At 43.6% G+C, this 265,392-nt stretch overlaps 1 protein-coding gene across 2 annotated transcripts; it reads right to left on the minus strand.

The window, feature by feature from the left end:
- Positions 1 to 4,002: 4,002 nt before the first annotated feature.
- fgd5a (FYVE, RhoGEF and PH domain containing 5a) lies at positions 4,003 to 185,628 on the minus strand. 2 transcript variants are annotated; one of them, XM_039773630.1, is made up of 22 exons: positions 185,241 to 185,628; positions 151,230 to 153,969; positions 108,490 to 108,619; positions 106,245 to 106,303; positions 105,712 to 105,742; positions 91,259 to 91,410; positions 89,977 to 90,133; positions 74,394 to 74,481; positions 73,769 to 73,819; positions 68,929 to 68,987; positions 60,995 to 61,066; positions 57,242 to 57,310; positions 42,309 to 42,392; positions 36,354 to 36,433; positions 27,702 to 27,792; positions 25,105 to 25,182; positions 21,005 to 21,142; positions 16,984 to 17,086; positions 15,653 to 15,792; positions 10,840 to 10,968; positions 7,289 to 7,443; positions 4,003 to 5,019 (listed from the first exon to the last, which is right to left on the minus strand). In XM_039773630.1, the coding sequence occupies exons 1-22, from the start codon at positions 185,248 to 185,250 to the stop codon at positions 4,983 to 4,985; spliced, it is 4,653 nt and encodes a 1,550-aa protein (XP_039629564.1). In that variant the 5' UTR covers positions 185,251 to 185,628; the 3' UTR covers positions 4,003 to 4,982. The 2 variants fall into 2 exon arrangements, with proteins under 2 accessions (XP_039629564.1, XP_039629565.1); XM_039773631.1 differs by lacking the exon at positions 25,105 to 25,182 and having other exon boundaries at positions 185,241 to 185,627.
- Positions 185,629 to 265,392: the final 79,764 nt, after the last annotated feature.

The following is a 265,392-nucleotide window of genomic DNA, read 5'->3' on the forward strand; positions in this document are numbered from 1 at the left end:
GCAGTAAAGGAGTCAGTTTGGAATCTGGATTGCAACTGCAGGCATAAGCATAGAAAAGCCTACCTGAATTCATGAAAGCTGCATTCAGCCATGGAAAAATGTGCAAACTTCATGCAGATAATGACCAATCTGTAAATTTAAACCATCAGAGCTGACCACTGTGCCACCATGCCTCCTAAATGATAAACTGCTAATCTACCCATCAATCTTTTATCTGAATTATGGAGAAGATATTTACATTTGTTTCTTAGCAGGCATGCCTTGACCCTGCATCTGTGTTATAATACAACACATGTGTGGATAGACCGGCTTCCATTTCAGACTAACAGAATTTGAGGTGATCTGCCAGGAAGAATGGGGTAAAGCTGCCCAAATCCAGGTGTGCAAAGCTTGTAAAGACTCGAAGCTGGAATTGTTTCAAAAGGAGGAGAAGATTGGGAAGCCTGCGCTGATACCACACGTTGCTGCACCCGCCGCACGATGAATCATCTCAGTATCCCAAATTAGTACCTGAGTGCAGCCATGCATCGGGTAGCACCTCAGCCCCCCGCTAGTTCAAATGGAATGGCACAGGGTGAGGTTTTTGTACAGTGGCCTGAGTGCCAATCCTGCCAGCGGCCCCTGAGCTTTCCCTGCAAGTTGGCTCAACGTCAGGTTAACGTCATACCCAGGACAGAGCGATTGCGTGTTAAAGGCCTCGCTCAAGGGTCCAACAGAGTGGAATCACTTCTGGCATTAACGGGATGTGAAGTGGCAACCTTCCGATTGCTGGCGCAGATTCCTAGCCCCAGAGCTAAAGGGGCTTTTGCAAAATGCTGAAAATGTCTAGGAATGAGTGACATCACTTTTTGATCTATACTAATAAAAGGCAAAGCCCTCGCTGACTCACTCACTGACTGACTGACTCACTCGTCACTAATTCTCCAACTTCCCGTGTAGGTAGAAGGCTGAAATTTGGCAGGCTCATTCCTTACAGCTCACTTACAAAACTTAAGCAGGTTTCATTTCGAAATTCTACGTGTAACGGTCATAACGGTCGACAACGTCCACCATGTTAAACATTCTTATTTATGGCCCCATCTTCACGAAATTTGGTAGGCGGCTTCCTGCACTAACCGAAACCGATGTACGTACTTATTTCGGTGGTATGACGCCACTGTCGGCCACCATATTGAACTTTCCAACGGTCTTTGTTACCAATGGGCCCATCTTCAAGAAATTTAGTACACGGGTTCCCAACGCTAACTGAATCCTACTTACGTACATATATATACGTCCATAGCCTGCAGCTCGGTCACCGTGTGAGGTGGCGTTGGGTCCCCCATCCCAATGCCTCCCACGTTGTTGGCTGCCTTCCTATATAAGGCCGGTCGTCGCTCCAGTCTCTACATTCCCTTCCTTGCTTCGCCACGGTATTCACGTCTCCCTGCAGCCTTTTTATTTAATCCACGGCTTCTCCTCTGTTTTATTGTTCATTTATTACGATTATAGTTATTGTGTAGGTATTTTAGATTTACTTTACATTGTTCAGGTACCCATTTCCTTTATCATTCCAACCGTACCCCCATTACCAAGTCTATCGAGGTGATCACTATCGATCAAAGAACTTACCGAGTGGTTTCCATGCCCGGAGATGGCACCTGCTTTTCCATTCTCTGTGTTACATATTGCACGGCCATATCAGGCTCACTCTTGATATCCATTGAGTCTTATGTATTGAATGACTGGACAGGTTCAAGGTGTGGACTGATGACGGTACAGGAGATAATTAGACTACACAGGAGCACTAGAAGAGTGAAATGCTTAAGCCCTTCACCTATGGATCTGCATGTGAGTTGATGGCTGCCACTGAATTGTTAGGTTGTCACTTTCAAGTGTACCGAAATGGGCAAATATTTTACACCTTTGGACAACCGCCAATGCCTCTTAAACATCTTAGATTGACAGGTGACGATTTCAGTAGTGGACACTTTGATCTTTCTGAATGTTTAAACTCTCAAAAGCTGGTTGTGAAGTTATCGATGAAACCGGTTGTGTGCTTACAACGCTTGACAGATGCCGAATGTCACTTCAACACAACAAGTCCTACAAATACTGTCGTAATTGAAACAAACCATGAAACTCAAACCGATTATGACAGCAGCAATCCAAGCTGTGAGATTTGAAACAAGATTACTGTTCACATGGCCGACTGTAAATTACATGCTCAAGAGTAAGCTCAGCGCACAGCTTGGTCATATTACAACTGGAGGGCCGAACTCACAATGGAGCGACTGCTGCTTCACCACCTGAGGCCACAGGTCCGTCACGCCCTCGACCCTCTGCAGTTCGCATACCAGGAGAAGGTGGGAGCGGAGGATGCCATCATCTATATGCTTCATCGATCCCTCTCCCACCTGGACAGAGGCAGTGGTGCTGTAAGAATTATGTTTTTGGACTTCTCTAGCGCCTTCAACACCATCCAACCTCTGCTCCTTAGGAATAAGCTGACTGAGATGGGAATAGATTCACACCTGGTGGCATGGATTGTGGACTATCTTACAGACAGACCTCAATATGTGCGTCTTGGGAACTGCAGGTCTGACATTTTGTTCAGCAGCACAGGAGCACCGCAGCGGACTGTACTTTCTCCGGTCCTGTTCAATCTATATACATCAGACTTCCAATATGACTCGGAGTCCTGCCACGTGCAAAAGTTCGCTGATGACACTGCTGTCGTGGGCTGCATCAGGAGTGGGCAGGAGGAGGAGTACAGGAAACTAATCAAGGACTTTGTTAAGTGGTGCGACTCAAACCACTTACACCTTAACACCAGCAAGACCAAGGAGCTGGTGGTGGATTTTAGGAGGCCCAGGCCCCTCATGGACCCTGTGATCATCAGAGGTGACTGTGCAGAGGGTGCAGACCTATAAATATCTGGGAGTGCAGCTGGATGACAAATTGGACTGGACTGCCAATACTGATGCTCTATGTAAGAAAGCTCAGAGCAGACTTTACTTTCTGAGAAGGTTGGCATCCTTCAACATCTGCAGTAAGATGCTGCAGATGTTCTACCAGACGGTTGTGGCGAGTGCCCTCTTCTACGCGTGGTGTGCTGGGGTGGCAGCATAAAGATGAAAGACGCCTCACGCCTGGACAAACTTGTTAAGAAGGCAGGCTCTATTGTAGGAGTAAAGTTGGACAGTTTAACATCTGTGGCAGAGCGACGGGCACTAAGCAAACTCCTGTCAATCATGAAGAATCCATTGCATCCACTGAACAGGATCATCTCCAGGCAGAGGAGTAGCTTCAGTGACAGACTTTTGTCACCGTCCTGCTCCACTGACAGACTTAGGAGATCGTTCCTCCCCCACACTATGCGACTCTTCAATTCCACCCGGGGGAGTAAATGCGAACATTAATTTTATTTTAATTCTTTTCATTTTTATTACTATTTAATTTAATATTGTTTCTTTGTATCAGTATGCTGCTGCTGGATTATGTGAATTTCCCCTTGGGATTAATAAAGTATGTATCTATCTATCTATCTATCTATCTATCTATCTATCTATCTATCTATCTATCTATCTATCTGGCATACAAAGAGATCCTTAACAAATAATTATTGGTATATGTTCCCTCAGTTTAAAAAGGTTTACTTTTCTTCTTAATAAAAATTTTAAGGCGGTACTTCGCCGCTGCGAAGCGCAGGTATTTTGCTAGTTTTTAATTAAAAGACTTCCTGACAACATGTTTTCACTTGGTCATTAGGGGTTATCGAGTATAGATTGATGGGTAAAAATGGCCACTTTATCCAAGGGACAACACAATATTGTGTAGGAAAGTGAAGTCTGAATGATTCCTCATTCTGTTGTATATGAACTTTTCAATACCCTGTTGACTTTCCAAGTGGAAGGATTTCATCCACTCAATCAATCACCTGGTATAGCGCCTTTCACGCCACACAAAGCCCCCTGCCCCATGCTCACTGTAAGTGTAAGAAGCACAGCAAAGGCACACAAAGCTGATCCACCTTTTATTGTTGCTTTTTTTGTCTGTTTGTTAAAATTTACCAAGCATCCTGAAAGAATGGCAGCATTTTTCTACTGTAGACGTTTCTTTTGAATAAAACTAAAAATAGACTTGTACTCCAAAAAGTCGAGCCTTAAAGGATTATTCATTTTCAAAAACAGGAGGACAGTTCTGCCACATTATGAGAGCAAAAAAGGAAACAAATAAACTGAAAAAGTTGGGCATCAGATGACCGGGCGCTGCTGTGTTTGTGGTCGCCATGGCATCCTATTCATAACGCTCTTCTTCCATAATGTCTCCCGAACTTCACAAAAGTCCGGATTCTGTGACATTCACACGTAGGTCATGTCCTGAGGAGAACCTGGTGGACATGCTCCTGACCAAGTGAGGAACCAAAGAGCCGAGCGGGTGACATCGAGTCATCCTCTCATAATTTAATCAGAATTGTAAAATGTGGGCAAAGTACGACTTGAGTGTATGAGTTGTAAAAGTCTTGCTGTGCCAGCCCACCACAAGCATGCCAAGTGGACCATGTCTCATCATTTTCCATGATGTGTGGCACAGGTGCCCAGCCCTAGAATTGCTCGAATGTACAAAACTTGTCCAAGTTGCTGTAGATGGGAGGATGGGGGGGAGATTGGGGGTATATTAGCCAAGCAGGGGTCTTGAAGTTCTGATGAAAATTTGAGTTGGTTCTGGGAATAAAGTGCAGACACACCTCCATCCTGAGTCCATCTGTCTGAAGTCTGACTGTGGATGGAGGTGGGAAAAAAGGGGCGAGTTCTTCACACTGTAAAGCTGTCTCTTCTTAACAGCTTTTGGCGTGCGTCAGCAGTGGTTGAAATTCAAAATGACTTTTGTGTCTTTTCATTCCACGTTGAGCACATGCATTGTTGCAGACTGCTGAGTGGGACTTGTCAACTCCACCAGGAGGGTCCGTGAGAAGAATGACTGGCAGAGAGAAGCCACTGCTATAATACTGTTGCTTCCTCCATGGCGTCTATCCATCTGTGGAATGAGAAATGACAGAAATTACTAACACAAGAGACACATGGAACCAGCAACTCCTTATCCATGGACCGAAAGGCAAGTCGTACTGCAATGAAGCTAATCAGCTAAAGTGAGAATTCTCACTGGGCTCCATCCACTGTGCTATGGTTTTTAAAGTGAGTTTGCGTACAGTATAATGAGAAAAGCGCCTACTGTTGTCGTCAAATCTGTCTGTCAGTCTGTCTCTGTGTCCACATGAAACATTTTCAATGTCCGTGGGCCAACTTCGTTATAATCTCGCACACTTAGTCGGTGGTGAGTAGCATGTCCTATACAGTATGTTGTTACCACAAGGGTGCAGAGACAGAATGATGTATGGATAGATGGAAATTAGATGGATAGATGGACAGTCAGACAGACAGGCAGGCAAGCAGAGAGACAGATGGACAGGCGGGTGGGCTGACAGATGGATGGAAGGAAATTAACCAGGCAGAAAGACAGATAGAGAGACAGAGACAGACAGGCAGGCAAGCAGGGAGAGAGAGATAGATGGATGGGCAGGCGGGCAGATGGACTGACAAACAGAGAGATAAACAGACTGATGGAAGGGTAGATGGACTGACAAACAGGCAGGCAGACAGACGGCCAAACAGAAATTAGGTAGGCAGATAAATGGACAGAGACAGACTGACAAGCAACCAGAGAGAAAGACAGATAGAACGATGAACAGGCAGATGGATGCACGGGTGGGCTGGCAGAGAGACAGACATATGGAAATTAGGCAGGCAGATGGATAGATGAACAGACAGACAGACAGACAGACCGACAGGCATGCAGGGAGAGATGAATGGACAGATGGACAGACAGATAACCAGGCAGGCAGATAGATGGACAGAGACAGGCTTGCAGGCAAGCAGAAAGACAGATGGAAGCATGGATAGACAAAAGGATGGATGGAAATTAGGAAGGTGGATAAATAGATAACAGACATAGAGACAGACAGACAGATGTATGGAAATTAGGCAGGCAGATAGATGGATGGATGGAATGATGGATAAGTCTGTCTGTCTGTCTGTCAGATAGAGAGATAGATAGATAGATAAGTACAGTAGAGTTTGGGTTAAGGTTAAGCTTAGGGTTATAGATAGATAGATAGATAGATAGATAGATAGATAGATAGATAGATAGATAGATAGAACTTTAATTATCTCAAGAAGGAAATTTGTCTTTTTACAGAAGCTCATTAAATAAGTAGAGAAATGAAAACATAAATATTATGATAAGCAAATCCACACAAGAAGGACTAAAAAGAAAGAAAACTTGTGACATTTAAAGATAACAAGAGCAGCCCCAGCACCACGGAGGCATTATGGAGGCGTATTGTCATTGGTATAAAGCTGCGTTTCTCCACACACTTCTGCTGAATAATCTGTTGGCTGAAAGTCCTCAGTAATGTTACAGAAGTTCCAGAGTTTCTAAAGAGAACCCGGTTCTTGATAAAGGTTCCTACGGTGCTCGTGTGTCCCAGAGGGTTATTAAGTGTTGTTTGATGAGGGATATCAATAAATGTAAATGATTTTCACACAAGGCCACATCATAACAAAATGTTTCAAAAGTGAAGGGGTCTGAATACTTTCTCAAGGCGCTATATTTCCTACCTGAGTGCCCCCCTGCCTATACTGTTACTTGTGTTCCATGCGTCTTGTTACCCTGTACTTTCATAAGTAGTGGTTAATGTCTACCACCCTTTAACAGCAGACTCTTAATGTAAAGTGCTGATGAAACAGTATAGTTTAGATCAAATATGACTGACAAGGAATGCATTCCTTGAAAAACAACACATTTCAAATGTGATTATTCTTTACCAAGCATGATAATATGGCTGTTACAGAGCACTTTAATCTCCTGCCATGCAGGGTGGTGCAGTTTATTAATTGTTTGTTTGAGCTGAAATCACACAGATGCACAATCCTGTCACACTTGGTGACCCCACAGGGCTCACTTCCCTCACCCCCAGCCTCCAAGTACAGTACTGTAGATGTCATTCTGTATGTTATTAGGCTGATGTTCACCATGACTGGCGCTGTACCACATACAGGGGGCTAAAGGCACTGAACTGTAACCTACTGATTCAGTGAAAACCACAGAGTGAAGTTGTGATGTCAGGCTGTTGTGCTCACTAATCAAGCCACCATGTCACATTCTGATCACCTTCTCTGTTCTCTGTACACGTGACAGTAATGACACCGTAAACTGACAAAGGGCCGGTCTGTTGAACCCACATTACCTCCGTGCTGTGAAGGTGTCCTCAGCTCTGAAGGTGTAGTACAGCGTTTTCTTGTGGTAAAGCTGGAAGACCAAGGCCGGCTCTAGACTTTCTTCTTTTTGAGACAGCTTCACCGTGAAGCCCAGCAGAGGCAGACTTTCAGTAGCAACCTTGTCCTGTGGAGCAGAAAGAACACACCATGACGGCCCGGCATGGAGCAAACCTGGCAAGTGCATTTCCCACCACGTACCTTTCGCTCATGCAGAGATGTGCACCTCATTGTTTTTGTTTCTCTGTGTGGCTCCTTAATCCTTTACCTTTCCGCAGGTGCTACCATTCATTTGCCCTTCAACTCGATTCACAGGGGGTCATGAAATCTCAGCCATACACGCCTGTGCCTCACTCTTTGTTTTGTTCGTCCCTTCAGGGGTTAATGCTACTACTTCTTGACCAGAGAGACCCAGGTTCAAAAGCTGGCCTGGTCACTATCTGAGTGGCACACACATGCTCATCCCTCATGTCTGTGTGTGTCTTTCTCCTGGGCCTCTGCGTTCCTCCCACATCTCAAAGATTTGTATTGTTTGGCTAACTTTCAACTGGCCCAGTGTGGCTACCTCAGCAAGTGTGTCCTAACAAGGGCTGGCATCCGAGCCAAGGCTGGTCTCTTCAATGGAGTCGAGGCAGGCTTTGTCATTTAGGCAAAACAGGTGGTCCTTGATGAAAATCTGCAGCGGAGTGGGGCAACAGTTTACCTTTCAGCTCAACAATGAGCCGACGCATACAGATAAGACAACGCTGGAGTGGCTTTGGGACAAACATGAGTGTCCTGGAGTGGCCCGGCCAAAGCCCAGACTTCAACCCCATTGAACTTGTCTGGAGAGACCTGAAGATGGCAGTTTACTGATGCTTCCCATCCAATCTAATGAAGCTGCAGAGGATCTGCCTGGAAGACTGGGATCAACTGCTCAAATCCAGGGGTGCGACGCTTGTAGAGACTCACCCAAGAATACTCAAAGCTGGAACTGCTGCCAAAGGGACTTCTACAAAGTTCTGAATACTTTCTTTTTTTCACTTTTTAACAAGAGTTTCATTCTGATTTTCTTTCTGCTTTTCCAGGCGTTCTGGTTATTTAATCCATCGAGTTGTGCTACCTGGCTGAGACGGGTTGAAATCAGAGTAATCAATGTAGACCTCAGCATTAACATTTTGTACTGCACTGCGCAATGCATATATCTAATATGTTAAATGCCATTTGGTAAGGGATTTGTAAAAGTAGTGCTAATGTCAGTGATGTACCATCTGTTGGAATGAAAAATGCAATGCATATGCTTCTGTTAAATCCTGTTTGGTATGGGATTTGTAAAAGCAGCGTTAATGTCTCTTATGCACCATCTGTTGGAATTAAAAATGCGATGCATATGATCATTTGGTGTACGATTTGTAAAAGCAGTTTTAATATCAGTGATGTGCCATCCATCCATCTATTATCCAACTACAGGGTCACGGGGGTCTGCTGGAGCCAATCCCAGCCAACACAGGGCGCAAGGCAGGAAACAAACCTGGGCAGGGCACCAGCCCACCGCAGTCAGTGATGTGCCATCTGTTGGAATGAAAAATGCAATGCATATGCTACTGTTAAATCCTATTTGGTATAAGATTTGTAAAAGCAGTTTTAATATCAGTGATGTGCCATCTGTTGGAATGAAAAATGCAATGATATGCTACTGTTAAATCCTATTTGGTATGGGATTTGTTAAAGCAGTGTTAATGTCTGTTATGCACCATCTGTTGGAATTAAAAATGCGATGCATATGTCTCTGTTAAAGACCATTTGGTGTACGATTTGTAAAAGCAGTTTTAATATCAGTGATGTGCCATCCATCCATCTATTATCCAACTACAGGGTCACGGGGGTCTGCTGGAGCCAATCCCAGCCAACACAGGGTGCAAGGCAGGAAACAAACCTGGGCAGCGCACCAGCCCACCGCAGTCAGTGACGTGCCATCTGTTGGAATGAAAAATGCAATGATATGCTACTGTTAAATCCTATTTGGTATGGGATTTGTTAAAGCAGTGTTAATGTCTGTTATGCACCATCTGTTGGAATTAAAAATGCAATGCATATGGCTCCGTTAAAGACCATTTGGTATAAGATTTATAAAAGCAGTTTTAATATCAGTGATGTGCCATCCATCCATCTATCCATTATTCAACTACAGGGTCATGGGGGTCTGCTGGAGCCAATCCCAGCCAACACAGGGCGCAAGGCAGGAAACAAACCCGGGATTTGTAAAATCAGTTTTAATGTCAGTGATATGCCATCTGTTGGAATGAAAAATGCAATGATATGCTTCTGTTAAATCCTATTTGGTATGGGATTCGTAGTAGCAGTGTTAATATCTGTAATGCGCCACCTGTCAGAATGATGAATGCAATGCACATTTCTCTGTCATAAGGAGTCTGGTATTTCTGTAGTTTGGAGCCTCTACCCTGGAGCTCTAAGTAGGTGGAGCTAACATACGTGACAGTACTTGGCATTATTCGAGTCAGATAACCCTCCCACAAACCTAATCTTAACCATAGTGTAAACAGGCGGCGCTCTGGAGGACTGAAGCTGGATTCAATTGGTGCCCAATGGAGTTTAATCCACCTACCTGGACCACCACAAGTGTCCCCAGGTAGCCCACCCAGGAATGGTTCCAGGCTATTATCTAATGGGGGAATGGGATGACCTCCAGGTAATGGCAGCCCAAAAATTGGAATAAATGGGTTTAAAATACAGGGGTGTGAAGAACCAACACTGGGTAAGCAGTGGGCGAGAGTAGGGGGTTCCACACCAGTTGAAGGGATGCGGGTGCCTCATGAGGTTTAGTGGCAGCCGATGCACAGGGTGGGGCATCTTAATGGGGTTCCACACGAGTGGAAAAGAGGTGGGATCCCCCATGAGGTTTAGCTGCAGGTGAAGAGCAGGGAGCGGGTATGGATTTCAATGGGTTTCTGAACCAGTTGAAGGGATGGGTCCACGTTCATGGGGTTTAGTTGCAAGTGAAGAGCAGAGGGGGCTTCCTAATTGGTTTCCACACCAGTTGAAAAGAAGGGGGTCCCTTGTGAGGTGTAGCAGCAGGATCTAGATTCCTAGGAATCTTTCCCCCATGCTCTTGTCAAGCTTGTCAATAAGTGGGTGGATAGCTATCTGTGCCAGGGCTTAGTGTACCCTCATAGTCAACACCTTATATAAAATGAGCTCATAGGTGCTCTCCATTCCTTGGGAGACTGAGACCCATCTCCCACACTTTATGTCCGTCCATCTGTGGGTTATCAAAAATGGAAAAAGTGGAGCATATTCTCTCCAATCCAGACAAGGACAGGTTCTTCATGGAAAATGTTGGCAGCACATTGAATAAAAGGGATCAGAGTTGTGAAAGGGCCAGCGATTGGCATGCCACTGGTCTAAGCCAAGTCTCCCTGTAATTCTGGATTTAATACTCTGACACCTTTTTCATTTCTCTTAGCCACCGATAACTTAAAAGTCACTCCCATGCCAGTAAGGGACCCCCATGAGATACCCTTACCTCACTGGCCATGTAGGTGTAGAGCACCTTGTCTTTGAGGACAAACCACAGCTTCTTCCAGTGGCGCTTACTCTTCTTACATCGCTGAAGAGGGCCACTCATGGAGGAGCCCTCTGCCAAGGCTGAGACCTGAAAGGAGACAGAAACGAGCGTCAAGTCGGTCATGTCGGTGGGCACTTGTATTCACTCACATTATATGACACTTCCACGCTCTGCATGTGGTGGGGGTTGAGGTGTGGCATCCCATAAGAGACAGGCAAGAAGAAAGACACGAGTGCCCATTCAAGGTTTGACAGTGTAATGTGATTGACTCATGTTATTGTGCGTAGTAAACACTTGTGCATAAAGTGCCAAACAGAAACAACCAAACGTCTTCTCTCTTGTAAATTATTTTAGACTAGACATTAAGCCCGTTACAATAACGGGTGCTAGAACAGTAGTGCATAAACATTAGTAGGAACAGTCCATATTAAATGGCAAGGGACCTTCTATGTGGCTGTAATATGCGTCACTGTATTGTGTGCCTTTAATTTTCTCTCTCAGTAATACTGGTTTGTATTTCCGTAAAATGCCTGTAATTTTGTCAGACAGTAATACAGTGGAACCGAAGTAATTTCCCCCATAGGATTGTATGTAAATACAATTAATCCGTTCCAGATCATATGAACTGTATGTAAATATATATATTTTTTAAGATTTTAAGCACAAATATAGTTAATTATACCATTGAATGCACATAGTAATAGTAAACTAAATGTAAAAATATTGAATAACACTAAGAAAACCTTGAACAACAGAGAAAACTAACACTGCAAGAGTTCGCGCTATAGCCTTACGACCCGCTCGCTAAAACACCTTTTTTTAATGAGTTTTAAGCACAGGGAAAAAAATGAACATTTGAAAAATCCGTAATTTAATAAACAACCAAGAAAAGTAACATTGCAACAATGCACGCGTGTGCCTATGTATGTGCGTGCGTGCGTGCGTGGTCGGGCCTGCGTGTGTGTGTGTGCGCGAGCTTGTCTGTCTCTGTCGCGGGTCTGCCTGCGTGCGTGTGTGCGCGTGCATGGCTGTCCCCCATGCGGGCCTGTCTCTCTGTGTGTGTGTGTTAGTCTCTCGTGCGGGCCGGCCTGCCTGCGTGCGAGCGTGCGTGCGTGTGCGTGTGTGTGTGTGTGTCTGTCTCTCGGGCGGGCCTGCGTGTCTGTCTGTCTGTCGTGCGCATGCACCTGTGTGTGTCTCTCTCTCTCTCTATGCACACACAGGGAATGTACAGGAAGAGACTGAACACGCACCGTGTGGCCCCGCGCATGCGCACTTAACCAAAAGACACACGGACACTTGGACGCACACAGGGCTTTTATTAAAGAGGATGATTAGCTGCGCTACCCGTCTAAGACGGGATGAAATTTAAATAATCAACATAGACCTGGGTATTAACACTTGGAGTGCACTATCTATCGAAATGTATTTTGTAATACATGCAGCAATAAAATGCATTATATCTGTCGTTCCAACAGATAACGCGTTACACACATTTGTGGTAATAATATGAATCATTACACATGTTTGTAATGCACCATTTGTTGGAATACCGAAAGCAATGCCTATATCTCTGTTATATGCCACTTGGTATGGGATTTGTAAAAGAAGTGCTAAAGTTTGTGATGTGCCATCTGTTCAAATGACAAATGCAATGAATTTTATTACTAAAAATGTTTGTGAAGAGCCATCTGTTGGAATGACAGAGACATAGCAACCACGACAGACACACAGATAGGTATCCTTTTATAAGGTGGACTAGATGTGATACCCATCTGATGGATTGAAGTCTAAGTAATCAATGTAGACCTCAGCGTTAACATCTGCAGTGGACCACCTATTGAAATGTATTTTAAATGTCATGCAGTAATAAAAGGCATTGCACTTGTCATTTCAACAGAAGACAGATAACACAGATTTGTAGAAATAAAATGCATTACTAAATAGAAAGATTATAATATGCAAACTTTCAAGGCAACTCAGGCCCCTTCTTCAGGCATTACATCTAGGTGTCATTTTTGCTTAACTTCTCACTAAATCCATAATGGCTAACACTGTACAGCATCCTAGTGCATTACTACAAATGTTTGGGATCCACCATATGCTGGAATGACAAATGCATCCATCCATCCATTTTTCAACCTGCTATATCCTAACTACAGGGTCACGGGGGTCTGCTGGAGCCAATCCCAGCCAACACAAGGCGCAAGGCAGGAAACAAACCCCGGGCAGGGCGCCAGCCCACCGCAGGGCACGTACACACACATGCCCACACACCAAGGACACACTAAGGACAATTTAGGATTGCCAATGCACCTAACCTGCATGTCTTTGGACTGTGGGATGAAACCCACTCAGACACGGGGAGGACATGCAAACTCCATGCAGGGAGGAGAGGCAGCAGCGCTACCCACTGCGCCACCGTGCCGCCCATGACAAATGCAATACATTTTATTACTAAAATATTTGTGATGCTCCATCTCTTGGAATGACAGAGACTTAGGAACCAGGATGGACACACAGACACTTATCCTTTTTAAGTTGGCCAAGCTGTACTATCTGTCTAAGATGGGTTGAAATGTAAGTAGTCAATGTACACCTCAAAGTTCATGTTTGTGGTGGACCATCTATTGGAATGTATTTTGGAATGCATGTAGTAAGAAAATGCATTGGATTTGTCATTCCAACAGATGGCGCATCACAAACATTTTTAGTAATAAAATACATTGCATTTGTCTTTCCAACAAATGGAGAATCACACACATTTGTAGTAACACTATACATTACTAAGAATGATTGTGATGCGCCATCTGTTGGAATGAAAAATGCAATGTATGTCCCAGGTAAAAGTCACTTGGGATGGGATTCTAAAAAGCAGTGTTGAAGTTTGGCTTGTACCATCTTTTAGAATGACAAATGTCATGCATTTTATTACTGTTATGTACAAATGTTTGTAGTGCACCATCTGTTGGAATGACAAATCTAATATATTTCATTACTACATTGCTTTCCAAATTACATTCCAATAGATGGTCCACTGCAAACATTAACTCTGAGGTCTACATAGATTATTTACATTTCAACCCATCTTAGACGGGTAATTTAACGCGTTTAAAATGTCATGACTAACCCACCTACATCAAGAAGTAAAGCATACCTGCACGTGAGCCATGTTTGGAATTGTGTCAGTATACACTTTCCAATCCCAAGATTCATTTAATCCTACGTGCTTGCAAAAAAGCGTATCGCTGGCGCTCAGAAAAAGCGTGGTGGTCGCACACCGACCGTTGACAGTAATTTAATTCCGTATTTGCTTTCCAGTCAAATCTTTACTGCATTTAGTTCACCTCTTTAAGCAACGCTGGAGTTTGTGTTTAAATGCAAACTCTCCCACTATAGCGCACTTCACTTCATTGCACTTGACGAGGGCTTTGAATTTAAACGCAACTTTTCCGAAAAGGGCACATTGATCAGCTAGTGCAAAACTAGAACCCTCACCCGCAAAAAAAGGACAGACGCTGCCTCTAAACGCACGTTTACTGCATTCAGTGCTTGTTTAAAAATAGTGCAGGAATCCTCCAAATATAACGAGGACTCTGAGGAAATCATTCAGTTAGACAATTTTTCAATTTTCGAAGTATTTCAGTAAGAGTAATTCGCATGTGATTTATAAATTGCCTCAGATAACACGCCCCTTAAATCAACAAACACGGAACACTCAAACGTTTTAGTGGAAAACAATTGTATCTTATGTCCAGCAGAGGGCGGCAAAATCAAATATTTGAGACGTCAAACGGTGGGGCGGTGGGGGGGGTTTGGGTTGGGGGAACTGAGCTCGAAAACCGAAAGAGAGCGAATGAAGAAGACGAGCTTTTAAATATTTGAGACGACATATAAAATATGAGTGTCATACACAGGTATGACTGTCATTCATTTTTAATATTTGGATAGATCGCTCTCATAAAAGATTATCTTTTATATCTGGCATCCTTGTTTTGTCTGAAAGCCAGAAAAAGCACTTGATGTGCCGGGCGTGTTAACGCTGGTAAATTTAATTTGTAGAGAACAATGAAAAATGACCTGAGCGCTTGTCACATAAGATTTATGTTTCTAATAAAAGTCAATGTGATGATCCTGAAAGCTACTGAGAGAAGAGAGAATAAGTATAAGGACCTCACCCTGAAGCAAAGGCTCTTCCGTGTGATGCATAGTTGACTGAGTTGAAATTCAGTTAAGAAAATTCAGCCCAGAATGGCAACTTGGACAGAAATAATGTGACATCCCAGAGCGGACTTCAATTTGCTGTAGAACTTGAATGCAGTCCGATGGTTTTTATTTCATCCATGTGGATTACAGGAGAAAGCTTAGTATTAATCATTGATTAATAGATTGATCATCTATTTATCATAATATGCCTTTCTTATCTATCTATCTATCTATCTATCTATCTATCTATCTATCTATCTATCTATCTATCTATCTATCTATCTATCTATCTATCTATCTATCTATCTATCTATCTAATCCCTTCATATGATATGGAAATTGTGGACTTTAAACCCTCCCTTACTCAGAAACCGGCTTTCTGAAGTCTTGTTGTTTTAAGGAGTCGACATGACCTCTCTCTGCTCCTTCCTGGCCATCAGGGCCATTACTGTTTGATAATTCCTTTACATTTTCAAACTAGAATGTTATCTGACACTTAGACTGAATGAATGGAAGGCAGGAACACCAAAAAGGATGATCACCCAAGCAGCAGCCATTCCTTTCTTACCTGTGCTAGAGGTGAGGAGCTTTTTCGTGGCTTCCACAGCATCTGTGGATGGATGCTGAGAAAAACAGCTGAGAGGGGGCGACCTGCAGATCTGGATGACCGGGGCCTCAGATTGTCAACAGGCTTTGTGGTGTCGGCACCTGAGAATCAAAAAGCTTTCTCTGTGATGATGACAATTATAAATGTAGATTCACTGAAATAACATCTGTGATCTATCTATCTATCTATCTAAACATATAGTGCTTTTCATATCTATCTCTATCTATCTATCTTTTATATAATGCCTTTCATACCTGTCTATCTACAAATATAGTGTCATTTATATCTATCTATCTATCTATCTATCTATCTATCTATCTATCTATCTATCTATCTATCTATCTATCTATCTATCATAAAGTGCCTTTCATATCTATCTATAGTATTGTTGATGATGGCTGGGGGGACGACACGGCCGGGACGCCCAGGATGACCAAAGGAAGGGCTTACGCCTTCACCAGACCATGTGGGGGCAACCGCCCTGGTACCTTTGGGGGCCACGGGTACAGAGCTTTGAAGCTCAACCTTGTAGGGGCCCGTGGTCACCGCCAGGGGGTGCCCCTATGCCTTTGGAGCCCTGGACCTCAGCACTTCCGCCACACCCAGAAATGCTGGGGGGAAGAGGAGCAGGGACACCCGGAGTGCTTCCGGGGATGCAGCCGGCTCTTCCACCACACTGGGGAGTGCCGGTGGAAGATTGCCCGGACACACCTGGAGCACATCTGGGGGATTATAAAAGGGGCTGCCTCCCTTCATATGATGGCTGGAGTCGGGAGGTCGAGAGACAAGGTCTTGGAGGAGGCAAGGAAGCGGCCTGAAGAAGGAAAGGCATTGTGTTGTGGCCAGAACTTTGGGGGTTGTGTGGCACTTTGTAAATAATAGGACAGTTAATAAACATGTGGTGGGTGTAACAACGATGTCAGCCTGTCTGTGTCCGGGTCATCTTCCACACTATCTATCTTTTTGTCCATCCATCCATCTGTCCATCTATCTGCCTCCCTAGCCATCTGTCTGTCCATCATTCTCTGCATATCTATCTATCTATCTATCTATCTATCTATCTATCTATCTATCTATCTATCTATCTATCTAAAAGTAACATCTTGTCTGAATTGCAGCTGGTTTTTGAAATTCTTTGAACAAAATTAAAATCTGCATCTCCCCTCCAAAATATCATTGCAGTCAAGACAGAAGAGGAAAGGGGAATCACAGAGAGGCAGACAGAAGGACCCCGGACCCCCACGTGATGGCGTTCTCTGTATGTCCAACTTCAGACACCTTGACCACTTTACCTCTCTTCTTCAGCTCCGTGAAGCACTGATCACAGACCTTCGCAGGTCGATCCTTGAGGTACTTGAGTGGATATTTGTTTCTTGAACAGCTGCGGCACACAATCTGTTTCGGAAAAAAGAAAAACAAAAGAACTCGTTCTATTTAGCTGAAATATAAAATGTACAAATTATTATGCATATTGTGAAGGGTGCTCAGGTTATAAAAAAAAGGGTCTGCTGCAAGAACAGGGTGGTACAGGGCAGAGGTTAGGACAGAAAGGGCGGTGTGCACAGCGTCATGCCAGTAGAGAAGGAAGGGCACTGCCAAGGGGCACATTAAGCCATGGATATCTTGGAATGGCGATAAGCTGGGGGCTTTTGGGAGAAAAGGAGACGAGGCTGTGCCTCTAAACTGTGTAAAATGGCTCAGGAAAACAGAGCAACCTGGGGTCGGTCACCAGAGAGTTTTCGGGGAGCATTCTGCCCCAGGACATGTTTCAGATATTGCCCGCCAGTAAACCGTAAGGTCATTTAAAAGAAACCCCCTGTCCTGCCTTCATACATATGGTGAAGCGTCTTTAATTATAGTGCCTTGCAGTTACTGCTCTCTCATCATTTGCCAAGTCTGAAGTTCTCTGTGTGTATTTGAGGGGGTTTGATTTGTTGTTGGTTCATCAGAATATTTCTTGAGCCTCTGTAGCGCTGGGGTGTTGTACCGTGTTAGCCATTATGGACGTAGTGAGAAGTTAAGCAAAATGATGTAAGGTAATGATGTTATTCATGTAATGTTGCCTTGAAAGCTTGCATATTGTAATCTTTTAGCCAATAAAAGGTGTCATTATGCTTAACTTGAGCTTCTGTAAAAGGTAAATTTCCCCATTGGGACAAATAATGTTCAATCTACGTATGCATGCACATTTATTTACTTAGCAGATTCTTTTATGCAAAGCATCATGGAGAGTCGAGATGGTCTGTGTTGTTATTTATTTTTTTTTGGACAGCAGCAGCTTCCTCCTTAGTGCCCGTTCCATGTTTTGTGTATGGTGGCCGCATGAACAGAGATGTTTGCTGGTTTCATTGATTCCTTCAGGTCTTTAGCTGTTACTCGTGAGTTTCATTTTTAACTCATTGAGCCTTCCACGTTATGCTTTTCTAGTCATCTTGGCCGTGTCTGCTTGTACGGAGAGCAGCCACAATATTAAATCATCTCCATTCCAGGGATGGGCGGTCAGGGGAGGCAGGTGCCTCACCTGGCATCATGAAAAGTAAAAAAACTAATAACATGTGATAACATGAAATAAATGTGTCCACTGCTCTGTGCTATACATTTATTTTCTGTGTGATTCCAATAATTTTCATCGTTTTTATAATCAAAATCACTGAATTGGCGCATTTCCTGTTCAAATACAGGAGAGAAACGCGACGAGCCTCCCCTCGGACTGCGCTCTCCCTCACACACTGGGCTGATGCCTGCAATTGGTGCGTGCCTGTCACTGTCTCTCTGTCGCTAATATAAGGTTTGCAGACACGTTTATTATACACCCTGACTTTCCACATCTTTAATGAATATGTGTGACATATTTAGTCTTGCTGTTCGGACATAAAACCGCAGTGAGAAGGCACAAAGTGAGTGAGGCAAAGAGGACCGTGCCGCCCTGAAGGGAGCGCATGTGAGCCCAACAGGGGCTCGTTGCCGCTGTTGTTCTACGCAGAGGCGCCAATAAGTTAGCGATATCAGAAAGTCAAGTGCACCTGTGGAGGTCCGTTTATTTTTATTTTTTGTTCCAACTGACTGCCAAAATGGAAGATCATATATCTAATGTGATGGACGGCTGGCAGCTCAACCCAGATAGAAGGATGGGGGAAGGCGGTGACTTGCTGACACTGCTTCCCCCAAGATGCTAGATGGCAGTTTCGCTGGAGTGCAGTGGTTCCCCGGATTCCCGCAGGGCACTATGGGACATGGAGTTCGGATACATAGCCCTGCTGCGTGCTGTGGGAGCCACCAAGAAAAGCTGCCAAAGGACCTGGGGACATGTTATTTCAGTATAGCCTGGAAATACGAGGTAATTATGAGGAAGGAAGCCCTGAAGTACTCCCGGGCTAAAGAAAATCCATGTTCTGTATTAGACCTGGAAGTGCCAGCCAGTCATGTGGTCGGAAGGACAGAAGCACTTCTGGGTCACAGACTACACCATATAAAGGACTAGTGGAGACCCAGCAAGAGAGCCGGAGTTGGGAGGGAGTGTGACAGAGCTGCTGGGAGGAGAGGAGGAGAATTATTATATCCATCCATCCATTATCCAACCCACTATATTCTAACTACAGGGACACGGGGGTCTACTGGAGCCAATGAATCATTATATTATTATTATTATTATTATTGTTTTGTATGGTGGCGGAGGTGCTTCAAGGCACCCACTATTAGAAGAGAAGGAATAAAAGATCTTTTTGGTGCTTTTACCTGGTGTCTTGGGCGTTTGTCTATTGGGTTTGAGGAGCGACAGCGCCCTCTAGTGTCACACTAAACTTAAAAAAATCTCGATACTGGACTTTCAGTCAAAACAGGAAGCGATAAATAACGGAAGACCAACGCCGGAGCTAAAAGGTTTGCTTCAAACTGAGGGATAAAAGACAATTTGCTCTTTCCAAATGGAGTGGAACACCCGAAAAGACTGACTGTGTGGCTTAATGTTAACATACACCGGATTTTCTCATTAAAGTATTCAGCAAAATGTTTACAAGATAACATGCGGACTTTATCAAAATATAACGATATAATCTATTAAAAAAGTGTTCCACGATCTCTTCCACTCATGGCATCGACAGCGATACGGCTAAATCAGTAATAAAAAATTGCTGCATGTTCCACTACCAGACACTTCCCGCACTGTTTCGACGAGGCCTACTGTAGCAAACTGAACCAAAGACTCGACTAAGAAACGATGATGGTAGGCTCTCTGGACACGAAGGAGTCCTAAGCGACGAGCTATCAGTTGTTCCCAAGTCAAAACAGAAGCCAACCCAGCGACTAATGGGCTATAGCTATTTTAGGAAGGGATTATACTGGCGACCCTTTTCGGGCGATGAAGGTGGACTACGGAATGTTCTCAAAGACGTACCTGTACAGAATTGGACCTTGAAGAGGGAATTTGAAAGGGTTCCTCTTAGAAGAATCTCAGATATATATATAAATATATATACTGGAGAATATAACTTGACAAATCCGCTCAAACTGGACACATGCACCTCAAAAGCGGGGGCCCCCTTAGGCGCAGGGCCGGGGCAGTCGCCCCACTTGCCACCTCCAAATGTTGCTCTTGAACACGGGATATTGTGACATGAAAAATTTACCAAGGAGCCTGCAGTCAGTGAATAAGCTACTCTTTTGGGTTCATATATTTGTAAATCAGACAAGAAGGAGTGGAGAGGCGCCTCACCAGCCATGAACCTCACCACACGTCACTGCTCCGTTCATATACACAGTTTGTCTATGACCTTTTCTAGTGTTATGCAAATCAACAATTGATGATGGAAGATCTTCTGGGATTTTTATTTTCAAGGCATACTTCACGCCAGCAGATATTTGCTTGAGTCTTTTTTTTTTTTAATTGGTCAAAATATCTCTAAACCACACCCCCAGTCTCATGTCATTGGTTGGTCTCCAGCTTTGCTAACTCCAGACTCCAGTTACCTTTTGTTGGAGTCATCAACTGCGGGCTTCACAGACTTTTTCCAACTTACACTGTAAATGTTTGAGAGATGTATTCAATACGTACAAGAACAATACAGTAATTTGTATGTTATTAGTTAAAACAGACTGTGTTTATAACTTAGATGACGATCAGACCATATTTCAATACAAATTTACAGATAATTGTCGATATTTCTAATGGGTTCCAACGATCTTTCTTGCCACTGTACTCTTCAAGGTGTGGGCTACTTAGTAACAGCTCGATGTATTCACAGCCACCACTTTACAGCTTTGATCAAATGAGCCATGAGACCGACCGGACACTTTCCCAAAGTTCTGACAACATACCTTTCCGCAGGCATGACAGTGGTGACGCCGGATTGTGAGAGTGAAATCGGAGGTGCAGTTCATGCACATCATCACGTGGGACACGGGGACCAGTGCTGGAGGCTTCTCGCCCAGTCCCATCCACAGCTTATCTCTGCCCTGGACAATGACAAGATACAACAAGGTGTGAGCCATTTTACCAGAGAATTGTGTCCTTTAACATTCCAGAATCTTCCAGAGTCTTACTATTGGCAAATATCTAGAGGCTGGAAAAATGGTAGAAATGGAATTGGTTCAAGGACAGTGAGAGTTGTGAAAAGACGACTACTGTACTGTTGTGGTGTGAAATTTTGTACATACAGTAAGTTTTGTATGTCTTTATTTGTAAGTCAGACAAAGCAAATGTAATATTAGTGTTTTATTTCATTGAAATGCTTTCCCGTTTAATTCAAGAGTCTTCAGGACTGAGTCAAGAAGTGAATTTTATGGCAGGGTTAGGGGAAATGCCTAAAACCAGTTTGGCAAACTACATAACTGGCAAGCCTCACTCAACAAATGCTTAACTGGGGGATGTGTTGCACCAGAATTCTATTGGCTTAAAGTCGGTCAGGTGTTTGGTTTGGAATCAGAAGCCATTCTGTTCCATGACGCCCTATTGGCCGAATGTATAAATGCTCTCGCTTTAACGCACCGTCATGATGGAGGAGCATCTCACACAGCATGGACTGAAACAAAGACCACACTGAGAAGCACAACTCGGCAGCCATATTGAGACAGGCATGCGGCCCATCCTAAAGAAAGCTGACTAAAAATGACGATTTAACTTGAGACATTTTAAGTAACTTACAAGTCCGTGCAGTACCTGAAACGCCACATCAGCATTTATCAGGTTGTATGGTTGCCAATATTCAAATGTACTTTGCTAATTGTTATTATTTTATGAATATTATCAATAATACATTATTTAAAGTTGTAACTTAACTGCTGCTTGTCTTTCACTCTATGTCAGGGGTTGGCAACCTATGGCATGCATGCCAAGCGTGGCACGTGGAACGATTTTCAATGGCACTCCAAATGAATTGAAATAAAGTAAAAAAAATAATATTTTTAATTACAGTGCATGCGTTTGCGCGCCGCATCCCCACATACGTTTTGCACCTGTGACTCACGTGTAAAGGGAAACTATGTGTTCAGTGCAGGCCGTGGGACGTTTAAACAAACCACTTGTTATTATTAAGTAATCAGCCATCCCCGTGGCTCCGCCCATGTATTAGTGAAACAGGAAAGTGGGGAGGGGCCTGCCCAACTCCCCTCTCCTGACGTCACGCTTCCTCCTCTCCCCTCGACCTGCAGGCTCTGTCTCAGATTAGCGCAAATAAATCGGTACCGCAAGTGAACTCTGATTCTTAGCAAAATGAAGGAAGTCTCAAAATCAACTGGAATGTTCAAGCAAAGTATACAAAAAAACTCGATCTGAATCCGTTAAGTAGTTCTCTCGTTTGATAGCTAAGCCGAGGTAAGGTACATGCCCTGAGGCTGGCGCGTGGGTGAGGAGGGTCCCGCTCCCCTCATCTTGGCCCACTGCGTGTCTCTTGGAGCAAATAAATCGGTACCTGCTTTTCAGACATTGTAATTCTAATTCAATGCAAGTGAACTATGATTCTTAGCGTAATAAGAGAAGTCGCAAAATCAATGGAATGTTCAAGCAAAGTATACAAAAAAACCTGAACTAAATCCGTTAATTAATTCTCTCGTTTGCTAGCTAAGCGGAGGTAAGGTACATGCCCTGAGGCTGGCGCGTGGGTGAGGAGGGTCCCGCTCCCCTCATCTTGGCCCACTGTGTCTCTTGGATTAGCGCAAATAAATCGGTACCGCAAGTGAACCATGATACTTAGCGCAATGGGAGAAGTCGCAAAATCAAAGGAATGTTCAAGCACATCATAGAAAAAAAACCCGATCTAAATCCGTTAAGCAGTTCTCTCGTTTGATAGCTAAGCCGAGGTAAGGTACATGCCCCAAGGCTGGCGCGTGGGTGAGGAGGGTCCCGCTCCCCTCATCTTGGCCCACTGCGTGTCTCTTGGAGCAAATAAATCGGTACCTGCTTTTCAGACATTGTTATTCTGATTCAATGCAAGTGAACTATGATACTTAATGCAATGAGAGAAGTCGCAAAATCAATGGAATGTTCAAGCAAAGTATACAAAAAAACCTGAACTAAATCCGTTAATTCATTCTCTCGTTTGCTAGTTAAGCGGAGGTAAGGTACATGCCCTGAGGCTGGCGTGTGGGTGAGGAGGGTCCTGCTCCCCTCCCCTTGGCCCACTGCATGTCTCTCAGATTCGTGCAAATAAATCGGTACCTGCTTTTCAGACATTGTTATTCTGATTCAATGCAAGTGAACTATGATTCTTAGCGCAATAAGAGAAGTCGCAAAATCAACGGAATGTTCAAGCAAATTATACAAAAAACCCGATCTAAATCCGTTAAGTAGTTTTCTCATTTGCTAGCTAAACGGAGGTAAGGTACACAGCCTGAGGCTGGCGCATATGTGAGGAGGGTCCCACTCCCCTCCCCTTGGCCCACTGCGTGTCTCTCGGAGTCGTGCAAATAAATCGGTACCGCAAGTGAACCATGATACTTAGTGCAATGGGAGAAGTCGCAAAATCAACGGAATGTTCAAGCACATCATAGAAAAAAAAACCCGATCTAAATCCGTTAAGTAGTTCTGTCATGAAAAGCGGACAGACATACAGACAGTCATTGGATTTTATATATATATAGGGATATACTGCCCTAAAATGACTCATAAAGGACAAAACTTGATGTTCGCTCTTTTCAAGACTCTTGGGCGAAAGAATATACATTTGAACAAACAAAAGGATCGTGCTGTGTATGCGTTATGCTGTGAAAGTGTCTTGTGTGTCGTACGTCAAGTGTACAAAGACATTACCAAACTAAACATCAGTCCAAGTTTAAAAACTCTGATGAGACAAGTGAAGCTATAAAAAGGGCTGTTTCCGGCTTTACGAAACAAACTGCTTATTTTAGTCAAATAATCGGAACCAAAAATAAAGCCACCGAATGCAGTTATAAAAAACTTTGGCAAAACATTCTTTTCACATATGAGCCTACAGTATGTATTTTAAAATATCGAATGAGTAATAATATAAGATCCGGTAATAACCAGACCAATTTTGGTACTATATATAACAAAATTGGTAGAATTATGTCGGCACGTGGAATAACATTGTAACAGAGGTTCGGCCGACCCCTGCTCTATGTAATCGCCTGAGGTTATAGATGTAGAAGGGAAGGTTGGGAGAAGTTATAAAATACAATACCTAAGAAACAGTGGCGAGTCTATGGGATTTGAGGCTTTCTGACAAAGGCTACACATTAAAGAATACAAAAAGAGAAAGCCTTGTCATAGAGAACTCTACAAAGACGAACCATTTGAAACACATGACAAAAAGTCAGGCAATGAATGGCGGACGCTACATTTCATACCACAGGATTACCGGTGTAAATCCTACCTCGGACTCTGTGAGTTCAAGTCACTTAACCTTGATATGTTAAAAAATGTATGTAAACACTTGCAGCACCTGCTAGTCTTATAAGCTACCATCAGCCTAACAAGGACTTCCAAACTCCTGCTTCTGTTTCATGAGATGTACAGGCCAGCATTACGTCACAAATTATTCAGACCCCTTCACCTTTTCACATGTTGCTATGTTGCAGCCTTACTCTGAAATCATTGAAATTCATGTTTCTCTTATCAAACAACACTCAAAACCCCAGAATGACAAAACAAACCAAAAGTGTAGGCCTCCACTACCCAAATCAGCTAGGCCCCAAACTCAAGAAGCAGCGTTCTGGCCTGCATAGGCCTAAATAAAAAGGGTTCAAAGACTTTAAAGTCATAAAGGGAGAGAGGAAAAGTGTAAGAGGAAAACAAAAAGTCTCTGGCCCACCATAAAACAAAAACAAAACGAAAACAAGTTTTAGATTTATTAACAAAAAATGAGAAACTCCAAATGTAAAAACAAAACTGATAAGCTAGATGTCAAGAGGCAAACCAAAAGGCTTACAAAAACTAAGTCTAGAATCTAAAAAATCAGTACCTTAAACGACAGCCAGAATGTCCATAAACCAAAGAATCCACTAGTAATGGAAATATCCAGAGAAAAGAGCTGTCTTGCCTAGAAAGAACCAGGAAGCAGGAGGGTAGGTGTGAGACCAGAAGGTGAAACGTACTCCAAGCCAAAATTTTAAATCAGAGATCTGTCCTATCGTTCACCTAAGCCCAAACAGGAACCGAAATGTGTTCTCAACAGTCAAAGCCCAAGATCAAACAGAGAAATGCACTCGCTAACCCTCAGGTTTTATCAGTAACCTCAGATGGTGAGAAAGTGCATTGTGCTGACCTTAATACCATTGCACTAGTGAGTCACAGGTCATGACCTCTGAGACCACACCCCTTAACAATGGGCCACCACATCATGACAATGAAGCCACAAAATGGTGGCACCCATAAAAAAACAAAAAACAAAATGGTGTCAGAAAAGACAGAAAAATAATTTAACAACCCTAAAACTCACTATATCAGAATTGAAGTCCTTAGGTATAAAAACCCTAGAAGTGAGGAAAAACCTCTATGTTTAACCTCAAAGAGATGCACAAAAAATTTAACTATCATAACAAGAGTCAATGCAAAGAAAAGTTAGCTTTCTTTCATAGATTGCTAGCTTTTAAACGGTTCCCCAGTTGCAGTATCAGGGGGTGCCACCCCCCTAGGCTCAACATAAAAAAACAGAAGAAAAGACTAGTAAATACAAGGGTAAGCTAATGATTATATGTATTTTGGTTGATCATTCCGTATTGGTCAGCTCTACAGCTTTCCCCTTGTACGTGTGGACACATGGTGTGCCTGTGTCACAGACGTAGAGCCACCATTTTGATCAGTGAGCTTCTCTTGTTGTTTTCTAGGAGTAGACATGGCCAATCTGCTCTCCGTCTGCACCAAAGAAGAGCAGCAAGCAGTGATAAGCTTTTTTATGGGATGAAGGAAATCCTCACTGGTTACTTAGAATCATGATATGGAATTACTCAACGTTATCACTGATAGTGGAATGTGGACGGGTGTCCCACACCTTCTTTGTTCGTAACACTTGTGCCACCATTTTTGAACTTCTCATTCCATCAGTTAACACTATGTTGTGGTATAACAGTAAATAATGAAGTTTTGACCTCGATCAGTGAGTGTTTCTGGTTGTTTTCTAGAAGTAGACATGGCCAATCTGCTCTCCGTCTGCACCAAAGAAGGGCAGCAAGCAGTGATAAGCTTTTTATGGAATGAAGGACATCCTCACTGGTTGCTTAGAATCATGGTATGGAATTGCTCGACATTATCACTGATAGTGGATGTGGACGGGCGTCCCACACCACCTTTGTGCTTACACTTTTCCCACAAATTTTGAACTTCTCAATCAATCTGTAAACATTCTGTTGTAGTATAACAGTTAATAATGATATGTATATTTGTTTTGATCGTTTTGTCTGGGTTGGCTGTACAGCTTTCCTCATGTAAATGTGAAGACATGGGGTGTCTGTGCTCACCGTGGTAACGTTTTTGACCTCGATCTGGTTGTTTTCTAGAAGTAGACATGGCCGATCCATTCACCTTCTACACCAAAGAAGAGCAGCGAGCATTGATAAGCTTTTTTATGGAATGAAGGACATCCTCACTGGTTGCTTAGAATCATGGCATGGAATTGCTAGATGTTATCACTGATAGTGGATGTGGACGGGTGTCCCACACCTTCTTTGTTCTTAACATTTGTCCCACCATTTTTGAACTTCTCATTCCATCAGTTAACACTATGTTGTGGTATAACATTTAATAATGAAGTTTTTATCTCGATCAGTGAGTTTCTCTGGTTGTTTTCTAAGACTAGACATGGCCGATCCATTCACCACCTGCACCAAAGAAGAGCAGCAAGCAGTGATAAGCTTATTTTATGGGATGAAAGTGCACCAGGGGCCGAAGTCCTTGCTGGTTCATTAGAATCTTGCTACGGATTTGCCCGATGTTGTCATTGAGAGTGGACACGGACGGGTGTCCCACACCTTCTTTGTTCTTAACACTTGTCCCACCATTTTTGAACTTCTCATTCCATCTGTTGTGGTATAGTACTGTCTCCACGGTGTCCAGAAAGCCTTCTTCTGGGACACCTTCAGCCCCTAAAATGTGGATCACTGCTTGCTACTCTTCCTTGGTGTAAATGGAGAGAGGAGTGGCCATGTTTACTCCTACAAAACAACAAGAGAAGCTGACTGACCAAAGTCGGATCTTTACCACCGTGGCCACAGGCACATTAGGTTTCAATATGTGTGTGCGGGGAAAAAGCTGTACAGTCAACCCGAACAAAATGGTTACATACAATTATGGACTTACCCTTGTACGTAATTAAAATTAAACAACACGGTGATACTAATTGAAAAAAAATAAAATTCACAAACAAAGAACAAAACACATCAAAGAAAATAAACTAAAAAACAAAAAAGATACAAAACACTTGAGCCAAAGATAAAACCCGGGATACACAGCAACATGTGCACGTAAGCACATCACTGCAACTACGACTGATTCTACCACTAAAATACCTGGAAAGGACTACAAAGGAAGACATTTGATTAAACCACATAGGACGAAGTGTACCTCTGAGCTGGAGACGATGTGCTGTCCTCCAGTGTAGTCGGCGACGGCCCGGCACAGGGTGTGGTACCAGTCCTCCCTCTCGCTGCCCGATCTGGTGAATGAGAACCACAAAGAGGGTGTGAAACTATCAGCAGGAGACCAGGACGTGTCTTCAGTAAATCTGATCTGATCTTCCTACCGTCGTGATCTATGCCTGTCTCAGAATCAATCCTGGGGAAATGCACAAAAAGTCTGACCTGGATAAGAATTTGTCCAACCCCAGAGTAGGACATGAGAAAAAGTTATGAAGATTTTAGTGAAATTCACACAAAATTAGGCTAAAAAGTGGACAATACACACAAAAAAAAGGGATAAAGAGAAACGCTTTGTCTACGGCACGGGTGTCGATCTCCGGTCCTGGTGGGCTGCAGTGGCTGCAGGTTTTCATTCTAACCATCTTCTTCATTAGTGACCAGTTTTTACTGCTAATTCACTTCTTTTGCCTTAATTTTAATTCACTTGACTCAGGCCCCTTAGTTGTCTCTTTTTCCTTAATTAGCAGCCGGACAATAATGAGACACAAAACGAGCCGCCACATGAGCAGATCACCTGTGCCCATCACACAATATCTGAACATAAAGAAAGGTGAAGGTCTCAATAAGGTTGATCTCTCAGGTCACCAAACCATTTTGAGATGGTGGTCTTAGAAAAAAACAAAAAAATCAACAGTTTTATGGCAGAATGAGAGGAGCAACAAGCCATGGAATTAAATAATGAATTTAATTACCAGCAAGAATAATTGACTTCTCATTAAGAGATTGGTTTTAGTGAAATTGGTTGGAGTTTGAAATCCCAGTTTAGCTGGTCCTCTATTGGCTCGTTTCACATCTCATTTCTTTTTAGCTGTCATTTAATGAAGAAACAAATACATTCAGAGGACTGAATCCTTAAAAACAGGGCCATCAAAATGAATGGAAAAGGAGTTAATTAGCAGTGAAAACTGGTCACTGATTAGGAAAAGGGTTAGAATGAAAACCTGCAGCCACAGCGGCCCACCAGGCCCGGAGTTCAACACCCCTGGTCTATAGTATTCCGCTTGAAGATTAAGTATCTTGGTTACATTTAAAGGTTAAGGTTCAACATGTCTTAAGGTTTTTATATGTCATTTAATTTCCGCACATACAGTGCATTCAGAAAGTATTCACAGCGCATCACTTTTTCCACATTTTGTTATGTTACAGCCTTATTCCAAAATGGATTAAATTCATTTTTTTTCTCAGAATTCTACACAAAACACCCCATAATGACAACGTGAAAAAAGTTTACTTGAGGTTTTTGCAAACCTGGAGGCCACTGGAAATGCCTCGTAAAATAACTTTTGCTGAAACATTTGCAGCTACTCCAATGCCTGTTCTGAAGTTGTGCTCGTTGTTCCAGTTTTCCCGATCGTCCTCCAGGGTTATGTGTCACGTCTGTCTTCGTGATTCCCCCTTGTTAATGTGGACTGCTGTTAATGTGCCAGCCGAGAAACACGAGGCCAAAACCAAACTAGCTGTGGATTAATTCAACTTGGGACTGATGTTGCCTCACTGAGACAGCACTTGGACCCGAAGATCATCTCCTTTTAGTACCGTACTACGTACTGTAGTGTGGTCTTGATCCGCTGCTAGTACGATTCTATCTCGGCTACACTGCAACTGACCCAGTTTGCTTTTATTATGGGCGCCGCTATCGTCTCCATTGCTGTTAACCCATTTCTTGCTCCCTGAAAAAGGTCTTTTTGTATTGTGATGGATATCCGGCAAGAGTTTCCGCCCCTCACCCCCAGGCTGCCAGGAGGAGCTCTCCCGACAGTATGGACGTGCCCAGAGTTCCAGTTGAGGGCGGCCTCATTTCAACGCAGCGCTCTCCGTAGGGGTTGGTGTTTGCACCTCCGTGCGTTGAAGCGTGACCTTCCTAGGGTTGTCTGCCCACACAATATTTGTTTGAAATGCTGATCCCCTGCCAACAGACGGCCAGAGAATCCCGCCGACTACGCCAGTGTAGCAGTAGAGGTTCTGATCCACCTCTTGAACCCTCACAGGTACCACTTCAAACACCAAGTAAAAGTCCAAGACTCTTTTATTTTCTATAATACAGTGCACCAAGCACCTTCCCCTTTACACTATTCAAACAGTAATTAAGCACAATCAAACGATCCTCCTCTCCCAGACACTTAGCTACCCTTCCTCCCAGCTCAGCTCAGTGTCTGGGTTTTCCCAGAGTCTTTTATACCCCTTGACCCGGAGGTGTTCCAGCCCCACAGTCCACAAGTCCTTTCGGGTTAGGGTAAATAGTTTATATCTTCACCCTGGAAGCACGTTGTTTCTTCCTGTCACAGGATTATGACGCACTTCCAGGTTATAGGGCATATATGAGTCCACGAGCCTCCCTACAGCGACTCCTTGTGGTCCCCAAGGTATCCAGCAGGGCTGTGTATAAAAAATACAAAGTCCATGAGGCCCTGCTGGAACTCTGTGCACGTCCATGCTGTTGGGAGAGCTCCTTCTGGCGGCCTGGGGGTAATGGCCGGAAACTCTTGCCGGACATCCATCACAGTATTCATGACATTATGTTTTCATTCTCTGGTTACCTAAACCTTTTATTAAACCTCTGGCAATTTACCACTTAACCATTTATATCGTTTTTGAGTACCGTATATACTCGCGTTTAAGTTCTTCCGTGGATAACTCAGGACTTGATTTCACCGTATAATTTCTGGTATTTTATAATGTCGGCCATATGAGTTGAATGCAAAAAACTCACGCTATTGGACCAAGAGATTACGATATGCTAACACCCACCTGAGAGAGTAACCACGGAGCACGTGGCCTTGTATTTTTCTATGTATTATGCCTTCGTGACCACACAGTAATACCCAAACTATTCCAAAGCGACGTTTGCCCTGATTTGTGTTTTTTGCATCTCACACCCTTATACACCTTTATCATAAGAGCATCTATTATCTATGATGGAGCATGAATTAAATATGGATCTGGTTTTAAATTAAAAGTCGTTGAGGTGTCGAAAGAAATTGGTAACTGCGCTGCTGCAACAAAATTCGATGTGTCTGAGAAACTGGTGCGAGATTGGAGGAGGCAAGAAGATGTAAAAAATAAATTTAAGTGTCGTATTTTTGAACTGGCATATAAGTCAGGGTTTGATTTTATGATCGATTTTTCGGATTTCAAGCCTTGAATTAAACGCGAGTAGATACGGTAGACACTAGGCTTAAACTGATTCAATTTCTGTGGTGGTCTGGGTTGGTTGCAGCTGCCATACTCCTTCAATAGTCATGTACTGAGATGAGCCAGGGCAATGAGGACACGTATCACAGCAAGAGTATGGTGTAAAGTGCAATCGAGCTTTCATTCTGCAAAATAACATGTAAATAGTGCGGTGCAGTTCATCCCATAAATAAATCAAGAATTAATCCAATAAAAATGGCGTCCATCGTGAGGGATAAAGGCAATTAATGAATCAGCATTTTGTTTAAAAATCCATTCTGTATAAATTAAAAAAAACAAAACAAAACACAGAACACCTGAGACCCTTTATCTTTCTGTGAGCCTCCAAGGCTCTGTCTGATCTTTGGCGTATGGAAGCCCACCTCAGTTTGGCGATCCAATGCCCCCACACTAGCGATCAAAAGCAATACCTCCACTTCTCAGAGTCCTTTGTGTTTTTCTGGCCCTTGTTTCACGTTCGTTGTGTATCCCACATGGCTATTCCAACACTGTTCTTCCCTTCTTTGGACGCACGTTTTAGAATTTTTACTTTCTCCCTTTGTCCCTGTAAGTCCAAAGATGTTCTTATTAGACTATACGGTGGGTTTAGATCAGCTGTGTATGGCCAGCAGTGGTCTGGTGACCGGAGAGGACCTCATCTGAATCTCTCTTATTTAAACCATGGACATTAAGTTTGGTTTGCTCTTTGTTGCTAAAGGATGTGATAACACCATGCCGAGGTCCAAAGAGCTCTCTGAGGCCTTCACAAAGAAAGGTCTGAGATGCTGATGAGTCTGGGAAGGAATCAACTGGAAATCAACCATTCCACTCTCAGCAAGTTCATCTACAAGCGCAGAAGATTTCAAATAACCGCCAACATGTCCAGGCCAGGCCACTCCTGCAAGTTCAGCCCAAGAGCAAAATGCAAGAAGCTGAAAGAAGTTCCCAAGAAGCCCCAAATTTAATCTCAGGACCTCCAGGTAGCTGTCGTCACTGTTGAGTCTACCATTAGAAAGAGGCTGGACAAATGTGACCTGCACAGGAGGTGTGCCAGGCTGAAACAGAAAGAGCAGCAGGGCAAGATTAAGCTCATTAGTGTTCTAGCCACCTTCCCTCATGGCCGTGGGCTTGCTTGCTTCCATCGGTGCTCTAGTGATCATTGCCCAATACGCTTCTGGCCCACCCAGGACCCCTGTGGCCCACTCCACACGCTCAGGCTCTCCTTTGTACCATCAAGGACACGGGTCCCGATTACAACCCACAGAGAGTCATTGAGAGCATTTAAAGCCAACCGCGCCCTCATGTGTAACTGCAATCAGCTCCAACATCTCGGGGAGGAGACACAAACACACACACACCCATGGGTGCTAAGTGGCGACCATTTTTATTTGAGGCTTGCATCACAACAGACCAGTCTCGTGCACAATTCCAACAATTTCAATCACAAAACTGAGGGGTGTTTTAAAACTTTTACCCGCCAGTGTACATTTATGCCTATTAACCAGAACTTTCTGTCATCTGCGTGTCCCACTCGTCATGTCCTTACCTTGTTAACTCATCCCCTCACCCCTTTCACCCCGTCGGTCTTTTCGAGTGTGCCACCATGTGAGTGTGGGGCTTTCTAGAATACTGATGGCAAACTTTATAGTGAATACATTTACAGAACAAACTGACAAAAGGAATTTCATTCCTCACCAGCTCTCCACCCTCAGCCTCATTAATCCAAGAGGGCGGCTCATGCCGGCTGATTTTACAGCACACGTCTCAGGTCGTCGAGGTGACTTTTTCCAAAGCGATTTATTTATCGTCTGCGTTTTACAGCTGAGAGGCTCATTGTGTTTTATCACAGGAGTGGGTGCTTCCTCGCATATTCATAAGCGGGGCTGAAGTCGCCTCACAGAAAGTCTCTGCTGGCGCTCGGCTTGGGGGCGCAGTTTCTCAGAGTCCTGGGAGCCTATATGGTGATAGCAGGAGATGTGCCATTCTCAACTCAGATTGCTGCCAGTCTGATGTCTTCACGACGCCCCCGCCTTCTGTCTGCCTAATGTATGTCCAGTGTAATTTACGGTGCCCTCTCAGTATCATGAAATCTGGTGTTTTGCACTTAGATGCCTGTGACGGTACGGGTCCTGCTCCTGTGCTCCTCTCAAACCCACCTCCGTCGGTAATGTAACCGGATGAGCTGTGCAAATGGGGACAAATCACCCTGAGCAAGGGGATGGTGAAAAAAGCGTAGAGTGTTATTATTAAAAACAAAAGCAGTGTCCAAATAGACAGGGCAGTGCTCAAAGTGAAATAAATGAACAATCCATAAAACGAGGTGACAAAAGTGGAGGTTAACAGAGCCTTTAAAACGAACGTTAAAACCATGGCAGGACGTTGTCCTTTTCAAACACCGGGTGCCTTCCTCATTCTAACTGGCAGCTCCCCTGCTTCTCCCATATGGGCCTTACAGCAGGGGAGTCGCCCTGTCAGCAGGTGCAGCTGCCCTCCGTCCCCTGGCTACATACAACTCACTCCTTGGGCCGAGACTCGGCTTCCCCCAATGGCCTGGGTGCTTGCGCTGGGGCTCCACAACTCCCGCTGCTTTCTCTGCCTTACGTGACGAGCCGTCCGTGATCCTCTGAAAAGCTCAGCAGGAATGACCCAATCCTTCCGCCGCCCCGAGTGTCAGGTCTTACACCCTGCAGGGCTGTCCTTCCAGCTGCCTGCTCTCTCTCTCTCTCTCTCTGTCTCTCTCTCTCACTTGCTCGCTCACACACTGGCTTTTTCTTTCCTCCTCTTCCTTCTTCTTCTCATTCTTCTTCTTCTTCTTCTTCAACCTCCATTCCTTTTCTTCCTCTTTAGCTTCTTTTCCTTTGATCTCTTGAGCTGGGCTCTGTGGGCGCAGCATCTCAATCACGCACCGCACGAAACCGATGAAGCAATTGAGAACGATCGCACCTTCACATGCAAGTGTATCTCGCCCCTATTAATTCATCAACTAAAGAAAGAAAGAAAGAAAGAAAGAAAGAAAGAAAGAAAGAAAACTGATATAGTCCAATGCGTTGAGAAATTCTAAATGCTAGAAAGAAAGAAAGAAAGAAAGAAAGAGAGAAAACTAATATAGTCCAATCCGTTGAGAAATTCTAAATGCTAGAAAGAAAGAAAGAAAGAAAGAAAGAAAGAAAGAAAGAAAGAAAGAAAGAAAGAAAGAAAACTAATATAGTCCAATCCATTGAGAAATTCTAAATGCTAGAAAGAAAGAAAGAAAGAAAGAAAGGGTTTTGGAAACGGGTTTTGGAAACGTCCAAGCCAAAGCCTGGATCTAAACCCCTCGAGATGCGGTGGGGGGACATGAAATGGGCTGTGAATGCCAGACCACCCTTCCAATATCACTTATGGAGGAGTGGAGTTGAAGTCAGAGGCTGTTAGAAAGTTAAAAGAAATGCCAACTTGAAGGGGCAACACCAGCTAGTAGAGCCAAGGCGGGGACTTACTTTTTCTACCAATGGACACGGCACATCTGTTGATTTTTTTGCTAAGTAAATTATTGCCAAGTCAATTTTTTATTTTTTTTTTCAGTTCCCTTCATCTCTACATACTCTTGACATGAAGATCTCAAGAATCTTGATGTGTCCACATATGTTGAAAAAAAAGCAAAAAACAAATACATTTTATGGGGTGTATTTACTTTTTCATATGATTGCGGGCAAGCATTTACACTTCACCCACAAGTCCCCTGGGGTCATTTAGTAAAGAAAGGCCCTACGTAACATATGCCCTCTGCCAGACTGGCACCCTGTCCAGTGCGGCCATGTTAGGCACCTGCTCTCCATAACCCTGAAGTGGATACCTGGTGTGGAAGATGAATGAATGGACTGATGGATGCCTGGCACTCCATAAAATGCTCTTTGCTTTGCTGTTGTTCTGGACATCATCTCAGTCCAGGGCTGCCAGATTTCCAAAATCACAGATCAGGACAGCCACCATTTTGAGAGACCAAAATAAAAATATGTTAAGGAATTAAATTATAGTTATAGATACAGTATATAAACATGTGTAATCTATATGTAAGTAGAAGAGAATGGGTGTGTCTGATACACTTGTAATATGTTTTTCTGACATGACATTTGTAAATAGGATGTAGATATGAAGATACGCCCCACGTTGTTAATCAAAACTTGGCTCGGTGGCACCTGGGCAAAAGTCAACTTGGCAAAAAGACAAGTCGGTGAAGAAACAACTTGGCGAAATACAAGTCAGAGGCATCCTTTACCAGTTAGGTAATAGTTAGGTTCAAAGAGATTTTTTAATGATATTTAAATGACAACATGATTTAAAATGTTGAAAATAAATGTATATAACTGACGGATGAACTTTATTCTGCAGATGGAACAAACTCGATCTTACATTATCTTCTGCAACCCATCCATCCATTATCCAACCCGCTATATCCTAACTACAGGGTCTCAGGGGTCTGATGTAGCCAATCCCAGCCAACACAGGGCGCAAGGCAGGAAACAAACCCCGGGCAAGGTGCCAGCCCACCGCAGGGCACACACCCACCAAGGACAATTTAGGATCGCCAATGCACCTGACCTGCATGTCTTTGGACTGTGGGAGGAAACCCACGCAGACACGGGGAGAACATGCAAACTCCACGCAGGGAGGACCTGGGAAGCAAACCCGAGTGTCTTAACTGCGAGGCAGCAGCGCTACCCACTGCGCCACCATGCTGCCCTCTTCTGCAACCAAAATTACTAATCCTTTATATAAACTGCATTGATTATAATCGTATGATAACGATATTTAGAATACAAAAGGTGACCTGCGATTACGGCTTAAGGAATATCTTTACTCTCAGCGTATTGGGACTCTGATAAAGCAGGTGATTCTGTGGATTTTCCGGCCCCCTACGTTGTCATTTAAATATCATTAAAAAATCTCTTTGAACCTAACTATTACCTAACTGATAAAGGATGTTGCCGAGTTGTCTTTTTGCCGAGTTGTCTGTCGCCCTGTTGCCCCTGAACGTCGACTTTACTTTCAAAATGAGTTACACACGATGAGCTCGAGCGGCCATGATGAGCACGAGAAACGTACGATGACACGAGCACACGACGTACACGAACACACAGGATTCAAACACTCAGATTCAGCTGACAGTTTATGGATTTTATTCCTAAAAGGTGGCACGCCAGGTTGTCTCTAAAATTTTAGCAGGCCTCTTTAAGTAGATAATTCGTGTAAAAATTGAATTAAGATTTTCTTTTCTACGTACAATTTTTATTCAGTTGGGATTTTCAGAGGCAATGCAGGACTCGGGATTTGCCTGTCGAACTCGGGACAGTCCTGCCCAGACCCCATCTCGGCCTCATTTATAACCAACAAGTCCCCCTTTATGGAAGTAATGGAAGGGGCTTACCCCGCAGAGAGAGTAAGGCAGCAGCCCACGGTGTCGATCCTCAGTGCATTCTGGTATCTCTCCAGAAAGGGCTTGCTGATCTGAAAACAGAGAAAAATGTCAGGATAATATTAAAAAAAAAAAAAAATCTAATTAAATGTTGATAGGCCAACGGCAGACCACAAGGGCGGCGGGGGATACTTTAGGGTGGCGTTTCCACGGTGACCCTTCCTTTATTCCTGCTGTAGCAGACCTTTCTTTTTGTGCGGATGACCCCTGAGCCAGTTACATCACTAATGTGGCAGTGAACAAAATAAATAAATAAATAAATAAAAGTAATAAAGAAAGAAAGCGAGCCGATTGAAATCTTATCGGAGAAAAAGCACGTAAAAGGCGAGTGCACAATGGAGTCCCCCGTGAAAAGCCTCAAAGAGGACCTTTACTTTATCTGCCCATTGTGCAGATGTTTGCATTCTGATTAGGACTTTGAACGACGCACAGCTCAGCCTGGAGCTTCTCCCACCTGGATGTTGGCACATTAAATGCCACTGTAGCTGGTAGTGGGCAGTGCCCTTTAAATGCAGAGTTGTCCCTCCTTCTCTCCGTCTCAGTGCCACCAGGCACTAATCACAAAGGTGGGCAGGGGAGAAGAAGTGGCGTGTGAGATAGCTGGGCTTTTGACAGGAGGAGGAAGAGGAGGAGGAGGAGGAAGAGGAACGAGAGCCTGGCTAAGCCCGTCCACCAAAATACAAAACCAATTCAATTGACTTATGACGCTCTGGGCATTTGTATGACGAGCAGACCACCAGTCATGAACTTAAATTTCAGTTCAATGTCAGCCTGATTCTTTGTCATCAATCCAAAGTCATCCATCTTATCCAAAATACACACAAAAGTGACACAACAGTTCACAACAGATAGCCAACCAAAGAGTAAGGGGGTCACGGCAATCGGCCTTTAGCTTAGGGGGCACCAGTGCAGGGAAGGAGCGGCGAGAGCACAGCCTGTCGTTACTCTTTAGTCATCATGAAGCCATTTGAAAAGTGAATCTTCATAATGAGAAGACTCAGGCCTCAGCAAACATTCATCTCATGAGTCTGGGACACAGGAGAGCAGAGCACACCTCGGACAGCCGCCAGGCAGCAACCAGCCTCAGAGGGGATGCCATTGAGACACAAAAACACTTTTGACGTCACAGGCCGGCTGGTCTTTGGGGATGTGAAAAGAAAGCAGAGTGTTGGAAGGAAGGGAGGAGCTCAGGGAGTCCCAGCGCTGAGTACACGGGACAGCAGCAGAATTAAGGAGGTGAACCGTAACTCATGAAACAAGACGAGAGTCGTAACCAGGAAGTTAAAATGCAAATAATCAATACGTGGAGTCAAGAAAGGGTGCGAAAATCGGAAAACCAACAAAAACACACGTTACCAGAGCCGAAACGTTCATCTTAAATCAGAGACAAAAGGTGGAGCAAGGAATCGTTAACTAAGAAATATTTCAAAGGAACAATCAAGGAGAGCCAGGAAAATCACAATGCGACCGTTCTGTCCTTGACCTGGATATGTTACACGCCTCCCACTTCCTGTTGACCTTGCCTAGCAACAGCTTAGCAACCATAAACATAACCCCTCCCAAAAGGAAATCAAAATGGCACTGAGTGAAAAAAGTTACTTATTTTAAATATTGTGGATAGAGCACCAGGCACACAAACTAATGTGACCACAAGATGTCTCCTTGACACCTAAAACCCTAGAACAAGGTCTACATCGTGATTACAGATGAGGAAACTTTATTTAATAATCAGTAAAATGGAGCTTAATAATGGCAGTCTTTGTCTTGGCATTTTGGTGTTTCGAACCAGCCTTGAAGTTTCTACTTAATGTTACACGCATTCAAAAGATGATATTTAAAGCTGAAAAGATAGATACTTGTACAAAGATAAATGTGAAAGGCACTATATGATAGATAGATAGATAGATAGATAGATAGATAGATAGATAGATAGATAGATAGATAGATAGATAGATACTGTATGAAAGCCATTATAGAATATACAGTATATATATATATATATATATATATATATATATATATATATATATATATATTAGCAAAATACCTGTGCTTTGCAGAGGAGAAGTATTGTGTTAAAGAAGTTATGAAAAAGAAAAGGAAACATTTTAAAAATAACGTATCCTGATTGTCAATGTAATTGTTTTGTGACTGTTATGAGTGTTGCTGTCATCAAGGATTTGATTTTCATTATTTCTGTCAATCAGGTTCGTATTTGGAGGACGTGTTGTGTTCAAGTTATATTCCATGTTTGTCATCCTTTGTAAAGATAACAGGTTTCATTCATCGAAGTGTTCACTACCCAAATGGACATATATACTGTATGTACATAAGCAGGTTCCAGTTATGACCGTTACGCGTAGAATTTCGAAATGAAACCTGCCTAACTTTTGTAAGTAAGCTGTAAGGAATGAGTCTTCTACCTACACGGGAAGTTGGAGAATTAGTGATGAGTCAGTCAGTGAGTCAGTCAGTCAGTGAGTGAGGGCTTTGCCTTTTATTAGGATATATATATATATATATATATATATATATATATATGGGTGGCACGGTGGCGCAGTGGGTAGCGCTGCAGCCTTGCAGTTAGGAGACCTGTGGGTTCGCTTCCCGGGTCCTCCCTGTATGGAGTTTGCATGTTCTCCCCGTGTCTGCGTGGGTTTCCTCCCACAGTCTAAAGACATGCAGGTGAGGTGTATTGGCGATCCTGAATTGTCCCTAGTGGGTGCTTGATGTGTGGGTGTGTGCCCTGCGGTGGGCTGGCGCCATGCCCAGGGTTTGTTTCCTGCCTTGTGCCCTGTGTTGTCTGGGATTGGCTCCAGCAGACCCCCATGACCCTGTAGTTAGGATATAGTGGGTTGGATAATGGATGGATGGATATATACATACTTTGTATATAATATATATATAATATATATAACGGATGGGGGGGGAGTATTTTCAATATCATTTCTCTCCCAGACTGGCAGAGGACAGCCCCCTTGGCTTCCAAAGGGGCCACAGGTCATGAGAATAGAAGATCAACCCTACTGGGGTCTGTGGACTCCGCCCGGGGGCACCTGGACGCTTGCAGGGCCCTATTTGGCAGCACTTCCACCACACCTGCAAGTGCTGGAGGAAGAAGCTTGTTGGGCACCTGGACTCCTTCCAGGTGCCCTATAAAAAGGAGCCAGTCACCACCAGTCAATGGCCTGAGTCAAGAGGAAGTGGATGAAGCTCTGGAGGAGGAGTAGAAGCGGAAGGCCTGGCAGCAAAAATGACTGTGATATGGGCTGGTGCTGTGTGGCAAATTCGTGTGCTGCCTGTCTGTGTCGGAGATAGAATGCTGTACGTGCCCTGGGCGTCACTATATATGTATATATACATATTTACTGTGTATATATATATATATATATATATATGGGAATGATGACAGTATATAATAAATATTTACATAGTTGTAAAAAAATTAAATAGAGAGAGAGAGAGAGAGAGAGAGAGAGAGAGAGTGTGTTCTGGTAGTGTGGCGCAGTGATTAAAGCTTTGGATTTCATTCACTGCAGGTTATGGGTTCAAATCCCACTACTGACACCATTTTGTGACCCTGATGGAGTCACATGACCTGCCTGTGCTTTAATTGGGAAAAAAAAAAGGCAATGTAAGCAACTGTATCTCACGTGTTGTCTTGGACGATGGTGTCAGCAAAAAATTAAATAATAATTAAAAGATAGGCAGAGAGCCTTGGAAAAGTATCCAGTAACTTTAATATGTTGTAAGTAAGGAGACGCTGCAGTATGGAAGAGCCTCACCGCTCTGCTGTCCGTCAAGACTAATACTAATTTTCATTTCAATATCAGTCTGATTTTTTTTTAAATGAAATGTTATCTACAGGAAGCTAAAAGCCTGCAAGAGCTGTTCAGGCAAAGCTTAATATCCGCTCTGGATAATTCATCAACTGTCTAAATTTGATATACAGTAAACCATTTAGCAGGGCTCTAACTTGGGTGGGGTGTTCAGCTCAAGAAGCTGCAAAGCGAACATCTTAAAAACGTTTCATATTATTTTATGTCCAGCTAGCGGTGCTATGATCATGCCAAGTTCTTCTAAAAAACCTTGAAATACGATGACATGGTGAATGTTTTTATACCCAACTGCATGATGACCTGACTGCATGATGTATACATACAGTATATTTAATTTAACATTCATTTTGCAAAACAACAACGAGTGATGTATTCCTAAAGAAAGCGGTTTTGTTTTGGCCATTTTTAAACTCACAATTGAGATTTGGGAATATTTAGTACCTTTTTTCAGCTTAAAGAAAGACAATTGACTTGATTTATTGAACAGAATAAGAGGCGTCAGTGGTGCTAATGTAATTACAAAGGTTTCTTTAATAAACAATTGCCACTTAAACAGGGTTAATTAAGGATAAGCTAAGGGAGTTCACCATCAGGTAAATGCTAAAATGGGACTTTACAGTCCAATGTGAACAATGCATTAAACATCAGTCGTGGGAAGCAGGAACAGCCATTAGCAACATTAGTAATGTTTTGGCTACATTTTAATTATTTAATAGATAGATAGATAGATAGATAGATAGATAGATAGATAGATAGATAGATAGATAGATAGATAGATAGATAGATAGATAGATAGATAGATAGATAGATAGATAGATAGATAGATAGATAGATAGATAGATATGAAAGGCACTAGATAGATAGATAGATAGATAGATAGATAGATAGATAGATAGATAGATAGATAGATAGATAGTTATGAAAGGCACTATATGATAGATAGATAGATAGATAGATAGATAGATAGATAGATAGATAGATAGATAGATAGATAGACATGAAAGGCACTATATAATAGATAGATAGATAGATAGATAGATAGATAGATAGATAGATAGATAGATAGATAGATAGATATGAAAGGCACTATATAATAGATAGATAGATAGATAGATAGATAGATAGATAGATAGATAGATAGATAGATAGAAAGGCACTATATGATAGATAGATAGATAGATAGATAGATAGATAGATAGATAGATAGATAGATATGAAAGGCACTATATGATAGATAGATAGATAGATAGATAGATAGATAGATAGATACGAAAGCCATTCTACTACATACAGTTACAAATAACTTGATTCGAGCATGTTATGATACGTTAAACACATGAACAGGCCACATAGTCAATAAAAAGCTTGCCAAAGCACCACTGGTCTCCCCTTGAAATAGGCCTCACCCCAGGCATCACTGACCACAAACTCAAAAAGGGAGGAAAGGCAGGCCTGCACAGGCCAAAAATGAGGCTCAGGCCTTTAAAGTTTAAAACTATTCCAAATACACAACAATATCCTTGAAGGGAGAGGATAACTGTAAACCCCTGGATGAAGGCTAAATGGCAAAACAATGTTCTTTAACATTTTAAAGAATTTATCAAATCATCAAAGAAGGCACAAAAATGGTAAGGCAAGGAATCAGGAAAAAATGGATATGCCTAAAACAGAAAAAAAAAAAAGGTCCGGTTCGTAAAGCAGAATTCAGTACCTCAAAGACAGTAGCAAAAAATCCAAACAGTACTTACACGATGATCCAAATTCTCCACCACGCAATGACCCACTGAGGGACCTAACTGAATATAGCTTGAATATAATGAGGGCGTTCCCTCAGCAGTGACATCACATTGACTCCGCCTCATGGGTTTCCACCCATTAAAAACAATTACAAAACCCATAAAACAAATAAAGTAAATTCAATACATAAATAACAATAATTAAACAAAATAAGATTACCAAAAATGTAAAAATAACACAGAACACAAAAGAAATAAAAAATAATAATTAAAAAAGGAAAATGAGCCAGCCCTGGCTGTAAGAGCGCAGAGTGAAAGTGGATGAGCGTTACCTTCATCCCTGACAGAGACAGCGTGTTTTTCAGCCGGTATTTCCCATCCTGTTGAGGGTACGTGTACAGCAGCACGTCATTCATCTGTTTGAAGAGAGAAAGAGAGAATGGAATGGTCAGAGGGTCTCGGTGTGCAGAACGGACGGACAGCTGAGGTCCGTTATGAAGCTGCCAGTGATGAAAATCATTAGGGAAGCTTCTGGAAAGTTCCACATTGCTTAATATCCGGTGGAGGTTTCCAAACCCCAACACGAACACACAAACACAGTCCCCGGTGCAAATAAAGGAAGGTTTTTATTATAAATACCTCCAAAATTCATACACAAGCACAAAAATACTGGTTTCTCTCTACAATAATTCTCTCACCACTGCACTGCCCTCCTCCAGTCAAGTGTTGCCTCTCTACCACCCAGCTCCAATTCGCCTGGATAAGGGAGTGCAGTCCCTTTTATTACAGACCTGGGAGTACTTCCGGTGCCAGGGCCGGGTCACACGGAAGTCCAAAACGAGCCGCTCAACTGTGCCCATCACTCAATATCTGAACATAAAGAAAGGTGAAGGTCTCAGTAAGGCTGATCTCTCAGGTCACCAAAACATTTTGACGGTGGTCTTAGAAAAAAAAAAACAGAAAATCAACAGTTTTGTGCCAGAATGAGAGGAGCAACAAGCCGTGGAATTAAATAACGGGTTTAATTACAAGCAAGAATAATCGGCTTCTCATTAAGAGATTGGTTGGAGTTTGAAATCGCGGTTTTAGCTGGTCATCCGTTGGCTCGTTTCACATCTCATTTCTGTTTGGCTGCCATTCAATGAAGAAACGAATCAACTCAGAGGGGTGAATCCTTAAAAACTGGGATATCAAAATGAAGGCAAAAGGAGTTAATTAGTAGCGCAAACTGCTCACCGATTAGGACAAAGGGTTAGAATGAAAGCCTGCAGCCACTGCGGCTCACCAGGCCTGGAGTTTGACACCCCTGATCTAGTGAGTAGCTGCGAATAAATTACTAACAGTTATGGTAGGCAGGAGGGGCCCACCTGCCATAGTAGGATTTCGCTGCTATTTACTACACGCGCTTATCCTCAGATGCTGTCACACACGTGTGTTTAGGAGACAACTAAAGGGCTTGAATACATGCAATTCCACGCCGGACCAGGGGGTGGTGAAGTGTACTAATTCTCTTTCTCGATCCCTTACAGACCATTCTAAGGAAATGCCGCCCGGCTCTGGGGCAGCCAAAGACATCACTTCTGGTTCTGGTCCTGATGACATCACTTCCCTTTCTGGCCTTTAAAGCCGCCATCTTGTCTTTACTTGATCAGTTCTATTTTGGACTCTGTTGTGTGAACATGTCTGTGCTATTGCATCAGTTTTTGCAGCTGGGAAAAATTATACGGATGGCTGCGTCAAACCTTCGCAATGTCTGTTGGTCATTCTTGTTACAACGCACATTTGAAAATCACGTTCTGCCCCCTCGAGACAAGTGACCTACAAAACCTACAAAGAGACGTTTCTTGAAATGCTACCAGTGAATGTCATTCTTGGGAGGCTGCGCTTGTCAAGCGATCAATATGGGCAGTAGATCAGGTTTGTGAGGCCACGTGTGCCGCCAGTGTTTGCCCATTAGGCGCCACCCCATCCCCGTCTCCCTTGACCGTCTCTCGTTTTTAAATGGAAACGGCGCCCCCTGCGGGCCTTGATTTTGGAAAAACAGGGCATCTCCTTCTCCGTGGAGTCGGCGCTTATTAAATCTCTGGCGGCCGTTAACCATTTCAGGGTGCCAACCCCTCACGCCCTCTCCACGCACAGGTGAAACTTTTAAGATGATAAATGAACTGCTTAAAACAACACACAGAGAAAAGAGGATTTTAAATGCAGCCCAGTGACGGATGACTTGTCAAGCATCTTTACTTAGTTTACTTATTGCTTCATAAATTACGCTTTGTGCAGCGCATTAATCTGCAGAGAGCTGCTGCTGTGTCTCAGCGGCCTGATGGCTTTCGAATTCATGGATCCATCAACCCCCTTCATATCTATCCAGAGAGAAACATTCATCACAGCTCATTTACTGCCAGGGAAAAAAAAAAAGAAGTCCAGCCATTTAAAAAGAATTGTACCGCTCTGAACGGATTCCAAGCAGGGGATAAAGACCAGCTCAAGGTGACATTGTTAATGTGGTTTGTTTAGGAATAAATAAATAAATAAATAAAAAAAAATCAGCCGATAAATAAATTAATAAATAAATAAATAAGGTGGCTGGTGTGTTTGCTTCACAGATCTAACATCCAGGGTTTGAATCCCACGCATGGATGGAGTCCGTCATTCACCATAAATTTTCTCTTTCAAGCAACTTAAGATTAGTCATTTAGTGTGGTAGCTTGAAATATTTGGTTTCAGATCTCAACCAAAGTAAAAAAAAATGGTTTAAGTAAGTTGGTGGAGGGAATAAACATAAAAACCCTATTTCAGTTAACCTAATATTTATATAGTTAACCTAATATATTTTTTGAACCTGAAGAAAAGGGTTTTTAAAGGCGGTGATCAGCATGAGCTCAAGCGCGTGCAGAAGGAACTCCGAGTCCAGCTCAGGGCGGCAAAGGAGCAGTACTGGAGAAAGCTGGAGGAGAAGTTGCAGAACAACAGCATGAAGGAAGTGTGGGATGGGATGAAGATCATCACTGGCTGCAGCTCGAAGCGGGGTGCCACCATTGAGAGAGACGTGGAGAGAGCAAACCAGATGAACAACTTCTTTAACAGGTTTGACCACCCTAACCCACTCTCACCTCGGAGTACTGCATCCTCCACCCATCCTTCTGTTGATACCAGCGTAGGTGAGACATCCCCACCCACAATTACAGCAGCACAGGTGAGCAGAGAGCTGAGGAGACTTCATGCCAGCAAAGCAGCGGGTCCAGATGGTGTATCAGTCACGACTGCTAAAGGCCTGTGCGCTGGAGCTGGGGAGTCCTCTACAGCGCATCTTCAACCTGAGCCTGGAACAGGGGAGAATCCCGAGGCTTTGGAAAACATCTTGTATCACCCCAATCCCAAAGGTGTCACGTCCTAGTGAGCTGAACGACTTCCGGCCTGTCGCTCTGACGTCACATGTGGTGAAGACCATGGAGCGGCTGCTGCTTCACCACCTGAGGCCACAGGTCCGCCATGCCCTCGACCCTCTGCAGTTCGCATACCAGGAGAAGGTGGGAGCGGAGGATGCCATCAACTATATGCTACACCAATCCCTCTCCCACTTGGACAGAGGCAGTGGTGCTGTAAGAATTATGTTTCTGGATTTCTCTAGTGTCTTCAACACCATCCAACTTCTGCTCCTTAGGGACAATCTGACAGAGATGGGAGTAGACTCATACCAGGTGGCATGGATCATGGACTATCTTACAGACAGACCTCAATATGTGCGTCTTGGGAACTGCTGGTCTGACATTATGGTGGATTTTAGGAGGACCAGGCCCCTCATGGACCCCGTGATCATCAGAGGTGACTGTGCAGAGGGTGCAGACCAATAAATACCTGGGAGTACAGCTGGATGATAAACTGGACTGGACTGCCAATACTGATGCTCTGTGTAAGAGAGGACAGAGCCGACTATACTTCATTAGAAGGCTGGCGTCCTTCACATCTGCAATAAGATGCTGCAGATGTTCTATCAGACGGTTGTGGCGAGCGCCCTCTTCTATGCGGTGGTGTGCTGGGGAGGCAGCATAAAGAAGAGGGACGCCTCACGCCTGGACAAACTGGTGAGGAAGGCAGGCTCTATTGTAGGCACAGAGCTGGACAGTTTGACATCCGTGGCAGAGCGACGGGCGCTGAGCAGGCAACTGTCAATCATGGAGAATCCACTGCATCCACTGAACAGGATCATCTCCAGACAGAGGAGCAGCTTCAGTGACAGACTGCTGTCACCATCCTGCTCCACTGACAGACTGAGGAGACCCCACACTATGCGACTCGGGGGGTAAACGTTAACATTATACAAAGTTATTGTCTGTTATACCTGCATTGTTATCACTCTTTAATTTAATATTGTTTATTATCAGTATGCTGCTGCCGGAGTATGGGAACATCACCTTGGAATTAATAAAGTATCTATCGATCTATTTTAGGTTGTTCGTGTGCCGTGTTTGAGGGGCTCTTTGTATTTTCTTCCGAACTTTCCAGCATGCTGGCTTTCCAACTGTCAAAAAAGAAGAACACTTTCCTGAGTGGAGTGGACGTCTGGTCATTTTCAGCAGCAGACTTTTATAATGGAGGATTTCTGGTAAGTGACCCTGTTTCTCAACTTTTCATTTTTAGTATAAGAACTCACAATAAAACATACTTTCAAGAAAGCTGTAGAAATGTTTAATAATTTTTTGTTGTATATTTAAGATTTACACTGCAAGTTGCTTGTGTACTTGCACTAGATTTTTAAATAAATGTAAAAAGTTCAGCATTGGAATGTGTTATGTTCTTAATATTTCTTAGAGCATAAAAACAGGTTACAACCAATAAACCATTTTAAATTGTAACAGCTTAAAAACTAGATTTACTTCAAGTATAAAACAAGTGAATTGCACCCAATCACTCTAAATGATTTGCCTCAACTTAAAAATTGTGGGATCAATAAGCTAAAAAGAATTGTATTGGTTCAGATTGAAAATATGAAGTGTGAATCATTACCTTAATTATTTTAAGTTGAATGGAGGTTATACTTTTTTCAGTGCACATTTCGGTGCAGTTCACCCCCTAGGACATTCTCACACTTTATTTTTTTTACCACATTGAATCACAGTGGAGTTAATTTGCCCTTTTTGGCACTCATTAACAGAAAAAAAGACTCATTAAAGTGACAACAGATCATAGCAATGCTGTATGGGCACACAGAGCACACAGTTCCGCCCTGGGATGACAGGGGGCGCTGACACTAACAGTAACTTCATTTTTCCACACTGAAAAGATGCTCAAGTAGGATGCCTAACCCCGCCCACAATACACAGAGTAGGCCCCTCCCCTTCCAGCATAGACACTCTAAAAGAAGAGCCACTGGCGTCACATATTGAGAGGGCATTTGAGGAAAGTCGCACTCCGCTGCTTTTGTTAACTTTATATGTATATGAAGACTGACTAAAGCTGCTTTATTTTCTTGCTTGCTGGTCCAAAAGCCTATTATGTTTGATCTAATTAACTCTGGCTGGATCCCCAACCTTTTGTCTGTCTATACTGGTCAGCTGTCCCAGCCACATTACAGTGGTCTAAATGAATTACAAATATGAAACACTAAATAATTGATGGCATAAATATTGGTCTGTATTTAGTAGATGGCAGCCATGACGGCCTTGAGTCTGCATGCTCAGGTCTCTCCCCTTCTCTATCAGCTTTGCACACCTCCACTCTGCCATTTACGCTCTATTAGGTGTCATGCTGATCCCGAGTGAAGAGCCTCTTTCAATTCTGGCCACAAATTCTCAATTGGATTGAGATCCTGACTCTGACTCGGCCACTGCGGGACATCCACTTGGTTGTTTTGAAGCCATTCCTGTGTATTTTTGGCTTTATTCTTGGGGTCGTTGTCTTGATAGAAAACAAATCTTATCCCAGGGCACAGGATTCCCATAGGCTTCATCGGGTTTATATATATATTTTGCTGCATTCATTTTCCCATCACAAGCCTTCCTGGGCCTGCTGCAGAGAAGCATCCCCACAGCCTGATGTTGCAACTTCCATGCTTCATGGTGGGGATGGTGGGTTTGCGATTATATGCAATGTAACGCGGTATTTACTCTGATGGACAAAAAGATCTATAATAGTCACAACCACTGCAGATCCTTCTTCCTGTTGACTTCATAATCTCTCATGTGCCTTCTGGCAAACTCTAGCTGTGATTCCCTTTTATCTCATTGCCACTCTCCCATAAGGCCATGACATACTGAAAAAAATATCACCTCCATTTAACTTAAAATTATTAAGGTAATAATTTACACTTAATACTTTCAATCTGAACCAATATAATTCTTTTTATCTTATTGAACCCAAAATTTTTAAGTTGAGGCAAATCATTTAGTCATTGGGTTAATTAACTTTTTATACTGAAGTAACTTTATTTTTTAAGTTAAAGCAACTCATTTAGAATCATTGGGTGTAATTCACTTGTTTCACACTGAAATAAATCTATTTTTTAAGTTGTTACAATTTAAAATGGTTTATTGGTCGTAACCTGTTTTTATGCTATTAGAAATATTAAGAACATAACACATTCCAATGCTGTACTTTTTACATTTATTTAAAAATCTAGTGCAAATACACCAGCAACTTGCAGTGTAAATCTTAAATATACAACAAAAAATTATTAAACGTTTCTACAGCTTTCTTGAAAGTACGTTTTATTACGAGTTCTTATACTTAAAATTTACGGTCGAGAAGCAGGGTTACTTATCAGAAATCCTCCGTTTATAAAAGTCTGCTGCCGAAAATGACCAGACCTGTGTAGCCACGTCCACTCCACTCAGGAAAGTGTTGTTGTTTTTCTGGCAGTTGGAAAGCCAGCACACTGGAAATACAAAGGACCCCACAAACACGGCACACGAACAACTTAAAACATTAGGTCAACTGAAATGGGGTTTTTACGTTTATTCCCTCCACCATAACTTACTTTGGTACATTTTTTTTTTACTTTGATTGAGATCTGAAACCAAATATTTCAAGCTACAACACTAAATGACTAATCTTAGGTTATCTTAAGTTAATCTTAAGAAAGAGAAAATTTACATTGAATGAACAACATCAATGTTATACTTTTTTCAGTGCAGGTGAAGCACTTGGACAAGAGTCATCATCTACAGTCTCTCTTATCTTCACCACTGTAGCTTGTAAGCTTGCTTCAGGCTTAGTCCACACTGCCACATTTACATTTAATTAAAAACACAAACATTAGTCTCTGTATTCACCTTTTTTCCACACTAACCCGGAGTTTTACACTCCAAAAGTAGAGACTTCTGAAAACTTTTTCCAGAGCCACAATATTTCTGAAAACGCCAGCCCAGCATTTCCTTGTGGATAGATGAAAACACAGACTTTAAATGTGCTCTGATTAGTTACGGATGTTTTCTTTTTTAAGATTTTAATTTTTTTGGTTATAGTTGTACACACCGCCTGTTGGAATGAAAAATGCAATACATTTTTTTTAGTACGCATGATGAATGCCTTGTAGAGAGTGACGTCATAAGTACTGTGGACTGCAGTCTGTCGAATCAATTTCAGTTTGAGGACACTTCTGCACTTAGAGCACTAGACAAGTTGTCCATGATTTATGGTCTACCATGTAATATACTGTATATATCATCGTATACAGTCGGCTCTTGAAACCCGAAAAATTCACTGACAGATTTAGGAGATCGTTCCTCCCCCACACTATGCGACTCTTCAATTCCACCTGGGGGAGTAAATGCTAACATTAATTTTACTTTAATTTCTTTCATTTTTATTAGTATTTAATTTAATGTTGTTTCTTTGTATCAGTATACTGCTGCTGGATTATGTGAATTTCCCCTTGGGATTAATAAAGTATCTATCTATCTGTTATATAGTGCCTTTACTATCTATCTATCATTCTGTTATATAGTGCCTTTACTAACTATCTATCTATCTATCTATCTATCTGTTATATAGTGCCTTTACTAACTATCTACTATCTATCTATCTATCTGTTATATAGTGCCTTTACTAACTAACTATCTATCTATCTATCTATCTGTTATATAGTGCCTTTACTAACTAACTATCTATCTATCTATCTATCTATCTATCTATCTATCTATCTATCTATCTATCTATCTATCTGTTATATAGTGCCTTTACTAACTATCTATCTATCTATCTGTTATATAGTGCCTTTACTAACTATCTATCTAAATCAATCATAAAATCATAGCCCGACTTATATGCCTGTTCAAAAATATACTTTATTTTTTTTTTAGCTTCCTCCAATCTCACATCAGTTTCTCAGAGACATTGAATTTTGTTGCAGCAGCGCAGTTACTAATTTCTTTCACCACTTCAATGACTTTTAATTTAAAACCAGCTTCATATTTTCTTCTGATCGAAATGCTCCATCGTAGGTCAGAGATACTCTTATGATAAAAGGTGTATGAGGGTGTAAGATACAAAACACATATCAGTGCAAACGTCACTTTGGAATAGTTCGGGTATTACCGTGTGGTCACGTATGCACAAGACATAGAAAAAAAAGGCCGTGTGCGCCGTGGTTATTCTCTCAGGTGGGCATTAGCATATCGTAATCTCTTGGACCAATAGTGTGAGTTTTCCACATTCAGCTTATACAACCGACATTATAAAATACCATAAATTAAACGCAAGTATATACGGTATATATAGTCACACATATCTGTCAGTGTATCACTTTCCAAGCTCATCTGAGGTATGTACTACCACCTTGGGTCGAGAGGGGGCGCTGATGCTAACCATGTCCTCTTCTATTCCCTCCACAGTCCTGAGAAGATGGCCCAGTGAGGACATTTGACTCCGCCTCTTTTGGTACCCCAGCTATATATCCCATGGGCACTGCAAGGAGGTGTCACTCTGTAAAATGAGCGCACCGCAGGGCGGAGCTCCTAGCTAAGTGACGGATCAGGCATCCCAACCCTAAGAGATGGGATGACAAGGTTGGAGCCACGACATTTCTTCTTGTGGACCTGCAGTACTTCATTTGACCACAATATACGTATACAGTATATAAGTAGCAGGATTCACAGGCTCACTCACACTCACACAGCGCTACACTAAGAATATCACATAATCTAACGTGCACGTCTTTGGGGAGGTTTTATGATTTACATTTTTTCTGGGTTTTCTGCTGCGTTTACATCAGATTTTTTTTGGCTCATATTGCTTTTTTTTAATAATGTAGCATCTGTTATAAAATATTATTTATTCATTTTTTGCTCATTCATTGGTAATTTTCTATGTTTTCTTCCATTTGGGGTTTTTGCACATGAGGAATTCAGTTCTTGATTTTTTCCATGCTGTAGTGTGTGGTTTGGATTGTTATCATTTTTTTTGTATTCTATTGTATTATACCTTGTATTGTATTCTATTGTATTGTACCTTGTATTGTATTCTATTGTATTTCAGATGCCATTTTGGTTTTGAAGGGCATCACTATTTTGAGCTTCCATTCTCTGATGCTAAAAGGGTATCTTCATGCACAGTTCACTATCCAAGTTTGTTAACCCTTTCTTACTACTTTGATCTATGGGGATTTGACTTGGCTTTCTCCATTTTTGACTCTCATGATTCGTTTTCATTATTGTGTTCCCTCGGCCTCACAGTTTTAACCCTTTCTTTCATTTTCCACTTGCACCAGTCTTCTGATCTGTCTCATCATTCCCTGGCTATATTGTATAGCACAACAGAAATCTTAACTCTTTTCATTAAAATGTCCTTAGTACAATTGGATTCCTTTTGTTTAATTTTTGTTCAGTGCCATTTTGTTTATCTTGGGCGCCACCATTAAGTATGTGGCTGCTACTGCATTAACACATCGACTGCCACAGTGAACACAGGTGTTACGAATGCACGTCAATACAATACAATTTATTTTTGTAGAGCCCAAAATCACACAAGGAGTGCCACAATGGGCTTTAACAGACCCTGCCTCTTGACAGCCCCCCAGCCTTGACTCTCTAAGAAGACAAAGAAAAACTCCCAGTAGTTCAAAGAGAGACCCCTTTCCAGGTAGGTTGGGTGTACAGTGGGTGTCAATAAAATACAATACACAGAACAGAACAAATCCTCAATACAGTATAAAAATAAAAATTTTAGAAGTAGGGAGCGAAATTTAACAGTAGATGATATCACATAATATGATTTGGATTTTCAGTGGCTCACCTTTCTCGGCTCATCAAAGGTAAGCACCACCACTCCGGCACACTAGGGGGTGCAATCACCAGTAACCTCCTCATCTCCTTTTCCACCCACAGCCCAGAGAAGTTTATCACATTTAATACACAATCACTGAAACGTAGGGAGGATCAGAGCAAACTCAAGGCACTTCATTCCAAATCGATCACATAGCCGGAGACCACCTAATAATGTATTATGGACGACAGGCTGGTAACCACTGATTTAGTGTGCGGTGTGACGGCTGGCCAGGGCAAATACCCGGCCAGGATGCCATCTGGGTGGAAGGACCAAGGGAGAGACCATATGTGGGACGTTATCTTCCCCCAAGACGCTAGAGGGCATGCCCCCCCTGGGTTGGTACAGCACCACGGATCCCTGCAAGGCATGCCAGGAGTTATAGCATGAAGCAGCCCTGTTGGCATCAGTGTGCACTGCCAGGGGGTGCTGCAGGTACAGTTGAGTCCTTTGTGGCACCACTTCTGCCAACACCCGCAAATGCAGGTGGAAGATGGTCAAGAAACACCTGGAGCTCTTCTGGGTACGCTATAAAAGGAGCCCCCTCACCACTAGTCGGGAGGAGGTGGGCACAGCTTGTGAGAGGAGGAGGAGTGGAGAATTCAGAGAGAAAGAGAGAGGAAGAAAAGGCCTGTGACGTGTATATTTGGTGCTTTGTACGGTGTTGTGAAGTGGGGTGGGCAACTGAAAGCGCTTCCCAACTGAATAATAAATGTGTGCTGTGTTGAACTTGGACTCTGCGTCTGTCAGTGTCAGGGTTGGGGGAGCCGTACGCACCCTGGTGGTCCACAATGGATTTTTGGCTTGAGGACCACTCCTCAAAATCAAGGTTCTTCAGAACAATGCCATAGGGGAACCACCCATGTGAAGGGTCCAGAAGGAACTCCAGCTGCTCGGCCATGGAAACCCATTTCATGAAGCTCCAGATGCACATTTCCTGTGCTGATGTTGCTTCGAGACACAGTGTTGTGGGGGATGTCACAGAAGAGAGGCCATTTTTACACACTTCAGAGCCTGACGGACCCTCTCTGTGAGTTTCTGTGCTCTACCACTTTGTTGCTCCCTCACATTTCCACTTCACAATAACACTTATGGGTAGATCTAGCGCAACAGAAATTTCACATCCTTACTTGTGACAAAGGTGGCACCCTATGACAGGGCCACGTCTAAAGTCACCGAGTCCTTCAGTAGGACCCAAAGTTTGTCATGGAGATTGCAGGGCGGTGTGTTGGGTTTGATGCGCCTAATAACACAGTAATCATCTAGAGGGGTCCCCACATACGTTTGGCCATATAGGGTTACAGTTCTGGACCTGACCTGTCACCTCCTACAACGAGATTACTTCTAATAAATATTAGAAACGAAGCCACTCAGAAATGGTGCTCTCTCTTTCTTCTTCTTCTTTTTTTTTAAACTCTTTACACTTTCCCAGCCATACATTGCATCTCACAGAGCAAAAGACCCTCACATCCTTGTAAATAATGCCTGGGAGCAGGAAACAGGCATTCAGTAACCCACACCAAACATCCTGGCAGGAAACCCTGTGCTCAGTCCCACCATTGGCCAGCAGAGCCCTGTTTTGGGTGGAGACTGCTGATGTCCTTGCTTCCCTTCAAAGATAACAGCCTACCGTTATCCCGTTTCTTTTGTTATTTCACTTTGGAATTTTGTTACCTTGTCTCAGGGAAGTGATCTGGGAAAGGAAAAAACACGTCCCCACCTCTGATGCAAACTATCTGCTAATGTTTGGATCCTGGGGCTCGTGAAAAAAGCAAATCAAAAAATAACTGGACTACAAGGGGATTTCAAACCGGCAGGGGTCGCAAACACATGGCAATCAAAAGCAAATCACGTAAATAAATATAGCGACCTCGCTCTTCCCATGGGTGGGGGTGGAATGCCATTTACTTTTAGTTCACAAGGGGGCAGTGAAGATCCGTTATTGACATGTCAATCATTTTAACTGCTCTTGGTGGCATTGGTGACCAGGCTGGGACATGAGGGACTTGCTTGATGAAAATGCAGACAAATTCAGGACGTGCTGTGTGATCCGGTGCCTTCAGACCACCAGCTGGCGCAGAGGGTGAACACTCTTTTATTAAACTTTGGAGAGGCTTGGGGTGGGTAGGCTGGTTGTTTAACCCTTAAACTGCCACATACTTTTAATGCACCCCTGGGCTCCAAATATTTTTTTGATGAATTCTTTTTAAGGAAACGTCACAATTCACCAAGAAAAAGTGAAATTTTGATGGAACACATATGAGGTGGGGGTGGCACAGTGGCACAGCGGGTAGTGCTGCTGCCTCGCAGTAAGGAGATCTGGATTCGCTTACCGGATCCTCCATGCGTGGATTTTGCATGTTCTCCCTGTGTCTGCGTGAGTTTTCTCCCACAGTCCACAGACATGCTGGTTAGGTGCATTGGCAATCCTAAATATAGTGTGTGCTTGGTGTGCATGTGCGTGTGCCCTTTAGTGGGCTGCCCGGGGTTTGTTTCTGACTTGTGCCCTATGCTGGCTGGGATTGGCTCCAGCAGACCCCCGTGACCCTGTAGTTAGGATATAGCGGGTTGGAAAATTACTGACTGACTGATGACATATGAGGTGAGGCACAAAAATAACCGGACTGGGCTTGAAGCTTTCCTGGAGAAAACCGTCTGGAGGTGGGCTGAACGTGAACCATAGAACTACAAACCGCCGACCGGCTAGGCACAGCGGTGCCTTGGTTTACGAGCATAATTCGTTCCGGAAACGTGCTTGTAATTCAAAGCACTCGGATACCAAAGCGAATTTCCCCGTAAGAAATAATGGAAACTCAGATGATTCGTTCTACAGCCCAAAAATATTCATATAAAATGATAAATACAAAATATAAAGTAAAAATACATAAAACAAATTATCCTGCACTTTACCTTTGAAAAGAATCGTGGCTGGTGTGAGGGAGACAAGGGAAAGGAGAAGAGGAGGAGGAGGAAGAGGGGGGTTATCGTGTAGGCCGACTTTCACTCTAACTAACGGAATCACTGCTATCTGTCGGCTCACTGGAATCTTCTTCTTTTTTTGGTGACTTTAACAAGGCGCCTCTCCAGTGACAGTTGCATTTGCCTGAAGAGTCACTACACTTGGACGCAAAATAAAAAAAATACTTTACACACTGTAAGGTTTATAAACGCTTTTGGGACGCCCCCCAATGGGATGATACGCAGAAGAACATCCCAAAGCAACCGTAAGGCTCCCAGCACTGTAGCAGTCTGCCGCAAAAGTGAATATAAAAAGATTGCAGTCAAGCCATAAGCGCCTGCCATCGATTGGTGTTGCAGGGAACATTTTAAAGGCACAGGGCACAAGATTACTAGATAGATAGATAGATAGATAGATAGATAGATAGATAGATAGATAGATAGATAGATAGATAGATAGATAGATAGATAGATAGCAACCTAGGATGAATTGTGGTGTCCCTCTATAACAAAGCACTTGGCGTAGTCAGCAGGATTTGTGCTATAGACAGGTGGTGTTGCCATTAGATAGATAGATAGATAGATAGATAGATAGATAGATAGATAGATAGATAGATAGATAGATAGATAGATAGATAGTAGTGTAGTAGGCAGGATATGATAGATAGATAGATAGATAGATAGATAGATAGATAGATAGATAGATAGATAGATAGATAGATAGATAGATAGATAGATAGATAGATAGATAGATAGATACCCCCCCGGGTGGAATTGAAGAGTCACATGGCGTGGGGTCTCCTCAGTCTGTCAGTGTAGCAGGACGGTGACAGCAGTCTGTCGCTGAAGCTGCTCCTCTGTCTGGAGATGATCCTGTTCAGTGGTTGCAGTGGATTCTCCATGATTGACAGGAGTCAAGGTTACATGTATTGCATTTACATGCTCGGTTCAGTATTCACAGCAAAGTTTTAATAAATTATAAGAATGCCTCAGATAATGTGAAACCTCGATAAATGGCAGAGTGCTTTATTATTTATGTTAATATTGTTCTGTTCACTTGTCATTTAGTCAAGATGTTTAGTGTACTATCATTTTCCATCTATCCATCCATTATCTGTCCCGCTATATCCTAACTACAAAGTCACGGGGCTCTGCTGGAGAAAATCCCAGCCAACACAGGGAGCAAGGCAGGAAAACCCCGGGCAGGGCGCCAGCCCACCGCAGGGCGTCTATCATTTTTGTTATGTTTAAAAAATATTTATGTACCATTTCTTTAAATGCCTTTGTGTTCCATATGTTCTGCAGGTGGTGAACCAAGAGGGGTGGAGTCACCTGTCAATCACCATTGAGGGACCGCCCCCAGCCCTATAAAGGCTCATAGGATTTGCAGTCCCTCTAAGGTGTGTTGTGTATGTACTGGTGGTTCAGTGAGTTTCTTCTGTTCTGTTATTTTATTGTTTGTGTTTGTTCCTGGCTTTTGAGAATTCTTGCACTTTTAAAGGATTTTGAGTTGTGATTTATGGATTGGGCCCTTTTTTTAGGCGACTCCTTTTTTGTTTCTTTCTGCTCTTTTGGCCTTTTATTTACATTTGTTATTAATAAATCTTTAATTGTGTAAAGGGTCCTTGTTGACTTTTCTCTACCCCCAGCTGCAGTGTTTAGGGTTTCTCTCCCTGGTGAGATATTTTAGTTTTTTTAAACTTTGAAGGATTATTTCCTTTTTGTGTCCTAGTTGGGACTTCAGCCTCCCATTTTCCTTGGTCAGGCTCGCCTTAGGTGAAGTCTGTTTTATGGGCTTTTTAGATCCTTCATCCTTCGGCTTTTTTTGTGGAGCCAGAATCGTAACACAGGAAAATGGAGAGAGTAGTCTTGAGAGACAGAAAAGCTGAGAATGAGAGAGAAAGAGCCCACTGCTGCGCAATGCAATCCCCTCAGACGCTGACTTGGACGAGGGGGGTTCCTTTAAGTTCAACTGGGTAAGCACATGACAATGTGAAATGGGGAGGCAGCGGGACCACCAATGACGGTCTTCAAGGAGTCAGCTTACCAGAAACAAATGGCGGGGGTGTCTGTTTGTCCCTGAAACCTTCATCAATGTTCCCTCTTTCACAAACACCTGGAAAGAACAAAGCAAAAAAAAAAAAAATCAGAACAAGTACCTGTCATTACTGCATATTTTAGAACATAAAAAATTAGAAAAAAACCGATGGGAACAGCCATGGAGCCGAACAAAGCTCGGCAGTCCTATCACTTTATTCCTCCAAAATAACATCATGCCGAATTCCGAGGGTCCCTAAAGTCCCACCACACTGCATGGTTGCTTATTCCAAGTGTCTGCGGTTCTCCATGCGAAGAAACACTCCCTAACGTCTGTGTGAACTTTCCCCTTAACAAGTTTCCAACTGTATCCCCATGATCTTGATGAACTCATTTTAAAGTCACCATCTCGATCCTCTGGACTATTTTTTGACCATTCAGCTCTGCAAAGCTCGCCAGTCCTGTCCACTTCATTCTTCCAAAATAACATCAAGCCAAGTTTTGAAGGTCCCTAAAGTTCTGCTGTCTATCTCACTAGTTTGGTTGCTTATTCCACGTGTCTGTGGTTCTCTGTGTGAAGAAAAACTTCCTACTTTCTAACAGAGTCCCCGTGTTCTTGATGAACTCATTTTAAAGTCACCATCTCGGTCGACTGCACTAATTCCCTTCATAATTTTAAACACTTCACTCAGGTCTCCTCTTCATCTCCTTTTGCTTAAACTGTAACGACTCAACTCTTTTAGTCTTTCCTTGTAACTCATTCCAGTGGTCTGGAGGAAGATTTACTTTTTTTTCATTGAAAACTTTAAGTGCATCACAACTTTTGGAGTCCTGTGTGCAGTTCTGGTCACCCCGCTGCAAGAAAGACATGGCAGCACTTGAGGCTGTGCAGAGGAGAACAAGCAAGTGCATCTCAGAGCTTGAGGACGTGGCCTACTGTGACAGACTCAGAGAGTTAAACCTGTTTAGTCTGAGCAGAGGAGACTCAACCTTTAAGAAAAATCTGGATGAGATGTTAGGACAGCTTAGTTATGAGCTAAACAAACGGGCATGGTCCATTAGGGGCACACACTCCATACAGTCTGCATTTTGAATTTTGACAGCTTTGTCTTATGTTTTGTGTAATGTATCGACATTAACGGCATCTTGTTTTTAATGTAGTAGTCAGACCTCATCTGGTGTCCTGTGTGCAGTTCAGGTGCTAAAGACAACGCAGCAATTGAAGCTTTGCAGAGGAGAACACACAAGTGCATCTCAGAGCTTGAGGACGTGGCCTACTGTGACAGACTCAGAGAGTTAAACCTGTTTAGTGTGAGCGGAAGCGACTGTGTTGGGTCCTCATCCAGGTCTTCAAGATCCTCAAAGGAATCGATGAAGTTGATCCAGCAGAATTCTTTCAGTTTAGGGGTGAATGTCGTCCTTCGAGGACATCAATGAAGGGTTAGTGCATTAAGGCCTGAAGACAGGAAGCACTTCTTTACTCAAGGAGTTGTGGGAATTCTGCATCAGACACTTAGTAAGTTTCTTTGCAAACAGCGTGAACTAAACGGGTCCACCTGTTCATGTTCCTGAAGCAGTTGATTTTAGGGTTGCAGAGAGTCAACTGCAGCAAACACAAGAAGGTAACCAGGCCTTGATGGGGTGCTGGTCCATCACACACACTTGGCCACACTCATCTGGAGTCCTATGTGCAGTTCTGGTCGCCACACTACAAGAAAGACAGAGCAGCACTTGAGGCCGTGGAGAGGAGAACAAGCAAGTGCGTGTCAGAGCTTAAGGACTTAAGACTCAGAGAGTTAAACCTGTTTAGTCTGAGCAGAGAAGACTGCATGGGGACCTCATCCAGGTCTTTAAAATCTTCAAAAGGAGATCCAACAGAATTCTTTCAACTTAACTGTGAATCACAATCTCAACGACACCAGTTGAAATTAAGGGGGGTGGGGGGGGTGCAGTTAGGACTAAAACCGGGATGCACAAAGAGTTACAAAGATCTGGAGACATGGAGGTGAAGCAGGAACCTTGACAACCTTTAAGAAGGATCTGGATGAGATAAGGAGACAGCTTAGCTATGAGCTAAACAAACAGGCTTGAAGGACTGAATGGTCATCTCTCATCTGTCAAATGCTTTCTTATGCTGTTAGGAATTCTCACGTTTAGTCATAAAGAATTTCCACATTTTGATTTTTCTGGTGTTATCTCTCCTTCTGGTCGCAGTGTTTTTCCGAGCAGTAAAACTTCATCTTCGAGTCCGAGTTTTGGAATTTGTGACGACTGACCCCTTACACATCAGACTTCTTGCACATGTTGTTTTAATGGCGACAGTTCATCTCGTCGTTGTGTTTTTTCGACATTTTGTCTTAAGGCATTTCCTCGTATGGATTCAACGCTTATAAAATGTTTAGCATTCGATATTTTGGTTGTGACTCTCACTCTTTTGTCCCAATTTGGTTTTTGTTTTAGTGTTTTGGCTCAGTTGATTGCATCGAATTTTGTTACAATTCAGTTCTGACTACGAACTTGGTGAAGCCTGCTTGTTTTTTGCATTTCTGAAAGTTTCTTTTTGTTTTGGAGTTTATTTCTGAGTTTTCCAAGATAATGTAAGCTTTGGATTTTGTTTTTGAGGTCAACACATATCTCCCGGTCAATACCGTGCCAGAGGGAATCTTGTGGCAGTTTGGTAAAGAAAACGGGCGGCTGGGACAGGAAGGGAATCAAATGGCCCGCTTGGTAAAGAAGATGGGTGATGGATTTCTGAAGGAGTGAGATTTTGGACCGTTTTATGCTTTTTGTGACCTGCACGACAGTAACCTTAGGGACACAAAAAAGTCATAGGCAGAAAAGAAATACAGAACGGAAGATTAAAAATAAATATCAAAATAATTAACAGGCATTAATGCAAAAGTCAGATTACTGATGGAAACTGAGCTTAATATGCAAACAGAAATAGCCGGTAAAGCACCTAAGAAATTCAAAACCTTTTACTCAAAAACGTCACTAATACTGTAAAAAGTCTTTTGCTGATTATTTAGAATTTTGCAGAACCAGGAAGTGCATGACACTAAATGTTTGACTGACACAATGGTGACCTCATGACTTCTGTTTGTCAGTTTGTTCTGATTTGAAAGCAATCCCATTAACAAAACAGTCTGGGGTCTCAAAAAAGACCCATAAAACAGACCGGGACTTTCCATAGGCAACAAAGAATAGGCCTCACTCCAGGCAGCCTGACTTCCCAATCTTACAGATAGGCTTCGGCCTCCACGGGCCATTAAAGGTTAAAAACAAAGAGGATTTTAAAGTTCAGAAATCTCCTAAATGCCCAAAGTACTTCGAAAATGCCCTCCAAGCGAGAGAAACTGTATAAAAAACAAGCTCTGGATGAAAAGACAAGGCCAAAACGAGAATCTTTATAAATAAGGGTATTTCAGTAAGAAAGAGGCACAAAATAGGCAATACGTGAAAGGGTCTGAATATGTTCCGAGTCATCGTGGATTAAAAAGTGGGGAAAAAAAATAAAAATTCAACCAAGTCTCTAAACGCCATCATTCGTGCTAAACGAATGCTGTCCACTCCAGACTGATAACCTTACTGCCTATAAAAATATGAGAGAAGGAGAGTGAGGGTGGAGACAGGGTGGGGGTGTTGTAGTCTTTTTTTATTTTTTTCTTACCTTTTTTAAAAATACGCAAGAAACTAAGACCCCGGCATGCCGGCCATGAGACTTGTTCAAAACAATGTTCTTATCAGGGAGCGCCGTACTCACCCTTCCTGGCCGCAGGAGCTCCTTCTGGCCCCGAACGCTGTACTCAATGTGAACCAGTCGGCGCAGGTTTTCCTGAGAGAGAGAGAGAGAGAGAGTCAGCGGTGAGTGCTGGCGTGTGATTAGCTGCACTACGTCTGGCTTACACACACATGCATTTCCAAGCACTTCTTTCTTTCTTTCTTTCTTTTTCCTTCCTTCCTCAGCCTCTGTGCCAACATGAAACATACCTGCCGTAGCCCGTGTGTACAATTGATAAGACCCATCTGTGCCAGTCTGACTACAGACCACAAACGATTATTAGACCCTACAACAGCTGAAATGCATTCTGCATTCCGCACAATTACTTCTAAGTTGTGATCCCATTTAGTGTGCAAAGTGTGTATATCGCATGTGTGCTTGCGTCAGAACAAGAGCGGCATTTGGGGATGGCAAGTGGGGCGACCACCCCAGGCTCTGCGCCTAAGGGGGGCCCTACTTTTGAGGTCTAGCGGATTTGTCAAGTTATATTCTCTAGTATATATATATATATATACGAGGTGTGGCAGAAAAGCAATGAGACTGGCAACACTGCAAGCGATCTGGCAACGCTGCGCTGTTGTCCTTGATAGAGCCCGTGTATCAGTACCCTCCCATAGCTCAGTGCGAGTTTCAACTCCTTCCGTTAACTACGTGATTTTTGTGACTGCTATTAGCGAAGTTGTGTTTTTGGTTGTGTGTCACGCAAAATGGAACAGCGGAATTTGGAGCAACGTTGTGCCATTAAATTTTGTGTTAAGCTTGGAGAATCGGCAAGTGTGACGTTTGAAAAGTTAAAACAGGCCTATGGGGAACATAGTTTATCAAGTTTATCAGGGAGGCCTTCAACTTTGAAAACCAATGAAAACATCGAACGTGTGAACACTCTTGTGAGATCAGACCGTCGTTTAACATTAAGAATGTTGAGTGAACAATTAAATTTGAACAGATTTACCGTTCATCAAATTTTGACAGAACATTTGCACATGCGAAAGGTCTGTGCCAAAATGGTGCCGAAAAACTGCCCTCTCCATAACAGAATTTTTGACCTCAAAAGGCATTTCTGTGGTTCCCCAGCCCCGTTATTCACCTGACCTCAGTCCGCGTGACTTTTTCCTTTTTCCTAAACTGAAAAATGTCCTCAAAGGACGTCATGTCGGGACTTTAGAAAACATCCAAAAGAGTGTAACGGACATGCTGAAGACCATACCGGTTGAAGACTTCCAGCGCTGCTACCAACAGTGGGAACAACGTCTCCATCGGTGTGTAGCTGCCCAAGGAACTACTTTGAAGGGGATAACATTGATGTTTGAAAAAAATAAAAACTTTGGTAAATAAAAAATCAGTCTCATTACTTTTCTGCCACACCTATATATATATATATATATATATATATATATATATATATATATATATATATATATATATATACTAGCAAAAGTACCACGCTTCGCAGCGGAGAAGTAGTGTGTTAAAGAAGCAATGAAAAAGAAAAGGAAACATTTTGAAAATAACGTAATATGATTGTCAATGTAATTGTTTTGTCACTGTTGTGAGTGATGAGTGTTGTTGTCATATATATATATATATAATATAAATATAAATATATATATATATATTTACACACACACACAAACATATATATATACATATCTATACATATACATACACACATACATACATACACACACATATATACACACAAATACATATATATATACATACATACACACACACATATATAAACATATATATACATATACATACATATCTACATATATACACACACAGCTATTTCAGATCAGTGCAATACGCTGCTTGTTAAAACGGATAACTCCGCTCTTACGTGCAAGTCTGCGTGGATATTATGAACTATCGTATTTGTTCAAGTTCTATTTAAATTTTAAATAGAAGGAATTTTTATTTAGTCGACAGAAATATCTTTGGTAGGAATGGTAAAACAGACAGGAATATTATTCTGAATAAATCAACTCAAACCTTAAACAACTTATAATATTTTGCTCTCCATAAAAATATATCCTGTCTAAATTATACAAGTTAGAAATAAAGTAAACATTAAAAGAACAAACATTCAAATTTCTTTACTCTTATGTAATTTTATATATAAAAATAAACTTAGATTTTAAATATCCCAAAAGATTTTGCTCTCCATAAAAATATATCCTGTCAAAATTATACAAATTCAAATATGAACATGCTGCATAACAAAACCTGGAAATATAAATAAAATGTGTTCCTTTCAGCAATAACAAATCAAATCATTCAGTTGTCTTTGCTCATATGTCATTTTAGAGCTGGACGCCTGGCATCTTTTTGGCACAGGTTCGTTTCTGTTTGGTGTGAGGTTCTGTGTTGTGGAGATTCTCAGGATGGATTGCAGGTGCTCATCAGTGAGGTGACTCCTGTGTGCTGTTTTGTTAGTCTTTATCACTGAGAAGAGCTTCTCACACAGATATGTGCTACCAAACATGCACAAGGTTCGAGCCGCATGTAGACGGACTTTTTTTGTTCTTCAAAGTCACCAAAGCGCCGTGCAAACTCAGTGCGCTCAGTTTATCAGCAAAGTGCGTATTTGGGAACACCGTAGTGACGACTTGGTTTAACATTACTTGGCAACAGGGAAAGTGGGGCAAGTGGTTGTGTCTCCCATAAAAGCAGCTTCACTTGAAATCACTTTGTGATTGTGCACGGGTAAAAACGTCCGCTGAAGTGTCAGATTCTTATTTAATTCTTCTGCTTTCTGTATCTTCTGCATTGCATTCAGGTCTTTCAGGTTACCCTGATGTTTTGTCTCATAGTGCCGTCTTAGATTAAATTCTGTAATTACAGCCACATTAGCTCCACAAATGAGACACACGGGTTCAGTAAACATATACTCAGCCTCCCATCGGTTTTAAAGGCTCTATTTTCAGAATCAACTTTTCTCTTCAGCATCGTGTGAGCTAGCTTCGCAATAACTTGCAGCATCATAAGCTAGACTTGATTAACGCGTAAGTGTTGGCAAGGCAGCTGAAGCGCTGCATTATGGGATCTGTAGTTTATTGTGTTACCAGCGCTTCATATACCGGGCCATTAATAACAATAATACAGTATATAAAATGATCTCGCGGGCGGATATAATTACGCCGGGCGGATGTGGCCCGCGGCCCTTGAGTTTGACACATATGGACTAAATAGAACTTGAAAAGATATATTTTTCAAATGTGATCGCGCAATTCAGATAGAGTTGACGCACTACAGCCTGCATGCCTCAATAAGTCATCCTCCCCTCGCTCTTACTTTTTTACCGTTCATCTAATGAATACACTGAGTATGGCTTTACCAAAACAATCATTGATGGCGAATAAAGTATCCATTATTCGAGTATGTAGATCGGGTTATATATATATACATATATATATACCCGCGTATCAGCGAGAAGTAGTGTGTTAAAAAGCTAGAAAAGAAAAGGGAACATTTTAAAAATAACGTAACATGACTGTCAATATACAGTATTTGTTTTGTGAGTGTTACTGAGTGTTGCTGTCATCAAGGATTTGATTATCATTATTTCTTTCAATCAGGTTCGTATTTGTAGGATGTGTTGTGTTCAAGTTACATTCCGTGTTTGTCAATCGTTGTAAAGATGACAGGTTTCATTCATCGATTCGTTTCTTACTGCATCAATAAACAGCTCGTCTTCTTCTTTATCTGAGACCTGACACACTGCATGCACGGGTTTTTTTTACACTGTCTTCCTTTAGCGGGACATTGACTTTTTCCAACGTGTGCTTTGTTTCCGCAGTAGTTGGATTTATGAATATGCTTGTATGTATGAGACGCTTCATATTTTTGCTGCCTTTTCAATTGTGTAATTCGGTTTTGTTCAGCTCTTTGGAACTGTTGCTTTTATCTGTGCACTGCGTCAGTTCACGTGAGCCACTCGGTGTACATGCATCGAAGGTTCCCAGCTGTGCTGGTGCCATCTCGTGCTATGTCCATGGCTGTATTTAATGTTACCTTAGTCCTGGCACTTAAAACTTTCTCTCGCAGTTTCGCTGAGTTTGTGTCAAACACCACCCTGACCATCTCATCTTCCTCTCCATAAGCACAGTCCTTCACCCGTGAATATTTACCCGTGGCAGTTTGCTATTGGATTGCCGCTGACGGACGGCCTTATATGGGCAGGCACTAAATTACAAACGCCAGCGCAGCCTGTCTATGAACTTAATTTAAAGTGTAGGTTTACATCGGCTTTGTTTCAAGTAGCAGAACTCATGAATATGGTTGTATATGTCACTTTCGCCGCTTCTTATTGTTTCGCTGCCTTCTCAATTATATAATGCATGTTTTCTTCAGCGCTTTTTGAGGTCTTCCTGGTTTTCTATGTACTGCGTGATTACGCGGGAGGCGTGATGATGTCACACGAAACTCCGCCCCCCGGGTTGAAGCTCATCTCCATTACAGTAAATGGAGAAAAACTGCTTCCAGTTATGACCATTACGCGTAGAATTTCGATATAAAACCTGCCCAACTTTTGTAAGGAAGCTGTAAGGAATGAACCTGCCAAATTTCAGCCTTCCACCCACGGGAAGTTGGAGAATTAGTGATGAGTCAGTGAGTGAGTGAGTGAGTGAGTGAATGAGTGAGTGAGTGAGGGCTTTGCCTTTTATTAGTATAGATATATAGATATATATATATACTGCTGTGGACTGGCGCCCTGCCCTGGGTTTGTTTCCTGCCTTGCGCCTTTTGTTGGCTGGGATTGGCTCCAGCAGACCCCCGTGACCCTGTAGTTAGGATATGACAGGTTGGATAATGGATGGATATATATATATATATATGCACACTTGAGATGCTTCTAAGAGGAACCCTTTTTAAATCCTTCTTCACGGTCAAATTCTGTACAGGAACATCTTTGAAAACATTCCATGGTCCAGCGTTTCTCAACCTTTAAGTATTTGCGACCCGAGTTTTCATAACAGTTTTAATTGCGCCCCCCTAATGTTTTTTTGAAAGGAGCCCATTAATACCAATTTGTTCTTTTTTAATTAATGATATATCATAGATGCATATTTTATTATACTTAATTAACTTTTATCGACATTTATCTAACTCTATATTTATTTTTCTAGTCTCAGAATGTAGTTTAAGTTAATTTGTTTTTGTTTCAGTAGATGGATTTGTCATATTTTTGATTCTTGTTTTCTTTTTTTTCACATCTTCACCCCCCCTTTTTGTTACTTCACGCCCCACAGATTGAGAACCACTGCCACGGTCCACCTTCTTCGCTCAAAAAGGGTTGCCAGTATAATCCCTTGTTAAAACAGGTACATCCCATTAGTCGCTGGGTTGGCTTCAGTTTTGACTTGATAACAACTGATGGATTGTCACTTAGGACTCATTTGTGTCCGGAGAGCCTACCATCATTTCTTAGTCGAGACGTGAGGGAAGTGTCTGCTAGTGGAGCGCACAGTAACATTTCATTACTGGTTTAGCCATATTGCTGTCGACGCCATGAGTGGAAGAGATTGTGGCGCACTTTTTTAAATAGATTATATCGTTATATTTTGATAAAGTCCGCATGTTATCTTGCAAAAATGTAGCTGAATACTGAAATGAGAAAATCTGGTGTATTTTAACATTATTTTTATTAAATTCACATGCAGGTTTATACAGTCCACACATACCGGTAACAGCGTTTGACGTAACCGGCCCCGCGTGGGGTTGGTCAGCCCTCGGCCCTGCACTCCCCTAAGGCCACCTCTGTGTCAGAAGACCCAGTGGGGACCGCTGTTTCATTCTGATGTGCACATTTTGTTATGTGTTGGAGCATCTCAAACACGTAAATCCCAAATAGTTCCAAAAATGCCCACTAGACGAGGAAGCACCATCTAAAACCCTGGCTTTTAACACAGAGGACCACATTCAGTCTTTTTCAATAAAAGATTTATCCATTCAGAAATGCTCTGTAATAACAGGAAGCTCCGTGGAGCACAAAAGGCAAAAAAGAAATTGCCTGAAAAGGCAAAGGCAATCCAAGGTGAATAAAATCCCAATTTAAAATCCAAGACAGAAGTAAAAAAACAGAGCACAGGTTCAAAAATTCAAAGGGAATACTTTAAATAAATGTTAATATTAAAATTACATATAATTTTTTTTTTGAACTTCTAAAAATGTATCATTAACACAGATCATGGAAGATTCACTATCACCCTCTATAACATAAAGGTAAAGAAATGTTCTTGAGGTTAGCTCTGTGTGAAAACTGTGTAGCTCTCAGATTGAAGGAGGATTTTGTTGATTGGAGGATTTAACATCAGAATCTCTGAAGCCTACGAATGGAATGGTGAGGATGAGGGGAGTAGAGTTGGCGAAGGTGGAGGAGTTTAAATACTAAGGGATTAACAGTACAGAGTAATGGGGAGTGTGGAAGAGAAGTGAAGAAGAGAGTGCAGGCAGGGTGGAGAAGAATGTCAGGAGTGATTTGTGACTGACGGGTATCAGCAAGAGTGACAGGGAAGGTCTACAGGACGGTAGTGAGACCAGCTGTGTTATATAGGCTGGAGACGGTGGCACAGGAGACAGAGCTGGAGGTGGCAGAGTTAAAGATGCTAAGATTTACATTGGGTGTGACGAGGATGGACAGGATTAGAAATGAGGACATTAGAGGGTCAGCTCAGGTGGGACGGTTTAGAGACAAAGTCAGAGAGGCGAGATGGCGGTGGTTTGGACATGTGCAGAGGAGAGATGAGGGGTATAATGGGAGAAGGGTGCTAAGGATAGAGCTGCCAGGCTAGAGGAGAAGAGGAAGGCCTAAGAGAAGGTGGTGAGAGAGGACATGCAGGTGATGGGTATAATAGAACAAGATGACACGGACAGAAAGAGATGGAAAAAGATGATCCGCTGTGGCAACCCCTAATGGGAACAGCCGAAAGACGATAAAGAAGAAGAAGATAACCAAAGAAAAAAAATCATTAAACTTGATGAGTGAGCAGGCTGCCAGTGCTGATTGACACATTTGCAAAACAAAAGACACTGATGAGCAGGTGCCAAGGAATTTAAGGTGGCCCGGAATTACACATTTTTTCGTAGGCTTCAGGGATTCTAGTGTTAATCCTCCTCCTCCTTGCCCAGTGCGCCATACTCTGTCGGTTATTTTTCTCCTCTCCCAAATCCTCTGGTCTTGAAAGTGAAACGGAGAGTTTGTTTCACTCAAACAACGCAGGAGCCGCTCCCACCCTGCCTCAGACCCCAGCTTGCGAAAACCTTCTTTTTTTTAAATGCAGGCTACAATCCCGGGTACGGGGACCTAACCGTAAAACTCTCTCTCTCTCGGGTTTCTACGTCGGAGAGAAATGTATGAACACTAAGTAGCTTGTTTAGTTACCAGAAGCTCGACATAAAGGTACACAGCTGTAGAGCTATCTGTACACGGAAACTTAAACTTCTTTTTCTCGGACATTCTTGCCACTAAACCAAAAATCACAACTGCATTATGGGTGACGAAGCGGGCCGAGATTTCACCAGTAGTACATCGGCACTACCCCTGTGCATTATAGCCTATCGTAACAGCCACATTATTCTGGTGGGCACGGTTTTTCGTTTCCTTTAACCCCATCAAGAGTTGTTTTTGTGCAGACCGCTAAATAAACGGGGACGGCCGGGGTTGGGTTCCCAAAATGAATTTTTGTTTCAGCCTGTCATTCCCTTGGATGACCACAATATATGCAGGCCAGGTTTTTATATAACGCAAAATAGGCTAAAATTTACAAGACAAGATACAAGGTACTAAGCAAAGCAACACCAAGGAGCTCCACACCATCACTGTTCACATGCAGTAGGTTGCCTTACTAACACACTTTAAAAGCCAATTCTACCAGAACACATAAAACACACACGTGTAACAGGAGACTCACCCCGTGCTTCATGCAGTCATTGGCCCGGTCCGCCACTTCAGAGACAATGGCCAAGGCAGCTGAAGGAGGAAGAAGAGAAAGATGACATCATGACAATGTGAAAACGTTTTAAGAAAGTTCTGCAAATCCATCCATTAGCCAACCTACTATATCCTAACTACAGGGGTCTGCTGGAGCCAATCCCAGGGCAGGAAACAAACCTCGGGCAGGGCGCCAGCCCACCACAGGGCACACACACCAAGCACAATTTAGTATTGCCAGTGCTTCTAACTTGCATGTCTTTGGGAGGAAACCCACACAGACACGGGGAGAACATGCAAACTCCACGCAGGGAGGACCTGGGAAGCGAACCCAGGTCTCCTAACTGCGAGGCAGCAGCGCTACCAACTGTGCCACCGTGCCGCCCGTTCTGCAAATCGACTAAAAATAAAGCAACTGCAATCTTTAATTCCTAGAACTGTTCAGACCCTTCATTTGGTACTTTGTAGAAGCCCCTTTAGAAGATATTCCAGGTTCAGGTCTTCTTGGTAAGCCTCTACAGGCTTTGCACATCTGGATTTGGGGCAGTTTATTCCATTCTTCCTGGCAGATCCTCTCAGGCTCCATTAGGCCAGAAGGGAAGCATCTCTAAGCTGCCATCTTCAGGTCTCTCCACACATGTTCTGTGGAGTTTAAGACTGGACCACCGAAGGACACTCAGAGACTTGTCATGAAGCCTCTCCGGCGTTGTCTGGGCTGGATGCGTCAGGTCAATGTCAAGCTGAAATGTAAACCCTTGTCCCAGTCTGATGTGATGCACACTTCGCAGGTTGTCTCTGTTTTTGGCTTCATTCATCCTTCTCTCAACTCTGACCAGACTCCCAGTTCCTGCACCCCCATAACTTGATGCTGCCACCACCATGCTTCTCCTTAGGGATGGTATTAGACAAGTGATGAGCAGAGCCCAGTCTTCACCAGACACAGTGCTTGGGGTTTTGCCCAATTGTTGTTTAATCAGACCAGAGAATCTTTCTCCTGATGCTCTCAGAGTCCTTTCACTAAAGAGTGGCTTCTGTCCAGTCACTCTACCATACACTCCCAATTGACGGAGTGCTGCTCAGGTTGGTTGTCTTTCTGACAGGTTCTCCCATTTCAGCAGAAAACTTTGAAAGCTCTGTTAGAGTCATCATTTGGTTCTTTGTCACCTCCCTGACCAAGGGCCTTCATAATCTGACCAGTTGGCCAACTCTAGGAAGTGGTGGAGTCCTGGTGGTTCCAAACTTCTTCCCTTTAACAATTACTGAGGTCACTGCACTCCTGGAAACACTCAAAGCTTTCCAAAAGCTTTGATCCCCTTGACCTGGTCTGTGTCTCACCATAATTTTGGTCACTGAGGTCTACAGAGAGTTCCTTCAACTTCATGATCTGGTTTTTCTCCTGACTTGCGGTGTGAATTGTATGCCCTTCTATACACAGGGACACGTCTGCTTTCCTAAATGACGTCCAGTCAGTTCGGTTCGCCACAGATGAACTCCGATCACGTTCAAGAAACATCTCAAAGTGTCTTCACTTTGTCATTATGGATTATTGAGTGCAGATTGATGGACAACGACGACCAATGGATCCATTTAAAACGAAAGAGAAGGGGTCTGAAGACCTGTGTCTGGTCAATCGCTGTATCACTGGCCTAACATCAGTAAAGTAACAGTTTGTACACCTTCGACCATCGCCACATTTAATGCTAGATTAGGAATTGAAGATTCTACCAACTTCCATGTGTTTGTGCAAATTTTAAAAATGCAGATGCATACAAAAACGTATGAAGTCATCCTTTATGTCCACCTTGACAAATATCCTCACATCACACTGAAAAGGGCGCATCGCACAGAGGGTGGCTTTGTTTGGCCTCGTCCACAGAGCCCTTTGGTTTAAGGGCTTGCTGGGCTTCACCGAGTGCCAGCTCAGCTATGAAACGGGCAGCCTTGTTCTAAAGCACAAAGCAGTGCATGCAGCAACTCCTGAGATAAAATACGCCATTGCCTGAGCCTCGTACTGAATTTAAAAATAGGACATTGTAAAGTCTCAAAAATATAATCACATCATTCTCCATCTGCATGTCTTAGATAGAGTTTGACATTTTTTTTAAAGTTCAATCCATTTGCCGTAAGTCATAAATGTTGCTAAATATACACAGCATACGTACAGAAACGCGACTCGGGCTTCTTATTAGCAAACATCAATAAGCCTCCTTTCTAACGCCGCGCTGTGACTGCCAGCTTATCTTTAGCCAAGTCAGACGTTCTTGTCTCTTTTCTCATTCTGGTGTGTATCTGAGGAGGGTTGTTGTTGTTGTGTTTGCTTCTTATAATATTTCTTGAGCTTCAGTTCAAAAACGAGATGTCCCCAATGGGACAAATAAAGTACAATCTACTGCTTAAAGAAACACAGTGGGCTATGTGTGAACCTGTAAACTCTCCATTTCTCATGTCTTAGGGAACAATCTTAAAATGTCTGATTTTAATATTTAAGGGAAAAAAATCACCCAAAAAATGAAGGTATATAAAATAATACTAGATATTTCTTAATTATTTAATTAATCCATCCATACATTCTTTATTGTGCTAAATCCACGTCCAATATGTATCTTAGGACTGGAGCTTGTTGTGTGCAAAATGGGAACCAACCCTGGATGGAACACCAGCCTGTCAAATGGCTTTTTAAATACAATGCCTTGATAGGATATGAAAGGTGCTATATGATAGATAGATAGATAGATAGATAGATAGATAGATAGATAGATAGATAGATAGATAGATACCTAGGATGAATTGTGGTGTGACTGTATAACAAAGCATTTGGCGTAGTTGGCAGGATTTGTGCTATAGACAGGTGGTGTTGCCATTAGATAGATAGATAGATAGATAGATAGATAGATAGATAGATAGATAGATAGATAGATAGATATTTTAGCGTAGTTGGCAGATTAGATAGGATATGTAAGGTGCTATATAATAGATATACAGATCAATTTGTTGTTGTTACCTAACAGTCCACACTCATAATGACCAGGTGAAATGTCCGTAAATTGATTACAAATCAAAAACTGAAATCTCTACATTCCTAAAAGTATTCCGAACCTTAGCTGTGGCAGTCAAAATTGTGGGCAGGTGCCTCCGGCCTGCTTCAGTTCTCCTTGAGATGTTTCTAGAACTTGACTGGAGTCTAGCTGTGTCAAAATGAACGGACTGAAAATCATTTAGCGTGGCACACGTGTACCTGTATATAGAAGGTTCAATGATTCACTCTGCATGTCAAGACCAAAGGTAAGCCATGAAGTCCAAGGAGCTCTCTGTAGATGTTCCATGACCAAATCACGGTGACGCACACATGTGGGAAAAGAGACAAAACAATTTCTAAAGTTTTGAGTGTTCCCAGGTGCACCGTGGCCTCAATAATTGTGAAATGGAAGATGATTTTGAACCACTAGGAGTCTTCCAAGAGTTAGCCATCCAGACCAACTGAGTAACCAGGTAAGAAAGGTGTCAGTCAGGGAGGTGACCAACAATCTAATGATATCTCCAGAAGAGTTCCAGACATCCCCTACTGAGGACCTGTCAGAAGGACGACCATCTCAGCAGCAGTCCATCAATCAGGTATTTATGGTAGAGTTGCTAATTCCTGCTTGGTGTATGTGGAAAAAGATTCTCTGATCTGATAAGACAAAAATTGAACTGTTTGGGCAGAACTCCAAGCAGTATGTCTGGTGAAGACCAGGCACTGTTCAGCACCCTTCCTAATCAATCAATCAATCAATCAATCAACATTTATTTATATAGCACATATTCATACAAAAAAATGTAGCTCAAAGTGCTTTACAAAATGAATAGAGAAATAGAAGACACAATAAAAGATAAACATAAGTCAACATTAATTAACATAGAATAAGAGTAAGGTCCGATGGCCAGGGTGGACAGAAAAACAAAAAACTCCAAAGGCTGGAGAAAAAAATAAAATCTGTAGGGGTTCCAGACCAAGAGACCGCCCAGTCCCCTCTGGGCAATCTACTTAACATAAATCAAACAGTCCTCTTTGTATTTAGCGTTTTCATCGAAGGACCTGATGATGATGGTCACGTAGGCTTCTGGCTTTCAGTCCATCAATGTTGGTGCATCAGGATGCTTTGAGTAGGTGGTGGTGGCGCAGGCCATCCAATATGGTGAAGCATGGTGCTGGAGGCAGCATCATGCAATGGGGCGCTTCTCAGCAGAAGGCCAGGGAGACTGGTCAGAAATACAGCTAAATACAGAGAGGTCCTTCAAGAGAACCAGCTCAAGATTGCATGTGACCTGAGACTGGAGCGTCACCTTTCAACACGAAAATTATCCAAAGCATACAGCCAGGACAATGCTGGAGCGACTTTGTGACGAGTCTCAGAGTGTCCCTGAATGGCCCAGCTACAGCCAAGACTAAGAGAACATGTGTAGTAAGACCTGAAGATGGCCATTTACAGACGTTTCTCATTCAGTCTAACGGAGCCTGAGATGATCTGCCAGGAAGAAATGTCCAAATCCAGGTGTGCAAAGCTTGGAGAACATTAGCCCAGAAGACTCAAAGCTGTAATTGCTGCCAAAGGGGCTCTACAAAGTGCTGAATTAAGGGCCAGAATACTTCTATGAAGGAGAGATTTTAATTTATTGATTTTAAATAAATTAGCAAACCTTTCTAAAGTCATTATGGGTCACTGAGTGAATAATGATGTGCAAAATGACAAAATATCCATTTAAAATTAAATCTATGACAATACAATGAGCAGAAAGTGATGGGGCCTGAATACCAAACATGCCCAGTATTTATATGATACCTTGTGTGTCTTCATATTCTTTGGAATCTGGAGAAAGGTTGTTAAGATAATCTGAAACAGAAGAACGAATTCTTGATTTTTCATTATATACAGTAAATATCTTTATAATGGCATTGTGGTTATTAAGCTAACAATTCCAGTAAACTATAAAGGCAAGCACCCCTACCAAACCCCCCACACACACAAACCACCACATGTATAAACAGCTTGTCACTTCACTCAACACTAATAAGACCTCCAACCTATCATGATCTGAAGACAAGCTTCATAATTATAAAAGCTTGCATCCCGGGGGGGGGCTTTTGGCTTTAGAATGGGGGGTCTCTCTTTTTCTATATTGCTGTCATACTCACTTGGGAATGTGTGGGGCTCACATCTATTATGGAGGACTCAAACCAGATGAGAGCCTGGCCTGTTATTCCCCACTGGAGATGTTCACCAGTCACTTGAAGTATGGTGTGGGGGGGGGTGGGGGGGGTGGCACATGTGGTTTGTTGTCATTCACTTCCACTCCTTTGCTTTTATTTCCATTCATAACCCCATTCAATGTTCACTTTTTACTGTGAAATGATCCAAACTCAAGAAATATTATATGTCCTATAATGGCACCCAAAACTTGTCTCACCTGTAAGAAGCATGGAGTACTGCAGGATCCGGATTACAACTTTAAGCAGGTGGTGTTTCAGGTTAATGGTGGCTCCACTCGGCCTTTGCTACTCCAAAAGATGAAAAACAAAGAGAGTAGAATTATTTCAGGGTTTGTTATTTTAAGACAAAGTGCTCAATATAGTAGGCAGTATTGTTATGTATAGCATCCATCCATCCATCCATTACTGAACCCACTTAATCCTGGATGGGGCCATGCACGTCATGTGCAAGCCAAGAACCTGATTTGGATGGGGCAACAGTCCATTGCAGGGGTACGTTCATGGAAAAGCAACCCCCCAGACATAGTAAGCAATTTAAAGCTGCCAATCAACCTCACAAGAAAATCTGGAATATCTGAAGGAAAAGAAAGCAGGAAGGAGCCAGTTGAACCTGCACACCCCTTAGAGATAGTGGCCAAGGCATGGGGGCGAACCCCAGATTGTGGAGCTGCTGTGCCAACCACTGAGTCACATAAATATGAGAAATTATACCATAGAAAAGTGGACATGCTGGGCACGATATAATAGATATTACATTTTATAATAGATAAACGGATATGGAAGACAATAAATAACAGACAGTTAGGAGATATTACATGATAGATAGATGAAAGGTACAATATGAAATATAGTTAGATAGACACATATGAAAGATGTAAAATGATAGATAGATAGATAGATAGATAGATAGATAGATAGATAGATAGATAGATAGATAGATAGATAGGATGAATTGGATCGTGGTGTGATTCAACTACAAATCACTTGGCGTAGTCGGCAGGATTTGCTGTATAGACAGGTGGTGTTTCCATTAGATCGATAGATAGATAGTGTCAGGGATGCCAGGGGCCATGACCCGGCCGGGACGCCAGGAGGGACCGGAAAAGGGTCAGAGCCCTGCCTGGATCACGTGGGGTTTGCCTTCCGGGTTGCTTTGGGGGCCACGGGTCAAGGGCATGGAAGCCTTTCCCTGTAGGGGCCCGTGGTCACCGCCAGGAGGCACCCCAGTGCCTTGGGGACTTGTTGCCCCAGCACTTCCGCCACACCAGGAAGTGCTGGGGGGAAGATTTATGACGGCGCCCGGAGAGCAGCCGGGAGGACAGCCGGCACTTCCGCCACGCTGGGGCGTGGCCAAGAGAGGAATGCCGGGAACACCTGGTGCTCATCCGGGACTTGTATAAAAGGGGCCGTCTCCCTTCATTCGAGGCTGGAGTCGGGTGGAAGCAGGACAAAGCTCAGGAGGAGAGTGGAGGCGGCCCGAAGACAAGGCATTGTGACCAGGACTGTTTGGGGGTTTTGTGCACGTAATTAGGGTCTGTGTGACCAAATAGACTGGGGTCTTTGTGACCATAATTTGTAAATATTGTATTAAATAAACGTGTGGTGGTTTGAGAAACAACATGTCCGCCTGTCTGTGCCCGGGTGCCGTTCACATCTGGCGTAGTCGGCAGGATGCTCCGCCTGTTTCAAGGCGGAGACCTGTATATCACAAATTTGTTGTGGACGGCCCGGCGCAGCAGGGGACCCCACCCACGCATCGGGGCTGCGTGCACACAGCACCGCTGGGTAAAGGAACCCACGGACCGCCAGGGATCCGCAGGAGGGCCGTTATTCCCTGATGCGGGAGGGCGGCGTGCCTACAATGAGTGCAGCGGTCTCCAACGAGCGCGCCGTTGCTGGAGGCGCCCGGGACGGCATGGCGTCAAGAAAGGCCACGCCGAGGAGGTGTCCTCGGTTTGACGAGTCCGGGGAGGTGAGTTCCCTGCCTAGCGGCAGCCGGCCCATGGGGGCCGGGCGTGTTTTCTTTGTTGCAGACAGGGGCTTCCCGGATCCACGTCAGTGGCAGGCGCATGCCGGTCTGCGGGCTCCGGCAGCACAGCGGCAGCCGCGAGGGCTGCGGAGGAGGAGATGCTGCAGCTCAAAGGTGCCGGCAACAACAAGGCTGCCGGCAAGCACGTCCGCCGCCGCAGAAGGAGAGCCAAGATGGCCGCGGACCAGAAGTCCCTCCCCCTGACAGGCACGCGATTGGACGGTGTGTCTTGTGTGCCCGCCGATGACTGCAGAGAGGCGGGACCAAGGAATGTCCATCACGGGCAGGGGGGAGACCCGATTGGGCGGAGGAGAAGGCCCACAGGAAGTGGCCGGCGTTGGAGGCTGACAGACAGGTAGGCTCCGCGTCGGTTAACTTCCTGTCTTTGCCGGCTGCTCTGGCGGAGCTGGAGGCGTCCCTTCAGCCCGTGGAGCAGCGTGTATTACAGATGCTACGTGCCCTCCGGGCTGAGGTGCTGGATCTGGAGAGGAAGGCGCTCGCGGCGCTGAAAACGTTTCGATCAACAACGGGACGGCGCGACGCTGGAATCTCCAGCCGGAGAGGTACGGCGGAGACGGTGAGTACAGCCGACTCCGTACAGCATGCAGGAGGGTCTGTTGAAAAAGGCTGTGATGTTAACGATCAGTTCGAGTAAGCAGCCCTCCGACAGGAGTGCGGCGCCGCGGGCTGTATCTTGGGCGAGGGGAGTCCGTGAGGGCGCTGAATGGACACGGGCTGCTAAGTGCCCCGGGTCCTAGCGCCCTCCGCCCCGAGTCGGCTGCGGTCTTGCGCCGCACTATAGGGACGCAGACGGGACAGAGCGCTTTTATTCCATAAGGAGTCTCAAACCGTCATGGCGTCCCAGAGTGAACGGAGGAATAAAGGGCTGGGTGCCGATTCCTCCGATATGAAGGGGACGCAGACGGGACAGGGGCTTGCGTTGGTTAATACGGAGTCGCACACCGTCAAGGCGTCCCAGAGTGAAGGGAGGATTAAGCGGCTGGGTGCTGCCTCCTCCAACACGGTGAGACGCGTTGCTGGGTGCACGCCAGTACGGCTGGCCACCCTCTGGAGCGGCAGAGGGAATCCCTGAGGCCGGGCGGAGAGCGCGAGGCGGTGCCGGCGGCTCCATCATCGAGAGGGACATGGAGGCCGCGGAGAGGATGCCGATCAGGCAAGTGCCGGGGTGTTTGGAGGGGGGAACGCTGCCCGTGCATGGCACGAGCTGGGTGCTTTGGCAGGGGTTCTGCCCTGTATTCTCTTTGTAGGGGCGGACCCGGCGAGCTGAAGGAACCTCTTCGTGGTGGAACAGCCCTCTGATGTCGGGCCGTCTGCGAATGCTCTCTGCTGGTGCGCAGGTGCGCTCACAGCTGGAGGAGCCTACGGGGGAACGAGTGGCTCGGAACAAAGGGGCGTGGAGGTCTCGGAGGGGGTGCCGTCGAGGAGGCCCGGGGTGCCGGAAAAGGGGAGCACAACCTGTGCGAGGCACAGGATGCACCATGGGTTGGTGCTCAGATTGTGTCTCCGCCCTGTCCCTGCTAGGAGTGCGGGCGGACCCGGCTATCCTCGATGGGACCCGTTTGGGCTCTGCTGCCCTCGCGGGACGGGTCGCTCTTACCCACGAGAGGTCTTCGCTGGCTGTGGGGCACTGTCAGGGATGCCAGGGGCCATGACCCGGCCGGGACGCCAGGAGGGACGGAAAGGGTCAGAGCCCTGCCTGGATCACGTGGGGTTTGCCTTCCGGGTTGCTTTGGGGCCACGGGTCAAGGGCATGGAAGCCTTTCCTGTAGGGGCCCGTGGTCACCGCCAGGAGGCACCCCAGTGCCTTGGGGACTTGTTGCCCCAGCACTTCCGCCACACCAGGAAGTGCTGGGGGGAAGATTTATGACGGCGCCGGAGAGCAGCCGGGAGGACAGCCGGCACTTCCGCCACGCTGGGGCGTGGCCAAGAGAGGAATGCCGGGAACACCTGGTGCTCATCCGGGACTTGTATAAAAGGGGCCGTCTCCCTTCATTCGAGGCTGGAGTCGGGTGGAAGCAGGACAAAGCTCAGGAGGAGAGTGGAGGCGGCCCGAAGACAAGGCATTGTGGCCAGGACTGTTTGGGGGTTTTGTGCACGTAATTAGGGTCTGTGTGACCAAATAGACTGGGGTCTTTGTGACCATAATTTGTAAATATTGTATTAAATAAACGTGTGGTGGTTTGAGAAACAACATGTCCGCCTGTCTGTGCCCGGGTGCCGTTCACAATAGATAGATAGATACTGTCTATCTATCTATCATTTGCACATCTCCTTTATAATTGCACATTTACAGTATTATAATGTATATTTTTTATCTAATATTATTTGTTATTTAATAATAATAATAATAATAATAATAATAATACATTTTATTTAAGGTACCTTTCATGAAATTCAAGGTCACCTCACAGAGCAATACAGACCATTAGGAAGATCAATGGTAATAAAACAACAATAAAAATTAGTAAACAAACAATCAATATGCATTATCAAATAGTGAAATCAGTATGAACTGAGCAAGAATGGCCAACAGTAAGTTGTGGAAATCATAAACAAGAGTTGGCCCATGGTGCAAAGACCCATTGGAATAAATGGGCTTTTAAAGCAGTTTTAAAGGGTAAAATGTTTCAGAGTTTGGGTGTAGTAACAGAAAAGGCCCTGGCATCTGGAGTCCTGAGGTGAATAGTTGGGACACAGTAAACTAGCAGATGAGGATTGTAGGGAACAAACAGGAGAATGAAGTTGGAGGAGGTCATTGATGTAAATTGGGGCCATGTTATGTAAAGCTTTAGTGTGAGGAGAAGAATTTTGATAAGAATTGTGCTACATGATAGATATACATGACTCTATAACAAAGCACTTGACGTAGTCGGCAGGATTTGTGCTATAGACAGGTGCTGTTGCCATTAGATAGATAGATAGATAGATAGATAGATAGATAGATAGATAGATAGATAGATAGATAGATAGATAGATAGATAGATACCTAGGATGGACTGGAGCGTGGTGTGATTCTTAAGTTAAGCACTTGGCATAGTCGATATACAGGATATAACAGCTGCTGTATAACAAAAAGGCAGACAGATCACTTTGTCCTTGTTGCTCAGCAATCTACACTCAATGACTCATAACGTCGAAGTGAAAACCTGTTTTAAAAGCAGTCTGCAAATTGATAAAAAAATCAAAAACTGAACTCTCCCATTCCTATAAGTACTATAAGTTGATCCATTAAGCCACAGGGAGCCAGTGGAGTCGAGTAAGGTGAGGCGTAACATGGTCTGCATATCTCAGTGTGCACGATGATCCTGGCGGCAGAGTTTTGAATGAGCTGTAATCTGTGAAGGAGTTTATTTGGGATGCCAGAAAGACTGTTGCTGTTCCAGTAGTCAATGCGAGAAGTAAGGCACTGAGGTTGTGTCAAGGAAGGGTAAATTCTGGTAAGATTCCGAATGTGGTAGAAGGCAGTCCAGGGGACATTACGTATAAATGGGTCAAATGAGAGAGTGCTGTCCAGGATTGCGCCGAGTAGAGAGCGGCATGGCACAGTCATCAGGAGAGGGTGAAACTGTTGTACTTAGCAAGCACTGAGTTAGATCCTACGATCAATAATTCCATTTTGCTGCTGTTAAGCTTTAAAAACCTGGTTGTCATTGTGGTCCTTGTGCCCTGATATTCAAATGTGAGGTTGTCTTCTGTTATAAGTGGCTCCATAGCTAGCAGGTTACATTTCTGTATATGAATTAAAGTGATTTTGATTTTGATTGCTGGAATAGACCCCAGCTGTTCTGTGAACCTGCCCAGGACAAATGGGTTAGGAAGATGGACGGATGGTATATGAAAAACAGTTTAGAACATGTTAGTAAATTACAGCAAGACTGGAGACGTGAGGACCTGCACAAGACATAAAAACAGAGCTGAGTCAGTGGTCAGGTTACAGTAAAGTCACTGAGGAGAGACTGACAGTAAGTAGGGGGTATGGCCGAGGGCGTGGCTGCTCTAGTGCTCCACTTACACCAACCAATGAGTGTGGAGCAAATGTCTGAGCCTTCTAACAACTGTGAGCACACAGCAGCAGCTTCTTGATAGTCCTGTCCCCACTGAGAGACATAAACCTTAATCTGACAGTTCCACCGAGATACTCAAAAGGTGGCTTTGTCTGCTTTGGCAAAAGATTTTCACCTTTACTTCTCATTCCATGTATTTATTCTAAACTGATCCGCCTTCTCCTCCTCCAGTAGTCGGGTATGTGCATACAGATAAAGGAAAGATAAGACAAGAGCTGGCAGACTGCTGGTGACCCTTAGCCACCCCTCCTTCAATTGTTCAGGACCCTACAGCTTATTAGTTTATTTCCCATAGCGACGCTGCAATAGTTCAGTCAGCTGCTTTCAAGAAAAATCCCACCCCTGTTAACCCTTGAGTGGCCACTGGAAAGCGGATTTAAAGGAATCATCATTTTAAAAGCTTGTGACTACATTCTGCCAAAGTAGAAGTGTAAGCTATGGTACCATCTAACTTATACGAGGTGCACCAATCTGTCACAACATTAAAAGCATTGCCAGGTGACGTGAATAACACCAATGATTTCGTTCCAAGGTGATGTGTTGGAAGCAGGAAAAATGGGCAAGTGCAAGGATCTGAGTGGCATTGTCAACAGCCACATTGGGATAGATAGATGATGGGGTCAGAGGATCTCCAAAACAGCAGATCTTGTGGGGGTGTACTGGTCCTGCAGTGGTTACTGCCTGCCTAAAGTGGTCTGAGGAAGGTCAACTGGTGAACTGGCAACAGGGTCATGGGCACCCAAGGCTCACTGATACACATAGGAAGCGAAGGCTAGCCCACCTGGTCCAGTCTCACAGTAGAGCTACTGTGGCACAATTTGCTGATAAACGTAGTGCTGGCAACATCACCTATCCACAATGCAAATCCTGCCAACTATGCCAAGTGCTTTATTGTAGAATCACACCATGATCCAATCCACCCTAAGTTTCTATCTATCTATCTATCTATCTATCTATCTATCTATCTATCTAAGTCAGGAGAAGAGAACCAAGAGTATTTGGGGAGCTATCTATCTATCTATCTATCTATCTTACTTCTATTCAGGCGTGGCTGATATCTATCTATCTATCTATCTATCTATCTATCTATCTATCTATCTATCTATCTATCTATCTATCTATCTATCTATCTATCTATCTATCTATCTATGCATTTCATAGCTATGTCTCTAGTGAGCTCCATCCCATCCCATCCACTAGCAGCATTCAAAAAGTCCAGCAAAGTGACCAGGCTAATAGGCAGTGTGGGCAAAGCTTTCCACACTGAGATGTGCGGCACATGAATTACTTTTGCTGTAGCTAAACATCACAGACTTTGAAAGGAGGACTAAACTGATCTATAAACATTCATGTTGTTTGATTTAAAAAGGAGGAGAGATGCAGCCCACCCTACACCACGGAGCGCTAAGCCCATCATTGTTTTTAAGACCTGGTCGCCCCTCCCCCACCCCAGATTTGAAGGCATTAAGAATGTTGGGCTGGTCCCACTTCCATATCCTCATTCCCCCCTTGAGCTCTCTCAGGCAGTCTGGAGCTCAGGGCGTGACGCCCTTAACGCTCTCCAGGGACTTCAGTCCAAGGCCTGCCCTTTAATGTCTTTTCTGATCCACCACTCAAATACTGTTGTTTTCAGCGTTTTCCAGGTCACTTTCATTCTTTACAAACTCTTGCCTTTATAGAAGGTGAAAGTGAGACCTCTTAGAAAGCCGGCATTTACTTTTTTAACTCCTAATGCTCTTTTCACATGTCTGACTCCGCGGCAGTGTGGCCCCCTAGTGGCTGAAGCTAGGATTGCGGGATTAGTCCTCACTGCTGACTCACATCGGTGGCTCTGTGCAATTCAGTTTACCAGCCAGGACAACAGTTGTAAAATATGAGACACAAAGCACCTATAGCATTCACTATTGAAATGTACTATATAATTAATTTTAAAAAGTGATGGAGTATTAAATGGTGAAGTGATTTTTCTCACTGACTCTTTGTCAAAATATCTAAGGAGAAGCTAGGCTGAACAAAATTGTTGTCCATGCCATCCACCCATTTTTACAAGCCACATTTTCCATTTCAAGGTCATCGGGAAAACAACCCTATCCTGGCAGGATCAAGCTGAAGACAGGGGTGTAGCCCCTGAAGGGTTGCCAATTTATCAAAAGGAGCACCCAGGCACACACCTACACTCACACCTTAGGCGGAAGCAGGGGTACCAGAATAAAAACCAGACAGACATGGAGAGAACATGCAAGATCCACACAGACAGTGACTGGGCTAGAAAATGAATATACGTCCCTGTAGAAGTACGTCAAAAAAATACGAAGCATTGCATCGGTCCGCCATCAATCAGTTATACAGGGATTTTCATATCTAACTATTATAAAGCACCTTTTCTATTATATAGCATATTTCTCATGAATCCATCATTCTGTCTATCCATCTTTCTTGTGTTGCATTTTTCATATCTGTCTATCTACGGAGGTGGCACAATGGTAGCGCTGCTGCCTTGCAGTAAGAAGACCCGGGTTCACTTCCCGGGTCCTCCCTGCGTGGAGTTTGCATGTTCTCCCCGTGTCTGCGTGGGTTTCCTCCCACAGTCCAAAGACGTGCAGGTTAGATGGATTGGCGATCCTAAATTGTCCCTAGTGTGTGTGCCCTGTGCCCTGTGCTGGCGCCTTGCCCGGGGTTTGTTTCCTACCTTGCGCCCTGTGTTGGCTGGGATTAGCTCCTGTGACCCTGTAGTTATGATATAGCGGGAAGGATACTGGATGGATGTCTATCTACGGTGATGAAAAAGAGCCATAATGAGGAACTCTGGAAACCCTGCTGAATTTGATTTACCTCAAGATCATCGAAAACACAAAAATGTTTGAGAATTTTAATAAACTTGGCAAAGGGGAAAAAGAAACTGGACTTTTTAAAAATGATTATAATGGTCTTGTGCATGTCCCAGAGGGCCAGATCAAGGTTCTAGCCCCAGTAATTCATAAGTACTGTAATTGCGTGACAGATGGACACACTAGCTGTGCTACCCATCTAAGGTGGGTGGAAATCTAACTATTCAATGTAGACCTCAGCATTAATGTTGGCAGTGCACCAACTGTCTATTCACTTGCCTATTATTTATTTATTATATTGCATTATGGTGTAGTTCTTTACCTGTCTTGCACTTGTCCTGTGTTTATATATAAGTTGCACCATCGCCCTATTGACCGACATTTCATGCCACTGTATGCTGCAATACGGTATAAGGCAATAAAGCCACTTGACTTGACGTTCTAGCATAAGGTGGTCTCATTCAGGCCTCTGTGTTTGCACCATAAACATTTGGTCTGCTTAACAAACGGGTCCCTGACACCTTGTGAAAGTTTCGAGCTTCAGAAAGGACGACACCCGACGCCTAGGACTTAACACGCTGCTTTGCGGAAATAAATACTGCCGCCTGTCTCTCCGTTTAAGTGCCGCTTTGGAAATAGCAGAAATCACAGCTCCGTGTGCCCACAATTTAAATTTATGTTTCAAATTAAATGCCAATTATTCTGCTGTGGGAAAGCACATCGGGGGAAACAGACAAATGAAGGATGTCTAGCTGAGGCGGTACACCGTGTGTTTGTGGGAGGTGAGAGACAGGGGAGCATATTGCCTGTTAAACGAGAGATTCTACATCTGAGGAAGGCAAGTCTTCATTGGGCACATGAGGGTGCGAGAAGACCACATATGTCAAATGAACGAAGCTAACTTTCCTTCTCGCAAAGAGAGTTGGACTAAAACGAAGCGGCGAGATTTTGTCACAGATTACCTACCCCTGAATTTCGACAAAACTCAACAACTGCCCTGAAAGAGTTAATAAATTTGTCAAACAATTTTCTAAATTTCTGTTCTCCCTTCCTTTCTCATTCCTGGGTGGTGACTGTTGCTAATGAGAGAAGGAAATAAACTAAAGTGATTTTAGCAGAAGGCTGGGACAAAATGTAGAAAACGTGACTTGTGATCGGTACAACTTAATGTCAATCTTATTTTCTAACACGTGTTACGTAGACACGCGCGCAGCAGATTCGCCATCATTTGTCTGCTGTCCATATACTTATTAAGAGTTGCGTTTTCACCATATGAGCTCATTTAGCCCCGGTGGTTTTCTTTCTGCCCTGCCCGGGGTTTGTTTCCTGCCTTGCGCCCTGTGTTGCCTGGGATTGGCTCTGGCAAACCCCCGTGCCCCAGTAGTTAGGATATAGCGGGCTGGATAATGGATGGATGGATGAACATTGAACAAAGAATACAAAACATAAGCTAGGCTTGGCCATAACATAAATGATAAGGAAAATAAACTAAAGCTTTTATGGTTCAGCCAGAGATTTTATCCCTGATTCAAATGTGCTTTCTGTTTATTTAACTTTTTGCTAACTTTTAAATATTATTATTTTGTAAATACTGTAAAAATTGTTTTCGTTTTTATGTTGTATAGTTTGATGAACATTTTAATAATCAATAATTTTATAATTTATGGAAGTGTTTGTTGCTTGGTACTTTGCCCTTTAAATTACATTTCTTGTGTGTCATATTATGTTGAGGCCAGAATGGGTGGGGCCACCTAATGCTTCAGATGAGGCCCCGCCCCCACCGCTATTTAAAGAAGGATGGATGAATGGTTTATTTTCTTCATGTCATCTTATCCCAAGCTTGTTAATACCATCCTTTGTACCATCCCAGATGGTACATTACCCGGATGGGAGGCGAGTGCAAGGATGCAAACGGATTGGCTGGCAGAACAAATAAATAACTTTGTACCCGGGCTGTGTAAGTTAATGGAGGGACCAGCAGAAGCCGAGAGTCGGGAGTGATTCCACTCCGCATATGCCAGGTGGCAGTGGGCCCACATATGGGAACCCAATTGGGACACCCGCAGGGGTGCATGGGAGATGGAGTCTGGAAGTGCAGCCCCCTCGAGGTCCCTGGGGATCAAGAGAAGGTGCTGTCAGGGGAGGACCTCCCACCTTTCCTTATGGCCCGGAAGTGCTACCTGGAAGCCATGGGTGTGGCACCCTAGGCCCGGGGTAATAAGGAGCCTGATGCCTTATGTAATGGAGTCAGAGTCGGGAGGCAGCGGGCAACACTCAGCAGAGGTGGAGTAGGAGGAAGGATCTATCAATTTCTTGTGATGCTGTGACTTTTCTTTAAAGGTATCTGAGTGAATAAATACTCTTTATTTTATTCATTTAACGTGTGGTGTACTGCTGTGTCTGTGGTTTGGGTCTCTCTGGCGCCCCCTTGTGGTTATAGTCTCTAGCATACAGGACGTTTTAAATATCTTGTGTGATATTTGCTCACCTGGCACTTTCTCCAGTGTGTTAGTATGTATATGAGAAAGTGCTTCTCTCCAGTAGGAGAAGTGAAGGAATCAAATATTATAAGAATGTGTGAAACGCCCTGCTCTCCTGCAGTGAACTTCTTACAATTTTACAAGATCTCGAGAAACAGCTTCACTAATTAGCTTCACTGGAGCCGGGTTACTGCTGTGAGCCCGAGATAAAACTGCAGGAGCGAAACATTTTTATACCCCCCCTGCTTAATCGCGCTTGATAAAACAGATGGTGCACTTCCATTCTCACTCCAGCTCACTTAACTCAAAGGGCCTTTTTATTCTGCTCACCACCCAAGCAGACCTCTAATTGCTGGCGCATTCTTACTTTTTTGTAGGTCAAACCTGAAAGCAAAGAAGACACATTAAAGGAGAGGACTGCTATGTGCGCCGCGGAGGTCACATGCTCCGCAGATGGAGCTGGTGGGGCGGCTCAAGGTGCACCGAGCACGAGGTCTTGACCGCACTTAGACTCTTCTTCCCAGAAAGGGACACATTTTTATCTGAATTTTTGTGATCTGTTTTCAGCTTTTCTAAAGATAATCCTATGCACCTTCATCTCACCCTGTTATGAACTTGAGAGTTCCAAAGCTCACAAGTCCTAAAAATTGCTCAAATTTTTTCCCCTACTTCTTCTTCTTTTGGCTGCTCCCGTTAGGGGTCACCACAGCGGATCATCTTCTTCCATATCCTCCTGCCCTCTCCATCTTGTTCTGTTACACCCATCACCTGCATGTCCTCTCTCACCACAACCATAAACCTTCTCTTAGGCCTTCCTCTTCTCCCCTTCCCTGGCAGCTCTATCCTTAGTCCCCTTCTCCCAGTATACCCTTCATCTTTCCTCAGCACATGTCCAAACCAACGCCATCTCGCCTCTCTGACTTTGTCTCCCAACCGTCCAACCTGAGCTGACCCTCTAATGTCCTCATTTCTAATCCTGTCCATCCTCGTCACACCCAATACAAATCATAACTTCTTTAACTCTCTGTCTCCTGCTTTCTGGTCAGTGCCACCATCTCCAGCCCATATAACATAGCTGTAATTTTTGTCCCTACTAATCACACAACAAGAACAATGACAAATCTTGGAAGGAAAAAAAAAATGATTTTCACAACAGAGTGCGGCAAAAATAAGCTCTGAAGAATGCAAACCGCATACAAGGCAACGCCTGCAAAAGGCAATCCCACAATCCAAAATCCAAGAGGTGTAGTCAAAAGCATAAAACACGGGTTCAAAAAATCTAAAAAAACACAAAAGCACCATAACAATAAACACTAGAGGAGCTCACCACCACAGGCGCATTCACAATGAACCGCAAGGGACTGAGGGTCGTCCCAGCCTTTATAGGCCTGAGGGAAGTCTCTTGTTTCTCCAACGATGAAGTGACCATTGCTTATAAATATGGTGCCCATTTCATCTCAGAGATATACCTCAGTGGTTAAAACCAAACCTGCCTTGTATGCTTTGTGGCTTACCGTATATACTCGCATTTAAGAGTCAGGTCTTGAAACCCGAAAAATTGATCATTAAATCAGATCCCGACTTATACGCCCGTTCAAAATTACACTTAATTTTATTTAATTTTTTCTTTTTTTTTTTACATCTTCTTGCCTCCTCCAATCTCGCACCAGTTTCTCAGACACATCGAATTTGGTCGCAGCAGTGCAGTTACCGATTTCTTTCGCCACTTCAGCGACTTTTAATTTAAAACCAGCTTCATATCTTCTTCTGATTGAACACTCCATCGTAGATAAGGGATGTCCTTACGATAAAGGTGTATGAAGGTATGAGATACAAAAAACATAACACAATGCAAACATCTCTTCGGAATAGTTCAGGTATTACCTTGTGGTTACGTAGGCACAATACATAAAAAAATAAAAGGCCGTGTGCTCCGTGGTTACTCTCTCAGGTGGGCAGGCGTTAGCATATCGTAATCTCTTGGACCAACAGGGGGAGATTTCCGCATTCGACTTATACGACTGACTTTATAAAATACCGGAAATTATACGGTAAACTCAAGCCTCAACAGAACTTAAACATGAGTATATACAGTTGTTTTGAAATAAGACAAGTAGAGAAGTTTCGGTTTATAACTTTGACTTTTGGTTCAAGACAACACTTTTGAAATTTGAAATTGGCCCTCGGTTCATTTTTGTCTTCTCATTTGTGACCCCTTATTGTTCGGAAGGTTGCCGGTTCGAATCCCGTAAATGCCAAAAGGGACTCTGCTCTGTTGGGTCCTTGAGTAAGACTCTTAACCTGCAATTGCTGAGCGCTTTGAGTAGTGAGAAAAGCGCTATATAAATGCAAAGAATTATAATTATTAAGTCATGCGTACTACAGTACACCTAACTCTAATACAGGGTGCCCACAGAAACACTCCTTGATTTTAAATGGTTACAAAATCAAAACTTATTGGAATATGTTTATAAATAAGATGACAGTAAATACATTAACTGAAAACATTTCTTCTTTTCCCTGCAGATTCTTCTGTGCACTCCTTATTCCGCTAGCGGACCGTGAAATTCAAGATGGCGCTCACCCTACAGCAACACAGCTGGTGTGTGTTGGAATTTCATACAACAAAAAGTGTTGTGACTGTGCAGCGTGCTTTCAGATGCAAATTTCATGGAAATACGCCTACTAACAAGTCCATTTTGTTCCTCTGGGGGGCACATGAAAGACAGAGTGTGCGTAACCTTCACTACCCGCAACTATGGATGATCTGCAGGAACGCATCACTGAAGCTATAAACACGATCACACCGGATATGCTTCGGAGAGTCTGGTCCGAGCTCGATTATCACATCGATGTTTGCCGAGTAACAGATGGGGCGCACATCGAGTGTATGTAATCAACAGATACCATATGAAACTTTATGAGTTGATGAAACTGTAGCCTCAAAGGTGAAAGAATATTCCAATAAATTTAGATTTTGTAATCATTTAAAATCAAGGAGTGTTTTCGTGGGTACCCTGTATAATGATGAGACCTTTATTAGCATGTGGGGTGGCTGGTCCACTTTCCATCAAAAAAATGACAAATATTCCTTCCTCCCTCCACGCAAGCCCTAGCCACTCGCTTCACTCCAGACTCCTCACAGCAGGCTTTCTAAGCCTCCTTCCAGTCCTGACCCTCTTCCAGGATAAGGAATACCCTGAAGACATCCTGAGGCCGCCCCCTAGTGCCCGGAGGTGTTCCTGCAGACCAAAACAACCTTTCTATGTTACCAGGGCCAGTCAGAGTCTGTCTCAGCAGCAAGAAAGATCAACAGAGATGAAATGAGGGGGAACAAAAATCACGTGGAGGGGTCGATACCAAAACGACAAGCCGGAACCGTAGCATGAGAATCAGGAACTGTTAAAAGTCAAAGTACTTTCATTCAAACACGAGAAAACAAGAATGAGGCGGAACTGAAAAACCACTGAGACGCATAAATCTGGAGCTCCTGATGACTGGACAGACGCTGCTGCCATCTGGTCCTACGTTGGCCTCCAAGGCTTGGGGGTACATTTGAAGTATTTAAAGTGTAGTTTTTGTTTTACTCACAATATCGGAAATGGTGTGCCTATCTTTAAAGTGGCATCTGCACACACATGGGCTGTGTTCCCGAAATAGAAATAAATAACCACCATCACAGAGGAACTCCGCAGAGTTGCAGGTAGACCAATTGAATTTAAAGAACTGTGCAGACAGAGGGTCATCTCCTGGAGGTGGAACTGGACCACATGTCTACCTGGGGGGTTGCCAACCAAGATCCCGAGCTGTTTTGTCGTGTGCTGGGGGCGGCAACGCGCTGTACCAGTGCATAACCCTCAACCTGACCTGACCTGACTGGAATTTTGAGCAATTATAATAGGAATAGACTCACTGGTCTATAGAACCCCCTATTGGTCAAATAAGGAATTGCACTTAAAAGCATCGTGCACTTCCATGATTGAACTCTGGGAGTTTTTGGCGACGGCTGATGCTCCTCCCACAAAATAGAGGCACCCGATAGCAATCCAAACCTGGGTCATGGAAAGATGATAAATTTTACAGGATTAGGTTTAATGGGAGATTAGATAGGGAAAGCAAATATCAAAATCAGATGCCCTGGGACTAAAAAGCCACACAGATCTCCAAAAACACCAAGGGAAAGGCACAAAAAAATGAATAAAATGTATGAGACATACCAAGCAAAATGGCTTCCATGAAACACCAACAGCCAAATCAAAGCACGGTGGCCTGGCTATTGAAGCTCAGGACAGGACACCCTTTTTATGAAAGGCGCTATATCAGGTCTTTACAGCAAGTCTTTGCCTGGTAAGCTTTACCTCAAACTGCTGGATCATCTTTGAGAGCGTTGAAGATTTCTGACAGCACTCATCCAACAGGGCCATGTTCCTATCAAACTCGGCGATGTACCGAGTAAAGATGGAGAACTGAGCTCTCCTGGAAAGGAGGATACCCGCAATCCCCTGCTGTTCTTCCCTAAAAAAACAAAAAGAAGAAGAAATCTGTCAAGGATGTGGCATGAAGAATACGGACGTCTAAGTCCAAAGTTGTCCCTTGGTGACATCTGACATGCCAGCCTAGCTGCGTTGTATCATAGTTGTTCTGTTTAATCAAAGGTTCCCCCCTTGGTTTATCTTTAAATTTCCTTTGTGTCTTTTTTATTCTTTTTTAATTCTATTATTTATTGGTATTTATCTATTGTGAGGGACGACCGGATGTTCAACCAGGCCGGGACACCTAAAGGATGGAAGGATGGGGGAAGGCAGCCACTTTTAGACACTGCCTCCCCCAAAATGCTAGATGGAGTGTAGGGGTACCCAGGATTTCTGCAGGACATCCTGGGACTTGGAATTATATTTTTCAGCCCTGTTGGGTACCGTGGGTGCTGCCAGGAGGAGCTGTAAAAGGACCGGGTGAGCCATCTCTCATTCATAGCCCAGAAGTACTCACAAGTCACAGGAACAGAAGCTCCAAAGTACTTCTGGGCTGAAGAAAAAAGCCAGTTCTTCATTAGACCCGGAAGTGCTAACAAGTCACGTGGTCAGAAGGATGGAAGCACTTCCGGGTCAAGGACTATTTAAAGGACTGCTGGGAACCCAGCAAAGGAGCCAGAGTCGGGTGGAGGTGGACAAAGATTGCTGGGAGGTGTGGAGGAGAGATGGAGAGAGAGAATTGTGTTGATCATTGTGTTTATTTGTATGATTATTGTGGCTGGGTTGCTTAAGGCACTGTTATTAAGAAGGAAAGGAATGAAAATACTTCTTGGGACTTTAACTCGTTGTCCAGAGTGCCTGTCTGTTGGGGTTCACGGGGCAACAGCGACCCAGGAGCGTTGAAACTATCTAATTAGGTTTTTGTCTGTTAATTTAGTTTCTATGTGTGTATTTTGTGGGTGGATTTCCCAGGAGGCGGAGCCACCCTTACCTCACCTTTAAAGGACTAACCCCCCGAGGCCAATAAAGGCAGGCTGGGAAGTGAAGTCCCTTCACAGTTCATTTGAATGCACTCGGGTGGATTTTGGTGGGTCTCGTAAGTATTTGTGATTCAATTATGAGTTGAATTGTAATTTACAGAGAAACATCAAGTGGACTCGCTACTCACCATTTACTAATCCGCTCCTCCAGCTCTCCAAGGACTTCCCGGTGAAGACTGTAGACCATTGGCAGGTCGCGCAGGACGGTGGTCAGGAGCTCGTCCTCAATCAGCTGCTCACTTTGTTGTCTGTTAGCATGAAGCATCGCCTCTCGAAAGTCCTGAGGGAGCACAAGTGAAGAGAAGGATAACTCGGATCAGATACCTGCATGCAGAACTCTTCTTAGTCCTTTTTGATATGCCCATTTTAGGGCTTCCACCCACCAGTAACATCAAATTACAAAATGGCAAGTGCACGATGACCAAGACATGTCTAGAACAAAAATAGAAAACAGGCCCACTCAGAATAAGGGAAAGGATGTTTGGAATGGAGTGGGTGGCATACCTGGACTCAAGCAATCCAGGGTTCAGGTGCTAGAAGGGGATGTGGACAAAGCTACATTTTGAAATGCTTTTTCCCTCTTCCACCACCATCTTCATCCAATGTCCAGTCCCTCCACAGCATTCCTACTGCACCAACAACTACTACCACCTAAACCAGTAAAGCTAGTGGTGGGTCCACCCCAACCACCATTATGGGCTGCCCATAGATAATGATAAAGTGAGAAGACAAGTGAGGAGGCTACACACAGGAAACACTTAGGACCAAATGGAGTCAGTCTATGAGTTCTTAAGGCCTGAGCTGACCAACTTTATGGTGTCATCTTCCGGCTGTTCATTCTGTCTCTGAAACTGCAAAAAGTGTGGAAAAGCACCCTGCATAGTAAACACAGGCACCTCATGCATGTGGGTCCTCACGTCCCACATCATGAAGACCTTTGAGAGGCTGGTACTGCACTGTAGGGGTCCTCTTGAGAAGGACCACCTAGACTTACTGCAGTTTGCCTACCAGAGAAAGTGCTCTTGTGGATGAGCCTATCATGTCCTGGGCAATGAACCATCTGGTCTCTTAGTCCACAGTTTGTGAGGCTGAAGGCCTGTGTGAGCAACACTGGAGGACCACAAGGAACAGGCCTGTCATCTTTTGTTTTCACCCTGTACACCTCAGACTATGAATAATAGCATGTCAGGTCACTTGTAGAAATTCTCAGATGATTCTGCATTAATGGGGTGTATTGATAAGGGGGATGAGACAGAGGAGGGGAGTCAGGTGGAGAACGTTGAGAATGGGCTGCAACTCAACACCAGCAAAACCAAGAAATTGGTTATTGACCGCACCAAAGAACCTCAACGGCCAATTGCTATTAAGGAAGTGGAAGTGGAAGTGGCGGTGGTGCACTGTTAGAGGTACTTGGGAGTCGACATCAATGACTGGCTGGACTCGTCTCGTAACACAGAGGAATCATAGAAGAACCGGCAGAGATGGCTCTTTTAAATCATGATGTTCATAAGAAATGTGGTGATTTACTTCATGAGGTAGAAATTCATGATAAGCAAAAATAGTTGCATCAGATCCGTGAAATTTTAAAATGTGTGCTTCAGTTTAAATCTTTAAAGTCTAAAGAGAAATGTGTCATTCGTCACCCCCTGGTAAATGTCCATAGAGGGCTAGATCCCTAGTGAAGGATCAAACATTAAAAAAAACCTCATATTCATAATACTTGACCTCGAAATAGTCTTAAACGATACCCCACATGCTTATGTTTGAAATTTGTCATTTTCGACCTACGATTGGCTCTTAGAGGACTAGGACCACCGGTAAAGAATCAGATATCAAAAATACGATCATATTCATGATCAGCAATCTCGAAACTGCATCAAAAGACGCTCCATATCCCTATATTACCAACCCCCACTTTTTGCAAAGTATTCCCCCCACCCCATATGTACAACTTCAAGATCTTCTGGTCATTTTGGCAGAAGACATCTATGGGTTTACTCTTTAGAAAGGTGGATAAAATATGATCCAAAAATGACCTAAAAAGTTTTCCATTCTAAAGGGGAATCCCGAAAAGGTTTGATGTCTTGCATCACCAGACATCCAGACGAGTGAACTGTCTGTCATTTGTACTGGTTTTCTCGTTCTGGGAGTCGGGAGGCGCCCGCCAAAAAAAAACGAAGTGATGTCCAAGTGGTCAGTAAGTCATATGAACGCAATAATCGATGTACGGGATAATAAAACGCTAAGGTCTCTGTGTGTACCCAGTCTCTCGCAGCAATCTGATTGGTCCATTTTGGCTATGGTGATGTAACAGAAAGAGAAAGTGTGAGAGTGAGGAGAAGTAAAGGCGTAGAAGGCCCACTGGGAGTCGCTTTTAAAGAAGGGAAGTATAAAAACAGACAAGAGGGCGAACAAGGATAAAGTCTGAGAAGCAGATTTATGGGAATGTGTTCAACTAAGAGGGAATACCGGTCAAGAGAGGATGAGACATGTGAGGACACCAAAACCTGGTGCATAGCCCAAGAGACGCCAAATATTTTAAAATGTATTCTACTGCCTGTTTTTGGCAGATAATTTGGCTAGTATATTAATAAATGTGGGCACTGCCAAGCAGGTGAATACTAATGTATTTATAGGCACTGCGTTAGTTTAATGAAACCTCCGCATGGACTTATGCTTCAAAATGACAAACAAGGTTGTGAGGGGAGCTGTTATTCTACAAAAGATGGATGTATTTGCCTTGAACTTGGCCTTTCAAATTTAAAATACCGAGTAGCATTTGTGGATGCTGTGACCTGTAGGGGTCGCTGAAGCACCGTGAACCCCAGAAACAAGACATCTGTTGAGTGCAGATCCCTGCCAAGGAGACAGCCAGGAATCCTGCTGACTACGCCACTTGTGACCTGTAGGGGACGCCACTGAGCCCCCAAATCTCAGCCGCAACCACACATTCACAAGTCCTGGGTTGAAATACAAGGTTAATTTCAATCAAAACACCTTTAATGGATTTCTTCACTCAGTGACCACTAAACACAACTACAATACAGTTCTCTCTTTTCCTCCTCTCTCCTCCCGGACAAGCTTAGTCCGTTCTCCACTCTCGACTCCAACTCCCCTGGGTGAGGCGGATTAACTCCTTTTATCTGAGACTCAAGAGTACTCCTGGTGCTAGGACATAATAATAATAATAATAATAATAATAATAATTCTTTAAATTTAACTAGCGTTTTTCTCACTACTCAAAGCGTTCCGGTGAGCGGGGAGCCACTTCGCTAATGTGTAGCATCGTCCTGCATGATGCGACAGCAGCCATTTTTGCACCGGTACGCTCACCACACATTAGTTATTAGGTGGTGAAGTGATGAGAGAGATGGCCAATTAGAGACAGGGGATGACCACATTCTGACCACAGGGTAAGCACCCCCTGCTGGTCTCACCAACACCTCTTCCAGCAGCAACCCCAGCTTTTCCTAGATGGTCTCCCATCCAAGTACTGGTTGGGCCCAAATTATGCTTAATTTCAGGTGGATGACCTCTTCTGATGTGCAGGTGATGCGGCTGCTGCTGCACTTCCGGTCCAGGTGGAGGTCCCATAAAATAGAAATGGTACGTCCCCGCAGAATCCCCTGGTAGCACCCATGGAACCCAACAAGGCTGCACTCTGAGACTCCAGTTCCCTGTAGGTATCCAAACCCAGTGAATGCTGCCAACTAACATGATGGGGAGAAAGTCCTCAGAAGCTGTTGTCTCCACTGGTCTTTCCATTGCATTGGCCTCCTGGCTGGGTAAGGGTCCTCATACCATCCTGATGCATCCCATCTCTTAAAACATATTGACTGTCATCCACAAAGTTTGTGATGTATTGTTATATTTTAAAGACCAGCAGGGGGTGAGATCTTCTCTGTGGGGGCTTCCTTAAGCCACCCATGTCAGCCATTCAATGAGCCTTATGTTCAACCACTCAGTAAGTTTTAACTTACATTTATGAACATTTATTGTCAGCTACAAAAAAGGACTGGGGCCTGGTGAGAATCGGAACCTTCTTTCTCTGTTTTGTTTTCTTCAAAGTAAGGACGGACCCCCTATCGGCTTGGTTTGGGATGAGTCCTCCATTAAATCCAAAAATCCCCCCACCCCAACAAAAAAAAAAAAGCAATGCAGTCGTAACAAAAGAAACGAGTGAATTCACTGCAAAGTCTGAAAGCATTCCTTCCCGAGGTGCAGGATCCCATTGCTGCTGAGGCCAGGAAACAGACATTCACATGGAGTGATGTCAGAGAAGCTGAGTGGGTGGAAGGCGGTCGGGGACCTGCTAAGTAGCCTCGCCCGTCGGACCGAGCCCTCTTCCTCTGCTCTTATCCATCTCCAAAATCTGGCTCTTGTTAGATTCAGGGGGGCTGGACGTGGACTGGGCGTGGGTTCATGTCAATAACTACTCCAAGGTGAAGAATGTTTTTGTTTCATCCATCGCTGACTCACAGATGACTCCTACGTTTCCATTTCTGCTATTCTGACCTTAGTAAAAAAAAAAAGCAAAACTCACAGCCCAGCAAGAACACCTGAATGGAGATGGAGAGCTGCCTGACCGTCCACTTCAGTGCAAGTGATCACAGAGGTCCGTCTCTGATAAAAACCTGCCCTTCTCTTTCCTCTTCTTATCACTTCCACCCCTTCAATATACGTGGATCAAGGGGTCCCCAGCTCCGGTCCTGGGTGGGCCACAGTGGCTGCAGGTTTTCATTCTAACCATCTTCTTAATTAGTGACCTGTTTTTGCTGTTAATTAACTTCTTTTGAATGAATTTTAATTGACTTGCTTTTGAAGACTTCTTCTTCTTCTTCTTGTTTTTGCTGCTCCCATTAGGGGTCGCCACAGTGGATCATCTTTTTCCATATCTTTCTGTCCTTGTCATCTGTTACACCCATCATCACCTGCATGTCCTCTCTCACCACATTCATAAACCTTCTCATAGGCCTTCCTCTTCTCCTTTTCCCTGGGAGCTCTATCCTTAGCACACTTCTATCATTATACTCAGCATCTCTCCTCTGCACAAGTCCAAACCAACGTAATCTCGCCTCTCTGACTCCCAACCATCCAGCTTGAGCTGACCCTCTAATGTCCTCATTTCTAATCCTGTCCATCCTCGTCACACGCAATGCAAATCTTAGCATCTTTAACTCTGCCACCTCCAGCTCTGGCTCCTGCTTTCTGGTCAGTGCCACCATCTCCAGCCCATATAACATAGCTGTAATGTTTGTTCCTACTAATCACACAACAAGAACAATAACAAATCTTTGAAGGAAAAAAAAATGATTTTCACAACAGAGTGCCACCTCCATCACCTCCAAGTCCTCTCTCACCACCTTCTCTTAGGCCTTCCTCTTCTCCTCTAGCCTAGCAGCTCTATCCTTAGCACCCTTCTCTCATTATACCCCTCATCTCTCCTCTGCACAAATCCAAACCAACGCCATCTCGCCTCTCTGACTTTGTCTCTAAATCATCCCACCTGAGCTGACCCTCTAATGTCCTCATTTCTAATCCTGTCCATCCTCGTCACACCCAATGTAAATCTTAGCATCTTTAACTCTGTCACCTCCAGCTCTGTCTCCTGTGCCACCGTCTCCAGCCCATATAACACAGCTGGTCTCACTACTGTCCTGTAGACCTTCCCTGTCACTCTTGCTGATACCCGTCTGTCACAAATCACTCCTGACATTCTTCTCCACCCTGCCTGCACTCTCTTCTTCACTTCTCTTCCACACTCCCCATTACTCTGTACTGTTAATCCCTTAGTATTTAAACTCCTCCACCTTCGCCAACTCTACTCCCCTCATCGTCACCACTCCTCTGACCTCCCTGTCATTCACACACATGTATTCTGTCTTGGTGGTCCTACTGACCTTCATTCCTCTCCTCTCATATCTCCACCTCTCCAGGGTCTCCGCGGCCTGCTCCCTACTCTCGCTACAGATCACAATGTCATCAGCAAACATCAGCTGGTTAGGGTCCCCAGCCATTTGCCACAAAGCTTTCCAGTCCACACGCTCTTGAAGACTCAGACCCCTTAGTTGTTTCTTTTTCCTTAATTCTCTGCTAAACAATAATGAGATACAAAATGAGCCAAAATAAGACCAGCACACTGCATCCATCATACAATATTTGAATATATCAGATGATTGTGGTGAGCGCCCTCTTCTACGCGGTGGTGTGCTGGAGAGGCAGCATCAAGAAGAGGGACGCCTCACGCCTGGACAAACTGGTGAGGAAGGCAGGCTCTATTGTAGGAATGGAGCTGGACAGTTTGACATCTGTGGCAGAGCGACGGGCGCTGAGCAGACTCCTGTCAATCATGGAGAATCCACTGAACAGGATCATCTCCAGACGAGGAGCAGCTTCAGCGACAGACAGACTGCTGTCACCGTCCTGCTCCACTGACAGACTGAGGAGACCCCACACTATACGACTCTTCAATTCCACCCCAGGGGGGGTAAACGTTAACATTATACAAAGTTATTGTCTGTTATACCTGCATTGTTATCACTCTTTAATTTAATTAATTAATTAATTAATTAATTAATTAAATTTCTTATCAATATGCGGCTGCTGGAGTTTGTGAATATCCCCTTGGGATTAATAAAGTATCTATCTATCTATCTATCTATCTATCTATCTATCTATCAATCTATCATATAGTGCCTTTTATATCTATCTATCTATCTATCTATCTATCTATCTATCATATAGTGCCTTTTATATCTATCTATCTATCTGTCTATCTATCTATCTATCTATCTGTCTATCTCTCTATTTATCTATCTATCTATCTATAAAAGGGTGAAGGTCTCAGGAATGCTGATCTGCTCTGGTCCACAAAACATGTTAACAGAGCTCTTAGTACTAAGGTCTCATACCGTGTTAGCCATTAGGAATGTAGTGAGTAGTCAAGCAAAATGGCACCTTTTAAATTGGTGAACTAAAAAGATTACAATATACAAGTTGTGGAGGTCCTCCCTGCGTGGAGTTTGCATGTCCCCCCCGTGTCTGCGTGGGTTTCCTCCCACAATCCAAAGACATGCAGGTTAGGTGGATTGGCGGTTCTAAATTGGCCCTGGTATGTGTGTGTGTGTGTGTGTGTGTATGTTCTGCAGCGGGTTGGTGCCCTGCCCGGGATTGGTTCCTGCCTTGCGCCCTGTGTTGGTTGGGATTGCCTCCAGCAGACCTTCGTGACCCTGTGTTTGGATTCATCGGGTTGGAAAATGGATAAAATGGATGGAAGTTATGGAGGTTCAGCCCCAAACACACAAAAAAAAAAACAGATGTCCAAGAAACACGCACATTTAATATTTTTTCTGTGTATACAGAACCTCGCAATGCCTTTCTCTACGCATTCAGTCCCTTTCTTTCTTCTTCTTCTTCTTCTTCTCCTCTTCTGTTGCCCTCACTCCTCTTCTCACAAGCTCGGTCTTCTTCTTCCTGACTAATGGAGTGAGGCAGCCCTTTTCATAACACCCCGGATGTACTCCAGTTGCTTCGCAATAATCTTCCGATTACACTTCCTGGTGTGGCAGAAGGGCCGAATGAGCACCCAGAAGCACTGGAATTTCTTCCAGCAGCACTTCCGGTTGTGGTTCCATTATCCTCTGGGCACCCCCTGGTGGTGGACACGGGCCCCAAAAGGGCCGAGCATCCAAGCTCCAATCCTGTGGACATGACGCAGACCAAGGTGGCTGCCCTCTCGTGGTCCAGGACAGGCATTGTCCCTCTACCTGGTCCTTCCAGGTGTCCCCAGCCATTCGCCACAAAGCTTTCGAGGCAACTTAGGACCCTTCTTGAGGCAAGATGTCATCAATAATTACATAATTAATTACATCTTAATTACATTAATTAATTACATCTTGCCTAAAGAAGGGGCCTGAGTTGCCTCAAAAGGTTGCATATTCTAATCTTTTTAGTTCGCCAATAAAAGGTGTCATTTTGTTTGACTCCTGACTACAGAGCTCTTAGAAAAGAGAAAATCCACAATTTCGGACATGTCTGCTAATGCACAATGAGAGTAGCAACAAGCTGTGGAATTAAAGAACGGGTGTAATGAACGACAAGACTCTGCGCCTCATGAAGCCACTGGTTGGAGTTTGAGGCCCTGACTGAGTTGGTCTTCTGTTGGCTCCCTCACTTCAACATTTCATTTCTGTTTGGGTGCCATTTAAGGAAAGAAATGAAGCAATTCAGAGGGTCAAACTGTAAAAAATCAAGTCGATTAACATGAAAGGAAAAAGGAGTTAATTAGCAACAAAAACGGGTCACCAATTAAGAAAACAGTTAGAATGAAAACCGGCAGCCACTGCGGCCCTCCAGGACTGGCGTTGGGGACCCCTTACGTGGAAAGTCGTCATGTGCACTGCTTCCACCTTCATCATCAACCCTTCATAATCATCATTACCTTCATCATCATCATCTGTTTCTCTGATGGCCTTCATCTTATTCTTTCCTGACCTCTTGCTCTTTCCTCATCCAGGCCAAATCTCCACACTGCTGCTTTACTGTCTTCGTATCACTCCCACTACTCTGCATCCTCAGACATAATAAATCTGCCTCTTCGTCCACCATCACCATAATGGTCTCTGATTCTATAACCACCATCATCATTTCTGTCAGATTACCAGCAGCATTTCATTTTGGTTTTCCAGTTGGAGCACAGGCAGGAGAAGTGACCTGTTTAGGGCCATATTGTGGTGTCAGTAGTGGGATTTGAACCCACAACCCCAGGGTATGAAGTTCAAAGCCTTAACCGCTACACCACACTGCCTATCATCACATGGTGGCTTAAAGACTTTGCTTGAAGGCATCAAGCTGCTGCACTGTCAGCAAATTCCTGCAGGTGCCTACGACTGCAGAAGAGACGCGCTGTGACTGTGCGCCTCTCAGTGGGCTCCTGCCACACACCTGCCTGTGACCAATGACAGTTCAGTGACAGCAGCAGAGAGTGAAGGCCATGACGGTGGCTCTTGGCTGCGAGGAGAGCTGCGCTGCACTGCACTTGGGAAAGCCGAATGAATGATCGTGCCCAGACGAACCTCAACCAGAGACCCTGCCACCCACCTTAAATGAGGGCTGCCATTCATGGCATGACAATAAAAATTTTAAACACACACACACACACTTTACAGTTAGCCCGAGTCAGGGCGGAATCGCTAGCTGAGGCAGCAACAGGAGCAGCAGGCTAAATCATAACACAAATGAGCTCCCTCGCCCCTGAGGTTTCTCTGATTGGTTTTTCTCCTCCATCTCTGATGCCTGCTGTTTTGCTGCAGACAATTTAATTGAGCTTCTGCAAAATGAGAGCCCTGTGCATTTCTGTGCCTACGAAAAGGGGGGAGCTTCATGCACGAAAGACAAAACTTGAAAGCAGATGTGACAACGCAAAGGCCATTAGGCTGTTTCAAGAGACAGGAGGGGTCACCTAAAGTCGATGTAACTTCAAGTCCTGGGGTACGTCAGACTTGCCGACTCCGGTTGCCGATCTCGATGTTGGACCCTGTCAGTTCACACAACTGAAAATCGTTGAAGAATATCAAATTTACTGACGGAGTGACGACCTTCCAGAACAGTCATGTTTACCTTTTTGTGACAGCCAGTTAACTGTCCCAAAGCATGTCAGTCCCGAAACAGTACCACAAAAGTCCGCTAGAAGGGGAAATCCTGTCAAAAAACCCCGGCCGCGAACAGTAGAACCTTCATAAAATAAAAGATTTATTCTTAACAAAACTGCTCTAAAATAACACGAAGCTCTGTGGAGTACAAAAAAGGACAAAAGGAATTGCCTAAAACAATAAAAGCGATCCAAGCCAGCAGTGTCCCAAATACACAATCCGGCGGCGAAGTCAAAAAACAGAGCGCAAATGGTTACAAATTCCAGAAATCACAAAGCACGAGTGAATGACACACAGTAACTCACCGACTCCCTAGCGCATTCGAGTGAACCGCCAGGAATTGTGGGAAACCCTCCCCTTTATAGGGCTGAGGGGCAGTCCCTAGCAGTGACGGGCAGGTGGCCCCACCCCTTAGGGAACCACACACAAAACCCAAGGCACATACTGAAGGTTATGTAATAAAATAGCAATATTGACATAGACAAAAGAAGCAAAATTGAACAAGACAGACATCAACCACGAAAGTGAACCCCAGCCAGGACATAATAATAATGACGTACTGCCTGATGGAGCCGGTGCTGTACAAAGGGTTAACGGGTACGTCAAGTTCAGCCGCATTCTCGTCCCTTTTTTCATCTAATTAAACATAAGACATCGGAGAGATGAGCTTCTCTTCTGTGATTCAAGTTCAAAGCCCCTTAGCGCTGCATTTTACGAATCGCCCTTTCGACTGAACACTCATTGGTGGTCAGCTCTGATGCACGCAGAGCCCACCACGACAACTAAAGACAAAAATCAAACCCTTTTGAGGAGTGAGTCGCTGGGTAAGTAGGGCTTGGAGAGTGGCCTTCAAGGTAGTGTTGCCAATTACGTCCAACTTGCTAAGATTGTGAAAACGAAGGCTATGAATGAAAATCACTGGAAAAGTCCTGTAATGTGACATGCCATTTTAGGGGTCTGAAGGGTGATGTGTTGGCCCGAGACATGATGCCCACTTTTAATCTCACTTTATGTGGTGTCTTTGTCTTTCTATTGTAGAAGACACAAACTTCACTCATAGTTTAGATGATACAATGCCAAGCCTTTTTATTAAAAACTAGCTGTACTATCCATCTAAGATGGATTGAAATCTAAATAATCAACACGAGACCTCAAGTGTTAACATTTGCAGTGTGCCATCTACTGGACTGTATTTTGTTATACATGTAGTAATAAAGTGCATTGGATTTGTCATTCCAACGGGTGGCGCATCACAAACATCATGCTTAGCTGTAGATGGGTGACTTGTTCTGAAGTGCAGGTGGCATGGCTGCTAAACAGATTAAATCATCCATCCACCCATTATCCAACCCGCTATATCCTAACTACAGGGTCATGGGGGTCTGCTGGAGCCAATCCCAGCCAACATATGGTGCAAGGCAGAAAACAAAGCCTGGGCAGGGCACCAGCCCACCGCAGCAGATTAAAACAGATTGTTAAAATTCAAACATGCTCGTGATTTTAAAATGAGAATAGCACAGGAGCAGTTCAGGATTTCTTGATTTGTTAGTATCCTGCACTGTACATTGAAGATGTCCTAATATTATTATTATTTATTATCTGGTGGACTCCTTTATCCAAGGTGAACATCTGAGAGATGCCATTGATTGCATTTCTTTCTTTCCTCCTAATTGGAGCACAGGCAGGTGAAATGACCTGCTAATGGTCATGGGATTTGAGCCCACAACCTGCAAAACCTTAACCACTTTGCTGGCCTAAAATAGTAGGACTCTAAAGTGAAACTGCTTTTTTTGTGAGGAAACACACATTTCAGACCTTCAGACCAGTTTTTAAGAGCGCATGCAGTCCACCGAACGCCCACCTCGGCCCGCCATTTCGAGATGCCAGCCCCAGTCAGTAAAACGTCAGCCCGGCAGGGGCGTAGCTCGAGTGCGTGTCGTTCGGGGCGGGGCTTCAATTTGCCGCCCTCCAACATATTTGAATATGTTAACCTATTTAATTAGAAAATTAAAATGACGCATAGAGAAAAATTAAGATACATTTTGTATAGATTTATTCTGTATATATAGAGAAACAGCAATAATTTTTCACATATAATTATTTATAAGCATCAGCTAGACAAGAATATAGTATAGACGCACTAATAAGCCGTGTGCAAATTATGAGTTTAATATAATTACGCGGCGAAAACCAGAACCAGTGTAGTGTACAAGTGATAGGTGCGGATGTTTTCTGTGCAGAGCAGGAACGCATTCGGATTGATAACGAAATGGAATTATAAATTGTAAATTAGTTGTTGATCTTCCTAGAAATTATTATCGGTGTAATGTTTATGTTTATTTTTGTTATTGCCTCATAAATTTCAACTGCTATATCTGATGCCGTCACAGAAGGACAGTCTGAAAATTATTTTTGAAGCATTTGTAGGTAAAAATCAGAGAATTGTAGTTTTTTTTTTATTCGTGATTCATATTTTACCGAACCCTACTGCTTACACACGAATTGTACTGAGCCTTTTGGCCAATAATGTCGCCCCCAAAATGTGCCGCCCGGGGCGGAGCGCCCCTAGCTACGCCACTGCAGCCCGCGACAAGAAACGACCAGCGCTTCAAGAGTTAACAACAATTAAACGCGCAACAGGATCAATGAGGAAAATTAATTAAAAATTTAGCAGCCCACTAATTAAATGGCCGGCGTAGCTGCTGAATATTTATTAAGGAGGACATTTACTTGCAAACAGTAGGGGGAAGAAAGAAAACAATTAGAAATAACTCAAGAAACAAGCGAAGCCTGCCGATAACAGAGAAAGAAATGTCCGCGCAATGAAGTTGGCAAAGGTCGATCGTGAAATGAATGAACGTTTAATTATTTATTAACACTGCACGCTGTTCGGCGGATTGAACCAGCGTGCGTGAACGTGCGTGAGTGTCCGTTCAAGGGAGTCGCAGGTGCGTTGACGAGTGTGCGCGTGCAGCAGTGAGAAGGCAGGTGTATGTGTGCGCGGGCGTGCGCGAGCACGTGTGCGTGTCAGTCTGTCTGTCTGCACGTAGTGCGTTCTGCTCGTATTCAGCCCCTTCCCTTTTTCATATTTTTCTATGTTGCAGCCTTATACTAAAGTCATTTAAATTAATATCTTCCCATATCAAATGATGAAGCCAAATCAGGATTTTAGAATTTTTGCCAAATTAATAAAAATAAAAAATTAAAATATCGTGGGTGCTCCATGCATGGAGTTTTCATGTCCTCCCTGTGTCTGTTTCCTCCTCCGGTTGCTCCACAGCCCAAAGACATGCAGGTTAGGAGGGCTGGCATTGCTACAATCGCCCCCACAGTGTGTGTGTGTGTGTGTGTGTTTTCTTTCTGTGATGGGATGCCACCCTGCCCAGAAACATCTACTACACAAATATGGAATTTCCTAAAACAGTCCAAAAGTAGCCCAGTGTCAGTATTTAAATAAAGGCTGCCAGGCTCGCCCGGTGTGTCACAAATGACTTCTAATCTTATAAAGCTGCTTACTCGTCCAAGTATTGTTTAATGCTGAAGAATTCATATTAAAATGTCAAACATACAATTCATTTTTATCTGCAGACGTGAGGTAAACAAGTGTTATTAGTGTAAAAAGTGCCCCCCATAGAGCCACTCTGACGCAGTTTTTTTTCTTTGCCTGCTAAGCATTCTTAAAAGGTCAAAAAAGTAAAAAAAAAGATGAATTTCAATAGCTGTGAGTCATTGTGCTATAGATATGCATATAAAAAATGTGAAGCCATGCAGGTGGCACGGTGGAGGAGAAAGAAAGAAAGAAAGAAAGAAAGAAAGAAAGAAAGAAAGAAAGAAAGTCCAAGTGTTGTGTGCTTACAGTCTGAGTGGTGTACTATTGGCACACATTGCAATGTTTGAGAGGTTTATTAATCATTATAGGACAGCATGTCTTATGTTCATTCTGTACTCACTGTTTCTAACATCTGAATTTGTTTAGCTTAAGTACTGAATAATTTAATACTGTTCATTTCATTTTCATTTTTCATACATGTCATTTAGTATCCATTCAGTCTGTCATCTTGCCAATAACTCAGACACTGGCTGTTGAACTCACCGAATTGGCCCTGCACTGGACTAACGTTAACTCCCTACTGGTGTCTGATACTGCTGGGATAGGCTTCAGAAATAGAGATATGAAACATTAGATAAATACTGTATTGAATAATTGTGGCTTTCAGTGCTACAGAATAGAATACAGAATCAGCTAGAGACATCATTTTATTTGTTGGTATCACTTCACATCAGAGATACTGATGATATGATGATATGAAAGGCACTATATAATACATAGATAGATAGATATTTTAGCGTAGTTGGCAGGATTAGATAGATAGATAGATAGATAGATAGATAGATAGATAGATAGATAGATAGATAGATGTGAAAGGCACTATATAATAGATAGATATTTTATCGTAGTTGACAGGATTAGATAGATAAATAGATCGATAGGTAGATGTGAAAGGCACTATATAATAGATAGATAGATATTTTAGCGTAGATGGCAGGATTAGATAGACAGACAGACAGACAGACAGATAGATAGATAGATAATTTTTTCCCCAAGTATAAATCATATTATTCATCAAGCAGGTTAAGCCACTTCACAGTGCTTGACTTCTACTTACATTTCCCATTTTTTCCCATTGGAGTTCCATTTAATCAAAGACTTAATATCAAATGTAATGGCAAAATTGAAAATTCCCATATAATAATTCATTTTTTAATGCATTTATAGGTAGGAAGCTAAAATTGCAAGTTATTCACTTGTTTTTTCTTTTCTGAAAGAAATGGTCATCCGTCCATCTTTACAAACATTTTAGAAGCTCAAATTGATTTTTCTTTTTTTTGTTGCTTTCAAAAATGAAAATGAAGGCTAAACATCATCTTACCACGTGAAGCAGCTTCAGGCTGTCCATATACCTGAAAGAAAGAGATGAAGGAGAGGACAGTCAGCAGTCTGATCCCAGGCTACTGCAGGGTCTCCTAATCTGACACTCCTTTCTCAAGGCCAACATGGTGTGTGACATCTGAGCTGCACTCTTTTCAGTTGGCATCTCTGACTCACACTGACTGGATTTGGAACACAAGTGCAGGTGCCCAGTTCCTCATGACTCCATTACAGACTTCAGGTCAGTCACTGAAACCTCCCTGATGGGCAGGCAGTTGTGATGTTGGCCTTATGTCTCTCATGCCTCCCAATTAGGATCACATGGAGTTAGAGCTTTTCTAAACAGTGCGGTCATCTTGACATAAACACCAACGTACTGCAGGGCACACTCACATACAGTACACAGCCAGTTTAGAGTTGTCAGATGGGAAACGCAAATGTTGGAGAACAAAAATCAGCCATATAAACATAGGAAAAGTGGACCGGCTCTCATTCAGTAAGAATATAAAATGAATTGTCATTGGGTATACTTACACTTTTTCTGAATCCAGCAGCTCCTTGGCTATATAAAATGCTCTTGACTGGCCATCAGCCTGTTTACAAAAGATAGAAAGAAAGAAATTATATTAAACAAAAATTGACATTTAGGCATGCTTACTGTAATTACATTAAAGGACTGTGGGAGGACACCTTGAATGGGACCCCCTGTTCAATGCAGAGATTGGCAGCTTGTACTGATACATCACGTCTCCGCACCCACCATGCAATGAACCACCTCAAGGTCCCAAATTAGTACCCGAGTGCAGCTGCGCATTGGGTGACACCTCAGCATCACACTACTTCAAATGGAGTGGAACAGGGTGAGGTTTTGTTCAAGTGACTGGCGGGCCAATCCTGCCACCAACCCCTGAGTTTTCCCTGAAAGTTGCAGGACCTCCTTGAAGGGCTGGATGCAGGTTAACGTTATACCCCAGATGGAGCAATAGCTGGTTAAGAGCCTTTGGCATTTATAGAATTTGAACGGGCAACCTTCCAATAGATAGATAGATAGATAGATAGATAGATAGATAGATAGATATATAGATAGATAGATAGATAGATAGAAAGGCACTATATGATAGATAGATAGATAGATAGATAGATAGATAGATAGATAGATAGATAGATAGATAGATAGATAGAAAGGCACTATATGATAGATAGATAGATAGATAGATAGATAGATAGATAGATAGATAGATAGATAGATAGAAAGGCACAATATGATAGATAGATAGATAGATAGATAGATAGGAAAAGCACTATATACTAGATAGATATTTTAGAGTAGTTGGCAGGATTAGATTGATAGATAGAAAGAAAAGGCACTATATAACAGATAGATAAGTTAGGCACTATTGTATAAAATAGATACTTTAGTGTAGTTGGCAGGATTAGATTGATCGACAGAAAGGAACAGGACTATAAGATAGATAGATAGATAGATAGATAGATAGATAGATAGATAGATAGATAGATAGATAGATAGATAGATAGAGTAGCTGGCAGGATTAGATTGATAGATAGACAGAAAAGGCACTATATAACAGATAGATAAGTTAGGCACTATTGTATATAATAGATACTTTAGCGTAGTTGGCAGGATTAGATTGATCGACAGAAAGGAACGGGACTATAAGATAGATAGATAGATAGATAGATAGATAGATAGATAGATAGATAGACATGAAAGCAGGCCCAGCCTTAGGCATAGGCGAAGAAGGTGACCGCCTAGGGCCCTGGCGTCCGGGGGGCCCCGGATCGACGGCAGCCAGGCCCCCGACCCGCCCCTCCCCTCGCATGTTTAAATCACGTGGGCCAGCGGGGACGTGTCCGCGTGGGCAGCTGTCTATAAAAGCGGAGCAGTTTGAGTCAAGATCTCTATGGGTCAAACATTCACATCAGTGAATCAGCCCTCATCATCATTCGTCGAAGAAGAAGAAAGAAGAAGTCAAGATCTCATAAATCCTTCCACCTCGCAGCTAACTACTCCGGGTGAAAAAGGGACCCAGGGTGATGACCTCGTAACGTTACAAGAAAACGTCTCCTTGGTCTAAGTTTCATGCATTTCGCAGAGCTTCCAGGGGGGCTCTGGACCCTCCTTTCGCCTAGGGCCCCATAATACCTAAGACCGGGCCTGATGAAGGGCACTATAAAAGATAGATATTTCCCAGTCCTAGACAATGTAACACTTTCATGTGCCGTGGGAATCAGTCATCAGAACACCACCTCAGTAGCTGCCCAAAGGTGCTTGTAGAGGGCTGTTAACACTGGCACCATGACCAGGTGCTGAAGGCAGTCACTGACAGTTTAACCACAGCAATCAATACCAGTGGGCACCATCTTCCACTGAAGAAGACTATCTGCTTCATCAAAGCAGGAGAGTAACCCCATAACCGGCCGAAGTCTAGAAGTCTGGTGTCCTCACCACAGCCTCTGAGTGGCAGATCAGAGTAGATCTAGGCAAGCAGCTAACATCTCCAGTCCACATTCTGTGAAGAGCGCTCCAGCCAGACATGAGACCACCAAATAGCTGATCACACATATCCTGCACTTTAGGGATTGAGTGGGCATCAGAGATCTAATGAACTCGATAGCTGAACTTATATTTTTTGATCATGATAACCCAACATAAAGCCATAGTTGTCGTGCCACTCAAGGAATGTCAGGATGTGAACCTTCAGATCCCCTTTCAAGGTCCCACTTGATCCCCCACAAGGTTTCAACAAGAGGCCTTCACCTGTCTGTCCTGGATGTGATCTATAATGCCATCTTCCTCTGCTGAGCTCTTCTCGTTGTCCTCATCCGAGACTTTGCTCCTTTCTGCCAAGCCTGGCACAGGATTTCCTTTGTAAGCTTCAGTGTAGGCACTGTGGGGAATTAGATAAGTCGCGTTAACAGCACGCCACGTGAATTTAAAAAAATGGATTAATTAATTTTATGGCCAGCCATCCTTTGCCGCTTATTTTCTTTATTGTTCTCAGGCATCAGGAAGGATACCATGGGAAAGAGCAACAGAAATAAATGCAAAAATGATCTTTTTCAAATTTATGGGTTGGAGAGTAACAATTACCTACTCAATAGAGAAGTAAAACATTCCTGTGTCATATCTTTGAGTTAATTGGCACCATAATCATTTAGATTCAAGAAATGTGCCACATTACACAAAGAAAAAAAAAAGTGTGGGACAATTGTGCATTAGCAGACTCTTTATATACTCAGATCTCTAAAAAACAATCCATCCTGAACCCGCTTAATTAAGTTTGTGGTCGGGGGGCCAGTGCCCACCCTGGCAGCATTAGACACAAGCAAGCCAAGAGCTGACCCTGGCTGGTGTGCCAGTCAGAACCGTACACAGTATATCCTAATACACTCAGACCCATTTAATCCAATTTTAGCGTCACGGGGGACCCTCAGCCCATCACAGCAATACGAGGCAAAGGCAGGAACCAACCCGGGATGAGACCCCCAGTCAAAACCAAATCCGAAATGCCTCATTCAAAGTTCTCCTTAAAATAAACAATTTCTTTCCCGATTGCTCCAAGTCACAGCCATGCTGTAATTCAACGCTCACCTAATGGCTATAAAATAGTTATAAATGGCATCTTAATTTCTTGCTGCACTCATTCAGAATGCTATGAAATTGCTCATCAGCAGTTCCTGCAGATCTTAATTGCAAGAAGGTGCCACATCAGTCTATTATACATGGTGATAGCGTAGGCTAATTGCACCTCTAATGGTTGCCTAATATGTCAGGCTTATAAGCGGGCATCATATCTGTCACTCTCAAAGGAGCTGTTCTTTTACTCTCACGGTGGCACAGTGCTTAGCACTGGGGTTCTGGGCGTGATGTCCTCCTCGGTCTCTTTCTGTGACTCCAGATTGGTCCAAATGGTGTGTGTGTGTGTGTGTTGTGGCGGGTGGCGGTACCCAGCTGGGACGCCCAGGAGGATCGCCCTGGTTGTGTTGGGGGCCACGGGTAGAGGGCTTGGAAGCCCAACCCTGTAGGGGCCCGTGGCCACCGCCAGGGGGCGCCCCGGTGCCTGAAGAGCCCTGGACCTCAGCACTTCCGCCACACCAGGAAGTGCTGGGGGAGAAGAAGCCTGGGAACACTTGGAGGGCTTCCGGGTGCGCAGCCGGCACTTCCACCACACGGAGGTGTGTCCGCGGAGGATTACCGGGAAGCAGCTGGAGCCCATTCGGGCTCGTATATAAGGGGCCGCAAGAGTCGGGTGGAAGAAGAGGGAGCTCATAGAGAGGAGTGGAGGTGGCCAGAAGGAAGGCACTGGGAAAAGAGGCCTGGATTTTGGGGGATCGGTGCTGGAGGCACTGGGTGGAGCAGGAACTGACTTACTGTAAATATTGTAAATAAACATGAGTGTGTTGGGTGCAAAACCGTTGTCCGTCTGTCTGTGTCCGGGTCCCGTTCCACAGTGTGTATGCCCTCGATGAACTGAGACTACACTCCTACAACGCTGTATAGAAAAATGTATTCTTAAAAACAGTAACCTCTGCGTATTAGCAAAGAATTATCAGCACATGAGAAAAGTAGACACTATATTTTACTAAGCATTACGATGTAAGAGTTAGGATGTAAAAGATTTAGGCCTACATGAGGTAAGGTGAGGCCCGCGGCTCATTGCCTTTTAAAATAAATAATGGCGCACTCGCGGCTTAAGGAGGGGGTGTGGTAATGTGTCTGGAGCGGTTCCTGGGCGCAATGCGGCGCGGGCGTTTCCTTACTTTCCGTTACTGATACCAGGAGCGCCTAATGGCCACACCTGTGCCACATCCCCACATAAAAGATGAGGCGCGCAAGTGAGGGGATCGGATTGGAGGAAAGGAGAGGTAGAAAGACGACAAAAGGGTAACCTCGGTGAGGTCGATCGGCTACCTAGAACACAATGGCAGCACGAATAGGGGCCCCGCGAAGGAGCATAGGTTGTGGCGCTCTAGGGGCTGGTTCGTCACCGTCTGAATGACAGTGTGGAGAGTGGTGAACATGGAAGATGACTTCCCTAGGGATCCGAGGTACGACTGCGGGTGCGTGAAGGATGACGGGAGGAATGCCGATCTCGGACGGTCAGGCTGCACAGTTTTGGAGGTAGCCAAAAGACGGGGGCTGGGTGGATGAAGTCTCCGTCGGCAACGCAAGTGATGGGTGAGCCGTGGAGACGAAGAAGGAGGTGGGCGGAGACTGGGAGGTGGGCGGAGACTGCATTTTAAGCTCTGCTTTTATTGGATTTATATTTATTGTGTTTTTACTCCCCACGGTTCACGCGTTTTTATGCATTATTTATTGCTGATGTTTTTGATCCCTGCACTATGAACACTGTGTTATTTTAATAATAGCACGGAACACTTTATTTTCCACCATCCCCTTCCTCTATGTATGATTTGTCCCCATCTGACAGCTCAGTCGGTCATGACTATCACCGTAGTTGGGTTCGACAGGCTCCCAAATGTAAAGAGAGAGCATGAAGTTGACCCGCACCATCACACTACATATTTTTTATTATTCTGTATGAGCTAGAAACCACCAATAGTTCATTAAGCCAAAGGTTAGACGTGCAGGAGAACTTAGAGAGGGAATGTGAACTCTTTGGCAGTAAATAAAGGCAGCAAGCGTCGAGCTTGTAGGGAGTAAGGATAGGCCTTGTCTAACAGAAATGATGGACAGTGAGGGGTTTGGACTTCCCCTCAGTTAAGAAATATTGGTAGAATTAATTAGAGGCAGGCAGCATGGTGGCGCAGTGGGTAGCTCTGCTTTGGTTTGCTACCCGGTCCTCCCTGCGTGGCTGCCGTCACCTCATCCAGATGGGTGCTGCACATTAGTGGTGGTTGAAATGGCACCCCACTCCCAATGAAAAGCACTTTGAGTAGCGAGAAAAGAGCTATATAAACGTAAAGAATTATTATTATGAAATGTACAGGGTGGCACGGTGGCGCAGTGGGTAGTGCTGCTGCCTCACGGTTCGCTTCCCGGGTCCTCCCTGCGTGGAGTTTGCATGTTCTCCCCGTGTCTGCGTGGGTTTCCTCCAACAGTCCAAAGACATGCAGGTTAGGTGCATTGCCGATCCTAAATTGTGCCTAGTGTGTGCTTGGTGTGTGTGTGTGTTTCCTGTTGTGCCCGGGGTTTGTTTCCTGCCTTGTGCCCTGTGTTGGCTGGGATTGGCTCTAGCAGACCCCCGTGACCCTGTGATAGGATATAGCGGGTTGGATAATGGATGGATGGATAATTAGAGGCAAGATCAGAGCAGTGAAATGATAGGAGTCGTCAAGTTGGGGAGAATGTACTGGTACAGCACGTTGCCGCACCCACCACACAACAAAACAGCTGGGGATCCCGGTTGGCAACCTCCCAGGTAAATATGCGGCCCAGTCTCACCCTCCAGAAATGACCCTCTATCTGCTGCAGCCAGGTGTTAACGTGGGTGTCCCCTTGGCCTGGTCCTGCCGTTTGGGTCCGCAACAATGAGGATCACCCTCGGGTAATTGCTCCACATGGCCGTAGTGCCCAGCCCAAGTTTTTGAGTCGGTAAGTCACAGAGCTAAAGAGCTCCTTCTCTACAAGTGGCAAAACTGGGTGGACAAGTTCAGGTTCAAGTAGGATCGGAATGGATTTAGAATGACTTGGATAAAACACAAACCATTTATAGGCACTCATGAAACATGTCGTATAACAAGACTGTGACAATATGGGTCCGAGGACAGCAGGGAGAGGACCATTCTGGAAAGCAGTGCCGACTCAGGTTCAAGACCAGAGAAGTGTAACTGGCTTAAAGGACTCCTCGTCTGTCAACCTCCTGATTAGAGTTAAGCAAGATCTGGCTTTTGAAAATGAGCAGCTCACGGCCGATTTACACGAGCCGCTCTGCTCGGTCCTCGTAACAGCTGGAGGAGACTCTGAGCTCTGTCTGCACTCGGGCCTCCTCGGCTAATTAGCTATGCTAATTACATTCATTTAAAGATGTGCAGTCATTAGCTTAATTCTGCCATTACTGTAGTCAATCTCCATCATTTATGCGTATCACAAACTGTCATTAAGACATCTGGAAGAAATTGAAAAGAAAATGAGCGACGATGGCCTCAGAGTGAGGCATGCTCTGTTTTTCCAACACATTATTACGGTTATCTTAAGGTATCGTCTTGTGAGCGGCACGCTGGCACAGTGGTTATCACTATTGCGCCACAGATCACGCATCCTGGATTTAAATCCCCCTTGACCCTGACCTGGATTGAGCCGGATTGAGAACATTACGTGTGCTACATTGCTTTGAGATGTACTGGCGCCACCTACAGTTTTCCCTTGTAACTGTTGTTGCTAATCTGGTCTAGAAAACCCTCATAAAGAAAGGGTAGAACAACGGGAGAAAAATGTCAGCAATCAATAATCAATGCTTCTGTTTTACAAAGCACCTTTAACAGGTTTCATCCTTGTCAGGACAGCACATCACAGTACGACGAAGCAAACCCTTTCACTTCTCTCTCCTCGATTCCTCTCTGGATCCCGGCAAGCCATGTGAAGACGAGGGCCTCCTCTTCAGCCTAATCCAGGAGTACTTGTGGTGTCGAAACGTCACCTTTGGGAAGCACTTCTGGGTGTTGGGCAGAAACTCAAACCTTTCACTCCCAATAGTGCTCCCTGGTGTCCCCCATCGGACCCAACAGGGCAGTTTTTTCGGACCGCAACTTCTAAAATGTCCTGCAGGCGACCAAACTGGGGCTCGCTGTAAGGGACGCTGCTACCCAGTGTATGGCGGAACAACCTGCACATGCAAGGCCACATGTGTGTGACTTTCCCACCAGGAAAAGGACTACAGTAATCCCTCGCTATATCGTGCTTTGACTTTCGCGGCTTCACTCTATTGCGGATTTTATATGTAAGCATATTTAAATATATATCGCAGATTTTTCACTGGTTCGCGGGTTTCTGCGGACAATGGGTCTTTTAATTTCTGGTACATGCTTCCTCAGTTTATTTCATACAAGGGTTGCTATTGGCAGATGGCCAATCAGAGCACGCGGTTAAGTTCCTGGGTGCTGATTTGGCTCAGCGACGGAGCGCAGAATTCAATTCCGTTCTGCGTTAACCAGGAAATCTCGTCTCGCTCATTCAGCATCAACGTGTTTCGCTGTGTAAAGAGTTAACTTTCGTCAATGAGCTGCTCGATGCCCACTCCGAGACGCTGAGCTCCGAAGATTTGGCCGAGATGACCAAGTCAGCGAGCGAGAAGATAAGGAACAAGAGGACTCAGCACAGGAAGAAGACGCTGGCCTAACTCTCGAGCGTCTCGTGACCATTCTACAAATGGCAAAAGATCTCCAGACATCGGTTGATGAATGGGACCCGCAAATGATTTGTTCTTTGCAATTTAGAAATGCTCTTGACGACGCCATGGAAGTGTATAAAAACCTCCTTACACAAATGAAAAAGCAGCGCCAGCAACTGCCCATCACGATGTTCCTTACCCCCCAAAACACCGCCTGGTACACCTTCTGTGGAAGAAGAAACTCCAGGCGACAACGGTGGTGCTACACAGTCGCCTGAAGAGGCTCCTTTAGAAGAGCTGTAACTCTGTCCTTTGTTAAAATTAAACTCGTCGTTATCGGACAAGTCGTCGTGTCATTGTTGGTGAGTACCCATAATTAATCTTCTACATACTTCTTACACACACGTACGTTTAGTGTCACTGTACACACATTTTACTGTATACAATTTTTCTTGCATTGTACGTATTTATTGCTGGTGGCCTGTCTATCGTAACGGCTGTAACATATGTGATATCGGAGAAGCTCGATATCTGTAGAATAATATTTAGGTTTTACTGTATATAAAGTGTATTTACAAGCATAATTTCAATGAATCTTACCTAATATCTAAGAGAATATAAAGGGTTTATGCGGGAAATGTTTATAAGAGTGTGGGAGAGTTTCTAAGGGCTTAAAATATATATAAATAACATATAAACACATGGTTTGTACTTTGCGGATTTTCACCTTTCGCAGGGGGTTCTGTAACGCAAGCCCCGCGATCGAGGAAGGATCACTGCCAATGTCAATGTCAATTTATTTATATAGCACATTTAAAACAACATAGGAATGCTGCGGCCAAAGTGCTTTACAATCCTTATATATAATTTGATACTATCCGTATGTATGGTCTTCGCGTCAATACTCCATATGTATGGTGTGTGCATCAATACGTCGTATCTATGGTGTGTGCGTCAATACCTCGACTCAATACAAGTTAGAACCATTGCAATGGGACTCTGCCTCTTTAGTTAGAACATCACGTGGCAAACGCGGACGCAGTATTGCATGATTGGCTAAGAATGTTCGAATGCTTCAGTGACGCCGCTGGACGGCCGAGTATAGTAAGTCGGTGTTGGTTCGAGCAGATAACAGTAAGTTCGGTTGGTTTTTGGAACGTTGGTTTGGTGGGGCGTACTTTCCAGGACTAACATTGTCGACCGACTTAAACCCTTCGACAGCTCCAGAACCGTAAGTAATTTAGAACGTATCGCCATTTGCTTGGTACGTCGAAATCTATCTTTGGGCAGTTCGGTTTTGGCATCCGTCCTTTAGACATCTATTGGCAAAGTGAGTGATGACGGCAGGGTATTAACAACGGTCATTGTTTAAATTTTAGCCGATCTCAGATCTAAAACGACCACACCAACATAATCATTACTCCGACTCCGATTAGAGTTACGGTTTGTTTTGAAAATTTGTTTGCTGGAAAAAATCAAATGAGGTGCGCCGAAGAGCTGATTTCACGTCTCGCAGCTCCGTTTAAACAGGAAGCTCTTCATTACATCGGCCGAAAAGATCTATTTTAAGACAAATCAGTGCCATGATAACAAAATCATTTCAAGAACTTAAAAAAACAAATAATTCTTTGCAGAGAAAATATGGATTTCACAAACGTAGAATTTGTAGCCCGATTCGATCGGCCTCCCAGTCGGTAGTAATAGAATAAAAGAAAACAAACAAATAACATAAATAACATAAATAGAAATAAAATATATGAACATAAATAAAATATATAATAAATAGAAGTAATGTTACATAATCACAATGAGGAAGCCATCAGTATTACTGAAGGTCACGGAATGCAAGTGAATAGAAATGAGTCTTTAATCTCGTTCTGAATTGTCGTCGACTCCTTTATGTGACGAGGTAAAGAGCTCCACAGGCGAGGCTGACAAAGTCCTGTCTGTCCCCATTAGTTTGACACTCGGTACGAGGGACAACAAGAGACAACTGATCAGAAGATCTAAGCACTCTAGATGGCTGCTGTAAAACACACAATTCAGATAAATAGGCAGGAGCGAGCCCATGTAAAGATTTAAAAACTAGCAACAAGATTTTAAAATCAATTCAAAAACTGAACAGCCAGTTGTAAAGAAGCTAATATTGGAGGAACAGAGTCAGACTCTATTGTCCCAACCAGAAAGTGAGCGGCAGCAATCTGGACCAAATGTAACCTGTGTAACCTGCATCATCAGGTCCTTCCATGAAAACCCTAACTACAAAGAGGACTGTTTGACTTATGCTAGGTAGTTTGCCCAGAGGGGACTGGGTGGTCTCTTGGTCTGGAACCCCTACAGATTTTATTTTTTTCTCCAGCCTTTGGAGTTTTTCTTTTGTTTTTTCTGTCCACCCTGGCCATCAGACCTTACTCCTATTCTATGTTAATTAATGTTGACTTATGTTTATTTTTTATTGTGTCTTCTATTTTTCTATTCATTTTGTAAAGCACTTTGAGCTACATTTTTTTGTATGAATATGTGCTATATAAATAAATGTTGATTGATTGATTGATTGCGTATCAGAGATTTGCTAATCCCAGAATACAGCGAGTTGCAGTAATCGAGGCGAGAGAAGATAAAAGCAGGAGTAGCTTTCTCAAGATCCCTCGAAGATAAAAAAGGCCTGATCTTACCTAATAGACGAACTCTTGACTACAGAATGCACTTGTTTCTCAAAAGAGAGGTTACTGTCAAAGATAACACCAAGATTATGGACTTGAGGTTTGGAACAGACAGAGAAAGAGCCGAGAAGTCCAAGACCAATTTGGGCTTTAGCTGATGGACCCGCTATAAGCACCTTCATTTTGTATTGCTTATCCCAGTCAGGATGCTTCATCCATGTTGTCCATCTGGCATGTAGACTTCCCGTCCAGTGTTGCTGGGATGCCTAACAAGGCGCACCTTTCTACATCCATCATGATGTTGGCCTCCCAGTCAGATAAGAGAAAGGAGTCGATTCCCACTGGGACCCCAATCCATCCATTACAATATCAATATTTATTTGTAATGATAATTTGTTTGAATGTTATATTTTCTAATACTTAAAAGTTTTTCTTTAAAAATAAATTCTTTTTTACCAGCTATTAAATACAACGAACATCATTGGCTTTATATGTGTGGACCTGAACGATCTGTGTATCTCAATGGGTCAGCAGTCAGGGCAGACAGAATCCCCCCGAGTGGGACAGCAGAGTCACGATTTGACATCGGGTCCAGAAGGAATGACCAGTTGTTTTGCCTTTCTTTGGAGCGCCGCCATTTTGTGGATTCCGTTGCTATGATGCGCCCTCCTGTTGCTAGGGGTGTGTTCACAGAGGTTGTGACCCTAACCTTTTTAGTTTAGGAGTTTAAAGGTCATCTCAAGCAGCCATGTTTTATCCAAGCTCGACAGATAAACCCTTGAACGCTTTTCCAAAGACTTTTCTTTTGATTAGTTCCCAAGTTAATGAATCCTTGCTCTTTTTGGTTTTTGACTTTGAATGTTTTTGATTGCATTTGTTTTTGATGAAAGACCCATTTGATTCTCAGTTTTTCACTTTCCTGCATTCTCTTTGACTTTGATTCCTCGGTTTAGTTTTGGTCCTGACTTAAAGTTTGCTTTGAACCTTCTGTTAGCAAAACTCACGTTCATCTCCTGGTCCTCTCTCAATCTTCAAGATGGTACATTACATTGTGAGTGCATATGATAAAACAAAAATGGTGTGAGGCCTGTGAAAGACCCATAAAGCAGACCAGGGCCATCCATGACCTGTCCAGAATATTCTTTGCTTAAGGCACACTATTATGCCCAGGCTGCCCAAAGCTGGCATACCCACACTTTGCCTCCTACTATAAGAGGTGCTCCTTCAGTCTCACCTTTCAAATCCTGGCTGAAGACTCACAACTTCAGTTTAGTAGACCCTGACTAGAGCTGCTGCATCTCTGTTGTTAGTCATTAGTACTAGCACATAAGTAATATGAGAGTTTGTTACTACTGTTCTGTTTTCTTGGTACTCAAATGTGGCACTTGGTGCCCACGGCCCACCTGCCAAGTTGTTTTGCCTGCCTAGGGTAAAGTCATCCCTGATGGAGGATCGCAGGAATCAGCGGGTAGAGGGGTTCTTTCATCTGATTGGCTGACTCAGCACTGACTCAGCTGTGGAATGGCCAACAGGGGGTGGCAGTTTGATGGTTGAGGTCTCCAGGACTCTGAACAAATCCAAACCCTAATCCTAACCCTAACCCTAACCCATTGTGAATTTCCCCTTGGGATTAATAAAGTATCGATCTATCTATCTATCTATCTATCTATCTATCTATCTATCTATCTATCTATCTATCTATCTATCTATCTATCTATCTATCTATCTATCTATCTATCTAATTCCATTATGTGACATCATCTACTGTTGAATTCTGCTCTGTACGTGTAACATTTCGATTACACTATTTTATTTTATTGAGGATTACTTGTGTTCTGTTCTGTGTATTGTGTTCTATTGACCCCTTTTTTTTGACACCCACTGCACGCCCAGCCTACCTGGACAGGGGTCTCTCTCAACATTGCCTTTGCCAAGGTTTCTTCCATTATTTCCCTACAAGGGATATTTTTTGGGAGTTTTTCCTTGCCTTCTTATAGAGTTGAAGTTACTCTCTCAGGTGTTAAAGCCCATTGCGGCACTCCTTGTATGATTTTGGGCCATATAAAAATAAATTGTATTGTATTGTATTGTCCTTGAACCCGTGACATCAAAAATTGTAAATGGGTATACAACCACAGGTTCGCAGCACCGCAGCATAGCGCCACGGATGCAACTACAGGCCAATCAAGATCACCCTATAAGCATGTGTCACCGATGAGTGACGCAAGGAACATTATAACTTGCCCTGACCCTGCCTGTTTGCTATGTCTGTGTATAGGAGAGCGGAAGATCCTGCTATAATAAATAACCGTGCTGTTCCTGTTTCTAGTCGAATAAAGCTGGTTTTGTTAAAGGACTGAGACTCAACCTCGTTTTTGGGGTCCAAGACAGCAACTTACGTGTGTGTGTGTGAGTGTAGGTGTGTGTATATACAGGGCCGGATTAAGACGAAATTGGGCCTGATGCTGCAGTACAAAAAAGGCCTATTTCTTCTCGCCATTGGCGCCGTGTGCATTCGACACTCACCGTACACGCGCACTCAGACCGACCAAGGAGTCTTAATTGCTAGCGACACAACCAGCCTGCCTTTATTGAACATGAATGATAATAACGACGTAGTATCGTAACAATTTGAGATTAACATCAAACTATGTAACATCAACCTTCAATAGCAATTGCCTGAAAAGTGCACTTAATGCAGAAAACCTAACAATGAAATACACAAATATTCGCAATTCTCTTATGAAACAGAGTAAGAAGAAATTAATTTGCAGAGACATTGGGTCAAAGTGACTCAGTTCAGGTTCTTGAGGGTAAAAATTTGTCCACAAGTTAAATTTCACAATAGACCAGAATCCTGTTGTGGATTTTAAAAATTCTGAACATCCATGCTGGACTCGAAGGCCGGCTTTTAGTTTTACCTTTACAGATAACCATTTAAATAGCCATCGATTTTTACTGTACAACTAACTTTCAAGGTGAAAAATTTACTATGTGGCACTTACCGAACAATAATAAAGTGGCAAGAATCCCCAAGATATTGCAAAAAAAGCAGCTAAATTACTAAGTAAACTGTTTAATGTAAAATTGATAGCATTAACTTGAAATCTTTGGTTAACAATAAACACGACGACGTTATAGTTACGTCACAGCGCAAAGAACAATAGTAACTGTATAATAAGTAACGCTGTGTCTAGGCGTCCTAAAGTCAGACTCTAAATGTCATTCTAAGAATTATTTTGAGGTTAATATAACAAAGGAAAACTGCTCAGCTTCCGGAAAATTCTCGTCTGGGCCTATTTCAGGAATGGGCCTAATGCTGCAGCATCAATAGCACCCACCTTAATCCGGCCCTGTGTATATATATATATACATACATACACACACACATTTACTTCAAAAGAATCGAATCAGTAAAGTGAATTAAAGTCACCACCTTGAAGGATCTTCTCTCGATTTCAGAATATAAACACTGAGGGCGGTCCTTGAACAGTGACATCACAGTGGCTCCGCCTCCTGGGGTTCCACCCTCAAAGCACAAGGAACATAAGACAACACCGAAGCACAATACCGTACACAGGTACCAAATAATAAACAGAAAAATATTAACAAAAAAAGGCATAACTACAACAGACAAGTGAAAAAGTATAATTTAAAAGGCACAAAAATAAAATGAAAATAAACATATGCAAAGGAACAAACCCTGGCTGTAACGTAACACCAGTAGGCGCAGGTCAGAAGGCTACGCAAGGTGGGCTCGTTGCCAAGTGCTATATTAGGAACTCCCTTCCTAACCAATGGGTTACGCCCTCTGGATTGGCCGAGGCTCATAGTCAGCCGCTCAGAAAATGTGGGAATTCAGGTCTAGAAATAAATAAAAGAGCCGGGGTCTTCACAGTCAGACGGACTGCACACTGGAGACCTTGCTTTGCGCCAGCCTCAGATGAAGAATGCCAAGGTCAAACAGGGCTGTATTCTGTATATTTATTGTCTAAAAGACATTGCCAGACCCGGACTGTACATCTTTATCTTCGTGCTTCAGTTCTGTTCAAAATGACCTTAGTAGGGCTATGCTATGATTCATGCCAAATATAGATGGAGGAGATTCTATAAAACATTTGTTTACATATTATTGGAGTGAAATTTACATTTTCTTACAAATTAATTTATGTTTTTTTATAAATAGCTCCCGCACACACGTCATGATAATAAGAGACAATTGTGTTCATATTTCGCCGTGTGAGCACTCCAGATGATCTGTTCCTCTCAGAGCTACAGGTAATTTTGTTCCATCTGTCTCCTTAGAATGACGTCATTTCCCTGCTGTCCTAATCCATGCCCCTTTCACCCTGGGCCGATTTATATAATAAAGATTTCCACCAGAAGTCACCGTTCACTCAAGGGCCAACTTTGGTGGAAAATGGAGCTGCAAGCCTCTGAAGCGTTTATGTTTTTTATTCAATAATCGTGGCCTAACGCCGATCCTATCAACAGCACGATTGTGCTTTGCCTTTTCTCCCTCAGCCATTCAGATTAAGCCAGATTTCGTTACGGGACCCCTAACCCTGTCTTTGTTTCAGTTGACACTGTATTTTGAGCAATGATGGTGAAATCAGAGGGTATCGTGACAATCTGATGGCCATCGAGACCGACCTGGCAACAGCATCCCATCGTTTGATTGATTTATTTTTGTGGCCGGTGCATGAATTTGCATGTTTCGCTAGTCATTAACGACACGAGGGGACAGTGTGATGAGATGTGTCATGGGATTTGTTTGCTGGTGAGTTCTAACTATTAATAGCTTTTTCCCCCTTTAATAGAGAGCCCTATAAAGGCACTTGGCGTTTGGCGCGCTGGCGAGTTAACGGCTGCACAGCTCCATGAGGGCAGGTGAAGTCAGCAGCGCGTGTTCTTCTTCAACTGCAGGCAAATGGAATTTTAGTTTATCAGCACGGAGGAGCCATGAACTCAGCTAAGTGCAGAGTCCCAGTAGGAGGGAATGTGGTGCGTGGCTGGAGTCACGTTGTGCGCTCTCATTGGAGGAAAACAGGAGAGGTGATGGACAGGATAGGCTATGACAATCCTGCGGCCCTATAAAACACGTTGATGAATGGTCGTCAAACCTGAAGAGACTGGGTGTGTGTGACACTCAAAACCCTAGGACATTATTGTCCCTTCAGTCTCAAATTTTAAATCTGAATTTCCCCATTGGATTAATAAAGTTTATTTAATCTAATCTAAATGGAGGCTGAAAACTCACTACTTCAGTTTAGCATACCATGACTAGAGCTGCTGAATAGCTGTGCATATTGCATTTCTGCCTGTTAGTCATTAGTGCTAAAATATTAGTACCGTATATACTCATGTATATTGAAACCCAAAAAAATCAATCATAAAATCAGACCCCGACTTATACGCCGATTCAAAAATGCAACTCTATTTTATTTTTTTTACATCTTCTTGCCTCCTCCAATCGCGCATTAGTTTCTCCACAACATCGAATTTTGTCCCAGCAGCGCAGTTACCAATTTCTTTCGCCACTTCAATGACATTTAATTTACAACCAGCTTCATATTTCCTTCTAATTGAACGCTCCATCGTAGATAAGGGATACTCTTACAATAAAGGTGTATGAGGGTGTGAGATGCAAAAAACACAAATCAGTGCAAATGTCCCTTCGGAATAGTTCGGGTATTACCATGTGGTCACATAGGCACAATAGAGAGGAAGAGAGAGGGGTTACAGCGCATTGCCGTACCCCCATAGAAAAAAAAACCCCGTGTGCTCTGTGGTCACTCTCTCAGGTGGGCATTAGCATATCGTACTCTCTTGAACTAACAGCATGAGTTTTGCACATTCGACTTATATAACGGACTTTATAAAATACCAGCAATTATATGGTAAAATCAAGTCCCGACTTATCCGCAGGAGAACTTATCCACGAGTATATACGGTAATATTTATAAGCTGTTACTAATCCTCCCCTATTCAGCTTAACTTCTTGGTACTCACAGGTGGCACTGCTCTACTACCAACTTGTTTGCCTGCTTATGAAGAAGTCCATCCATCATCCAACCCGCTATGTCCTAACTACAGGGTCACGGGGGTCTGCTGGAGCCAATCCCAGCTAACACAGGGCGCAAGGCAGGAAACAAACCCTGGGCAGGGTGCCAGCTCACCGCAGGATGTACACACACACAATTAAAAACTGCCAATGCATCTAACCTGCATGTCTTTGGACTTTGGGAGGAAACCCACGCAGACACGGGGAGAACATGCAAACTCCACGCAGGGAGGACCTGGGAAGCGAACCCGAGTCTCCTAACTGCGAGGCAGCAGCGCTACCCACTGTGCCACCGTGCCGCCCGATGAAGAAGTCATGTCAGATAAAGGAGCAGTGGAATCATTGGGTAGGAGGGTCCTTTCATCTAACTGGATGGCCCAGCACTAACTCAGCTGTAGAATGGCCAATAGGAAGGAGGCAGCTCCTTGGTTGAGGTCTCCAGGACTCTGAGTGTTTCATGTTTGCCTGACTCCTTGTCTTCAATCTGATCCCAGAATTAGCTGACGTTCAGATCTTGTTGTTTCTCATTTGTGTTAATTAGCTTCTACTTTGTTTTTGATGTATTTGAACAAACCTGCGTTCTCATATGTGCTTGTTCTGTATTTAGTGAGTGGCATCATCTGTAGTTGTGTTTTTGACAATTGTGGCGATGCTCTCTGCCTGCATGTGGTGAGGACCGCTGGGTGACAACAAAGTAGTTTATATAACTTGTCGCATGCGGCTGGGGGTGGAGCCCAGCCGGGACGCCCAGGAGGACCGGAGGAGGGCTTGTGCCTCCTCCAGACCACGAGGTGGTGACCACCCTGGTTGTGTTGGGGACCATGGGTAGGGGGCTTGGAAGCCCAACCCTGTAGAGGCCCGTGGGCACCGCCAGGCGGCGCCCCGGTGCCTGAAGAACCCTGGACCTCAGCACTTCCGCCACACCAGGAAGACTGGGGACACCCGGAGGGCTTCCGGGTGCACAGCCGGCACTTCCGCCACACGGGGGTGTGTCCGCAGAAGATTGCCGGGAAGCAGCTGGAGCCCATCCGGGCTGCTATATAAGGGGCCGCCTCCCTTCAGTCGGGTGGAAGTGGACGGAGCTCGAGAGTAGAGTGGAGGCGGCCAGAAGGAAAGGCATCTAGAGACTGTGAGGCCTGGACCTTGGGGGATCGGTGCTGGAGGCACTGGGACGTGCACTAAAGACTTGTAAATATGGTAAATAATAAACGAGTGTGTTGGGTGAACAAACGATGTCTCTCTGTCTGTGTCCGGGGCCAGTTCCACACACGGTATTGTATTTCTAAGGTGGCCATGACAGATTGGCCCATCAAGCTCTGTGTTCTCTTTTGTGTGTTTTATTTTGCCCATTTTTTGGCACCCATTGCACGCCCAACCTACCAGAAAGGGAATCTCTCCCTGTCTCTGTCTCTCTGAACAACAAGAAGATTTATTTCTATTGCACGTCTTCATACAAATGATGGAGGAAAGAAAAATTTATATAAAATAGAAATGTAAAAATCAGATTAGGCAATACTTAATAACAAAGAATAAAGTAACGTCTGATGGCCGGGAGGACAGAAAAAACTAAATGAAAAAATTCCAGAGTGCTGGAGAAAGAAATAAAAAAAAAATCTGCAGGGGTTCCGAGGCCACGAGACCACCCAGCCCCCAAATGGGTATTCTGCCTCACTGAGATGATCTCAATCAGTCCTTGTGGTTTTCAGGCTTCACGTTGACGAATTTGATGACGATGGTCACACGGACCTCAGGCCTTCAGTCCATCAATGTAGGGACTGAATTGCCCTTCCCAACGTTTTTTTTCCATTTTGTTTTTTTCTACAAGGTTTTTTTTGGCCATTTCTTGTTGTTTTCTTAGAGAGTCAAGGCTGGGTGGGCTGTCAAAAAACCTGTCAAAGCCTATTGATGCATTCATTGTGTGACTGTGGGCTATACAGTACAAGAAATAAATCGTTGTGGTTATTGTGGGGCTGAAACGGTAAGCCGTATGCTTGTTTCCTTTTTGTATACTATACGGTGTTGAAGATCCTCCCTCTTTTCCTTGATTTTTAAGTAGAAATTAAGGAAAGAAGGAAGGAAGGATGTTTTTTTGTAAACGCTTTCCTCTTTCTTATGTGTTTTTCGAGGGGTGTAAAAATAATTTTTAGGGTTTAACCAGGAGATGCGTGCAAAAGGCAACGCCAACCAAAATAAAATACCGAGATACCCAGACGAGAAACAAAAATTCCAGTCAAAATTCAGACAAGAAGTCGAAAAACAGGCGAGACACGAAAACGAATCACAAAAGAGAATACAGTAAAGGGTTAGAAGGATGTATGTGCAGATCGGATAAACGCCGAGTGCAAACGCTGACCTTCTGATGATGAACTCGAGGTCATGACCCTGGAGACCACACCCCTAGAAATGCTTCCCTAACAATGGCTTTCATAATAGGAAAAGGCTTTAAGACCCCAGGATGCACCCCTGATCATGACATCGGGACTGTCTTTTTAATCGATGACACAACACTCGTTTTTCCTTTTGATTTTTAATAAAGACTCACTGCTCGCCACCCGCATTTGGTTTCTGTTTTGTTTCTCTCACACAATCGATTCTTGGTCATGAACTACAAGATGCCCAAGATGTGTGATCGTGCTGCGGGTTCAAGGAGCACTGTTACACCTCCAAGACAGACAGGATCAGTTAGGCTCCACACGTACAAGAACATTCTAGTAAGGCCCCACCACAATATTCACGCTGGAAAATGGTTTTGAAAGACCCCAAAGGAAATAAAGTGCATTCATCTGCTTGTCTGAACTAATCATGACTTACAAACCTGAGCGCACATTAAGATCCCAAGATGCCGGTCTGCTTATGATTCCAAGAATTAATAAAATAATAGTGGGAGGTCGAGCTTTTAGTTACAGGGTCCCTAAACTGTGGAGTGGTCCGCCTGCTACTATAAGAGATGCCCCTTCACTCTCAGGCTGAAGACTCACAACTTCAGTTTAGCACACCCTGACTAGAGCTGCTGATTAGCTGTACAGACTGCGTCTCTGTTGTTAGTCATTAGCACTAAAACATAAGTAACATGATAGTTAGAATTTGTTACTAACCCTCACCTATTCTGTTTCTTTTGGTATTCAAATGTAGCACTAGGTGCCCACCGATGCCCCTTCAGTCTCAGCTTTCAAATCCTGGCTGAAGACTCACTATTTCAGTTTAGCACACCCTGACTAGAGCTGCTGATTAACTGTACAGACTGCATCTCTGTTGTCAGTCATTAGCACTAAAACAGAAGTAACATGACAGTTAGAATTGGATACTAACCCTCACCTGTTCTGTTGCTCTTCTCGGTACTCAAATGTGGCACATGGTGCCCACGGCCCACCTGCCAAATTGTTCTGCCTGCCTACGTTAAAGTCATCCCTGATGGAGGATCACAGGAATTGTGGGGTAGAGGGGTCCTTTTAACGGATTGGCTGGCCCAGCACTGGCCAAATGGGGGAGGCAGCTTGATGAGCGAGGTCTCCAGGACTCTAAACAAATCCAAATCATATTATGGGATATCATCTACTGTTAAATTCTACTCTGTACCTCTAAAATGCTTATTTTTATACTGTATTGAGGATTTGTTCTGTTCTGTGTATTGTATTGTATTGTCCCCCATCTCTTTGACCCCCACTGCACGCCCAACCTACCTGGAAAGGGGTCTCTCTTTGAAATGCCTTTCCTGAGGTTTCTTCCATTTTTTTTCCCTACAAGGGATTTTTTGGGAGTTTTTCCTCATCTTCCTAGAGAGTCAAAGCTGGGGGCTGTCAAGAGGCAGGGTCTGTTAAAGCCCATTGCGGCACTTCTTGTGTGATTTTGGGCTATACAACAAATAAACTGTATTGTATTGTATTGTATGATCTGCTAATAGCTGGACTGAAGTCGCACTCTAATAATGGAGCTCCGGGGATGAAACCATTGAATCTCCTTCAGTTTTGTCAACCTTTGTGATCTTATCTGATAATATAAAGCACAAAAAGCTTCTGTGCGGCAAGTGTCATCGAGCGGAGCTGCAATCAATACGCCGGTGATCAATGCAGTAGTTCTTGTCATAAATGAACATCAGCAGTTTGTGAGATCGGTGACACTCTGGTGGGCCTTTGGTTTTTCCCCCTAATACAAATCAGGTGTGCCGCCAATTCATCCCCTGTAGCTCTAGCATCAGCCGAGTTGCTCTTCTCTGGACTTTCTCCAGTGCTGTTATGTTCCTTTTTGAAGCCTGAAGACCAACACTGCAACCCAGGACTCCAGATGAGGCCTCACCAGTGCGTCATAAATCCTGAGCAGAACCTCCTGGGACTTGTACTCACCACACGTCAAGGTGCTATATAACCTTCATAATGGCTTCTGCACACTTTAAGCAGTTTGCATGACCTCTCCATGCCTGTATAGATTTTACACCAGAAGCTACGGTTTTCCACTCACTGAAAGGAACTGCCTCAGTCAGCCTAAAGGCATGCTGGGAAAGAGAGTCCTTTGCAGTTCATTTCCATTCGCTTTGGTGGAGGACAGCTTTGTGTTGTGAGGATTGCCCTTACGTTGATTATTTTAGTCAGTAAGTCAGTAATTTTCCAACCCGCTATATCCTAACTACAGGGTCATGGGGGTCTGCTGGAGCCAATCCCAGCCAACACAGGGTGCAAGGCAGGAGACAAACCCCAGGCAGGGCGCCAGCCCACCGCAGGGCACACACACGGGACAATTTAGGATCGCTAATGCACTTAACCTGCATGTCTTTGGACTGGACACAGACACGGGGAGAACATGCAAACTCCATGCAGGGAGGACCAGGGAAGCGAACCCAGGTCTCTAAACGTGCTCCCCCCTGATTATTTTAGTATGTTGTAAACCTGGCCTGTATTTGGAATTTGATTACCGGATTACCAGACTATGTCACTGTGGTTTGCCTTTCAAGCAAATCCTTTTTGCCTTGTTACATTTTTGAGTATTTTGTTATTTTTTCCATTATTTTCAATGCATCCTATTTTATAAAGACTACATTCTTTGTCGGTTTCCACACAAATCAGGGGCTGATGGTAATCCTCTCCCTTGTGGCACTTTTTGTTTGGAGGTCAGCCATTATTTTAACACTCCTGAAGCCCCATTAGGCCAGGTGTAAGACAAAGTCTGCCTGTCTGTGGGTGAGCCTTTTCTGGGCAGGCTGGTAAGGAGTCTGGCCCAGGGCCATCTTAGGAGTATCATAGACCCCCCCAACACCCCCCTGAGGGCAAAATAGTGGAGTGGGGCCCCTGATTTGACAGCACGACAGAAGCACACATACAGTAAGCATCTGAAACATTGCGGCCCTCTAAGCTCCTGGGGGCCCCCATCAGTGCCCATTGTGCCCATACATTAAGAAGGCCCTTCACGCTGCCTGCTTTCTGGCTCTGTTTTGGAGGCCTAACACCCTTCTGGCATTTGTGTGTGTGTGTGAATCATACCATCACCTTCTTACCACTGCCTCAGCAATAGATGGTTCTTTCTGCAGCCGTCTTCTGACCCCAAAGACCCCTTTCTTAACCTCTCTGGCTTTTCTTTTACAACATTAACCTCATGCCCGATTCAGCATATTTAAAGATTAAGGTTAATAGTCAATCACATCATGACATATAATAGGTAGGTATGCTAAATATATAATCTAGCTAAGATTCAGTTCACTAGGTGAAAAGTGTAAAATTTAAAATACAGTAAAAAACAAAAACAACCTTTGGTCATTAAAGGTAAGTTTGTCATCATAGAACGGCATAAAAATTATGCCCACCTTCAAAGACGCCAAGACACTGCCGACCATTCAGAACAGTAGCATTAACTTTGTGACAGCAGGACCAGAGCCTAACTCATGACACAAAGTCACGCCTGGAGTTCTCATCCAGCATTTCCTGTAAACAACAAGAGAGGAAGAGCAGAACCCAGAGCTCTTCCTCTCTCGAGATGACCTGGAAATGAACTGACAGCGGCTGACGTGAGGATGGCACACACCTAGAGTCTGTCCTGCCAAAAACAACACATCAGCGCTGCCTTGACAGAGAGCGGCTTCACCCAGCATTATTCTGTCTGTGGGATGATCCACACTGCCATGACTGCAACATTGGCACAGCAGACTGGCATTAACAATTTAAGGGTATAGGGTGCAGTGGCATGCTCACCAGATCAAACTTCAGGTCAGGGACTTGCAAATCTGACTTCAGGATGAGGATGTCAGAACTGAACATCGTACTGCTGGGCTCGTTCATGGAGGCAACGGGGACAAATGGCCGTGGTTTGGGAGGTCTGGTTCTGGTTACTAGTGGCAGCACCAGGGCACCAATGAACTTCACTAGAAGTTAAATCTTCATTTAGTGCAAAATGTTTTATGTCTTAAGGGACTGGTTATTAATTTATGAAAAGTACTGGGCAGATTAATGAGGTATTTTGCATGGAGAAAGATATGAAAGATAGAGAGAAAATGAGGGAGATGATAGGCACTATATAGATAGATAGATAGATAGATAGATAGATAGATAGATAGATAGATAGATAGATAGATAGATAGATAGATAGATAGATAGAAATGAAAGGTACTATATGATTAATTGATAGATAAATAAATAGATATGAATGTCACTATAAGTTAGAAATGAAAGTACTATATGATGGATAGATAGATGTGAAAGGTGCTATATAGTAGATAGATAGATAAATAGATATTTTGGTGTAGTTGGCAGGATTAGATAGATAGATCTAAATGGCACTATATAAAAGATAGATAGATAGATAGATAGATAGATAGATAGATAGATAGATAGATAGATAGATAGTATAGTAGGCAGGATTCGATAGATAGATAGATTCTTCGATAATCCATGCAGTTGAAGTAAAGGCCAGTTGACTACTCTGAAGTTCTACAGTCCACTCTGGGATGGCACGTCATTTAGACAATGTTATCATTGTGTTCTGAATTTTATCCTTAACTGAATTTCAGTTCTCTCCTCCTCTACAAGGTGCTTCACGTTTGAATGTCCTCACAATGCCTGAGGTAATATGCAGATTTATTCATTTCCCAGCACTCCCCATGAGGTCGTATTAACACAAGCTGCATTCATGCAAATCGTTGTTTTTCCTGGACTGCTTGGTCTGAGTGATGGCCCGCACAAAAAGGTCTTTGCCCCCAAGTGTGGATGATGAGTACGCATATGGGAATGGGAAGCGATATCCCAGTATCAACACACAGGTGGTCATGGATGCCAGCTGTTCTGGAGTGGCCTGCGTATTACCCTGAAGATAGGCGGGGCTGGATGGGTGATTGACAGCGAAATGTCACAGAGGTACACTGAGCTCTGCAATCCACGACCCAGCCCACCTTAAATATTCATGTTACACTTTTCAAGCCTGTGAAGGTTCCAGAAGGCAGGTGAAGACTCCTGGATCTTTGTATAAATTGAGCCTTGCAGACAATAAGGGGAGAGAGACACGGCACACTAGTCTGGAAGAATGAATGCGACTGTGGCTAGGTGCAGTAGCCATTACTTTACAAGGTTTTTCTCGTGGCCATAGCAGCAGGAAGGTGACTACTTCTGCAAGTATGGCTGCTCCTGTCAGTGGACTTTATTTCACTTGGTGTGTGTGTGTGTGGCGTCCATCTTGTGGTTCGTTCCTGTATTATCCTTGATGTTGCTGTGAAGTGGCAGCAATTACATCCAGCTGATCACAATATTCTACCTTGTTATGTTTTTCTACTTCTTCTTCTTGTCCTACTATTTCCAATATTATTACTATTGTGATTAATAGTCATAATACATGTGTGCTCAGTTTAGGGATAAAGTTCTCTCTCGTAGAGTTATCTATGAGTGGATTGAAATGTTCAAAAATGGCCGCACTAGGATGACAGATGCAGAGAGAGCTCCGGACGTGCAGCTACAGCCATGCGATGATGATGATGATGATGATGATGTGAAAGCAGCGGTGCATCAGTGGCCACCAAAAACATTTTTTGCGGATGGCATTAAAAAGTTGGTACAACGCTGGGAAAATTACATCGCAAAGGAAGGTGACTACGTAGAAAAATGATGTCATTTGTTTTGGAAATTCTGTAATAAATAAGAGTTAAAAAAAAAACAACAGTGTGGAAACTTTTTCAATGTTCCTCGTATTTGTTGTGAAGCCTGCGTTAGTATTGGAAAACTGTAAAATGTTGCCATGATATTCCCAGGAGGGGCTGGATATCCATGATGACCCATCACCAGGAAGATGAGAGGACTTGCAAGGAAACTTCAATGAGCGCCTTTGTCAGGCTTGTGATGCCGTAAAATCGAGAGGTCGTTCATTCTGAAACGTGCACTCCTGCTCCTCGCATGGAGGTGGTGGTGGTGGGCACATCCTGCTCTGGGGTCTTGACCAACTCTTATTCTAGTCAAGACTTCTAATGCAATTTCCAGGAGTAATACTGAGATGGGTGGCACAGTGGCGCAGTGAGTAGCACTGCCACCTCGCAGAAAGGACACCCGGGTCCTCCCTGCGTGGAGTCTGCATGTTCTCCCCGTGTCTGCGTGGCTTTCCTCCCACAGTCCACAGACATTGCATTGCCGATCCTAAATAGTCCCTAGTGGGTGTGTGTGTGTGTGTGCCCTGCGGTGGGTTGGCATCCTGCCTGGGATTGCTTCTTCTGGGTTGGCTGGGATTGGCTCCAGCAGACCCCCGTGACCCTGTGTTCGGATTCAGCGGGTTGGAAAATGGATGGATGGATGGATGAATTGTGAGATGCGTGATAAATACGGGCACACATCAGGTGGATTCACTCACCGAAGACGATCCAGAGACTGAAAGCCGTGCGCGTCCCTCGACAAGCACGGAGGATTAGGGCTGAACGTATGAGTGAACTTATTCAGATTACAAATCACAGTTAAAGCTCCCATTGTGCGCACCGTGCAAAAAATAAATCAAACCGGATTTTGCGCAGCGCTCCAAAAAAAGAATACAGAAGCGGGCCGCTTCAGAAACGTGAACAAAGAGAACAATTGTGCCCAATAGCATCGAAGGAACAGTAGCCGGGAATGAACGGGTTAAAAAAAACGAAAACCAGCCGCCCTCCCCCTGCCGCTTATTTCTTAGGTGCAATTTATTACTTTTTAATGAAGCACTTCAGCCCAGTAGATGAGTCCTGGCTTTGAAAAGGCCGGAGAATCACAACTTACGCCGATAATGAAGCCCCCTCCAGCAGCTTCAGTAATTGGCGGGATTAATTAAAGATGAAAACTGAACTGCTGGCCGAAATGGGAGGGTCGCGTGGGAGTGCGAGTGTGAAGAGACTTTCGTCTCGAAACAAAATGATCTGCTCAGAACGTGACTGTCCCTGGCTGGCCAGGTGCCCACATTTCACATACGAAGGGGTGCGACTTGTGGGGTTGTTGCTGGGACCCCGAGCCAAGTGGCTTAAAGTGGCAGCCGGGGTTTTCACCTTAGTCTGGTCCAGGGGTGGGCAAGGTCGGTCTGTAGGTTTTCATTACAACCCAATTGCTTAATTAGAATCCAATCTTTGCCAATCTCAGACTCTTCTTTAATGTTACGGCTTGTTATTCGGCAATGTTAGGCCCTTATATCGTAGAGTTTTTTTCCTTTCCAAGGATATCACCCAAATGACAAATGGAAGGGAGTTAGATGGAGATCTGCTGGCTCTGTTGTCATTTATATCTTATTGCTAATAAGGCGCCATTAAAACGGTGAATGCGGCTGTTTAAGACTGAAACGACCAATTAAGGGTGGGAAACCTTAACAAACGAGACCACTAAAACGAAGCATCAAAATGTCACTTGAGCAATAAGTGCTTCATCAGCCATAATTGACTTCTCATTAAGAAACTGAGTTGGAAGAAAAACCTGCAGCCACCTCGGCCCTCCAGGTCTGACACTGCCCACCCTGGCCTAGGCCGAGGTATATTAATGAGGGGAAGTGCACGCCGGAGTGACCCCTCATGTCTTGAACCCGGCACTATCGCCTTGCCAAGAAATACAGTAATAAATGGCAGTGCTGAACTCTGTTGTAACTCCTTATGCCCTACACCTGATACTATAGACCAGGCGTCCCCAACTCCGGTCCTGGAGGGCCGCAGTGGCTACAGGTTTTCATTCTAACCCTCTTCTTAATTAGTGGCCCATTTAACATCTTTTGAATTGAAGTTTATTTGACTCTGACTCAATAATTGTTTGTTCCCTTGGTTAGCTGCCAAACAATAATGAGATACAAAATGAACCAAAGCAGGACCAGCAAACTGTGGCCATCATACAATATCTGAAAATAAAAAGAGCGGAGGTCCCAGGAATGTCGATCTGCTGAGATCCCCAAAACATTTGACCAGAGCTCTTAGAAATGAGAAAAATCGACAATGTCTGCTATTGGACAATGAGAGCAGCAACAAGCCGTGGAATTAAAGAACGGGTTTAATGAACGACAAGAATCGGCGCCTGATTAAGCAACTGGTTGGAGAGAAACTGGTTGGAGTTTGAGGCCCTGACTGAGTTGGTCTTCTGTTGGTCACTCACTTCACATTTCATTTCTGTTTAGGTGCCATTTAACTCTTTCAGACTTTTGTCAACCACAGGGGTTGAGAGTGGTAGTCAACTTGTAAACGATGACAAAACATTTTAGTTTGACTCACTTTGCTAGAATGAAAGTTAGTTTTGTTGGTTTGACCCGAGATTCCATGCGCTCGAGTGCGTAACGAAGAGCAAACAACGTCAAAAATGGCATCGACATCTGGTGAGAGATCGAAGCAAATGCACAAAGCAAAAATACTCCATTTATAATGTTTTGCTTTGTTCTTGGACTCTGACTTGTCGAACTCCGATTTTGATTCATGTGATCTGGAGATCGAGCTCGAAAATGAAAGTTTGGTACCGGCGTCGGCTGATCGGGGCGCTGAACACATTGGTGTCAGTGCCTGGGAGGGCCGCCACATACAATGTAAAGAGATACAAACCCGATTGCGTTGCCCTAGCACCTGGAAGCCAGTGTGCCATGTGTTCCTGCCAGCTGTCGTGCCAACCGTGAGTGGCTCAAGCCACAACAGACGGCAAACTGGCGGCCACTGCACCCCGTAACAGATGTTTAGCGCTGATCTATGTGTGAAACCATTGAGTTGTGTGCTTTTTGGAAAAAATATTCAGCCCTGGGCGGCACGGTGGCGCAGTGGTAGCGCTGCTGCCTCGCAGTTAGGAGACCCGGGTTCGCTTCCCGGGTCCTCCCTGCGTGGAGTTTGCATGTTCTCCCTGTGTCTGCGTGGGTTTCCTCCGGTGCTCCTTCCCACAATCCAAAGACATGCAGGTTAGGTGGATTGGCGATTCTAAATTGGCCCTAGTGTGTGCTTGGTGTGTGTTTGTGTGTGTCCTGCGGTGGGTTGGCACCCTGCCCTGGATTGGTTCCTGCCTTGTGCCCTGTGTTGGCTGGGATTGGCTCCAGCAGACCCCCGTGACCCTGTATTCGGGTTCAGCGGGTTAGAAAATGGATGGATGAATATTCAGCCCTCAAAGAGCTAAGGAAAGAAATGAAGCAATTCAGAGGAACGATGAAGACATTCAGGGGAACAAATCTTAAAAAAACAAGTCAATTCAAATGAATTCAAAAGAAGTTAATTAGCAGGAGAAACAGGTCACTAATTAAGGAAAGGGTTAGAATGAAAACCTGCAGGCACTGCCGCCCTCCAGGACTGGAGTAAGGAGACCCCTGCTATATACTAACATCCCCACAAATAAAATGAATTCCATTATAACGCCAGCTAATGCAGGTTTAAATGTCTTCCTAATCTGTATGTATAAAAATAGTAAGTTTACTCCGTGTGAACTCCTCTTGCTCTAAACCAGACACTAGAGATTTACATCTTTCTGCTTAATAAGTAAATTACAAACTACTCCAGAAATCCTGGACATTCTCCGTCCAACAGTGCCTTCTACGGACCAAAATGGACTACACGGATCAAACACAGGGTTTAAATAGGATTCCCGCTCTAACCTTTGACCCATGACACTTAAAAAACCTCAAAACTTAATTTAAATCTATAAAGGCAGAGGCATAAACAATATTTAGTATGTGTGGTTTGGTTTTCAGGTTATGTATTTATCATTTATTTAAAGTCTATATATTTTGTTACTTGTATTCCATATGTTGAGCCTAGGGGGGTAGGGCCCCATGACACTGAGATCTGACCCTGGCTTTTGTAAGAGCCCAGCAGTCCATAAAATGGCTGTTGTACCATTGGTTAAGTTTTCTGCCTTTTGGCTCCCCTATGACACTGGCACCACTTTGACGACACTCTCTCTCTTGAGATCATCTGCTGGTCTTTTTCTAACCCATTCACAGTACTAAGGTGCTGGACCGTGTTTGCCATTATGGATGTAGCGAGAAGTCAAGCAAAATGACACCTTTTATTGGTTAACTAAAAAGATCACAATACGTAAGCTCTCGAAGCAACTCAGGCCCCTTCAACAGGAAAGATGTAATTAATAATTACATACATAATTACATCTGAGTTAATTACATTTTAATTACATCTGAATTAATTACATCTGAATTAGTTACATTTCAATTACATCTGAATTAATTACATCTTAATTACAATGCCGGAAGTTCATTGTCAGGCACCTGGAGCACATCTGGGACAAGATAAAAGGGGCCATCTGACTCCATTTGAGGAGCCAGAGTCGGGTGGAAGAAGGACAGAGCTTGTGAAACAGGAGTGGTGGCGGCCAAAGGAACCAAGGACTGGACATTGTAAATAAGATGTAAATAGTTGTGTAAATAAATGTGTGTGTTGTCGGCACTGCGTTGTCGTGTCTGTCTGTGGCCGGGCTACCTCTTACTATATATATATATATATATACTCAGCAAAAAAAGAAACGTCCCTTTTTCAGGACTGTGTATTTCAACAATAATGTTTTAAAAATCCAAATAACTTTCCAGATCTTCATTGTAAAGGGTTTAAACAATGTTTTCCATGCATGTTCAATTAACCATAATCAACTCATTAACATGCACCTGTGGAATGGTCGTTAAGACCTTAACAGCTTACAGAAAGTAGCCATTTAAGGTCACAGTTCTAAAAACGCAGGACACTAAAGAGACTTGTCTACCGACTGTGAAAGATGCCCAGGGTCCCTGCTCATCTGCGTGAACGTGCATTAGGCCTGCTGCAGGGAGGCATGAGGACTGCTGATGTGGCCAGGGCAATAAATTGCCATGTCCGCACTGTGAGACGTAAGACAGCACAGGGAGACAGGAAGGACAGCTGATCATCCTCGCAGTGGAAGACCACGTGTAACAACACCTGCACAGGATCGGTACATCCGAATATCACACCTGCGTGACAGGTACAGGATGGCCACAACAACTGCCCGAGTCACACCAGGAACACACAATCCCTCCATCAGTGCTCAGACTGTCCGCAATAGGCTGAGAGAGGCTGGACTGAGGGCTTGTAGGCCTGTTGTAAGGCAGGTCCTCACCAGACATCACCAGCAACAACGCCTATGGGCACAAACCCACCTTCGCTGGACCAGACAGGAGTGGCAAAAAGTGCTCTTCACTGATGAGTCACGGTGTTGTCTCACCAGGGGTGATGGACGGATTCGTGTTTATCGTCGAAGGAATTGAGCACGTCTGGGACCTGTTGGATCGCAGGGTGAGGGCTAGGGCCATTCCCCCAGAAATGTCCAGGAACTTGCAGGTGCCTTGGTGGAAGAGTGGGGTAACATCTCACAGCAAGAACTGACAAATCTGGTCCAGTCCATGAGGAGGAGATGCACTGCAGTACTTCAAGCAGCTGGTGGCCACACCACATACTGACTGGTACTTTTGATTTTGAGCCTCCCTTCATTCAGGGACACATTGTGAAACATTTTTAGTTTATGTCTTATGGTGTTGACTCTTTTAGTGTTCATACAAATATTTACACATTAAGTTTACTGAAAGTAAAAACAGTTGAAAGTCAGAGGACGTTTCTTTTTTTGTTGAGTGTATATGCACATACACACACACACACACACACACACATACACATACATACATATACATATATATAAGGCAGCACTGTGGCGCCTTGTGCCCTGTGTTGGCTGGGATTGGCTCCAGCAGACCCCCATGACCCTGTGTTCGGATTCAGCGGGTTAGAAAATGGATGAATGGATGGATATATATATTATTATATATATATATATATAGCCAATGGAGATTCCACCAGACTACATATCAACTAGTCGGCCCCCCCAAACCCAATCTCAGCTCCTGACCTACCTGACGGATCCTCTCTGAATAAACAAGTCCTGAGGCGCCCGTACGCCACAAACCGGGAGCAGGGTGGGCTGCCTGGAACAAAACGTTCGTTCTGCTTTTTTTTTTTTTTTTCTTTATCTTAAAAGTTCTAAGAGATGTGAACAGCATGTCGCTGCCCTCAGGGAATAACGCCTCCCTTCCAAATTACATCTTGTGTTATTTATTTCATTTTAACCTGGGGCTTTTCTATCAACCGCATAAAAGAAAAGGAAAAGAAAAAAAAAGAAAGACCCTCATGCATTTAAACACACGTAAAAGAAAAATTCTCAGCGGCTGCCAAACGCCGTGGCTAATTTATTAGATCTATTAGGTGAGGGATGGCCTTCCTTTAGGCTTTCCAGAGCTTAATGCTGTCCTGGGATAAACAAGAGTTCATTTCTTTATTGTTAAGAGCAGCCCACAATTGCAGGGCTTAATCGAAGCCATAACTTTAAATTTATAAGGTGCTTCTTTCCCAGACAATAACAGGACCTTTTCACTTGGAAAATGTCAGAATGAGTCAGTAAATCGTTTGATTGTCCTCTTTTTATGGAACAAATATCACCGCTCTGACAAATTGGCTGCTTTGGATATAATGTCTCAATTTAAATATAATGCCCCGATGTGGCGCCATTACTCGATTTAGGAAGTCGGGCAGACATCTTCATCACTTTTGCTGTCTTGCCCAGTGGATTCAGAAAGAATTCAGACCCTTTTACTTTCAGCACATGTTACTGTCTTGTAGATTTCATCCATCCATCCATAATCCAGCCCACGATATCCTAACTACAGGGTCACGGGGGTCTGCTGGAGCTAATCCCAGCTAGCACAGGGTGCAAGGCAGGAAACAAACCCCAGGCAGGGTGCCAGCCCACCGCAGGGCACACACGCACACACACACACACTAGAGACAATTAAGAATCGCCAATCCACCTAACCTGCATGTCTTTGGACTGCGGGAGGAAATCCACGCAGACACGGGGAGAACATGCAAACTCCACGCATGGAGGACCTGGGAAGCGAACCGCAAGGCAGTAACGCTACCCACTGTGCCACCGTGCCACCCTGTAGATTTCATAATAATAATTCTTTCCATTTATATAGCTCTTTTCTCACTACTCAAAGTGCTTTTCATGGGGAGTGGGGTGCCATTTCAACCACCGCTAATGTGCAGCACCCATCTGGATGAGGTGACGGCAGCCATTTTTGTGCCAGTACCCTCACCACACATGAGCTGTTAAGTGGTGAAGGGGTGAGAGAGAGACAATTAGAGACAGGGCATGATTAGGGGACCAGAATGACCAGGCCATGGTGGGCAGTTTAGTCAGGACATCAGGATACATCCTACTCTTTATGAAGGATGTCCAGGGATCTTTAATGACCACAAAATGCCAGGACCTTGGTCTTACGTCTCACCCAAAGGATGGTGCCATTTTCAGAGCACAGTGTCCCAGCACTGGGGGAACTTTGGAATGAACACACAGACCACAGGCTAAGCGCCCCCTGCTGGCCTCACCAAACACCTCTTCCAGCAGTGACCCCAGACCAGCTTTTTCCTAAATGGTCTCCCATTACTGGCCGGGCCCGAACCTGCTTAGCCTCAGGTAGCTGACCTCTTCTGAAGCGCATTTTAAATGGATACGTTTGTCTTGTTTGTCCAACAATCGACACTCAATTACCCATAATGGAGAAGTGAAAAGATGTTTTCAGAAAGCTTGGCAAATTCCTTACAAAATTTAAAACTGAAATCTTCCATTTCTAGAAGCGTCCAGGCCTTTCATTTAGTTCTCTGTGGAAGCCCCTCCCAGCTTTGGGTCTGCTTGGTGGTACATCACTACAAGCTTTGCACACCTGGATTTGGGCAGTTTATTTCCCCATTCTTCCTGGAAGATTCCCTCAAGGTCCGTTAGACTGGATGGGAAGCATTCTGTAAGGTGCCATCTTCAGGTCTGTCCAGAGATGTGCCACTCAAGGACACTCAGAGAGACATGTCCCAAAGCCACTCCAACGTCGTCCTGTCGGGTCATTGTCATGCAATAGGTGAACCGTCGCGCCAGTCTGAGGTGGTGGGCACTCTGGAGCAGGTTGTCAACTAAAGACCTCTCTGTTTTTTAGCTGTTCACCCTTCCCTCAGTTCTGACCAGTCTCTTTGACCCTTCACCCCCATAGTGCAGCCTCCACCAAGTGGTAGGACGGGCTGGCATTATCCATTTCGCTAAGTCTGTGGCTTAGCAAGCTGCTGCCGGAAATTCTTAATTTCAGTTTCTTTGTGTCTAAGACTCTCTTTGCAATGTAGCCTCTGCACCTAATCTGATAAAATGATCGATAACCGAGAGACGTTTTAGAGCCATCTTGTGGGACCAGCTAAATAGTTGCTCAAAACAAAGAGCTTAGACTGACAACCTTGGTGCAACATTAGAACATTAGAGCAATCGAGACGAGAACAGGCCATTCAGCCCAACTAAGCTCGCCAGTCCTCTCCACTTATTTCTTCCAAAAAAACATCAAGTCGAGTTTTGAAAGTCCCTAACGTCTTACTGTCCACCACACTATTTGGTCGCTTATTCCAACTGTCTATCGTTCTTTGTGTAAAGAAATCCTCCCTAAAGTTTGTGCGACATTTCCCCTTCACAAGTTTCCAACTGTGTCCCCGTGTTCTTGATGAACTCATTTTAAAGTCACCGTCTTGATCCACTGCACTAATTCCCTTCATCATTTTAAACCCTTCACTCAGGTCTCCTCTTCATCTCATTATTTGCAATCTGTAATGTCTCAGCTCCATCAATCTTTTCTCATAACTCAACCCCTGTAGCCCTGGACTCAGCCTCGTTGCTCTTCTCAGGACCTTACTCTAGTGCTGCTATGTCCTTTTTGTAGCCTGGAGACCAAAACTGCACCCAGGACTCCAGATGAGCCCTCATCAGTGTGTTATAAAGCCTGAGCAGAACCTCCTGTGACTTGTACTCACCACACATCAAGGCGCTATATAACCTGACAGTCTGTTAGCCTTCTTAATGGCTTCTGAACACTAACGGAAAGTTGATAATGTAAAGTCCACCACGACTCCTAAATCCTTCTCATAAGGTGAACTCTCGATTTTCCGACCGCCCGTTGTGTATTCAAACCTCACATTTTTACTTCCTATGTGCAATTCTTTACATTTATTGACATTAGATTTCATCTGCCACAAATCTGCCCAAGCCTCTATGCTATCCAAGTTCTTCTGTGATGATATAACAGATTCCAAATTATCTGCTAATCCACCTGTCTTGGTTTCATCAGTAAACTTAACCAGCTTGTTACTTAATAAAGTACTGCAGTGGGCTGGCGCCCTGCCCGGGGATTGTTTCCTGCCTTGCACCCTGTGTTGGCTGGGATTGGCTCCAGCAGATCCCCGTTACCCTGTAGTTAGGATATAGCAGGTTGGATACTGGATGGATGGATGGATTATTAAAGTATCTATCTATCTATCTATGTTACTATCTAAATCTTTTCTATTTATTAAAAATAGTAGCGGCCCGAGCATTGCCCCCTGCTGGTCACCACTCTTAACATCAGCCAGATCTAATGAGATTCCTTGCACCATCACCCTCTGCTTCCTGTGTCTGAGGCAATTCTGCTCCCATCTAAAAACATCACCCTGAACTGCCAGTTCTTTTAATTTGATGCCCATCCTCTCATGTGGCATCTTATCTAATGCTTTCTGAAAGTCCAGATCAATAATCTCATCTGCTCCTCTCTGGTCGTATCCTTTTGTTGCCTCCTCATAGAATTCCAGCATGTTATTAAAACACGACCTCCCTCTTCTGACCCCACTGACTGTTCCTAATAACTCCTGTCCTTGCCAGGTGTTGCTCAATCTTATCCTTAATAATTCCTTCTATTCATTTTCCTGTGATGCATTTTAAGCTTACTGGCCTGTAGTTGCTCTGATCTGCCCTGTCACCCTTTTTATATAATGGGATGATATTTGCCATTTTCCAATCCTTCGGAATCTCTCCAGTGCACAGTGCCTTCCTAAAAATATGTGTCTGTACTCGCTATCCTCTTTAAGAATGCGAGAGTAAATATGATCTGGTCCTGGTGGACTAAACTTTGTTCTAATAGTCAACCAAAAAAGATGGGCTTATGTGCAGCCAAGAACCCAATGGCAAGGCGTCTGCTCCTTCCTTTAAAATCCTCAAACAACCCCCCAAATGTTGCTTTTCTATCAAGCTCACTGCTCGGCCTTGATAGCAGAGACCCCCTCTCCCTCTTATAGGTTGTAGCCATAACAAAGGATAGAGTAACATCTTCTACTCCAAAGGGTGACCAGTGATGGACTGGAAAAATGGAAGACCATCCAAGAAAAGAGTCGGATGAGGGGTACCATTAGTCCAAACCTTGTTAAGACAGAAGAAGACCGTACGTAGAGCTACATGTTCGCTTTGCTAACGACCGTGGATGCCCGATTCACCAGCCAACCCAGCAGGTGTAACTTTACTAACAACAAGAGGTCCATGTCTGAACCGCAAAAGAAACTGCGATACCATCAACAACCAGAAGGTGCGAACGAAGCAAAGAAGGAGACGAGCTCTCAACACAAAGAAAGAAAGCGTGCAGAAGATTCTTTCACGTGTCTGGAGAAAACCGGCCAGCAAAAGAAGAAAGTATCGCTTACACCAGAACTACATGCACACCTACGTTGATTTCGAGAACCATGGATTGGAACTTAGAAGTGAGGATAAAGCCAGCTAATGTGATGCAGTATTGGTGTTAACTGTAACTAAACGTTTAGGGTTAGGGTTGTGAAGGATAATTTGTGGCTGTTGTGATTTGTTCTTCTTAAATCCAATTAAAAAGTGCAAAGCAAAACCTCTCACACACACACACACACACACGTAGAAAATCTCTATGGAGGGAGGTAAGCCAGTGCGGACAAGCTGTGAGTAAAAGAACGCCATGGTGCTGGCAACATACGCTTCATAACAAGCTAAAGAACTTTCCCATCTTTACCACATGAATTTAAAGATCAGAATTCATAAGTTATGTGCCTTTTTCTATGGACGAGAACAAGTTCACGTAACCTTTATTAATTGTATGTTTTGTGTTTTTGTCTAAATATCTTTATACATCGACAGTGTGTCTATATTTTGTCACACATGGGCACCTGAAATTCACTTTCGAGGCTTAGACAAGGTATGCAATAACCTGCCGGGACACGAAGGGGCACCAGCGCTAACAATACCATCTTTTTCTCTCTTTCATACCTTCGAGAAGCCACCCAATGAGGGCACCTCGGCCACACCCCTGCTCAACTAAAACACGCCTCCTTCTGTCAGGTCAACATGAATTCAAGGACTCCTGGAAGATGGCGTTTGCAGTCAGAAGAACACAATCCTATATGACGGAGCTCCCTGACACAAACCTGCTCGAGACAGATAATGGTTTAGAGAAGCCACGGAGGCTAAAAAGGCAGATATTGTACACGATTTCTGTTACGCCACCACATGCTCATTTTTGTTCTTTGCATCCGACACTGGGTAGACCCAGCTGGCATCCCAACTTTTCTTTGGTTCTCTTCTCCCTTATTTCATAATATATACTCACATATATCCATCTTCTATTATCTTTATCCACCTTAATAAAAGGACAAGTGTCTGTGGGTCTGTGTGTGGGTCCAGTTACTATGTCTATGTCATTTCAGCAGATGGCACATCACAAACATTTATAGTAATAAAATGCTTTGCATTTGTCATTCCAACAGATGGCACATCACAAACATTAACACTGCTTATATGAATCCCATACCAAGTGGCATAGAACAGAGACATATGCATTTCATGTGTCATTCTAACAGATGGAGCATCCTAACCATTTGTAGTAATGCATTTTATTACTACATACATTGCTAAATACTGTAAATTCCAATAGATGGTACACTGCAAATGTTAAAGCTGAGATCTAAGTTGATTAATTAGATTTTGACCTGTCTTAGTCAGATAGCACAGCTAGTATTAGAAATAAATTGTATTAGGGTTATTTGTGAAAGCAAAGCTGATCGCCACATTCGGATCACGACAGAGTAAGTGTTTAACGTAGAGTTTCGCTGATTTAAGAACCTCCTGACTTCTGCTTCCTGAGCCCACAGTCTCTCCTGACTCCCTCCAGCTGCACAACTCCTCCTGGCTCCTGACACCAGCATTTCAGCTCCTCCATCAATCTCCCATCATCCACCAGGGGGGACTTTCCCATGCAAGCTGCTTTTTCTACTCACCTACTGATGACGTAAATGCCGGACCACCGGGTGATGGCAGTATTCCCAAGTGGCCATGCTGCGGATTACCCAGCCTCTGGACTTTGTACACAATGCAATATTTAGGTCGGCCCAGTGAGACTACTTAAAGATGGGATAGCAACAGAAGGACAAACACAACAGACAGAGAAACCCCATGTTGTTGGTGTCATGATTAGCCGTCAAGCGAGTTCATCTGATATTTTCTATCACCGCATTGGTGCCACTTCTCATGTCACTGGGGGTGTGGCTTCTAGGGTCGTGAACCACGTGTAATCAGCATAACGGGATAAAAGGTCATCCGGGGGTTCTGTTCATTATCGAATCAGCGGATACCAACCTCCAAAATCAATTTTAAAAATACTTAAAAGAAACCTTTTGTTATTTTAAGTCTTGGGAGTTGTGTTTGCTTTTGATTTCAGTTCTGGTCTCCTGATAGGATTTGGTAGAGAGGTGTACTTTTATTCATTTCAGTTTCATTTTTTTATGCGCTTCTCCCGGTTTAGCTCAGTAAATATTCACCTGTCTGTTTCTCAGCAAGACAGCTGGAGAGCAAAACTATTGGACCCCCGAGTACCCTTCCTTCAGGAGAACAGAAGCTGCTGAACCATCGTACCAAATAACAAAGATCAAAATTAAACAGAGAACACCAGTGGAAGAAATTCTACCATTGGAATACATGGAGACCAGACTTCATAATCGACTTAGCTCAGTCTGAATATGGAAACAGTTGAAGAGCGTCCTCATTGTTGACCCATCCTTTAAAAGTCTCATTCATTATATTTGTATGCTTTATACAGTGCCTTCTTTCTTTCTTTCTCTTTCCTTTTCTTTTCTAGACAATTAACACCTCCAGCACCCTGACATCATCCACGTTTGGTTTTGTCACCGGTTCAAACATAAATGAGACGTTTGTTTTAAGATTTGCCTCTGCCCTTTGTTGCTCCCTGACTGCCCCCATGATTGATCCCGCGTCCATTCCTCCCAGTGATACATAACACAGGGGATTATTTTTACTGCTCAAGCCCAAACCTTTCATCCTCAGTGAAGAACACAGGAAATAAAAAAAAAAAGCATTCCAAAGACCCCCCAGGGACGTGAAGCTTGCACATTCTTTAGTCGTAACTGCTTGCCGGTCAGGTTTTTTATTTTTCCAACCTGATGACACTAACTGTGGAGCTCCGGAACTGAGGTGGAATGAGGCCTGGCTTTGTGTGAGGGGTGCTTTGTGCGCAAATAACAAACAGCAATCAAGACACTGGGTGCAATAATTCTGTTTCTTGAGAAGTAATTAGAAAAATAAAATTATATATATGTATGTGTGTGTGTGTGTGTGTGTGTGTATACATATACACATATACATACATATATACATACATACAGTACATACATACATATAAACATATTTATGTATATATACATATACACACACACATATATAGAACCACACAGCGTGGCGCCATGTAAGAGGCTTCAACGCTAACGCTGACATCCGATTAGGGTTAGGGTTCAATTCTCAAGAGGGGGTACAGTGAGTGTGTATGCCTGATGAGCCCAGAATTAGGGCGAAACACGTGTCGCGTACTCATTATTTGACAGTAAAACTTTGTAATATATACAGTGGTGTGAAAAACTATTTGCCCCCTTCCTGATTTCTTATTCTTTTGCATGTTTGTCACACAAAATGTTTCTGATCATCAAACGCATTTAACCATTAGTCAAATATAACACAAGTAAACACAAAATGCAGTTTTTAAATGATGGTTTTTATTATTTAGGGAGAAAAAAAAATCCAAACCTACATGGCCCTGTGTGAAAAAGTAATTGCCCCCTTGTTCAAAAAGAACCTTACTGTGGTGTATCACACCTGAGTTCAATTTCCTGATTACTGCCACACCTGTTTCAATCAAGAAATCCCTTAAATAGGAGCTGCCTGACACAGAGAAGTAGACCAAAAGCACCTCAAAAGCTAGACATCATGCCAAGATCCAAAGAAATTCAGGAACAAATGAGAACAGAAGTAATTGAGATCTATCAGTCTGGTAAAGGTTATAAAGCCATTTCTAAAGCTTTGGGACTCCAGAGAACCACAGTGAGAGCCATTATCCACAAATGGCAAAAACATGGAACAGTGGTGAACCTTCCCAGGAGTGGCAGGCCAACCAAAATTACCCCAAGAGCGCAGAGACGACTCATCCGAGAGGTCACAAAAGAGCCCAGGACAACGTCTAAAGAACTGCAGGCCTCATTTGCCTCAATTAAGGTCAGTGTTCACGACTCCACCATAAGAAAGAGACTGGGCAAAAACGGCCTGCATGGCAGATTTCCAAGACGCAAACCACTGTTAAGCAAAAGAACATTAGGGCTCGTCTCAATTTTGCTAAGAAACATCTCAATGATTGCCAAGACTTTTGGGAAAATACCTTGTGGACTGATGAGACAAAAGTTGAACTTTTGGAAGGCAAATGTCCCGTTACATCTGGCGTAAAAGGAACACAGCATTTCAGAAAAAGAACATCACACCAACAGTAAAATATGGTGGTGGTAGTGTGATGGTCTGGGGTTGTTTTGCTGCTTCAGGACCTGGAAGGCTTGCTGTGATAGATGGAACCATGAATTCTACTGTCTACCAAAAATCCTGAAGGAGAATGTCCGGCCATCTGTTCGTCAACTCAAGCTGAAGCGATCTTGGGTGCTGCAACAGGACAATGACCCAAAACACACCAGCAAATCCACCTCTGAATGGCTGAAGAAAAACAAAATAAAGACTTTGGAGTGGCCTAGTCAAAGTCCTGACCTGAATCCAATTGAGATGCTATGGCATGACCTTAAAAAGGCGGTTCATGCTAGAAAACCCTCAAATAAAGCTGAATTACAACAATTCTGCAAAGATGAGTGGGCCAAAATTCCTCCAGAGCGCTGTAAAAGACTCATTGCAAGTTATCGCAAACGCTTGATTGCAGTTATTGCTGCTAAGGGTGGCCCAACCAGTTATTAGGTTCAGGGGCAATTACTTTTTCACACAGGGCCATGTAGGTTTGGATTTTTTCTCCCTAAATAATAAAAACCATCATTTAAAAACTGCATTTTGTGTTTACTTGTGTTATATTTGACTAATGGTTAAATGTGTTTGATGATCAGAAACATTGTGTGTGACAAACATGCAAAAGAATAAGAAATCAGGAAGGGGGCAAATAGTTTTTCACACCACTGTATATACATACATACATCCATCCATCCATTTTCTAACCCGCTGAATCCGAATACAGGGTCACGGGGGTCTGCTGGAGCCAATCCCAGCCAACACAGGGCACAAGGCAGGAACCAATCCTGGGCAGGGTGCCAACCCACCGCAGTATACATACATACAGTACATACATATATACATTGTGGCAAGTGGCTGGGGCTGCTACCCAGCGGGGACGTCCAGGAGGACCGGAGGAGGGCTTGCACCTCCTTCAGACCACGAGGGGGTGACTGCCCTGGTTGCTTTGGGGACAACAGGTAGAGAGCTTGGAAGGTCAACACTGTAGGGGCCTGTGGTCACCGCCAGGGGGTGCCCCAATGTCACACCCGGAAGTGCTGGGGGGAAGAGGATCGGGGACACCCAGAGTGCTTCCAGGTACACAGGTGAGTGTCGACGGAAGGTTACTGGAGGACACCTGGAGCACATCCGGGTGGCTATAAAAGGGGCCGCCTCCCTCCATACGATGGCTGGACTCGGCAGAGAAGGAAGGACAAGGTCTTGGAGGAGGCAAGGAGGCGGCCTGAAGAAAGGAAAGAGGCAGTGTGAGGCCTGGACTTTGGGGGAGTTTGGGGTTTGTGGTGCACTTTATTATTGTGGTGGTGCTTAACAACATGTCTACCTGTTTGTGTTCGGGGCTTAGTCCACAACATATATACATACATACATACAAGAGGGAGAGTCAAGCTAAAGTTAGAAAATGGGTTTTATTGGAAAATGAAACGAACTTTCACAAAACTGAACATGTCGGTCGTTTCTCAATGTCATCTCCACCCGTCTTCTTAATGAACTTGTGCCACCTGCCTGGCAGTGCCCGGATTCCATCAGAATAAAAGGTTTTGTCTCATCCTCTCCACCACTTGTGCACCGCTTTCTTCACGTCATCATCTGTCTTGAATCCATGACCACCCAGATGTTGTTTATTTAGCAGTCCAAAAAGGTGGAAATCACACGGTGCCAAATCTGGCGAATAAGGAGGATGTGGCAATACCTCAAACTTCAGTTTCTCCAGACAGGCCTTGGTGTTCTTAGCAGTGTGTGGGCAGCAAATGGACCCCTTGAGACAGCAGTGCCCACCACTTGGATCGAATAGCAGGCTTCACATTAGTCTCCAGTGAGTCACAGTATCTTGCACTAGTGACCGTAGGACCCCTCGGCATGAGGTGGTTGACAATAACTTGGTCAAGACAAAACCTTTTATTTTGCTGGAATCTGGGCACTGCCAGGCAAGTGGCGCAAGTGCATTGAAAAAGGTGGAGATGACATTGAGAAATGACATCATCAGTCTTGTGAAGGTTTGTTCAATTTTCTAATGAATCCCATTTTCTAACATTAGCTTGCCTCCCCCTCATTTTCTATATACATATATATTGTGGTCTATGGCTGGCTTGTCATTCTGGCCAATACCCCCAGGACACCAGAGGGAGCCCTCCCTGCAGCATGGAAATGCCCCGAATTCCAGCAGGGCATCATGGACAATGGAGTTTTAATACACAACCCTGCTGGATAACGTCGGGGCCGCCAGGGGACGCTGCAGGGAAACACAGAGACGTTTATTTTTCATACAGCCCGGAAGTACTTACAGGTCACGTGGACGGAAGAAATAAAGTGCTTCCGGGCTGACGAAGAAAAGAGGAGTTTTGATTTGACCCGGCAGTGCTAGGAAGTCACATGGACTGTGGGTTCAGAAGCACTTCTGGGTCAAGGACTATAAAAGAGACTTGGAAATCCCAGAGCGTTGAGCTGAGCTGGGTGGAAGGGTGGCAACACGTCTGGGAGTGTGGAGGATTAATTATTGATTGTGTATTGGTTATTTAATGAGTATTGTGGAGAGGAGGGTGCTTTGTGCACTGTGCAGTTCAAATAAAATAATAATTTGGACTTTTATCTGGTGTCTTGGACAAGGGTTCAAGGGAGCAATAGTGCCCCTATCTGTCACAATATATATATATATATATATATATATATATATATATATATATATATATATATATATATATATATATATATATATATATATATATATATACTGTATACACACACACACAACTGTATATATACATGAGGGACATTCAGAAAGTTTCATACTTTTTTTAAACTATTTATTAACAATATCAAAAAAATCTTTTCTACATAGTAACATTCGTTTGCGATGTAATAATCCCAGCGTCGTACTAACTTTTTAATGGCCAATTACTATTCCTGCCACCTTCACCGTTTCCAATGAAAATATAAAAGTGCGGAAACTTTTTGAACATTCCTCTTATATATACATATATATATAAAAAAGGGTGGCACGGTGGCACATTGGGTAGCACTGTTGCCTCGCATTAAGAGGACCTGTGGGTTCACTTCCCGGGTCCTCCCTGCGTGGACTTTGCATGTCCTCCCCGTGTCTGCGTGGGTTTCCTCCCACAGTCCAAAGACATGCAGGTCAGGTGCATTGGCGATCCTAAATTGCTCCTGTGTGTTTGTGTGTGCCCTTTGGTGGGCTGGCACCCTGCCCGGGGTTTGTTTCCTGCCTTGTGCCCTGGGATTTGCTCCAGCATACGCCCGTGACCCTGTAGTTAGGATATAGCGGGTTGGATAATGGATGGATAACATATATATATATTTTTATACCTAAGCTTTTATTTATTTTATTCCAGTTTTTATTCCTAAGCTTTCAACCCCTACCAGAAGTCATCATCTGAGGAACGTGATTAGACATACAGGAATCAAAGGCAATATATAGCAAATAAGAAAGGGGGGTAGTAAAATTAACAAATATTTATTTTTATGTAAATAATAGGAGACTGTTGTTCCCACACTGGTACGGCATCAAGTCCTTCCATGAGAACCCTGAACACCAGGACGACGGATCATTGATGTTAGGTAGAATGCCTAGAGGGGGCTGGTCAGGTGGTCTCATGGCCAGGACCCCCTGCAGATTTAATTTTTTCTCCAGCTGTCTGGAGTTTTTTTTTTTGTTTTTTCTGTCCTCCCTGGCCATCGGACCTTACTTTTATTCTATGTTTTAATTAGTGTTCTGTTATTGTAATTTTTACTTTGTCTTTTTTTCTCTTTCTTCATCATGTAAAGCATTTTGTGCTATAGAAATAAATGTTGTTGTTGGTGTTGTTGTTGATTAGAACAGGATGTTAGAGGCACAATCTTTCGGTTTTATATCCTTTATCACAAATTGGAGATTTGACCTCTTTCTGTGTTTTGAGGTACGGTTGATTTGAGTGGTTGAAAGGAACAAATAAATAAGTGGTGGTACTCAGTGTGTTGGCCTGGAGAGGTTCCCCCTCATGGAGATACCAGCTAAACAATGAAATCATTTGCTCGCCATTTTCCATTCACCCACACAACAAACACGAAGAGCTAAATGCACATAACATCATGAAAGAGGGGCCTAAAAGGAACTCAATATGAAAATTCATTTGTGTAATTCTTCTGAATTACGTTAATAAAAAAAAAAAAAAAAAAGGAAACAAATCCACATTTTGGCATACAGGTCAGCAGATATCACCAAATCAAAATCAGACAACAATGCCCACCGCTTTTCTACAATGAATAAAGGATACTAAGAGATATGTCTAATGCTTACAACACATTGCTCTTTAATAAAGCTGCACAAATTCCAAAAACCCAATATGATGTCGTCAGAACCGATTGCTCCCCAATCATAAAATACAAAAGATAGTTTCAGTTGAAACAATGGAAATCTATCCGAAATGAAATGTTAACAAGTTTAATCCTTAATACACACAGAAATAAATATCAAAATAACTGAAATATCGAAAGAATCCTCGTTCCAAATTTGCCCCCGTTGGTGTTTCCCACACGTCCGCATTCCCCACCACTGATCGCTCTTCACACTCTACTTACTCTTTTGACCGATTTAAAAACCAACGCGCCCAGCATACAATAGGACTGCGTACACGTTGGAAATGCAGACGCGCTGCAGTCAACTAACGGTGGACCACCGGCGCTTTAGCAATGTTGTGACCCCAACCAATGGCTTCATATTCGGAAACACCCAAGTGGCTTCGATTCTTGTAACTTCATTAAACAGATTTGACTTGACCACATAAAAACGTACCATTCTGTCATCATGGGATGTAAAGGGTTAGTGAAGAAATGAAAACTATAACGTCAAATTGCAAACCATTTTTATCATAAAATAGTAAAGTGAAGACTTTAAACTTACACTGTAAAATTGATAAGGCATTGAATATGAAACACAGGGTTAGTTATAATACTCGTATTTTTTGGATTAAATATAGAGCAACAAATGATCCATTGTTCATTGCAGGTGTCCACAGTGGCAGTTAAAATATCGATATTTACGGGTTAGTAGTTAATAACCTGGTACATTGGCTCATTACTCTCAACTGGAACTGTCATGTCAGATGTGACAAGCAGATTCCATTGAAATGTTGCGACACGTGTTTTGTTCAGAAGCCCATCTTTCAAGGTCCCACGATTTTGTTTTCTCACATGATGAATGAATGCACTTCCGTGGTGAGACAGACCATCATCAAAACCGTGAATTCTGGTCTATTTTATACGAAAAAAAAAATAAGCAAGAAACATTTGTACGGCGTCCCGTCTCCTTTTTTTTACCGCGTCAAAAACAAAGCTAACAGGTCTTACATAACAGTTTACAGTACCTTTCAGTTTCCTGGTCGGGTGTTTGAGGTTTGCTTTCAAAAGTGGTAAAGCTGCTCATGTCAACATATCCATCGTTTTCATTGGCAGAAGAGAGGGCCCGGCTGGGATCCTCAAAAAATTCTGTAAACGTTCCAGTTCTGGTTGGTCTCCTCGGAGGAATCTGAATGTTTTCGTAGTCAGAGTTTATTGCCGGAATGTTCTCGTAATCGGACGTATCAGCATTTGGAAACGAAATAGACCTGGGCTTTGTCAAGGGTAGAGGCATGAACGGCGGCCTGGAGCGGTCCTCAAAGGATTCCACTCTCGCTACGCTCCTGCTAAACGTTTTTGGTGTCCCTTTTCGTTTGCTGTCCTTGTAGAATAGAAATGTCGATGGCGAATCGGATGCTCGTGTTTTTCCAGACCGGGAAACTGGCTTAGGAGAGCTACCGATGCTCCGTCTATCCATGTCAAGAATTCGTACAGGTCCGTGATGGCTCGATTCGGATGAGGAACGAGAAGAAGAAACGTTCACGTCCACGTGAACTTTGTTTTCGGTTTTCTTTTTGAACGTGAAAGTCAGAAATCGTTTGAACGAAGACTTTTTCTTTTTCTGTTTGTCCGGCGAGTCGCCTTCTGTTGAGAGCGACGGGGTACTTTTGTTTATGGGTTTCTTTGTGATGTACGCCAGTTCAAAGGGCGGTGGAATGTCTACCACTGAGGATGGAGTTGACATTCCGCTAGAAGGGTGATTGCTTCTCTGGGAAAAACTGCCCGAAGACCCGATAAAACAAGGCAGGGATAGATTGTCCTCTTTCCTTTTTATTCGAAAATCCTCCGCTAAGGAGCCATCGTTTTCTCGATAAACTGACATTGGCATATCACGACCTTCTACCGAGTATGAGCGGGGATACAACATAAAACGCCGTGACTTAGGAGTGCTGCCTCGGCTGACGTCAAAGCATTCACCTTCACTAAATGGTTGGCCGTATTTATCCAAGGACACGGTACAATATTCGTTGGTGTGGTTTGGATCGGACTCTGGACCACACTCCTCCGGCACAGTCTCTGGCACATACCCAGGCATCTTGGCAGAAAGAGATCTTGTTCTTGTCACAATGCTTTTTCTGTCCGTAGTGAAATAGCTCAGATTGTCACCATCCATGTCCGGCCCTGCTTCTTCATAGACATGTTCCTCACTGATCGTATCCTCCGCTTTTTCTAGTTCTGTTCCTTCGTTGTAGGGAACTATGAGACCTTCAAAGTCCATGTCATCATCTGTTACTGCTTTTTCTTGAGAATACTCATCCACATTGATGGTTTGCATCACTTCAGGTAAAACAGTCTGAAGTTCATCATCGTCCTCCTGGTGGCAAGTCTCAGAATGGGTGATACCATAGTACTCTGAGTCTTTTAGGGTTTCTGAAACCGTATCATTGCCCATCGAGGGTGGAGTAGAAGGTAACAAATCAGTATCTTCTGCATTTTGTAATTCCACATATCTTCCACTTGTCAGAGAGATTCCATCTTTTTCAGTCTCAAGCGACAGTTCTTGGGTGGATACCTTATCCTCATCTCCAGATTCTATAGTTGTGCCCTCTGGTGTAACATGGATCTGTGAAAACAATATGTTTTGTTCCACTTCTGAAAGACTACATAAAGACACCTTCTCTCCTAGAAGTTCAGCAGCTCCCTCCTCTGTCACATCATTGGATTGGTTTTCCTCTTCTGAGTAGGAAATTGCATCTGTGGGTATGATGGGACTGTTCTGTCTGACATTGATGAGGGAACCTTCTCCTTCTTCTCCTTCTATTTCCACTTCTTCCTCATCTTGCTGGTGTTGCTCATGCGCAAACAAAACATCAAGCGGATCCCGAGTGTCCACTTCCTCTAATGTTTGATCCTCACCCATGTCGATGAACTCGGTGCCAACCTCCAAAGAGTCATAAGGTGGATCTCCACTGCTGTAGTGTTCTTCATTTACTAGGTTAGGATTTTCACACACATCTTCTGGAAATCCTTTGGCATCACTCTCTTCTCCCTCAGTCCCATTGAAGGTACTGCTGGAAAATGCTGGATCATCTTCACAGTCAAGATCGGCCTCTGCTGAAAATCCGCTGCAGTCGTCACCCTCCTCCCCATCGACATCGGCGTCAGGTATGGCATCCTCCGATATCCCAGCCTCCAAATGCTCACAGTCACTCGTGTAGTTGGGCTGCATGGAGTCCGTCTCGTCCTCGCTCTCTGGTTCTTCAGTCAGGGCACTTAGGCGTAGTTCACTTGGCTGAATCGATTGCCTCTCGTCAGCACTGTCAAAGTGATCAAATTCCCTAGTTTCACACTCTTCGTCTTCTTCTTTATCCTCTCCCTCATCCCCATTTTCTCCAGGAGACTGCACATACAGCTGCGAGTCATCATTTCCAAATTCGTCTCCTTCGTCGTTCAGCCCCTCGTCGTCTGGATACATGATGTACCCATCCTCTGAGATTGGAAAATCATCCAGATCCGAGCAGTTGTTGAATTCCTCATCAATCTCCTGTGTGGAGCACAACAGCTTCCCGTTAATGCATCGGTTTAGGTTGTTGTTCTTGTAAATGGAGTCCTTCTCTTCTAATGTTTCCTGCAGCTTTGGCTTGGGAGGAATTGGGGGCCTTGGACCTCGGACATTAGATGATGATTTAGACATCAGGGATGAAGGCACCTTCGATGACCGCTGGCTGAGTGTCTTTGGTTTTGGAGCTAGAGGGGGCTTCTTGCAATCTGAAACACAGAATAAAAGCAAAGGGTTAAACATCGTTAAGACCTCTTTAACTCTTAACATGCCGTCCACAGATCCATCTTCTTAAGGATTATGGTTTTGAGTTAGTCATGCGTATACACAAGGGTGGCACAGATTGGCACTGCTGACCCTCAGACCCAGGCATCCTGTGCCCCATCACTCCATCTACTTTATGACTGGGATTCCAGTTTTCCTTCTGCGTCCTCAAAGAGGTTTGTATTACGGTTAACTGGCGAACTAAAGTTGGTATTCTATGTGCATGAGTGGTCCTTGAGGTGGACTGGCACCCTATCCAGGCCTAGTCAAGCCTTGCATCCTATCCTGTTCAAATAGACTTCTGTCTGAATTTAAGAATATTATCTTATGATTTATTAGCCGTGCAACAGGCGACATTGGAAAGGGGTGTGTGGCGCTCCTGATATCACTGTGAAAGGACGAAGGTCCAAGTCTTTAGAGTCCTGGTGCTTCCTGTTTGTGAGACATGGACGCTATCCAGTGACCTGAGACAAAGACTGGACTCCTTCATGTGTGTCTCTTTGGAGAATCTTTGGGTCCCGCTGGTTTGACTTTGTGTCACTCACGGAGTCCCAAATGAGACACATGACCTGCATTGTGAGGGAGCCTCAGTTACAGCACTACAGCCATGTGGCGCCATTACCCGAGGATGATCCTCATTGTTGAGGACCACAGTAGCGGGACCAGGCCAAGGGGACGCCCACGTAATACCTGGCTGTGGCAGATAGATAGGGTGGGACTGCACTGCCTGGGGGGGTTGCCAACCAGGATCCTAAGCTGTTTCGTCATGTGGTGGGTGCGACAACGTGCTGTACCAGTGCATGCTCCCCAACCTGACCTGACCTGACCTTTATTAGCACAAGAAAACATAAACTATACTCAAAAGACAATCCCAGCAGCACTGAGCTCAAAGTATGGGATGGGGCACCAATTCACCAGTGGGCACACTCATATACACGTGGAATCCCATTGTAAAGAAATTCATGAGACCATAAAAATATTTCATATTTAACAAAAGTTTCATTATCTCTCTCTCTCTATATATATATATATATATATATATATATATATATATATATATATATATATATATATATATATTGTCAGGGATGCCAGGGGCAACGACCTGGCTGGGACGCTGTGAGGGACCGGAAGAGGGTCAAAGCCCACCCTGGATCATGTGGGGGCCGCCTTCCTGGTTGCTCTGGGGGCCACGGGTACAGGGCATGGAAGCTCCACCCTGTAGGGGCCCGTGGTCACTGCCAGGAGGCGCTCCAATGCCTTGGGGACCTGTCACCCCAGCACTTCCGCCACACCAGGAAGTGCTGTGGGGAAGATTTAGGACGGCACCCGGAGAGCTGCCAGGAGGACAGCCGGCACTTCCGCCACGCCGGGAACACCTGGTGCTCATCCGGGGACTGTATAAAAGGGGCCGTCTCCATTCATTCAGCGCTAGAGTCGGGTGGAAGAAGGACAAGGCAAGAGAGGAGAGTGGAGGCGGCCCGAGAAGAAGGCATTTGTGGCCAGGACTGTGTGTGTTGGGGTTTGTGCACTTACTGAACTGGGTCTGAGTGACCAATTAATTGTAAATAATTCTGTAAATAAACGTGTGGTGGTATTTAACAACATGTCCACCTGTCTGTGTCCCGGTCGGCTCCACAATATATAAAATCCAACAACAGGTCACTCATTAAGCAAAGGGTTAGAATGAAAACCTGCAACCACTGCGGCCCTCCAGATTGAGACCCCTGCTCTAAGGCGTAATTAAATTAAAAGGCACAATGAACAGCTTTTCTCCAGCCTGATTACTGGTTTGTCCTGTTAGAGGATAAGTTGCTTTCTTTTAATTAAGATCTTTAGAACATTTAACGGCAGGCTCGGACCTGCTCTTCCTGGCACTCTTCTGGTCTGCCACAGCGGTGACTCCAAGCCGCTGGTGTTTGTCTAATCCAAAGATGGGGGGCTAAAGCGGGATGACTGGCCCATTCCCCCCCATATCACAGCTACTATCTCATCTGCGCGAGGGCTGAAGTAGCAATACTAAGCCTTGAGCTGTGGCAGCCTACGATTACACAAGGGGCATGTCGATGGCGTGGACCAGGCGCTGACATTCTACCACGTCACGCTCAGGCGATGGAAGTAATATGATAAGAAAAATGTGCAAAGAAACACGCGTCTACTGTCCCCACTGTGACGTCGGACTGTGTGCTGGTCACCGGCTCAAAACGTGTCACGCGGAGGAAGTGTGCTAAATCTGAACCAGTTCAGCGGTGGACACTCGACAGCCCTTCCCTGCTGTATTTATGTTGACGTTTTTGGCATTTGCACGTTTCTGTTACTCGCAATAACCTTTTTTTTATCGTTGAAAATAATTCTCGTTTATCTAGGGGGGTAAACAAAACACTAAGGAGGCGACCATTCAATTGATTTTTTCCCTCCTTCCAAATCGTTTCGTTCATTTTCTTCAAAGCACAGGCAATGGCTGGAGGTGGATTGTCCCTCGCCATTGTGTCTCCGGCAAGTTGTCAGCGGCCCTTGAGTGAATGGGGCGCACGCTGGTTTTGCACGCACTCACCACGCCGGAGAGATAAGGAGCTGCAAAGCCCATTGAGCTGCAGACGGTTGCGTTAGGAGGCGGATTGATTAGTCTGACTGGGAATGTCGCCAGGTCACCTTGGGCAGAGATATCCTCTCCTCCTGTGCCGCAGAGAGTCCGGGCCCTCACTTGAACATCTCACTCCACACACGCATTGTAGGACCTGCCATCCCTGCGCTGGCGGACTGCCATGAATGTTCTGATCCACGTGAAGGAGTGCCCCCTACTGGCCCTCCACCTTGAGGGTTTTTTTTCACAAGGGGACGCCCCATTGAAGTGTTGACTTGCCTCCGACCCCAGAGGAGATCAGGCTACAAGATATTACAGCTGCTGGCTCTTGCTAAATTATATAAATTACTCCGATTAAGACTAAGCCGACAAGTGTCTCGAATTTGTTCATCGCATGCTGCTGAAGTGATTAGCAGAGTAGACGCTGTGCGGGCAACATCCTTAGCACAGGAGGCTGGGGTCCGGAGGTGGACCGGGAGAGTCCCATGAGCGATGCGACAGATACAAGCATTCTCAAATCTGCTTAGTCCAGCGGAGGGACACATAGGAGCCCCCTGACAGCATCGGGTGCAAGGCAGGAAGAAGTCCATCGCTAGGACACATAGAGACACCCACCCAGCCAGCCACCCGAGGGCCAATCGGGAGTTGCCTGTTAATGAAACCTGCCAGTCTTTGGAGACGTGGATGGAAAACACAGGCGGACACGGCAAGCATCAGTAGAGAGCTCTGGATTGGAACCCAGGATCTGTCAGGTGTCTGTCATTACTAAACACTCTGATACCAGCAGCATCCATCCATTATCCAAACCACCATATCCTAAATACAGGGTCATGGGGCTCTGCTGGAGCCAATCCCAGCCAGCACAGGGTGCAAGGCAGGAACAAATCCCCAGCCAGGGCGCCATCCCACCGCAGGGCACACACACCAAGCACACACAGGGACAATTTAGGATGGCCAATGCACCTAACCTGCATGTCTTTGGACTGTGGGAGGAAAGCCACGCAGACACGGGGAGAACATGAAAACTCCACGCCGCCCCTACCAGTAGCATTTAAGGTAAAAAAAAAAAAAGGCTGAATTAGCGTAAACCACCCAAATTCAGGGTAGAAGTACAAAATAAACAAGAAGAGCTGTGTCAAATATGTGAAATAATAAAATGTGTGCTTCAATGTAAAAGTTTAAAGTCTAAAAACTTCTATTACAATTGAGAATATTTCACGTTCTCACCCTCTAACCTCGGCAAACTGACCTGCACTCGTGGGTTTCCTATGAAAAAGTGACAGGTAAACAAAGTGACATATGGCAGAAAGGAAAAGAAGACTGGTGACATCTGCTGAGCGTCAAGAAAATCACAGGAGCCGATGACATGATTAAGAACTCCTTTGGAGGAGGAAGAAGAGGAAAAGGAAGAAGGGCCACTGCTTTCAGATCACTACAGATGTTCCAGTAGCACACAGAATATACGAGGAAACCACAAAAACAGGCAATGGCAATAAAACGATATGGGACAGGAGAATTTAAAGATGATTTTTGGGATTTAAAAATCCATAATGTACACCCGGAGGTTAGAACATTAGAACAAAAATCTGGACAAAAACAAGCCCAACAAAGCTCACCAGTCCTAACCACTTAATTGTTCTAAAAAAAAAAAAACCAGCTGAGTTTTGAAAGTCCCTAAAGTCTTACTGTCCACCACACTACTTGGTCGCTTATTCCGTCTATCGTTTTTTGTGTGAAGAAAAACTTCTGAATGTTTGTGTGAAATTCACCGTTCACAAGTTTCCAACTGTGTCCCCGTGTTCTTGATGAACTCATTTTAAAGTCACCGTCTCGATCCACTGCACTAATTCCCTTCTTAATCTTAAACACTTCACTCAGCTCTCCTCTTCATCTTCTTCTTCTTCTTCTCCTTAAACTGTAAAGACTCAGCTCTTTTAATCTTTCCTCATCACTCATCCCATGTAGCCCTGAATCAGCCTCGTTGCTCTTCTCTGGACCTTTTCTAGTGCTGTTATGTCCTTTTTGTAGCCTGGAGACCAAAACTGCACCCAGGACTCCCGATGAGGCCTCACCAGTGTGTTATAAAGCCTGAGCAGAACCTCCTGTGACTTGTACTCACCACACATCAAGACGCTATATAACCCGACAGTCTGTTAGTCTTCTTAATGGCTTCTGAACACTGTCAGGAAGTCGATAGCGTAGAGTCCACTACGACTCCTAAAACCTTCTCATAAGGTGGACTCTCTTAATAGATGGATATTAAAGGTACTATATTATTATATGATTGACAGACAGATTTCACGTGTCTGTGTGAACACAAACTTCTTTATGTTTTTACGAGATTTACCCTTCACAAGTTTTCAACTGTGTCCCCGTGTTCTTGATGAACTCATTTTAAAGTCACCATCTCAATCGACTGCACTAATTCCCTTCATCATTTTAAACCCTTCAGTCAGGCCTCCTCTTCATCTTCTTTTGTTTAAACTGTAAAGGGTCAACTCCAACAATCTTTCCTCATAACTCATCCCCTGTAGCCCTGAATCAGCCTTGTTGCTCTACTCTGGACCTTCTCTTGTGCTGTTATGTCTTTATGGAGACCAAAACTACACCAAGGACTCCAGATGAGGCCTCACCAGTGTGTTATAAAGCCTGAGCAGAACCTCCTGGGACTTGTACTCCACATATCAAGGCGCTATATAACCTGACATTCTGTTAGCCTTCTTAATAGCTTCTGAACACCGTCTGGAAGTCAATAGCTTAGAGTCCACTACGACTTCTAAATCCTTCCCATAAGGCGGACTTTCAGTTTCATCTCATTTTAAAGTCACCATCTCGATCCACTGCACTAATTCCCTTCATCATTTTAAACACTCAGGTCTCCTCTTCATCTTCTTCAGCTCTTTTAATCTTTCCTCATAACTCATCCCCTGTAGCCCTGAATCAGCCTCGTTGATCTTCTCTGGACCTTCTCCAGTGCTGTTATGTCCTTTTCGTATTCTGGAGACCAAAACTGCCCACCATACTCCAGATGAGGCCTCACCTGTGTGTTATAAAGCCTGAGCAGAACCTCCTGTGACTTGTACTCCACACATCAAGGCGCTATATAACCTGACAGTCTGTTAGCCTTCTTAATGACTTCTGAACACTGACTGGAAGTCGATAGCTTAGAGTCCACCACGACTCCTAAATCCTTCTCATAAGGTGGACTCTCGATAGATGGATATGAAAGGTACTACAGTATATGATTGATAGATAGATTTCAGATGTCTGTGTGAAGACAAGATTCTTTATGTTTTTACGAGATTTCCCCTTCACAAGTTTCCAACTGTGTCCCCGTGTTCTCGATTTCATCTCAAGTCACCATCTCGATCCACTGCACTAATTCCCTTCATCATTTTACTCACATCACTCCTGCCTCCTCTTTATCTCTGTAATGGCTCAGCTCTTTTAATCTTTCCTCATCACTCATCCCCTGTCGCCCTGCACTCTGCCCAAGTTGATATTCTCTGGACCTTCTCCAGTGCTGTTGTGTCCTTTTTGTAGCCTGGAGACCAAAACTGCACCCAGGACTCCAGATGAGGCCTCACCAGGGTGTTATAAAGCCTGAGCAGAACCTCCTGTGACTTGTACTCACCACACATCAAGGCGCTATATAACCTGACACTCTGTGAGCCTCTTTAATGGCTTCTGAAAACTGCCTGGCAGTTGATTGTCTCGAGTCCACCACGACTGCTAAATCCTTCTCATAAGGGGTGCTCTCAATTTTCAGACCGCCCATTGTGTATTCAGACCTCACATTTTCACATTTAATGACATTAAACTTCATCGTAATCTGCCCAGGCCTGTCTGCTGTCCAAGTCCCTCTGTGATGATTCAACAGTTTTCGAGATTATCTGCCAATCCACCTATCCTGGTATCATCTGCAAATGTAACCGGCTTGTTACTTATATGGGCTTGGAACCCCTGCAGATTTTATTTTTTTTCTTCAGCCGTCTGGGTTTTTTGTTTTTCTTTTCCCCTGTCTTCCCTGGTGGCACGGTGGCACAGTGGTTAGCGCTGTTGCCTCGCAGTAAGAAGACTTGGGTTTGCTTCCCGGGTGTGGAGTCTGCATGTTCTCCCCGTGTCTGCGTGGGTTTCCTCCCACAGTCCAAAGACATGCAGGTTAGGTGCATTGGCGGTCCTAAATTGTGCTTGGTGGGTGTGCCCTGCGGTGGGCTAGCGCCCTGCCCAGTGATTTCTTCCTGCCTTGCGCCCTGTGCTAACTGGGATTGGCTCCAACAGACCCCTGTGACCCTGTAGTTAGGGTATAGCGGGTTGGACAATGACTGACGGACTGTGTGTTACCTCTGTCCATCCATCCATTATCCAACCCACTATATCCTAACACAGGGTCACGGGGGTCTGCTGGAGCCAATCCTAGCCATAACATGGTGCAAGGCAGGAAACAAACCCCGGGCAGGGCGCCGTCGAAACCATTTATAGATATTAAAAATAGCAGCACCACCAGCGCTGCCCCCTACTGGACACCACTCTTAACTTCTGATGAGGTTCCTCACACCATCACCCTCTTCTTTCTGTGTCTGAGCCAATTCTGCACCCATCTACAAACATCACCCTGGACTCCAACTTCTTTTCAAAATCTTTGTCGTCCAACGCAATGCAGTGCTTTAGTCAGAATTAGGGAATGAACGCAGAGGCCTCAGGCTATTGATTGATTGATTGATTGATTGATTGATTGTCGAAGTTTCAGTCAGAGCAGGAGGCACTAGACGTCTCTTCTGGAGACCACTACAGTTGCTCACAGTAATGATTAGGAACAGAAAGCCGGTTCCAGGTGCAGTTTTAAGACGGCAATTAAAAACGTCTGGCACAAATGTTGAACGTGCCGTCATTGTCATAAATTGGTTGCTGGGCTCTTAATTGGAAGTATCCTGCCGAAGTAAACCTGATCAGACTCTTATTAGCTAATGACGATGAGCTATGGTGGCCGGGTTGTAGGGGGGCCATTGGGCTTTATGACACACTAATCAGGGGCAAGTGCTGACACCTGGCAGATCAGGAAAAAAAATGAAAAGACTTGTGAATTCGTGTGCGGGATGCCATCCCTGGGGGGGAAAAAAAATCATGTGCGGCTTTCCAAGAATATACAGTATTGTTAAAGGGAATCGATACTTTTAACTGTAATGCTCTACACCGCATTAAATATTTAGTTAAAATGCATTGACGATTTGTTTTATTGAAAGACTTGCACATGCGAAGCCCCTCTGGGAATGTTAAAAGTTTGAAATTACAAAAGATCCGAGGACCAGGCAGCCGGGACATTAAAATGTTTCATCCGCCGCCTATTGAATTTTTCATTAAACGATCATAAAATTCTAACAAAGCACCCGCCAGATCTCTCGAGGCCAGAAAATAAATAGTGCAACAATCCGCGTTTTCGGCGTGCACAAAATCAATGGGGGTACTGTGCTGAAATAGAAATGAATATTGTGCGATGCCCTGGGCCATCAGGGAAGGAAAGCAAAAAAATAAATAAATAAAAGGAGGAGAAGAAGAAGAAGAAGAAGCCGCGAGTGCGGAGGGAGAGCTCTGTCGGCCGCTAGCAAGTAAAAGAATAGGAAGGAGAGCAATCCGGAGAGCTCTCACCGCCGCCATTTGTAAACGTTACAAGACATGGGGGGCATTAGCTGCACAACCCATCAACAATTAGATTTTTTTTTTTTTTGGACTTAATAAAGCTGAATAATAAAGCAATAATGAAATTTAATATTAAAGTCGCACGGGAACCCTTTAATAGGGCACAGCAAATAGCGGCGCTGTGATAATGAGCCCGTTAAGCGCAATTATGGCTACCTCTTGAGAAAAAGGCTCTTTTTTATGAGAATAAAATCCCAAATTAAATATTATTGACCAAATTAATGGCCAATTTTACAGGGCACGGAGCCTCACTGCTGTCTTCTCATTATCAGAGCGCTCAACTTTAACTGAAGTTAAATCGGTGAAACTTTGCTCACATAAATGAAGGGAGTGTTTGGCATAAACGAAATTACGAGGCATGGGGCATGACACAAGAGGCTGGGGCCAATCTTGGCCTTAATAATAATAATCCATCCATCATCCAACCCGCTATATCCTAACTACAGGGTCACGGGGGTCTGCTGGAGACAATCCCAACCAACACAGGGCACAAGGCAGGAAAGAAACCCTGGGCAGGGTGCCAGCACACCACAGGGCACACACACACACCAAGCACAAGTTAAAAATCACCAATGCACCGAACCTGCATGTGTTTGGACTGTGGGAGGAAACCCACGCAGACCGGGGAGAACAAGTAAACTCCACGCAGGGAGGACCCGGGAAGTGAGCTCAGGTCTCCTAACTGTGAGTCCACAGCACTACCACTGCGCCACCACATAATAATAATAATTAATTATCATTTTTACTCGTGTACCACGTGCCCTCGTGTAAGACACACACCCTAATTTTTACAAAGAAAATCATGAAAATCGTTTTGCCCCGTGTACAACGCACGTTGTGATTGTATAGGAAGCAATTAGAGAGAGAGAGAGTGAGAGTCAGAGAGAGAGAGAGCGAGAGCGAGAGAGAGAGAGAGAGAGAGAGTGAGAGTGAGAGCGAGAGTGAGTGAGAGCGAGAGAGAGCGAGAGAGAGAGAGAGAGAGAGAGAGTGAGAGCGAGTGAGAGAGAGCGAGAGAGAGTGAGTGAATGCGAGAGAGAGAGCGAGAGAGAGAGAGAGAGAGAGAGAGAGTGAGAGCGAGAGTGAGTGAGAACGAGAGAGAGAGAGTGAGAGCAAGAGCGAGAGAACGAGAGAGAGAGAGTGAGAGCGAGTGAGAGAGAGAGAGAGAGCGAGAGAGAGCGAGTGAAAGCGAGAGAGCAAGAGCGAGAGTGAGTGAGAGCGAGAGAGAGCGAGTGAAAGCGAGAGAGAGAGCGAAAGAGAGCGAGTGAAAGCGAGAGAGAGAGTGAGAGAGAGAAAGAGAGAGAGTGAGACCGAGAGCGAGAGAACGAGAGAGAAAGAGAGAGAGAGGAGCGAGAGCGAGAGCGAGAGCGAGAGAGAGAGAGAGAGAGAGAGAGAGAGAGAGAGAGAGAGAGCCCAAGCAGAAGTATTACATTTCCTCGTGTATGATGCGCACCTGATTTTCTAATGCTAATTTTTGGGAAAAAATGTGTGCATGGTACACACATAAATACGGTACATTTATTTAGCAATTTTATGACCTAATCGAGGTGTTTTACGTAGACATTTGGGAACCACCTCAACCATCGCCACTGTGCGGCTTCAACTTGAGTGATGCGATGGCAGCCATTCTTGTCACCAGTACACTCTAGGGTTAAGAGAGACAGATAACCAATAGGAGACTAGTGATGGAAAAGGCTGTGCTTGGCAATTTAACCGGGACACCGGGAGGGGGCACCCTAATGAGGGATAGTTTATAACCACAGAGAGTCAGGACCTCCGTTTTAAGTCTCATCCGAAGGCAGGCACCAATTTTAACAGCACAGTTTCCCCCACACTGCATTGGGGCATTGGCACACACAGAACACAGGGTAGCACCCCCTATCTGGCCACATCAACACGTCACCAACTGTCTAGCCAAGCATTTACAAGATGGTCCTTCATCTAAGTAGTGGCCAGGCCTGAAACAGGTGGATTACGTGTTGTGAAATGCAGGTAGTATGGCTACTATAAAAATCTCCAGAGGCCTATGTCACCACATCCGTGCAGCCATACATGGTCAGGGTGAGGTGCCAGAGTAGACCTGGAGAAGGTCTCAGGACGTGCTGATGGGACTGCTTGTTAATATATCTGTAAGGGTGACCAGTTTTAACTGGCCGTTCAACTCTTTCTTTTAAAAGCGCTGCTCAGTTATCAACTTTTATATTAGGGGGTCTCAGCAGGTCAGTGTGTTATAAATACAAGTCATCATAACACTTTGAGTCCTGACCCTAAAGCATGACCAAGAGACCAGATGGACGTTGTAGTTTTCCCAGAGTGAGGGATGACACGTTAGGACTGGCAATCCAACTGGAGTTGATTTGGGATCCTTAACTGGTCAGAACGCCTGCATCACACAAGGACAGGGGAAGGCAGTACATTCAGGTCATTGTCTCCGACACCATATACTAGGTGGCAGCGTGCCTGGGCTATGATGCCCCTGCTGATATCCACGGGGCATCGCGGGAATTGCATTTCTTTGGGTAAGTCCTGAGGGTGCCACTAGGGGATGCTGAAGGGACTAGAGAGCCCCACTTTATAAGAAGTGCTCCCGAACCCCAGAAATACCTCAAGGTCTGCAATAAAAAGGGCCGCACTGCCTGTTCCAATCTAGGAGAGGAGACGGGTAACACTCACCTCGAAGAAGTAGCAGTAGCAGAACAAAAATTATAATTGTCAAACAAAGGCATTGCTTTGAAATAAATCCCTTAGATAGATAGATAGATAGATAGATAGATAGATAGATAGATAGATAGATAGATAGATAGATAGATAGATAGATAGATAGATAGATAGATAGATAGATAGATAGATAGATACTTTTATTAATCCTAAGGGGAAATTCCCATACTCCAGCAGCAGCATACTGATAAAGAACAATATTAAATTAAAGAGTGATAACAATGCAGGTATAACAGACAATAACTTTATATAATGTTAACGTTTACCCCCCCGGGTGGAACTGAAGAGTCGCATAGTGTGGGGTCTCCTCATTCTGTCAATGGAGCAGGACGGTGACAGCAGTCTGTCACTGAATCTGCTCCTCTGTCTGGAGATGATCCTGTTCAGCGCATGCAGTGGATTCTCCATGATTGACTGGAGTCTGCTCAGCGCCCGTCGCTCTGCCACGGATGTCAAACTGTCCAGCTCTGTGCCTACAGTAGAGCCTGCCTTCCTCACCAGTTTGTCCAGGCGTGAGGCGTCCCTCTTCTTTTTGCTGCCTCCCCAGCACACCACCGCGTAGAAGACGGCGCTCAACACAACCGTCTGATAGAACATCTGCAGCATCTTATTGCAGATGTTGAAGGATGCCAGCCTTCTAAGGAAGTATAGTCTGCTCTGTCCTCTCTTACACAGATCATCAGTATTGACAGTCCAGTCCAGTTTATCATCCAGCTGCACTCCCAGGTATTTTTAGGTCTGCACTCTCTTCACACAGTCGCCTCTGATGATCATAGGGTCCATGAGGGGCCTGGACCTCCTAAAATCCACCACCAGCTCCTTGGTCTTGCTGGTGTTCAGGTGTAGGTGGTTTGAGTCGCACCATTTAACAAAGTCTTTGATTATCTTCCTATACTCCTCCTCCTGCCCACTCCTGATGCAGCCCACGATAGCAGTGTCGTCAGCGAACTTTTGCACGTTCTTTGTTTTAAACCCAAGACTTGCCTGTGCCTTCGTGTTTGGGGTTTCGGACTCTGTGGCGCCCCCTGTAGATCACACCAGCTACGTCAGCATGCGCAGCATCATACAGTCATGGGCGCCATACTGGCTTAAATAGGAAGACAATGTTTTGAAAGAGAAGGACCAGAAAAAAATAATAATAATTCATATAACACCATTTAATAATTTAATATTGAATCTCTATATATATAAAATCCAACTTCTCTCTGTCTGTCTGCTTTTCACGACAGAAGAACTTAACGGATTTTGATCGGGTTTTTGTCTGTAATTTTCTTGAACATTCTGGTTGATTTTGCGACTTCTCTCATCGCGCTAAGTATCAGAGTTCACTTGCATTGAATCCGAATGACAATGTCTGAAAAGCAGGCTTTATCGGAACACTTGAGAGAGGGAGCACCCGGTGGGTGAGGTTCAGACACCCAGGGATACCGAAGAAAGGTGCGGGAGGAATGCTAAGGGGGCAAGAGAGGTTAGGACATGCAAGGATACCGAGGAAAGGTGCAGGGGGGAACGTCGAGAGTTTCCTTCAAAGACGGGGAGTATTCACAAGAATATGAATGATGATTTCACGATGGGTAATGGTAGGAGTCAAAAAGTGTACAGGAAGCGAGTAAGCTGCCTAGAAATGGCCGAGTCTGAGAAGTGGACTTTATGAGAACACATTTGAGAGATTGAGCACCGAGAAAAAGAGGTTCAGACACATGTGGATACCGAGAAAAGGTGTAGGAGGAATGCTGAGAGTCGCCTTCAAAAATGGGGAGTATTCACAAGACGGATATGAATGTTGTTTTCACAGAGGGTCACTCACACACCAGCCTCTGGGCGTGTACCTTGCCGCCGCTTAGCTAGCAAATGAGATTTTGATCGTTTTGGTTTTTTTTTTCTAGAATTTGCTTGAACATTCCGGTTGATTTTGCGACTTCTCTCATTGCTTTAAGAATCAGAGTTCGGTTGCAGTGGCGCTAATCCGAGACAGAGGCTGCAGGCCGAGGGGAGGGGGAAGCGTGACGTCAGGAGTGGGGAGCTGGGCGGAGCCACGGGGAACGGCTAGTATTTAATAATATAATAATCATAATATTGTTTTTGACAAGGCGTTAATGTCATTTAAATTATTTATTTCCTTTTTATGATGTTTTATTACATTTTACTTCATTACTTCTACTTTTTACTACGTTTTATTATTCTTTGGTATTTTAAAATTGACAGTTGTAGAGAAATACGCAAGTAACTGGTTTTCTATCGATAATAACCAAGGACCAAACCGTCTCCCTCCCACGCTCCGCTTACTCCTCTAGATGCCATCTCTTTAAATACGATCGCTTCCTCTAACATACGGGCACCCCGCGGCCCTTCGAGCGGCTCAGCCACGAGATAGCAGGCACCCGGTGAGCAAAGCGAGCAGAGGGAGCAGAGCCCCCTAGTTTTTTTAAATTGAGTCATCTGATCTCATTCATTTAAGAAAGTCGTTCGAAAATCTGAATGCATTCGAGCTGAAGGGTCTGTCACTCATAGAGGGCAGGATAGTTTGGGGCACAACGAGACGGCCAGAGCTGGTGGACCTTAGTGATGGAGGGGCTTACTGATTCAGTCTTGCACTTTATAGGTTAGCAATGGAATTTTCAGTTCAATCCTGTTAGAACCTGGGAGTCAGTGAAGGCGGAGCGGGGTGGCTGCAAGGGTCTGTGTGAAGACCCTTAGAGCAGAGGTTTGAATCAGCTGGAGCTGACAGATTAGAAGGGGCTTCTACCAGTAGGGAGTTCCAGTAGTCAAAGTGGAGGTGGAATAAAATCAGGGACAAGTTGACCTTAGAAATCACCACCCAGGGACTGGAGCTGGCATCAGAGCAATGAAATCCACAAAATGGCACCACCCACAGAGAAACAGAAAGAACGCAAAGTATTCTTAACTAAGGAGAAATAAACCTTTTTATATATATATATATATATATATATACTAATAACTTCGACAGTACTCTTTCGATATGGGGAGGTAATATGAGACCCAGCAAAATCAATACACTCAAAATGCCAAAACTGGGAAGTCAAAACACTCTCGTCGTAACCGAAATCAACACGTAAAAACCGAAGTCAGACGAATTGCTATCAAAAAAATATCAAAGAAATCTTTAAGGAAAGGCTTTGGAAATCGTGATCTACAAACTCGGCCACTGCTGAGACGAGCTTTTAACCTAACTGAGCCCTTGAGTCATCAGCTTAGAAGCCACACCCCTCGAAACCGGGACTCGTGTCATACTAACGGAATCCACCAAATGACGACGCCCACACAGAAACAAAATGGCGTCAGGAAGGATGCAAAATTATTTAGACACCGAGCTTGAGCTAGCTTGCCAGGGGGTGCAGTCAAAAATGCCAATGGGGGGTGGGGGGGGGAGAGGGAACCCCCTACGAGTTTTGAGCATACTGATATACATATCATGGAATGAGGAGCTGGAGGGGTCTCCCTTGCAGTTTTTAGTGCTGTGTCAATATCTGAATTTAGAATGAAGGGGGTCCCGAGGGGGTGGTCCCCCCTTGCAGTTTTGACTGCTACACTGGAATTTGTATCAGGAATCCATGAGGGTGGTCTCTCTCGGGGTTTCAGGTGAGCGAATATTTAAATTATCAACAGTCATATGAAAAAGTTTGGGACCCCCTCTCAGCCTGCATGATAATTGACTCTCCTTTCAACAAAAAAAGATACCAGTGGTATGTCTTTCATTTCCTAGGAACATCAGAGTACTGCGGTGTTTAATGAATAAAGATTTTTAGTGACGCAGTATTTAGTTTATGAAATTAAATCAAATGTGAAAAACTGGCTATGCAAAATGTGGGTCCCCTTGTCATTGTGCTGATTTGACTGCCTGTCACTCCTCAGTGCTGATTACTTGGTTGGATGAGCTCATTAAGCCTTGAACTTCATAGACAGGAGTGTCCAATCATGAGTGGTCAAAGGTATTTAAGGTGGTCAATTGTAAGTTGTGCTTCCTTCCCTTTGACTCTCCTCTGAAGAGTGACAGACAGCATGGGATCCTCAAAGCAACTCTCCAAAGATCTGAAAACAAAGATTGTTGAGTCTCCTGGTTTAGGGAAGGCTACAAAAGCCATCTCAGAGGTTTAAACTGTCAGTTTCAACTGTAAGGAATGGAATCAGGAAATGGAAGGCCACAGGCACAGTTGCTGTTAAACCAACTTAGGTATGGCAGGCCAAGAAAAATACAGAAGCGGCATATGAGAAGCAGGATTGTGAGAATGGTGACAGACAACCACAGATCACCTCCAAAGACCTGCAAGAACATCTCGCTGCAGATGGTGTATCTGTACATCGTTCTACAATTCAGCACATCTGTATGGCAGGGTGATGAGAAAGAAGCCCTTTCTGCACTCACGCCACAAACAGAGTCGCTTGTTGTATGCCAATGCTCATTTAGACAAGCCAGATTCATTTTGGAACAAAGTGCTTTGGACTGATGAGACAAAATGGAGTTATTTGGTCAAAACAAAAAAACGCTTTGCATGGTGGAAGAAGAACACCGCAGTCCAAGAAAAACACCTGCTACCTGCTGTCAAATGTGTTGGAGGTCCCATCATGCTGTGGGGCTGTGTGGCCAGTTCAGGGACTGGGGTCCTTGTTAAAGTCGAGGGTCGGATGAATTCAACCCAATATCAACAAATTCTTCAGGATAATGTTCAAGGATCAGTCACAAAGTTGAAGTTACTTACAGGGGTTGGATATTCCAACAAGACAATGACCCAAAACACAGTTGGAAATCTACAAAGGCATTCATGCAGAGGGAGAAGTACAATGTTCTGGAATGGCCGTCACAGTCCCCTGACTTGAATATCATTGAAAATCTATGGGATGATTTGAAGCAGGCTGTCCATCAAATTGAACTGAACTGGAGAGATTTTGTATGAAGAATGGTCAGAAATACCAACATCAGAGTCCAGACACTCATCACAGGCTACAGGAGGACAGCGTCGAGAGGCTCAAAGGAGCAAAAGGAGGCTCAGCTAAGTATTGATGTCATATCTCTGTTGGGGTGCCTGTCTAATTTTGTTATGATGCATATTGCATATTTTCTGTTAATCCAATAAACTTAATGTCACTGCTGAAATCCTACTGTCTCCATAAGGCATGTCAGATATTAAAAGGAAGTTGCTACTTTGAAAGCTCGGCCAATGAGAAACAAAAATCCAAAGAATTCAGAGGGGTTCCCAAACTTTTTCATATGACTGTGTAAGTGAAAAGGGGTTCGCACACTAATATACATATCATGGAATGAGGCGCTGGAGGGGTCCCCCTTGGAGTTTTTACTGCTGTGCTAACCAAGAACGAAGATTTGAGTGCTGCACTTAAACTGATATCAGGAATCAATGAGGTTGGTCTTCCTTGGGGTTTCAGATGCACTAATATTTAAATTAATAATCTATAAGTGAAGGGGGTCCCCTTTGTAGTTTTGAGCACACTAATACACAAATCAGGAAATGATGTTATTGCGGGGTCCCCCTTGGAGTTTTTACTGCAGTGCTACTATTTGAAACAAGCATCGATGAGCAAAGTGGGGTCACCCATGCAAGTTTTGAGTGCTGCATTGAAATTTATGACAAGAATCGATGAGATTGGCCTTCCTTCGGTGTGCTAATATTTAAAATCGGTAATCGGTGAGTGAAGGGTCCCAGTCAAGTGTTGCTGATGGCCTGGCACCTACAGGCAGCTGCTTTCCACATTTGTCTCACCTGCCAGCCATGAAGCGGGGCGCTGTGCTGGGTGAATACAGATTCACTGGTGGGAAGACACAAGACGGCAGCAGATTGATCATCCCGTTACAGGGGGCCGCTCTCTCTGGCATACCTGATTTCTTTCAAATCGACCTTTTTTTTTTTTTTCTCCTGGAAGATCATGACTTTGAAGAATCCTGGTGTGACAAATGATTCACAGTTTGAATTAATTCATCAGAGCCGTATGAGTTACAGAGGTGAAACAGCTTGAAAGGCACCCTGAATCAGAATAACTGAAATGCAAGGACAGACTGGCACCCTGCCTGGGATTGGCGCCTGTTTTGGACCTCATACTGGTGACCCTGATCTGGATTAGGAGAGTTAAAAAAAAAAAAAAAAAAAGAGGTGGCCGGACATCTTCAGTGCCACATGCTTCCTTTAATGTCATTATCTTTTTCCTGTGCTCATTTTCCTCATTTTATGTGTGATGTAAACCTGCCAGCAGTTTTCAGACCTTCACCAACGGCCATCAATCTCCTGATGTCAGATATCAAAACGTTACCATGCTCAGTTCTCGCAAAGTGACTCGTTATGTGACTTCAACAAAACCACTCAAAGTCCAATGAAGGACGCTATACGGAAATAAACGGAACATTAAAGAACTCCTTATGAAAGGCTGACTGATTGGAAAAGAGTCATTAAATAAGTGACATTTAACCCTGTGCTAATAAACGCACCTTTAACATATTCAAAAATGTATTATGAAAGACTGACTGATTGGTTCATTGATTAGAAAAAAAAAGTAATCAAAATATGTATTGTATTGTATGTAACGGTGCTAATATACAGTATGTTACTTAATTATATGAAAGAAAGACTGACTGACTGGAAAAGAGTCATTAAATGTGTATTTCTAAGCAACATTTTGATACTATGTGTGTGTGTATTATCATATTGCTTCCTTATAATAGACGTACTGATTGACTGATTAATTAGACAAAAGGAATCAAAATACGCATTCCTTGCCTGAAATGTGCTAATGTACAGTGTGTTAGATAACAAAACACTGATAGATAGATAGATAGATAGATAGATAGATAGATAGATAGATAGATAGATAGATAGATAGATAGATAGATAGATAGATAGATATGAAAGGCAATATATAATAGATAGATAGAAGACCAGAGTTCGCTTCCCAGGTCCTCCCTGCGTGGAGTTTGCATGTTCCCCCTGTGTCTTTATGGGTTTCCTCCCACAGTCCAAAGACATGCAGGTTAGGTGCATTGGAGGTCCTAAATTGTGCCTAGTGTGTGCTTGGTGTGTGTGTGTGTGTGTGTGTGTGTGCCCTGCGGTGGGCTGGCGCCATGCCCAGGGTTTGTTTCCTGCCTTGTGCCCTGTGTTGGCTGGGATTGGCTCCAGCAGACCCTCATAGTAGTGAGGATATTGCGGGTTGGATAATGGATGGATGGATGGATGGATGAAAGTCACCATATAAGTGGCACTATTTATAAAATAGAATAGATAAATGGATAGCACATTAAAGGCACTATATAAGCAGTATTATTTATGGGATAGGTAGATAGGAAAAGAAAGACACTATTTATAATAGATAGATAGATAGATAGATAGATAGATAGATAGATAGATAGATAGATAGATAGATAGATAGATAGCAAAAGAGTTAAATAACTGCATTTCTAAGCAACCCTCATGCTAATGTATGTACCTTTATCACATTAAAAAACTTTTTATGAAAGTCTGACTGATTGATTCACTTAATGATTGATTAGAAAACAACAAATCAGAATTCGATAAATGCTTGCAAAATACCGACTGACGGATGTATTGATTGACTGAGAGACTGAAAAAGTGTATTTAAATGTGAATTTCTAAGCAACATTTTGGTAATATGTGTGGATTATCATATTGCTGCCTTATAATAGACTTGCTCAATTGATTGATTGATTGATTGATTGATTGGACAAAAGGAATCAAAATATGCATTCCCTGCCTGAACTGTGCTAATGTTAGATAAGTCCTTACAAAAAACTGATTGATAGATGTATTGATTGATTGGTTTGCTGGTTGGCTGATTGATTGAAGTCATTAAATGTGTATTTCCACATTTTAATAATATGTGTGAATTATTCAAATTGTTGCCTTCTTATGAAAGATTGATTGATTGAGAGTAATTTAATAACCTGCATTTCTAAGCAGGCCCCCCTTATTATCCCATATTAAACCACTGTTTATGAAAGACAGAATGGAGTAATCAGAGTATGCATTTCCTTCCAACATTGTGCTAATTCTGTACGCAGTGTGTGCTTTAATCACATTGTGCGAGCTCCATATGAAAGGCTGTTTGATGGACTGATGGACTGACATACTTGGTCGTGGTGAGGTGCTGTGTTCCTCAGTGTGTGTGTGTGTGTGTGTGTGTGTGTGTGCGCGTGTCGTGTGTCATGTCAGCTTATTTAAAGGTGAGCCGCCTGCTCAGTTGTCATCTAAACCTTCTGAAAATAAAGCAACGACGTGTCAGTGAAAGAAAGCTAAATTCTCGAGTAATCTCATTCAGTAATTTGATAGAGTAGATCTCAAATCTTTTGCTTGATCAAATGCCAACAAATGCATTTGCCTTTCTGTTTGCTTGCTGACCTTTCACTTTTGCTGTAACGTACCCGGTTTAGGCCGTTTGCCCTGAAGATGACTCTTTGCCACCTTCAACGTAAGCCCTGGCCGTTGTAAACTCATTTTGAAGGAAACAGACTTCATTTGGCGTCACTTGTGTGTGTTATTTGCAGTGTCGCCTTGTGGTGGCCGTTTCTCGTGGCTATGCTGTTTATAGTAATGACGCCTGTCACCAGTCACATGGGTTCTTCACCACCATGGATCGGTATAGTGACCCCCGTTAACTGCGCTTGCCTCCCTGATCCGTCTGTCGATCTCACCATCCCTTTTCCCCTCATTTGTGAACAAGACCCCCCACTTGAGACAGTAACTGACCTCCCACTCGGAGAGGACAGACCCCCAGACTCAACTCTTCCTTCAGTGGCTTGAAAGAACGTACTGCAAATTCAAAAGAAGTCCGTTTCTGAGCCTCTCTCATGGGTGGCCTTGTCACATTTAAATTGCTGCGCTTTCAAGTGAAAATCTAGTTAAGAAAAGTGACAAAGTGACATGCCACTTAACATTTCCTTGTTTTAATTTGCAACTGCAAAAATGAGCACAAGCTGCAATCGTCATTCTTGACTCTAATTTCCCTCTTTACTGGGCCTACAGTTTTAACGAGACTCGTGCGTGAAGGGAAACTGCAGAGCGAAACGTCACACCCGGTTGGAGACGCCTGACAGAACTGGCGGTGAACATTTCGACGCCGTGATTAAAAGTAAACAGGCCGATGCGTAGGCTGATCTCAAATACTCGACATCTTCAACCGACTTTACATTTTTCAGATAAGAAGGAGCCTGGCCTGCTTCCACGATTTCGACAAAGACGTCGCTTCAACCTCAGACCGATTCACGGGTGTGAAACTGCGCAGAGTTTACCTCCGTCAATCCCGAGTCAGTCAGGGCTTCGACGGCCCTGGCAGTAGGAACCCAAACTGGAATGGCGACCCAGTCGATCGCAGGGCACAGGTGGGAGTGGACAGATGTCGGGGGGGTAAATGGCGTAGCCACAACCACATGGAGAAGATGGACCCTCTACGCGGTTAGGGGTTTTCCTACCTGTGGTCATTTTTCAGATTTTTTATGTTGGTGTAATACGGTGAAGTAATCGTCCATTTCTTAAATAGAACCCATCGATTTAAATCCCAAGTATGCAAGCAGCACGAGGAACCAACCTTACGATGGTGGCCAGTGCTCCACAGCTAATTCAGTGTCATAACTCCGGGTTAACCGGCCATCTTTCCTTTTTTGTTCCATGAAACCAACGACGGCAGCAATGGCTCAAGGAAGGAGACAACACTTGACGGTGTACCAGCACTTTAAAGTTAATTTCTTGTCACATCATTCAGGACCAGGCCACCCTGCTCGTAACTCCACTCTCCTTATCTCCTCCTTTATGGCTGTGCCTAAGCCATCTGTGTTCACCTTGAAAGGTCATTTATAAAACCGACTACAGCCGTGGCCAAAAGTTCTGAGGATGACCCAAGTGTTGGTTTTCACCAAGTTTGCTGCTTCAGTGTTTTTAGATCTTTCTGTCAGATGTTTCTCTGGTGTACTGAAGTAGAATTACAAGCAGTTCAGAAGATTCAAAGGCTTTTATTGACAATGACATGATGTTTATGTGCAGAGTCCATATTTGCAATGTTGGCCCTTCTTTCTTTTTCAAGACCTCTGCAATTCACCCTGGAAGGCTGGCAATCAACTTATGGGACAAATCCTGACTGATGGCAGCCCATTCTTGCTAATCAATGTTTGGAGTTTTCCAAAATTGGTGGGTTTTTGATTGTCCACCCGCCTGTTGAGGATTCTCAATGGGGAGTTTCCTGGCCGTGGATCCCAAATTTCAATGATTTTGTTCCCCAAGTCACTCAGTTCTCACTTGTGAATTCTGACCCGGTGCTCCATCATGCTGGTCACCAAACTCTTCTTGGATGGTTGAGAGAAGTTGCTCTCGGAGGATGTCGTCATCCCATTCTTTATTCATAGCTTGGGATTGGAGGACACCGGCAGGGCAGAGCTTGCTCAGGCATGGCAGCAGGCAGGTGTGAGGGAGGTGAAGACTTTTGGAGGATGGCCTGGTGGGTGTCAAGAAGGGCAGCAAAGAAGCCAAGAAGAACATCGGGGACAGACTGATATCTCAATGGGGAGTTTCCTGGCCATGGACCCAAAATTTCGATGATTTGTTCCCCGAGCCACTTCGTTCTCACTTTGGCCTTCTGAGCCGGTGCTCCGTCATGCTGGACAAGGCATTGTGGGTCACCAAACTGTTCTTGGATGGCTGTGAGAAGTTGCTCTCAGAGGATGTTGTGGTCCCATTCTTTATTCAGGGCTGTGTTCTCAGGCCGAATTGTGAGTGAGCCCTGCATTGCCTTGGCTGAGAAGCAACCCCACGTGACATGAATGGTCTCAGGATGCTTTACTGTTGGCCTGACACAGGACTGATGGTAGCGCCGCTCACCTTTTCTTTCTTGTGGAGGCCCCAAACAATCAGAAAGGGGGTTCATCAGAGACAATGACTTTCCCCCAGAAGTTCTCAACAGTCCAATCCCAGAATATCAGTCTGTCCCTGATGGCTTCTTTGCTGCCCTTCTTGACACCCACCAGGCCATCCTCCAAAAGTCTTTACCTCACTCCCACCTACCTGCTGCCATTCCTAAATGAGCTCTGCACTGGTGGTGCCCCTCAAATCCCAAGCCATGAATAAAGAATGGGACCACAACATCCTCCGAAAGCAACTTGTCCCAACCATCCAAGAACAGCTTGGTGACCAACATGATGGAACAACGGGCCATAAGGCAAAAGGGACTCGGGGAACAAAACATCGACATTTGGGGTCCATGGTCAGGAAACTCCCCATTGAGAGCTTCTGGTCGATCCTCAAGAGGCGGGTGGACAAACACAAACCCACCAATTCTGACAAACTCCAAGCACTGACAATGCAAGAATGGGCTGCCATCAGTCAGGATTGGGCCCAGAAGTTGATTGACAGCCTGCCTGAGTGAATTGCAAAGTTCTTGAAAAAGAAAGAAGGGCCAACATTTCAAATATGGACTCTGCACATAAACATCATGTCATTGTCAAAAGCCTTTGAAACTTCTGAACTGCCCGTAATTCTACTTCAGTACACCAGAGAAACATCTGACAGAAAGATCTAAAAACACTGAAGCAGCGAACTTTGTGAAAACCAACACTTGGCTCATTCTCAAATCTTTCAGCCACAACTGTAGTCAGATTTATAAATTACCTTTCAAGGTGAACACAAATGGGTCAGGCACAGCCATAAAGGAGGAGATAAGGAGAGTGGAGTTACAAGCAGGGTGGCCAGGTCCTTAAAAAATTGCCAGGACTGCTTAAAAATAGCAAATTTGCCCCAAAAAATAGCCCAATACCCGAGATGAACAAAGTGACCCACCAGAGAACGAATGGCGGTGTGCAGTGCAAATAGGTTAGGTACATACCATTGAAACCCAGGGGGGGTTCACCCTCAGAGATATTTCAGAGTGATACTGTAGAATGGGCATATAGCGTCACACAACACGTGCAGTTGGAGATCCCCCTTGGCAATCATCTTACAATGATAAAGAACATACACGAGTGCAAATCACGTGCTAATTGGAAAGAATTTGCAAAATCTATAAACATGCAAATTTTGAGTAAAGTCCATTTACAGTAAGTTAGCTGTGTAATAGCAACACATCACAAAGGCATTTGGAAAATGGATGGATGTTTCATAGAGCAATTCCATGTGCCCTTTACATTCTACAGATACTGAAAATAAACACTGAATACATGCGGGCACGAGGACGACGTGGAGTGACACTTTGGAGTGTAGCCAATGGGAGCTGGAAAGTGAGCTTCAACCGCCCCTTCACGTTAAGGCAGAGCAAAGGAACCAATCACAGGGAAGAAAGACTCCGCGGCACATTCTGAGAAGATCATTTGTCAGGATTCCTTGGAGTGAAAGGCTCAAGTGACCACAAATTTAACAGCAAATACAACGAGGTGAGAAGACTGGTGAATGGAAAACAGGAGTGACGTCTACAAGATAGGATACTGCCCCGCTGTCTCAAACTTCACTTTTATTGTATAAAAAAAATAAACAGATAAATTAAATGAGGCACCCACCCGCAAACATACTGTACCTACAGTTAGAAGCAGCTATGCTTAACACACTCGGGTACAATGAGAGGCAGTGACTCACACACGCAACACACACACACACACACACACACATACTGTACAGTCACAGACAGACACACTCAGTATGTGTAGATAGATAGATAGATAGATAGATAGATAGATAGATAGATAGATAGATAGATAGATAGATAGATAGATAGATAGATAGATAGATAGATAGATAGATAGAAATGAAAGGAACTAAATAAGAAGAATTTATGAGAGGAATTTTAGGAGGAAATGAAAGTTACTGGGCAGCACGGTGGCGCAGTGGGTAGCGACTGCTGCCTCGCAGTTAGAAGACCAGGGTTTGCTTCCCAGGTCCTCCCTGCGTGGAGTTTGCATGTTCTCCCCGTGTCTTTGTGGGTTTCCTCCCACAGTCCATAGACAAGCAGGTTAGGTGCATTGGTGATTCTAAATTGTCCCTAACTTGTGCTTGGTGTGTGGGTGTGTGTGTGCCCTGCGGTGGGTTGGCGCCCTGCTCGGGGTTTGTTTCTTGCCTTACGCCCTGTGTTGGCTGGGATTGGCTCCAGCAGACCCCTATGGCCCTGTACTTAGGATATAGTGGGTTGGATAATGGATGGATGGAAGGATGAAAGTCACTATATAAGTGGCACTATTTATAAAATAGATAGAATAGATAAATGGATAGCACATAAAAGGCGCTATATAAGTAGAACTATTTATGGGATAGGTAGATAGGAAAAGAAAGACACTATTTATAATATAGATAGATAGATAGATAGATAGATAGATAGATAGATAGATAGATAGATAGATAGATAGAAAGGCACTATATAATATAGATAGATAGATAGATAGATAGATAGATAGATAGATAGATAGATAGATAGATAGATAGATATGAAAGGCACTATATAATATAGATAGATAGATATGAAAGGCACTATATAATATAGATAGATAGATATGAAAGGCACTATATAATATAGATAGATAGATAGATAGATAGATATGAAAGGCACTATATAATATAGATAGATAGATAGATAGATAGATAGATAGATAAAGGCACTATATAAGTAGCACTTTTTATGCAACAGATAGCTTTTATAATAAATATTTCCTTCACCCTTCTCTTTATATTTTATGCTTAAGTGTCACTCACGTTTATAGCTATGCACATTAAAAGTCTGATGGATGGTTCATCTTTTAAATCTAATTCTGTTGCAAGTAAAGAGAAATAAACTAATTTTGTCATTTTTGTAGCCCACTCTACCAATTGCACAAAAGATTTTTGCTTTTAATTAATACGAAAAATAAATATCAGCTCAATGGAGACATGCTGCCGTTTATGACTTCTTTTTGTGAAGATAATGTGCTGTTGTGGATTCTTAATAATTGTCACACGACTCGGATTACGTCGGTCCGTCGACTCTGTTAAAAGTGAGGGTGCCCAAACGGTCCTTCAGAGGGACCCTCTGGTCTGGGGTTCTCAGAAGATCTCTCCACATGAAGGTTCCTGAAAGAATCTTAACAGGTCCCGTAAATAACCACGGATAGAGGAGAACAGACGGGTGAAATCTCATCTTAAGCGGACTCTTGCTGCACACCATAACGCAGACCGACTTCAGGTTTTCTTAGCCTGTTTCTGTCCTATTAGGCATTGGCAGTCATAAAGATTTTTGTTTCCTCCACATACCAAGAACCTTTTCAAAAGCCAAACATCCGCTTTCATATATGCAAAGATCTCATCCGAGGACGACATGGTTTCTTTATCGAGCAAAGTTTCACTGAGAAACCCCAGCAGCCAGTGCGGTGCCATTTCAGAACGAGTGCGCGCAGAGCGGCACGACCTGGTCGAGTGCTGGCCGCCACTATCGGTTCTCCCCGTGTCCATATTACTCTTGCGGTCTCTCCTCCCTTGGACTTCACTTTCCTCTCGCGCCCCCTGGTGTTGTGTGAACCCTCTGAACTGAAGTGGCCCGAGTCTCGACTCGAGGGTGGCCGTCTGTGTGTGTGTGAAAGTCAAACAGGTGGTCCCGTAGTGCAGAAAGCGTGCTCAGAACAGAAACACTCACTCACGCACGCACACAGACTCCCACCCGTAAAGTGCACCACTGAGCCATTTACCTTTAAAATAAATTCACGCCAACATGCCTGAATAATAACATTCAATACGCGTTTAAGCCGAAATCTCCATCATTTTATCTTCAGTGCTGTTGGACTATCCGGTCGGACAGATGGCGCCGAGTGAGTCTGGGGTGGGATTGACAGTAGCATTGCGCTCTGAATGCCCCAAATCTGGAAAAGTAGCCCTGCGCAAAAAAAGGAAGCACATTCCCGAAGGTGCAATTGTGGGCCCCGTGCTAGTTTATGACACCGCACGATTCTTCCTGGCTCGTATTTCTCGTTCCCCTTTGTAAACATCTGAAGATCCTAAAAACGCCGCTGCGGAGTTCCGATCGACCTCTGGCTGTTGAAGACTTTAAATACACGCGGGGGAATTAGCAAGGAACTTGAAGAAGACCAAAAACAATGATAAAATAATATCTTTTCTTGTTCTGTTAGTAGCTTACTCTGCATTAGAAATGTGTTTAAAAGTCCACAATACCAATTACATGCGTGAAAATCCTTTCCCAGAATGAGGTGGGTTTCTGCAAAGCAAATGTTCGAGAACACGCGGCTTAGGGGAACTTAGCAAGGAATATGAAAAAATAAATAAATAAAGATCAGGAAGAAAGTGCAATTTACAACTCGCATTTATCGCCGGGAGGTTCAACGGAATTACCGTCCCGACGCTTCTACGGACCGCACAGCGCAACGAGCGGAAGGGTTTCGGCTTGCGGAGCGAAGGGAGTCGGCTCAGACTCAAAACTGCGGCGTGCGGTGGCTGTCAAATATACCCGCTTACCTGGCAGGTGAAATAGAAGAAGAAAAAAACAATCACAAAACCGGAAACCAAAACATTTTATACCACTAAAAGAGTCAAACGTACGCCTTTTGCCTTTGTGAGTTGAGAATAGTTCGCAAATCCCGACAATATGAGCAACTCATTCGGTTTCAAAAACTTGATTTTTTGCAAAAAAGGTGGATTCATGTATGCATAGAAATTAAAATTCAAATCCCCAGAAACTGGTAAAAGTGTAAAAAAAAAAAAAACTTTATCACAGCGACAACCAACTCTGGACGGGACGCCGCGCCACTTTCACTTGTAAAACATACCCAATGGCGGAAATGTCAACATGAAAATTTCAGACAAAATAAACTGTTTAGATCCATAGCAGGTTCCATAAAGAACCATGACTATAGATTATACCAGATTTGTGAAATAGCAATGGCCTCGTTATTTTTTGCTTACTAGACATTCAAGATGTCTGTTTTGTCCACGGGGCGGCACGTTGGCGAAGTGGTGGGGTGGCCCGGTGGCGCAGTGGTAGCGCGGCTGCCTCGCAGGATGAAAAGAACTGCACTTTAGATTAAAAAAAAATAGATATCTCGGGTGCAAGCTATAAAATCGTTTTTAACAAAAAATATTCAGTTATATTTAACATACTCTATGCTGAAACATATTTTATGTAAAATAAATGAAAGTTTTTCATGTTCTGTTAAATCAATTATGTTAAACCAACTTGATTAATGTCAAAAAATATATTTCATTAATTTATTTGTAACTTTTTTTTTTTAATATGTACATCACCGAGCTATTTAACTATAATATACCTCTCTTGGTTGAATATTATACTTGCTTCATTATCACTTTTTAAATTTATGGTCAAATCACTTTAAAAAAACTGGCCGTAACTTAAAGCTTAACTCTGATTGGCAGGTGAACTGCCGATCATTTAACTGTCAAAATCAGTCAGGAGTTGAGACCAGAGTGAGACTCATCTCAGTAATCATAATAATAATAATATATAATATATTTGTAAGCAGTTAATTATAATTCTGTTATTAATATTACATTAAGCGGGTCCTTTCTGTTTTCAAATCACATCTTACATCTACACTGTTACACATACTGGTTCTTAAGTGGCGCTTAATGGTTCTTTACTGGGCTGTATGGTTCGTTGCTAAGCCTATGCTTGGCAAGCCGCCATTTTATTCTGAGTCGGGTTCTTCGCTTATGAAGCTGATTTTATGTGCTTTGCAAAAACTTCCTAATATGTAGAAATAATCTAAAAATCTTTAATATTTGGCATGCCGCCTAGCAGGACACCGGCAGATTAAGAACACCCAAATTTAAGCCCGTGTGTGTTTTTTTTAAGTAAATTTTATTTCCATAAAACAAAACACAAAGCACCTTTTTCTGGTTCAGATCTCCCACCACTTACATTATCATTCTCGTACGAATTACAGCTGCTATCTTTTTCCATTACACAGTATAACAACTTGATGAAAAACATTCATATGTGTTATCGTATGCAGCAAGGGATCTTTTATGCTCGGGAGCCATTGGTATTTTACTCTCAGTTCATGGTTATTTACTGTATGGAGCCTGTTACTGATCAAAATAAATAAATTAAAAAAAATACAACCTTCATGTGGATATATTGGGGTCCTTAGGATCCAAAAATGCCCCCCCTATGGCACCACTCTGGAATCTTTATTGTTAAAAGTATGGATTCTTACACTAAGCTTGTTAGAAAACTGATGGATGGATGGAACATACAAGAGCCTTGCAATCCAGCGAATCAAAACACCTCACGCTAAATAGTTCAGTGCTACAACATTGAACTTACAACGTCAACACGATGCGCATTTCATTTACCTACACAGCATGAGCACCACCACCACTTAACTTTCATTAAACGCAATCCCAACAGACACACGCTCCAGCTCTTGGATTAAATAAGACGTTAGCAGACTACAAGTCGTCTTGTCCAGTGCAGAAGTAGCCGTTGCTTTTGTGTTACAGGGTGGTGCTGCTATTTTTCCGGTATTTCCTGAACGATTCCGCATAAATCAGCTCCAATAACCCCCAAAACATTCAGAACCCACCGTGTAATTAAGCTGCTAACCATCATTGCATTTTTTGTTTCTAACACTGCAAACACATGAAGGGGGCTGAGGAAGGCTCTGAAGCGTTGCTGGGAGGGGGCGTGCCCTTATGCAAATATACTAACTTCATGCAAATTTAGAACGTTGCGTCATTGTGAGTTTACGGCAATGTAACAACTACACTCGCACATTAAAACAATGGATACGGACAGCTAAAACGCTGCTTAAATGTATATTTACATGCATTTATCTAACTAACTTAATTATTTTAAGCGTTTATTGTATTATAAGGCCTTTTGTAATATGATATTATAAAGATACTAAAATGTATTGCTGCGGTGGGCTGGCGCCCTGCCCGGGGTTTGTTTCCTGCCTTGCGCCCTGTGTTGGCTGGGATTGGCTCCAGCAGACCCCGTGACCCTGTAGTTTGGATATTGTGGGTTGGATAATGGATGGATGGATGAAATTTATTGCTAAGGCAAGTTTTATTTACACAGTACAAAACACACAACACAAAGCAACTTTGTCTTTTTGAAAGATCAAACCAATTCCAGTAGACTATATAACAATAACATTCTAATTAAAGAACATTACGTTTTCCCATTTTCTTCCCCTAACCGAAAACCAGCATTCCTCCAAAACATTGGAGCGACGTCCGCACTTTACACGTGTATTTATATAATAAAAATAATTTCCAGAAAATACCCTATTTCCCATTCCCCAATATCCATAAACCATTCCATCTCACTCTTATAACGTGAATAAAACAGAAATATAAAAAGGATGGTTTATATCAATAATTCAGTTTTATACGAGGCAAACAAAAATATGCTTTTGTGATGATGTAAGGTGGGCAACAATTTGCCAGTGTATTAAAAAAAAATCCAAAATCAATGTCCACAACCGCACAAAACCCACAAATTCGGGGAAAAAAATCAATTTATTAAAAGTCTTCACCTTTCTTTCCATCCGTACAAAGGTGTGGCGACCCCTTGGGGCACAGTGCAAAGAAAGGGGGGGGGTCTTTATGCAAATAAGGGACTGTCGTGTTTATAAATCTTACTTATTTTAAGATAAATTAGCTTAATTCAAGTGTGAGTAGTGAAATTAGGAGTCTCATGTTTTGAATATTAAAAAGGGTTAGTATGGAGTAAAATTAACATAAAATAAATGAGTAGAGACAACAACCCCCGAGGCTGCTTACGTTTTAATTATGAGAATGACGTCAGCGTAATTTGAATAATAATTTACGTAATCTCAACACAGATTATTATTTTAAATTAAATTAATTTAAATTGGATAAATAAGTAAACAACCTGATAGTTCTTTTTTTTTCTTTCTTTTTCACTACAATAAGGAGAGCGGAGATCACATGCCGGGTGGTCCGTGCACGGAGGTTGCATGTTCTCCCCGTGTCCATCCACACTCTAAAGACACGCAGGTCAGGTGAATTGCTGATACTGAACGACGCCCTGCGATTGACTGCGATTGCTCCTGCCTAATGCCCGATGTTGCTGAGAAAGGCTCCAGCTTCCCCTCGACCCTGAACTGGATAAGCCGGTTGAGAAAGTCAGCTTCTGTAACAGGTCCCATAAATAACCATGAGTAGATCTGTGAAATCCCATTTTACAAGGACTTGCCATGCCGTAACACAGACTGATTTCAGGTTTTCTTAATCCGCGAGTGTCCTGCAGGAGAGCCTAGTATACTTGACATTCGTAGTAGTGAAAATGTCTGTTGTGTTTACCTATATGGAACCTTTTCGAAGCCCAAAGAACCAACTTCATGGACAAATAACCCTTCCCAGAATTCAATCGTTCGTTCAAAAGCAATGGTTCAGTGAGGAACCACACATCCCAGCGAGGTGCCATTAAAGAAGCAGTACCTTTGTGGGTGATCCGGCACGCTTTGCATACGCACATGCCCGCACACTCATACGCTCAGTTTTAGAGTTTCGAGAACTTGGAAGAAAACACACGCGAACACGGAGAGAAAGAAAAAACTCCACGCGGACACAGCCCGGACCAAATAGGAGATCAGAGACACCGCACCAGAAACTTAATTAGGAAGATGGCTAATGTCACAGACACGGACTTGTTACAGTGATAGTAGGATTTATGAGTCCTTTAGAATAAGGGAGCAGTACGGGCTGAGCACATAATGTGAAAAAAATAAAGAAATAAATTCGGGATCCAGCAAGGCCCTCCACAGTAATCATATTAGGGCAGAAGACTACGCTGGTCAGTGCTCAGTAAGTAATTTACTTACTCGTTTATGGTGACCTTTCTGAAAACTACAACGGGCGCAATCTTACAAACGACGCCTTGGGGGTTTTAGTGACCAATCACATCAAACACTAAGCTCTAAAATAAAATGATTTGGAGATAATTGGTGAAATGTGCCCCTGTGTCACACTTGAGCAGACGTTCTGTCCCAGTCTGTACCGGTTTCAGCGTCTCTATAGCCCCTTTCCACACCCCAGGCTCCCCCCCATCAGCATATCGTTCAGATTTCACCATGCAGGGCGCATCGCCTCCGAATGAGTCAATTCGACTTGAAGCCCAAGTTTCTCTCCACATCCCACCATTTCACGCCCCAGAAAGCCCCGCGGATCGGGGCCACCTGTCCAGTAGAGTTGACGCGTAACTTAAGTGAAGCCCGCATTAGAAGGCGGCGGCGGTGGCTGCACATACCTGCGCTCATGCTGTAGGAGCCGCGCCGCGCCGCGCCTCGGCTGACATCAGATCATCTTCTCCTTTCCTCGCAGACAAAACCACATCCACAGAGCGACAAACTTAGTCCTAGAAAAGGCGAGAGTCGGGACGAGGAGCAGGACGGGACATGCTGCTGACTCTTTAGCTCTCCGGTGTACTCGGCAGCGCTGCTCGCTGCGCATCCCTTCCCGGCGGTGCCTCAGCGCTTCCAAGTCTGGCTCGCTGGATCAGGCATTTCCCGTCCTTTCCTGCAGAGGAAGCCCTTTTGCTCAGTCAGGGATTGTGCACTTGTGCAGCACAGGAAAAACAAGTCGCGATTTAAAGGGACAGAAGGAAAGTGGCGAGCGCGGCGCCGCAACCTCGAAGGCGAAGCGCACAGGCGCAGGTGTGAGTGCGGGAGAGAGAGAGAGAGAGAGAGAGAAAGTGCGTGCGTGCGGGGCGAGCGAGGGAGCGGCGTGTCAGCGGGGGCGATTCGGGGGACTGTGGGGGCCCTAGAAAAAAAAAAACTCAATTGAGCGCTCCAACTCACACTCCCCTGTGTCTACAAATGGGAAAATTTATTATCAGTGTTTTAGCGCAAGCCTAAATTAAAAAAAAATTAAAGCCTAAATTAATGTCATCAACAGGGAGAATTTAATAAACAAACATCGTTAATTTTCATTTGGTTTAAAACACAATATAAGCAAAACACCACACTAAATACATTTGTATAAACAAGAAATAATAGAATAAAGTTTGAATAAAATAAATGAAAAAGTTAATCAAATGCGGGCGGCACGGTGGCGCTGCTGCCTCGCAATTAGGAGACCCGGGTTCGCTTCTCGGGTCCACCCTGCGTGGACTTTGCATGTTCTCCCCGTGTCTGCGTGGGTTTCCTCCCACAGTCCAAAGACATGCAGGTTAGTTGCGTTGGTGACCCTAAATTGTCCCTGGTGTGTGGACTGGCACCCTGCCCAGGGTTTGTTTCCTGCCTTACGCCCTGTGTTGGCTGGGATTGGCTCCAGCAGAACCCCGTGACCCTGTAGTTAGGATATAGCGAGTTGGATAATGAATGGATGGATGGATAAATCAGATGCAAATAGATTACAGTGCAGGTCATTTTCTAGCCCATCTAATTCAAACCAGGGTCGGTATTGCAGCTTGAAATGGGACACAAGGCAGGAAGACACCCTGGACAGGGTGCCTGTCCATCGCAGGGTGAGTACACACACACACACACACACAAACAGACATCAAACACACACTAACATGCATGTCTTTGGACAGTGGGAGGACACCAGAGCAAATCCACGCAAACAGTGGAAGAACATGAAGATTCCATGACCCAGAACACAAACGCTGGTCTCCTTACTGCAAGGCCACTGTGCCACCCTACTGTGCATCTGATAATAAAAAATGAATACAAACTTCATTTTGTAATATTTTAAAAATAAAAAAGTGCAAATTATATATATATTTTTTTTAATCTGCACAGAGGCATTGCTATAATTTTCTAAATCGCTGTTTGCAGACTTTCACTACAGCAAATACAGTCACAATGTCCTCCAGGTCCAAAGACCGCCCAACATTGTGCTCAGTCGAGGTCAGAGCTAGGACTGAAAGCCTCTCTTGAAACATGGTGGCTCTCAAGTGACATTTAATTATCTTTAAAAATACAATTAAAAAAAACAACCCCCAGCAGAGGCTAGTAAGAGTCAGGACATGCAGAAGGACAACATTTTGTCTTCTTAGACCCCCCTGTCTTATTGATACCCACTCACCTTGTGGCTGACTACAGTGATATCTGGAGAGACTGGCTGAAGCCGAATCAGAAATGGTCTCCAGCTCCACTCTTGCTGTGGTTGCAGGTCTTCAATGTAACCCTTTTCCTAAGTAGTGGTCAGATTGTACTGCTAAATTAACTCGTTTTCTCTTCATTTTCATTTTCTTTTTCTTATTTTAAGGTTTAGTCCTCTGAATTGCTTCACTTTTTCCCTAAAATGGCACACAAGCACAAATGAGATGTGAGACGAACCCACAGATGACCAGCTAAGATGAGGCTTCAAACTTCAATAACTTTCACTCCCACAAGTCAAGTCAAGTCAAGTCAAAGCCGATTCTTGTTGCTAATTAAACCCGGTATTTAATTCTATGGCTTGTTGGTGCTCTCATTCTGCCACAGCAGATGTTTCCATAACATTTGATGTTCTTTTTCCTGTGATGTTCACCATGAAAATGTTTTGTGGAATTGAGCAGATCAATATACCTGAGACCTTTCTTTATTTTCAGATATTGTATGATGAACACAAGTTATCTGGCCGTGTCTTGGCTCATTTTGTAGCTTGTTTTGGTTTGGCTGCTAATTACAGAATAAATAAACAATTTTTAAATAGCAAGTCAATTAAAATTAAGTTAATATGTTAATTAGCTAAAACTGGTCACTAATTAAGAAAAGGGTTAGAATGAAAATTTACAGCCACAGTAATGCTACAGGCCCATAGTTGGAGTCCCCCGAACTAAACAAACTGAGTCAATCCAATTCTTGCTTACACACATGTAAATCTTCTTCATGATTTATGAAATCTGCACTAATTCACAAACAGTCTCAATGAGATGTCCCATCTGTTAAAATTACAAATTTAATTGATATGTCTCTGTTATATGCCATTTGGTATGAACTTTAAAAGCAGTGTTAATGTTTGTGATGCACCATCTGTTGGAATGACGAATGCAATGCATATGACTTTGTCGTATGCCATTTGGTATGGGATTCATAGAAGCAGCTCTATGATGTGCCATCTGTTGAAATGACAAATGTAATTCATATGTCTCTGTTATATGCCATTTGGTATGAACTTTAAAAGCAGTGTTAATGTTTGTGATGTGCCATCTGTTGAAATGACAAATGTAATTCATATGTCTCTGTTATATGCCATTTGGTATGAACTTTAAAAGCAGTGTTAATGTTTGTGATATGCCATCTGTTGGAATGACAAATGCAACACATATATCTCTGTTATATCCTATTTGGTATGGGATTCATAGAAGCAGTGCTCATGTTTGTGATGCACCATCTGTTGGAATGACAACTTAAATTTATATGTCTCTGTTATATGCCAAGTATCGGTTTTGTAAAAGCAGTATTAATCTTTCTGATGTGCTACCTGTTAAAACAAATGCAACGTATTTAATTACTACAAGTATTTGTGATGCACCATCTGTTGGAATGACAGGAGCATAGTAACTGGATGGACACACAGAGACTTATACTTTTATTAAGGTGAAAGTCAGATTTTTGCTTCTGCATCTCTTTTCTTTTTCTTTTGCTCTTGGGTAGAGGTTGAATCTTGTTTTGCTTTTTTTCCCTTTGTACGTATTTCTGTTTTTCTTTTGTTTTCTCCGTATTGGCTTTGAAGAAAATGTTTGTATTTGTTATGTTAAATTAAAAAATTATATCAGGTTTCAACAGTGGTCACTTTGGAAAGTGCTATATAAAAAATGATTAGTTTGTTTAATTTAATGATAGGGTAAAAGGAACAAAGAAAGAAAGAAATGAGGGTTGAGGTCCCAGCTGATGCCCCGTGTCATGAAATTGTCCAAAGGAATAAAAATGAGCAAAAGAGATGCCAAAAAGAAAATCTGCCAGCAACTGCCATTGTAGTAATGGGACCTTTCAAGGTGCGGAGGTCCGATGTCTTAAGAAAAAGATCTGTGAGTGAACACCAACCTCCGGTGATCCAATGAATTAAATATCAGTGAGACCCGAAGGAGTGAGTTCTCACACAGAGAGGGTGCGGCCTCAGTGAGCCTCCGGTGGTTTCTTTTTCTCCATTCAGGATGCTCACCTTTCTGACAATGGATTAATAATGACTTCATTATCTACATATTTAAAATGTTAAGCATTGTGTGTGTCTGTCACGTGACTGTCATGAGATTCATGAGCCACTGGGGCTACAAACATAATCCTGGTCTTAATCAAAAGCTTATAATTATATAATTATAATTAATATAATATGATGCATGCTGGTGAAGCAAAATCTGTGGGTGGCGGTAATCCTGTGAAGTTATCGGGTTTTGCGTCTTTTTTTATGGCAAACTGCATAGGCAGACTAATCGAGAAGGCCACATAGCAGAAAGAATAAGAAAAGCAGCAACATCTGCTGAGCATGAAGCAAATTGCAGAGGTTGATTACATGATAGGAAGAACAACAACAACAGCCCCGGCACTTGCTATGTGTGCAACCTGCTGGTACTTGCAAAATGTGGCTGTCAAAAACTCCAGGAAAGTTCCTGAGGTTTGCATCTATCCTATGCTAAACTGCGTAGGCAGGCTGATTGAGTGGGTGACATGGTAGAGAGAAAAGAATAGCAGCAATATCTGCTGAGTATAAGGCAAATTGGAGAAGCTCATTATGTAATAGGAAGGAGAAGAATGACAACCCCAGCATACACTGCACGCAACCTGATGGTACCGGTGAAATGTGGGTAGCATCATCCCCACAAAGTGAGCTAGGTCTGTGTCTGTCATATGACAAATTGCATTGGCAGACTGATCAAGAGGATGACATGGTAGAGAGAAAAGAATACCAGTGACATCTGCTGAGCATGAAGCAAACTGCACAAGCTCATTATGTGATAGGAAGAAGAAGAAGAATTACAGGTTGGTATTTGCTAAACGCAACATTCTGATATTCACAAAATGTGCATGTCAAAGGTCAACCCAGGAAAGCTATTGGGGTCTGTGTCGTTCATATAACAAACTTCATAGTTAGTCTGATCGAGCAGGTGACATGATAGAGAGAATAGAATAGCAGTGACGTCTGCTGAGTGTGAAGCAAACTGCAGAAACTCATTATAGGAAGAAGAAAAAGAAAGACAGCCCCACCGTCCGCTGGTGCTCGCGAAATGTGGCTGACAAAATCCCCAGAAAAGCTATTGGGATTTTGTCTTTCTGATTGCAAACTGCATAGGCAGACTCATCGAGGGGGTGACATATTAGAATATTGCGACAATCTAGACGACAACAGTCCGTTTTGTCCAACAAAGCTCGCCAGTCCTATCCATTTAATTCTTGCAAAATAACATCAAGTCAAGTTTTTGAAAGTCCCTAAAGTTCTAATGAAAAAGAATGCAAGTGACATTTGCTGAGTGTGAAGCAAATTGCAGAAGCTGATTATATGATAGGGAAAAAAAGAAGGATGATAGCCCTAGTATTCACTGCACACAACCTGCCGTCACTCCTGAACTACTGGGGCTGGAACTTTGATCTTGGGAGGACTGAAGTTCTCCATAATTTTCTAGTGCTTTATATATTATGATGTCTGCCATATGTTGTTTACCCCCTAAATCAGAAATGGGTTTGGAATTTCACACCCAAAACTTAAACCTCCACACCGCATTATACGGTAAACCCCAGGGTTGCTGATTTCATCTCACTGTGCAGCCTTGAATGAGTCACTTAATCTTCAAGTCTAAAGAGTCTACGTGAACGATTGTGTGGGACGTCTGTACTTAAATCGTGCTTTGCAGCAGTGTTTGCCATTGTAAGGTGCCATAAAAAATAATGATGGTTGCTTGTTCTTTCACCATTTGTTTCTATTGATACAGACAAGGCATGAGATGAGTTTGTACCTTTCTTATTTTCACCCTTCAAAAGGGTGTGCTTTTGAGGAGTGTGGTTTGCTAAAGTGTGTCCAAATATGTGATATTCGCCCGAAAAATAAAGGAACGCTACACCTCCGCCATCAAATATGTTTAAAATACCAGGAGGCACGACCAAAGCTGGGCTGGTTTCCTGTCCGTACATCTGTGGTCTGATTGGAGGAAAACAGTCCTTTAAAAACCTTTCTTCACAACAGGAAACTACTCTCCCTGCTTCCTGAACTACAGGCCCTTTTCCTTAGCAACTGAAGGACAAAGCTGGCACTGTTAACCCCTTGGGGTACCACAATATAAAGTGGACAGATGAGAATGGCGCGGTTCTGAACGTGTGTGACAAGTAGTGTGTGAGCCAGGTGGATTCTGGAAAGCCAAAGTACCAAATGTTACTTCCGATTGTTACCGATATGCACTTCCTGCTTACTGTCTGTGTGTCATTTGGGTGCTTTTGTGTCTTCTCAAAACCCACAGATGATAAGTTAGTCGTTTAAGAACATTAGAACAGTGTAGGCGAGAACAGGCCATTCGGCCCAACAGAGCTCGCCAGTCCTGTCCACTTCATTCAAGCTTTGAAAGTCCTTTTGTCGACTACGCTACTTGGTGGCTGCTAAGTGTCCCTTGCCCAGAGTCGGGGTGTGAGTGTGAATGACCCCACTGTAGCTGACTGGCATCCCATCCAGTGTTGGTTCCTGCCTTGCATCCAATACTCCAGGGACAGGCTACGGCTTCCAACGAGGCTGTATGGTGCTTGCAAAGGGCACGTATGTTTTAATGAAATTGACCGTAAGAAATGAAGGACAGAAAACCGGGAGATCGAAAAGCAGAGCAACCAAACCCAAACACGAGACAAGAAGCGTAGTTGGAGATTCAAAGGCAAAAAGATAGGCAGATGAATCGAGATGGCCATCTAGCAGAAAGAATAAGAAAAACGGAGACATCTGCTGAGTATGAAGCAAATTGCAGGGGTTGATTACATGATAGGGAGAAGGAATAAACGACAGCCCCGGCACTCGCTATGTGTGCAACCTGCTGACACTCACGAAATGTGGCTGTTAAAAACCCCAGGAAAGTTACTGGGGTTTGCATCTCTCATGTGGTAAACTGCGTAGGCAGATAGAGAGAAAAGAACAGCAGCAATATGTGCTGAGTGTAAGGCAAATTGGAGAAGTTCATCACGTGATAGGAAGAAGATACACTTGCACACAACCTGATGGTACCGGTGAAATGTGGGCAGCATTAATCCTGCAAAGTAAACTAGGTCTGCGTCTGTCTTATGGCAAAAGTAACATCAAGTCGAGTTTTGAAAGTCCCTAAAATCCTCCTGGCGCAGGCAGCACGATGACCCTTCAGCCCCAGTGAAGGCACTGGGAGTCTCAGGACAGGCAGCAGAATCAGGCTCACATGCAGAACTCAATTCAGATGACTTGAGCGCCGAGCCGTAGGCGTCTCTTACATTTATTACAATTCATATCATAAAAGCCATTATTTTTAGTGTCCTTGAGTGGTTAGAAAGGCACCTTGTATAAACAAAATTTATCATTATTATTATTATTATTATTATTATTATTATTATTATTATTATTATTATTATTCCTCCTCATCTGACTCCTATCATTTCCCTGCTCTGGTCTTGCCTCTAATTAATTCTACCAATATTTCTTAAGCGAGGGGGAGTCCAAACCCCTCTCTGTCCATCATTTCTGTCTGACAAGGCCTATCCTTACTCCCCACTAGCTCGGCGCTTGCTGCCTTTATTTACAGTCAGATGAGTGCACATCCTCTACAGCAAGGGGCCCATCTTTCTCCAGGTCTCCTGTACGTCTAACCTTTGGGTCAATGAACTAGTGTTGGTTTCTTGCTCACACAGAATGATAAAAAAAAATATAGGCATATGTTTATTTGAATCCTGACTCTTACATCCTGCAGTGGCCTGGCACCCTGCCCGGGATTGGTTCCTGCCTTGCGCCCTGTGTTGGCTGGGATTGGCTCCAGCAGACCCCCGTGACCCTGTAGTTAGGATATAGCGGGTTGGATAATGAATGGATGGATGGACTCTTACATCTTAATACTTAGTAAAATATAGTCTTGTGGTGATTATTCTTGATGAAAACACACATCACAAAAACAAAAAAGTTTTGGGGACCGTCCCCATATATTGTCGTCCAGACAATAATGAAATAAATAAGTCTTATATTGCACAATGAACATTTTACTGATGAAAATGGTGGATTTTATAACAAAAAGGACTATGGGACAGGAAATGGTTGGCAGGAAGTGACATTGGAGCAGGGACCAGAATCAACGTCATCATGACGTCATCGTGGTTGGCCGGAAGTGACGTCATCGCGGCCATTTTGGAACCGGGAAGTGGAGGGAATTATTTTTCTTCAGATTTTCTGTTGATGAAATGAGATTTAGGTAAGTACCACGTGATGACCCTCTATCTCGCGATATTTCACTCACCTTTAGGCTCTTTGACTGCCTCCTAATCGCACATGGGTGACAGTCTGTTGAATGTTTTGGGACAAGTGTGACATGACAAGGTGAGAAGATTGACCACCTCAAGTGGAGAGCTCAGAACAAAATGGCAGCGAGTTCCACTTCCTTAGACACAAGAAGCTATCAAAGGCGACTTCAGACAGACGGAAATTCACAGAACGTGAGAGTCGACAAACGCTTCTCAAACACAATGAGGGAGTCCGAATTTCAAATGGAGGTGGGAAACTTGGTCCACCAGCCAGCAGCTACACACAAAAACTGTCTGGATTGAAATATGACACCACACAGATGTGGCATCAGCAGACGCCTTTCACCAGCAGACCTCAATGGTCGAGATGGAGCAGCGGACCTCACAAGTGTCTTCATACTGGTAGGTGACGACTCATCGACTGCTCTAAATGTAAGCATCAAACATCTGAGCTAAACATGTGACACCATAGGAGACCAACATAGTGATCTGCAAACAGGAGTGACGTGTGCCCACCTGAGCTGGTCAAACACCAGATTTGCCTCTGCATTTTGAAACATCGGTCACTGACTTAAAGACGCAGGCCGTCACTCCTACCAGCAGAGAGTCCATCCCTTTACAATTCAGTCTTGTTAGCAGTTGGATGCAAACTCTAAGCAGTGGCTCTCAAAGTCAATCCCAGGGACCCCCTGCAGCTCCAGGTCGTCACATTTCCATTTCTATGTATGTGCTGAGCAGATGCGTTTTACACAAAGCGCCTGAGAGAAGAGGTCGACGTAATCGAGTAAACATCAGTCGGCCGGTTGTTTTGGGACAAGTGTGACATGACAAGTTGACAAGATTGACCACCACAAGTGGAGAGCTCAGAACAAAATGGCAGCCAGTTCGACTTCCTTAGATACAAGAAGCTTTCAAAGGCGACATCAGACAGACGGAAATTCACAGAACATGAGAGTCGACAAACGCTTCTCAAACACACCGAGGGAGTCCGAATTTCAAATGGAGGTGGGCATCTCATTCCACCAGCTAGGAGCTACACATGAGAAGAACATGGCTTGGGATTTGATGCCATTCGGAGACTCCTTTCACCAGCAGACATCAATGGCTGAGAAGGAGCAGTGGACCTGTCTCCATATCGGTAGGTGCTAACCCATCGACTGCTCTGTGGGCGAGCATAAGGGTTGTGAGCTAAATATGTGCCACCACAGGAAGCCAATGTAGTGACCTGAAGAGAGAAGTGACATGGCCACTGCCTTGGCTGGTTGAACACCAGAGGTGAAGCTGCATTTTGAGTCATCTACAGTGGCTTGGTGACACATGCCAGTGTTCCTGCCAGCAGACAGTTGCAGTAGTCCGGAACATGACAAGGCCAAAGCCTGGACCAGGAGGTGTGCTGCATGTCCTGTCAAATAAGACCTGATTTTGTGGATCTGCAAGACATTTGCAAGATGGTTGGTGAAGGAAAGCAGGGTATCAATTACCACCCCAAGGTTGCTTATTGAAGTGATGCTACAGGAAGTCAAAGTAGTGATCTGAAAAGAGGAGTGACGTGTGCCACCTCAGCTGGTTAAGATGCATTTTGAAACATCTGTCATCGACTTGGTGACACAGAGAGAGTTGCAGTAGTCCAGAGGTGACACGACCAAAGCCTGGACCAGGAGTTGTGCTGCAAACACTGTCAGATATGAGTGACTTGCAAAAGAGGTCAACGTAATCGAGTAGATATCAGTCTGGTGACTGTTGTGGAACAAGTGGGGAAAAACCCCACTATCTCAGTGAGCCCACCTTCAAGGCCAGGGTCCACATCTGAGGCTCACTGGTGGTCACGAATCAGGACTTTAGCAGCCAGGAGATGCGTCTGAAGTGCTTTATAAGTGCTGTGTCTGTGCGTTGCAACGCTTCGCTCATGGGGCTGCTTTTATAGCCGACTCCTCCGGCCAGTCACATCCCCTCAGACAGTCCACGGCCACTTGAGATGCATGTCCCTCTGAGGTGTGTGTTACAATATTCTAGAACAGTTGCCCGAGGTCTCCAGGACTGTGATGGAGTCCGACTTTGCATTATAATGGACCGTGGGACACTCATTGGTTTATTTTTGTTTTCCTCTACTTTGTTGTCAACATGCGGTAATATTAATGGACAGATATCTGAATTTTGACATGTTGACATTACATAAATACAGTACATCCCTCACATTTATGTAAATATTTTACTATATCTTTTCATGGGACAACCCTGAAGATAAGACACTTTGATCCAATGTCAAGTAGTCCGTGTACAGCTTGTATAACTTGTATAACAGTGTAAATTTGCTGTCCCCTCAAAATAACTCAACACGAACCATGAAAGTCTAAACCGCTGGCAACTAAAGTGAGTACACCCCTAAGTGACAAATGTCCACATTGTGCCCAATTAGCCATTTTCCCTTCCCGGTGTCATGTGACTCGTAAGTGTTACAAGGTCTCAGGTGTGTTAAATTTGGTGTCATCGCTCTCACACTCTCTCATGCTGGTCACTGGAAGTTCGACATGGCACCTCATGGCAAAGAACTCTCTGAGCATCTGAAAAAAAGAAAAACATAAAGATGGCCGAGGCTATGAGAAGATTGCCAACACCCTGAAACTGAGCTGCAGCATGGTGGCCGAGACCGTACAGCGACAGGTTTAAAAGGACAGGCTCCACTCAGCACAGGCCTCGCCATGGTGCACGTGCTCAGCGTCATATCCAGAGGTTGCCTTTTGATAACAGACGTATGGATAGATAGATAGATAGATAGATAGATAGATAGATAGATAGATAGATAGATAGATAGATAGATAGATAGATATGAAAGGCACTATATAATAGATAGATAGATAGATAGATAGATAGATAGATAGATAGATAGATAGATAGATAGATAGATAGATATGAAAGGCACTATATAATAGATAGATAGATAGATAGATAGATAGATAGATAGATAGATAGATAGATAGATAGATAGATAGATAGATAGATACTTTATTAATCCCAAGGTGATATTCCCATACTCCAGCAGCAGCATACTGATAATAAACAATATTAAATTAAAGAGTGATAACAATGCAGGTATAACAGACAATAATTTTGTATAATGTTAACGTTTACCCCCCGGGTGGAATTGAAGAGTCGCATAGTGTGGGGTCTCCTCAGTCTGTCAGTGCAGCAGGATGGTGACAGCAGTCTGTCGCTGAAGCTGCTCCTCTGTCTGGAGATGATCCTGTTCAGTAGATGCAGTGGATTCTCCATGACTGACAGGAGTCTGCTCAGCGCCCGTCGCTCTGCCATGGATGTCAAACTGTCCAGCTCCGTGCCTACAATAGAGCCTGCCTTCCTCACCAGTTTGTCCAGGCGTGAGGCGTAGCACACCACCGCGTAGAAGAGGGCGCTCGCCACAACCGTCTGGTAGAACATCTGCAGCATCTTATTGCAGATGTGAAGGACACCAGCCTTCTAAGGAAGTATAGTCGGCTCTGTCCTCTCTTACACAGGTCATCAGTATTGGCAGTCCAGTCCAATTTATCATCCAGCTGCACTCCCAGGTATTTATAGGTCTGCACCCTCTGCACAGTCACCTCTGATGATCACAGGGTCCATGAGGGGCCTGGGTCTCCTAAAATCCACCACCAGCTCCTTGGTTTTGCTGGTGTTCAGGTGTAGGTGGTTTGAGTCGCACCATTTAACAAAGTCCTTGATTAGCTTCCTATACTCCTCCTCCTGCCCACTCCTGATGCAGCCCACCATAGCAGTGTCGTCAGCGAACTTTTGCACGTGGCAGGACTCCGAGTCATATTGGAAGTCTGATGTATGTTGGCTGAACAGGACCGGAGAAAGTCTAGTCCCCTGCGGCGCTCCTGTGCTGCTGACCACAATGTCAGACCTGCAGTTCCCGAGACTCACATATTGAGGTCTGTCTGTAAGATAGTCCACCATCCATGCCACCAGGTATGAATCTATTCCCATCTCTGTCAGCTTGTCCCTAAGGAGCAGAGGTTGGATGGTGTTGAAGGCACTAGAGAAGTCCAGAAACATGATTCTTACAGCACCACTGCTGCTGTCCAAGTGGGAGAGGGATTGGTGTAGCATATAGATGATGGCATCCAGATGATGTGGAAGAGTGCTGTCAGCATTGCTGCAGAGGTCAGCCTGTCAGTGCTCAGACCGTACGCCCGCCACACATGGCATCAAATTGGTCTGCATAGCTGTCATTCCAGGTGAAAGCCTCTTCTAAAGATGATGCACAAGAAAGCCCGCAAACAGACAAGCAGACTAAGGACATGGATTACTGGAAGCAAGTCCTGTGGTCTGATGAGACCAAGATAAACTTATTTGGTTCAGATGGTGTCAGATAGTGTGTGTGGCGGCAACCAGGTGAGGAGTACAAAAACAAGTGTGTCTTGCCTACAGCCAAGCATGGTGGCAGGAGTGTCATGGTTTGGGGCTGCATGAGTGCTGCCGGCACTGGGGAGCTACAGTTCATTGAGGGCACCATGAATGCCAACATGTACAGTGACATACTGAAGCAGAAACTGGGCCGCAGTGACCCCAAACACACCTCCAAGACGACCACTGAGGGTAAAGGTGCTGGACTGGCCAAGCATGTCTCCAGACCTAAACCTTATTGAGCATCTGTGGGGCCTCCTCAAACAGAAGGTGAAGGAGCGCAAGGTCTCTAACATCTACCAGCTCCGTGATGTCGTCATGGAGGAGAGGAAGAGGATCCCAGTGGCAACCTGTGAAGCTCGTGTGAACTCCATGCCCAAGAGAGTTAAGGCAGTGCTGGAAAATAATGGTGGCCACACAAAATATTGACACTTTGGGCACAATTTGGACATTTGTCACTTAGGGGTGTACTCACTTTTGTGAGATACTGTATATTAATTTGCATTTTAGGTTTAAATTTGTTACAGCGCTACAGTGAGGGGTTGAATTGAGCAGCACTCGGACCAACATCGACTTCATGTGCTGGGCTGTAGCCCACCATTGACGTGGTGGCCACCAGAATCTCAGCGCTATCTGGTATCTGAAGGACTTGCTGTCCGGTAACTGAGTTGAGTTTTTTGTCCAACAGGCATTTTGAATTTTTTTTTTGGGCAGCAGCCGCCGCAAAACAAAGGAAGAGGGCGGCCAGGGGTCTGACGAGATCTGAGTCAACAGGACGAAAATAATCCCCTAAAAAGCAGTTCCTCCCATTTGATCAGCTAATTGTGTCGCTACACTCGTCGCGCCAGACGGAGATATGCCTCTTGTCATGTGACGGTCAGCGAGCACAGGAAGACAAGTCCATTGTGAAGCCCACTCCCACCACTTTCAGGGGGCTTCTTTATCTTGTTGATGTATTCACATGTGAACGTAAAGATATGAGACTTAAGGGCAGGGTGCAAGTCGGAGGACAATGCGGTTAAACGTTCATTTATTTTACTACTGCCTTTTGTGGATATGGAATGCCAGTGTCTGGCTTGGCATCACCGGACATACGCCAGGAGCAGATCCTGGAGTGGGCATGTGGTGTTAAAAAAAAAAATCAATCAAAGACTTATTTCAATTGGTTGGGACACCGACTGGGGAGCTCTGATTGGCCAGGGATGTTTTTTTTTTTCTTGAGCTTATAAGAGGAAATGCTGTCATGTCTGGTGGCTGATTTGGGGCAGAGTGCGGGCCTCTGTAGTCCGGCATACGCTCATTTATTTATTTATTGTGGAATAAAGGTTGTCGGTTCATTTTAAAATGGCTGCTTCACTTGGCTGTGTCTTTTCAAAGGTGACAAGAAGACGTGTCGCGCTCCTCATGGGATGGAACACTGGAACACTCTTACTAGGCCATTGTTACGAAACGGAGTCTCCAGGGAATACTGTGAGTGAAAGAAAAGGACTGAGAGATGATAACCCAAGACGGGAATCGAAGTCAGGCCAGGCAGGATGAACAATGGAAAGTCGAAAAGATACGCAGCGTGAATAAAGTTTTGGGGCAGATCAGAAATTCAAAGTCAACGTCAAAAAGCAGACATCAAAGACCTGCAAAGAAACGTAGCATTTGGCCTCCCTAATAAGCAAAGTACCAAAGCCTCTGAAGATTCGGAGCTTCATCCAGCCGAGTGTCTTCTTCTTCTTCATCCAGCTGGGACATAACGATACATGGAGTTGTCGGCAAATTTACAGCAGAATGTTAATGCTAATGTTATCAACACGCCCATCATGGTTAGGAGACGCAACTCCGTGTCGTGTAAACACGCAGTATAAAAATAAATCATGTAAAGCTTGTAAAGACCGCGTGAAATGCTCCAGCCATGGCCTTGTGAGTCTAAAGAAAGTGAGAGTAGCCGGGAATCTCTATCTCGATAGATGCGAGAGGCATTCAAAACGTCTTCCTCTCTTTTATATTTTCGTTGGAAACAGTGAAGGTGGGAGGAGGTGTAATTGGGCATTAAAACGTTGGTACGACACACCGCAAACGAAGGAGACCACAGTATGAAGAAAGATGATGTCATTGGTTTCGAAATTCTTCATAAATAGAGTTAACAAAAAAGGGCGGAAACTTTTCGAACGTCCCTCATATATTGTCACACACGTGCGCTCGGCAGGGAACCAAAGGGCTTAACTGAACAAGGGGATGTGTGTCCAGAGAGGGGCCAGCGAAGTGCAGTAACGCCTGTTCTTCTTCATCTGCAGATCCTCAGAAATGAAGTCTTCCTGAAATCTCACTTTCGGTTCCTTTCAGAAATTTAGAAATAAACTTGATCCATTAGGATTGAAAGTCAAGAAGGAGGTAACGAATTTAGGGGTAACTGTTGACTGTCACCTGAATTTTAAATCACATATTCATCAGATTACTAGGACAACACTTTTTCACTTAAGAAATATAACAAAAGTTAGACCCCTTATAACATTGCAAGATGCTGAGAAATGCACTCCTCTCAGGACCACCCAAAAAAAAGACGCCCATCGATTGCAACGAGTGCAGAATGGAGCTGCTAGAATCTGAAATAGGAAAAGAAAATCCGTGCACATCACCCCAGTCTTAGCGTCACTGCACTGGTTACCGGTGTCATTCAGAATTGACTTTAAAATACTGCTGATGGTTTATAAAGCCTTCAAAAATCCCACTCTGCATGTCACCTTACACTCCAAATCATAACCTCAGATCTTCAAATGAGGGTCTGCTTAGAATTCCAAGAGCTAAACTTAAAAGAAGTGGTGAGGCGGGCGGCCTTCTGCTGTTATGCACCTAAAATATGGAATAGCTGACCGATAGAAATTCGCCAGGCTGATACAGTGGAGCACTTTAAACCACTACTGAAAACACATTACTTTAACATGGCTTTCTCATCGCTTCATTTTAGTTTAATCTTGATATTCTGCATATGCATTTAACTATCATTATCATTCATGGTGGCTCCGAAATCCGTACTAACCCCTACTTTCTCTGCTGCTCTTTTTCTGGTTTTCTGTGATGGTGATCTGCGCCACCACCACCTGATCAAAGCACCGTGACGTCCATACATGGATGGATTAAAGGCCAGAAGTCCACATGACCGTCACCATCAAGTTCTTCCATGTGAACTGATTGAGGTCATTGATGTGAGGTAGAATGCCTAGAGGGGACTGGCTGGGTGGTCTTATGGCCCTGGAACCCCTGCAGATTTTTTTTTTTTTCTTCAGCTGTCTGTTTTTTTTTTTTTTCCTGTCCTCCCTGGTGGCACGGTGGCACAATGGTAGGTAGCACTGCTGCCTTGCAGTAAGGAGACCAGGGTTCACTTCCCGGGTGGAGTTTGCATGTTCTCCCTGTGTCTGCGTGGGTTTCCTCCCACAGTCCAAAGACATGCAGGTTAGGTGCATTGGAGATTTAAATTGTCCCCATTGCGTGCTTGGTGTGTGGGTGTATGTGCCCTTCTGTGGGCTGGCGCCCTGCCCAGGGTAAGTTCCTGTGTTGGCTGGGATTGGCCCCAGCAGACCTCCGTGACCCTGTAGTTAGGATATAGCGGGTTGGAAGATGACTGACTGACTGACAGACTGTCCTCCCTGGCCATCAGACCTCACTTTTATTCTATGTTAATTTGTATTGCCTAATTTTATTTCTTACATATTTTGTCCTTTTTCTCTTACTTCTACCTGTAAGGCACTTTGAGCTCCATCATTTGTATGAACATGTGCAATAGAAATAAATGTTGTTGTTATTGTTTCACCTCATTTCCAGTTCCTCCCGAAGATCCTCGCATTAACTGCTGTGCCTGATGTCATTTCCGCCCGTCTTCCTATCTGACTCCTGATACAAACACCATGTATTTAAATAGACTCAGTCTTGAGAGATTACTCCTCGTATGTTCTTGTTTGTCGATTTCTGCGTCTCGTTTCTTTTTTGACAGTATACGGGGTGGCCCGCCAAACCTTTCTCGTAGTCTTGCCTTTTCATTTATGGCGTCCGTTCACGACCAGCAAACGCACTAAATCGTTGCGTGTCTTTTCAGCAATCCCCCTCCTCCGGTTGGCTGAAATTGGGCATCAAGTTAAAAGTTCAGGGTGTGGGGTGTCGGTGGGTGCAGAATTGGCTCAGACACAGGAAGCAGAGGGTGCGAGGAATTGGCCAATGGTAAGAATGGTGACCAGCAGGGGGTAGTGCTGGGGTTACTGCTGAAAAACCTGAAAAATCGATCATAAAACCAGACCCCGACTTATACGCACATTCAAAAATATGACACTTAAATTTTTTATTTTTGTATGTCCTCTCCTCCAATCTCATATCAGTTTCTCAGACGCATCGAATTTTGTCGCAGCAGCGCAGTTACCAATTTCTTTCGCTACTTCAACGACTTTTAATTTAAAACCAGCTTCATATTCTCTTCTGATCAAACGCGCCATCGTAGATAAGGGATGCTCTTACGATAAAGGTGTATGAGGGTGTGAGACATGGAAAACACAAACCAGTGCAAACGCCGCTTTGGAATAGTTCAGGTATTACTATGTGGTCACGTAGGCACAATACATAGAGATAAAAAGATGCCAGTGTACGCCGTGGTTACTCTCGCAGGTGGGCGTTAGCATATTGAAATCCCTTGGACCAATAGGGTGAGTTTCTCGCACTCGACTGATACGACCGACAGTATAAAAAAACAGAAACTATACGATAAAATCAAGTCCCGACTTATCCGCAGGAGAACTTAAACGGTAACATAAATGATTTGGATAGGAATATAAGTAACAAGCTGCATTTTGTTAAGTTTGCTGATGATACTGTGACACTAGAGGGCGCTGTCGCTCTTCAAACCCAATAGACAAACACCCAAGACACCAGGTAAAAGCACCAAAAGGATCTTTTATTCCTTCTTTTAAATATAGTGGTGCCTCAAAACACCTTCGCCACCATATAAAGACAATAATAACACAATAATTCTCCTTCTCTCCTCCAGGCAGCTCTGTCACACTCCCTCCCAACTCCGGCTCTCCTGCTGAGTCTCCACTAGTCCTTTATATCGTCCTTGACCTGAAAGTGCTTCGGTCCTTCTGTCCATGTGATTCACCAGCACTTCCGGGTCAGCTGGAGACTTGTATTTTCTTCAGCCCGGAAGTACTTCCGTACTATATCGGAAACAGAAGTCCCCGTGTCTCCCTGCAGCGTCCCCTGGCGACACCCACAGTACCCAGCAGGGCTGTGAAGTTGCACTCCATCTCCCATAGTGCCCTGCAGGAATCTGGGGCACCGCTAAGCTGCAGGGAAGTCGCCATCTAGCATCCTAGGGGTTTCGGCCGGGTTGAGCTGCCGGCCGTCCATCACAGCACCGAGATATGTGGATTGGCAGATAATCCGAAATCCGTTATATCATTACGGAGGGACTTGGACAGCAGACAAGCTTGGACAGATTTGTGGAAGATTAAATTTAATGTCAGTAAATGTGAAGAATTACACATAGGAAGTAAAAATGGGAGGTTTGAATACACAATGGGCGGTCAGGAAAATCGAGAGTCCACCTCATGAGACGGATTTAGGAGTCGTAGTGGACTCTAAGCTAGCGACTTCCTGACGGTGTTCAGAAGCCATTAAGAAGGCTAACAGAATGTCAGGTTATATAGCGCCTTGACATGTGGAGTATAAGTCACAGGAGGGTCTGCTCAGGTCTTTATAACACACTGGTGAGGCCTCATCTGGAGTCCTGGGTGCAGTTTGGGTCTCCATAAAGACATAACAGCACAAGAGAAGGTCCAGAGAAGAGCAACTAGGCTGATTCAGGGCTACAGGGGATGAGTTAGGAGGAAAGCACATAATGCTGAAATTCAAATTTATCAAGCAGACATAAAATATCAATTGAATCGACCTTGCAAAAAACCTCATTACTGCTCTAACAATTAAAAACGAGTCTACTTGAAATGCTCATCCTATATGTCTCATGCTACAATGACACTTTTGAGTCAATTAAATGATATTGCGAGTTTTTACGTCTTCTTAATCAGAGTCCTACAGCAAAATATCTCAAAGGTAAACATGACGGTGTGTTTTAATGTTCTAAACTGTGACAATAATAAAAACTCGAGGTGGCACAGTGCCTGGCACTCCAGTCTCTGCTGGGCATCAGCAATGCCATGCCACCCTAAGTATGCATTATATTTTATTATCCATCCATCCATCCATTATCCAACTCGCATAACAGCTTGATACTCAGCAGATGTTGCTGCTCTTCTTCTTTTTATATGGTGTTCTTTGTCATGTTCTTTGTCACTTATTCAACTTCTACAATTTGCTTGGCGCTCAGCAGATGTTGCTGCTTCTCTTCTTCTTCTTCTTATTCCTGTGTGATGTTCTTTGTTGCATTATCAGCTTCTACAATTTGCTCGATGCTCAGCAGATGTTGCTGTTCTTCTTCTTTCTATATGGTGTTCTTTGTCATGTAATCAACTTTGTAATTTGCTTGACACTCAACAGATGTTGCTGATCCTCTTCTTCTTCTTCTTCCTGTATGGTGTTCTTTGTTGCATTATCAGCTTCTACTATTTGCTTGACACTCAACAGATGTTGCTGCTCCTCCTCCTCCTCTTCTTCTTCTTCTTCTTCTTCTTCTTCTTCTTCTTCTTCTTCTTCTTCTTCTTCTTCTTCTTCCTATATGGTGTTCTTTGTTGCATATTCAGCTTCTAGTATTTGCTCGATGCTCAGCAGATGTTGCTGTTCTTCTTCTTTCTATATTGTGTTCTTTGTCATGTAATCAACTTTTGTAATTTTCTTGATGCTCAGCAGATGTTGCTGCTCTTCTTACTTTTATATGGTGTTCTTTTTGTGATGTAATCAACTTCTATAATTTGCTTGATGCTCCGCAGATATCACTGCTCTTCTTTTTCATATTTTCCTGGTCATTATGGTGGTTAGCACTTTGTTTTTCAACCACTTTGTCATAAACAGTGCTACCAGCTTAGTCTAGTTGGGAGGAAGTCTTGTGGAGCATTTGTGACACATTTAATTAGTTATGCACACGTATCATTTTGTTATGTTAAGTGTCTCATTTCACAATACATTTCTTTGAGTATATATTATTTTGTGTAATATAATCCTTAATATGCAAGGTGCTCTACAACACAAACTAAAGTGAAATTCAATGCAACACAAGACGAGAGAAATGAGGTGGCATTCAGATATTAGATCAAAGACACAGAACATAAGCCCAGTTATCAGGCAGCCTCCATACACCGGCAGCTCAAATTCAGTTTAGTGTTTAAAAAATTAACAAAAATGACACCGAAATGCAAACACAGAGGCGACTCGTCCTGCAGCACAGTGAAGACCCCAGCCAGTCCAGTGCCAATTCAGTGAAGATGGCGTCGACTTCATTGAGGTATAAATTGTGCCTGGTGATCAAAGTAAGTGCCGAGACGCCGTTGAGCAAGTCCACTACTGGAGGGGCTCCTTTTAAAGCTGAGAGGGTGAAAATGCAAATGCGTGAGCTGCGGTCCGCCAGTCAGGCTGAATAATAATGTGAGGACCCTTGGCAGATGCAGATTTTTCTCATTTTGCTAGTGATGAGAACCCATTATGCGCAGCAGCAAGTAACAGATGCAATTGTCTCGAGGAGAGGAGGCAGTGGTGGCGGGTTGGGGGGTATGGAGGGGGGGGGTGTTTGGTGGTGTTAGAAGTAAGAGAATCTCCTTGAATTTAGAAAAATCCTCCAATGGGATGAACTCATATGTGTTGTACATTTAAAGGGGTCAGCCACACGACGGCAGCGGGCAGAAGGGTCAACAGCGTAAAGGATTTGCTTTCCCTATTAATGTTTTATAACTTTGTTTAATCTACGGTGGGCTGGCGCCCTACCTGGGGTTTGTTTCCTGCCTTGCGCCCTGTGCTGGCTGGGATTGGCTCCAGCAGACCCCCGTGACCCTGTAGTTAGGATATAGCGGGTTGGTTAATGGATGGAGGGGTGGAACTTTGTTTAATTGCACATTTTGAGCATTGCTGAGTGTTATTTGAATCAGTGGCGTAGCGTGGGCTTTCGTCGCCTGGGGCCGACCGGAAATTTGCCGCCCCTCTATTTAGTTATTCTTAAAAAAAATAGACAAAATAAAAAAAAGCTGCATTAAATTCGAATCTATACTTTCAGGCCATTTCCCAATATCGTTGAAATCAATATCTTCTTTTTCTTTCGGTGATGGAATTTTGGCAATCACAGAACTATTTGAATTTGAGGAGTTCGTATTAATCAAAAGTTGTGAGTCATCTGTGTCGGTCTTTTCTTTTATTTGAGCTACTTCTTCGGTTGGAAAAACATTAGTCTCTGAAGATTCTGGCAAAGCAGGCGTGCACTCCTCCGAAAGTTTCACAAACTTCAGTATCGCTCCTTCATTTTTTTTGATATTCTCTACTTTTGCTTTCTTCTTTTTCCGGTAATACGCTCCACTTTCTTTTACCCTTTTTATATTTGAGATGTGCTATAAAAGAGAAAAAACATAACTTTTTTTTATATACAAAGTAGGAGTGACTTCGTAATCAATGCGATTACAATAAATCGGTCTGAGATTGATTACTTGCTTACTGTGATCTGATTATTATTACACTATCATCAACCATCACTTGAGACATATACAATAGGGAAACACTACTCAATGAGAACACTCACCTGTTTTAGCCCGGATTCTCACTTTTAATACACTTTGAAAATTCACTTATATAGGTTTTATCGTCACTAGATACTGTCGTAGATTGACTCTACAATGCGCTGTAAAAACGTCTGAGAAAATTTCTATTGCACCACCTGCTTCACCTGCCACCCTTTCCGCACCCGCACTGTCTGCTTGGCTTGAATCAGCTGGCGCGATTTGCAGTTTCAAATATACCTATATTTTTTAAATTTAAATATCATGGTGATTGCCGCCGCCTTTTGATACGCCGCCCGGGGCCATGGCCCCCTCGGCACCCCTCCGCTACGCCACTGATTTGGATCATCTATTTTTGTGCATTTTGCTTGCTCTGCCACTACATAAACAACAATGAGGTGAGACCCCCAAAAATAGCCCACAAAACCCATGGGCACGCCTGATCTAAAGAACATTGGAGGCTTCGGGTTGGAAAGTCATTTCAAAAACGATGGAAAAAACTCGTGGTGAACACGTAGTGAATGTCTCGCCAGAGGGAGAACGGTGAAAAACCCCAGCCAGCCCACAGATGATCTTTAAAAAAGGGAATTTATATATAATCAAGGCTTTTAAAAAGAAGCAAACAATATTCCAGATTCTTCTCCGATTTAAGGTGACATTTGCACCCTTTTCCAGTGATAAAATGACTAGTGACATTTGACCTCAGGTACGTCTCATGTCGGGTAATGAAGAACTCATCGTTGGTATCTGTGCCACCTCTCACGTGCAATGGAAAAACCCAAGAAGAGCCTTTTTTTTTGTGGTGGACGGCCGGGATGCCCCTTTGGCATTTAATCCGGGGGAGCAGACATAGGCTGCATGCTACGTCCCCTGGAACACTTGGTGGCAGCCCCCCTGGGTTGCATCGGGGCTACAATCATGGAACACTGGAGGTCAGGCCTGTTGGGTTCTGTGGTCACTGCCAGGGGGAGCTGCATGGCTTCTGGCACCCCAGGAAGTGCAGCCTGAAGTAGCTCAATGACCACCTGGAGCACTTCTGGGGGTGCTATAAGAGGAGCCAGAGTCTGAAGGAGGAAGAGGAGGAGGAGGTGGATGATGACAAAGATGACAACGAAATTGACGATGAAGACAACGACAAAAACAACGACAACGATGATGAAGACGACGATGAAGATGATGAAGACGACGACAAAGACAATGACGACCATAAAGATGACAACAAAGATGATGATGATGAAGACAACGAAGATGATGAAGACGACGACAAAGACAATGGCAACGAAAATGACGATGAAGACAGCGACGAAAATGATTACAAAGACGACGATGAAGGCGACAACAAAGACGACGACGATGATGAAGATGACGAAGATGATGAAGAAGACGTAGACGACAACGACGAAAATGACGACAAAGTCGACGATGATGAAGACAATGACAAAAACAACAACGATGATGAAGACGACGACGCCTGCAGGAAGGAGTGGAGGCGAAGGAAGAGCTCTTACTCTATGGGTGCTTTGTTCAGCTTGGTGTGCTTTTGGGACGGTGTTGTGTCTGTGGGTACAGGGAAGGCGTAACCCACAGATGAAGAAAATAAATCTTTTTGTTTGTTTTCACGTGCCTCCGTTGTCAGTCTGTGTTGGGTCGGGCGCCTATATAGCGCCTTATCACAGGAGTTATTAGGCCTTTCCTGATGTTATAAGGTAGTGGTGATGGCCAAATATGTCTGGTATGAACACGGTATATTACACACTGCAGGACCAATGAGGAGAGACCGTCCACCAATGAAAACGTCGGTTTATGATCACCTGATTTAAATGCTGCAACTGGCAGGTGTTGTTGATTTGTGAGTGAAAAACCAATATTGTGTACGTGAAGCTCAGGAAAAATAAAATCTAAAGATCGCTAATTATAGGGGCGACGTCTTTTTCTCAATTTGTCGAAAACCTGAAAGATGTGACATGCCAGGCTTTTCCGTAGTTGGTGAAGGGTTTTATCGTGGATCATGGCACCCAGATGCAGGGCAGTTATCTGTGCTTTGGATTTCCCCTCTGCGCTTGAGAGCACAGGCTGCCATCTCAGGGCCCCACAGGTGGCAAAACACACAGCTGCAGCGAGCTTCTCTGCTTGGTTTGACACAACCTCTCCTAAGTGGCACCTCCACTCCATGCCTCCCGCTGGGTAACCAGTGGCACTTGGCAGTCTGCCACTTCAGGGGAAGTGATATCTATTTTGGAAGTCAAGCAAAAAAAAATAAATAAATAAATGAATAAAATAAAATGCTGAAAATATTTGGGCCAGGAAGTCAGTCGGCTGTAAAGGGAAGAGAACCTGCCAGCAGACGTCAGATGATCCGATATCTATGGGCTGCTTGTCTTGGTGCTAATTCCAGCAAAGGGCGGTCCAGATTTCCACATTAAATAATTCACTCATTTCATTTAAAGACCAAAATATCTGTTTACATCCCTAGCCTGAGGCCACCGTGATGGAAAGAGGCCTAAAGGACATTAATCTTGCCTTCCGTTCTTTCACAGGCACCTTGACAAGACACTTCACAATCCTTTATCCCCTTGCCATTGCGCCCTGTCAGATCTCGTCAGGTCACAGGTACGCGTTGATGTCCCAGTGCCAGCTTTTCTGTCAGCCCACTTACTGTATATGCACAGGAGCCCTCAATATCAAGCAGGATATTGATCATAATTATTATTATTTTGTTACCTTTCACACCCCAGAATAATGAAAAATAGCAGCATCATGAGAACTAAACTCTCAAATAAACTACACTTTTACTCTTTCATATTATAAGTCACAATTGGACCAATAATTTATACAACTCCTTGATCTTACATGACATCAATTGATACACAAGCAATAAGACTACAAATGGCAGTGTTGTGAACTAGAGAGTCCCAAAGAAAATGCCCAATACAAGGGGGGGGGTGAACAGTGAAACCCCAGCAAGTCACCAAAGGGCAAACGGGGCATCTTTATAAATACAAAGGTTTACAGTATTTCTAACAAGAAGTGCTCTGAAAAGCAGTGACGCTCCAAAGAGCACAAAAGGCACGGCAAGCAAACAACATCCCAATACACAAATCCAAAGAATAGTCGGAGAACGGACCAAAATGTAAAAGATCGAATAACCACCCAAAAAACAAAGAAATATCACAAGCGAAACTCACCAACGGCAGAGCATCCAATGAACCTCTGAGTCGCATCAGTGAGTCCTTTGATTACAAAGAGAGATCCTTCCAAAAAGAAGAAATGAAACGTAACGAGAGTGAAGGCATGCAAAGCCATTGAATGGGACAGGATAGATAGATAGATAGATAGATAGAGTGAAAGGCACTATATAATAGATAGATAGATAGATAGATAGATAGATAGATAGATAGATAGATAGATAGATAGATAGATAGATAGATAGATAGATAGATAGAACAAGAAAGGCACTATAACAGATAGATAGATAGATAGATAGATAGATAGATAGATAGATAGATAGATAGATAGATAGATAGATATTTTTAGTATAGTAGGCATGATAGAAAGAAAGAAAGAAAGAATGAAAAAAAGAAAGAAACCTGGGAAAGATTGGATCGTAGTGTGAATCTACAATAAAGCACTTGGCATAGTCGGCAGGATTTACACTGTGGATAGGTGGTGTAGCCAGTAGATAGATAGATAGATAGATAGAAGTGAAGTGTACTCGGCGGGGTTCTCATAAACATGCTAATAAACAATGAGACTCTTTAATAATTTTATACTTATTTTCCCAGAATTCCTGGCCATGTCAATTTGGCAAACAGCCCAGGATTTTATTCAACACGCATGTTAAACTATTTTATGAATATTATTGATCCGATGAGCTCATTTGTACCTGCTTGCTGTTTCAGTTACAGAACATTCTTATTACAGAAATGTCAGCTTTCCCATGTGAGCTCTGAACCTTTTATCTAAATAATCCTAGAATAAAAACATAATAAAATAAAGCACACAAATGGAATGTTACGAGTTGTACTTCACAAACTGTAAAAGCACAATTTTTTAACAGCATTACAATTTTGAATGCACTCCTCACGGGTACCGCGTCTAATAGATTTTGTTTATGGTATAACGCGTCACGTAGTTTTCTGACACACTTCATTCAGATCAGGGTCATGAGGGGGTGCTGGAGCCTCTCCCAGCAAGCATGGAGCGCAAGGCAGGAACAAACCCTGGACAGGGCGCCAGTCTATCACAGTCTATCACATGATTAGGTTGGCACAAGGGATGTGGTTTGAACAGGGCATCACAATGGCCTTAACATGAGTTGACTGTGCGGATAACCTGATAACTTTATAAATGTTTTACACGTCTACACACAGTCCATAGATTCTCGGGAATAGCGCAAGGTCTTGACATGGCAGATTCCTGCGTTCGACTTTCTGGGATATTGACTCCTGCTTTCTTCTGCATGTGTCCTTGTTCTGCTAGCTTGCTGGGGGTAGGCTGCATGTGCGGAGGGCTGACCAGTACTCGGGTTACCTTATTTTTCCAAGCCAAAAACTATAGAGAACACAAGACTGCAGGGTGGAGATTCTCTCTTTATGAGAACAGTGTATAGTGGTGTTGGTGGGGGGTTTAATTACTTCCTTAAGGTGCAGTGGTGGCTCTGAGGCTTGGGATACGCAGAAGGTTGCCGGTTTGAATCCCGCAAATGCCCCATTGGGCCCTTGAGCAAGGCCCTTAACCTGCGATTGGGTATGACGTTAGTCTGGTTAAGCAGGCCCTCCAACTTACAGGCCACTCCAGCCACTGTATAGAACCTCCCACTGTTCCAGGACGGTGCTGAACTGTCACCCACTGCACTCGGGTCCCAATCCGGGTGGTCCGTCACATGTGGGTTGCAGCAGTGCGCTATCAGTGAATGATCCCAACCTCTCTTGTTCTCTCTCTCTGTAAAGTACACAGCGAACCATTTGGGGACCACTCATGTATGGTATCGCCCCTTGCGGGTTCGTCTGATGTTTGATAAAAATAAAATGATACTTATTATAATACTTTAAAAAAGGATGAAACCTAGGTTGGGAACGAGGGGCCACAGTGTTCTGTCAAATAAAAAGAGGACATTTCTGCAGAAACATGGGTATGTGGTAACCAGGGCCGTCTTAAAGCATGGGCACGCTGGGCAGTTGCCCCACGAGCATAGGGGCCCACGTTTTTTCTGATGCCTATGTATGTTTCTGTTTTGCTATCAAAACAGGGTACCCCAGTGCTCTACTTTGCCGGGGGGACCTATGATGCTGTTAAGATGGCCCTGACGATACACCCAGGCAGCAGTCCATCATTGACGTGCTTTTAGAAAATTCTCCGTTTGCTTTCTTCACCCACCTGTAAACAGTCTTTATTTTGCTTCATTGTTTTTTACAAGTTAAGTGGAATAACAAAGAGATCCACGGAGCAAAGGGACACGTAAACAGTCAAGTGCAGGCGCATTCAAGACTCGGTGTTTTTCTCAGCGCCAGCCGTATTATTCCACTTGACCTCTACTAAAACAAACACGGGCTAAAAATAAATGGACATTTCTTTCTCGAAGAGTGTCCTGAATTGTGTTGCCCAGTTCTTTTCTTGGTAAGCAGCCCTCCAGCTGTACGCCAGATGAAAACATGTTTTGCAACGCCGGGTTCCAGCTTCCTTGCTGGGATCGGCGGGCGGAGTGGCGTCTCGCAGTGCGCCGTGTCACTCGAGTCATTTGTTACCTCACTGTTCCTGTTAGTGAAGGCCAGAGGAAAACATGTTATTTAAACGCCTCCCCTGGAGGAAACGCTCCAGCAAGCCAGGGCCATTCTGAAGGAGGAGAACATAATAATAATAAAAATAAATAAATAAAATAATGTTCGTGTTGCATGTTGAAGCTGGTGGGGTGGTGACCACCTCAGCAAAATAATTCAGTCGGCTGAAAAACATGTTGTGAAGAACTGCGTCTCTGAAGTTCTTGCCATGTCACTGTGTTGTTTGGATCTTTCAATGGTGGGCACCAGAAACTCAACTCAATTCAAGTCACTTCTATTGTAAAAATCGTATTATGGGATATCACCCTACTGTTGAGGGCACAGTAAGGAGACCTGGGTTCTCTTCCCAGGTCCACCCTTCGTGGAGTTTGCATGTTCTCCCCGTGTCTGTGTGGGTTTCCTCCGACAGTCCAAAGACATGCAGGTTAGGTGCATTGGCGATTCTAAATTGTCCCGTGTGTGTGCTTGGTGTGTGTGTGTGTGTGTGTGTGTGCCCTGTCTGGGGATTTGTTCCTGCCTTGCACCCTGTGTTGGCTGGGATTGGTTCCAGCAGACCCCCGTGACCCTGTAGTTAGGATATACAATACAATTTATTTCTCTATAGCCCAAAATCACACAAGAAGTCCTGCAATGGGCTTTAACAGACCCCGTCTCTTGACAGCCCCCCAGCCTTGACTCTCTAAGAAAACAAGGAAAAACTTCCTTGTAGAGAAAAAAATGGAAGAAACCTCAGGAACAGAAGTTCAAAAAGAGACCCCTTTCCAGGCAGGCTGTGGGTCAAAAAGAAGGGGGTCAATACAATACAATACACAGAACAGAAGAAATCCTCAATACGGTATAAAAATTACAAATTTACAAGTACAGAATTTAACAGTAGATGATATCCCATAATATGATTTGGATTTGTTCAGAGTCTTGGAGACCTCATCCATCAAGCTGCCTCCCCCGTGTGGCCATTCCACAGCTGGGTCAGTGCTGGGCCAGCCAATCCGATGAAAGGACCCATCTACCCCACGATTCCTGCGATACTCCATCAGGGGTATAGTGGGTTGGATACTGACTGACTGACTGACCTACTGTTGAGATCTGCTCTGTCCTTGTAATATTTCTATTGCTTTATTGTATTGAAATCGCCTTTGTCATTGCGTGGGCATCTCTGGCAGGGTCTTAAATTGGTTTGAATCCTACCTGGCAGGTAGAAAATTTGTTCTTAGTTGTGGTAATTATTCTTCAAAGACCTCTGATATTCTATATGGTGTTTCACAAGGCTCTATCCTGGTCCGCTGCTCTTTTCGATCTACATGCTTCCGTTAGGTCAGATTATCTCAGGTAACAACACAAGTTACCACAGCTATGCTGATGACACGTATTTATCAAAAGCGCCTGATGACCCCGACTCACTTGATTCACTAACACAATGTCTTACTTGTGTTTCTGAATGGATGAGTAGTAATTTTCTCAAACTAAATAAAGAGAAAACTGAAATTTTAGTGATTGGCAATAATGGATATAATGAGGTTATTAGAAATAAACTTGATGCATTAGGATTAAAAGTCAAGATGGAGGTAAAGAATTTAGGGGTAACTGTTGACTGTGACCTGAATTTTAAATCACATATTAATCAGATTACTAGGACAGTATTTTTTCAATTAAGAAATATAACAAAAGTTAGATCTCTTATATCATTGAAAGATGCTGAGAAATGAGTTCACGCTTTTGTTTTCAGTCGACTAGATTACTGTAACGCACTCCTCTCAGGACCACCAAAAAAAAAAATATCAATCGACTGCAACGAGTGCAGAATGGAGCTGCTAGAATCCTAACTAGGAAAAGAAAATCCGAGCACATCACGCCAGTCTTAGCGTCACTACACTGGTTACCGGTGTCACTCAGAATTGACTTTAAAATACTGCTTATGGTTTACAAAGTCTTTAATAATCTGCTCCATCTTATATATCTGAGTGTCTAACATCTTACACTCCAAATCGTAACCTTAGATCTTCAAATGAGCGTCTGCTTAGAATTCCAAAAGCTAAACTTAAAAGAAGTGGTGAGGCGGGCGCGCGGGCAGGCGGCCTTCTGCTGTTAGGCACCTAAAATCTGGAATAGCCTGCCAATAGGAATTCACCAGGCTTTAAAAAACTGCTAAAGACGCATTACTTTAACATGGCCTTCTCATAACTTCATTTTAATTTAATCCTGATGCTCTGTATATTCAAGTAATTATTATCATTATTATTCATGGTGGCTCCAAAATCCATACCAGCCCCTACTCTCTCTTCTGTTTCTTTTTCCAGTTTTCTGTAGTGGTGACCTGCGCCCCCACCACCTGATCAAAGCACCGTGATGTCCCTCCATTGATGGATTAAGGGTCAGGAGTCCACGTGACCGTCATCATCAAGTCCTTCCATGAGAACCCTGAATACAAAGAGGACTGTTTGATTGATGTTAGGTAGAATGTCTAGAGGGGACTGGGTGGTCCCGTGGCCTCAGACCCCCTGCAGATTTTATTTTTTCTCCAGCTGTCTGTTTTTTTTTTTTTTTTTTTCTGTCCTCCCTGGCCATCAGACCTTACTTCTATTCTATGTTAATTAGTGTTCTCTTATTGTAATTCTTTGTCTTTTTTCTCTTTCTTCATCATGTAAAGAAATTTGAGCTCCATTATATGTATGAAAATGTACAGAAATAAATGTTGTTGTTGTTGTTGAGGATTCCTTGTGTTCTGTTCTGTGTGTTGTGTTGTATTGACCCAACCTTTTCATTTTGACACCCACTGCATGCCCAACCTACCTGGACAGGGGTCTCTCTCTGAATTGCCTTGCCCAAGGTCTCTTCCATTTTCTTTCCCTTAAAAGGGGTTTTCTTTTTCTCTTCTTAGAGAGTCAAGGCTGACCGGACCCTGTTAAAGCCCATCGCGGCCCTCCTTGTGTAATTTTGGGCTCCAGAGAAATAAATTGTATTGTAATCACAGCGCCTCCAGAAAGCGACCCCTTTACTTTTCAGACATTCTTTTATGTTGCAGCCTTGCGCTACAACCGTTTCAATGAGCTTAACATCCCAGAATGCCAAAGAGAAAACAGCATTTGAGGATTTTTTACAAATTAATAAAAAGTAAAAAAAAAAAAATCGGGAGTGGTCTCCCCTCGACTTTCTCGTATACTCAGTTATTGGGATGGATATTTGAGGAGTAAACCGCAAGACAATAATTATATTTTTATATTATGTTCCATCAGGAACAAATCCAGTCAAATGAATAATATATTGAACAATTATTATAAAAAAGTTGGATAAAACTGGACTCTGTAGCTGCAAGAATAAAAAAAGGACCACTTCCAGTTAGCGGAAATAGCTCAAAAGTTGATAGAAATCTATGTTTTGAAACCTAATATTTGTATGCAAAATTTGGTTGACCAAAGTGAAAGCGTTCTCAAATTATCGTGTTTACACACGCAGACAGACATTCCGTGTATACTCGCATATAAGTCGGGTCTTGAAACTCGAAAAAATCGATCATAAAATCAGACCTCGACTTATACACCCGTTCAAAACTCCATCCATCCATTTTCCAACCCGTTGAATCCGAACACAGGGTCACAGGGGTCTGCTGGAGCCAATCCCAGTCAACACAGGGTGCAAGGCAGGGACCAATCCTGAGCAGGGCGCCAACCCACCGCAGGGCACACACACTTGAGACAATTTAGGATCGCCAATCCACCTAACCTGCATGTCTCTGGACTGTGGGAGGAAACCCACGCAGACACGGGGACAACATGCAAACTCCATGCAGGGAGGACCCCGGAAGCGAACCCGGGTCTTCTAACTGAGAGGCAGTAGCACTACCACTGTGCCACCGTGCCGCCCTCCATTCAAAAATACGACCCTTAATTTTTTCTTTGTTTAAACATCTTCTTGTCTCCTCCAGTCTCGCACCAGTTTCTCAGACACATCGAATTTTGTTGTAGCAGCACAGTTACCAATTTCTTTCGACACTTCAACGACTATTAATTTTAAACCAGCTTCATATTTCCTTCTGATCGAACGTTTCATCGTAGATAAAGGATGCTCTTACGATAAAGGTGTATAAGGGTGTGAGATACAAAAAACACAAAGCGGTACAAAACGTCGCTTCGGAAGAGTTTGGGTATTACCTTGTGGTCACTGTCCCACACGTGCACTTAGGAGGCAGTCAAAAAGCCCAAAGGCAAGTGAAACATCGCAAGATGGGGGTTGTCATGTGGTACTTACCCAAATCCCTTAATCTCCCAACAGGAAAACCAAAGAAAAGTAGAAACTTCAATTCCTGGTTCCAAAATTAACCACCAAGATGTCACTTCCGGTGCCATTTATGACATCACTTCCGGCCACCATTGATGACATCACTTCCGTCTCTTGTTTTCGACATCATCTCCTGCCAACCACTTCCTGACCTCCATTTTGATACTGTATATAAATGCCATTTTGTTTCATATAAACTGTCAATTGTTACAAATTACAAGTACTTTTGATCACTGCAACCTTTTTATTTGCTTTATTTTTGTCCATTGGACAATATACGGGGACGGTCCCCAAAACTTCATTTTTTTTTTTTCTTTCTCTTATGAAGTATTTCCACATCTCGTAGGCACAATAGATAGAAAAATAAAACACTGTGTGCTCCGTGGTTACTCTCTCAGGTGGGCGTAAGCATATCATCATCTCTTGGACCAATAGCAAGAGTTTTCCACATTCAACTTATACGACCGATATTATAAAATGCCGGAAATTACACGGTAAAATCAAACCCCGACTTATCTGCAGGAGAACTTAAACACAAGTATATACCATATCTATCTATCTATTGTACAGAGTGCCTTTCAGATCTATCTATCTACCAGATATACTCGCGTATAAGTTGAGTCTTGAAACCTGAAAAATCAATCATAAAATCAGACTCCGACTTATACGCCCATTCAAAACTACAACACTTAAATTTCTTTTTTTTTAACATCTTGTTGCTTCCTCAGATCTCGCACCACTATCTCAGACGCATTGAATGTTGTTGCAGCAGCTCAGTTACCAATTTCTTTTGCCATTTCAACGAGTTTTAATTTAAAACCAGCTTCATATTTCCTTCTGATTGAATGCTCCATCGTAGATAAGGGATACTCTTATCATAAAGGTGGATGAGGGTGTGAGATACAAAAAATACAAAACAGTACAAATGTCGCTTCAGAACAGTTCGGGTATTACCGTGTGGTCATGTAGGCACAATACATAGAAATAAAAAACCTGTGTGCCCCATGGTTACTCTTTTAGGTGGGCATTAGCATATCGTAATCTCTTGGACCAATGGCGGGAGTTTTCTGCATTTGACTTATACGATCAACATTATAAAATACCGGAAATTATATGATAAAATCACTTATACATGGGAGAACTTAAACACCAATATATACGGTAATTAAAAAATGTTTTTTTCAGACTCAGGGAGGTCTAAAACGTCGAGATTCATCAAAATCTCAAAATCAAATTTTTGGACGATTACAATACTTTCCTTACAAGAAAGTAAGTCGGATTCAGGGAGGTCTAAAACGATGAGATACATCAAAATCTCGAAATAGAATGTTTTCCTTATGAGAAAGCAAATTGGATTCAGAGAACTTTGAAACATCGAGATACATCAAAATCTCGAATTCAAATTTTTGGACAATTACAATACTTTCCTTACGAGAAAGTAAGTCAGATTCAGGGAGGTCTAAAACGATAAGATACATCAAAATCTCGAAATAGAATGTTTTCCTTACGAGAAAGCAAATTGGATTCAGAGAGGTTTGAAACATAGAGATTCATCAAAATCTCAAAATCTAATTTTTGGACGATTACAATACTTTCCTTTCGAGAAAGTAAGTCGGATTCAGGGAGGTCTAAAACTATGAGATTCATCAAAATCTCGAAATAGAATGTTTTCCTTACGAGAAAGCAAATTGGACTCAGGGAGGTTTGAAACATAGAGATTCATCAAAATCTCGAGGTCAAATTTTTGGATGATTCCAATGCTTCCCCTAAGAAAAAAAGTAAAAATGAGGTGTCCAATCAGGATCATTAAGCCCTTTCCCCTGTAGATTAATTTACAGTCAATAGGACAGTATCACTGAGGACAGTGACATGTTTTTAATTAAACAGATATGTGAAATATAAAATACTCAACTGGAGGATGCAGAGGAAATGTCAATAAGAATAACCCATCTCCCCTCGACTTTCTCGTAAACTCAGATATGGGGATGGATATTTGAGGAGTAAACCTCAAGACAATGATTATATTTTTATATGATGTACATTAAAGGACCATCAGCAACAAATCAAATCAAATTAATAATATATTGAACAATTATTATTAAAGTAAAGTTGAATAAATCGAACTCTGCAGCTGCATGATTATAAAAAAAAAAATCAAGTATGTGTTCAGGTAAAGTACCCTTTCCGGTTGATGGATTTGACCCAAACGTTAATACAGATCTACTGTATAATTTTGGTGCAACAGCCACATGCCAAATTTCATCCACCTATCTCGTTGTGTTTTTGACTTATCGTGTTAACACACAGATATAATTGCAATAAACGGTATTTTCAAGACTCAGGGAGGTCTAAACCGTTGTGATTCATCAAAATCTCGAGGTGAAATTTTTTTCATGATTACTATACTTTGTGTATGTGAAAGTAAAAACAGAAATCTCACACGGGCCCAAGTATTCAAGTATATCCCTTTACTTAGTATTCCGTTGAAGCCCCCTTGTCCACAATTCCAGCCGGGAGTCTTTTTCATTGTTTTGTGTTTTTGTGACACACACGTCATACACATAAGAATTTCACTGAACTGAGTACACATGACGATACAATTGACTTAACTTGACACCTTTTAGGAAAAATGTTATGATTTGTGAGGTTTTGTAATTTAATTTTTTTTACTTTTAGTTTTTTACCCCGTTTACCGTGACCGGCGTGCCACGTGATCCATCTTTGATTTGTGGGTACACTGGCACCTTGGTGCTTGGAGCTCCCCGGTTGGTGGAATCTTTCAAGTGACTGCAGGTCAACCCGAGGGTCAAGCTAATTACAGTGGCAACTATGAATCTAATTATGTTTAAGCATTGCGGCCCATATATCTGGAGGGGATTACCAGAGTTTACAGCATACAGCGTACCCTCTCACCCCGGGGTGGTATTTGACGACTTTAACAGAGCCATCCAGATAATTCCGATGCACGCGTGCATGACATTTACAAGTCACTAATTACAGAAAATCTTCCTTTACTAAAATTATTAGTGAATGTAAACATTTTTTTTTCCTAGGGATTTACACAGAGGGGATGTCAAACAGAAATTTGGAAGACTTTTGGATCACCATGGAAAAGATTTAGAAAGCAGCCACTCATAGCCCCAAAGTTCACAAATATGTCTAGCTGCATTTTTTTTGAGTTTCTCTAGGACTGTTGCATCTCTTTTGTACTATAAAGACTAATATTGGCAACAGTATTCAAAAGTGTTAAATCAGTTAGGAATAAAACCTGCAGCCATAGAGATCCCCCAGGACTGATCTTGCAAGCTAGTGATCTAGACCATTTATATAAATTGGAAAAAAAAATTCAAGGGGGTCTAAACTTCCACTTTAGCTCCTAGTCAGTCAGCATTTTCCTAGACAGCATCTGGCAGCAGCGGTAATAATTACAATATACCGTGTCTCACTTTCAAGGGGCAGAGTGGCACTTTGACAAATAATTTCATTGCATTTTCAATGCAGGGCGATAAGGGTAATCTCAGATGATGCTCACTTGCGGATGAATGAAGTCAAGTAAACTGACGTGCCTGTTATTTTAAATGACATGTCGGAGATGCTGAGCTTTTTCACACAGGACACAATATCACACATCCATCAGGGAGTTTATCTGTGACTGTTATGTTACCGAAGCGCAGGTTTGCAGACAGAGGAACAGCACGGTGAATAAATAATGTGTGCTCATTTGGGACGAGCCCTAAGAAGGCAGTGAGGCACTTAATTGTGAGAAGCCACGAAGCCACAATATCTGAGTGAAAACTAGACAGATAGACAGACCGATAGAAAGACAGATAGACAAAGAGATATGAAAGGCATTGATAGATAGATAGATAGATAGATAGATAGATAGATAGATAGATAGATAGATAGATAGATAGATAGATAGATAGATAGATAGATAGATAGATAGATAGATATGAAAGGCACTATATAATAGATAGATAGATAGATAGATAGATAGATAGATAGATAGATAGATAGATAGATAGATAGATAATACATTTTATTTATATAGCACCTTTCCCATGCTTATGGCACTTCACAAAGTCTTAGAAAAAAACATCAGGGTATATGTAACAGTTGGATACAAATGTTTACCTGAATAGAACAATGAAACAGATAACAAAGCATTAAACAGAATAAAGAACAATAAACCAGAGTAAAATACTAAACGCAATACTAAAAGAAAAACCTAACAAGTAACCTAATTTGTGATATAACAGACACACAAATTATCCTGAGCACCTGGATGGAGAGGTAAACTGAAAGAGAGGGTAGAATGGTAAATTAAAAGCCTTCCTAAATAGATGGGTTTTAAGTTGTTTTTTTATAAGAATGTATTGAGTCAGCTGATCAAATTAATTTTGGGGTGTCTTTCCAAAGTCTGGGTGCTATGGAGCTGAAGGCCCTGCTGTCACCCATAGAGTGCAGGTTAGTGTGGGGCACAACAAGTTTACCAGAATCAGAGGACCTTAGTTGGCAAACAGGAGCCTAGTGATTTAGAAGGTCACTGATGTAGTCTGGTGCAAGGCCATTTAAACCTTTGTAGGTTATTAATAGGATTTTATATTCAATCCTGTAAGACACAGAGAGCCAATGAAGGTGAAGCAGGATGGGTGTAATGTGCTCACTGTTGCTGGTTTGAGTAAGGACTCCTGCAGCTGAGTTTTGAATCAACTGGAGCTGTGATATAAGATTAGAAGGGGCAAGTGGCAGTAGAGAATTATAGTAATCATGCGGGATGTGATAAAAGCAGGGACAAGTTTCTCAGCATTAGAAAAGGAGAGTAAAGAGCGAACACGGGATATGTTACAGAAGTGAAAGTACGAAAGTTTCTTAATGTGGTTTATGTGGGCAGAATAAGCAAGGGATGGATAGATAGATAGATAGATCATTTTAGTGTAGTAGGCAGGATTAGATAGATAGATAGATAGATAGATAGATAGATAGATAGATAGATAGATAGATAGATAGATAGATAGATAGATAGATAGATAGATAGATAGATAGATAGATAGATAGATAGAGTGAGTCACACATGCATGCCAGAGGGTCACCTTCCAGGTTTGCCTAAACTAAGTAGTATCACCCTAGAGCAAGAGGGGGCGCTGTCAGTAACAATTTTGTGTCTTTTTTGCCTCACAGCCTTACAAAACCATCCCTAAGGAAGCCCTTCCTCTTCCTGTCCACCCGGAATAAAAGGAGGATGGTTCGGGAAGGGACCGAGACCAGAGCTTGCCATAAAGTTGACTGCTAAAGGGAAATTGTCCCTCACAAAGAGCCCACTCAGGTGCATCCTCTTCGTTGTTTTCTTTATTTTTGGGGTTTTCCCTGGTTGGCACCAGAACCATTTGGCTTTTGCCCTCCCTCTTCATTCCCTCCGCTACAATAGATAGACAGACAGCTTGAAGTGCCACCCGCGTGCAGAGGTCTGCAGATGTAAATATGGCAGCAGCCGCACACAGATGGCACTCCCTCTCCTGCCGGGCTGGCTCCATGTTGGGTGGGCCGGGTTAATCGCGCTCTTTCTCCACAGCGCAGCACCTCAGGATAAGGAATATATTTTCTTCTTTTCTAAAAGCAGGTGTGACGCTGAGCAAGCATATGTTTTCGTTAGGGGTCATTATGTTTGCATCGTTCCCCCTTATGCACTTAAATGTTTTTGAAGTTCTGCTGACTTCAGCAATAATGAAACAAAAAAAAAGATGAGAAGGCAAATTGAAGGTTTAAGGTTTTTTTTTTATTTTATTTTATTTGGCTGCTCACAGTGTTTAAGGAAGAGAAAACACATCCTTAAAAGCCAAGTCAACCAAGAATGACAGGTTGATGCAGGATTTATTAGAGTTTTATTCAGAAGTTATTTAATAATGGTGTCATAGCAGCACAACAATAAACATCCAGACCTCAAAGTCAGCATCTTAAAGAGAGAGAGAGAGAAAAAAACAAGAACAATTCCTGGGAGGGCGCGAATCAGGCCGCTGATCAATAGCGGTGCCCTTTATTAAAATGTAGCAGCGGGATGGTGGAGGCAATAATGGAGCGCAGACGTTTCCTCCTACGCTAAGGGGAGGCGTTCAGAGAGTCGGCGGTTTTACGTCGCCTTTTACTGGGCAAAGGGGTCAGAAATGTGAAGGGGCAGCATAATTATTGGACTCCTCTTGGGAGGTCAGCGAGCATTTGAGCGGATTCCCTATTATTTTCAAATCCTGTCAGGCACCTCACCATAAGCATGTACATAACTGTATGCAGCATATATTATGTAAGGTTCTTTATTTGCCTTTTGTACAAATGCACATAACAAATCTAACTGAATTTGTCCAGTACCAGTCACCCAGTATACTGTACAATATATGACAATCGAGTGCCAGACAACACAAATACAATGGAAAACGCTTACGTGACTAGGTAGTATGTTGATGGATGAATGTGTGTGTTCATGTGCAGTTTACTTATTCTAACAATGGCACATATTATTAAGAAGATGAAATGCAGAGAAAGTAAAAACTGCTCTTGATATGAGAGGTGCCTGCTTTCATACTAGTACTACAAGTATTGGGACAAGTTTCTCAGCATTAGAAAAGGAGAGGAACGAGTGAACACGCAATATGTTATTGAGGTGAAAGTAAGAAAGTTTGGGATGAGCCCTAAGAAGGCAGTGAGGCACTTAATTGTGAGAAGACCATGAAGCCACAAGACAGACACACCGATAGAAAGACAGATAGACAAAGAGATAGCATAGTTAGCATAGTAGGTAGGATTAGATAGATAGATAGATAGATAGATAGATAGATAGATAGATAGATAGATAGATAGATAGATAGATAGATAGATATTAGTATAGTATGCAGTATATATTATGTAAGGTTCTTTATCTGCCTTTTGTACAAATGCACATAGCAAATCTAACTGAATTTGTCCAGTACCAGTCACCCAATACAGTACCAGTCACCCGTATACTGTATAATATATGACAAAACAAGTGCCAAACAACACAAATACAATGGAAAACGCTTACGTGACAAGGTAGTATGTTGATGGATGAATGTGTGTGTTCATGTGCAGTTTACTTATTCTCACAATGCCACATATTATTAAGAAGATGAAATGCAGAGAAAGTAAAAACTGTTCTTGATATGAGAGGTGCCAGCTTTCATACTAGCATACACTATATTGCCAAAAGTATTGAGTTCATTGAATTCATTTGTTCCAATCACTTCCATGGCCACAGGCATATAAACTCGAGCACTTCGGCAGGCAGACGCCTTCTACAAACATTTGTGAAAGAATGGGCCGCTCTCAGGAGCTCGGTGAATTCAAGTGTGGTTCTGTGATAGGAGGCCACCTGTGCCTTTCCTGAAATTTCCTCGCTACTAAATATCCCACGGTCAGCTGTTAGTGTTATAACAAAGTGGAAGCAATTGGGAACAACGGCAACTCAGCCACGAAGTGGTAGGGCACGTCAAATCACAGAGCGGGGACAGCGCATGCTGACGTGGGCAGAAGTCGCCAACTTTCAGCAGAGTCAATAGCTACAGACCACCAAAAGCTTAAGAACAGTGCAGCGTAGAGAGAGAGCTTCATGGAATGAATGGGACTCCAAGGCTGATCAGCCGTAGCCAGGCCTGACATCACCAAGTGCATGTGACGATGTGGGTTCTGGCTCCACACTCCCTTTGATGTTTGGGAACCCTTGAACCCAACACCGTCGATAATGAAACCGAGAGAGCTAGTCAATGGAGGCAAATTACTGAGCAAGGGGAAGGTTGAAAGTACAAAAGTGCTTTTATTAAAACAGTCAACAAAAACAGTGTTCCATAAATAGTGCAGTTCATTCAATAAATAATCCACAAAATGAAAACGTGGAGTAAAACCAATAAATAGAAAAAACAATCCTTTAAAACCAGAGGTTAAAATCTTCTCTAGGAAGCAGTCTTAAAACAACAAACAAATCTGGTGCTCTTCTGTTAGCGTCTCACCTGCTAATCCCGTTTGGGCCCAGCAGCAGGCAAGACGCTCTCTGCAGCTGCCCTCCTGAAACACACGCATGAGACTGGAGACCTCCCGATCCCTGGCTCCAGTATGGCACTCATCCCAGTCCCCGAGACTTGATGTCCACCAATGACCAGGACGCACACATTGGGGACTCCACCACCAAGCCTCCCGACTTCCGCTGCCTTTCCACGGCCTTCTGCGGCTCGTCGCTTTCCTCTAGGCACTCCCGCTACCTGGTCGCTCAGCGGGAGCAACATCAACTCAAACGTCTGGGTGTTGGCCTAACACCCAGCTTCCTTACAGCTGCCCTCGATTGCGCGCTCAACACACGCACGCACCGGCTGCTTCCTCGCTCCCTGTAACCTCCGTCCTCTTTTCCTTTCTTTCCTTTTTCTTTTTTTTTCTCCGATCAATTCCTTCTTTAAAACCGACTCGCGCTTCTTTTTAAAACGTGAGGGGCCATTACAGCTGTAGCATTAGCCACGGGAGCAATCACGAATGTGGGCAGTTCCTCACCTGTGCACACGGTGAGAAACGCCCACATCGACGACTGCCCCGCTGCTCAACAACACCGCCTCACGAAGCCGCCTCGGGTGCGGTGATTATTTATTTAAAATGAATGGCCTTTTCTCAATGAGCTGTGGACCCATAACACCACAGTGCAATGCAAAGCATCAGATTGCAGTGTTGAAAAGCCCACTGCCACGAGACTCTAGAGAGGTGGAGACGTGTCCTCAGGAGTGACGAATCACAAAATCTGATAGACGAGTCTGGCCAGGACAATGGGACTCAACTGAGTGCATTGTGCCAAGTCAGCCAAGAGGGGAGAATTATTGTGTGGGGTTGTTATTTAGGCGTTGGGCTCGGCCCCTTAGTTCCAGTGAAAGGAACTCATAATGCCTCGGCATACAAAGGCATTTTGGACAATTTCACGCTCCCAACTTTGTGTGAACAGTTTGGTGGATGGCAACATGACTGGGCACACACAACAGTGCACAAAGCAAGGTCTGTAAAGAAATTAGGGAGCGAGTTTCTTGTGGCTGCACAGACCCCTGACCTCAACCTGATAGAACACCATTGGGATGAATTGGAGTGGAGACTGCGAGCAAGCCAGGTCTTCTTGTCCAACATCAGGGCCTGACCTCACAAATGCTCTCCTGGTCACACATTCCCATCAATGCACTCCTACACCTCGTGGAAAGCCTTCCCAGAAGAGCTGAAGCTGTTAGAGCTGCAAAGGGTGGGCCAACTCCATATTAAAGCCCATGAGATGTCATTGAAGTTCATGTGTGTGTAAATGCAGGCGTCCCAATACTTTTGGCAATATGATGTATTTACGGCCTGACCAAGGCCCTTCATGCATGGGTACTCAGTTTTTGCTGGACAGACATGTCTAAGAAGAGTCACGGTGGTTCCAAACTTCTTCCATGTCAAAGTTCTTGAGGCCACCGTTCTCCTGAGAACAGTGAAAGCTTTACAAACGGTTTGATTCCCTTGCCCTGACCACAATTTGATCTCAGAGGTCTACAGAGAGTTCATGACATGCAGTGTGACTTGTGGGTCCTTCTAAACACAGGTCTATGACTCCAGTCGATTCACTTTGCCACATGTGGATTCCACTCAAGTCCTAGACACATCTCAAGGAGAATTAAAGCAAACTTGAGACACTTGAGGATAATTTCGAGTGCCATGGCAAAGGTGCTAAAAAATAAAGTAGACATAAAACTAATGCACGGACCAGAATGCAACATTACAGATCATCATTTAGCAGTCGATGGAGTGAAATGCACCTCTGTATGTCAGTTACGTTAACTAGGAGAAGGTGACAGTGAGGATGGGGAATTCTTTTGGAAACTACGTACTAAGACACTATGGTGTGTGCCTGGAAAACTCACCCACATCATCAGGGATTCGTGCAAAGGGTGGACATGCAAAGTCATCCTGGGTGAACAACTCACCAGGGCCTTCCAAATAAGAACAGAAGTAAGGTAAGTTGTCTACTCTCACTGCTTCTCCTCATGATTGACTTTATTACAAAATCATCAACATGGATTGAAATACAGTGGACTCCACAGAGGCAGCTTAATGTTCTTGACTTTGCTGACAAAACCCGGCACTCCAATAACACGCACATCAGCATATGCAAGTTAAGATCAATAAATTGGCAGCCACCACTACCCAAGTTGGCTTTTTCATTAACAAAAGAAAGATTAAAGTCAACTAAGCCAACACGTCCATCACCGAACCTATTGAAATGACACGTGAACCATTAGATGAGGTGGAAGCCTTCACCTACATGGGCAGCATCATCACCAAGAAGGGAGCCGCAGATACAGATGTTAAGGCCACAGTTGGCAAGGCTAAGGCAGCAGAAAAACATCTGGTGGTGGAGCTGATGCAGAAATCAAGGCCATGATATTTAATATCAACATTAAGTCAGTCAGTCCTGTTTTATAAAGCTGAGGCCTGGAGGATGACAATTACGAGGAACATTCAAAATGTTTCCGCACTTCTATATTTTCATTGGAAACGGTGGAGGCAGGAGGGAGGAGTAGTGATTGGTCTTGTCTGAGAGGGTCATGTGACCAGTTCTGTCTGGCAAGCCGGCTGCACTTGCAGTTTAGTATAAGACTTGTCACCCTATGGTCAGTGGTGTAGCCTTTGGTAAGGGGAGACAGCTGTCCAAGGGCGCAGCATCCAGGGGGCACCAAATTGATGTTATGAAATTTTAGAATGAAGTGTTTTCCATTCTCAAACGCACTAAAAAGTAAATAAAAAACATTTGCAAACTCAGTCCATCACTCCATCAGTATGAGGAGATCTTTTTCCTTTGTTTTTTGTCTCTTTCTGATTTCGAAGCACGTATTAGTTCTATATACCCAACATACAATAATTTATCCCCTCCACTACTCTAACATGCTTGAATCCCACCCAGAAACATTTTTGACGTTATTAATTAAACAGGTCGCACGACTGACATGAGGCATTAGTGTATCATTGTCTGTCTAAGATGTGGCAAACACCATTTCTGCGTGCCAAGTGATTTGTGTTTATGTGTTTGATAGAAAATTGATTGGGCTGTGGTGAAGTATTCTAGTAGATGGCTGCAAAAGTCTAGACGTTTCTCCATCATATGTTCGTAAGTAATGCAGTTTTTTATAAATATATAATTATTTTGCTTTATAATTTGCTATATACTTTCTTTAAAATCATTTTTAAATGTGGAAACGAATTTTTTCTTACAAAAACTAATGACGGATTTAAATTTTAAAGAACACGAGGCAGCGTTATCATTTTCAGAGACTTATATGAAATTTTTTTCTTAAAATACTTTTTAAAAATTTTATTTTAATCATTTCATACAAATAAATCAATATTTACAAAAAAAACCAAAAACAATAGGATGAAAACAACTTAACCCCCACCCCTACGAAAGACAGCAAGGCCAACAGAGTAAAACTTAAAGCTTATAAATAGTGATGAGCGAGCACCAAAGAGTTCGGGTGTTTGGGTGTTCGGTCCGAACACATCGCGATGTTCGTGTGCTCTACCGAGCACCCAAGTATAATGTTAGTCAATGAGAGACAACCAGGCACCCCCTGCTCTGAAGAGGGGAGGGTGGCTGCTCCATTGGAAAAGGTCAGAAAGCGACAGAAACACCACCCAAATGGACCGGGAACAGCATGGGGATGATGTCTGGATGAATCTTGGACTCCCAAGTCGCTACTGGGGACCAGTTTGTCCGAGTTGTACGCCACTTTTACAGACTGACAAAAACATGCCCAAAACCCCCCAAAAAAATCAATTTTACAGGAAAAATGACGCTCTAAAACATTATATGCCAGTGCCTGCAGGTGAGCTGACACTCTAAAACATTATATGACAGTGCCTGCAGGTGAGCTGACGCTCTAAAACATTATATGCCAGTGCCTGCAGGTGAGCTGACACTCTAAAACATTATATGCCAGTGCCTGCAGGTGAGCTGAAGCTCTAAAACATTATATGCCAGTGCCTGCAGGTGAGCTGACGCTCTAAAACATTATATGCCAGTGCCTGCAGGTGAGCTGACGCTCTAAAACATTATACGACAGTGCCTGCAGGTGAGCTGACACTCTAAAACATTATATGACAGTGCCTGCATTTCTAGAACCCGATGACGTGTTCCGGCCAGCCAATCACTGTAATGCCAGTACCTGACATGGCTACTGGCATTACAGTGAGTGCAGTACTTACCTGCCCCTTGATTGGCTGTCTCCAACATGCGAAACGTGCGGGGCGGAGACTCAAGCATGGTGCACGAGCACCATGAGTAGCGCCATGCTCCGACCATAGCGATGCTCGAGCCAAACACATGTTCGGCCAAGCATGCTCGCTCATCACTACTTGTAAACATACTTAAATTGATTAGTTTAAAAGGGCAATACAGATGAATGGAGAAGAAAAAGAAATGCGGAAAGAATTGCTTCCTCGGTGTTTTAAGAGCTTATTCTAAAATATAATTGATTAGATCCTGCCAGGTTTTTAAAAAATTCTGTACCAATCCTCTAACTGAGAATTAGATTTTTTCTAATTTCAAATAGTATAAAACATCGGTTTCCCACTGACTTAAAAGAGGAGAGTTAGGATTCTTCCAGTTTAGCAGAATAAGTCTGCGTGCCAATAGTGTAGTAAAGGCAATCACAGTTTGTTTGTCCTTCTCCACTTTAAACCCCTCTCGAAGAACAACAAACACAGCTGTTAATGGGTTAGGAGGGATTGTGAGTCCAAGGCTGTCTGAGAGGTAATTAAACATTTTGGTCCAAAATGATGTTAATTTGGTGCAGGCTCAAAACATGTGACCCAGTGAGGCTGGAGCTCGATTGCAGCGTTCGCAGGTTGGATCTCGCCCTGGAAACATTTTGGAGAGTTTTAGGCGAGACAGATGTGCTTTCCTATGTAGAGCCTCGCTTGGACGCCTGGCATGTTCTTCATCTACTGTATTTTAGTAATTTCGCTTTTTAGCTCTGATACTTTCTTGGTTTCTAACTTATTCCTGTGGGAAAGATATGAAATAATCTGTCCTCTTAAGAAGGCCTTGAGAGTTTCCAAGAGTATTCCTGCAGACACCTCTAAAGATCTATTTGTCTCTAGGAAGAAACTGATTTGTTTGGATATGAATTCTGTACAGTTCTTGTCTGCTAATAGGAGCGGGTTAAGACGCCATCTGCGAGGTGACTTTAGCTCCAAGATCAGAGGTGCATGGTCGGAGATAACAATAGCGTTGTACTTGCAAGATTTAATCATAGGCAGAATATTATTATCTATAAAGAAATAATCAATTCTTGAGTAGAACAAATATGTTCTTGAGTTTGGGGTTAGAAACCTCCAGGGGTCTGACAAGTTGTGGTCAGTTACAAACTGTGTAATTGTCTTAGCTGTGTTAGATGTCATCCCCCCTGTGACAGGAGTCCTATCTAAAAGTGAGTTTAAAACACAATTAAAGTCCCCAGCCATTATAATTTTACGAGTGTTCACATTGGGAATGGATGCAAATACATTTTGCATGAATCATCGACATTAGGTGCATAAACATTTATCAAAACCACTTTACAATTAAATAAGTTGCCCTTGACAATCACATATCTCCCTTCAGTTTCAGATATTACATCTGATGCTACAATGAGACTGTTCTATGTATGAAAATTCCCACTCCTCTAGTTTTCTTCGTAAAACTAGAATGGAACATTTGGCCAGTCCAGTCTTTTTGCAGCCGGAACTGATCCTTGCTTACTAAGTGGGTCTCCTGTAAAAACACTATTTTAGCTTTTAAACCTGTCAGGTGAAATACATTTTTTAAAATTTTCTTTCCCTTCCCCATTGCATTTTGGCAAACAGGAGTAGGCGCAAAATCTTCAGTTGTCCCCGGGCGCGGAAAACCCTAGCTACGCCTCTGCCTGTGGTGAAGATGGCTGCAAAACACCAAAGAGAGTTCTGTCATACGCTTATTGTGGGCAGAAGGTGTGCCGGGAGTTCAAATTCATCTCCGCCTTTGTGCTCAGTATGGGGATAAATTTCTCTCTCGTAGAGCCGTCTATGAGTGGATTGAAATGTTCGAAAATGTGAAAGCCGCAGTGCATCAGTGGCTACGCGTTCAATCGAAACCATTTTTTGCGAATGGCATTAAAAAGCTGGTACAACGCTGGGCAAAGGTGGGTGACTGTGTAGAAAAGTCTTGTCATTTGTTTTTGAAATTCTTAATAGAGTTAAAAAACAAAGTGCGGAAACTTTTTGAACGTCCCTCGTACAACCAGTACAAAAGTTAACGAGGGACCCTCCAGATACGCAGGACCAGCACCATCAGCAACAATGATCTTTGGCAGAGAACAAACCCAATGCCTGCAAAAGCCGAGATTTTAAAGAAGAAATGGGAATGGAATGGAAAAAAGAAAAAAGTCCTCCAACTGTCCACCAGACAGTCCTTGACCTGGAATAACCAAAGCCAAAGGAAGAGAGGAGGGCCAGGAAACACGGGGCATTGGGAGACCTTGGAGGCAGACACCATGAAGATGGGCCTCACTTGGAGCCAACTGGAAAGAAAGGTACGGGGCAGAGATACCTGGAGGACACTTGTCAGCAGTCGATGTCCCACAAGGGATATACAGTGAGCCACAAATAAATGGAGTAAGTAAAACGAATGTGCCCAAATTGCAGAATACAATACAATACTGAGATTCCTAGCAGCCAAAGGTGGTCCTATGAATGGACACCATTAATAAAAAAGAGCAAATGGGGCCTGACGGAAGTTGGGTGGAGTAGTCGGCAGGATACGGTCAGTCAAGCACTTGAACCAGAACTTTAAGCCACTTCAGTTCTGCTCCTGTCAGTGAGAAACACGAAGGAGCTGTGAGACCAGGAGCACAAACACAGAGCCGTACAGGCTTTGCCTGGTCTGCCACTGTCTCTTCATGATGAGGGGCTCAGTGTGAAGGGGGGCACCACCATGCTGTGGGGTGTCAGCTAAATGCGGTTTCATTTGAGGATGGTGGCAACAAACCATTTTTTTTTTCTTCTTTTCTTCAGTCCAAGGCTGCGGTTTTATCCATTTATCTACCTAAAGCCGTACACAATAGGCACATTTCTTACAGAAATTCCCCTCTGATTACCCTCTTCCTGGAGCTGATTGTTTCAGGACGTTGGGGGCGGATTCTGAGTTCACCGATTTCATTTTTCTGGCTGCTATAAATAAAACGGCCTTTCTGAAGGCGTAGCTCAGACTGGAGCCTGTGGAAAAGCAGGTGGAGACGGCAGCCACTTCAAGTGGACACAAGCTGGAGGGGATTTCTATTTTCTAAGGCTATGCTCACAGCGCTGCTGAAAGCGACACAGTTGCAGGCTTTTTCCCACCTGTGAGACACCTACATGATCTTTTTACAGAACGAGAACATTTATTTACAGAGCCTTCAGAAAATACGCCGACTCTTCACTTTTTTCACATTTTGTTACATTGCAAGCCTTGTGCGGGAATCATTGAAAATCGTTCTTTCATTCATCAGACGAGACCCAATACCCCAGAATGATGAAGCCAAAACAAGATTTTAGAAATTTTTGCAAATGTATTAAAATAATAAAATGAAATATCAAATTGGGCGGCATGATGACGCAGTGGGTAGCTTCCCGGGTCCTCCCTGCATGGAGTTTGCATGTCTGCATGGGTTTCCTCCCACAGTCCAAAGACATGCAGGTCAGGTGCATTGGCGATTTTAAATTGTCCCTAGTGTGTGCTTGGTGTGTGTGGGTGCATGTACACTCACCTAAAGGATTATTAGGACCACCATACTAATGCGGTGTTTGACCCCCTTTCGCCGTCAGAACTGCCTTAATTCTACGTGGCATTGATTCAACAAGGTGCTGAAAGCATTCTTTAGAAATGTTGGCCCATATTGATAGGATAGCATGTTGCAGTTGATGGAGATTTGTGGGATGCACATCCAGGGCACGAAGCTCCCGTTCCACCACATCCCAAAGATGCTCTATTGGGTTGAGATCTGGTGACTGTGGGGGCCATTTTAGTACAGTGAACTCATTGTCATGTTCAAGAAACCAATTTGAAATGATTCGAGCTTTGTGACATGGTGCATTATCCTGCTGGAAGTAGCCATCAGAGGATGGGTACATGGTGGTCATGAAGGGATGGACATGGTCAGAAACAATGCTCAGGTAGCCCGTGGCATTTAAATGATGCCCAATTGGCACTAAGGGGCCTAAAGTGTGCCAAGAAAACATCCCCCACACCATTACACCACCACCAGCAGCCTGCACAGTGGTAACAAGGCATGATGGATCCATGTTCTCATTCTGTTTACGCCAAATTCTGACTCTACCATTTGAATGTCTCAACAGAAATCGAGACTCATCAGACCAGGCCACATTTTTCCAGTCTTCAACTGTCCAATTTTGGTGAGCTCGTGCAAATTGTATCCTCTTTTTCCTATTTGTAGTGGAGATGAGTGGTACCTGGTGGGGTCTTCTGCTGTTGTAGCCCATCCGCCTCAAGGTTGTGCGTGTTGTGGCTTCACAAATGCTTTGCTGCCTACCTCGGTTGTAACGAGTGGTTATTTCAGTCAAAGTTGCTCTTCTATCAGCTTGGATCAGTCGGCCCATTCATTCTCCTCTGACCTCTAGCATCAACAAGGCATTTTCGCCCACAGGACTGCCGCATACTGGATGTTTTTCCCTTTTCACACCATTCTTTGTAAACCCTAGAAATGGTTGTGCGTGAAAATCCCAGTAACGGAGCAGATTGTGAAATACTCAGACCGGCCCGTCTGGCACCAACAACCATGCCACGCTCCAAATTGCTTAAATCACCTTTCTGTCCCATTCTGACATCCAGTTTGGAGTTCAGGAGATTGTCTTGACCAGGACCACACCCCTAAATGCATTGAAGCAACTGCCATGTGATTGGTCGATTAGATAATTGCATTAATGAGAAATCGAACAGGTGTTCCTAATAATCCTTTAGGTGTGTGTATATGTGTGTGCCCTGCAGTGGGCTGGCGCCCTACCTGGGGTTTGTTTCCTGCCTTGTGCCCTGTGTTGGCTGGGATTGGCTCCAGCAGACCCCCGTGACCCTGTAGTTAGGATATAGCGGGTTGGATAATGGATAGATAGATGAAAATGAAATATCAAATTGGGCGGCACGGTGGTGTAGTGGGTAGCTTCCCGGGTCCTCACTGTATGGAGTTTGCATGTTCTCCCCGTGTCTGCGTGGGTTTCCTCCCACAGTCCAAAGACATGCAGGATAGGTGCATTAGTGATTCTAAATTGTCCCTCATGTGTGCATGGTGTGTGTGTGCCCTGTGGTGGACTGGCGCCCTGCCCGGGGTTTGTTTCCTGCCTTGTGCCCTGTCTTGGCTGGAATTGGCTCCAGCAGACCCCCGTGGCCCTGTAGTTGGGATATAGCGGGTTGGATAACAGATGGATGGAATATCAAACTGACACAAGTATTCAGACTCTTTGTTTTGGCTCAGGGGCATCCAATTCCTTTGATCATACCTGAGATGTTTCTGCACTGCGGCTGGAGTCCACCTCTGGTCAATTCAATTGATTGGACCAATTAGGAAAAGCACACATCTAACTACAGTCGTGGCCAAAAGCTTTGAGAATGACCCAAGTGTTGGTTTTCACAAAGTTTGCTGCTTCGGTGTTTTTAGATCTTTCTGTCCGATGTTTCTCAGGTACACTGAAGTAGAATTACGAGCAGTTCGGACGTTTCAAATGCTTTTATTGACAATGACATGAAGTTGATGTGGCGCAGAGTCCATATTTGCAGTGTTGGCCCTTATTTCTTTTTCAAGACCTCTGCAATTCGCCCTGGGAGGCTGTCTGTCCATCATCTTCTGACTGATGGCAGCCCATTGTAGCATAATCAATGCTTAGAGTTTGTCAGAATTGGTGGGTTTATGTTTGCATTGTGGTGGATGCCCCTTCAGTATATGTTCAGGGGGAGCAATCACAGACTTTTCAAAACCTCCCCCTGGACACTAGATGGCAATTCCCCCCTGGGTTGGAGCAGTGCCTCAGCTTCCCGCATGGCTTCATGGGAATTGGAGTTTGGTGCAGCCCTGTTGGGTCCCGCAGGCACCGCCAGGGGGGTTGCTGCAGCTGGGACTCCTGAGACCTTGTGGGCAGTGTTTTCGCCACACCCAGAAGTGCTCCAGGTGCTTGATTGCCGACTTCCGGCCGGGTGCCTGATAAAAGGAGATAGCAGCCACCACTCCGGGAGCCAGAGTTGGGAGGAGGAGGAGTGGTGGAGAAGAAGAGTGTGTTATAGTGTGAGCTTTATTTTAGTTTATTTGGTGTGCTTTGGGACTGGGTTAGGACTGAGTGACTTGGGGAAGACGTGATCCTCAGCTGAAGAAAAATAAAAGTTTATTTGTTGGTTTCACACGTGTCGGGTCGGGCGCAGATATAGCGGCTTTTACAGCATATAAATATTTGGAGAGTACACTGGTTGTGTTTGAAAAGAATGATAACCTTTGGCAAAGGAAAAACCTTTCTGAAAAATCGGCTTACACATTGGCATTGGAAAACATCAATTGTAGAAGTGAACAATGCAGTTGTTTTATTGGCAACCCGAAATTGTCCCTAGTGTGTGCTTTGTGTGTGTGCTTTGTGTGTGTGTGTGCCCTGCGGTGGGCTTGGCACCCTGCCCAGAGTTTGTTTCCTGCCTTGCGCCCTGTGTTGGCTGGGATTGGCTCCAGCAGACCCCGTGACCCTGTAGTTAGGATATAGCGGGCTGGATAATGACTGACTGACTGACAATGCAGTGTCGCTGTTATTCACAGTTCACGATGATACCATCTGATGTACTGTAAGGTTGAAAGAATTGGCAGTTACTGTATGTTTCTGAAAATAGGAATTGCAGAATATTCATTCGAAGTAAACAGCATGTCGTACGCCATCAAAAGGTGGTGAGGAGAACTGCCATTAGGAGAGTTTATACTGAAGGAGGTGCAGACGTACTCAAAGCCCCCCAAATCAATGTATTTGCAAGTTAAGTTGAAAATGCAAAAATGTCATGTTGGAATATAAAGGCAATGTGTTAACACGTACAGTCGTGGCCAAAAGATTTGAGGATGACCCAAGTGTTGGCTTTCACCAAGTTTGCTGCTTCAGTGTTTTTAGATCTTTCTGGCAGATGTTTCTATGGCACACTGAAGCAGAATTTCAAAGGCTTTTATTGACAATGACATGAAGTTTATGCGCAGGGTCCATATTTGCAGTGTTGTTCCCTTCTTTCTTTTTCAAGACCTCTGCAATTCACCCTGGCAGGCTGGCAATCAACTTCTGGGCCAAATCCTGACTGACGGCAGCCCATTCTTGCAGAATCAGAATTGGTGGGTCTTTGTTTGTCCACCTACCTCTTGAGGATTGACCACAAGTTCTCAATGGAATTAAAGGTCTGGGGGAGTTTTCTGACCCTGGACCCCAAAATTTCAAAGTTTTGTTCCCGAAGCCACTTAGTTCTCGCTTTTTCCTTATGGCCTGGTTGTTGGTCACCAAACTCTTCTTGGATGGTTGGGAGAAGTTTCTCTCGGAGGAGGTTTTGGTCCCAGTCCTGTGCATTTCCTATCAATTGAAATTAAGTCCTGAGACTCAAGGATTTCCAATTTGAGGTTCTATTCTGATAAAGGTCATTATCCATCACTTTCTATCATGATGCCATTTTGTTTCCCATGCCAGGTGCCGCTGTGTTGGGTTTCTCTTTCGGCTGCCTTCGTGGAGATCTTTCCCAGAATTCTCTGGGGGTATGCTCATTTGTGACGTCGATTTTGTGATGACACAAAGATAACCTCAGGCACGTTTGGGGTATCCAAGCTTGACGGATAAACCTTATTTTGCTGCATCTTTATTCAGTGTTTCCTAGTTTATCGAATCCCCGTGATTGTGTTTGACTTCCTATTTTTCGACTGCATTCTGGCCTTGACGAAGATCGAGCAAGTTTATTCAGTTTTGGGTTGCTGGGAGTTGATACCTATCTCAGGAGTATTGGGATCAAGGTAAATGGGATGCCCGTCGACCGAATAGCCCACTCATGTACACCAGGGGTACCCAACTTGGGTCCTGGAGGGCCGCAGCGGCTGCAGGTTTTCATTCTAACCCTTTTCTTAATTGGTGGCCTGTTTTTGCTGCTAATTAACTCCTTTTCCGTTCATTTTAATTGACTTGTTTTTTTAATATTTGTTCCCCTGAATTTCTTCCTCGGTCCTCTGATTTCCTTCAATGGCACCCAAACAGAAATTTAATATGAAGAGAGTGAGCCAACAAAAGACCAACTAAGTCAGGGCCTCAAACCCAACCAGTTGCTTAATTAGGCACCGAGTCTTGTTGTTAATTAAACCCGTTATTTAATTCCATGGCTTGTTGTTGCTCTCATTGTGCATTAGCAGACATGTCCAAAATTGTGGATTTTCGCTTTTCTAAGAGCACCACTAAAATGTTTTGCGGACCTGAGCAGATCAACACACCTGAGACCTTCATCTTTCTTTATTTTCAGATATTGCATGATGGACGCAGTTTGCTGGTCATGTTTTGGCTCATTTTTGAATCTCGTTATTGTTTGGGCTAATTATTTTTTCTTTCTTTTGTCCCATGTTTCCACAAATTGCACACAAAACAATGGTTTCAAGCATAAATCAACATAAATTAATTTTTTTGTGTTCCAGGAGCCCCTACAGTAGGCATATTCACATATTTATTACATACGTGTTTGTCTCCATCACTCATAAGGTGTATGGCACTTTCTGGTAAATAAAAAACGCTTGAAGTAGTCGAGGGGCTGCTAATCCGTGGTATCCACCGGCAGGCTGCGCCGTTTGGTGAAGTCCAGTTGCTAGCTTCTCTCCCACAGATCGATGTCTGTGCAGTCCTCCCAGGGCAAGCATTTTCAGCTACACGAGCGTGTCCAACACTGTGATCAGCTGATGCAGGCACCTGACTTTTGTTTTTCGATTTCCAGATAATTTGCATCAAAATAGGAGTTTGATAAGCGTCTGCGTAGTCCTCCCAGGTTAACGTTGCCGTAAGCGGTCAGTTGCAGGACCAATTGGAGACCAGTTAGCTGATGCAGGCACCTGACTTTCGTCTTTCGATTTTCAGATCATCTGCATCAAAATCGCAGTTCGATAAGCGTCTGTATAGTCCTCTCAGGTGAATGTTGCCGTAGGCTCTCAGCTGCAGGACCAATTGGGGATCAGTTAGCTGATGAAAGTATCTGACTTTCATTTTTTCGATCTCCAGATGACTTGAATCAAAATCGCACTTTGATAAGTCGAAAAGGCAGTTTTGACCAAATTTTTTGCTAAGACGTGGTGTACTGACAACTAAACAAACTTGATGATGTAATACGGTATATTATATAGGACTATAGAAATCGCAGTACCGGATAGATAATGTTTAGTAGTTTAAAAAATTAATTTTAATGTCAAACAGTAACCAATACAGTGGAACCTGGACCCAAAGTAATTTCCCCCATAGGATTGTATGTAAATACAATTAATCGTTCCAGACCATACAAACTATGTAAATATATTTTCTTTAAAGATTTTTAAGCACAAAAATAGTTAATTATACCGTAGAATGCACAGTGTAATAGTAAACTATATGTAAAAACATTGAATAACACTGAGAAAACCTTGAACAGAGAAAACTAACCTTGCAGTCTCTTTAAAAACAAGCCTGGTGCATTCTTGAACTGCCTTCTCGCGTGCTCTCTCTCTCTCTCTCTCTCTCTCTCTCTCGCTTGCTCGTTCTCTTACGCTCTCTCTCTTTTGCGTGCTCTCTCTCTCTCATGCTCTCTCTCTTTCTCTCTCTCTGTCTCTCTCTCTCTCTCGCTTGCTCGTTCTCTTATGCTCTCTCTCTTTTGCGTGCTCTCTCTCTCTCTCTCTCATGCTCTCTCTCTCGCTTGCTCGCTCTCTTACGCGCTCTCTCTCTCTCTCTCTCTCTCTCTCTCGCTTGCTCATTCTCTTATGCTCTCTCTCTCTCTCGTGCTCTCTCTCTCTCTCTCATGCTCTCTCTCTCTCTCTCTCGTTTGCTCGCTCTCTTACGCTCTCTCTCTCTCGTGCTCTCTCTCTCTCTCTCATGCTCTCTCTCTCTCTCTCGTTTGCTCGCTCTCTTATGCTCTCTCTCTCTCTCATGCTCTCTCTCTCTCTCTCTCGTTTGCTCACTCTCTTATGCTCTCTCTCTCTCATGCTCTCTCTCTCTCTCTCTCTCGTTTGCTCGCTCTCTTATGCGCTCTCTCTCTCATGTTCTCTCTCTCTCTCTCTCTTGCTCATTCTCTTACGCTCTCTCTCTCTCTCGCTCGCTCGCTGCACAGAGAGAGACTGAACACGTGTGGAAATCATCGGCGGGTACGAACCGAAAGGGAAACTGGCTTGTTCGACACCTGAGTGTGTGGTCATGAACAGATGCAAAAGTTTGGCAAACTTTTTGGTCATAACCCAATTTGTACGTGTTTCGTGACCTGAGGTTCCACTGTACATAAAATTTATTTCATGAAACAGCCGGTCCATGACCAGACCAGAGTGCCCAAATGCCCTAAATGGCCAGTCCACCCCTGGTTGTGGACCCCTGATGCACACAACATTCACTCATATTGGAAATGCTTCATGAAATCTGTCCAACAATACAAACAAGTTATACAAACCTGGACACAAATAGATGAACAGACACAGGCCCGGTCCGCAATAGAAGTAAAATCCTGCAGTACTTCTTTATATTCCCTGCTTTGTGCCCCAATAAATGCAAGTTATTGCCAATATATTAATTGCTCAATTGTGCTTCACTCGCTCAGAATTTTATCTTTGGCACCTCTGCAAGAAAACCACCTCTTTCAACCCTCGCAAACATATGCAGTTTTTAATATCTGGAAAAGATTTGGTATTAACTTGCTTAGAGATCTTTGTATAGACAACATCTTTGCATCCTATGAACAATTACATTCCAAATTTAACATTCCAGCTACACATTTCTTTCACTATCTTCAAATTAAGAACTTTGTTAAACAGAACCTGCCAGATTTTCCCCATCTCGCACCCTCCTGCATACTGAAAAAAATATTGCTCAATTTCGAGGACTTAGACACCATTTCTGTAATATATAAAATTATTTTACAGTCCCTCCCTTTCAAAGATCCAAGAGGACACTGGGAAAAAGATCTCTTAATCAATATATCAGAAAAGGAGTGGAAGGTAGCAATGCAGAGAATTCACTCGAGCTCCGTATGCACTAAGCATACAATTATTCAACTCAAAATTATATAATCGAGCCCATCTGTCTCACCTAAAACTCTCCAAAATGTTTCCAGGGCGAGAGCCAACCTGCGAACGCTGCAATCGAGCTCCAGCCTCACTGGGTCACATGTTCTGGACCTGCACCAAATTAACATCATTATGGACCAAAATGTTTAGTTACCTTTCAGACAGCCTTGGTGTCCCAATCCCTCCTAACCCACTAACAGCTGTGTTTGTTGTTCTTCCAGAGGGACTTAAAGTGGAGAAGGACAAACAAACTGTGATTGCATTCACTACACTATTGGCACGCAGACTTATTTTGCTAAACTGGAAGAATCCTAACTCTCCTCTTTCAAGTCAGTGGGAAACCGATGTGTTATACTATTTGAAATTGGAAAAAAAATCAAATTCTCAGTTAAAGGAACTGTACAGAACTTTTTCAAAACCTGGCAGGATCTAATCAATAATATTTTAGAATAAGAAGGAGTGATTCTCTCCGCACTTCCTTTTCCTCTCCATTCATCTCTATTGCCCTATTAAACTCATCAATTTAGGTATGCTTACAAGCTTTAAGTTTTACTCCGCTGGCCATGCTCTCTTTCTCAGGGGTGGGGGTCGATTTGTTTTCAATCCTATTTTTTGTAAAAATTGATCTATTTGTATGGAATGATTACAATAAAATTAAAAAAACAATCTGTCCAACAGCTGTCTGGGATGTACAAGCACCGGGATTTTTTGTTTTTTAACATGAAAACAATTTCCGGAAGGAGAAACACGGTTTTACAAGGCTACGCAGATCTCCATCGTGAGAGTATCTGTCCACACAGGATCACAAATGAAATATGGAAAGACAAGACTCCTTCAGTATTCACTTATTTATTCAGCCGACGCCTTTGCCAAAGGTCACTTGCAATGGTAATGTGGGATAAAAAGGTCAAGCACAATTACGACGGCCCAATAAAACAATGCAAGCTGATGTAATGGGGGAAACATCAATATGTGCATACGCCCGCCCGGTAAAGGCCACTGGATGACTTGCTTGAGACTTGCATGGAGGCAAACCTGCGGGCACTAGGAAGTGTGCTTTTCAAGATACCATCGGTCGCTGCCCAGTCGCAGCAGTAATCCGACAAGCCTCCTTGTGTGCCACAGCCAGTTCTCAGCAAGGCCTGCAGACTCATCGCCACCCCAGGCAGGCACAATCCACACGCAAAGAACTGGGGGGGGGATTCCCAGTTCATACTGGACAACAACGTTTTGATGAAAATGGGTTAAGTGGGAAATATTGGGAAAACGTTCCTTTATGTTTGCCATTGCTTTAAAGCTACCTAATGAAGGCATTCACTGTTAAAGGCACTATATAAAATAAAAAGTGACTGATTCAGACAACTGCGGTGGGCTGGCACCCTGCCCGGAGTTTGTTCCTGCCTTGCGCCCTGTGTTGGCTGGGATTGGCTCCAGCAGCCCCCCGTGACCCTGTAATTAGGATATAGCAGGTTGAATGATGACTGCCTCACTGACTGATTCAGATAATATTGAGACCTCTTCACTTTCTGCACCTTTAACTGTGTTATAGATTTCATTTAAAATGGATACATTTTCCATTTTTACCCATCAATCTACACTCAATATCCCATAATGACAAAGTAAAAGCATATTTTCAGAAAGGTCTGCAAATTGATTACAAATCACAAACTGAAATCTATCATTCCTAGAGGTATCCAGGCCCACGGTACAGTACTTTGTAGCAGTCACCTTGGCAGCAAATCCAGCTTTGAGTTTTCTTGTATCAGTCTTTACAAGCTTTGCAAACTTGGATTTGAGCAGTTTATTTCATTCATCTTGGCAGAGTCTCTCAAGCTCCATTAGATTGGATGGAAAGCATCTGTGGACCCCAGGGACTTGCGGTCAGGGGAGGCAAGTGAGGCAACGCCTCACCTGTCATCATGAAAAAGTAATAAGAAACTAATAATGATAAACTAAATAAATGTGTCCTCTGGTCTGTACTGTACTCCACCAAGGCAGCCCCTGTGTCACCGATTCTGTTCCTAACTTTTATGGACAGAATTTCTAGGCACAGCCAGGGTGTTGAAGGGGTCCGGTTTGGTGGACTCAGGATTGGGTCACTGCTTTTTGCAGATGATGTTGTCCTGTTTGCTTCATCAGGCCGTGATCTTCAGCTCTCTCTGGATCGGTTTGCAGCTGAGTGTGAAACGGCTGGGTTGGGAATCAGCACCTCCAAATCCGAGACCACGGTCCTCAGCCGAAAAAGGGTAGAATGCCCTCTCAGGGTTGGGAGGGAGATCATACTCCAAGTGGAGGAGTTCAAGCATCTCTGGGTCTTGTTCACGAGTGAGGGAAGAATGGAGCGTGAGATCGACAGGTGGATTGGTGCTGCATCCGCAGTGATGCGGGCTCTGCATCGGTCTGTCGAGGTGAAAAAGGAGCTGAGCCGCAAGGCAAGGCTCTCAATTTACCGGTCGATCTACCCTCCTACCCTCACCTATGGTCATGAGCTATGGGTAGTGACTGAAAGAACGAGATCGCGAATACAAGCGGCTGAAATGGGTTTCCTCTGTAGGGTGTCTGGGCTTTCCCTTAACGATACGGTGAGAAGCTCGGTCAACCGGGAGGGACTAAGAGTAGAGCCACTGCTCCTCCGCATCGAGAGGAGTCAGATGAGGTGGCTCGGGCATCTGATCAGGATGCCTCCTGGACGCCTCCTTGGGAGAAGGCCCCGGGGAAGACCCAGGACACGCTGGAGGGACTATGTCTCCCAGCTGGCCTGGGAACGCCTTGGGATTCTCCCGGAAGAGCTAGAAGAAGTGGCCAGTGAGAGAGAAGTCTGGTCATCTCTGCTCAAGCTGCTGCCCCCACGACCCGATCTCGGATAAGCAGAAGAGGATGGATGGATGGTCTGTACTGTAAATTTGTTTTCTCTATGATTCCAATAATTTTGATCATTTTTCTAGTCAAAATCGCCGACTGTACACATTTCCTGTTCAAATACAGGGGACAAACATGAGGTGCAGCAGTGACCAGCCTCACATCCCCTTGGACTGTACTCTCCTCACACACTGACGGGGTTGATGCCTGCAACTGGCGAGTGCCTGTCGCTGTCTCTCTGTATGTCGCCAATATAATGTTTGCAGACACGTTCATTATACACCCTGACTTAACACAGTCAGGCTAATATCATTAATGAATGTGTGGGACATATTTAGTCTTGCTGATCGGACATCAAACCGCAGTAAAGAGGCACAAGTGAGTGAGGCAGACAGTACCGTGCCGCCCTGAAGGGGGAGCATGTGAGCCCAACAGGTTCTCGTTGCTGCCGTTCTTCTACGCAGAGGCGCCAATAAGTTAGGGATACCAGAAAGTCAAGTGCACTGCTGCGCTCCATTTATTTTTATTTTTTGTTCTGACTGACTGTCAAAATGGAAGATTAAAATTTTTAAAACTAAAGAAAAACAGGGAGGACCTTTAAAAGAAAGCGACGGAGATTTTCGTGGAGAAGGATAGGCGCATGGACTTCATTTACAATTAAAGGTAAAGACCATAAACGGTTTTCAATTTTATAAGAAATGGGATCACACTAAGAAAAAACAATACAACATTTAGGAACTTAATTTTGACCTTAAATAAAATATTCTTGTGTTTGTCTTGTTATCATTTTGTTGAACAGTCAGTATTAAAATTGCTTAAAGCATCAGAGTTAAAAGCTTTTAAAAAACATCTAAATATTCAACCAACCAACCATTGTCTAACCCGCTGAATCCGAATAGGGTCACGGGGGTCTGCTGGAGCCAATCCCAGCCAACACAGGGCACAAGGCAGGAACAAATCCTGGGCAGGGTGCCAACCCACCGCAGGACACACACAAACACACCAAGCACACACTAGGGCCAATTTAGAATCGCCAATCCACCTAACCTGCAAGTTTTTGGACTGTGGGAGGAAACCGGAGCGCCCGGTGGAAACCCACGCAGACACGGGGAGAACATGCAAACTCCACGCAGGGAGGACCCGTGAAGCGAACCCGGGTCTCCTAACTGCGAGGCAGCAGCGCTACCACTGCGCCACCATGCCGCCCTCTAAATATTCAATTAAGGTCAAAACTGAAATTTTTTTTGTACACCGCTCTATACTTTCATTTGCATTGAATGAGTGTGAATTGTCAGTTCATTTTGCCACAGGTGGACTCCAATCAAGTTCTAGAAACATCTCAAGGAGAATTAAAGCCAACAGGAGGCACCTGGGCGCACTTTGGAGGAACACAGCAAAGGCTCTGAATGCTTCTGGGAAAGGAGAGATGTCAGGTTTGGAAATGTAAGACATTTCCACTTTGCCATTATGAGTTATTGAGTGTGGATGGATGGGCGAAAATGGCAAATTTATCCATTTAAAATAAATCCTACAACACGATGAGGTGTGCAGAAAGTGAAGGGGGCTGAAAACCTTTCCAACAGTCATTGACTTCACACTGTTTCAATACGCATTTCATAATGGGATCAATACAAAGAGCCGAAGATTGCAAGAAGATTTTACCAGGAGCCAAATAGTTTGACAGAATATGAAAATTTTACCAATGCTTGAGAAATGTGACTTAGACCAGACATTTACGTGGTAAAGTAATGACTGTATCGTATTATAGGATCAATAGGTTAATTTATAGCAAATTTTAAGTCACTCTGTAATTCTTTACTTTGCACATATTTCCTCTTCTTACTGTTATCATATTATTTCAGTAGCCTGCTACACCATTGCCTGCTTTCATCTTAATAATTACACTAGTAGTAATTAAGACTTGTATTCGGTAAGTCATTTAATTTTCCTTGTGGAATGGATAACACAATTATCATGATAGTACAGATAAGAACAGAGACTTTGGCAGAATATTAATGGCATGCTCATGAACTGGAGTGATCATTTGAAACTCCCAGCTCAGTAATTGTGCAGGAGGAAGCCAGACGTGTGAACTAATAAAGACCAATGAAGGCGAGACAGAGACGGGTTCAGATTTCTTAAGGGAAAAGGAGGAATTTAATCAGTTTAAATTATGGAATGCAGAAGACAACAGCGGAAAATTCAAAGGAAATCAAAAGATATTATCTTTGCAGACAATCCAACTTAATGAAAGCACAAGTGTCTGTGTGTGTGTCTGTGTATGCGTGTGACCGTCCAGTTGCTATGTCTCTATTATATGCTATTTGGTATGGGATTCATAAAACACTTGTGATGTGCCATATGTTAGAATGAAGAATGCAATACATATATCACTGGCATATGTCATTTGGTATGGGATTTGTAAAAGCAGTGCTAATGTTTGTGATGCACCATATGTTGGAATAAATATGGAATGCAACTTATTACTATATGCATTAAAAATATATATACCAATAGATGGTGCATTATAAACATTAAGGCTGAATACATCTAACAGAGAGTAACTTCTGGGCCAAAAGAAATCAACTTATCCACCTTAGTAAATGTGTAAGTGTATCCATCCAGTAGATATGTCTTTGTTATATGCTAATTTATATGGGATTCATAAAAACAGTGTTAAGTGCTTGTGATGTGCCATCTGTTGGAATGAAGAATACAATACATATATCATTGTTATATGCCATTTGGTATGGGATTTGTAAAAGCAGCGCTAATGTTTGTGATGAACCATCTGTTGGAATAAAAATGGAATGCAACTTATTACTATATACATTAAAAAATATATACCAATAGATGGTGCACTATAAACATGAAAGCTGAATACATCCAACAGAGAGTAACTTCTGGGCCAAAAGAAATCAACTTATCCAACTTAGTAAACGTGCATGTGTATCCGTGTGCCTATCCAGTTGTCATGTCTCTGTTATATGCTATTTGGTATGGGATTTGTAAAAGCAGTGCTAATGTTTGTGATGAACCATCTGTTGGAATAAAAATGGAATGAAACGTATTACTATATACATTACAAAATATACACCAATAGATGCTGCACTACAAACATTAAAGCTGAATACATCCAACAGACAGTAACTTCTGGGCCAAAAGAGATCAACTTATCCACCTTAGTAAATGTGTAAGTGTATTTGTGTGTCCGTTCAGTTGATAAGGTTAGGAAGAAAAATTAAAAAAAAAGGCAAAAACATGTAGAAGAAGGGTTCAAAAATCAAACATGATCCTAAAAATACCAAATAAGGGTCTAAAATAAGAAAATTGGTTTTATCTGCCTATTATGATGTCTAACATTACACACAACATTTTTGTCCCCGTTCTAGCCACGTGAATGAGGTTTCTAGGTGTTATGCTAATTACTGATAAAGCTGCATGGTGGACATACTGGTTGTGTAAAAGAGGATGGTGGCAAAATTGATTGCCATCATGAAAAATCCCCTCCATCGCCTCCAGGAGGTGCTCTATTGGCGCACTTTTAGCCACAGCAGGCTCATTCCACCGTGGTGTGCTAAGGAGTGCCCCTTGGGGTCTTTTCTGGGCGCTGCTATCAGGCAATTCGATGCCTCCTGCCAATGTCCCAAATTAAATGCTATTATGCCTTAAGTTTCTTATGCAAAAATCTAAAAATGTACATTATTGATTGGTTGTATTATTTGTCCTATGAGTCAGTAGCCCTGGTTTTTATGTTTCTGCCACTTTACGCGTCTAGATTGGCATTAACAAACTTTACGTAATATAATCTAATCATACGTAGCTGCCCATATTTTTGATATAATGGGAGTAACAGTAACCTGGCAAAATAGCAGAGATGGGCACACACAGACAGATAAGCATTATTTAAGAAAGTCTACAGACTTTTGACTGCACAATAGTGTTAGCTGCTGAGCCGTAGTCTACAAACTGCACTCACTCTTTATAAAAAAATATTAAAAACTCTATTGAGTCCTCCTCACCCTTTTCCTGATATCACTATTCCAGTGTCACAGGGAATACTCCGCCAACAAAACTGCCAGCACTCACCCACCCGTTCATTTATTGTTTTTACCCACTTACTGCTTGGTCAACTTTTATTTGTAAGCAGAATTTATTTCTTTATTTTAGCAGGAATCAACCATACTAAGTTCATTTTTCATTTAACTCACTTACTTCAGTTCAGGGTCACAGAGCCAAAGCCTATCCCAGAAGCATAAGGAATGAACCGGCCTTGGACAGGATGACTGACTCACCCATGCTGGGCCAACAATTAACTTAACAGATTTGTGCCATGGAAACCATTTAAACTTCACACAGAGAGTGACAAGAAGTAGGAACTGAGCAGGAGTCCCTGAGCATGAGCAGGTCGACACTTTAAGCACAGTGCCGTTGTGCCATCCCACACTCACACATCATTTTAGAGTGGAAAATCATCCCAATTTACATGCCGGGGGGTGGGGGGTCCACTTGCACACCAGGAGAACATGCCAGCTGCACAGAGACCACAGACCAGACAAAGGTCACTGCTGTTGTGGGTGGCAGTGCCAAGTGCCATGACCTCAGGCCTCAGCCCAGGTGGGATGTTACAATCGTCTGAGCCACCTGTCCATAGCAGTGATTTATCCCTCCACTTCACACCACAGTATGACCTCTTTCACACTCTCCTGTTGTCGTGACTCTCATCCATCTACACCATCACACCTCATTTACAGGCTGCTTCGCCGTTAGATCAATCAAGGCTAAGAAAGGTGACCAACACAGCCTGTGGACAGCCATAAGAGTCAGGCGGTCAGATTACTAACCTCAGGCGTCCCATTACTGAGAAATGTTATCATCATCATCATCAAAGCGAGCCGGCTCTGTAAACTCGGCCTTCCTTTTATAAAGAGGAAGGAATTGGTGGCCTGGCTCAGTGTTAGTTTTGAGAGCTGATAACTAAAAATATATATTGTGAAGGATTAGTTATGTATTCCTTTGTATATATATATATGTATATTTGTATATATATATATATATATTATACATACATACATATATACATGCACACACACACACATACATACAGTCATATGAAAAGTTTGGGAACCCCTCTAAATTCTTTGGATTTTTGTTTCTCATTGGCTGAGCTTTCAAAGTAGCAACTTCCTTTTACTATCTGACATGCCTTATGGACACAGTAGGATTTCAGCAGTGACATGAAGTTTATTGGATTAACAGAAAATATGCAATATGCATCATAACAAAATTAGACAGACACCCCAACAGAGATGTGACATCAATACTTAGCTGAGCCTCCTTTTGCTCCTTTGAGCCTCTCGACGTTGTCCTCCTGTAGCCTGTGATGAGTGTCTGGACTCTGATGTTGGTATTTCTGACCATTCTTCATACAAAATCTCTCCAGTTCAGTTCAATTTGATGGACAGCCTGCTTCAAATCATCCCATAGATTGTCGATGATATTCAAGTCAGGGGACTGTGACGGCCATTCCAGAACATTGGACTTCTCCTTCTGCATGAATGCCTTTGTAGATTTCCAACTGTGTTTTGGCTCATTGCCTTGTTGGAATATCCAACCCCTGTGTAAGTAACTTCAACTTTGTGACTGATCCTTGAACATTATCCTGAAGAATGTGTTGATATTGAGTTGAATTCATCCGACCCTCGACTTTAACAAGGGCCCCAGTCCCTGAACTGGCCACACAGCCCCACAGCATGATGGGACCTCCACCACATTTCACAGCAGGTAGCAGGTGTTTTCCTTGGAATGCGGTGTTCTTCTTCCACCATGTAAAGTGCTTTTTGTTCTGACCAAATAACTCCATTTTTGTCTCATCAGTCCAAAGCACTTTGTTCCAAAATGAATCTGGTTTGTCTAAATGAGCATTTGATACAACAAGCGACTCTGTTTGTGACGTGAGTGCAGAAAGGGCTTCTTTCTCATCACCCTAACATACAGATGTGCTGAATTGTAGAACGATGTACAGATACACCATCTGCAGCGAGATGTTCTTGCAGGTCTTTGAGGTGATCTCTGGTTGTCTGTCACCATTCTCACAATCCTGCCTCTTCATATGCCGCCCCTGTATTTTTCTTGACATGCCAGACCTGCTGAGTTGGTTTAACAGCAACTGTGCCTGTGGCCTTCCATTTCCTGATTCCATTCCTCACAGCTGAAACTGACAGTTTAAACCTCTGAGATCACTTTTTGTAGCCTTCCCCTAAACCAGGAGACTCAACAATCTTTGTTTTCAGATCTTTGGAGAGTTGCTTTGAGGATCCCATGCTGTCTGTCACTCTTCAGAGGAGAGTCAAAGGGAAGGAAGCACAACTTACAACTGACCACCTTAAATACCTTTGACCACTCATGATTGGACACTCCTGTCTGTGAAGTTCAAGGCTTGATGAGCTCATCCAACCAAGTAATCAGCATTGAGGGGTGACAGGCATTCAAATCAGCACAAGGACAAGGGGACCCACATTTGTGCACAGCCAGTTTTTCACATTTGATTTAATTTCATAAACTAAATACTGCGTCGCGAAAAATCTTTGTTCATTAAACACCGCAGTGCTCAGATGTTCCTAGGAAATGAAAGACATACCACTGGTATCTTTTTTGTTAAAAGGAGAGTCAATTATCATGCAGGCTGAGAGGGGGTCCCAAACTTTTTCATATGACTGTATATATATATATATATACTGAATATTGTAGTAAACCAGCCCGAACACCAACAGGCAGACACTAGCAGTTCCATAACACACACATGTTTATTTACACTATTTACAATAGTCCAGCACACAACCAAAAAAAATATATATATATATATATATAAAAATATATATATATATATAAATATATAAATATATGCAATTTCTTTTTCTGTAATATCTTGTAAAGCACTTTGAGCTACAAGTTTAGTATAAAAATGGGCTACAGCAATGAATGTCGTTGGTGTTGACCCCCATCGGTACTCTCTTTGCCCCCCTCCGACTCAACCGTCGACTCCTTAAAGGCTAGCAGATGCTGCGCCGGTCAAACATGGCGTCCACAGACGTTCCCAGCTTCAGCTGTCCACAGAGGGTCAACCCCCATTTTCCACCGATATTTGAAACTCTCTGCATGACGACCTTAAATTGGCAGCCTTTGCAAATTAAGGCTATGGCAGCCATTTAGCTGACACCAGCAGAGGCAGCGCTGTAGACAAGTGTTCTGCAAAACTCCCAAATGCCTCTGCTCAGTGAAACGAAGAAACCACAAGCATATCTAAGCAGTACTCAGGATTTGTTATTTTCCAACAATGGGCTTTCATTTCTATTCAGTGAGGAATTAATTTACTGCAAATAGAAGGGAAAAGAAAATAAACAAAATAAAACACTCACATTGTCCTTGACATTAAACTGCTGAAGATGTCATCCCGGGTAAACTGAAACCCATAAAATCACAAATGCAGTATAAGCATGCGGATACACGTTAATCTGTTTGTGACTAAAACCCAAAACCTTAATAATAATAATAATTGATATTAAATGTGACCAACAGAGGAGGGATGAACAAAGGGAGAACAACAACTAACAAATCAGAACAATCGGGATGAGGGCGCAGCTGTTTTTCTGCCCTTGGAAAGACATCTGATATACTGGGAGCACTGGAATCAATGAAAGGAGAGATTCTGTCATCAGATTAGCTATTCCAGTTCCAGACGTCTGTAAAATGGCCAGCAGACTGCAGGAGGCCAGTTGACTGAGGTCTCCGGGGCTGTGATTGTGTCCAACTGTGCCTTTTGATGTTGTCCATTATAACTGACCATCAACGCCCCGGGAGGTTTATTTTCCCGATTGACGCTTTTGACTGCAGTCTTTTGTTTTCCTCCCCTCTGTTGTCAGCTGGCCATAGATCAATGATAATCTTAACAGGCAGATATTGATAACATTTGAACAATTTTGACCAGAAGTGGCTATTCATCCCAACAAGCTCATCCAATCCTATAGATTGTCTGCTCTCTCTGCTCAGAATTCCAAGAGCCAAACTTAACACGTGACCTGTGTAATAAGGCGCTAGATAGATAGATAGATAGATAGATAGATAGATAGATAGATAGATAGATAGATAGATAGATAGATAGATGAGGAAGGCATATTAAAAGATTAGTAAATAGAATGTGAAAGGCACTATAAAAGATGGATACATAAAACATGAAAGGCATTATATAAGATAGATATATATGAAAGGCACTATATGATAGATAGATAGATAGATAGATAGATAGATAGATAGATAGATAGATAGATAGATAGATAGATAGATAGATAGATAGATAGATATTTTATTAATCCCAAGTAGATGGCGCCCGACCCAGCACAGACTGATGCAGAGGCACGTGTAAAAACACACAGGCTTTTTATTTTTCTCTTCAGCCGTGGGGAACACCTTCCCCCTGTCCCACCGGCCCAACTCTGTCCCAAAGCACTTAACTACAACACAAACAACACTCTTCTTCTAGCAGCACCACTCCTCCCAGGCAACCTCGTCCTCTTCCTCCCGATTCTGGCCCTGAGTGGTGGATGCTGGCCCTTTTTATAGCCCACCCAGAAGTGATCGCCTGTGGCTAATTGCACTTCCGGGCGGGGTTGTAAAGGTGTCCATAACGGCTCCGGGATCCACGCAGCACCCCCTGGTGGCCACCCCAGATCCCCACAGGGTTGGAGAGAACTCCATCTCCCATGGAGCCCTGCGGGAAACTGAGGCACCAGCGTCACCCAGGGAGGCTGCCACCAACCGTCCCAGGGGAGGTACTGAGGAGTCCATGGCTGCATCCCCCAGAACATATGCAGAAGGGGCGTCCCGGCCGCCTGCCACACCAGTCATGTGACCTGTCCTGACACACTTTAACACATTGAGCTGCTAGCAGTAAACTTTGAGAAGACAGCCAAGTCACGGCTGAACGTGGGTTTGGTGGATTTACAGTAAAGTCCCGTTATCTGTGTCTTCTCAGCACTTGCTAATCTGCCCGTCGGCAGCTTGTTCTCTCTTATTGAAAATCTATTTTTATGTTTTGGTGACGTTGGTAGAACGCACCATGCAGTACTTTGATAGAGAGTGCAGGGATCATTATTAGCAACTGCTGTCTCAAGGTGAAGAAGAAATGTAATTGTCACGAGCGGCTGCTTTTTATTAAATTAAAACAAGATGCTGCGCAGTGGGATGAAAATGAGGGGCTGAAAACAGCGAGGCGAGTGACATTTTAGGAATGGAAGGCAAATTGGGAGCCGAGTGCGGATGTGACAAGAAAAGTGAAACGGCAGAGATGCCGAAGCCCAGTGGTTTCATTGATCTGGCGCCACTGCCGTTGATGAGTGGAAAGATATTGAAGATGAGTAATAAAATGAGGCCGTTAATGAAAAAACGGGTACAATAGACTAAGATAAGCGCGCATCAAGCAGATCTGTCACTTATGTGCTTTAAGTGAACTAATTAATGTCCGGCAAGTGACTGCAGAATCTGGTAAAAGGTAGCCGATCCTTTTCTTGTGACACCAATCAAGCAGAAGGGAGTTTTAGGAATCAATGTCTTCAAGCTTTTAAACGATGTACGGTAATACGTGAAGAGTGCTGGCACCTGACTGACGTCTCACATTGCCTGCTTTGAGGTATCTGAGGGCAGCCTGGCAGACCACCTGTGCCTCAGAATTACTCCTAGGGATTGCACTGAAAGTCCGTCCATCCATTATCCAACACGCTATATCCTAACTACAGGGTCACGGGGGTCTGCTGGAGCCAATCTTTCTTTCTTCGGATGTTTCGTTTTGCTGACGTGCTGTCCTCGCTTAGGTATTAGCGGTGTAAGAGGAGCACTATAAAGCACCCGACCTGACACAGATTCACACGGGAGGGACGGGTAAAATAAAACAAAAATTATTTTTTCTTTGTCTGTGGGCTACCCCTTCCTCGTACCCACAGACACAACACAGTCCCAGAGCACAGCAATCCAAAACCCACAAATAAACACACCACCACCACTCCTCCCTGGCAACCTCGTCCTCTTCCTCCCAATTCTGGCCGCTGAGTGGTGGTCGCTGGCTCCCTTTTATTGGGTACCCGGGTAAGGCGAAACCAGTGCCCAAAAAGGGCCAGTAGCTCCTGCTGCAGCACCCCCTGGTGCCGCCTGCAGAGCCCCACAGAGCTGCACAGAACTCCAACCTCCATGAGGCACCGCTGCAGCCCAGGGAGGCTGCCATCTAGTGTCCAGGGGGAGATACTGGGCTTCCCACCCTTGTCCCCCTGGCAGTTGTGGTGAAGGGGCATCCCCGGCCTGGCATGGGCCCCGGCCATCCGTCACAGCGGCTAAGCGACTTTGTCTTTCTTCTGAAGTTTTGTTTTGCCGACGTGCTCCTCGCTTGTGTATTAGTGGCTAAGCGAGTTTCTGTTTCCGAGTCGCTTTCTTTGAGCGTCATGCTGTAGCCTTGCACTTACAACAAACAGACGCACACATTTTCACGCGTAGACGTTTACATATAAGATACGCTCTCCACGAGATACCCGAGAACTGTGGGAAGAGAAGCAGAGACAGAACACGTTTGTCAGACGATGACTACATCGGCAAACTCTAGTACAGTAAACCGTGACGTGCCACCAACGGTTAGCGAGATGAGGGAAGCAGCTGCCCATCAAGAAAAGGGGAGAAAGGCTGTGAATGTCTGCAAACGCACCAAGTTTGCAGTCGAGTGGGGATACACTATATTGACCAAAGTATTGGGATACGTTTCTCAGCATTAGAAAAGGAGAGGAACGAGTAAACACAGCATATGTTATGGAGGTGAAAGAAAGAAAGTTGTTTATGTGGGCGGAATAAGGATAGATAGATAGATAGATAGATAGATAGATAGATAGATAGATAGATAGATAGATAGATAGATAGATAGATAGATAGATAGATAGATAGATATGAAAGGCAATATATAATAGATAGATAGATAGATAGATAGATAGATAGATAGATAGATAGATAGATAGATAGATAGATAGATAGATAGATAGATAGATAGATAGATAGATATTAAATTGTAGTATAGTAGGCAGGATTAGATAGATAGATAGATAGATAGATAGATAGATAGATAGATAGATAGATAGATAGATAGATATGAAAGGCACTATATAATAGATAGATAGATAGATAGATAGATAGATAGATAGATAGATAGATAGATATTTTAGTGTAGTAGGCAGGATTCAATAGATAGACAGATAGATAAAATTCTTTATTGTCATTATGCATGCAGAAAAAACTGAATTCAACTGGGATCCAATTTCTTCTGACCGCTTAAAACTATCAGCAGAAACTGAATGGAAAACAAAGCACCATTTTCACCACATGGCACTGCCCCCTAATAAACTTCAGAATGGTGCCAACAGACAAGTCCGTTTTTGATTTTTAATTTTACACAGCACCTTTAACAGCGAGGACCACTGAGCGGCGCTCACACAGTAAATTGTGATCAAAAGGCACAACACTGACTTTAAATTCCCCAGTAGCTGCTGGAAGTCTCGCTCAGCTCTTCTCACTTGACCTCTGATGAGCCCATGGAGGAATGTCCTAAGCAGACACCCAATAAACAGGATGTTCCGTCAAAAGCGGCAAGGGAGCCCTTAACGACTCGGCGCTTCCTATAAACGATTGACCTCCGCCACACAGAGCACATCTGCCAGGGATTTCTGCTTTTGTTTTTGTATTCCGCCCATTTCTGAGATTTGAATGAAGAGAAGAAGACCAAGTGACACACGTCCTGTAAGTCTCAGTCATTTTTGCTTTTTCTCTTGACAAATATTTGGATGCTCACTGAGGACATCCGTAAGGCTGATACGCTGGCACACCTGGTGCTGCTCGCTCCTCTACTCATTTCTCCAAGAGTGCCACCTATCTTGAATTATATATATATATATATATATATATATAAAATCCACTGTCCACATTTCACAAGAGAACTACTTAACGGATTTAGATCGGGTTTTTTTCTATAATTTGTTTGAACATTCCGGTTGATTTGTGACTTCTCTCATTACCCTAAGTATCATAGTTCACTTGCGGTACCGATTTATTTGCGTGAATCCGAGAGAGACGCAGTGGATCGAGGGGAGCCTGGTGGGGTCCTCCTCACTCATGCGCCAGCCTCTGGGTGTGTGCCTTACCTCAGCTTAGCTAGCGAATGAGAGAACGACTTCACGGATTTTGATCGGGTTTTTTTCTTGTTTGAACATTCCGGTTGATTTTTGCGACTTCTCCCATCGCGCTAAGCATCATAGTTCACTTGTAGTTCCGATTTATTTGCGCGAAACTGAGAGACACACAGCAGACCGAGGTGGTGGGGATGTGGCCTCCCTCACTCACACATCAGCCTCGGGGCGTTTACCTTACCTCTGTTTAGCTAGCAAACGAGAAAACTACTGAACAGATTTAGATCAGGTTTGTTTCGGGAACATTCCGGTTGATCTCATCACGCTAAGAATCATAGATCACTTGCAGGAGCGATTTATTTTGCATGAATCCGAGACAGAGGCTGCGGGCCGAGGGGAGCCGGGTGAGGCCCTCCTCACTCACCTGCCAGCCTTGGGGTGTTCCTTACTTCTGCTTAGCTAGCGAACGAGAGAACTCTTAACAGATTTAGAATGGTGTTTGTTTCTATAATTTGCTTTGCGTTATGCATTATAGTTAACTTGAAGTATTGATTTACTTGCGCAAATCCAAGAGACACGCAGCGAGCCGAGGGGAGGGGGCCCTCCTCACTCATACGCCAGCCTTGGGGTGTTCCTTACCTCCGCTTAGCTAGTGAATGAGAGAACTACTTAACGGATTTAGATCGGGTTTTCCTCTATAATTTGCTTGAACATTCCAGATGATTTTGCGACTTCTCTCTCTCTCTCGGTAAGAATCATAGTTCACTTACAGGAGCAACATATTCACGCTAATCTGAGAGAGACGCTGTGGGCCGAGGGGAGGGGGAGGCGGGACCTCAGGAGTAGGGAGCTGGGCGGGGCCCTCCTCACTCACGCGCCAGCCTCCCTTCGAGTTGCTCTACCTCGCGCCACGTGTTGGAGCGCACCTTGCCTCTGCTTAGCTAGCGATACCTGTTTGTTCAGCAGACGTTACCATCTACAGATTGTTAAAGAGTAACGTTTTCTGTTTTTGAGAGAGAGAGAGAGAGATCAGAGCTACGTGTGTGGGTAGCTGCTCATTGGCTGAGATATCACGGCCACAGGGAGTCGCTCTACCTCTGCGTTTTGGAGCGTAACTTACCTCCACTTAGCTAGCGGTACCTGTTTGTTTATTGATTTTTAAAGTTTGTCCTGTTTCACTACTATGCGGGCGCAGCCACGGGGGACGGCTAGCACAGTATAAGATTCTTACCCCAGAGGGCTTTAAGTTCAATTCACACCAGCATTTTGTGATTGTGAGGTCGGCAAACAAGCAGAGAAACCGTGTTGGCTTGAAGTTGGAAAAAATGAACAGCTGGAGACTTTGAAATGTTACAAAGAAAATGAGAAGAACAACCCAAACAAGCCCAAATCCTCCACTCCCCAATTTAAATAAGCAAAATCAACCAAGTCTAAGTCTGAAGGCCATTTCCACTCCATGCAAACAAAGGCTTTTTCTCTACTCCAAAAAAAAAATGCTGCTTTAAGCTATTCAGTCCTATTTGCACCATGGAAAAGATCCATTTCGATAAAAGGCTTTGTATATAAAAAGAGGGAGCATTTTATTTATCTCTAAGGTATAAGTGTTTGATGTCTCCGGTGATAACGGGATGCTGTTACAGGAATTATTAACCTCTCGAGCTGGCTGAGCTAACACTACAACATATTATATAATGCAGAGTCCGCAAAAGAAAGTAGCAACAAATGGGAAGTCAGAAACGGCTTAATGTCTACCGAGTTCAAAACCAATGCCTTCCCACTGTCTGTAAGGAGTTTCTCCCCATGGCTGCACGGAATTTCCTCCCACATCCTCAAAGATAGCAGTTCACTAGAATTTGCAAATTGGTTGGCTGAATTGAATGTTTCTTGTGCTGATGTGTATTTATTTGCGCAAATCCAAGAGACATGCAGCGAGCCGAGGGGAGGGGGCCCTCCTCACTCATACGCCAGCCTTGGGGTGTCCTACCACGGTAGCATTTCAACTGCTGCTGCTTCTTCCTTAAATAGCGGTGGGGGCGGGGCCTCATCTGAAGCATTAGGTGGCCCCACCCCTTCTGGCCTCAACATAACATGACGCACAAGAAATGTAATTTAATGGGCAAAGTACCAAGCAACAAACGCTTCCATAAATTATAAAATTATTGATTATTAAAATGTTCATGAAAGAACAATTAGAACAATCTAGACGAGAACAGGCCATTCAGCCCAACAAAGCTCGCCAGTCCTATCCACTTGCTTCCTCCAAGAAAACATCAAGTCGAGTTTTGAAAGTCCCTAACGTCTTACTGTCTACCACACTACTTGGTAACTTATTCCAAGTGTCTATCGTTCTTTGTGTAAAGAAAAACTTCCTAATGTTTGTGCGAAATTTACCCTTAACAAGTTTCCAACTGTGTCCCGTGTTCTTGATGAGCTCATTTTAAAATACAAGTCTCGATCCACTGTACTAATTCCCTTCATAATTTTAAACACTTCAATCATGTCACCTCTTAATCTTCTTTTGCTTAAACTGTAAAGGCTCAGCTCTTTTAATCTTTCCTCATAATTCAACCCCTGTAGACCTGGAATCAGCCTAGTCGCTCTTCTCTGGACCTTTTCTAGTGCTGCTATGTCCTTTTGTAGCCTGGAGACCAAAACTGCACACAGTACTCAAGATGAGGCCTCACCAGTGCATTATAAAGGTTGAGCATAACCTCCTTGGACTTGTACTCCACAGATCGTGCTATATAACCTAACATTCTGTTAGCCTTCTTAATGGCTTCTGAACACTGTTTGGAAGTTGATAGCTTGAGTCCACTATGACTCCTAAATCCTTCTCATAAGGTGTACTCTCGATTTTTCGACCGCCCATTGTGTATTCAAACCTAATATTTTTACTTCCTATGTGTAATACTTTACATTTACTGACATTAAATTTCATCTGCCACAAATCTGCCCAAGCCTGTATGCTATCCAAGTCCTTCTGTAATGATATAACGGATTCCAAATTATCTGCTAATCCACCTATCTTGGTATCATCTGCAAACTTAACCAGCTTGTTACTTATATTCCTATCTAAATCATTTATATATATTAAAAATAGCAGCGGCCCTAGCACTGACCCCTGTGGAACACCACTCTTAACATCAGCCAGTTCTGATGAGGTTCCTCGCACCATCACCCTCTGCTTCCTGTGTCTGAGCCAATTCTGCACCCATCTAAAAACATCACCCTGAATTCCCACTTCTTTTAACTTGATGCCCAACCTCTCATGTGGCACCTTATCAAATGCTTTCTGAAAGTCCAGATAAATAATATCATAAGCTCCACTTTGATCGTATCCTTTTGTTGCCTCCTCATAGAATTCCAACATGTTAGTAAAACACGACCTCCCCTTCTGAACCCATGCTGACTGTTCAGAATAACTCCTGTCCTTGTCATGTGTTGCTCAATCTTATCCTTAATAATTCCTTCCATTAATTTTCCTGTGATGCTTGTTAAGCTTACTGGCCTATAGTTGCTTGGATCTGCCCTGTCACCCTTTTTATATAATGGGATGATATTTGCCATTTTCCAGTCCTTTGGAATCTCTCCAGTGCACAGTGACTTCCTAAAAATATGTGTCAAGGGTTTATATATGTACTCACTAGCCTCCTTAAGAACACGAGGATAAATATTATCTGGGCCTGGTGATTTGTTTGATTTCATCTTGTTTAATCTGAGCAGCACTTCTCCCTCTACAATTTCCAAATCCCTCAGTACCTCCTTAGTAGTTGTGTTTACCTCTGGCAGGTTATCCACTTGCTCACTTGTAAACACCTCAGAAAAATGTAAGTTTAGGGCATCTGCTATTTCATTGTCTGTATCTTTTAATTCCCTTTACTATTCCTGATGAACTTGACCTCCTCCTTAACTGTTCTTTTACTACTAAAATACTGAAAGAATCTCTTGGGGTCTTCTTTCTCCTTATCTGCTATATTCCTCTCCAACTGTCTTTTAGCCTCTCTGATATCCTTCTTAATGGTTGCCCTCATGTTCTCATACGCTACGGTTCTCTTTGCAGTCATTAGTCTTATATGCCTTATACAGCAGTTTTTTCCTTTGCAACTTCTTTTTTAAATCTTTATTAATCCATCGTGGAGATTTTTTAGTTTCCTATTACTTCCAAATTTAGGTATGTATCTGTCCTGCATTACATGTAAAACATTTTAAACCTGTTCCACTGCTCCTCGACTGTCTCCACATTTAAAAGCTTATCCCAGTCTATCCTACTTAGACTTTGTCGCATCTGCTCAAAATTAGCCCTACTAAAGTTCAACTTAACAATTTTAGTCTTTGCATCTGTACTCTTACAAAATACTGAGAATTGTATTACATTATGGTCACTTGACCCTAGTGGTTCAATCACCTCTACACCCTCAATTCTATCCTGATTATTACAGAATACTAAATCCAGATAGGCTTCACCCCTTGTTGGTGCTTTAACATGCTGTGTTAAAAAAACAGTCGCTGATTACTTCTAAAACTCCTGCTCTTGTGCTCCTCCATCTGTAAGGTTATCCCAGTTAATATTTGGATAATTAAAGTCCCCATGACTATAATATCCCCCTGTAAACTTGCCTTTTGATATTACTAAAAGATGTGTGTTGAAATTACTGTCTGAATTGGGTGGTCTATAACACACTCCTAAAATGAGACGTTTTCCCTAATATTTTCCAGGCGAAGCCACATGTCCTCACTAAGATGGGGCTCATCATCCAACTGAAGATGACTTACATTTAATTCCTGTTTGGCATAAACAGCAACCCCACCTCCTTTTCTGTTCTGTCTATCCTTCCTAAAAATGTGTATCCCTCTATGTTACACTCATCCCCATCTTTGTTATTTAGCCAGGTTTCCGTTATTGCTATAATATCATAATTGTGCTCTGCTACATACAACTCCAACTCACTTACCTTATTTTTGATACTTCTAGCATTAAGGCAAGCTATTTTTAATGTGTTAATCCTTCTATCTTTACGTGTTTGCTTAAAATTTACATTACTATGCATTTTTATTTCTACACCATTGTTTGTTCTTCCATGTATAGATCTAAATCTGGCCTGTCCTAAACTCCCTGCCCCCATTCCCTAGTTTAAACAATCCTCGACTAGCCTACACATACGCCTCCCCAATACATTGGTGCCCCTCCGGTTCAGATGTAACCCGTCGGGGAACAGGTCCCATCTGTTCCAAAAGGAGTCCCAATGCCCCATAAACCTATACCCTTCTACCCTGCACCAAGATTTGAGCCACGCGTTAAGCCTTCTAATCTCCTCAATCTTACCTGGACTGGCGTGGCACAGGCAGAACTTCGAGAAGACTACCTTGTCAGTTCTGCTCCTCAGCTTGGTACCTAACTCTTTGAATTTGGATCGCAGAACTGACAGACTACCCTTATGTATGTCATTTGTTCCAACGTGGACAATGACAACTGGATCCACCCGCTCTGGCCAAGAGCCTATCCACCCTTCCAGGAGGTCTCCCACCTGTGCTCCCGGAAGGCAACACACCGTGCGAGACTCTCTCTCTCTGGAGCACACCTGCGCTTCAATCCCCCTAATGATTGAGTCCCCAACTATCACTACCTCTCTCTTTTTGGGAACTGGTTTTGAGGTGGCCCGTTGGGGCTCCTCAACCCTGCCTACCACCTCAGAATTATCAGAGTCACCGTCCAGCTCCGCCAGGACATGATAACGTTAGACACTTCTAATTCTGGGGTTGATGCCCGGACAGTGTGCACCCTTTACCTTACGCCTTGCGACCGTGACCCACCTATTCCTACCTGTCTGGTCTGGAATCTCCTCCGCGCCACCTTAGGGGTGCACACTATCTCTAAAGGACACCTGGGCCAAGTCCGCCAATTCTCTATTACAACGCAGGTCAGCCAACTCCTCCTCCAGTTCAGCGACCCTGAGCTCGAGGTGCTGGATCAGCTGGCATCTCTTGCAGATGTAGCCCTCATAGACAACTGGCTCTTCCAAACCATCATCTAAAAAGTCCAACATCCAACAGGACTTGCATTGCACTGGCCTCATTATTAAAATTTGATTTGGGATTACTAAGCTGCCTTAACTATATATTTTTTTTTCTTAAAATTAAATTTCTTCTTCTTTCAGCTGCTCCTTAACTTAAATGGTAACACTAAGATCTGCTACAGATATTTTACACCTTTTCCCCCTTAAGCTCCTGTACTGTTCTCCCTCTCAGCTGCCTGCCTTTCTATGAGGTTAACTTTACTTTTCTCTGTCTCTTCTAGCTTTGCGCTCTTCTTACTTATAAGCTCTTCACTCGCACTGTTTGTATTCCCCCGTATTAATGAACCAATACGCTGTCGCCCACTTAACTGTTCTGCCTCTGGACGCTAAGGACTGTTTAATCTAAAATAAACAAATAAATAAAACTTTACTACCTTATTTGCTCCTACTGCTCTTTGTGCCTGATTGGCGTCTTAACGCAGGCCGCTTACCTGCGCACTACTGAGTTTCCACCTTTTACTGCTTTGAAGTCAGCCGCGGCCTTTTTTTCTTTTCCTTTAAACTAAGGAATCGCTGTTACGACGACGCGGTTATTTATTTACAAATGCCGATATCAGTTACTGCTGCTTTCTACCCTGCCGCCTCGATGCTAATTCAAATACAGATAACAAGAAAAAGAACAAGTACAAATAACTTTTCCAAGCGCACTTCCAAACACCCAGCTACTTTTGCTCTTGTGCGGCGAAAAAAGCAAAAAACCCTTCTAAAGGGAAAAAGCTTTAAAATTCCCACACGGTTCCTTAGAGGCAACCAAAACCCAAGTTTTTAAGAGCAAAATGTATTTTTTTAATGTAAATCTCACACCACAGAACAAACCAACACTCTCAACAGACTCTAGCGTTTGCAAAGCACACGTCAGCACAAAGCACACGTGACTCTCAGCTCTGAGCACCCAGATGTGCTATACAACATAAAAACGAAAAAATTTTTACAGTATTTACAAAATAATAATATTTAAAAGTTAACAAAAAGTTAAATAAACAGAAAGCACATTTGAATCAGGGATAAAATCTCCGGCTGAACCATAAAAGCTTTAGTTTATTTTCCTTATCATTTATGTTATGGCCAAGCCTAGCTTATGTTTTGTATTCTTTGTTCAATGTTCAATTGGTCTGCTGGAGCCAATCCCAGCCAACACAGGGTGCAAGGCAGGAAACAAACCCCGGGCAGGGTGCCAGCCCACCGCATGGCACACACACTAGGGACAATTTAGAATCGCCAACGCACCTAACCTGCATGTCTTTGGACTGTGGGAGGAAACCCACGCAGACACGGGGAGAACATGCAGACTCCACACAGGGAGGACCCGGGAAGCGAACCCAGACGGGTCTCCTAACTGCAAGGCAGCAGCGCTACCCACTGTGCCACCCATCAATGTTCATTGTTGTTCATTATTTTCCATCTCCATAAATATAAAATTTAACGTCTGTCTGCTTTTCACAAGAGAACTACTTAACGGATTTAGATCGGGTTTTTTTCTCTAATTTGCTTGAAGATTCCGGTTGATTTTGCGACTTCTCTTTTTGCACTAAGTTTTAGAGTTCGCTTGTTGTAGCGCTTTATTTGCGCGAATCCGAGAGAGATGCAGCGGCCCGGTTTGTCCTCCTCACTCACACACCAGCCTCAGGGTGAGTACCTTACCTCTGCTTAGCTAGCGAACGAGAGAACTACTTAGCGGATTTAGATCAAGCTTTTCTCTGTAATTTGCTTGATCATTCCAGTTGATTTTGTGACTTCTCTCACCATGCTAAGTATGATAGTTCTCTTGCAGGAGCGATATATTCATGCTAATCCGAGACAGAGGCTGCGGGCCAAGGGGCAGGGGAAGCGTGACGTCAGGAGTTGGGTAGCCGGGCAGGGCCCCCCTCACTGTCCTGTTTCACTAATGCACGGGCAGAGCCAAATAATATATATAACATTGTTCTATTTATTTATTATTTGTTATGTATTATCTCTTCATTTTACTTTATTTACCTATTATGTAGTACATCTGTGTATTTTGCAGATCTCTTATGTTTCTTATATTTCGCGGGTGTATTCCCAAGAGGCGGGGCCACCCATCCATCATCATTAATGGTACCGCCCCTTACCCTATAAAGGCAGGCTGGGAACTGAAGTTCAGGGTCATTCATTTTTAATGTGCTCTGCTGGATTTTGGTGGGATTTGTGAATTTTGATCTCAGTCTCTCGACTATTTCTTTACATCCGTCACTTGGCTTTTCTTGTGGATTTTCAATGTTGAACAACGGAAAACGACGCTTCAACATCAAAGTGAAAGCAGATCTCTGCCAAGTGGTCTAAATTAATATTGTAGTGCAGTGGTTCTCAATCTGTGGGGCGCGAAGTAACAAAAAGGGGGGCGCGAAGATGTGAAAAAAAGAAAACAAGAATCAAAAATATGAAAAATACATCTATTGAAAGCAAAACAAATGAACTTAAACTACATTCTGATACTAGAAAAATAAATATAGAGTTAGATAAATGTCGATAAAAGTTAAGTAGGTGTAATAAAATATGCATCTATGATATATCATTAATTAAAAAAAGAACAAATTGGTATTAGTGGGCTCCTTTCAAAAAGCGATTAAAACTGTTATTAAAACTCGGGTCGCAAATACGTAAAGGTTGAGAAACGCTGTTGTAGTGCATTGTAGGTGAGTATGAAAGTCATGCAGCCACAGAGCGTAAAAGGGAAATGGATTAATTATGCACGTGTGGGTTAGTTAGTTGGGCCGCCATCCCTCATTAGCCATTGTGTGGGTCAGGGGGCACAGCACCTACACTACCAGATATAAAAGGTTAAGCAAAAGCAGAGTGAGGGGAGATTTTGAAAAATGGCTAGACTGACAGAGAAATGAAATGAATGAAAGAAATGAAATAAAAAGAAATGAAATGAGTGAAAGGAGACAGAGAAAGAAAAAGGGCTGAGACATAAGTGAGGAGCGTCTCCTTGGGATAGAAGCAAACCCTCATGGAGAGCAAGGCCAACCCTGCCCCACTGCAGCAAGGGACAAGGAAGACATTAAGGACTTGGTCTCTTTCTGCGGATACTGACAGGAGGTGGAAGAAAGAGAGCTCAAGGATCTGACTTCCAGGATGAAAGTCGTGCCCGCTGACAGAAAGCAGGATGTATGCAGAGCTTGTCAGAAGGGGAAACGTGGAAAGTCTCGAGTAAGAGGTGGTGCAAGGACAGAGCTGGCGGAGCAAACTTGGAGTCGCTGGATATCCTCGTTGGTGAAGGGGCGAGGTACATGACAGGGCTCCTTGATGGGTGGATTGCTGCTCTGTGTATGAGACACGTCTATTTTTGCATTGGTTTTATGGATTTTAATTGCTTATTGGACACTTTTCTCCACCGTTTTTAGGATGTTTATTTATTCATGGTATAAACTGCACCACTAAAGTGAAACTGTTTTTGTTAATGCTTTTTTCAATAAATATGCACTTTGTAGTTTTTCACAGGTACTTGCATCACAGATAGAAAGACAGACAGATATAAAAGGGGCTATATACATAGATAGATAGATAGATAGATAGATAGATAGATAGATAGATAGATAGATAGATAGATAGATAGATAGATAGAACAATAAAGGCACTATATAATGGATAGATAGATAGATTTTAGCATAGTTGGCAGGTGCACGGTGGCGCAAGTAGTAGCGCTGCTGCCTCGCAGTTAGGAGACCCAGGTCCTCCCTGCGTGGAGTTTGCATGTCCTCCCCGTGTCTGCGTGGGTTTCCTTCCACAGTCCATAGACACTGGCACATCTTAATGTGGAATCCCTAGTGTGTACTTGGTGTGTGGGTGTGTGTATGTGTGTGTGCCCAGCAGTGGGCTGGTGCCCTGCCTGGGATTTGTCTCTGCCTTGCGCCCTGTGTTGGCTGGGATTGGCTCCAGCAGACCCCCTTGACCCTGTACTTAGGATATAGCGGGTTGGAAAATAGATAGATAGATAGATAGATAGATAGATAGATAGATAGATAGATAGATAGATAGATAGATAGATAGATAGATAGATAGATAGAACAATAAAGGCACTATATAATGGATAAATAGATAGATAGATAGATAGATAGATAGATAGATAGATAGATAGATAGATAGATAGATAGATAGATAGATAGATAGAACAATAAAGGCACTATATAATGGATAGATAGATAGATAGATAGATAGATAGATAGATAGATAGATAGATAGATAGATAGATAGATAGATAGATAGATAGATAGATAGAATTTACCCATCCAGTCAGAGAGTAAAAACAATAAATCAAGTTAGCTGTAATTGAAGATTGAGTGAGAAGGAGTGAGGCGTCTGAGTGGATGTATTGCACACTCACCATTGCTCATTTATCACCACCTTTTATCATATTCTGTTAAAGCACAAAGGGTTAATAACCAGTAAGTAGCTGA

The sequence above is a fragment of the Polypterus senegalus genome, chromosome 12 (assembly GCF_016835505.1).
Source record: "Polypterus senegalus isolate Bchr_013 chromosome 12, ASM1683550v1, whole genome shotgun sequence".
Lineage (NCBI taxonomy): Eukaryota > Metazoa > Chordata > Cladistia > Polypteriformes > Polypteridae > Polypterus > Polypterus senegalus.

What these genes read in the sequence shown, in the direction of transcription:
- fgd5a (XM_039773630.1), bottom strand. An exon ending in CCCGACCAGGAAACTGAAAG is followed by an intron (nt 108,620 to 151,229) that starts GTACTGTAAACT and finishes AATTCCCCACAG; the next exon opens with TGCCTACACTGAAGCTTACA. An exon ending in GCTCCTCACCTCTAGCACAG is followed by an intron (nt 10,969 to 15,652) that starts GTAAGAAAGGAA and finishes GTCTCCTTTCAG; the next exon opens with GTCTCAGCCTTGGCAGAGGG.